Here is a 234,362-nt window from a genome sequence, read left to right on the forward strand (position 1 = left end):
AATTCAGCTGTAAATCTGTCTGGTCCTGGGGTTTCTGTTGTTGTTGTTGTTGTTTTGGTTGGTAGGCTTTTTATTACTGATTACATTTCAGAACTCAATATTGGTCTGTTCCTGGATTCAGTTTCTTCCTAGTTAAGTCTTAGGAGGTTGTATGTATCCAGGAATTTATCCATTTCTTCCAGATTTTCTACTTTATGAGCATAGAGGTGTTCATAATATTCTCTGATGGTTGTTTGTATTTCTGTAGGATCAGTGGTAATATCCTCCTTGTCACTTCTGATTGTGTTTATTTGAATCTTCTCTCTTTTTATCTTTATTAGTCTAGCTAATGGTCTGTTTTATTAATGTTTTCAGAAAACCAGCTCCTGGATTCATTGATCTTTGAAATTTTTTTTGTGTCTAAATCTCCTTCAGTTCAGCCCTGATTTGGTTATTTCATGTCTTTTGCATGCTTTAGGATTTGTTTGCTCCTGGTTCTCTATTTTTTCTAGTTGTGATATTAGGTTTTTAACTTAAGATCTTTCTAACTTTTTGATGTGGGAATTTAGTGCTATAAATTTCCTTCTTAACACTGCCTTAGCTGTGTCCCAGAGATTCTGGTATGTTGTCTCTTTATTCTGATTAGTTTCAAAGAACTTCTTGATTTTTGCCTTAATTTCATTATTTACTCAAAAGTCATTCAGGAGCAGGTTATTCAATTTCCATGTAATTGTATGGTTTTGAGTGAATTTCTTTGTCTTGATTTCTAATTTGATTTTGCTGTGGTTCAAGAGATTTTTTGTTATAATTTCAGTTCTTTGGCATTTGCTGATGAGTGTTTTACTTCCAATTATGTGATCAATTTTAGAGTATATGCCATGTGGGAATGCGAAGAATGTATATTCTGCTATTTTGGGGTGGAGAGTTCTGTAGATGTCTATCAGGTTCATTTGATTCAGTGCTGAGTTCAGGTCCTAAATATCTTTGTTAATTTTCTGCCTCAACAATCTAATATTGTCAGTGGTGTGTTAAAGTCTCCCGCTATTAATGTGTAGGAGTCTACGTCTCTTTGAAGGGATCTAAGAACTTGCTTTATGAATGTGGGTGCTCCTGTGTTGGGTGCATAGTTAGGTCTTCTTATTGAACTGAATACTGTTTTGCCATTATGTAATGCCCTTCTTTGTCTTTTTTTTTTTTTAATCTTTGTTGGTTTAAAGCCTATTTTGTCAGAAGCTAGGATTGCAACCCCTGCTTTTTTCTGTTTTCCATTTGCTTGGTGAATTTTCTCCATCCCTTTATTTTGAGCCTATATATGTCATTGCATGTGAGATGGGTCTCTTGAAGATAGCATACCAATAAGTCTTGATTCTTTATCCAGCTTGCCATTCTGTGTCTTTTAATTGGGGCATTTAGGCCATTTACATTCAAGGTTAGTAATGACATGTGTGGATTTGATCCCGTCATCATGAAGCTGGCTGGTCATTTTGCAGACTTGTTTATGTGGTTGCTTTATAATGTCCCTAATCTGTGTACTTCAGTGTGTTTTTGTAGTGGTCAGTAATGATCTTTCCTTTCCACATTTAGTGCTTCCTTCAGGGGCTCTTGTAAAGCAGATCAGGTGGTAACAAATTTGGCATTTGCTTGTCTGAAAAGGATCTTATTTATCCTTTGCTTATGATGCTTAGTTTGCTGGATATGAAATCCTGGGTGGGAAATTCTTTTAAGAATGTTGAACATTGGCCCTCAATGTCTTCTGGCTTGTAGGATTTCCACTAAGAAGTCTACCGTAAGTCTGAGGGGCTTCCCTTTGTAGGCAATCTGCCCTTTCTCTCTAGCCACCTTTGACATTTTTCTTTCATTTCAGCCTTGGAGAATATGATGATTATGTGTCTTGGGGATGATCTTGTGAAGTATCTTACTGGGGTTCCCTTTATTTCCTGTATTTGAATGTTGGCCTCTCTCACTAGGTTGTGGAAGTTCTCATGGATAATATCCTGAAATATGTTTTCCCAGTTGGTTCCATTCTCCTCATCTCTTTAAGGGACATCAATGAGTTGTAGATTTGGTCTCTTTACATAATCCCATATTTCTCAGAGGTTTTGCTCATTCCTTTTCATTCTTTTTTCTCTATTCTTGTCTGACTAGCCAGTCTTCAATCTCTGAGAGTGTTTCCTCTGCTTGGTCTATTCTACTATTAATACCCATGATTGCATTATGAAATTCTTGTAGTGTGTTTTTCAGCTCTATCAGGTCGGCTACAGTCTTTTCTATACTGGCTATTTTGTCTGTCAGCTCTTGCATTGTTTTATCATTATTTTCAGCTTCCTTGGATTGGGTTTCAATGTACTCTGGTAGCTGAATGGTCTTCATTCCTATCCATATTCTGAATGTCATTTAAGCCATCTCAGCCCAGTCCAGAACCCTTACTGGAGATGTGAGCCCATCCTTTGGAGGAAATAAGGCACTTTGGCTTTTTGAGTTGTCAGGGTTCTTGTGCTGATTTTTTTCTCATCTTTGTGGTCTTGTGTTCCTTCAATCTTTGAGGTTGCTGACCTTTGGATGGTTTTTCTTTTATCCTATTATATTTGATGAACTTGAGCATTTGTGGTGTAAGGTGGACTCAGCCAACTGGCTGTGTTTCTGGAAGATTTTTATGGGGCCAGCACTCAGCTCCCAAGTCCTACACTTCAAGCTGTAATTCTGGGGGAACTTATATTAGGCCCTGACTTTGTTTTCTGGCTCCTCAAGGTTAGGAATTCACTGTGTTGGGGGAACTGAGGTGCTCCCGGACCACTGTTCACTACACTTTGATGGGTGGTATCAGCCAAAGTGTTTCATATTGCAGCAACAGGGGGATCTGTCTTCGTTCACATGTGCCAGCAGCAGTGGTAGTAACAGCTGCAGCAGAGTGCTAGCAGGTGCCATGCTAGCAGGCGCCATGCTAGCAGGCATTCACCACAGTGGCAGAGGAAATGCAGCTGCAGGGGTGGGGAGTGGAAGGAGTGGCCCCAGATGGTGACTGTGTGCACAGTCATGCTGGAGGTGGTGTTGACTCAGGGGTGGGTCACTGATGGGCACAGGTCTGGGTGCCTTTTCTGTGCCCTGCAAGCAGGAGTGATTGCTCAGGGCAGGGAAGGATCTGCTGTTCTCTGTGTAGTGTTAGTGCAAGGGTGGGGTGCTGGCAGGGACTGGGCTGGCTGGCTCTGTGCCCACCAAGGCTCTGTCTACAATGGCAGTCAGCAGGGGGAGTGGAGTAGACAGCACTCCCACATGCTGGTGGGGCAATGAAAGCAGAATCTGCCCATACAGACGTGCTAGCAAAGTGATGTGGGGAGTTGGTGTGAGCCCAGGGGAAGCTGCATTATGAGGAGAGAGCATGCAGGCTGGCACATGGCTGTAGTGGCCACCCCACTGGAGCTCCCTGCTGGTTAAGCATGGTCCACCAGCACAGAAGGTATGGTGTGGGCCCCCAGGGAACCCGAGACCACCCTGCAAGCAGGAGTGGCCAGGCTGGGGCCCCAGGAGAGGCCAGCAAATCAAGGGGTGCTCAAGTCAGACCTGCCCAGTCTGATGGGCAAGACCACTCTGCAGAGTTCAGATCTGACAGTTCCCCTAGGGTTAACATCTCCTATGTGAGCAAGTCAAGCCTAGAGGGGACAGCCATCCCTAGTTGTGCTCTGCTACAGATGCTCCCACATCAAAACCTCTGGGTTCTGCATCAGCTGGCTTGCTGCCCCTACCCCTTCTCTAAATAGCTCTCTCTGCCACCTTGAGTGTCCATGGTGGTCAAGGGGTTCCCTTCTGCCAGGGTTCCAGAGGCCGCGTGAGAGTAGGTTGCTCCTTGCCAGTTCAACTCACCCATTCCCTTGGAGCCTGTGGAAGCCAGGAATGAGTCCTGGTGTGCAGTAGCCCCATGCAGGGTTCCCAGCTTTCTCCCCTTTTAACCCAGTTTCTTTTTCCACACTTTAACATCTCTGAAATGACTATCCATGATATAATCAATGGCATCTTACAACTGCTACCAGCAGAACAGCAGTCATGGTATACTAGTCATCCAGGAGGTGTGAACTTGGCTGTTAGTCTTGCCGACATTATTGGACAACTGCAACCTCTTGACGTTTCAGTCAGTAAACTCTTTAAGAGCCATTTGAGGAAGGAAAATAAGCCTTATTTGTTCCCTGAAAATATTCTGTTGATATCTTCTGGTAAAGTCAAGAAAGTGCCAGCACCAAAACTTGCAGAATGAGTACTGGAGGCTTAGGGGAAAAAATCTCAGAAGCATACTGTTGTTAGTAGTAGAACATTCTACTAAGATATGTTGTCATCATCAAAATTATTCAAGAATTTTGAATAGTAATTAAGATTACTATTATAAATGGGAAAATAATTAGAATAGTGAAACTAGTTTATTTCACTCATAATTTACTTTGTATATATACCTATGAGTGATATATGATAAAACTACATTTTTAAAATCAAAAGGTCTTTCAATATGTATACAATAAAAATCCTAAGAATTAGAAAGCTTTGTGTCAGAGTTTAATTGAAAGTTATTTTCTTTCTTTTTCTTACTTTCTTTCTTAGTGTTAACTAATGGCTTATTTTACAATCAATACTTTTAGAGCAGATGAAATAAATCCTTGTAAAAATACAGCACATATCTAAAAAGTGCAAATTTTTTGTTTTCATATGTGAAATACTCATGTGCCACATAATGATGTTTCAGCAAATGATGGATCACATATCCAACAGTAAACTTATGATGGAGCTGAAAATTTCCTATGGCTTAGTGTCATCACAGCCTGAGTAATGCTGTAGCCCTCATAAGGTCATAGTATAACTCATTACTCATGTATTGGTGGTAATGCTGGTATAAACAAACCTACTACACTGCTAATCATATAAAAGTATAGCACATACAATTAGGTACAGTACATAATACTTGATAAAACATAAATGACTATGTTACTGGCTTATGTATTTACTATACTATATGTGATTGTAGAGTATACCCTTTCTACTTATTAAAAAGAAAACTTAACTGTAAAATAGCCTCAGGCAGATCCTTCAGGTGGTATTCCAGAAGAAGGCATTTTTATCACAGAAGATGACAACTCAGTATGTGTTACTGCCTCTGAAGACCTTCTATTGGGACAAGATGTTGAGGTAGAAGACAGTGATATTGATAATCGGGAGCATGGCTATGCCTAGGCTAATGTGTGTGTTTGTGTCTTCATTTTTAACAAAAAAGTTTAAAAAGTTTAAAAAAAAAGAAAAAATATTAGAAAAAAGCTTATAAATTAAAGATATAAATATTTTTGTACAGCTGTACAATATTTGTGTTCTAAGCTAAGTGTCATTATAAAAGACTCAAAAAGTTTTAAAAAGTTAAAACATAAAGTAAAAAAGTTACAGTAAGCTAAAGTTAATTTATTATTGGAGAAAGAAAAATTTTTTTATAAACTTAGTGTCCCAAAGTGTACAATGTTTATAAAATGTACAATAGCATATTAGTCCATTTTCACACTGCTATAAAGAACTACCTGAGACTGGGTAATTTATAAAGAAAAGAGGTTTAATTGACTGACAGTTCCGTATGCCTGAGGAGCCCTCAGGAAACTTACAATCATGACAGAAGGTGAAGGGGAAGCAAGGCACATCTAACCATGACAAAGCTTGAGAGAGAGAGAGAGAGAGAGAGAGCAAGCCACATACTTTTAAACCCCCAGATCTCATGAGAGCTCACTATAAAAAGAACAGTAAGGAGGAAGTCTGCCCCCATGATTCAGTCACCTCCCACCAGGCCCCTCTGACATGTAAGGATTACAATTTGAGATGAGATTTGGGTGGGGACACAGAGCCAAACCGTATCAAGTAGTGTACAGTAATGTCCTAGACCTTCACATGCGCTTACCACTCACTCACTGACTCACCCAGATCAACTTCCAGTCCTGCAGGCTCCATTAATGGTAAGTGTCCTATACAGGTATACCATTTTAAAATATTTTATGCCATCTTTTTACAGTAGTTTTTCTATGTAGATATGTTAGTTACACAACATATGTTAGTTAGATATGTTTAGTTACACAAATACTTGCCATTGTGTTCCTATTGCTTATAGAATTCAGTACAGTAATATGCTGCACAGGCTTGTAGCCTAGGAGCAATAGACTATACCATAGAGCCTACATGTGTAGTAGGCTATAGCATTTAGGTTTGTGTAAGTATATTGTATGATGTTTGCACAATGATGAAATTGCCTAACGACACATTTCTCAGAATGTCTCATTGTTAAGTGAAACATGACTGAACTGCTATGTTCTAGACTTAAAAAATAATGAATTTTTCATCTACATGAATGTTTTGAGCTGGAAAATTATTTTATTTAGGGCACTATCCCTCACATTCACGATGTCTAGCATCCCTAATGCCCTTAATGAATACCAGCTGCAGCTCTGTTCATCGTAATAACCAAAATTACTACTGAAAATTTCCCAAATATCCCCTAGAGGGAGGTATGCATATACATTGAGAATCAAGTTTTCTAAATGCCTGTAGCTGTGATATTCCCATTCCTGGTCACTAGAGGGAGGAAGTAGTCTTTAGGATGATAGTACGATTCTGTTTTGTCTGCCCTCAAAGTTCAAGTTTAAGCTGATATAGATCAGCTTGGCAAAAATAGATCATATTTCAGTAAAATAACTGTGGCATAGTTTCTCACATATGTTTGGTACTCTGTTTATTATTACAATGGAATCACATTTCTATTTTATTTAGGCTATCACTGTTACAAAAGTAATATTTTCGCAGGCTAATTATCTAGTTATGATCACTGCCTGTGATAATACTTTAAAAAAAAAAAAAGAAAAAAAAAACCTCATATGCTCCTGCTTTCACCAGTCTTAAGAGAAACCAGAGACAAAGGCTCTGACCTGAATGACCCCACACCTTTGTATGCTGGTTAAAGATGCACCCTTTGAAATCAAACAGATCTGACGTCAAGTCCCAGTTCTGTTACTTACTAGCTGTTTAATTTAGGCAAGTCACTTCAGCTCTCTAAGCCACAATTTACTCATATACAAAATGAATATAATAAAACAACTTACAGAATTATCATGAAGGTGAAATGAGATATCTGTGAAGTGTTTTTCACAATATGCTTTCAATAAATAGAAGCTGACTTGCTCATTTTTATTATTTTTATGCTAAGAATTACATTAAATAAACAATATTGTAGGCAGTATAAAATCAATGTCAAATTCTATTATGAAACTGTAATTGTATAAAAGTTGAGAAACAAAAGTCATCCATGTAAAATAAGTGAAAGGTTTGTGGAAGAAAAGAAGAGTTGAATTGGACCAAGTAGATTGGATACCATTTGAATAATCTGAGGAAGTCATGAAACACTAGCACATAGTAATAATGCTTGTCCACTATGTTACAGTTAATTCCTAATGATTCTAGACATATGGTATTTTGGGCTGATAGGGAAAACAACCCTTTTTGCTCTAACTAAAGTGCTTTACCACATTCTTCCACATACCACTTTAAAGACTTTATAAAATATATTAAGAAAAAACCAGATGCATGAAATACATACTTTTAATAGCTGACTTTAAGCAGACTTGGTTGCTCAAAGTCACATTTTCTGTGAGGAACATACAGTCTGTATTTCAAACCAAGTTTGACCTGAAAATCTTTGCTTATAATAGACTAACACATTCAGTTCATCAATATTGGATCAAGACTGGAACACAGCCACTCTCTGAAATCACATTCCAATTAAACATCTACCACGCTAAGAATGTAAGATATAAAGATGAAGAAGACACAATCTTCTGCTCTGATAGAGTTATACTTTAGTAAAGAAGAGCTAAATACAAATAAATAGAGAGTAAAAAATTTCTGGGAAAAGAAAACAATTCTGGAAAAACAAGGTACTGAAATATAAGATGATTACACCTTGTAAACATTCTATTTCTGGGAGCTGCAAGGCCAAAAATAAGCAAGCCCTACTCTTGCCTAATATACTCAGTGCTCAATGCTCACCTTGAAATTACATTTCCCTCATTGTTGATGAAATTGCAGAGGAGTTATCAAAACTGACCCAAGAGAAGTTTGGCCATTAAGCAAAATGGTTAACAACAAGAGCATGTTGTACCATGCACCTGTTTTTAAAGCCATCTGAACACAACTCTTAATTGTATTGTCCAAGGTTAAGTTGGAGTTTGGTGAAGAGGATGATAATTAAGTACTACATGCCTCTTATAAGTAATCGCTCTATTGACTAAACCTCAATAAATATACATTATTTATTTATTAGTGATATCAATAGTTCTTTACATCTCAGCAGCCAAACTCCAGAAGAATATTAAAATATTTGAACTGCTTTGGTCCATTCTATTTCTCTGGAAAGTACAACTAAGCAATTTAATTCAGGCAGTAGATATAAAAAATTACATTTTTAAAGACAGGATACAGTTATCTGATAGGATTTGGAGACCTTCTATTGTTTAACATAAACATATCCCTTTTAAAAGCTACTTGTGAATGAATTAGGAATAACTTTCAACTAAGACCAAGCTATTCAAACTTAATTAGGATTTTAGATATATTTTTATGGCAAATTTAGTTACAAGCTGCTTCAATATGGTGCAAAGTGTCTTAGCTGGAAATGAGAAACCCTAATTGAATGCAGCCCATGTTACTTTCGTCTTGGATAATACACTTCTCTTTCCTGAGCCCCCATTTCCCTATCCATTAAATGGAGATAGTGACACTGCAACTACAAAATGAGAGCATATATGGAAGTTACTGATATATCTAATAATTTGTTGAGATTATGAAGACAGAGATATGTACTTGATGCAGAATTAGATATCCAAAGCCCAAATTGTGACCCCACAGGGTAGGGAACTTATTTGTGATTAATAATATAGGTAAATGTCTTGTTTTGCTTTATTTTGTTTTTATAATGGTAACAATTAAGGAAACTGAATCAACTGGAGATGAAGCAGAAGCAGCAGCTGAGTTTAGGACAATGGTTCCCAAATGATTGATAGCAGGCATTAGAATCACTTGGCACATTGGTTAAAACCGGTTTCTAGGCCTCACCTTCAGAGTTCTGTTTCAGTAGCTCATGGGTGGAGTTCGAAAATCTGCATTTCTAACAAGATCCAGGTGGTGCAGATACTGCTGGTCTGGAGAACACTCTTTATGATCCACAGCTTTAGGGTAATGGAAAGGAGCAGTTGGAGCTGAAGAAGTCAGAGAAAAGCATCTTGTAAGCATCTAAATGGTCAGAAATGGAAAAGGAAGCTCAGAGAGATTCTTGAGAGGGCCCCAGGGAATGTCAATCCTATTTACAGGACAATATGTCCTAAGCAGACTTCACTTCAATGACCAGAGGATGACAGACCTCAGTTTGTAAACTAAGAGAATCTTGAGAAAGGTCAATTTTGGCCTGGCATTGAAAGAGAAATAAGTTTTTAAAAAGGAATTTCATTATTAGAATTATAAATAAAATCATGCAACAGTAAGAACTCACAAATAAGATCTTGTAAGTAGAGTCAGCAATTTTTACCACCAAGGAAGAGAAGCCAAAAGACTGGAGATGGGCAAATGAAGTTCTATTTTTTAAATTATCAATAATATTTTAAAATCTATTGAGGTATAATTTATTACACTAAAATGCATAAATCTTAAATATATACTTGGACAAGTTTTGAAAAGTGGATACACCTGTGTTATCACCCAACTCAAGATATGGAGCACTATTACCCCTGCAAATGTCCTCAAACTTTACCGTTACTCCCCTCAACCTTGAGGCTACCATTCCTGGGATTTCTATCACCATAAAAAAGTTTTCTATGCTAGTGAATTTCATATACATGGAATCATATAATATATACTCCTTTGACATCTTTCACTTAACATGTCTCTGAGATTCATCCATGTTGATGATCAATAGGTTGTTCCTCTTTATTGTTGAGTGGTGTTCCATTGTATGAATATACCATAATTTGTTCATTCACTCACTTGTTGGTGAACATTTGGGCTGTTTCTAGTTTGGGGCTGTTATAAATAAAACTGCTATGACCATTCCTGTGCTACATGTAAATTATACTTTATTAAAGAAAACAACAAATACCAAGTATCTATTAAAACATCTTTGGACACTTTAAAAGAGCAAATAGTGATCAACAGAAGTAAAGCATATCACTAAGAAATCATTTCCTTTTTTGGCAAGGGAATTTCAAAGACAGACGACACCTGCTATTATGAATTTTAAAGAGCTCTTTTGTTGAATTCAGGTTAATTCCATTCTGCAAGACCACGGGGGAAACTATGAAATAGATATACTGAAACTCTACGATATACCAGGCTCTTTGCAATAGCTGGATGTTTATAAGGTGGCAAATTTGAATCAATTTGACAAAACTGGGAAGGGAGTATGTATTCCCTAACTTAAGGAGTTCAAGAAAAGGTAAGCCATGATTCTCAAACTCAGCTGCACCTTAGGCTGTAATTTAATTGGTTCGGGGTAGAGTCTTGGCATCAGTATTTTTTGAAAGCTCAAAGCTATATATAATGATCAGCCAGGTTTGAGAACCATGAAGCTAGATGACTATTTGTCTGAATGTAAATTAAATGAGAAATTAAAATTGAGAGGAAGACAAATGGAAATTTTAATTGATTGCATATTATATGCTAGACATGATGCTTGCTGTCTAAGCTCTATATTATAACTATATTAATACTTGAAATCTCTTAGCACAGTGTCAGGCGCAAAGTAAGCTCTCAAATGTTTCTGTTGTTATCTTCTCTGTAACCTTATAATGCAGTCTCCAAATGCATCCTAAAACATTAGCTTATACTGCAAGTTTTATCATCCCTACATTATGGATAAGGAAACCAAGATTCAGAGTAGTTTGTTTTGGCAAATGCAATACATGGTAATTGTTAAACCGGGATTTAATCCTAATTTAAAGCTAGTATGCCTTCTCTGCCCATCAGGTCATATCTAAGACATATAGGTGTTCACAAAAATTAGTAACTTACTTAAATGACCCTTTCCTTTTTAATTGAACCATTTCCTTTTACCTGTTCTCAAAGAAATTACCTTAAATACAAATCCTAAAAAAAGTGAAGCCAAAAAGTAGACATCCACATTTTTCCTAATGTGGCTTGATAGAAACTCTTCTATAGGTCTTGACAACCTCTGAGGTCAGAGAGAATGGATTAAGATGGCCCTTCAGAGCTCAAAGCACTTAACATGGAGAAAGTACTGCTTCCAAGTAAAACACCTCCCATAATAATAAATGCATAGAGAGCATACCTGTCACTTCTATATAGTCTAGGACTTTAATTATATAATAATGTTGAAGGAAAGGAAGTCAGTCCTGAGGGGGATGGTCAACTCCTCTCAGCCAGGCTGGTCCTCTCTGAGTTTGCTTGTGTGCAGTAGATGTTTTAAATGTGTGTATTTGCTGCAGAAAAAAAGGAAACATTCAAGGAACGGTACCCCCCTCAATGAGCCTGAGTTCCTCAAGGGCAAAGACAACCTTTACTATCCCATTCAATCCTTACTTATGCTAGTATTCAATAAACAACTACTGCAAGATTACAATTACAGACCACTAATTTTCAAAAAGTATGTTTTTTTGTTGTTTTTTTTTTTTTGAGACGAAGTCTCTCTTGTCCCCAGGCTGGAGTGCCATGGCTCAATCTTGGCTCACTGCAGCCTCCACCTCTTGGGTTCAAGCGATTCTCCCGCCTCAGCCTCCCGAGTAGCTGGAATTACAGGCGCCTGCCACCACACCCAGCTAATTTTTGTAATTTTGGTAGAGACGGGGTTTCACCATGTTGGCCAGGCTGGTCTCGAACTCCTGACCTCAGGTGATCCAGCCGCCTCGGCCTCCCAAAGTGCTGGGATTACAGGCGTGAGCCACCCTGCCCAGCTGCTTTTTCAAGTAGTAAGCGTTCATTGAACTGACTTAATGCAGAGCTAGACTCAGATATTTTCCTTTTCTGTTGCTAGCCAACTGTTAAAATACGACTGAAAATATTTTCTGAACATCATGTACATTTGTAAGCTAAAAATAGAGCATTTGGCCGGGCACAGTGGCTCACGCCTGTAATCCCAGCACTTTGGGAGGCCGAGGCAGGCACATCACCTGAGGTCGGGAGTTTGAGACCAGCGTGACCAACATGGAGAAACCCCATCTCTCTACCAAAAACACAAAATTAGCCGGGCGTGGTGGCGCATGCCTATAATCCCAGCTACTGGGGAGGCTGAGGCAGGAGAATCGCTTGAACCCAGGAGGCGGAGGTTGCGGTGAGCAGAAGCTTGCCATGAGCCGAGATGGTGCCATTGCACTCCAGCCTGAGCAATAAGAGCAAAACTCTGTCTCAAAAAAAAAAAAAAGAGCATTTTACTTTAGAAAATATGCATATATGGGTCTTAAAAGTTACTAAAAATTAAACCAATATAACTGTGTCAATTTGGCATCAAAATCTACCCTGCCTATATCAAGAAAGTGTTGCACAGTACATTTTGCAAAATATTCAGTGCATCTTAAGTACTCAAGAACAGTTCATTAAAGAAATTTTACTCACCTTCTTTTTACCCATTGGCCTTGAATTTAAGCAAGATAACCCTTATCTTAGTCACAAGAAGCTTCAGGAGGAGAAAGTATTAACATGTTTAATTTTTACAGATATTTTATGTGCTTTCAGATATTCCTCAGGAAGTCGAGACATGCTGTCCTATGTAATTTTAGATTTACTAGTAGCCACATTAAACTGGCAAAATGAGGATAATTAATTTTTCAATATATTTTAACACAATGTCAAAAATAAAAAAATTGAGATATTTTAACATTTTTCTTTCCATACTGAGTCTTCAAAATCCAGTGTGAATTTTATATTTATAGATCTCAATTCAGACTAGCCACATTTCAAGTGCTCAATAGCCACTGGTGGCTAAAAGTTACTGTATTGGACAACACACATCTAGAGTCTAACCCCCTTCTATCTCCAGTATAATCACCTTAAAATGTACAAAGTATATAAAAGGTAACCCAAAATTAAGTAGTGCTCTGTTAAAATGCAAGTGAAAGATTAAATGTTGAAAGTGTTTAGACGTTTTCTAATGACTAAAAGGGGAAATAGTTATTTAGGAATGGCTTTGCAAATCTTTTTGACATTTTCCCATTTGCTCATTAAATCTTTCTGAGAACTAGGTTATTTTGTTCTTTTTCCTCCATCTGAGTTTTGTCATTCAATATTTATCTGCTGACAACTATGTGCAAAACATTATGCTAGATGGGCTGGGTGCGGTGGCTCACGCCTGTAATCCCAGCACTTTGGGAGGCTGAGGTGGGCTGATCACGAGGTCAGGAGATGGAGACCATCCTGGCTAACATGGTGAAACCCCATCTCTACTAAAAATACAAAAAATTAGCCGGGCGTGGTAGCACGTGCCTGTAGTCCCAGCTACTCGGGAGGCTGATGCTGGAGAACTGCTTGAAACCGGGAGGCGGAAGTTGCAGTGAGCCGAGATCGCGCCACTGCACTCCAGCCTGGGCAAGAGTGAGACTCTATCTCAAAAAAAAAAAAAAAAAAAAAAAAAATGCTAGATGCAATGAACCATGTAAAATGCACTGCATCTCCACTTTCACAAAGTTTCCAAACTACTGAGAGGAAAAGAGTGAACATGTGAAAAACATGAAAATATAATCTCTGTATTTTATTTTACTGTATCACTCTGTTAATTCTTTGTTTGCTTATCAGTCCTTCCCCAGTTCCCCAAAGAAGGGAATGGACTTTATCTTCTTACTCTTTTTCTCTATTTGTGGAATTCACTGTAATGAATAATTATGTTAATTTTCTAGAACAGAGGTCCCTCCAAAGTACACTAAGTACATAAACATTTATCTCCTCTATGGGGAACAGAAAGACTTTGGCAGAGGAATTACCAAGGGCAGGCCTTGAAGGATTTGACAGAAGAGAACGGTGAGGAAGTTTAAAGAAAAGAAGGAAGTTTTTACAGATGAGAAAGTATGAAAATAGAGGAGTACATCACATATGATAGGTACTCCCTGCATACAAGTTAATAAAAAGAAGAGCCTGAATAACCTGAGAATATAATTTATGGAGACAGAAATGGAGGATTTGAGCAACTGAAGGGGAGGTTGTGCTGCACAAACTACATGGAAAAAAGTGATTGAGTAAGCAGTTGCAACTGCTAACGTTTTAAGGCAAACTACCTTGGAAGGTACCAAACATACCGTGCCCTGCTTTCTTCTCTTTGGGATAATGTCTATTGTGTCCATTTAAGGACTTTAATGATTCTGTAATTTTTAGTTAACATGAGTTTAAGGACTTTAATGATTTTAATCCATTAAGAACTTTAATGATTTTAATCCATTAAGAACTTTAATGGATTAAAGGACTTTAATGATTCCATAATTTTTAATTAATATGAACAACTTCATTCAAGCATTACATTTATGGGTAAGGTGAAAAACAAGAAATCTAGCAGAACAACATGCTTTTATTTTACCATCATGCATAAAAAGGAAGACAAATATGCCAATGGTACACTTCCAATTTGTCAGAGCAATTTCACAGTATTTAAGCAATTTAGGAAAAAAGATACATCACTTACTAAGTTGTTACCAGGGAAAATTATCATGTAAGACAATCAATTAAACCACACTTTTGTAGATTATTTTTCCATGAAGGCAATTTGACAAGCCTAACAAAGACCAAGTTGTTCAAACTATGTTTCTAGGAATATAGTTTAACAGAAACAAGAACAAGTTGAAAACTGTATGACTATTCATATGTCTCTATATTGTACAGGCAAGTAAGACTGTTGTTCTTCCAAATGTTCCCAATTGAAATCAAAAGAATATCTGTACAGCTCAATTTTCACAATAAGTTTAGAACCAGAAAAAAAAAAAAGATTTTACTAAATCCTAATGAAATAACAATCTTCCACATAAATTAGGTCACAAAACAAGTAAGAAAGCATTCAAAGTTGCGCTGTCTTTCTTTAAAGAACCCTTGTCTAGGCAACATATTTAACACTTTAACCCCTTCAATTCTCCTTTAGCAATCCTGAAAAGTATTTCTCCATTCATCATCATTGGGGAGTAAGTACTCCTTCCTCGAAAGCTCTTAACGTCAGCACAGTCTTCACTCTAGGCCCAATTTTTACCTGGCCCATGCCTCTAGCCTTTTGTTCAGTTTCTCCTGCTTAGGGCACCTTTCATCCCATCTAGATGTGTCTCTCTTTAACTATTCTAGGAGTTGATAAAAGGGCTAGGAAGTAGGAAGTTGGGAAGAAGGGGAGGGGCGTAAGAGCTCTAGCACTCTATTTTACAGGCCAACTTCTTTGCCTCTGAAAATGACAGAGCCAAAATGAAATAAAAACCTTGCTTTTACAAATGTTTCTGAGCTATCACTTTTTTAAGAGGACTGGGAAGCTAAGGAGGGCGGATCACGAGGTCGGGGTTCGAGACCAGCCTGGCCAGCATGGTGAAACCCCGTCTCTACTAAAAATATAAAAATTAGCCGGGCGTGGCGACGCGCGCCTGTAGTCCCAGCTACTCGGGAGTCTGAGGCAGGAGAATCGCTTGAACCCGGGAGGTGGAGGTTGCAGTGAGCCGAGATCGCGCCACTGCACTCCAACCTGGGCGACAGAGCAAGACTCCGTCCTCCGTCTCAAAAAAAAAAAAAAGGAAAACAGGGAGAGAGAGGGACCTTGGCAGGAGCCAATGTAGGGCAGGTAGCAATAGAAAATGACTAGAGGTGAAGGAAGAGCAATGAAGTAGCATAAATCACACAGAACAAGTGGCTCACTGCTTTTCTCCTCTGAGTTCATTAACGTCCAGTAACTGTCCACAGGGCATGTGCCCATACTGCTCAATGCAGAGCTGAGTAGATGGAACAGGCTCCCAAAGCTAGAAATCCAAGTGACAGCAACCAGTTCAGAGGCCCTGGGAATAAACAGGGTCCAAGCAGTGCAGATAAAGGCAGTACAATCTACAGTATCATTTGCTTGGCTTACAAGTAGTGTGAAGGATGGCCTCGTAGCATGTGATATTCCAGAACAGCATGAAGGTCATATGGAAGTGGAGAAGCATACCCACCACCGTCTCAATCTTGAGGTTGAGAGAACTGAATATCCAAAGGAAACAGGGTGCAGAAAAGTCAGCAAAAACAAAGCACAATAGAAGGCATACCCATTGCTGATGCCCAAGCACAGGTCCAGCAGAAGGTGGTAGGAGACCCTGTGCAGGAGTATTCCCAAGGGCAAATGTTAACCAGACTGGAACCCAAAGGGCCTGGGGATCTCTACAGGCTCCCTTAGCGGGCGACGTCGGGCTCTACGGACTCCTTCACGCAACAGGTAGTATTGCAGTGGATTTGGCCACAGATCCTCTTTAATAATCTCAGCAATTTTGTCGGACTCTGGAAGGCTGTGGTCTGAAAACCAAGTGAAGAAGCTGCAGATGAGGTCTTGGTTTCTGCGAATGAAGGACTGGGGTTCATGCCCCCTGCGCCATATAATTGGAGTAGAAAGAGACACCACTCGGCCGGAGGATCTTACCTCATATTCCTTGACAATCAGCTTGTTTCTGAAGTAGGGGTTTCTTCTAAAGAAGAACTTGAACTTGCAGCCGGTTCTAGGGTGTCTGAGTTCCTTCACCTCTAAATTGGTTATGTACCTTAACATCTCTGCATCTTGGCCCCTAATCATGGCGGACAACTGGGGGTGGTTTCGAAAAGCAGTCATCCAGAAGCCCGGGATATTCTGAATGATGTAGTTCCTCCGCTCCAGGTAGTGTCGACGCATCCGCCCAAACTTGTGCTCCAGCTGTTGGAAGGCCCTGTCGGCCTGAGCATTCACAGTGTCCAGTTCCAGCTGGATGGCCTCCAGAGGGTCCATGCGGAGAGCCTCATGCAAAGGCCAGGGCCCTTCTTCCTCCCTCGCCTCCTCCTCCAATCTATCCTCCTCCGCCACTTCTATTTCTTCACCTTCTGGCGGCTGCTCCTCTACCTCCATCTGCTCCTCCATTACCTCCTTCTCCGCCAGGCCTACCTTCACCACCACCTCAGCGCTCTCCCTCTCAGCCACGGCTGCTGAGACGGTGGCGCACTTTCCTGTCTTCACCTCCTCCGCCTCGGCCTCCGCCCCCGCCCTCAGCTCAGACGCGGATCTCTCGGCGCCACAGATTTCTAGGGCCTTCTCTCCACCCTGAACGCCCTTTTTCAGGCTGCGGTCGGCTGCCATCACCACAGAAGCGGCTGCCAGGCCCTCGGCGGGAGGCTGGCCCTCTTCCTGCTCGGCTTTGATCGCCACATGACCGCGACCCCCAACAACTCGGATCTGGGGAGTACCGCCACGGCCCGCGGGATCCTGGGGTACGCCCCCCTCCTCTGAAGGCGGTGGAGGTGGGAGCGCGACGGTCTCCGAGCCTCCCTCACCCGGCTCCGCCATCACCTGTGTCGCCTCGCTTTGGTCGCGGAGCCTCAGGTACTGGTGTGCATCCTGGTCGCTCGGGACTTGGTCAGAAATAATGATGCTGTGGGTTTGGAGGGGAGGGGTCCTCTTGACCCCATCCAGGCCGCTCATGTTGCTAACAGTCGGACCAACCGCAGGCGAACGCCCGTTTTCCTCAGAGAGGCCGAGCTGGGAGCTAACCGCCGCTCGCACCGCCCACCCTACAGTCTCACTAACATTTCAGCGGCGGTGTCGTCAGGACTGCAGATCTCACGGTATCGCGAGAACTTGCTGAGCCCGGGATTGGATCCGCCGCTCCCTGCCAGCCAACCGGATTCTCTGGGCTTTATTTCTGTGAATTTACCCATAGCAACAGTAATTTTACCTACGTAAATAAATGTCGTTTGTGCTGAGTCTGGAAGCGCTGACGACCCACCTTGAGATGCATCTAGCGACTGCTCCCAGCATGTAGGAGCAGTTGTAAAATCACAGCCGTAACAGTGCCTGCTCTCCAGTGTCTGAAAACAAATGTTTTTCTGGTCTTCACTTTTTTGAGGCAGGAAGGTAAATCTATTCCCTGTTACTCCACGTAACTAGCAGCAAAAGACTTCTCTTTAAGATTAATAGCAAAATGTTTCCCCCCTTCTTAGTAAAAGTGACATAAAAATATCAAGTCTTGCCTCTACGGTTACTGGGGAAAAAAAGCTACTCAGCAGCCTCTTACCACTAAAGCGATGCATAGTATTCATTGCTAATTTTCGATTTATAATCTGCATCAAATAAGAGTTTGTGCTGCATAGTATCGGTAGAAATTAAGCCAGGATCAGTTTGCTAAATGTTCCATGCCTTTTCACTGCAAGAAAGAGGAAATTATAACTATTTCCAGCCCCAAGAACTTAATTTATTATCATATTTAGTTATGTAAGATAGGAATGTTTGGCTCTAACGAAGCATCTGTCTTTAGCAATCAGCTGAGTTCATTAGAGGGGGATGTCAATGTCTCTGGTTGAAGTGTTCCAGTTTGTTGACTTGTGAGTTAAACTGGTGCTGTCTTAGAGAGCTACAAGGCCTCAGAGAAATATCAGTGGGGGGAGCCACATACCACCATTTTGTGAGGAAAGGCTAGTTAAAATGGACAACTAAGATGGCCTTGAAGTAGAAAACAAACTTGCAAAGGGCAACATGCAGCTGGTGGACTCAAGGTGTAAAAGAGGCAAACGTTATTTTCTACTTAATTTGCTTTGTGTGGTAGTAGGCTGATGGCCCTCAAAGATGTACCTGTCTTAGTTATGCGGCCAAAGGGACTTCGCAGATATGATTAAGTTAAAGATTTGGAGATGAGAAGATGATTCTGGATTATACAGGTGGGCCCTATGGAATTACAACATTTCTTATAAGAAGGAGGCAGGAGGGTCAGTCAGAGAAGATAAGAGGACGAAAGCACAGAGAGAGGGAAGGAATGGTGGAGAATAGGTGTGGGAGGGAGGAAAGGGAAATCGCTATGTTTCTGGCTTTGAAGATGGAGGAAGGAGCCAGGATCGTAGGAATAAAGGCAGCCTCTAGAAGCTTGAAAGGTAAGGAAATAGATTCAATCCTAGAGCCTCCAAAGGAATCCTAGAGTTTTGAGGTTATTACCTCTAAACTCCAGCACTATAAGAAAATAAATTTGTGCATTTTAAGCTATTAAATTTGTGGTAATTTGTTACAGAAGCAATATGAAATGAATACACCTTGGATTAAGGTTTGGTTGCATCTATGGGTGCCTCAAGTTGTTTCTAATAGCAGCCCCTTCTACCTTGCTCGTTGCTTCCCGTGAGTTCCTGCCCAACAGCTGTGATGTATTACAGCTTGAATCTGTCTTTCAATATCAAGACCAAAAATATACTTAGGCAAATGCACAGAAAGACAAAATTAAAGCCTAAACATACCACAAACGACATCTGAGGAGACTGTAAACTGCAAGAGGACATGATCATGGTTTCGTTTCCCTCTGTTTATCGAGTGCCTAGCACACTACCTTACACAGTATCCCATAGATTATTAAATGTTAAATAAAGGAGCAAATGAGCAGAAAACAGTTTCTCTTGCTTGCAACTTGCTCCTTGCGGAAGAGAAGTAAGGGGCATATGGGTTGTCACTCTGCTCTCCTTCCTATCTGCCACTGGCAAACCAGAGGGCTGCTCTATTCTATATAGTAACAGATTCCTACTCAGGAGAATGAATTTCTACATATGTTTCAAAGGCTCTAAAAGGATAGGAAAAACATAGAGAAAACAATTTTATTTTACAAATAATTTAAGTTTGTGTGGTCACACTGTATGACAAACGAACTCTGAAAAGACCAGCATATTTAGGTGAGTTTACATATCAAAGCCTCGGACTACCAGCACTGTATTTCCAATTCTCTCCTTTCTGAAAAAGTCAAGGTAATCATTTCAAGCTTTACTTCGTTTCTGTCTACAGAAATATATAATGCATTTCTCTCTACAAGTGATGGAGCCTGTGATGCATGGCTGGAATTACTTTTGGTGTAAATAAAAAGGAATATTGGAACTTTCCACAAAGACTGTTTCTAATTGCCATGAAATCATCTTCTATCTTGAACTGGTATAATTTCATTCGGCCTAAAGTGGAAACTTCTATTATTCCAATATGTCTCCTATTTTTTTTTTTAAGCAGAAAGGAGTGTCAGGCTTGGACCAATCTTAGAATATATGGCTTTATTTGTCAAAGAAGCCATTATGTAATTAATGTAATTAACACTCTTACCAGTAATGCTAGGAAAACTCTAATTAGGATCATGTAAGTATAATCAGGACTCTGCTGAATGTAATTTCCCCCAAATAACGTTGAGACTCTTTAAAGGAACTCTTCCTTCTCTTCTTGTCGAACATGTATAAAGCTGTGATAAGGAATATTTGAATATATAGAGAACGTGATTTAAAATTAGAAGTAATGTATCTCATGTTCTCTGTGTATTAGAAGAAAATTACATTAGAGAAGTGATTGTGATTATAACTATTCCTTGTAGGTGATAGAAAGCTCAGGTTATGATTGCTTTCGGACAAGTGCTCAGGAGAAGGGTCAGTAACGGGCAAGGATTTTAGAGGGGAAAAGCAAATATGCATACTTTATGTCCTATTTTTTTTAAAGAAAGAATCTTTGCTTGGAAGGAGGAACTCTCTAGGAATGTCAACATGCACCAAGGCTCACGTGCTCAGGGAGTTATTTTGCCATACAGGCAAAGCTGTGGTTGCTATTCAACACAGAATATTGTACTTATTATAGTAGGACTATTACTTGTGGATTTTTTGTTCACCTTTTTGTATCTAAAAAGGCTTAAAAAGGATACCTGTTTCTTTTACATGACACAGGTTATCCTGCTATCTGAGAATTCTCTTTCTGGGTAGATGTTACACATTCTCTAAGTCTTACCAAAAACCTGTCTTGCTTTAAAATGTGCTAGGCATTTTACATGCATTAAAGTGTCAAATTTCATAAAAGAGGAAACAGTAACACTGAGAGGCTAACTAACTTTACCAAAGTCATACATAAAGTAACTGGTAAATTCTTTCTCCCTTCTCCTGAGTGCATCTTTCCTAAGTAGCCTATGGCTCCTTAATCTTCCTCACCTGAATTCCTGCAACTCTTTTATGAGCTGCACCATGCAGTTTAGCACTTAATTGTGCTTTTCCTCTTAGTGACTAGTTGATTTATATGTGTCAGTCTCATCATCCCAGCATTCCAGCATCATCTCATGGGATGGGAGCATAGTTGCAGCTTCTTTTGCATTTATTCATCATAGCATGGGGCTCAGGTTTGGGTAGATTCTTTGTTGTTGTTGTTGTTGTTGTTGTTGTTGTTGTTGTTATGGAGTCTCACTCTGTCGCCCAGGCTGGAGTGCAGTGGCGTGATCTTGGCTCACTGCAACCTCTGCCTCCCAGGTTCAAGCAATTCTCCTGCCTCAGCCTCCCGTGTAGCTGGGACTACAGACACTGGCCACCACGCACGGCTAATTTTTGTATTTTTAGTAGAGAAGGGGTTTCCCCACGTTGGTCAGGCTGGTCTCGAATTCCCGACCTCAGGTGATCCGCCCGCCTCAGCCTCCCAAAGTGCTGGGATTACAGGCATGAGCCACTGCGCCCGGCTAGATTTGGGTAGGTTCTTAACAATATTTGTTCATTTGAATAAAATAAACCTCAAATTATCTTACAAAAACAACAGTGTATCTGTACTGGCATATTTTATTTGCAGAGGAAATACATTTTGGCTATGCTTCATATATCACCTTTTTTGCACTTTAAAATATAGGATAAATTGGTCCATGACAGAGCATTTCTGTAATTGACAATAAACTTCACTACCCCCAAAGATAGTTGAATCTTTTCTAATACAGTTCTATGGGAAAACATCTGCAAAAAACCCTGAGGTTTTTCTCCATAATATCAAGGAATCATAGATTCTTTGGGAATGATTTCTCAGGTAGCAAGGAGTTTAGCAGAAGTTCAGACATTTTTGTTTTGCAGAAAGGTAGGTTTTATCATTATAATTAATGATAGCTTTCACTTATTTACTGCTCCTGATGTACCAGCCACTTTTATAAACAACATCCAGTGTGTCACATCTTTTAGTTGTCATAAGAACCCCATGAGGTAATGCATTTATGACCTTCATTTTACTCAATAGGAAACTGAGGCAAAGAGAGACTGTCACTTGGCCAAAATGATACAGAAAGTAATAGACCCATGATTCGAACCCAGAAAGTTTGTCTCAAAAGCCTGTACTCTCTGAACAAGTGTGAACTCACTTTCTTTATTATTATTATTATTATTATACTTTAAGTTCTAGGGTACATGTGCACAATGTGCAGGTTAGTTATATATGTATACTTGTGCCATGTTGGTGTGCTGCACCCATTAACTCGTCATTTACATTAGGTATATCTCCTAATGCTATCCCTCCCCCCTCCCCCCTCCCCCAACCTCATGATAGGCCCCGGTGTGTGATGTTCCCCACCCTGTGTCCAAGTGTTCTCATTGTTCAATTCCCACCTATGAGTGATAATATGCAGTGTTTGGTTTTCTGTCCTTGCAATAGTTTGCTCAGAATGATGATTTCCAGCTTCATCCATGTCACTACAAAGGACATGACCTCATCCTTTTTTATGGCTGCACAGTATTCCATGGTGTATATGTGCCACGTTTTCTTAATCCAGTCTATCATTGATGGACATTTGGGTTGGTTCCAAGTCTTTGCTATTGTGAATAATGCCGCAATAAACATACATGTGCATGTGTCTTTATAGCAGCATGATTTATAATCCTTTGGGTATATACCCAGTAATGGGATGGCTGGGTCAAATGATATTTCTAGTTCTTGATCCTTGAGGAATCGCCACACTGTCTTCCACAATGGTTGAACTACTTTAGAGTCCCACCAACAGTGTAAAAGTGTTCCTATTTCTCCACATCGTCTCCAGCACCTGTTGTTTCCTGACTTTTTAATGATCACCATTCTAACTGGTATGAGATGGTATCTCATTGTGGTTTTGATTTGCATTTCTCTGATGGCCAGTGGTGATGACCATTTTTTCATGTATCTGTAGGCTGCATAAATGTCTTCTTTTGAGAAGTGTCTGTTCATATCCCTCACCCACTTTTTGATGGGGTTGTTTGATTTTTTCTTGTAAATTTGTTTAAGTTCTTTGTAGATTCTGGATACTAGCCCTTTGTCACATGGGTAGATTGTAAAAATTTTCTCCCATTCTGTAGGTTGCCTGTTCACTCTGATGGTAGTTTCTTTTGCTGTGTAGAAGCTCTTTAGTTTAATTAGATCCCATTTGTCAGTTTTGGCTTCTGTTGCCATTGCTTTTGGTGTTTTAGTCATGAAATCCTTGCCCATGCCTATGTCCTGAATGGTATTGCCTAGGTTTTCTTCTAGGGTTTTTATGGGTTTAGGTCTAACATTTAAGTCTTTAATCCATCTTGAATTAATTTTTGTATGCAGTGTAAGGAAGGGATCCAATTTCAGCTTTCTACACATGGCTAGCCAGTTTTCCCAACACCAGTTATTCAATAGGGAATCCTTTTCCCATTTCTTGTTTTTCTCAGCTTTGTCAAAGATCAGATGGTTGTAGATGTGTGGTATTATTTCTGAGGGCTCTGTTCTGTTCCATTGGTCTATATCTCTGTTTTGGTACCAGTACCATGCTGTTTTGGTTACTGTAGCCTTGTAGTATAGTTTGAAATCAGGAAGTGTGATGCCTCCAGCTTTGTTCTTTTTGCTTAGGATTGTCTTGGCAATGCGGGCTCTTTTTTGGTTCCATATGAACTTTAGAGGAGTTTTCTCCAATTCTGTGAAGAAAGTCATTGGTAGCTTGATGGGGATGGCATTGAATCTATAAATTACCTTGGGCAGTATGGCCATTTTCAGGATATTGATTCTTTCTATCCATGAGCATGGAATGTTCTTCCATTTGTTTGTGTCCTCTTTTATTTCATTGAGCAGTGGTTTGTAGTTCTCCTTGAAGAGGTCCTTCACATCCCTTGTAAGCTGGATTCCTAGGTATTTTATTCTCTTTGAAGCAATTGTGAATGGGAGGTGAACTCACTTTCTTAAAATGAGTAACCATCATTGATGTTAACTTGATACACAATTTTCTTCTCTCTTCCCTCTTTCCCCTATCCACAAGCATATTAATATAATATTTGTAAGGAAAGTACCCAATTATTTTCTTTCTTTTCAGAGGAGAAGCAGTTATTGATGATCCCCAAATTCAGTATTTTCTCAACTCTATCAGACTGAATGCCATCTTTTTATAACAGATATCTTCTAAAAGAGTCTTTACTTTCCTTAAATGAAATTTATAGATAATATAACCTGCCTACACATGTAAATAGAAAAACATCAATATAATCACATCATAAAAGAGAAATAAAAGTAATTTATAATAGTGTCTATTTTGATATGTAAGGACATTAACATTGCCTACACTGTAAGAAATAGCAAAGTCATTAGAAAGTTATACTTGTTGATATAATCACCATGGATGGAGACTGATATGGGTATGTTTTACCTGTGATTCAAATACCATGGTGATGAGGTTTTCTGAAATGGTGACCCAATCTTTGTTAAGTTCTATAAAAGAAAAAGGAAAAGCTCCCCTTGGTACATGTTACTGTATTTCTTCCATTATAGGAAATACATTTCACATTTCTTAAATCAGGATGTGTCTTACAAGCACTGTCAGCCATGTGTCAGTCATTGCATCATTGCCATCATCACTGCCTGAGCATGTGTGTACCCGGTTATTGTTACCAATTTCTGGACAAACTAAAGATCATCTGAAGAAAGAATATGTGCTGTTTGTTGCCTTAAAACTTTCCGTTAATCTCTTTGAAAGACTCAAAAAAGTACTGACATCAAAACTTACATAATTTATGCCTGGCTTGAATTAAAACTCTTCTAGACAGAAGAGTTGAGCACTGTTCTAGGAAATATTGCATCATCAAAACACTTGATAGCAGAGAGGATAGTATTGTTTGGGAAAAAATATGGATATTGACACCTCTGAGCCAAACTTTCAGTAAATTTTGTGAATATGAAGTTTTATGAATACCTTAACAATTTATTTTGCTTTTCCCTTTCCTTTCATTTATTTCCAAGTATGATATTTTATTTCTGTCTAAAGCCTAAAAGAGTTCTTTTTAAAAACATAAAAGAATTATGTATAAGAATGCATCATGTCATAGTTTAATTGGCAGTGTTTTTTCTCCTTGTCTTCCTTTCTTGGTGATACTTAAATAATACTTTGTTTTACAATTGATGTCTCAAATTAGATGAAATACCATAATTTCCTTCCTGGAAAGTTTATTGCACATTAAATCAGTGTAAACATGTTTAGTGTTTATATGTAAAATGTTAAATTCGAGGCTCAGATAAATATAAATAGGTTTTCCCTCTGGGAAGGAGAGCATTTTTTGTTGAGGGAGACTTCCCTTGGATAGTATGATATCTAGCATCCATGACACCACCTAATAAAAGTAGCAACTCTCATTTTTTGTAATTACTAAAATTCACATAAAATTCACATCTACAAACTTCCAAGACATCCTTAAGGAAGGTGCAGCTCCTGCTGAGATTGTCACTTTTAAATACAGCTAGGCATGTCATTCCTATTGATGATCACTAGAGGGAGCAACTGGTCTTTAAGAAAGTGATGTATCTAGTCTATGATGGAAGAACTATGGGATGGTCTTTCACTATAAATTAAATACTTTTTTATTTAAATTGAATCACAAACTTTTATTCCCACTAAGCTGTAATTGTTACAATGTATTTTTCTCAGACAGGTTTAGGTTTATTATGATGGCTCCAATACTCAAATTGTTTACGTATCTCATAGGAGCCTGCCTACAAAGTCCCTACCCAGTCATGAATCTGATTTCAAGTTACAGCTCTCCTACTCACTAGCTGTTTGACTGGAGCTAGTCATCTTTCTGAGCCACAATTTCCTCATAGGTAAAATGGAGATTATAATACATATTTCACAAGCCTATTATGAAAATGAAATAAGATATATATAAAGTGTACTATAAGCTTTCAATGAATAGAAGATGGTAATATTATTTGTATTATGCTAAAACTTAGGCATATTAAAGTTAGACTCTTGTGCAAGGTATAATCTGGCACTAAATTTTCAATTTCCTGTACACAGCTAACTATATAGAATTTCAGAGAAGAATATAATCCCTGTGGATTAGAGTGGTCAGTGGAAGAAATGAGCCTTGACTTATATTCTGCTATGGGTGAGCATTGAATAGCTTGAGAAAGAAGTGGGGCGTGAGGACATAGTCACCATACTTGTCCACTGCTCCAGCTATTTCAACATGCATTCAAGACCTGCACTGTCCAATACTATAGCACTAGCCATATGTGTCTATTTTGATTTAAATTAATTAAAATGAAGTAAAGTAAAAAATTCGGTTCATCAGTCACACTAATTACATTTCAAGTACTTATTAGCAACATCTGACTAGTGGCTGCTATATTGGATCTCATGCAACATTTCATCATGGCAAGAAGTTTGTTGGACAACATTATTCTAGACATACAGCATCTTCAAGTGGTGGAAAAAGGTGTAGTTGCTGGAACTAAAATGCCATACCACAGAGGTAGCAGGCACACACTTTATAAGAGTCTTAAGGGAAAAAAACACCTTTTGAAATTCATACTAGCAGCATTTTTTGAGCAAAAATTTTGTGTGTTTATAATTGGGAGTATATAAGTAGAAGTACTTATCCACTGGCTCACATAACATAAAAAGGATAATCCAAATATTATGTTCCTTCACTATAAAACTCACATATTTAAAATAAGTTACAAAAATCTGAGCCATTACCCTTCAGAGAGAGGAATGAAGCTAAATGGGTCAAATTCAGGAAGTGTTAGTTGAAAAATATGTGTAATTAAATTAGTTATTTAAATAACCAATAAAATGTGTACTTGGTGGGACAAACCCCTACTGTATTTTTAGTAAGGTAAAATGGTAAGGTATAATAATTTAAAAGAAAATTTAAAAATAATGTACATGAAACAATGAAAATACTTGCAAAGATTTTTTAAAGTCACTATGAATCATAGTGATTTGTTTGTTACTATACCAAAAATTCACAGTCAAGCCATTTAATAAACATGACTGTTATATGTGAAAGCATCTCAATATCCTAAGATTAAGCAATTTCATGCAAAGGAAATATTTCTGTGTATTTTTTAGGTAGTATTTAGATCTGCAGCTAAAACCCTTTAAACATTTTGTTAGTTGCCATTCATTTAAAATTCCAGAGCTCATGTATCATACAAAAATATCAGAAATTTCTTTTTTAAATGGAAATATAGTCCTAGGGTCAAAGAACCTTTTCAGAACAACTAGACCTTCATGATAAAAAAAATAAAAATAATAAAAAATAAAGAAAACCAGCCCTTTTGTTTTAAAACAAAATTCATCAAGGTCATTTACTACTTTCCACATACAAATTGATTCAATATGAAAAGTTCATATTATGGTATCCAGCTTAATACTTTGGTTGTCATAACACTTCATCCATTAGCTGAGAACTCTGCCTTGTGAGTTCTTTGGCTCTGAGACTATATTATAACTTCACTGGGTTTGTAAGCAAGCCATTCTATGCACATCTGTTTTAAAAATGTGACAGGTTGATTTGAAAAATACCATATTTCATTCATCATCATAAATAGAAATATTTATATTTATTGAATATTTACTACATAATAGATACTGTGTTAAATGCTTTTCATATATTATTTAATTGCCTCACCCCTCCATTACATAGGTAGTATTCACCCTGTTGTGAAGATTAAGAAATCCCAGAGATATCAGGTGACTTGCCTAAAGTTACATGACTAATAAGTAATGGAGTATGGATATAAACCCAGTTTATTGGCTTCAAAGCTCTTTGTACTATGCCATGTTGCTTTTCTGATTTCTTGAAATCTTTGACAGTAACCAGGGAACTCAAGGGTTACTGCCACCTATTTTCTAATAACTTCGTTTTCTTGGATCTGTATCATTAGTGCCTAGCACCTAGAAGATTCTTAGGCAGTGTTGGCTGCATTGATTGAATGATTCCACACTGACGGCTAGCTTAAACAGCCATGGAAACTTCAATTATAATATATTAATCTAAACAGGACATATGGTTTTTAGGAGTTAAGTGCCCTCAGGGGAAGCATTTACTAAATGGGCACATTTTAAAAGTAATATCTCCTGCTACTGCTGATATTTCTAAATTAACAGTATTTCTAGATTCTCAGACTTGGGGTTCAGAGATTTCACTTGCTGATTAATTAATTCAAGGATATAAGAGCTCTAGCAAATAATATTTTATTAATTTGTACTATTCTACACTCAGGAGCAATTATTGAAAATCAAGGTTTGTTATCAGGAAATACATGAAGTCTTATTTGGAAATAATTCCTTAAAACTCATCCTGAGGAGAGACAATCTGCGTCCTTCCCACTTAGTATATCATCTACCCATTTGTGGTCCCTCATAATTGGAAATATTTCCCTAATTCCAAAAGCAGAAAGGAATCCTCTTAACTGCTAACTTCTCTCCCAAAGGGAGAAACTTTTTCCAGCCAACCTCAGTGAAATTGTTGATTGAATGCTGATCCTAGAACTGCATTATGAATGCAAAAAAGTAAACAAAGCATCCATTCTAAGTTTGCTCAATTTTCTGGCCACCACTGTGCTCTGCAACGTCATCTGTAGCACAGAAGATTGGAGGCGTAGACTTGAGACCAGACCACTTCGTCTGTTCTTTCCAAACTCTCTAAATTCAAAACATTTGTTGAGGTTTATGCAGGACACAAGAGTTGTGGGATGGCATACAAAAATCTGAAAGTCATGGACTTTGTTCATTAGGGACCACAGTGTTGTGGAGAAGATAGACACAGAAACACATAATTATAATACCAGATGAAACAAACAATTATAATACCAGATGATACCAATAATTATAATACTAGGAGAGTGTTGTTCCAGCAAGAGAGATGTGGACAAAGGGCTTTGGATGCACAGAATAGGAAATTTGTATTCCTATATTGATAAGAGAGCTGGGTAAGAATTCAGAGGTGATAATTTTGAGATGAGTCCTAATAAGAAAAATGAAATTATAATAAGAGAGAGGGGGTGAAAATTCCAGGTTGACTAAAATACCCTGAACAAAGACTCAAATACAAGTAGAAGTCCAGCCAGCTTGAGGAAATGACTGAAAGATAGGGAGATTAGTTGGGGGTGATGGTTAGGTAAAATGGAATCTGATAGTTAAAGGCTTTTTATTATACATTATTATATGTTTATGATATATTAAATATAATTATATATATACATATTTGTTAATCCTATGGGTATTAGAGGATATTGGAGGCTTTTAAACAGGGGATTGACATGGACAGTGTCAGAAAATAATATTAATTGCCATATGAAAAATGATGTGAAGGTTATATGATTAAAGGCTGGGATATCAGTTGTGAAGTATTATAAAAATGCAGGCAAGGGTAGATGAGGATATCTTTAGGAATGTAGTAAGTGACAACAGAATATGTCAGATAAATTGTAGAACCAATTGAAAAACTAGATATGAAAGTAGACAAGAAGTTAAGGAAGACTGATTTGTTTAGTTTGGGTAACAAGGATGGGTGGAAATGTGATTGAGTTATGGAATACAGGAAGAAGATCGGGTTGTAGTGGGAGGAGAGATCAACAGTTCAGCTACAGACAAGGAGAGTTTCATGTGACTCTAGGGAGATGTTGGGTATTTGTAGATCAGATAGATTTGGGTATTTGTAGAGCAGGAGAAGAGTGGGGTTTACAGTTAGACTTGGAAATCTTGAGTGTTTAGGTGATAGTTGACATCATCAGAGTGGACGAGAACACCAGGAAGACAAGTAGAGGAAGAAGAAAGGAAGGCCAAAAGTAGAGCTCTGAGGAACACTGACATGAAAGAAACAGGTGAGGTGGCACAAGTAGAGGAAACTGAGAAATAGCCATTAGAGGTAGGGAAAGAACCAGAAGACTGTTGTTTCAGTATGCAAGGGAAGAATGGACTTCAGGAAGCTAAGGTTCAAGGGATGCAGCCATATTGAGTGAGATGAAGACTGGGAAGAAAAGTTTCCGAATTGGGCGGCAGCTATACAGCATGGGTGTCTTTAGTGAGAGCAATTTCAGAAGAGTAGCAAGACAGAAAAATTGCAGAGTTGAAAAAATGAATGATAAATGAACATATAGATAGTGTGTGAGGCCAGTTCTTTCATAATTGTCAGTATAGAAAAGGGGAAAGACTGGATGACAAGTTCAAGGAGATGCAGGGTTGAGGGAAGAATGTTTGTAGGGAGCAGCATTGTTGGGAGCAGAGTAAGGATCTGATTATTACACTGAAGTGTTGAGGAAGCAAACAAACAAAAAAAAAGAAAACAAACTGAATGTCAGTAAGTAGAAGAAATGTTGGATAAATTATGGCATGTTTATACAACTGAATATTACGTAACCTTTAAAAGGAATAAATTGGATCCAAAGTAGTGACCTGGAAAAGCATCCATGTTAATTAGAAAGATGTAAAAGAACATTGCAGACCAATAAGTATAGGCTAATTATATTTTAATAAATATTAGCTGACACCCATGTATCTATATAAATGCAAGAAATATTAAGAAAGGATGTGTACCCAGTTGCCAACAGTGGTGATCTCTGGGGGATGAGGATGGGAAGGGGACTTTAGCTTATTGCTTCTTAGAATTTTAAAGAGAGGTGGTGACATTAGGAATGACTTTTACACATTGGATTTAAAATATTTTTCAGACAAACATTAAAGAAAACCCTCTCATACAATGATGAGATAATTTAACTTTATATAATTAACTACAGAGTTCAAAGAAGAAAATAACATAAATGAACACATTTGCTTTAATAAGTTATTGGGCTTGTATTTAAAGCTGAAGCAAAAACATTTGCTCAGATGTGATATTGAGTTCAAGGTGAATTAAAGGTTTTTCCTTTTCTTTTTTTCTTTTTTTTTGAGACGGAGTCTTGCTCTGTCACCAGACTCGAGTGCAGTGGCGTGATCTCAGCTCACTACAACCTCTGCCTCCCAGGTTCAAGCTATTCTCCTGCCTCAGACTCCCAAGTAATTGGGACTACAGGTGTGCTCCACCATGCCCAGCTAATTTTTGTACTTTTGGGAGAGACAGGGTTTCACCATGAAGGTTTGTTTTTCTTAATTCTGGAAGATGAGGCCAATATTTGTTTGAAGAGTGATTTAAAATAGCTGAAATTCAGTCAAAAACTTAATTTACTGGGTTGTACCTCTTTATTATGAAGTATTGGTTGCTTTTAAAATGAGCTAGAGGCCAGACATGGTAGCTCACATCTATAATCTTAACACTTTCGGAGACGAAGGCAACAAGATTGCTTGAGCTCAGGAGTTCAAGATCAGCCTAGGAAACATAGTGAGACTTTGGCTGTACTAACAATAGAAAAATTAGTCAGGCATGGTGCTGTCTGGAGGCTGAACTGGGAGGATCACCTGAGCCAGGGAGATCAAGGCTGCAGTGAGCTATGGTCACGCCACTGCACTCCAGCCTGGGTGACAGAATGAGACGTTGCCTCAAAAAGAAATAAAAAGAGCTAGAAGTGACCTTGGTGATCTATTTGGTAATATTTCTTTTGTCTAAAGTATGTTTTTAACATATATATACAATTAGTAACTAGCTAATAGTTAATAAATATGTCTATTTTTAGAAAAATTTATTATTTTATTTTCTATTTTTGAGACAAGGTCTCACTCTGTAACCCAGGCTGGAGTGCAGTGGCATGATCACAGTTCTCTGCAGCCTCGACCTCCTGGGCTCAAGCAATCCTCCCACCTCAGCTTCCCAAGTAGCTAGGACTACAGGCATGTGCCACCATGCCAGTTAATTTTTTAATTTTTTGTAGAGATGAGGTCTTGCTATGCTGCCCAGGCTGGTCTTGAACTCCTGGGCTCAAGGGATCCTTTTGGTTCAGCCTCCCAAAGTGTTGGGATTATAGGAGTGAGCCACTGTGCCTGGCCAAAATGATTTTATATGGAACACTTAGAAGCAGGGTGCTGGAATTAGCAAAAAACAGTTTTCAAGTTAAACGTAGTTTAGTAATCAGAATTGTATTGACAGTAACAGATTCATTGTAAAATAGAAATGCTCCTATATTCATACATTAGTTTAAGTAAGTTAAATAATCTGTAAACCAACTTTCTTAGATTGAATTCTGAGGTCAAGCCAGGTTAATAGAAGGGTCAGGGAAGATAGGAAAGCCATAAATAGGGTTCTTAAAGCTTGTGGGCACAAGAACTCTTGGAATGAAGGTAGATAGGGGAAGTATTTGTAAAGGGAAGTGAGAAGATGTCAGGAAAGTCCTGCAAGTGGGTACCTGAATCATGGCATTACCAGTGGTTTAGCATATCAGAACCTCAGCCCAGAGTTTCACCATCTAGTCTCTGGTCCCATCCCGAAGCCAGAAAGAACATAAGGAAAAAGAGGAGATGTGAATAACAAGTCTCTCCTCCAATTTCCTCTCACCCCATCTTTATTACCAATTACCAGTGGAAAGCAAAATGATATATGCAGAACACCCCATCTCAAAGCCCTAAAGGTGGTTAAATGAGTAGACTACTCACCAACTCCTTACTGAGCACTTCCTATAGTAAGTATGATAAGTGATGAGGATTTAATGATAAAAGACACTGTTCATGCCCTCGAGAGACTGCCCACGGTGGGGTGGAGGGTGATTTGGAAATAAATCATACTGCAGTGTGAAAACAGGAATATTAGGTATATTCTACCAAGTACAAGCTGAACACAGAAAAAAAGACCTACTGATTGCTGTGGCGGTTGGAGGAGCTTCCTAGAAGAAGAAGGGACACTTGTGCTAGGACTTGAAGGCAGAAGAAAGGTGGGAAAGGAGAAGATGGGAGGAGATAGGTTCGGGGAACAGCCTAGGCAAAGGTGTGGAGGGTTGTGGGGAGAGAGCGGGAGAGTGGATGAGGAAGGAAGGCTTGAATGTGGCTTGGCTTATATTTGAAGGACTTTGAGACTTGCTGTGGAGTATTATGTTCTGCTGTGATCATCCTATTAAACCCTGACTACATCCATTGATTTTTTTTCCTATTTAAAATTTCCTATTTAAAATATTTCCTTCCAAACATTTTTTAATTTCAAGGTCTTTATGTAAGATGAGATGTGATCCAACAACTATACTAGCCCACATGTGAAATGACAAGGCAGAAACCACAATACAGAAAATAAAATAAAACAGCCTTAATTTAAATATTTAAAGTAGAGCTGTCTAGATTTTCAGAAAGCAATAATGTGTCTCCTGGAAATTGACTGATATGTTTTTTGACACTGTTATTTTCCGTTATTTTTCAAGGCATCACTAAACCCTGGAAGAGAACAGTCTTAATTTATAGTTTAAGTAGGTTTATTTAAGGGGAAAAAGAAAATTGCAAGATGTCATTTTATTTCCATTCCAAAAATAAGCATAACATTATCATAGAAGCCTCTTTGAAAGTAGAACTTCATTAATTGGGACTCCACTGAGGAAAATTTTTCCATAATCTCATCAGTTTTGCCTTTGCTTAGTAAACCATCATTTTATGATTATCATAAACCAATAATAAACTAGGCATATTGGAATTATATTTACAATATGAAAGACAGCACTTTTCATTCAACCTCATCAATCTTGGAAACCTATTTTTTCATTAAATAAATATTTCTGAAATCCCTAAAATGTGCCTGGCGACATTCTACATACTGGGGATATATAGCTATCCCTTGGTATCCAGGGGAATTGGTTCCAGTACCCCCTCAGATACCAAAATCCATGGATGCTGAAGTCCTTGATAGAAAATGATGTAGTATTTGTGTATAACCTACACACATCCTACCCTATACTTCAAATCATCTCTACATTATTCATCATATCTAATACAATGTAAATGATATGTAAACAATGTTATACTGTATTATTTTTTAATTTGTATTATTGTTTACTGTTACGTATTTTCTTGAAATATTTTCAATTCATGGTTGGTTAAATCTGCAGATGTAGAACCCTTGGATATGAAGGGTGGACTGTGGGGTTGAACAAGACATGCTAAATCCCTGCCTATTAGGAGTTTATATTTTGATGCGAGGAGAAAGATAATAAATATGAAAACATAAAAAGATAATTTGAAGGACCCAAGAAATGCTCTAAATAAAGTAATTTAAAAGTGTGACTGGGGCTAAGGTTTTGTGTGGAGGTGATATTTAAGTTAGACCTGAGTGGTGAGAAGGTGTCAGATGTAAAGATCCACTAGGAATTGCATTATAAGTGGAATGAACAAAGGAGCAAAGACCCTGAGACAGGTTTAGTTAACAAAAAAGAAGAGTAGTGTGGCTGAGTAGTGAACATCCTTATTTTGGAAATGAGGTCAGAAAGATGAAGATGGTCAGATCATGTGAGGCTTTAAAGGCTATAAGGAAGCTGGATTTTATTCTAGTTACAATGAGAATCTGTTTGGATTTTTGGTAGGGTGAGGGTAGGGTGAATTTTTGGTAGAGTGAGAATCTGTTTGAATTTTTGGTAGGGTGGATTCGACGTCATTGAATTCATGCTTTGGAAAAATCATTTGCGCTGTTTTGTGGGGATTGGGTAGGGAGGAAGAGTTGAGGCAGGAAAGCTGCTGAAGTAGTTGCTGCAGTGGTCCAGGGAAAGTGGCTTAAACTAGGGTTGTAGCTGTAGACACTGTGAGAAGTGGTAAGACTCAGAATATGATTTGGGTAGGCAAAGTATAGTGGAGATGTTGGTGCTCTGTCCATATCCCTTTGCATGCACTATTTCAGTGTGTGCTGACGGCTTCCTACTGCCAGGCCAGAATGCTAGGGAATTGATACCCTAGGAACCATCCTTAGCCAAAGTCAACCCTAGGAGCCGTCCTTAGCTAAAGTCAGATGGGAGTTGGAGGAGGAACATTCCAGCTTCCTCTCCTCTTGGGTGGAGAACAACTCCAATTCATGTTCTACACCATCTCTCAAAGGTCCCAGCGGGCCCCCATCAGTAACCTGCTCATCCTCACACTTTATACTTGGTTTCCTTCCTTCCTTTCTCCTTTTCTTACCTCCACACGAGTGCCTCCTAGGATCACCTCCTAAAGAAGAAACTTACACTCTAATTCCTGACCCAACATCAGCTTCTAGGGAAATGCAATCTGAGACACTAATTTTAGTGAATTCTAAGTAATTAATTAGCAGGGGCTAAAATGAGGACCTATAAAAGTTAGTGGTTTGGGATTATTTGATTTGTTAGACATACTACAAGAAGACAAAACTGCATTTCCACTTCAAATTCATTCTTTTATCTACTTCCAAGGTTCTGCTTACGAATCTTCTTAGGATAAATTATCTTGACCATTTTCAGCAAATTCACTTTTGTCAAACCAGGAAAAAGTGATTTCTAGAAAGAGGTGGCATTTCTCTAGCATCTCTTTGCCATGTTAGGGGATGTCTGCCATGGCAGTAGAGCTCTCTGGAGTTTAGTTGTGATCTATGATCACTAGGCTCTTAATAAAATCTTGTTAAACTATTGTTACCAGGATTTGGGTTAAAGGTTCAGACATAATGACTAACCATCATGGTTTGCCTGGGACTAGTGTTTTCCTGGCTTGGAAATTCATTGTTAAAACTGGCTAGTCTCAAGCAAACCAGGATTGTTGGTCACCCTGTCAGAGTTTAGGCCCTGGGGTAAGAAATATTTGAATTTTAATTCCTGAATTGTCATTTATTGACTTGGTGATTATAGTCTAATTGATTAACATTTCTGTGTCCTCATTGCTTATCTGTAGAGTTAATGCCAGTACCAAATCTATAAATCTGTTGTGAAGATTAAATGAGGCTATCCACATGTGGTAGGCAGAATAATGCCTTCCCCCCAGGAAAGATGTCCATGTTCTAGTCTTCATAACCTGTGAATATGCTGTTACATAGCAAGGGGGAATTAAGGTTGCAGGTGGAATTACGGTTTCTCATCAGCTGACCTTGAGATAGGGATATTGTCCTAGATTAGTCAAGTGAGCCCAATGTAATCACAAGTGTTCTTTAAAGTAAAAAAGGGAGGCAGAAGAGATCAGAGTGACACAGTGTGTGAAGAACTCAACCAGCCATTGTTAGTTTTGAAGACAGAGGACGGGGCCACTAGCCAAGGCATGTGGGCAGCATCTAGAAGCTAGAAAGGTCAAGGAAATAGATTACCCTCTAGAGGTTCCAGAAAGAAATGTAGCCCTTCTGATACCTTCAGTTTAACCCCATGAAACGCATTTTAGACTTCTCATTTCCAGAACTGTAAGATAATAAATTTGTGCCCTTTAAAGTCACTACGTGTGTGATAATGTTTTACAGCAGCTATAGAAAACTCAACATATAAAGCATTAAACACATTATCTGACATATAGTGTTCATGTAATACTGTTAGCTAACTCAGCTCCAGTGTTGAAACTCACACAAAGCCTTTGACTTTTCTGCATTCTGATAGGTGGGACATGGAAAACGGAGCCATCCTCTTCTACACTAGCCATTCATTAACACACTTCTTAATAATTAACTCCTAAATAAAAAATTGTTTTGGATACCTCAGGCTAGATACATTATCTTGTTCTTTTGAACCCGTAGGCATTGTGTGCATATCTATGATGATACTTGTTTTACCTTGTTTCTAGCTATTTGTGATTTTACTTAACTCTCTTAGTTTAGAAACAAGTTGAACATGAAAACAATTTTTACTAACTTTTCTATTCTCAGGATGTTATCAATTTGCATAAAGTAGCCAATGTACATTAAATATTATTAAGTAATAAGTATGGGAAAAGAGGAAGTGAAAGCAAGCAGTTTTCTGATGTGACCTAGAAATTGCACAGTTGTGTCCACTCTCATGCCACTGGCAAAACTTGGTTTGCAAGAGAAACAGAGGGAAATTTGTCTCTAGTTAATGTAGTTTTGTGCTTACCTAAAATTTTGGGAAAAAAGAGAGGACTGAATGTTGAAGAACAATGAGCACTTTCTCTGTTTAATGGTTTTAAGAATAATTTGAGCCAATTAGAAGTTATCTATAATTAATTATGAGTTTAGAAAGCTATAAGGGAAGAAAGTGCCCCAAAGGTATGGTGAACTAGAAATGTAAATAAATTCTCATCCTGAAAGGCTTCTTGAATTATTTATATATATATATACACACACACATACATACATATATATGTATGTATATGTGTGTGTATATGTATGTATGTAGGTAGGTATAGGTATAGATAAAGAGATAGAGATAGATGATGGACATTCCTCTGCACTCAACTTGTACCACATAGCATCTCTAAAGTTTGAACAATACTATTCACAACTTTTTATTTTGTCACCTAAGAGGCCAAGATAACTTTTTAGGGCACATCTTTTACAGTTATTAATGTTGAAATGGTTAATTCTACAGTGTACTGTGAATTGAAACTGAGAAAGTAAAATCAATATGGTCCAAAAGAATGTTACCTAACTATTTTCTGAGATTGCTGGTGTTTTGGCAGTGACTGGCTGTGGGCAAGGATAACATGCAACATTAGATGGAAATATAGTTGTGGAATTTTAATAAACTGTTGGTCTGCCAATTATTTGCTTTTATTCAAACCATTTTTAAATTTGGTAGTTATTCATAAATCTCAGTCCAGAAAAACTGTCAACTTTTCTTAGGAAGATGTATATAGTAGTAACAGAATAAAGAAAAGACAGACCTTCACATATTCCAGAAAGAGATTTTATTTTTGCCTCAACCTACTGAATTTGTATTTCCAGAGTTTGCCATAGTACTTTAGAACCCAAAGTTATAATTAGAGGAATAATAGGAACTAACAGAGTCATATCCGAATAGTAAGTTTCAAATAGTACATTTTAGGTGATTGTTACTATTTCTTGGAATACTAAATAGTTCTGATGAGTACAATACTCATTTCCTTCCATATTTGAGTATTATTTTCATACAAATGCAAAAATGAAAGAAGAAAAGCCTCACTTCAAATGCACAAGTTCCTTAAATTTCTGAATATATCATTTTATCCTGCTTGTTGATAAAATTCCACAGTATTGAAGAGCTGGGAATTTTTAGAATTCACAGGGACTATGCATAATATTTGGTAATGGCTTGATGTGCTTCATGACATATATTATCTTTCTCCTTCTGCTCAAGATCTACTTGGCGTAATTATTTTCCTGACTTCTGCCTCAGGCAATCAAGTCTAATGGGGACATTTTTGGCCTTTTGCTAAGTTACCAGTGCTAGTGTCAAAGAACTATTGTCCTTCCCCCCTTTCTTTCACCCTTTGAATCTGAGTCCAAAATAAATGAATGGTAACAAGTTCTCTTCACTGCTTTTTAGTGTAAAGTTTCAGTTCAGGGAAAGTTCTGTTCAAGAATGAATTCCAGCAGTGTTCCTAATGCCAGCAGGCAGCATAAAGGTTTCGGAGTGTGGAAGTAAGCCAGAATAAATTCTTCTCAATTTGAGTGAAGTCATTTATATATGATAACATATGATTATGATTCTTAATGCAAACTTCATGGCCATCTTAAGAGCTTAAATGATCAGTATTTATAGACAGCAAACTTAGGGGTGAAATCATCTTACTGTGTTTTTTATCCCAATAAGATATTATTCATATACAAAACATGGAAGAAGGTCCTAAGAGATAGAGAGTTCTTTGGTTGTAGCACAGTGGTTGGACTTCTGAGGTGGTCAGGGTGAAAGATTTTAGAGTGGTTATATGGACAGAGCAGTGAGGGAGGGAGGGAGGGAGGGAGAGAGAGAGAGAGAGATCCAGAGAGCACACAAACATAGGCATTCATGCACATGCAACTGTACAACCTCCCTCGGGGCTTCTCCCTCAGAGGTGAAGGGCAGTGCTGAGGACCCATCTGGAGAGAGTTTTGTTTATCTTCCTCGGAGATGATGGGGACTTCCTGGAAGCCTTGGCCTTACCCATGTGCAACTAGGCTGTATGATCCTCCCTACAGCAGGGAGGTTCCGTCTGCTCAGAGTCATGCTCCTTGGGTATGCTTCTGTATTATCTCTTCTATTAGATGTGTATGTGTCTTAAGAGGGAAGAACCATTTTATATTTTATTGATTCTTCCTACACTCACTCTTCATCTTCCAATGCCTTCTCCACACTACAGCCAGAGTGATCTGCTGAGTAGTATCTGATTATGTCACATCCTTACTTAAACCGCCTCAATGGCTGAGTAGTACTCTTAGGATAAAAATCAGCATTTTTTTTAATACTTTAAGTTCTGGGGTACGTGTACAGAACGTGCAGGTTTGTTACATAGGTATACACATGCCATGGTGGTTTGCTACACCCATCAACCCGTCATCTGCTTTAGGTATTTCTCCTAATGCTCTCCCTCCGCTAGCTCCCCACCTTCTGGCAGGCCCCAGTGTGTGATGTTTCCCTCCCTGTGTCCATGTGTTATCACTGTTCAACTCCCACTTATGAGTGAGAACATGCGGTGTTTGGTTTTCTATTCCTGTGTTAGTTTGCGGAGAATGGTGGTTTCCAGCTTCATCCGTGTCCCTGCAAAGGACATGAAGCCATCCTTTTTTATGGCTGCATATTATTCCATGATGTATATGTGCCACATTTTCTTAATCCAGTCTATCATTGATGGGCATTTGAGTTGGTTCCAAGTCTTTGCTATTGAGAATAGTGCTGCAATAAACATACGAGTCCATGTGTCTTTATAGTAGAATGATTTATAATCCTTTGGGTATATACCCAATAATGGGATTGCTGGGTCAAATGGTATTTCTGGTTCTTGATCCTTGAGGAATCGCCACACTGTCTTCCACAATGGTAGAACTAATTTACACTTCCACCAACAGTATAAAAGTATTCCTATTTCTCCACATCCTCTCCAGCATCTGTTGTTTCCTGACTTTTTAATGATCGCCATTCTAGCTGGCGTGAGGTGGTATCTCATTGTGGTTTTGATTTGCATTTCTCTAATGACCAGTGATGATGAGCTTTTTTTCATATGTTTGTTGGCTGCATAAATGTCTTCTTTTGAGAAGTGTCTGTTCATATCCTTTGCACACTTTTTGATGGGGTTGTTTGTTTTTTTCTTGTAAATTTGTTTAATTTAAGTTCCTTGTAGATTCTGGATATTAGCCCTTTGTCAGATGGATAGATTGCAAACATTTTCTCTCATTTTGTAGGTTGCCTGTTCACTCTGATGATAGTTTCTTTGGCTGTGCATAGTTCTTTAGTTTAATTAGATCCTATTTGTCTATTTTAGCTTTTGTTGCAATTGCTTTTGGTGTTTTAGTCATGAAGTCTTTGCCCATGCCTATGTCCTGAATGGTATTGCCTAGGTTTTCTTCTAGGGTTTTTATGGTTTTAGGTCTTATGTTTAAGTCTTTAATCCATCTTGAATTAATTTTTGTATAAGGTGTAAGGAAGGGGTCCAGTTGCAGTTTTCTGCATATGGCTAGCCAGTTTACCCAAGACCATTTATTAAATAGGGAATCCTTTCTCCATTTCTTGTTTTTGTCAGGTTTGTCAAAGATCAGATGATTGTAGATGTGTGGTATTATTTCTGAGGCCTCTGTTCTGTTCCACTGGTCTATATATATCTGTTTTGGTACCTGTACCATGCAAAATCAGCATTCTTTTATCTCATCCAATTCATCCAATGTGCTCTCTCTTTCTCTTCTCTGGCCACAGTTACATCTTTCTTTTCTGCCTTTAGTACAAGTTCCTTCCTGCCTTGGCTTCTTTTTATGCTATTTGCTTTGCTTGAATTTCTCTTTACCTCCACCCCTCCCCTCAACTTTACCCTCTTTATCTCGCTACCTCCTTCTCGTCATTCTCTTTTTCAACTCAAAAGTCACTTCCTTCAGGAAGACTTCTTGAATTTTTACACAAAGTTAGGCCCCTTCTGCCCCCTTACACACTCTTCTTGCACTCTGCAATCCCCATTTGCAGCACTTAATACAATTGTAGATATTTAATACCCTTTCCCCTGGTTAGATTGTAAGCTCAATGATGACACTAAATATGTCTGTTAATTACTGTATGTCAAGTACCTAGTGTAGTTGAGGAAAAGGCATCTACAACATCTGGCATGTTGTAGATGATCGGTATATATATTTCTTCAATGAATAAATGAAGCAAGCAAATGACCAACTGGATGTCTGAATGGCTAACATGATTTCTTTTTCCACTTCCCCTTCCCCCAACAACTCAGGGCAGGAAAGCAAGAGACAGGTGACAATAGGGGTAGGGGAGGGCTGGTTGGGGAAGGATGCTGGTAGGCCCTATTCTTAAAAGCAGTTACAATTCAGAAGGGCCATAGATAAAATAGCAAAAACCATATCCTGAAGAATGAAGACTTTGGATCAGAATGGTGAGCCAGTCCTGTAATGATTGCCTAGGGACAGAAACAAAGAGCCAAATATCCTGCAATAAGAAACAGTGGGGGCCCGGTGCGGTGGCTCATGCCTGTAATCCCAGCACTTTGGGAGGCCAAGGCGGGCGGATCACGAGGTCAGGAGATCGAGACCATCCTGGCTAATATGGTGAAACCCCGTCTGTACTAAAAATACAAAAAAACTAGCTGGGCATGGTGGCAGGCGCCTGTAGTCCCAGCTACTCAGGAGGCTGAGGCAGGAGAATGAGGTGGAGCCTGCAGTGAACCGAGGTTGCACCACTGCACTCCAGCCTGGGCGACAGAGCAAGACTCCGTCTCAAAAAAAAAAAAAGAAAGAAAGAAAAAAACAGAAACAGTGGGTCAGAGGAGGGGAAACGAAGGTCTCCTTAGTAGTTCCAGATACAAAGTGTCAAAGACTGGGGAAGCTTTTTTGAGCGCCACTCACATTTTCATGAGCAAAATATTCATTTAAAGGAATCAGTCTAGGTTGCAAAGTATTTAGCCCACTTTTCAAATACCTTTCCATATCTGAAATTTTTAGTCACGTGAGTTTGAAATTCAGATTTTTTTGGATTTTAGACAGGAGATAGAGTGCCATCCCAGAATGCATTTACCGTGAATAAACTACCATCCCCAGTGGGTTCTGAGGCAGCATTTATTATCAAACACATTAGTAGCCATGTAGTGAAACATTGAATATTTACAGTGTGTGGGATGCGTAAACTATCAATAGCCTCACAGCATTTCAGGTCAGGTTTTGCTGCCAAATGAGATACCAAAATGCTTTTTGCTTAGAAGAGCTTTTGGGGTTTGGAAATTCTGGTTGGGGGATTGTGGCACTGGTACAAAGCACTGTGTGCTTCTGGTGCCCTGTTAATTCTTGTTTGACTGATTCCCAGCACAGAGGAGGAGCTGCCCTGGTTGACTGACTCAGGGGTTCCTCAGTTCTTCAGGGAAATCCCCAGAGTCCCCCCAGCCCTCATCTGCCTAGAATGAAACTCTGCCACCCCTTGCCTTTTCCTTAGGCTACTGTGAGATGGTTGTCATTCTACTATCTTTATTAAATATTTGCTGTGTTCAGTTGGGAAATACAAAGATAAGCAGAAGCTGAGCTGTTTAGGTTTATCCTCCTTTAGGTAATCCATCTCTATCCTAGATATCTCACTTGAGCTCCATGTCTTTTTTCCAGCTGCCTAGTACACAGATCCACTTAACATTCAAAATCAAAACTGGTCATCTCCTTCAACCTAGAATCAAACAAAAACAAAATCTGCTGTTTATCCTGTAATCCTTGTCACTCCACTAAATGGTCCAAATTAGAATCAAACTTTCCTTTTTTTTTTTCTTTTTGCACATAACCTGCACTAAATCCTGTTGGGTCTCCCACATAAGTGTCCTCCCTCCTCTCCCATCCTCTCCCATCCCAGTAGCATCTTAGCTGGTTTGATCTCCCAAGGCTCCTCCCTGCCCCTTATTTAATACTCTCTGTCATCTATCCATTTCTTTCTTGAAGACCTTAGTTATTTTTCAGTAATAAAGATTTTAAAACATATTGTTGCTTTAAAAGTTCTCACTATTTAAAAAAAGGTTAGTTTCCTGAAACAAAAAATAAAATAAAGACTCAGGAACTGTTCCAGATTGAAGGAGACAAAAGAAGCAAGAAAGTGAAATGCAATACATGGTCCTGGATTAGGTCCTATACAAGAAAAACAATTGACATAGTATACAGATCACTATTAAGGCAATTGACAAAATTGGAATAGATAAAATTATTACATCAGTGTTAATGTCCTGAGTTTGATAATTATACCGTAGCTATAGAGTATCCTTTTTTTTGTTTTTGTTTTTTTGAGATGGAGTTTCGCTCTTGTTGCCCAGGCTGGAGTGCAGTGGCATAATCTTGGCTTACTGAAATCTCTGCCTCCCAGGTTCAAGCGATTCTCCTGCTTTAGCCCCCTGAGTAGCTGGGATTACAGTGTAGCATGTGCCACCACAGCCAGCTAATTTTTGTACTTTTAGTAGAGACAGCGTTTCACTATGTTGGTCAGGCTGGTCTTGAACTCCTGACCTCAGGTGATCCACCCACTTCAGCCTCCCAAAGTGCTGGGATTACAAGTGTGAGCCACCGTGCCTGGCATAGAGTATCTTTATTTCTGTAACATATACACTGAATTATTAAGAGATAAAGGGATTAATGTGTGAACCCATTCTCAACTAGTTTAGAAAAAAATGTATGTATGTACATGCGAGTATGTGTATGTGTGTATAGATACACATACACATCCATATCTATATATAAATGATATATGCATATATATGTAAAAAGAGAACAATAAATATGGCAAGAGAGTAATGATTGGTAAATCTGGATAAAAACTACACAGAAGTTCTTTGTACTATTCTTGCAACCTTTCTATAAGTTTAAAATTATTTCAACATAGAAACTTTTAAAAATTCAATTTTTAGATATTGAACTTATATAACTGTTATCCAAACAACAGACTTTATTATAACATACATACACACACAGGTACATACACATACAATTTCATAAACTTCCCACTGCCCATATAAAGAAATTTTAAGCTCATAAACATTATGCTCAGGGAGTTTCTACAATCAGGTCTCATCCTAATTTTCCTGCCTCACTTTTTGCTTTCTCTAAGGCACTCCTTACTCTATATATGCTGAAATGATTATGTTTGTTTCTCCTTCTGTGTTTTTGTTCCTGCTGTTTGCTCTATAAGGTAAGCCCTCCCAGCTCTTCCACTGGTTACCTCCTATGCCTGCTTTGAAACCAAGTTCAAATGTTGCTTCTATAATACCCTTCTCTACAGCACTAGGCAGATACAACTCTTCCCTCTTTTTGTGAACTGAATGTTGTGTTCCCCCAAAATTTATATGTTGAAGCCATAACTCTCAATGTGATACTCTTTAGAGATGGGGCCTTTGGGAGGAATTAGGGTTAGATGAAGTTATGGGGGCAGGACCCTAATGATGGGATTTGTGCCCTAAGAGCTCTCTTTGCCTTGGGAAGATACAACAAGAAGGCTGCCATCTACAAGCCAGAAAGGGAGCCCTCCCCAGGAGCCAAATTGACTAGCACCTTGATCTTGGACTTCCCAGCATCCAGAACTGTGAGAAAGTACAAAAAACATTTCTGTTTTTTAATCTATTCAGTCTATGTTATTTTGTTAGGGCAGCACGAGCAGACTAATATACCTCCTCTGTGTATTCATACAACTTTACACAGAGGTAAAATATAGCAGTTAGAACTCTATCTTATATTGGGTTGTTGATGAATCTTTCACACAGGCATGTGAGTCCTGAGGACAGCAGCTATGTGTTTCATCTTTCTGTCCCTAACACACTGCCTGACCCATGGAGACCTTAAGTCCAGGCTTGCTGAATGAATATGGCATAATCTGAACCTGACCACTCCAATCATTCATTAACCTTACTGTTTGGGTGTGGATTGATCATTACTTTTCTTGAATTTGTGACAAGATAATTTCAGCAGTTGACAGACAGCTAGTTTCTAGTCAAGCAGATGCATTGTATCCTACTTGCCTGTTCCTATGTCTTCAGTGATGGATTCAGTGACCTGAAGAGAGTATCTTAATAAAGAATTTTGAATGCATTTGGTTGAAAACATTCTGAAAAGAACCTTTTCTTCATACATTTTGTATGGATATGAACTAGACAATAATGTATGCTTATAATAATTGAGAAGTTTTTAAAAATGAGATGCTGTTACTAATAAATTATGATTAATTCTTTCTCTAGAGGTAGTACGAAGTTAAACAATGGTAGGAATCTTGGTCTCTGTTTATTATCCTTACTCCAACTCATCTTTCATTACAAATAATTTTTTTATACAGTCCCTTCTCTACCCTCTTACACAGAGGCATTTCAGCAGATATTTTATTGAAAACAAAACAAAACACTGTGCAGCCCATGCTGCACAAGGAAAGAAGTGTGTACAAGATAATTCCAAAGGGCAATACATGTTTCTAGTTAAAAATTGGAGGGTTATGTAAATATGAACTGTTTAGTTAAGTTCAGGTAAAATTAGGAGGAATTACTGGAAAAGCGTGAACAGTGAATATATTCCTTAGTTCTAATTCTTTCAATAGCCATCTCTATCAACTCAGAGATTGCTTTTGCTTGTTTTCTTTTGTTTTTTATTTCATTCTGTACAGGGCCTTGAACATTCAGTGACAATTTATGGTAACTGCAGAGTATACCATCACCATCCTGTGTTCTTTGGATAACCAGCTGGCCTAATTTTGAATGTCCTGAACCACATATTACTATAGCTCTGTGTTAACTATGTCACGGAGTGGATTTATTTCTCCTGTTGACTATTAGACAACCTGGTTGCTTCCACTTACTATTTATTCAACTAATACTGCCTGTTATATTGTATGTTGTAAGAGTTGGAGGCAAGTTGTTTCCTGGTAAGCATTAGACTCAGAAATTCTGGGAGTGTTTTTGTTTTGTTTTTAAGCTCGGCTTCAATCTTGCAAGAGATTTGTAAATCTCGTAAATGTATAAGGTAACATAGAACTTGATGTGACCTTGTTTACTCTTAGATATTTTGATATGAGCTGTTTAGACAGAAAATATTTGTTGATAAATATGAATGAAAACATAAGGAATATTGAACAGGAGGCTAAATGTCAAAGTATTATGACAATGGCCTGGCATAGTAGGTGGAATGAGGGCTTTTTAATGAGAAAGATCAGTGCCCACATTCTTGTTTTGTGACTTACTAGCTATATTTTTAAAGCAATTTACATAAACTCTCGAGCCTCAAGTATACCTTCTATAAAATGGTGATAATAACACCCATCTTTTGTTGCATTTTTTTGTTTTTTTGGGTTTTTTTTGAGATGGAGTCTCACTCTGTCACCCAGGCTGGAGTGCAGTGGCATGATCTCGGCTCACTGCAAGCTCCGCCTCCCGGGTTCATGCCATTCTCCTGCCTCAGCCTCCCAAGTAGCTGGGACTACAGGCGCCCACCACCATGCCCAGCTAATTTTTTGTGCTGGGATTACAGGCGTGAGCCACAGTGCCCGGCCTTGTTGCATTCTTTTGAAAATGAATAAAAACGGTATATAAATTATGAGTTACAGTGCCTTGAGCATAATAGATACTCATAATAGATATTCTAATAAATAGTGGCTCTTATGGTTAATGTTTTTTAAATCAAGAGGACAAATAAGATCAATTAAAATTTCTAATTGATTATTACTTTTACTAAAAGTTTTTATTTTGTTTAGAACAGCCATTAGTAAATTGAACTTATTAATATTATCTCATGATGTTTTTATGAGGAGCAAATTAAATAAAATTAGAATCATCTGTTGTGCTAGATGACACATAGCACTCAATGTGCTCATTTTATTCCCCCCTCATCCTGTATACACACAACTCTACTTTTTAGGTGGATTTCTTCCAAGATGGTCTAGAAAATAATTTTTTAAAACTTAGTCATTATATATTTGGAATACACATACATACATACATACATACATACATACATACACACACACCACTCTAAAATGAAGAAGGTCAATTGCCTATTATCTATTGTCTAGCATGGGTTCTATTATTGCTCCTTTATATGTTTAACTTTGATGGTATTAACTTTTGTTCATATATGGATGAGGATAGTATTTATGTATTAGTAGATCTATCTGTTTTTAGTTATACATGAATTATTCATCTTTGCTTATATTAACCCAAATATAAAAATAACACAATAGTTATTGTCTGTTTGTGCTGCTACAACAAAATATCTGAGACTAGGTAATTTATAAAGAGCAGATACTTATTTCTCACAGTTCTGAAGGCTGGGAAGTCCAAGATCAAGGCACTAGCAGGTTGATTGTCCAGTGAAGATGTGGCCTTGAACCGCAAGATGGTTCAAGATGGTGCCTTGAACACCATGTTCTCCTGAAGGGAGGAATGCTGTGTCTTCATATGGCAGAAGGCAGAAGGACAAAAAGGGAGCAAAATCCCTCTATCAAGCCCTTTTATAAGGGCACCTAATCCAATTCATGAGGGCAAAGTCCTCATGACTCAATCACTTCTCAAAGCCCTCATCTTCCAGTACTGTTGTATTGAGGATTAAGTTTCCATATAAATTTTGGAAAGAAAAAAAAAAGAAGCATTTAAACCATAGCAGTCATGCACATAAGGAACATTCAAAATTTTGCCAACTATTAGAGTTTACTGAATATTTATTGTGGCCAGGTTTTCTGCTAGGCACCTCACATATATAATCTTATTTAATCCCTACAAATTCTTACAGGAAATTACTGTTTTACAGTTGAGGAAGCCAGAGGTCAAAGTCTGGATCCTATGACTTGTAGGTAACTTTGGAACCCTACATTCTTTATTTGTTCCCCCTATTTCTCATCTCTTTTACTTAGTCCTTTTTTTCTCAGTCTCTACATGTGGAAGGGTGTGGCCGTGGTCCTCTCCTTTTCTCTGTGTATGCTCCCTCCTTAGGTTGTTGAACCTAATCAATTGATTTTTAAATATACTGATAAATCATGGGTAGGCAAAATAATTCTTTTTTTTTTCAATTGCTGGTGATATCTTCTGCTTATCCAGCCATTCACGATAATCTCCATCCAGATGCCTAACAGGTTTTCAACTCTTACTATGTCCTTCTTGACATCTTCCCCTGTAACCACTCACTGTACTCCTACTCCAGTTTTCCTCATCTTGGTCACGGCTCCACAATTCATTCAGTTCAGGAAAAAAACCAAGGAGTCATCCTTCATTTCCCTCTTTTTCCTTTTTTTCTATGTTCAGTCTACCAACAACTCCTTTTGGCTCTGTCTTCAAAATATATCCCAAATCTACACACTTTTCAGCATATTTATCATGTCCACCCTAGTATATGCCACCATCAAATCTCACCTGGGCTACAGCAAGACTCATATCCCTGGTTCCACTGATCCTCCTCATAGTCTCCTCTCTGCATACAGACAGAGCAAGCTTTCTAAACATAAAATGAGAACATGTAATTTTCTTTTTCAAAGGCCCTTCCTAATGGTTTCCCATTACACTTAAAATGAATCAGAATGTCTTGTGTGGCCACAGGGTCTCTGGGCCCTGCCTTGCCTGTGTGTCCAGCCTCAACTTGTTTCCTAATATCTGGCTAGATGTGCTCTGACCATTCTGCCTTCTTGCTGCGCTTCCAGTGTGCCATGCTCCTCCTCATCTCAGCTCTTCAAACATGCTGCACTTCTGTCTGAAATGCACTTCCTCAGACTTTTGTATGGCTTGCTCTCACATCATTCATATTTTGCTCAAATGCCAACTCTTCAAAGGCTGTCTTTGACCAACATATCTAAAACAGCACCCACAGCTTTGCCCAAGGTCCTAGGAACACCTTGTCCTTCTTTAGTTTTTTTTAAAGCATTTGTCACAATCCAAAGCTATATCCTCTTTATATACATGTTTGTTTTCATATCGCCTTTCTCTCCCACCAGAATATAAGCATCCTGAGGGCAGGAAGATGAACCACCTATTTCACTTCTGTATCTCTAATGCCCAAAACAATCAGTGAAATATAGTAGAAATAAAGAATAACACAAGGAAAGAAAGAAAATGAGTTGTTTCCAGTTCTGATTCTGTTTGATTCCACCAGGCTATGCTGACTCTTCATTGTGTGTAACGTTTTGCTTGTAACAACAAAAAATTGGCAGCAACCTACATGTCTTCAATAGAGGACTATTAATAAATCATGAAGCCTACATATAATAGAATAAAATGCACCAATAAAAAAGAATGAAGAGGGTCAAGATGTACTAGCTCTGAAATAAAGTGAAAAGGCCTGTTGCAGAACATTGTGCTCCAACCTCTGCTTTCCTGCTCTGGGCCTTTGCACTTGCGATTCCTTGTGTATGGAATGCTCTTCTCCAGATCTTTCAGGTCTTTCTCAAATAGCACCTCCCAGAGAATGTTCCAAATGTTTAAAGTATCTTTTACCTTTTTCATTCACTAATCTCTTGGCTTGCTCTGTTCTTCTGCATGATAGTTATCACCATCCAAAATTACATTTACTTATATGTAAATGTAAGGCAGGGACTTGACAGTCTTATTTGCCGCTGCATTCCCAGGGCCTCCAACAGTGCCTGGAGTAAGATTGAAAAAAACAATGAGAAATAAAGAGAGAGATATATCTGGTTTTCCAATTAGGTTCTTTTGTATAAGAGAGTAGAAGTACCACCATATGCTACCCCTCATCTTTAAAAACTCAGTGTTAGGACCTTTGTGTTTTTAGGCAGATAGGGACCTTAGAGGTCATCTAGTCCAAGCTATGATTTTGCAAAAGAGTGGATTGAGAAGGGTGTTAGGTGATGTGTGGAGGTCCAGTGAATATGGAAGTCAGCGGTGACAGGATGACTTTTTATGCTTTTTGAGCTTTGAGTTATGTAATGTGCTACTTAATTTAAAAATAACCTCCATAAATATATTTTGAAAAATATCAGTAAGATGGTAGCCAGTTAAATAATTCAGACACAAGCATTCAAGGGTTTAGAGGAAGATAAGTTACTTTTAAGTCACTGTGGACACAGTCATTGATCAGAGCAGGCTTCCTGAAGGAGGACATCAGCTGGCCCTTGAAGAACAGAAGGGATTTAATGGTGAGGAAGCATAAGGAGCATTTCAGGAAAGCATTGCAGCAGTGAGCAGTTGGTGGAAGAGGTCCAGGTATAGGAGGGAGACCTTGAAAGAGAAACCTATAAGGGCTTAAGAAGAAATTAATGGTTACCCATAATATACTTAGCTCTGGAAACAGGAACTGGAACATCAGTCTGTAAATCCTTAGGGCCTGTAATGGAAAGACTTATTTTCTTAAAAAATATTGTTTTAAAGATATTATTATTTTCTCTATAGACAGATAATATAAGTGAAACAGTAGTTACACATTGTTATGGATTGAGTTGTGTAAAATATATATTTTTTTATTTTTATTTCTATATATAAATATGTAGACCCTGGGAATGCAGTAGGAGATAAGACTGCCAAGTCCCTGCCTTACATTTACATATCAGTAAATGTAATTTGGGATGGTGATAACTACCATGCAGAAAAATAGAGCAAGGCAAGAGATTAATGAGTGAGGGATACAAATATATATGTATATAGAAGTCTTCTCTAGTACCTCAGAATGTGATCTTAGTTGGTGATACAGTCACTGCAGATATAATTACTTAAGATGAAGTCACACTGGAGAGATGGGCCTCTAATCCAATATGACTGGTATCCTTATAAGAAGATCCCATGTAAAGACAGAGCTAAACAGGAAGAACGCCATGTAAAGATTCAGGCTGCTATTGGAGTTATGCTCCTTAAGCCAAGGAATGCCTGGGTCTATCAGAAGCTGAAAGAGGCAAGGAAGGAACATCCCCTGTAGGCTTCAGAAGGAGCATGGCCCTGCCAATACCTTGAATTCTAACTTTTAGCTTCCAGAACTGTGAGACAATAAATTCCTGTTATTTTAAGCCATGCAGTTTATGATATTTTATTATGGCAGCCTTAGGAAACTAATACAGAAACTCAGCTTTTACAACACAATTTTGAAATGAAGCCAAACAGAAGAAAACCATCACTTGCTTTGTAACTGGGTTTATGGAACATTTGGTAAATTTGATTAGAACTTTGTTTTTGTTGATTTAGTAATAATGATTGGTTACATAATACCTATAAATGCAAGCATCATTAAATTCTTTGTGCATAAGTCCTTTATAAATTAATTGCAAGCATAGCTGGAGTAACTCCAGCCACAAACTAAGTGAATCACCAGTAGAGTCACACATAGATCTTTTGTTTTCATTTTTGTATCTTAAAAGCTCAGTCTTCAACAGGCATTCTTTTTCTCTTATTTTAGTTACAGCATTAATTCCTATGTATATTTAATCACATGATTAACAATCATTGGGTGAATCGGTTCATATAAGAATAAAGAACAGATTTTAACTTTTTTGGTTTTAAGTTCATGAACATGCCTATCATATTGTCATTTATTATGCCTATTTAAATGTAACAAGAGATTTAGGACTCACTATGCCAATAATCTTGCTAACTTATGTCCTGAATCAGAAAGAAAATTCATAGAGAAATGAATTATATGTAAACTTAAACCACCTAGGCAGATAGCTGTTTTCTGTTGTTTTCAGAGAGAAAACCAACTTACATCAGGTTTACATTTTACTTATCTTTGTTTTCAAGCCTCTCAGCCACTGCCTTGATGGCTTCCTTTCCCCTATTTTTTTTTCTGTCAGTGCTGTCTCTTATATTAAACCAATATCTAATATTTTGTCTTTTTCTTTTCTGGTCCATGTGCTTTCACAATAAGGATAAGAGATTTTGCTTTGTTATCATATGGCAGGACTATAAATAGAGAAAATCATATTTTTCAAAATCATTTCTAGTATGGTTTGCAACATGTTTAAATTGATTGCTCCCCCTTCCTTTACTCAGCCTCAGACTTAATTCTTAATTAACTGTTTTTCTTTTTTCTTCTACTTGAGGGTCATGGGAACAAGTTTGAGGTTAGTCACATCATATGGGTTTTAACCTTTATAGTTATCTTATAACCCAAACAAACATTAGTCATTCTGATAAAGGGTTAGAAGAATAGTTTGGACATCTCATAGGACTTTGGCTCAGATAAGTTATTCCATTAATATATTTTCTCAAGAAAATGTCTTCATTTTTGCTTTCCTGACTTCTGGTCTCCTGTAAGTTTTCTAAGTTTCATCTGGCTCTAAAATGCTTTAAAATAATGCTCTGGACTAAATATATTTGGGGAAATGGTCAGATTTGCTTTATTCATCAGATAGTGTTATTTTGAGGGAAATTATTACATATTAAATTATGTCAAAGATTTATTTTATAGTTTCTTTTACATTTTTCCTTAGCCATTGCTTACTTATTCATGATATAAGTGGAGACCAGTAGATAACCCATTATGTGAACATTCTAGAAAGGTGTTTAAGGAGTTGGCTGGAGCTACAAGCAAAGTGAGTTTCTTTAGCCTTTTAACTTATCCACGCTCTCAGGGATGCTAAATAAAAGCTCCATTTAGCAATATTTGCTTCTGATGTGTGGCACCAGCAAGAGCTACATTCAGGTACAGGAATCTGTGTCCAGAGGTAGGCTCTGAACCCATTGTTTTACCATCTGTCTTCCAGCCCCAGAGTGAAATTCTTGTAGGAGGAAGTTGAGTGGGGAGAAATGGGGGAAGTCCTGGGCCTGATTCACCTCCTAACTCTTAGGGTTGCTTGGGCAGCTTCCTCCATCTCTCTAGAAATCAGTTTCTTCATCAGTACAATGAAGGAATAGCCACTAACACTTACTGAACATTATGTGCCAGGCACTGCTCCAAGTACTTTGCATGTAAAATTTGTTAAATCTTCAGAACTCTGTGAGGGTGAAAAATCAATACACACATACTCTCTCAATTCTCTCTGTCCTGCTTTTCCCTCCTATTGTCTCATCACCTTCTGAGATATATATAATATATATATTATATATATATATTTTATATATATATTCTTTTGTATGCTTTATATTTTTGTTATTTTGTCAGTCTCCTTGCTTTAGAATGTAAATGTCACAAGGGCAGGAATTTCCATTTGTTTCATTTACTAGGGTATAACTCTAAAACAGAGCCTGGCAAGCAATAATTACAAAATCGATGTTGAATGAATGAAGTACATAGATTAAGTAATTTATTAATGTTCACCAAGATAGTAGTGGGGCAGAGTTGGGAATTGGTCCCAGGTTGTTTATCTCCAGATCCCATACTCTAAAGCACCGTGTTATACTGACTAAAATTAGGCAACCAATGGCTTCCAAGCCATGGTTCATCATGCTTGTTTCACATCAGAATCGTATGTGATGTTTTAAAAGCTACAAATGCGGGCTGGGCACGGTGGCTCACGCCTGTAATCCCAGCACTTTGGGAGGACAAGGCAGGCAGATGACGAGGTCAGGAGTTCGAGACCAGCCTGACCAACATGGTGAAACCCCATCTATACTAAAAATACAAAAATTAGTGATGCATGCCTGTAATCCCAGCTACTCAGGAAGCTGAGGCAGTAGAATTGCTTGTACCCGGGAGGCAGAGGTTGCAGTCAGCAAAGATCGCACCACTGCACTCCAGCCTGGGTGACAGAACAAGATTCTGTCTAAAAAAAAACTACAGATGCCTGCTGCTTCTTACTCTTCCCCATTACATACTCTGAAGGAATTTAGTGAGTTTGGAGTCACAATATTTTGTCCTAAAATTCCCAAGTGAACTTAGTTTGCATCTAAACTGAGATAAACTTCAAAAACATAGCTTAAGTTTATCTCAATAACACCCTTAATTTTATAAATCTTTAAAATGTATTCTAAAAGGAGTTCAGATTGAACCTTTTGTTTAAAGGGGCAGATGGAAGATAGTAGGAGCAGAGCTTCCTTCTGACATTGATTCATGGTTGGGTTTGTGGTTGAGTTCATGGATCTTTCTATAATGATTTTCCAGCTGATTCTAAATGTTAAGTAGGACTGGCCTGTGACTGATATCTACAGACCTTACTATAGACTGGCAGTAAACTCATAATAATCTATATGATTTAAAATCAGTTGTTTAACCACAGTATAATTTCAAGACTATACTTCCCTTTCAGACATTGGTATTTAACAAGTGGATAGTCTAAACCTACCCTGGGGCTGGACCTTGGGAGCTAGTTCCAGTTTTCAATTAATGAACCACATTATACTAGATGAATAAGATTTAAATAATTTTGTCAAAGTGTTATCCCCTCAAGTCATGAAATAATCTTTACTAGGACAATAATGGGACTTGGTGCGGAATGACCTGAAATGACAGCTAGTCCAGAAAGATTGGTATTTGGTTGTGCTGTAGATGACTTCCTTATCCTGAAACTAATTACAGAAAGGAAGATATTTAACAAATGCCTTGGAAATTGATTAAGCTTCTTCTTCTTTTTGCTTATTTCTTCTTCTACTACTACTACTACTATTATTATTATTATTACTGCTACTACTACTACTGCTACTACTACTACTTTTAATGTGCTGTGCAGGTACCTTAACTCATTTACTACTAGAAATTTTGTGAGCTTATGTTAGCCTGGATTATCCAAGAAGCAGATGCTGATTCAGCATTAAATGTGCAAGAAATTTATTAGGGTAAATTCCTGTGAGAAAAAAAAATGTGAAGGGATCCCAGAGAGGCTGGAAGAGCCCTTAATGCAAGTCTGACCCTGAGGAAAAGATAGAAAGAGAAAGGGAAGAATGGTGTAAGCATTTCAGACTGCTGTTCAGTTCCATGAAAACTTAGCAAGGCTGTTGGGGAATCCTCAAGCCAAAGCCAACTATTAGAGGAGTCGCTCGTCTCATGGGATTGGGCCTGCCTTTGTATTTCTGTTGTACGGTCATTGACCGGGAGCAGCCTGTGGGAGAATGTGGACCTCAGTGGATTTCAGAGCAGAGCAGCTGGGGCTTTCAGCCAATTCTGCCCCCTGCAGTCAAAATCTAGGAGGCATATTGTTATGGCCAATATTCTCATATTTAGACATGATGTTCTAGAGATTCCGGGAAGTTACTCTTGGATATGTGTCCAAGATGTGTCCTTTCCAGAATAATTTCTCTTTACACATTCTTTAACCTGGTTATTATCAGTCTTGTGCTGAACTCTCTAACCCATGTGGATAATTTTTAGTAAGGATGCTTAGTAATTTAAAAACATAAAATCCATGCTGCTAGTCTCTAAATCTTCTACGAAAAGTTTAATGCTAAACAAAAGGGGTGTGTGTGTTGTTTGTATCATGTATATGTACATACAAATACACACACACACATAGTATTGAGAAACATAAATTTATTCAACCGGTTATTATAGACCATGAAAGGAATTGTATTGCCGTATCTAAACAAAGTGTGCAATTGTTTGGGTTTATGTACTCTGTGCTTATGAGTGTTGTGAATTTGTCACTTGGGCTTTCACCTCAGAACAAGTCCTTTTTTATTTCTACCTCTTGAAATAATAGTTGTTCACTCAAAGCTTAGAGGTGGTAGAAACTGGTAGCAGATATCAGGAAAACAAGAATAATTGTCATTTACTATTATTGGTCAGTTTGGTTCTTTATTATTTCCTTGGAAATTATACACAATCAGAACAACTACTTGAGGGTTTTTTAAACCTCAAATAGTATAAAAATAGCATTTTATCCTAATCAAAGCAAGTTTTATTCAGTGTTTTTCTATGATCGAACAAGGAGTAGACAAATATATATTGAGCACTTGCTGTATGACATGCTGAGGCATTCGACATTCATGATTTCATTTCTTGTAGCATTATAATTATTATGCTTCACAACAAGCCAGTGGGCTAGGTGTCATTATGCACATTTGAAAAGTAGGGGCCAGTCGTGGTGGCTCACCCCTGTAATCCCAACACTTTGGGAGGCCAAGGCGGGCAGATCACAAGGTCAAGAGATCGAGACCATCCTGGCTAACACAGTGAAACCCCGTCTCTACTAAAAATACAAAAAATTAACCGGGCATAGTGGTGGGTGCCTGTAGTCCCAGCTACTTGGGAGGCTGAGGCAGGAGAATGGCATGAACCCGGGCCAAGCTTGCGGTGAGCCAAGATTGCGCCACTGCACTCCAGGCTGGGCAACAGAGTGAGATTCCATCTCAAAAGAAAAAAAAAAAAGAAAGGTAGAGAAGGAGACTGAAAAAGCAAAACTAAAACTAACTTGCCCCATGGCTCTCAACTAGTAAGTGGCAAAACTAGCAACTTTACAACTATCTGACTGATATCAAAGCTCCAGTTTGTGTTTCTCAGCTATATGTGTCTTTTTAAAAATGAAGGAAATTAAATTTCAGCATCAAATTACCTGGCTAATTTAGAAATGAAGGGTTAAAAGTAAATAGAAAATGAGAAATTTAAAAATATTTTTTGGAAGGAAATACCCAAAGAGTAAAGTGAATTAAATCAGCTTCTTTTCTACTTGCTTATTAATAACAATAATAATGCTAACGTATCCTACAAAGCACATAGCAGAAATGTCTAAGAAAACTGTGTACCTAGTAAATATGTATTAACATGTTTACATATGATTTAAAGATGACTAAAATAGAGGACAGAATGTCCAAAATGCTCTTTTTCTGTTTAGGATGAAACCATTGAAAAAAATGCTCAGTAGTCTCTTCTAGAAATTGAGGGGAATAGGACTAGGTCATCTCTAAACTCTCTTCAGTTCTAAGATTCTTTATTCTTTCTTTACTTTTTCTAAGCACTTTGACATAGTACTATCCATTTATTCTCAAGATGTTCATTGAAAAATAAATATTATAGGGAATAGATGAATAAACATGGCTAATTACTTAGAGGATTTCTCACAGATTAGTTAACATACACCCTTGTATTAGTCAGAGTAGATAGGTTATGCTGTAGTAACAAACCAACCTTTAATGCTCAGTGATATAAGACAACCAAAGCTTATTTTTAGCTAATTATACATATTTACTGTAAGCACGGGAACTCTTTTTGTAGTTATTCAGGGACACATGCTAACAAGTGTATATAGCCAAGCTATTCAAGTTTACCAATTATTGTGCTATAGGGAATGAGGAAATATGGTGAATCTAACACTGGCCCTTGAAGCCTCTGCTTACATTCCATTGACCAAAGCAAATCACATGGTCACATCTCACATGGAAAGAAGAGGCAGGGAAGTACAACTTAGAAGAGGTCTGAAGTGAACGTATTTGTTGAAAAACCCTAATGGATGTCATAAAACTAATACAATGTGAAATGAGAATCTGGTCATATCCTGGTCTTACTTAAAATCCTACACTATAGTGCCTTATTATGGCCTTTGGGGTAAATATGTATCTTTGATATGGCCCTTGAGGCTCTGTTGATCTGACACTCACCTTCAAAACTTCATCTTTTGATTCTTCCCTTTTCGCTTTCTTCACTGCAGTCATGTTGGTCAACTCATCCAACATGTTGTTTTCATAAATATGTTCTTCTCCCTCCTGTTTACACATCTTTGCACTTCTGTTCAGTCTACCCACTATTCTATAAGCTGAATCCTACCCCCACCTTCACAACTCAGTTTAAACAGGACTAACTCTTGGTAACTGTCCCTGACTTTCTAGGAAAAGATCCCCTTTTATGTGTTCTCATAGCACCTGATGCATTTTCTCAGGATATAAGCTGTGTCTGTTTAACTCACCAACCACAGCACAATACCCAGCACATAATCAAACACTGAAATGTTTGTTGGCCAAATATGGGTTTTAGATTAGTGCCCAAAGATTACATTACCAGATTTCACAGAAAGAATAGACAGCTTTACCAGCAGAGCTGTTAGGAAAGGGACCGATACCAGGATTGCTTATATAAGAGGATGCATAGCCAGATGCCTCCTAGGTATATATTTTATTGCAAAGGTTACTCTCAACATCAGAATGTGTTCCTGCTTAGTTCCACTTGTGGGACTTTCTGAATCTTGTTTTCCCCTTTGGTAAAAATGAGATTTTCTAGCAAGAATATGTCAATTTTTTTTATCCTCCTTCAAGAGTCTAGGATGTATTTCTAGATAAAGAACTTATTAGATACTAGATACGTCAGAAAATATAAACTATGCTTTGGAGAGAACAAAACAAAGGAGAGAACAGTGCAGGTTGGGGCAGGTGAAGGAGTCCTCCTTTGGGGAAGGAGGTGTATTAGTTTGCTTGCGCTGCCATAACAAAATACCATAGACTGAGTGAATTAAACAACAAAAATTTATTTTCTCACATCTGGAGGCTGGAAGTCAAGATCAAGGTACCAGCAGCATTGGTTTCCTCTCCTTTGCTTGAGATGGCCACTCTATTGCTGCCTCTTCACATGGCCTTTTCTCTGTGCATGCACATCCCTGATGTCTCTTTCCTGTGTTCCAATTTTCTGTTCTTATAAGGACACCAGTGATATTGGATTAGGGTCCACCCTAACGACCTAATTTTAACTTAATTACCTCTTTAGAGGCCCTATATCCAACTACACTTAAACATTCTAAGGTACTAGGGCTTAGCATTTCAATATATGTATTTTAAGGAATACACAACTGAGCTCCTAACAGAAGGCAAAGAAGGAGTGTACTAAGGCGATGGAGAGATTGAGATAGAGCTGACATGCTGCACATGTCAGCAGGCTTGCTTGTGCTATGTGAGATTGTTGAATGGGTCACTGAAACATGACTTCCTTAGAAAAGCAGTTCTGCAACTCTTCTGTCTCTGCTCCATCTTCCTGGTATTGCTTCCCAGGTCACACTTTCAAATACTCATTTTAAAAAAACCTACTTATTTATTTACTTATTTGTTTATTTATTTATTTTAGAGACAAGGTCTCACCCTGTTGCCCAGGCTGGAGTGCAGTCGTGTAAGCATAGCTCACTGCAGTCTTGAACACCTGTGCTCAAGTGATCCTCCTCTTGAGTAGCTGGGACTAAAGGTGTGTGCTACCTGGGTGTGATCCTCCTTGTGAGTAGCTGGGACTAAAGGTGTGTGCCACCATGTGTAGCTAATTTTTCATTTTTTTTTTTTTTTTTGGTAGGGATGGGGGTCTTGCTGTCTTGGCCAGGCTGTTCTAAAACTCCTGGCCTCATGCAGTCCTCTTGCCTCAGCCTCCCAAAGCACCGAGATTTGACAAGCATGAGCTACTGCACCCAGCCCACAAAAACTCTTCTTATATTTACAGTTCCTGGCCAGGCACAGTGGCTCATGCCTGTAATCCCAGCACTTTGGGAGGCCGAGCAGGTGAATCACAAGTTCAGGTGTTGGAGACCAGCCCAGCAAACATAGTGAAACCCCGTCTCTACTAAAAATAGAAAAAATTAGCCGGCGCCTGTAATCCCAGCTACTCGGGAGGCTGAGGCAGGAGAATCGATTGAACCCGGGAGGTGGAAGTTGCAGTGAGCCAAGATCGCGCCACCGCACTCCAGCCCGGGTGGACAGTGTGAGACTCCATCTCAAAATAAATAAACAAACAAATATTTACAGTTCTTTAAGTAGTGTCTGCCTTCTCCCCTATACTGTGTCATAAGGGCAGGAACTTTGTCTTTTTTGTTCACTACTGTAAGTCTAGTACCTGACAATCAACATGCCACAATTTTTTCACATGATAGTGTAGCAGGACGAGCCACAGACAAAACTCCTCAGACACCGAGTTAAAGAAGGAAGGGGTTTATTCGGCCGGGGGCATCAGCAAGACTCCTGTCTCAAGAGCCGAGCTCCCCAAGTGAGCAATTCCTGTCCCTTTTAAAGGCTCACAACTCTAAGGGGGTGCGTGTGAGAGGGACGTGATTGATTGAGCAAGCAGGGGGTACGTGACTGGGAGCTACATATACTGGTAATTAGATCAGAACAAAACAGGATAGGGATTTTCACAGTGCATTTCTATACAATGTCTGTAATCTATAGATAACATAACTGATTAGGTCAGGGGTCGATCTTTAACTACCAGGCCCAGGGTGTGGCGCCGGGCTGTCTGCTTGTGGATTTCATTTCTGCCTTTTAGTTTTTACTTTTTCTTTCTTTGGAGGCAGAAATTGGGCATAAGACAATATGAGGGGTGGTCTCCTCCCTTAATAGAATAAGTGGAATATGATGTTAAATAAAAGAGATGAAGACCTGGATGTTCCCAAAGGTCTATAGGCCTCAGCCAGCCTCCCAGAGGGAGCAGAGCCTCTGCCACTGGGTCTTTAGACAAACCTTTCCTTCCCCACCATCCCCAAAATTACTTCTGCCCCCCACCCCAATTAAATAAGATTTACCTTTGGGACCTGTTGAATAAACCTGGAGTGATTTTTTAGGTTTCTGATTGCCTTCTTCCTAAAATATATCATTTCATTGATGCTTGAAGTAAATAAAGAAAAAGTATTTCATTCCTCAACCAGTGATAAGATTTAAATGCAAACCTGTGATTGAAGCTGAGATTTCAATTTGTTGAAATGTAATCAGCCCGTGTGCATGTGTAAATGACTCTCAACCAAGATTTCCTGTTTAAATATGGAGAGAAGAGAGAGAAGTGGCAGGGGAGAAGAGACTGCAGAATAATGTTTCAGAAGGGTAACTTCCCAGATTTGACACTGCACTCCATGTAGAGCAAGTTGGAGTGTTAGTGTAGAGAGCATTTTTTTTGCTTCCTGGCTGTGGGAAGTCCTCCCCTAACCACCTGCAGAAAATTATCTATGCAGGGAGCATAAGGGTCTTCCAGAAAAGAGAGCTGATAGTGGTTCACAGTATTTTGCACTTTACTGGTCTGTGATTATGGAATCCCAGATTTGCAACAATTGAAGTCTGGTTTTGTTAATGTTATTCTTTAAGTTGTCAGTGGAAACATTTCTCTCCCAGTTCCCTTGTAAAGTGAAAATTACACATCAGTTGTAAGCCAGCTTTTAAACAGATTTCTTTAAAATATGTATTTTTTTTCAGTTGTAGCAATGTCATGTCATTTACCTTGTAAGAAATCCTATACTGAGAAATATAAGAGCTGAACATCTTTCACTGTGTTTCTTCACGACTGTACTCAATCTTATTAGATTCTTCTACTGTTAAGCTAATAATTAATTTGGATTTCTATTTTTTTATTGAGTAGTGAGATTCACATTTGACTTGCCAGAAAAATAAAAAACTTTTCAATGGCAGCAATGCAGATAATAATTACTTCTTGGACATTCGTTTAGCAGCCAGGTGCTATAGTGTGCTTTGTCTACAAATGTGCTTTTAAATGTTCTTATCGAAAAGTGTGTCCAGGAAAAACCTTTATATTATTATGATCTATTTTACTCATTTTAGTTCTAAGGGTAATGGAATTTCATGTCATTTGATTTGTAATGAAGAACACAAAGATTTTTAAATATTCTGAAGAAAGTTTTGAAAATTTAAATCTAACAGAAAAGTAAGAAATATGTTTAATAGCATTTCAGGTATAAAATATACACCAAGAGAAAAAATTAAGTTGGCAATAAGTTATAGTTAATTTTGTATATGGTTTCTATAAGGGGAAAACAGGTCATTAGTCTGATCGTGTGCATCTTTCCTGATACCTTTCTTCTCATTCCCTCTTCCTTTATCTTCCCTCCACCTCTACCATCCTTCTTCAGCCAGCATATATTTTTAATGGCTGATTTATCCAACTCTTCTCTTTTTTTCTGGGCCCCCTAGTCAAACCTGCCCCACATAGTCAAACCACAACTCATTAACAACCCTCAGAGGCAAGGCAAGAGGACAAAAGAGAAAAGGAAGTGCCCACCTGTGAGATCTGAATTCAGCAGTTAATAGGTCCCCCTCTTACCCCTCACCCCAGGCTCCAAAGGGGCTTTCTTCATATTAACATGTGGGAAACACAAGTCCCAAAGCTATGTCTGCTAGTAGGCTTTCCTGCTAATTTCACCATCATTTTATTAGACTTCACTTATATCTTACTTCATCAGCTTGCCATTGGCAGGTGGGCAGATTTTCCTCAGTTTTTGGCCTAACTCCAAGATATATACAACAGCAGGCAAGATCCAGGGAAGCAAAGGTATTTTGACTATTTTTCCCAGTTTGCTTTAATAGCTTAGGACAAGTAACCTGCTGGAAGGCAGCAGTTTAGATTATTGACAAGAATATGAGTTTGGAAGTCAAATAGTCACAGGTGAAATCCCAACTCCACCCCCTTGTAGCTGTTTGAATTGACTCCATGAGTTTTAGATCTTCATCAACACAAAGGACAGGGAAAGCACAATTGCTTTAGAATAGGATAGTTGCAGCATACGTAGCTTTGGAACCTACATGAGATTCTGAGGGTTGTGTGCAGGGGTATATGTAAAATACAAAGAGAGCTGGCTTTGTTAAACAGCAATGGTAGAACAACCCAGGTGACCCGGAAGTTCATTATCCCCTCTCATTGGTAGCTCGAGGAGCCTGAGTTAGCTTAAGGAAAGAACAGGCTTCCATTTCAACTACTTCTTTCCATTGCATTGATGTTCACTGCACTTCTCTGTTCCTTATAATGAGTAGAATATTATAGGGGGAGAGTTTCACCCTTTTGGGGATGCATGCAGTCCATTTCTGCCTGTGTGCACTCTCCTATGTCTGTGCTTTTAAGTTTTCTCTCAATTTATCCCATTTTATATTTGTACTATGAGGCACTGATAAGGAGTGCTAATGACTCCTTTGCATAACAGTTGGAGATTAGCTAGGGACACATACCACCCACTCTGGGGTTAGGTGTGTTTTGGGAAGCAGCAGAGTTTAACTGGTTCACCCAGGGTGGAAACAATCCTCCTTGGAAAGGCTGGAACCAGGTGGCTGCTAACCCCAAATCATGTCTGGTGGCATCATAGGAGTCCTTCAGACACCAAAGCCTCCAAACCCACAAGTCACTGGGAAAAGGTGGATTTTCTGCAAGAGAAAAACCCTGGCGAGTGAGACTTATGGTTGCCTAAATTTTCTAAGTCCCAAGACCTCACTTTCAGATGTTTCTTCCCCATGTCTGGGGTGAAACCATGCATGATTTTTGAAAAATGTCCACCACAAGTTGTGATGTGCACTCCAGGATGAGTACTGCATGATACATAATCTCCAAAGTTCCATCAGCTCTTTAGTTCTTGAGGTAGGTATCATCAGAAACATATGAGCTCCTTCCCTTTTGGATTAGAGAAATTGTACAAAATGATTTGTTTTTATCTTCTATCTTGCCTTCATCCCCAGATTTCTTGCAACTTTCATCATTTTTTAAATAAAACCTAATGTCATGTGTTGCAACTGGAGTAGTAGGTAGGTGTTCTCCTGCCAAATTAAGATGTTTATACAACGTCTGTTTGCCATACTAATGCATGCTGTGGAATTGTCTTCTGCCCTCCATGTAAGGACCACTTCTACCTTCTCAAATACATAACCCATGTATAGTTTGCTATCTGACTTATAGCAAGCATTCAGATATTTTCCTGGCCTATCACTATGTAGCAGGACGAGCCACAGACAAAACTCCTCAGACACCGAGTTAAAGAAGGAAGGGGTTTGTTCAGCCAGGGGCATCGGCAAGACTCCTGTCTCAAGAGCCGAGCTCCCTGAGTGAGCAATTCTCCTCCCTTTTAAGGGCTCACAACTCTAAGGGGGTGCACATGAGAGGATCGTGATGGAGTGAGCAAGCAGGGGGTATGTGACTGGGGCTGCACGCACCAGTAATTAGATTGGAACAAAACAGGACAGGGATTTTCACAGTGCTTTTCTATACAATGTCTGTAATCTATAGATAACATAACTGATTAGGTCAGGGGTCGATCTTTAACTACCAGGCCCAGGGTGTGGCGCCGGGCTGTCTGCTTGTGGATTTCATTTCTGCCTTTTAGTTTTATCTTTTTCTTTCTTTGGAGGCAGAAATTGGGCGTAAGACAATATGAGGGGTGGTCTCCTCCCTTAATTATAGTAACCAGAAGACAGGCCTCATCCTAGAGGAGCTCAGAGGGGAGGAGGGCGGGAGTCCTAAGGAGTCATAGCCTCTAGAGACGAAAGGAAAATCTGAGGCAAGGGTTCTTTTCAGCTTTTTCTTTAACTCCCCCACCCCCCACCAAAAAACTTTCAAATATCTTAGGAGCTGCTTATGCCAAGAGTGATGAAATTTTTTGGCAGTTAGTGTGATCTTTGTGCCAGTTCACCTCCTTAGGGTATCTTGCTGATAAGATTTAAATGATGCCAACATAATGCTGTTGGACCATCTGTCTCTTTTCACTGTTTTGTGCATTTATCCCATGCTGCGGCACCACCGGCGTCTTCTGAATGGATACTGAGGCAGCCAAATCCTGACTCACTACAGTCCTACACTGTGTCTCTCTTGCTTGGCCGAGAAAACTGTTAGGTTCTCTCTTCATCTGTCAAATGTAAGGATATTAGGCACTCCCTGAAACTTAACTGCTGAGGTACAAAGCATGAATTTAGGTGAAGACTTAATGGAAAGAACAGCAAAATATATCAAAATCTCTAAATAGGTGAAATAGTATGTAAGGGCAAAATGAAGCAGAAAAATTACTAGAGAGATGAGAATGTAAAATATTTTTCTTACTTCATTCTAGTAGAACAATCTATAAAGAGGGAATGCCTAAGTTAAAAATATAACTGTAAGTAGACTCTTCAAAATGATTAGGCAGGCAGTTAGATTTTCATGTTGCTTCACATTTATTAACCTTCACCCATTAGGCTGTTGTTGGGGTCATTTGTATGATCTTCAAATATTCAGGCCTTCTGTAGAAGCCTTCTAACTCGAGGGGAAATGGATGGCTTTCTCCTAGAGGGAAATTAAGGGGTCTAAAGATACTTAACAGTGCATACAGTAAAGAGAGAAAAAACAGGAAAAAGTCGAGGATTGGAATCTCCAGCTTATAGAGCTCCATTCTGCTCCAGAACAAACTCTGTTTTATTCAGTTACTTAGTTACACAGCACATCAGAGAGACTAAACTATTGACCCTTGAGGTACAGAAAAGAAGTGAGCCAAAGACTTTACGAGATTATTTCCTAGCAGAAAATTAAAATAAAATCTCACTGTTTTCTCCATCTCTTCCATCATAAGGTGAACAGTAAGTAAAGGAAGCGGAGAGTTTAAGGGACAGCGTTAGGAAAAACTTCTGAGCTCCTACATGTGACCTGGATAATCATAACTTTAACCCTCAACTGCCTTTCCACCACCTATGATGTTGGGGTTTCAGAAAAGGTAGAATTGGAGGAGGATGGATTTTCTTGTCAAGATCTTGGGCAAATGATATGCTGAAAGAACCACAGCTGGAGTCCAGGGATTACATAGAAGTCACTGGTATTACAGGATATTTGGAGGTCAAAACTTTAAAGTATTATCCATAATACTTGAATCCAAACTGCTCTTGGTAAATATTTCTGTTTGTTTTCGGTGAGCCCATTATTTGTTTATGCTTTCTGCCTCATTGGCCATTCTACATATTTTCTAGAAAATGTTCTATGATATATTTTACCTGCCTAATTTTGAGGGCAGTTGAAACCATTATGTGTGTTACTACAAAAACTGTGTTCTTACACAAGTAAATTTAGAGACACAACAGCTAAAAGTGTTTCTTTTAGCTGTTGTGGTATTTTCACTACTTTTAGTGTAAATTCAGGTCTGTTACTTAACATGGAGCTTCCGCCACAGAGGCCAGAGGAGCACATCAAAGCCAAAAGCACAGCAAGTCATCGGAGTTCAGATTCTTTTCTGCTTCCCTGCAGAGGGGTCAAGAATATAAACATCTTCAATTGCTACAGCAGGAGGGAACATTAGTCCATCAACAGAACCAAACAGGAAGCACCAAATGGGCATTTCTTCTGTTTATTTTGTGATTATTAAGAAAGACGTAGTTTAGTTCCTTCAACCAAATTTGTCAATGAAACATAGAAAACATACAAGGTACAGTCATTTTGGTTAGGGGAAAGTCTGATTGTGAAAGGATTCAATGCTGTTTTTTCCAGTTATTTCACTTACTACAATTTATACAATAAGTTCTCAGGGTGTTGGAATTTAAAACTAATTAACATTTGTTACACTCTTTTGAGATTCACATTATGAGTCACTTAGATTTTAATCAAATTTCTCATACGTTTCCTTTCTGGACCGAGGAGACTGTGCACATACTGAGCAGAACAATTTTGCCTCCCTTCAGTTTGTGATGGGGTGCGAAGAGTTTCAGATACAGCCAGGAAATACCTCAAATGGCACTGCAGAGGTCTGTAAGACTGACCAAAATTTAAAATCTTGGTATATCCATTCCATTACATCGAAGTAAGTTCTAGTACTCCACTGCCAGTATCAGCAGATAATAAAAAATGACGCACATTGTAATGATTCAAGCAAGCCCATTAAAGGAGCAAGAAGGAATGTAATATCTATTTTTGTGAAAGTTTCCAGAAATAAATCAACAAACCACTTTATTCTTCTTATAATTACTTGGAATCTCTTAATTCCGGAAGACTATTTGGCCTGCTGTTTAAAAGGAAGTGAGTGTTCCCTTTCAGCTTGCTTCACTATTTTTCTCATCCAGTCAGTGGTATGGGATACCAAGGATGGGATAAGGAGAGTAGTTCACCCCTAGTACAGGCAATAAGGGCTGCTTTGTGTGTAGAAAATTGAAAAGAAATAAAAATAAAATAATAATAAAAGCCAGTTCTGCTTACTATGCCTGGCAGTTCCGCTTACTATGCCTGGCAGTTCCAAGCAATATCAACAATACTACTCCTCTTTGAAAAATAAAAAAACTTTTGTTGGTCTAAGTTCTAAACAACTGCTGCAGTTGCTGAAATTTAACAAAACAAATGTAAGCTGAATATTACATTTTTATTATTACTTATTATTTAATAAACATTGCATTCTATGTGGAAGTAATTCTAACTCTCAAATGCACATGGACTCAGCTATACTTGTTTATTTCAAGAATAAGCAGTCAAGTTCTGTTTCATTTTTATAATCACTCTGCTGTAATTGTTTATTTTTAGTCTATGTTTAAATACAGGCTTACATAGTACCACAGGGACTGGAAATGTGACCTGAGCCTGAAGCAAGCTCAAATAATTCACAATCATTACAAGCTTTGGAGAATTTTACCAAATATGATAGAAATTTATGATGAATTTTCTGGTGAAGTTATTTTAGTGGAAATTTTTCAACAGCAGAAATATTTGAAAACTGCTGGAACTGATCCCAAAGAAAAAAGGATATGGGTAGTACTATAATTTCTGGAATTTATTGTGAAATGGGATTTGTATGAATCTGATGAATGTATTCTTATTTTAAAGATTTCATCACTATTTCCATATCTGTTATTTCACGTGAAACTTTTTGAAATTAAAATAAAAAATGTTCTTCAATCAACTATGAGTGATGTCAACACATCTGACCGCACTGATTTTACTGACCATGACTATATAAAGATTAATTTGACAAAGCATTGACAAATTTGCAAAAGTTAATGCTCAAAGTCAGAAAACATAAAGTGATTATTCTTCACTGAGGCAAACCAGTATATAGGTATAAATATTTTTCTTTTCTTTTCTTTTCTTTGAGATGGAGTCTTGCTCTGTCCCCAGGCTGGAGTGCAATGACGCGATCTCAGCTCACTGCAACCTCCACCTTCCGGATTCAAGTGATTGTCCTGCCTCAGCCTCCCGGGTAGCTGGGATTACAGGCGCCTACCATCACGCCCAGCTGATTTTTTGTATTTTTAGTAGAGATGGGGTTTCATCATATTGGCCAGGCTGGCCTCGAACTCCCAACCTCAGGTGATCCACCTGCCTCGGCCTCCCAAAGTGCTGGGATTACAGGTGTGAGCCACTGCGCCTGGCCCATACTAATGTACTTAAAAAGTATTAAACCTTAACTTTTTGCATTTTCAGCTAAAATATATACTTTATTAATTTATTATTAGCATGATTACATAGTCAAAATTGAATAAATGAAAACTTTCACTGCCTGCATTTCTTTTCTGGACATAATTATTATTTGTTTCATTTCAAAATTATTACTGAAAATACTTTTATCATACAGAGGAAGGGGTATTAAAAATGGTCCCTTTCAGGCATCAAGTACACTAGCTATGCCACTGCATGCGTCTATTCATTTTAACTCAAAACAAAATGCATTTTTAATCTTTTTGGTATTACATATGTTTTTGACAATTATGCCAAAAAGCAATTTATTTTAATAAGGGAAACTCTTAATAATCAAGAAATAGAAAGAGCTACCCTTAAATACAACTCTCAACTACCACCGATTTTGGTAATAACTATTTCTAGTCAATATATTTGATGTTTTGATTATTTTATTATAAGCTTAGTAGGATAAGAAAAATACAAAAAATACAACTGCATAAATCTCAACATGATGAAATAGAAATTATGACTATCTCCTTATGACTCAAAAAAGCTGAATCACCCATTTTAAACCTTCCAGTCTAGCAAATACCCTGATTTTATGCCTTTTCAGAAAACAGAAAAACAAAGATGTTCTCCAACCTAGCTTATAAAGTCAACACAACTTTGATATAAGAACATGAACATTAAATGATGAGGAAAAATTGCAGGCAACCTCAATCATGAACAGATATGCTTAAATTCTTAATATTAGATAACCATACAACATGTATATATGAAATGTCACAAGTTGAGTTTGTTGCAATTATGCAATGTTAGTTTAATATTAGAAAACTGAGAATTTATGACATTAACAGAATAAAGGAAAAAATTATATGATAATTGTACTAGATGCAGAAAAGCAGTTGGTTAAAGTAAGCATCTATTTATGATTAAAATACATCTTTGGGCAAACAAAGAATAGAAGAGAGCTTCTTTAATCAAATACAGGGTATCTACAAAACACCAATAATAAACACCATAGAAATACTGAAAACTTTCTTTCTGTGATCAGGAATAAGATAATAGTTGTATTAGTTCATTCTCTTGCTGCTATGATGAAATACCCAAGACTGGGTAATTTATAAAGGAAAGAGATTTAATTGACTCACAGTTCTGCAGGGCTGGGGAGACCTCATGAAACTTACAATCATGGTGGAAGAGAAAGCAAACACATCCTTCTTCACATGGTGACAGCAAGGAGAAGTGCACTGCGAAGTGGGGAAAAGCCCCTTATAAAACCATCAGATCTCATGAGAAGTCACTCACTATCATGAGAACAGCATGGGGGAAATGCCCCTATGATCTAATCACCTCCCATGAGGTAACCCCCCAATATATGGGGATTACAATTCGGATTACAATTCAAGATGAGGTTCTGGGCGGGGACACAGCCAAACCATATCAATAGTTATCAACATTTCTAGGCTACCTGCCACTGAAAGTCCTAATTAGTGTGGTAAGGAAGAAGAATTGAAAAGAACAAGTAGGCCGGGCACAGTGGCTCACGCCTGTAGTCCCAGCACTTTGGGAGGCAGAGGCAAGCAGATCACAAAGTCAGGGAATCGAGACCATCATGGCCAACAGGGTGAAACCCTGTCTCTACTAAAAATACAAAAATTAGCTGGGCATGGTGGCACGCACCTGTAGTCCCACCTACTTGGGAGGCTGAGGCAGTAGAATTGTTTGAACCCGGGAGGCGGAGGTTGCAGTGGGCCAAGATGGTATCACTGCACTCCAGCCTGGCAACAGAGTGAGACTCCATCTAAAAGAAAAAGAACAAGTAAAACTGCCATTATTTGCTAAGACTATATATATAAAAAAAACTCAAAGACTCTACAGATAGTTCTTAGAATTGAGTTTAATAAAATTGTATCCCAGCAACCTTGTTAAACTCAATTCTAATCTTGACTTGTAGATTTTAAAAATTTCATTTCTATGATGAGCAACAACAGAAAATAAAACTGAAAATAATCATAATAGGATCAAAAATATTTAAAACCTAAAAATAAATATTTTAGCAGTTGTAAAAGAAACATAAAACATTCCTAAGAGACATTAAAAAAGACAAATCAATGAATACTTGTACTACATTTATATATTGGAAGACTCAGCATTTTTAAAATGTTAATTTTCCTGAAACTGAGCTTTAGATCCAAAGAAATTCAAATCAAAATCCCAGTTGGTTTGTGTGTGTGTGTGTGTGTGTGTGTAAGAGAGAGACACAGGGAGAAAAGGAGTTTGAAACTTAATTCTTTAAAATATGAAAAAAAAATTAAGAGAAACAGGTGTAGACAAGACACTCTTGAATAGGAGGGAAAAGGTAAGAGGAGTTGCTCTACTGGATATTAATACTTATGTCTGTGATAATTAGAATAGTACAGTATTGGGGTAAGAATAGACAAAAATCAGTGGAATAAATTGGAGTTTAGAAAAAAGACATATTTGAAATAAATTAAGTGTTTATATATTAAGCAGGACACACACAAAAAAGTACTTACAGTAAAGGAAAAGACTGATACTTAGAGTTAAAATTAAGAGCCTCAGTTTATGAAAAGACACCTTTAATTGGTAAAAAGTCAAGCTACATGGTAGAATATATTACATATGCAAGTCTTGTGCCTGGTATAAAGTACATCTACAAAGTAAATCAATATATGAGAAAATCCAATGAAAAATGGACAAAAAGACTTCAGGCATTTCACAAAAATAGATACCCCAATTGCCAACAAGTATAAGAAAAGGTCTTTGATTTCTTTAGTAATCAGGGAAATGCAAATTAAAACCACAGTTATATACCATCAGACTTCCTTTAGAATAGCTAAACTTAAGAATCCTGATAATCTCAACTGTGGGAGAAAATATAGAGCACTAGGAATTCTTATTCACTGCTAATGTGAAAATTGGTAAATGTACTTCCTCAGGATAAAATTTTCAATGAAAAGGGAATAGAATTTACATATATTCACATAAATTCATGCATCCCAGTGGAAAGCACTGACCTATTTTGTGTCTTGTCTTAGTCCATTTTCTGCTGCATAACAGAGTACCATAGACTTGGTGATTTATAAAGAAAAGAGATTTATTTGGCTCATGGTTCTGGAGGCTGGGAAGTCCAAGGTTGAGGGACCATATTTGGTGAGGGCATTCTTGTTGTATCATAACATGATGGAAGGCATCACATGGTGAGACAATGTGAGAGAGAGTGAGAGCATGAGACAGAGAAAAAGAGGGCCAAACTCCTGAGATAACTCACTTCTGTGATAATGACAATCCATGAGGAAAGTGCCCCCATGACTTAATCACTTTGTAAACTCCCCATCTCCCAATACCGTTACATTGGCAATTAATTTTCAACATGAGTTTTAGAGGGGATTTTCAAACCATAGCATGTCTCAACTGATCTTTATGGTATGTACATATCTACTTTACAGATGAGAAAAGTGAGGCTTCAGAAAGAGAGAGATTTTTAATAAATCCATGAATCTACTAAGTGGAAGAGCCACCATCTAAACAAGCTCTTTCTCATTCTCAACCACATATTCTTTCACCATGTTTATAAAAGCATCCTTTAAAAATATATCCTGTTTTTCCTTATACATTTATAAATTTCTCTTTAAATTTAAAAATATCACTTTAATTACATTACTTGATGCCTTTTGCTCCCTACTCAGAGGTAAGACAATGCAGTTTACAAAATATTGCAATTCTTGAGTCCAGGAGATCGAGGCTGCAGTGAGCCATGAATGCACCACTCCACTCCAGCCTGGGTGACAGAGCAAGAACCCCTCTCAAAAACAACCCTCCAAAATATTGCAATATGTGAAAGAAGTTTGACTCTTTGCTATACTGATCTCTCTCCTAGCTGCTTTATTTTAATGTATTGTACTTAGTGAACATTGTCGTACTAATCTATTTACACATTTGTTTCCCACCATTAGATTATAATATTCTTGAGGACAAGTTCTTATCTTTGTGTCTCTGTATCTTCAGCATATCACACAATTGTCTGTTGAATGACTAGATGAGATTTTATTCTCAAGGCTTTGACTCAGAGTAGGCAAGTCCCCATTTCAACCCTTTTAAAGAAAGCTTGAAATCACTCTGCTACCTTCTAGCAGAGTTAAGGTCAAATCATATTCTGAAAGATAAAGGATTCTACCTTACTTTTCCATTTGAAGTGATTCCCAAATAATTCTACTCCCTGTTGGTCTCTTAATTCACGCAAAGCCCACATTTCACAAACTATATCCAGAGAATTAGGCTCTCTTTGCCAAAAATACTGTATTCGAAAATTTTCGCCCATTCTGTAGGTTGTCTGCTCACTCTTAATAGTTTCCTTGCTAGATCCCATTTGTTATTTATTTATTTTTTTTGCCTTCGTTGCAATTGCTTTTGGCATCTTCATCATGAAATCTTTGCCCATTCCTACGTCCAGAATGGTATTGCCTAGGTTATCTTCCAGAGTTTTTATAGCTTTGAGTTTTCCATTTAAGTCTTTACTCCATCTTAAGGAACTTAAACAAATTTACAAGAAAAAAGAAACCATTAAAAAGTTGGCAAAGGATATGAACAGACTTTTCAAGAGACATGAGTGCAGCCAACAATGATGAAAAAAAGCTCAACATCAATGATCATTACAGAAATGCAAATCAAAACCACAGGAAATACCATCTCACACCAGTCAGAATGGCTATAAAAAAGTCAAAATATAACAGATGCTGACAAAGTTGCAAAGAAGGAACCTCCCACTGTTGGTGGAAGTGTAAATTAGTTCAACCATTGTGGAAGACAGTGTGGCAATTCCTCAAAGACCTAAAGACAGAAATACCATTGACCTCATTACTGTATATATACTCAAAGGAATGTAAATCACTCTGTTACAAAGACACATGCACATGTATGTTCATTGCAGCACTATTCACAATAGCAAAGACATGGAATCAACCTAAATGCCCATCAGTGATAGATTTGATAAAGAAAATGTGGTATATATACAACATGGAGTACTATGCAGCCATAAAAAGGGACAAGATCATGTCCTTTGCAGGGACATGGATGGAGCTAGAGGCCATTATCCTTATCAAACTAACACAGAAAGAGAAAGCTAAATACCACATGTTCTCACTTGTAAGTGGGAGCTAAATGATGAAACCATATAGACACAAAGAGGGGAACAACACACACTGGAGTCTATGCAAGGGTGGAGGGTGGGAAGAGAGAGAGTGTTAGGAAAAATAACTCATGAGTACTAGGCTTAATACCTGGGTGACAAAAAAATCTGTACAACAAACCCCCATGACATGTTTACCTATGTAACAAAACTGTACTTGTACCCCTAAACTTAAAAGTTAAATTTTAAAAAAAGATATTTTCTTCTCCTTTGTTTGATTGTACTGTTAAAGATAAAATACAACAAATTTAGTTTGAAGATCTAATTGGCTTTTATTTGTGATTCTAGAATCAGGCAACACTTCATTCTATGAAACAGAAGTAGTGATCCACTGGATATGATAGAATGGTTGGTTTTTGTAAGGTGGGAATAAGACAACAGAACGATAAATAAAAGTGCATTGATAGCATAAGTTACTACAAGTCACTTTTCTTGTAAGAGTTAAAACAGAGAAGACCTCTTTATTATGCTGACTTAGGAAGATTGAGCTCTTTGACTAGTTGCTGTGAATCTCCTGTTTTCAGGAAAAACTGCTCTGTTTGGGGCTCTGTCAGCTTCCTTAAAGTTCAGTTTGATTATGAGGCGCTTTGCATGAGTGACACTATTTTGGTCTGGTCTGGTCTGTGGGAGTCTGGTGCAGAAGGCTGGTCCAAAACAATGGATTCCCATAAACTGTAACAGCACTTAGTCATAAACATCTCTTTCAGAATTATGTTCAGCATGTGAATGTCCCTGATGTCCATTTGTAGTCAGATATCAACTCCTTTGGAATCCAGGAAGAATTTTATTTTGACTATATTTAATGTAAATCTGTTTTACAGAAGAATTTAAAATATATATCTTGCAGTATATGAACAGAAAATACACTCCTATTGAATAAGTTCTTGATGACATAGACAGAATCTAAATAGTTATCTAGCATTTAGTCTGCAAGCCTACAGAATGCTAGATAATGTGATATAGTTAATTTTAGCCAAAGTCTTGCTCATCTGAATGTAACAGTTATAATTTCTAAGAGTCGTGTTAAAGATAAAGCAGTATTATTTAAAAATTAGTACTATAATGCCACCTACCTGAGTGATACATGGTGTAATGTATTTGCTTGCATGTTTTAAAGAAAAAAGTAGGCCGGGCGCAGTGGCTCACGCCTGTAATCCCAGCACTTTGGGAGGCCGAGGCAGGCGGATCAGCCAAGGTTGGGAGTTCAAGACCAGCCTGACCAACATGCAGAAAACCCGTCTCTACTGAAAATACAAAAGTAGCCAGGCATGGTAGCGCATGCTTGTAGTCCCAGCTACTCGGGAGGCTGAGGCAGGAGAATTGCTTGAACCTGGGAGGCGGAGGTTGCAATGAGCCGAGATCATGCCATTGCACTCCAGCCTGGGCAACAAGAGCAAAACTCCATCTCAAAAAAAAAAAAAAAGGTAACATCAAATTCTATTAGTACAATTATATTGTGCTCAAAATATCTGACTATGTCTTTTAGGCTAGGTTCATAGTCTTTGTAGCAAAAAATATTAATCTTACTAAATTCAGCTTTCAAGAATCATTAAATAATAATTTTATTGTCAGCACTATATGTAAGGCTACATTTCATGACTATAGATTCAAAGCAACAAAACAGCATGACTATAATGAGAATAGTTAATCATAGTGATTTATTAATAATGCCAGTGTTTACATTTTATCTCTTTTAATGCAATAATCCCATGAGCTGTAAGTACATTTTACTATCATTATCCCTATTTTACACATAAGAAACCCAAAGCACAGAGAGTATTGAATATTAGCTGAATATCACATAGCTGATAAGTGGTAGAGCTCGTATATAGAGCTGACTCCAGAACCCTGGCTCCTCACTGCCATACTACAGTACCTCATATATATGAGGAAAATATATATAAGAAAAGTTGCTTTGTGTGAGATTTGCTTTAGCTAACTTTTACTACAGTATCATTATTTGTCATTTAAAATTAGAAATAGCTGGGCCTGGTGGCTCATGCCTATAATCCCAGCACTTTGGGAGGCCGAGGCGGGTGGATCACGAGGTCAGGATTTCGAGACCAGCCTGACCAACATGGTGAAACACCGTCTCTACTAAAACTACAAAAATTAGCCGGGTGTGGTGGTGGATGCCTGTAATCCCAGCTACTCAGGAGGCTGTGGCAGGAGAGTTGCTTTTTAATCCAGGAGGCAGAGTTTGCAGTGAGCCGAGATCACGCCATTGCACTCCAGCCTGGGTGACAGAGCAAGACTCCATCTCAAAAAATAAATAAATGAATAAATAAAACTAGAAACACTCTAATTGTGGCATTAATCCAGATAAATTGAAAAGCATTGATATTACTGATGATTACAAAGAGTCTTGAGGTCAAATAAAAGATTTAGAAAAATTATGTTTTGATGAAGACAGAGTTCAGATATGTTACAGTAAAATGGGTTTACATACTTCTTATGACCATTATTAGTAAGCAAAAATGTGTAATTTTGTTTTTAAAAAATGGCACTGATGACATTGACTATAAGTTCATTCTATTCTAATTTATTTAGACTTTTTATTCCTGCATTCAGTAACACCCTTAGCAGTTTTGAGGGGCATTATGAAATTTGGTATGATTATGAAGACTATAACTTCAGAAACTAGAAGAAATTTGCAGTTACCTTGATTTTGTCAGGTAAGAGAAAGAACAACAACCACAGAGAATAAACTTCATCAGTTCTTTGCTCTAACAGGAGCTTTGTTATTCTTCATGTCTATGTTTGATATTCCGAATAACCTTCATTTTGCATCCTTTCTTTGTGCCTTCCTTTCTGTCTCTTTCTCTTTCTTTCTTTCTTTCTTTCTTTCTTTCTTCTTTCCTTCTTTCTTCTTTCTTTTTTTTTTTTTTTTTGACGGAGGTTTGCTCTTGTTGCCCAGGCTGGAGTGCAGTGGTGCAATCTCGGCTCACTGCAACCTCTGCCTCCTGGGTTCAAGCAATTATCCTGCCTCAGCCTCCCTAGTAGCTGGGAATACAGGTGCCTGCCACCAAGCCAAGATAATTTTTTGTATTTTTAGTAGAGACGGGGTTTCACTATGTTGCCTAGGCTGGTCTCAAACTCCTGACATCAGGCGATCCACCCGCCTCAGCCTCCCAAAGTGCTGGGATTACAGGTGTGAGCCACTGTGCCCAGCCTACTATGCATCCTTTCACAGTGAAATTTTTTAAATGTGGATCTCATGAATTTAGAATTCATTATAATTCACAGACAGAACCAAAGATTACCTTTGGCTTAGGCGCAGAGAGAGTGGCAGGCTCAGCTAAGCAATTTGACTCACACCCAACCAGCAACTGCAGTTTTTGTTACCTAATGTGCAAAATCTACACAGCTTATTCTATTTACAAAGTTGTAAAGTGATAGAAAGCTTTTTCCATTTTCCAGCCAAGTGTTGTACAGGGTGTCAGCAGCATGTTTATTAAAACAAAGCAACTTCATGACAGTTAATCAAAATTCTCCAGCTTTCCATTGTCAAGAATCTCTGGACCTCTGAGGGCTTGCCCAGACATTTTTGCCCAGGTCCATATGGAACTACAAGTTCCTCTATGCCTCCAAATAGCCAAACAGTGTCCCAGAAATGTTTGCTCCAATCTTTCTCTTATTTGTCTCATGCGCCCTGTGCTAGAAGCTCTGTTCATCTGTATCCATTTACTGGTAACATGCTCCTGTTCAGCAGATAAATGAGTTGGTCTTCTTGTCTGTAACTGGCTGAAAAAGTGCAGGGTGAGATCTCCTCCACCCCAGTCCTGTCCATCTGTTCATCATATTCCATGACCATGTGTCCTGATCTTTTCATCTCCCATAGCTGATGTGGCTACTCTATGCTTCCAAAAACTTACATAATGTTAAATCTTAGAACATTTACAAGTTGTCAGGGAACATGTACCCACCCAAAAGTAATAACATTCCCCCTACTTTTCTTCCTTTCTTTTTTTTTTAAATCTCATGGTTTATTTCAGTGGAATTGAAAAAAGTAGCCAATTTTTTTCACAATTGGAATTTGGGGTTGATGAAGGGAACTGGTAAATACAGTTTGGAAAGCAATGTTCTGCTAAGAAATTCAGATTTTATGCGCCAAGGAAAACCATCATATCTTTTTGTTGTTGTTTTAATGTGAAATGATCAGAGCTGTGCTTTAGGAATATTAATCTGACTACTATGTTTTGAATGAATTAAAAAGAGGAGAAAACAGAGTCATGAAATCCAGTTACTGCTGTAGGATCAATCTGGGTGAGCAAGTAATGGAAGCCTGAACTAGTGAAGCAGCAGTGGGAATGAAGAGGAGGGAGACAATGGTCAGTGGAATTCGTATGACTTGGCAATTGAGTTTATAGTTGAGGAAGAAGGAAATGTCAAAGGTAACAGGTTTTGAGATGTCTATTGCCCATTCTTGGTGCTAATAAAATTATAGAAATATGGAACAGAAGAAGAATCTCCATTCTGCATTTAGGATGTTAGTGAAACATCCACAAAGAGGTTATTAACCAGGCAATAGAAATATAGAAACCCTATTATAAGTTTTGAATGTCTCTTTACTGATGGACTATGAAAATAGATGGAATTTCTATATGAGAGTGTGGAGTATACAAAGATATGAATTGCATAGGATTTTAAAAGTCACTGAGAAAAAGGATCAAGGAAGGAACAAAGTAAAGAAACAGTTAAGTAGTGTGAGGGGACTCATGAGAGTACAGAATCACAGAGAGCCAGAGAGAAGAGTTTCAGGCAGAAGGTTTATCTGCTTGTGGTTTGTTGAGCTTCTTGAACCTGCAGATTAATGTTTTTCGTCAAATTTAGTATGTTTTCAGTCATTCTTTTTAAAAATATTTTTCTGTCTCCTTCTCTCTCTTGTTTCCTTCTGGAGCTCTCATTATATGTATATTGGTATACTTGATGTCCCACAGGTCTCTTTTCTTCAGCTGGGATAATTTCTGCTCATCTGTCAAGTTCATTGATTCTTTCTTCTGCCATTTTGAATATGCTATTGAGGGCATCTAGTGAATTCTTCACTTCAGTTTTCAAATCCAGAATATGCATTTGGTTCCTTTTTCTAATTTCTATCACCTGAGAGTTTCTGTTTATTGATTCATTGCTGTCATTTTTTTTATTATTATTATTCTACTTTAAGTTCTAGGGTATATGAGCACAACGTGTAGGTTTGATACATAGGTATACATGTGTCATGTTGGTTTGCTGCACCCATCAACTTGTCATTTACATTAGGCATTTCTCCTAATGCTATCCCTCCCCTAGCCCCCACCCCCTGACAGGCCCTGTGTGTGATGTTCCCCGCCCTGTGTCCAAGGGTTCTCATTGTTCAATTCCCACCTATGAGTGAGAACATGTGGTGTTTGGTTTTCTGTCCTTGCGATAGTTTGCTCAGAATGATGGTTTCCAGCGTCATCCATGTCACTACAAAGGACATGAACTCATCCTTTTTTATGGCTGCATAGTATTCCGTGGTGTATATGTGCCATATTTTCTTAATCCAGTCTATCATTGATGCACATTTGGGTTGGTTCCAAGGCTTTGCTACCGTGAATAGTGCTGCAGTAAACATATGTGTGCACGTGTCTTTATAGTAGCATGATTTATAATCCTCTGCATATATACCCAGTAATGGGATTGCTTGGTCAAATGGTATTTCTAGTTCTAGATCCTTGAGGAATCACCACACTGTCTTCCACAATGGTTGAACTAATTTACACTCCCAACAGTGTAAAAGTGTTCGTGTTTCTCCACATCCTCTCCAGCATCTGTTGTTTCCTGACTTTTTAATGATTGCCATTCTAACTGACATGAGATGGTATCTCATTGTGAATTTGATTTGCATTTCTCTGATGGCCAGTGATGATGACCATTTTTTAATGTGTCAGCTGCATAAATGTCTTCTTTTGAGAAGTGTCTGTTCATATCCTTCACCCACTTTTCGATGGGATAATTTTTTTCGTGTAAATTTGTTTGAGTTCTTTGTAGATTCTGGATATTAGCCCTTGTCAGATGGGTAGATTGCAAAAATTTTCTCCCATTCTGTAGGTTGCCTGTTCACTCTGATGGTAGTTTCTTTTGCTGCGCAGAAGCTCTATAGTTTAATTAGATTCCATTTGTCAATTTTGGCTTTTGTTGCCATTTGCAACAAAATTTTGTTGCAAAATGCCATTGCCATTGCATTTTGGTGTTTTAGTCATAAAGTCCTTGTCCATGCCTGTGTCCTGAATGGTATTGCCTAGGTTTTCTTCTAGGGTATTTATGGTTTCAGGTCTAACATTTAAGTCTTTAATCCATCTTGAATTAATTTTTGTATAAGGTGTAAGGAAGGGATCCAGTTTCAGCTTTCTACATTTGGCTAGCCAGTTTTCCCAGAACCATTTATGAAACAGGGAATCTTTTCCCCATTTCTTATTTTTGTCAGGTTTGTCAAAGATCAGATGGTTGTAGATGTGTGCTATTATTTCTGAGGCTTCTGCCTGTACCATTGGTCTATATATCTGTTTTGGTATCAGTACCATGCTGTTTTGGTTACTGTAGCCTTGTAGTATAGTTTGAAGTCAGATAGTGTGATGCCTCCAGCTTTGTTCTTTTTGCTTAGGATTGTCTTGGCAATGCGGGCTCTTTTTTGGTTCCAATATGTTAATTTTTAAAACATGGTTTATTTTAGTTATTTGAATGAAATAGAATGAAATAGCTGCTTTTAAAAATAGCTGCTTAATATTTTTTTGTCTACAAGTTTAGCATTTGGGGACAACCAGAGACTATTTTTGTTCAATTATTTTTTTTTCCTGAATATGGGTCACATAATCTTGGTTTTTGCACATATTATAATTATTTTGTTGGAAAGTGGATATATTAGATAATATATTGTAGTAAGTTTGGATTCTAATTTTTTTTAACTTTATGAAGGCTATTATTGTTGCTGTTTTTTTTTTTTTCGAGATGGAGTCTTGCTCTGTTGCCCAGAGCCGGAGTGCAATGGCGCGGTCTTGGCTCACTGCAAGCCTCTGCCTCCCAGGTTCAGGTAATTCTCCTGCCTCAGTCTCCTGAGTAGCTGAGATTACAGGCACATGCCACCACGCCTGGCTAATTTTTGTATGTTTAGTAGAGATGGAGTTTCACCATGTTGGCCAGGCTGGTCTTAAACTCCTGACCTCGTAATGTACCCGCCTCAGCCTCCCAAAGTGCTGGGATTACAGGCATGAGCCACCGCACCTGGCCTATTTTTTGTTTCTTTAAGTAACTTGCCTGGGCAAAATTTGTAAAAACCTTTTTCTCTGCCATTTGCACATGCTGATATTTCTGCTCAGTTAAAATATATACATATGGGAGAGGTTCCAAGATGGCCAAATAGGAACAGCTCCAGTCTACAGCTCCCAGCATGAGTGACGCAGAAGACGGGTGATTCCTGCATTTCCAACTGAGGTACCAGGTTCATCTCACTGGGGCTTGTCGGACAGTGGATGCAGCCCACGGAGCAGGGCGGGGCATTGCCTTACCTGGGAAGCGCAAGGGGTCAGGGAATTCCCTTTCCTAGCCAAGGAAAGCCATGACAGATGGTACCTGGAAAATTGGGACACTTCCACCCTAATACTGCGCTTTTCCAATGGTCTTAGCAAATGGCACTCCTGGAGATTATATCCTGTGCCTGGCTCCGAGGGTCCCACGCCCACGGAGCCTCACCCACTGCTAGCACAGCAGTCTGAGATTGAACTGCAAGGTGGCAGTGAGGCTGCGGGAGGGGCATCTGCCATTGCTGAGTCTTGAGTAGGTAAACAAAGCCACCAGGAAGCTCAAACTGGGCAGAGCCCACTGCAGGTCAAGGAGGCCTACCTGCCTCTGTAGACTCCACCTCTGTGGGCAGGGCATAGCTGAACAAAAGGCAGCAGAAACTTCTGCAGACTTAAACATCCCTGTCCAAAAGCTCTGAAGACAGTAGTGGTTCTCCCAGCATGGAGTTTGTGATCTGAGAATGAACAGACTGCCTCCTCAAGTGGGTCACTGACCCCCGAGTAGCCTAAATGGGAGACACCTCACAGTAGTGGCTGACTGACACCTCATACAGCCAGGTCCCCCTCTGCGACAAAGCTTCCAGAGGAAGCATCAGGCAGCAACATTGGCCATTCTGCAATATTTGCTGTTCTGCAGCATCCACTGGTGATACCCAGGCAAACAGGGTCTGGAGTGGACCTCTAGCAAACTCCAACAGACCTGCAGCTGAGGGTCCTGACTGTTAGAAGGAAAACTAACAAACAGAAAGGACATCCACACTATCACCATCATCAAAGACCAAGGGTAGATAAAACCACAAAGATGGGGAGAAACCAGAGCAGAAAAGCTGAAAATTCTAAAAATCAGAGTGCCTCTTCTCCTCCAAAGGAATGCAGCTCCTCGCCAGCAACAGAACAAAGCTGGATGGAGAATGACTTTGATGAGTTGAGAAAAGAAGGCTTCAGACGATTGGTAATAACAAACTTCTCCAAGCTAAAGGAGGGTGTTTGAACCCATCACAAAGAAGCTAAAAACCTTGAAAAAAGATTAGATAAATGGCTAACTAGAATAAACAGTGTAGAGAAGACCTTAAATGACCTGATGGAGCTGAAAGCCATGGCATGAGAACTACGTGATGCATGCACAAGCTTCAGTAGGCGATTTGATCAAGTGGAAGAAAGGGTATCAGTGATTGAAGATCAAATGAATTAAATGAAGTGAGAAAAGTTTAGAGAAAAAAGAGTAAAAAGAAACGAACAAAGCCTCCAAGAAATATGGGACTATGTGGAAAGACCAAATCTACATCTGATTGGCATACCTGAAAGTGACAGGGAGAATGGAACCAAGTTAGAAAACACTCTTCAGGATATTATCCAGGAGAACTTCCCCAACCTAGCAAGGCAGACCAACATTCAAATTCAGGCAATACGGAGAATGCCACAAAGATACTCCTCGTGAAGAGCAACTCCAAGACACATAATTGTCAAATTCACCAAAGTTGAAATGAAGGAAAAAATGTTAAGGGCAGCCAGAGAGAAAGGTTGGGTTACCTACGAAGAGAAGCCCATCAGACTAACAGCTGATCTCTCGGCAGAAACTCTACAAGCCAGAAGAGAGTGGGGGCCAATATTCAACATTCTTAAAGAAAAGAATTTTCAACCCAGAATTTCATATCCAGCCAAACTAAGCTTCATAAGTGAAGGATAAATAAAATCCTTTTCAGACAAGCAAATGCTGAGAGATTTTGTCACCATCAGGCCTGCCTTACAAGAGCTCCTGAAGGAGGCACTAAACATGGAAAGGAACAACCGATATCAGCCACTTGCCAAATTGTAAAGATCATCAATGCTAGGAAGAAACTGCATCAACTAATGAGCAAAATAACCAGCTAACATCATAATGACAGGATCAAATTCACACATAACAATATTGACCTTAAATGTAAATGGGCTAAATGCTCCAATTAAAAGACACAGACTGGCAAATTGGATAAAGAGTCAAGACCCATCAGTGTGCTGTATTCAGGAGACCCATCTCACGTGCAGAGACACACATAGGCTCAAAATAAAGGGATGGAGGAAGATCTACCAAGCAAAAGGAAGACAGAAAAGCAGGGTTTGCAATCCTAGTTTCTGATAAAACAGACTTTAAACCAACAAAATCAAAAGAGACAAGACCATTACATAATGGTAAATGGATCAATTCAACAAGAAGAGCTAACCTAAATATATATGCACCCAATACAGGAGCACCCAGATTCATAAAGCAAGCCCTTAGAGACCTACAAAGAGACTTAGATTCCCACACAATAATAATGGGAGACTTTAACACCCCACTGTCAACATTCGACAGATCAATGAGATAGAAAGTTAACAAGGATATCCAGGAATTGAACTCAGCTCTGCACCAAGCAGACCTAATAGACATCTACAGAGCTCTTCACCCCAAATCAACAGAATATACATTCTTCTCAGCACCATATCACACTTATTCCAAAATTGACCACATAGTTGGAAGTAAAGCACTCCTCAGCAAATGTAAAAGAATGGAAATTATAACAAACTGTCTCTCAGACCACAGTGCAATCAAACTAGAACTCAGGATTAAGAAACTCACTTAAAACTGCTCAACTACATGGAAACTGAATAACCTGCTCCTGAATGAATACTGGGTACATAACAAAATGAAGGCAGAAATAAAGATGTTATTTGAAACCAATGAGAACAAAGACACAACATACCAGAATCTCTGGGACACATTTAAAGCAGTGTGTAGAGGGAAATTTATAGCACTAAATGCCCACAAGAGAAAGCAGGAAAGATCTAAAATTGACACCCTAAGATCACAATTAAAAGAACTAGAGAAGCAAGAGCAAACACATTCAAAAGCTAGTACAAGGCAGGAAATAACTAAGATCAGAGCAGAACTGAAGGAGATAGAGACACAGAAAACCCTTCAAAAAATCAATTAATCCAGGAGCGGGTTTTTCAAAAAGATCAACAAAATTGATAGACCGCTAGCAAGACTAATAAAGAAGAAAATAGAGAAGAATCAAATAGATGGAATAAAAAATGATAAAGGGGATATCACCATCAATCCCACAGAAATACAAACTACCATCAGAGAATACTATAAACACCTCTACGCAAATAAACTAGAAAATCTAGAAGAAATGGATAAATTCCTGGACACATACACCCTCCCAAGACTAAACTAGGAAGAAGTTGAATCCCTGAATAGATCAATAACAGGCTCTGAAATTGAGGGAATAATTAATAGCCTACCAACCAAAAAAAGTCCAGGACCAGACAGATTCACAGCCAAATTCTACCAGAGGTACAAGGAGGAGCTGGTACCATTCCTTCTGAAACTATTCCAATCAATAGAAAAAGTGGGAGTCCTCCCTAAATCATTTTATGAGGCCAGCATCATCCTGATACCAAAGCCTGGCAGAGGCACAACAAAAAAAGAGAATTTTAGACCAATATCCCTGATGAACATCAATGCAAAAATCCTCAATATAATACTGGCAAACCGAATCCAGCAGCACATCAAAAAGCTTATCCACCATGATCAAGTGGGCTTCATCCCTGGGATACAAGGCTGGTTCAACATACACAAATCAATAAACGTAATCCAGCATATAAACAGAACCAAAGACAAAAACCACATGATTATCTCAATAGATGCAGAAAAGGCCTTTGACAAAATTCAACAGCGCTTCATGCTAAAAACTTTCAATAAACTAGGTATTGATGGGACGTATGTCAAAATAATAAGAGCTATTTATGACAAACCCACAGCCAATATCATACTGAATGGGCAAAAACTGGAAGCATTCCATTTGAAAACTAGCACAAGAGAGAGACGCCCTCTCTTTTACCACTCCTATTCAAAATAGTGTTGGAAGTTCTGGCCAGGGCAATCAGGCAGGAGAAAGAAATAAAGGGTATTGGATTAGGAAAAGAGGAAGTCAAATTGTCCCTGTTTGCAGATGACATGGTTGTATATCTAGAAAACCCCATCATCTCAGCCCAAAATCTCCCTAAGCTGATAAGCAACTTCAGCAGAGTCTCAGGATACAAAATCAATATGCAAAAATCACAAGCATTCATATACACCAATAACAGACAAACAGAGAGCAAAATCATGAGTGAACTCCCATTCACAATTGCTTCAAAGAGAATAAAATACCAAGGAATCCAACTTACAAGGGATGTGAAGGACTTCTTATGGAGAACTACAAACCACTGCTCAATTAAATAAAAGAGGACACAAACAAATGGAAGAACATTCCATGCTCATGGATAGGAGGAACCAATATCCTGAAAATGGCCATACTGTCCAAGGTAATTTATAGATTCAGTGCCATCCCCATCAAGCTACCAATGACTTTCTTCACAGAATTGGAGAAAACTCCTCTAAAGTTCATATGGAACCAAAAAAAGAGCCTGCATTGCCAAGACAATCCTAAGCAAAAAGAACAAAGCTGGAGGCATCATGCTACCTGACTTCAAACTATACTACAAGGCTACAGTAACCAAAACAGCATGGTACTGGTACCAAAACAGCATGGTACTGCTACCAAAACAGAGATCTAGACCAATGGAACAGAACAGAGCCCTCAGAAATAATACCACACATCTACAACCATCTGATCTTTGACAAACCTGACAAAAACAAGAAATGGAGAAAAGATTCCCTGTTTAATAAGTGGTTCTGGGAAAACTGGCTAGCCATATGTAGAAAGCTGAAACTGGATCCCTTTCTTACACCGCATACAAAAATTAATTCAAGATGGATTAAAGACTTAAATGTTAGACCTAAAACCATAAAAACCCTAGAAGAAAACCTAGGCAATACCATTCAGGACATAGGCATGGGCAAGGACTTCATGACTAAAACACCAAAAGCAATGGCAACAAAAGCCAAAATTGACAAATGGAATCTAATTAAACTAAAGAGCTTCTGCACAGCAAAAGAAACTACCATCAGAGTGAACAGGCAACCTACACAATGGGAGAAAATTTTTACAATCTACCCATGTGACAAAGGGCTAATATCCAGAATCTACAAAGAACTTAAACAAATTTATGAGAAATAAATCAAACAACCCCATCAAAAAGTGGGTGAAGGATGTGAACAGACACTTCTCAAAAGAAGACATTTTTGCAGCCAACGGACACATTAAAAAATGGTCATCATCACTGGCCATCAGAGAAATGCAAATCAAAACCACAATGAGATACCATCTCACACCAGTTAGAATGGCAATCATTAAAAAGTCAGGAAACAGGCTGGGCACGGTGGCTCACGCCTGTAATCCCAGCACTTTGGGAGGCCAAAGCGGGTGGATTGTGAGTTCAGGAGATCAAGACCATCCTGGCTAACATGGTGAAACCCCGTGTCTACTAAAAATTAAAAAAATTAGCCAGGCATGGTGGCTGGCGCCTGTAGTCCCAGCTACTCGGGAGGCTGAGGAAAGAGAATGGCGTGAACCTGGGAGACGGAGCTTGAAGTGAGCCAAGATCGTGCCACTGCACTCTAGCCTGGGCGACAGAGTGAGACTCCGTCTCAAAAAAAAAAACAAAAACAAAAAACAAACCAAAAGTCAGGAAACAACAGGTGCTGGAGAGGATGTGGAGAAATAGGAATACTTTTACACTGTTAGTGGGACTGTAAAGTAGTTCAACCATTGTGGAAGACAGTGTGGCGATTCCTCAAGGATCTAGAACTAGAAATACCATTTGACCCAGCCATCCCATTACTGGGTATATACCCAAAGGATTATAAATCATGCTGCTATAAAGACACATGCACACGTATGTTTATTGCGGCATTCTTCACGATAGCAAAGACTTGGAACCAACCCAAATGTCCATCAATGATAGACTGGATTAAGAACATGTGGCACATATACACCATGGAATACTATGCAGCCATAAAAAAGGATGAGTTCATGTCCTTTGTAGGGACATGGATGAAGCTGGAAACCATCATTCTGAGCAAACTGTCTCAAGGACAGAAAACAAACACCACATGTTCTCACTCATAGGTGGGAATTGAACAATGAGAACACTGGGACACAGGGTGGGGAACATCACACACCAGGGTGGGGTGGGTGGAGGAGGGAGGGATAGCATTAGGAGATATACCTAATGTAAATGATGAGTTAACAGGTGCAGCACACCAACATGGCACATGTATACATATGTAACAAACCTGCACGTTGTTCTCATGTACCCTAGAACATAAAGTATAACAAAAATATATATATACACATAAATATACATATATATCAATATTTATATACACTAATATAAAATGGATATGTATACATATATATGTATATCTACACACACACACCCATATACATACATACACACCTCTAAACCTGGATTCCTAAAGGTTTTCCCATGCCAGTATGGCTTAGTGATTGGATAGAGGTTGTGCTGAAACACTTGAGCCAATGAAGTTTCTGTCTTTTGCCAAAGGATCTCTGTGTGGTAGGGGAGCTCACTCAGAGTTCAGGTGCTTTCAAGCTGACTCAAGCTCCAGCTTTTACTGACCACTGGACCTTTTCTTATCTCTTTTATGCAAACAAATTCAGGGGTAGCCAGGATTGAGTGACTAGCTCGGGCCTTCTCCAGGAAATATACACAGCCAAAGAAGTATTCTCCAACTGTGACTACAGCCTCAGACTAGTAGAGCAGTTGGCTTTCCCTGTTTACCCACCTCAGAGATCAGCACTTTTACCAAATATGCTGCTGGGAGTGGTCATTTCTCATCACTCCAGATTGAGTGAGCTCTCATGGATCGTGACAGAGAAGCTGCCTGTCCTCATGGCCTGGCCTCCTTCTATAAAACCTCTGTCCTTACTGAAGTGAGGAGGAAGGGAGGGCAGATATGTGAGTAGCTTCAGGCTAGAATGCCACAGGTTCTCATTATTCTTATATTCAGCAGTTTTTCAAGCCTAAACACTTCTCAGGTTGTATGCCTTTGGTTGATTTTCAGAGTGCTAAAATGATTGTTTTTGTCAATTTTATCCAGCTTTATAGTTACTTTTTACAGAGAGAATTTGTCTCCTCACTTGGCCATAACCAAAAGCGCACCACTTATTACCTTTAAAAGAATCACTTACATATTAATTATTTCATGTTTACATGCATAGTCTTTTTAAAAAAATACCTAAATGTACTACTCCCTTTTATAGTGTTTAGGAATATGAACTTATAATTTTAAGAGGCTAATTAGCTCAAATCCAGTTTCATTTTTAAATTTTATATCTTGCTTTTTTTCTATGTCAAAATGATTTATCTCATAAGAGAACAGGATAGTAAGAAAACTGAAAAGTGATCAGGCCATTTCGTATGCCTTAATAAAAACTTCCCAAGATGGTATGGTTGAGGAAGAGTATGAAGATCAATGGGTATGGGCCTACATTATTCTAGGACTGACTTATTTCCCTATAGAGTGGAAATCTTCTACTTCTAACTTCTGTGGCAATAAATTCTTTTTTTAAAAGCATGATTATATGAGAACTCTTCAGAGAAAAGAACTTCTATCTCTTCTTTTCATATCACAAAAGCTTACTCTAGTGAATTCTGGGTAACCCAAACTGAAAATTAAATTTAGAATTTGCAGGGTCATGAGCCTTTACCCAGATTATCTCAGGAAAAGGTATTAAACAGGACCATCATTACCCCATTAATCATAAAAAAGTCCAACTGACACAATTGTCTATTCTTTGAGGGAGCAAAAAACCCAGTCAGGCAGACATTGTTTTGTACTCATTTGGTAATTTTGATATTTAAGACTATTCCTTGGACAGAAAAGTATATGACTCTCTAAAGGTCAGGCAAGTCCGTACCACTATGATGATATTCTCAAAGATGAGTTATGTTCCATGCAAGTATATTCACTAAACGTGTACGGTACCAAATACTCTGACTCCTAGTAATAAAAAAAAAATAGCTTTTGGGTCTTTTCCATGCCTTTAGACATGACGAACATAGACTATTTAATTGTATAAAGATTTTCCTGGCATATCTTCCTTTTGGAAAAAAAAAAAGTCCTGAAAGTCCTTCTGTTTTATGAAATATTCTAGTCTCTGTTCTGCATTATATTATTTTACATAGAACTTACAGTCTTAAAAAAGAATGTTCATTTGTTAAAAAGCTCCCAAATTGACTAATATTATTGCTATTATAGTTTGTTTTTACATAGTGTTTAATAGAACATTTGTTGTGATTAAGCAAGATTGCTTCTTTGTCTTCTTTTCTCTTTTCTTCCAAATAGTTCAACGCCATTATAACTTTCCTGTAACAGAGATGGGAATGTTTTCCTTCACTGAATCCCCATCTCATGAATCTACAGTCTTGAAACCCTTATTTTAACAGAACAGTCATCTGACTCGGTTTGGCTGTCTCATACCAAGATCTCTTGGCAGCAACAGAGTAACCCTTGCTGGTACCTGTGAGAGAAAACAAAGGGTCTGTTTTGAGTATAGTAGAAGGTAAAAAATGAACTTGATACTTCTTCACATCTTAAAACTTTTATTTTTTTATTTAAGAAGTATGCTAATAAGTTGTAACATTAACATTTAAATCCCTAGGAACCATCTTTATAGTTGATTATAATATATTTTTATTGGCTAAATATATCACAACTACATTCTATTCCACTCTATTATAGTGATGTTTGTTATTTATTAATAACTATTATTTTTACCTCATTATAAAATAGCTACATAATAGGAAATGTTTAGTAATGTTCTGCAAAGAGGAAAAAATAGAATAAGGGATATTGACCATCTTGGATAGTTTTTCATGAATTCAAAGTCCTCAGTAAGTGATTTTAGAAACTCAACTTTATCAACTTAGTTCAAATAAGCAGTCTTTGCTGATTAAAATGGTCTTTTCTGTCATCAGAGTATTCCAATTCTAAACTCAGAGAATTTAGGAATTTCAGTTTATAATCAGAAAGCTCCCTGGTGAACTATGAATAGTGACAAAGGCCTTAAGGAATATTTATCCCAACTTTGGTAGAACCTGGAGAGTTGTCTTTTACATTTTATCATGCACCTTTCTAGTAACTGCAGTTCTTCTATCCCACAGTGGTACTCTTTAGTTTATGGGAAATTTAAATCCCGATATTAAATCTTTATTAATTTGTGTAACCTCCTTGGTTACACTGGCCTGTAAACAAAGCTCATTTCAGTCTCTGCTCAAACCCTTGGAAAAGTTAGTTAATATCTCTGAACCTCAATTCTGCCTGTAAATATGTAAAATGAAAGGAACCAATTAGATGTCTAGCTATAACATTTCTTGATTTTAAGTGTTTATACTTTTTTAGAATCACCACTCTCCATATATTTGTGTGAGCTAGTCAACTATTATCTATCTATTCATAGCCTCCTTGGTACAACCAATCCTTTCAGACCTTAACTTATCCTGTTCCTGCATCCAAGAATCAATTCAACTGAAATGGCTGGTCAGAACCATTTTTTCTCTTGATCACAAGGGTTCTCCAAACACAAGGATTCCTCAAATGATAAAATACCTGCTCCAGAAGAATCTCTCAATATGGTGCTGAATTTGCATAGGTTATTGATCCTAATTTCTAGACTCTGAATGGAGGCTAGTTGTGCTTGGAGCAGTGGTTCTGAAATGCATAAGGACTTAAAATCCACAGGGTTAGTGCTGGGTGAGGCAGAGGTCAGTAGCTCTTGAACTGGATAGTAAACATCAAGAAATTGAGAAATAAGAAACAGGAACTTTGGGATGCTTTGAGGAGCATACTTAAAACCACCACAGCCTCAGATGTTTGTGTTGAAGGAGTAAGATGGCCAAGAAAAAAAAATGTTAGGTCTGAGAGTTTACTCATTCCAATAACAGACCTGGCAGAGAAATCATTACCCATTTTGCAACACAGCCTTAGGGCAAGTCTGGGCAAGCTCTGGGTGGGCAAAAAATAGGCTTTCCAAAACTCACCTAGCTTTCCAGCCCACCCCACATACATGCCCCACACGTGAAGTCTTCCTTTCTTTCCTCCTTTCTTTCTCCTTCCCCCCTCCTCCTTCCTCTCTCTCTTTCTCTCTTCCAGAATGAATGATTTGTATGACTGTGGAATGTGTTTGTCAGACAAGTCCATCAGGGACTTATAACAGTCCCTTAATAGGGTAAGAGAGAGATATGAGTCTTGTGGTCATAAGTGGTTGGGCTTCCCCACTACCTCATTCATTTATGTTAGCTAACTATTAAAATCTAGGTCTTTACTAATTTATAGTTAAAATATACATAGGAGTAAATGTGTGTTTGTGTGTGTGGGTCTGTGTGTGTATAAACACTGATGGATATTTTTCCAAATGAACTGATGATGACCTCTAACTTCTGGTTCAGGAGAAGGAACTTTATGTCCTACTTTTGCTCTGGAAAAATGAAAAGACTGCTAAGGGGGAGTAGTCATGATGGAATTGTGCATGTGTGTGTTAGGTAATATTGGGTGGAAAATTAAGGGATATTTTCCTTTGTAGTATTCCAAATAAATCTGTTTATGTCATAGATAGTTACTTGGAATAAATATCTTTCTTCATGAGTGCCTTCTTAATTTCCAGAAAAATCTTATAAAGGTTTCTCAGTAAGGTTCTTTAAATAAACTTTGTTTCAATCATAATAATACTAGCTACCATTGAGCATTTACACTTCCTAGCATTGTGTCCAACACTTTACATTCTTTATCTCTCATCCTTATACTCTCAAAAGATGAGGCATTGATATTCCCAGAAAACTGAGATTTGGGGAGGCTAAGTAAATTTGCCTAAGGTTATGGAACAAATACATTGCACAGCTGTTACTTGATCATAGATCTGACTGTCTCCAACCATTGGACACTTACTGTTGTCACATAAGGGGATTCAGACAGATATCTAGCTTATTTTATAACTGTTCTCATTTGGTGAGAGATTGTCTATAAAGATGTTTGGTTTTTGTGAGCTTTAATGGCTGATGTAAAACAATTTGGTAATTATTTTAAATTAAAAAAAATCTTATAATCAATCTAAACATACTCCTATGTCATATACTGAGACTCTTAGAAAATATTTTAGAGTAGAGGCAAGCAGTCTTCAGATAGTGAATTATAATGCCTATCTACTTTTAAAGAGTGATATGACACCACTTTCAAAAATCTAGACTTCAGATGGCTTCCAAATGTACACCTATATCTACAGCAATACTTGGATATAGTATTTCCTGAAATATAGTCTTTCTCTTAAAGAAAAGAAGAATAATATTAGTTCAGGTCCTTGAGATATGAGGCAAGGATTAGAGATTTGTTAAGTAAATGTTGACCCAGACTATATAACTCTAATGAGCAAAATCCCTTTAAAAATTTTTAAGGAGATGGGATAACAGTAAGTAATATTTATTGAAAGCCTGTTGTGTGTTATGTGCTACTAGGAGCTTAGACAACATAACCTCATGTGGACCTTACAACTGCTCTGGAGGTCAGTCATTGTTCTTGAGTCGGGCTCTTTTTTCTGGTATAAGAAACAGAGTCACCCCCTCATGCTGTCTCAAAAGGCATGAGTTATTTTAAGGGAGAGTGGGTGGAGGGTTTGTACAGTAAGGGAACCAGGAAGCTCATGGAATTGTCATACAATCTGGCCTTACAAACACTTCAGTTACAACTCTGTCAAAATGGGAAGGGGCTCAAGAAACTTGCTTTTCCCATCTAAGGAAAGGATGGTATTTTCTGGCTTTTGGTGAGGTGATTTATCTTCAGAATGGGTCTAATCTGAAAACAGACCCCACTGGGCAGAAACATGAAATCCATGTTCATAATTATGTAAATGAAATGAAAATTACTTGCATTCTTATAACATCTATATAAAAATTATAATTTTCTGTTTATTTTCCCACAGTTTTTCCTGTAATTATATTTTTTGGTTACATTACTTTTTATAATAAAATAGTGACAGGTTTTACATTACTTTTTATAATAAAATAGTGACAGGTTTTATAATAAAATAGTGACAGGTTTTATAAAAAGCCAATCTGTAATTGGCTTTTTAATGAAATGTGCTTTCCATGGAAATATGCCAAATTTGACACTGGTGTCAACTTCATTGTACTCATTCACATATATAATACACACTACACATTTTTACATAGACACATACATATATAAAGGCACACATACCTATATGCATAATTCATTTAAGCATTTTTATTATTGGACACTTGAGTTGTTTTCAGTGTTTTGCTAATTTAAACAACACCATGTTGAACAACTTTGCATACATACAGTTTCACACATACGTGCATATATTCTAAGGAGTGGAATTGCTGGATGCAAATTTACATACCTTTTAAAGACTTGTTACATATTTGTCCTCCGAATCCTCTCTCAAAGTATTGTACCAATTTATACTTCCCCCAGCATTGTATGAGACTTACAATTTCTGTGTACCTTCCTCAAACCTTCACATTCTTCTAATTTGAGCACTTCAGGTATGACCAGACTGTAGAGCCTCAGGTTACTGCTTATTTACCAATTGTTTTTCAGCTGATACTTTTAAGCCTTCTACTCCAATTAGGCCACAGACTCCTATTTCCTTTCCTTTTATGATAATGCTGGCTAGGGCTCATTTAGCCTAATTTCTGTTTTGTGCCCTAGTAGAGTAGCTTCCTTTGTCCATGCTTAAATGATTTCAGAAGTCTAAAAGCGAATTTTCCAATACATATACCCGCTTCTTTCATGTCAGTAAAATAAAAGCATTATGGGACTGCTCAATTTGATATGTTATCTCAACTAATCTGTTAATACTAAATTGCAGACACTCAAAGGTGAGAATCAGTCCTAGGAAGATTGTGAGCAACCAGTCTACAATGCAAATACTAAGCAGGCTCAAAAGTAGATCTATAACTACAGCTGCAGCTCCATCAAGGCAACAAGTGGACACATCCTGGCAAAGTACAATCTGACCTCCTTTGTTTTACATTTGCTCATTGTTCTTTAACACATTTTAACTTGAAAAAGTTAAATAGCCTTCAATAACAAGACAATTACACTGTCATAGAATTAGTGTTGAAATCTTCCAGCTCACATACTAGACAAAACATAGTTCGCCCAATAACTATCTGGAGGATCCCTGAAGAGGATGCTAACCACATGACTATTGCTTCCCTTATTCAACCCACCCCTGAATGGCATCAAGGCTGTTAGCTCAGAGTGAAGAGGCTTTTAAACGCTGTCCTGTAGACTGGTATGGACAGGCTGCACTTCCGATTTATCTAGAGAGATATAAGACATGATCCATGGCCAAGGTAATGGGGTGGGCTCAGACATTTTTAAGTTCCTCCAGTAATTTTGGTAAATAGTTCTAGTTTTTGGAACTATGGCTCAGAGCATCAAAGAGAAATGTAGCTCCTGCTCCCATCCTGTGAACTTTACACAACTGCCTAAAGCTATGATATCTAATATGGTAGACAGTAGCCACTAGGCACATGTGGCTATTGGCCACTTGAAGTATGCATAGCTAGTCAAGATTTCAAAGACTTACACTAAAATCATAATGTTTTGGACATAGGGGGTTACATAAAAGTATTATAAGACCTAATTTCATCTTTTTAAAAACATATTTTAATGTGGCAATAAAGCATTTAAAGTTACATAAGTGGCTTACATTATATTTCTACTGGACAATTTTGATCTAGAAGGCATAGGTTCCATAGCTCAGGAACTTTGAGTCATAAAATTTTAAAGTTATAGGAATCTTGTAGATGAAACAATTATCTCACTTTGCGAATGAGGAAACAGGTACCCCATTGGTAAAGTGACTTATTCTGGTAACCTGAGTTGTTGGTAGAGCCAGGGTATTCCCGAATCCCACAACTCTGGATTTCCATCCAATGCTAGCTTCTCCCTCCCGTGCTGCTTGTCTTTGGCGACAGTAGCCACACTGAGTGTTTTAGGATTCCTAGAATTCTGAGGCATAGAAAGCCTCACCACTCATAGCCCCTGCTGTAGTCTCTGCTCACCAGATTCTGTTTGCATAACTAATGCGTTCAAATTCATTACTACAGAACCATAGTCATGCCCTTAAGCAGATGCCTCCTCTTTTCACCATCTCACATTATTAGTTTTGCCTCCACACGGAGCTATGGTTTAAGTGAGGCCTTAGTATCTTTGCAAAATATGGTTCCAAAAAACAAATTCTACTTATTTGAGTAGTGTGACATTCACTAATAATATTTCTCCCACCCGCATGTTTACTAACATTCTGGTTTTCTCTGGCATCCAGAGAACAATGTTTCTTCTTCTCCAGTACTAGTTAGAAGGATCAAGTGCTGATGGGTGGTGAGCCCCTCCCTGGCTCCTGCCCTTTAGCCACAAAAACAAGTTATCAGCCGGGCGCGGTGGCTCAAGCCTGTAATCCCAGCACTTTGGGAGGCCAAGGCGGGTGGATGACGAGGTCAGGAGATCGAGACCATCCTGGCTAACACGGTGAAACCCCGTCTCTACTAAAAATACAAAAAATTAGCCGGGCATGGTAGTGGGCGCCTGTGGTCCCAGCTACACAGGAGGCTGAGGCAGGAGAAAGGCACGAACCGAGGAGGCAGAGCTTGCAGTGAGCCGACACCGCGCCACTGCACTCCAGCCTGGGTGACAGAGCGAGACTCCATCTCAAAAAAAAAAAAAAAGTTATCTTTTTGCATGGCATCAGCAGAGCCTTGCTTATATAACAGTTATTTTAAGCCAAAAAATTGTTTTTCTTCTTTCTCATCTTTTAATAAAATATGTAAGAACTTTAATAGTGTTATTGGTAAGCATCCAAAATATTTAGAAACTACTTCCCCTGCCACAGAAATATTTGCTGCTCTGAAGGGTGCAAAGGATCTACTTTCCCCAATGATTCCAAGCCAGTTGAGATTCATGCATATATGTCCCAAAATGTATTAAAATCCGCGTGCGCACGTGTGTGCGTATTTTTCAGTCCGTGCAGATGCATAGAAATGCCCAGCCCATGTCTGTTGCATTTTGATGTATTTCCTTCTGAATGCCTCAAGTTTAAGCTGATCTGTCAAGTATAGAATTTATAGGGAGTAATTAACCCAAGTCACTGATAAATTAAAATGTCCCTAGGCAAATAAGAGTATGTGAATAAATCTGATTTTTTAATGATTTCTTAGAACAGGTCACAAAAATACTTTCAATTTCAGTCCTTTACTGTCTAGTTGAATCCTTGCTGCTGGAAGAAGGCAGGCAAGTCTTCTTTGCCTTTCTTCAAAGCCTGGTATCCAATGCAGCAAAAATTCCTGATCATGAGTCTCTTTCCTACATGACTTGTAGGTGATTTTTTTGTTTGTTTGTTTTTTCTGCTACTGACTGTTTCTGATCATAGAGATCTAGGGCAATGACATTCACTTTGTGAATAGTAATAAATGAAAATGTCATGTTTGGAGATATAATATCACTACCATCTGTAATAGCAGACTGCAGCCTACATTGGCATAAATACTAGTGCCATACAATTATTTATAAATGGAGCTTTGTTGAGGGGAAGAGTTATTCTTTAATTAATAAAAATCTAAGACAAGGTGGTGATGGAATATGCCAGGTGTAGGGTAGAAAATGCAGTTCTTGGAAGTATCCTTCCCAGTGGCAGGAACTGAAGACTCCAGATCAACCAGGTGGACCTTTTCATTGATGAGCTGATAGCTTCTAGGCTGTGGGGAACCTCTGGTGCCTTACAACTCCAACTACTGCAGAATTTCTTGTTGTGCCTCATAAACAAATGATCTTCCTATTGGAAGAGCTACGTGGTCCTTGGACAAACAAAGATAGTGTATTGCTTTAAACCTTATCTATTTGCTACAGTTTCCTTCTCCTGCCAATATGAGCATGCCTCTAAATGCCACAAGGTGTTTGAATTTAATCAAAGTTGGCTCTACTTTTGCCTTTTGTTTGGCTAAAGCATCAAGCCATCTTCTTGATGCATTATTGTGTTTATCAGTCAGATTTATGTAGGTTAGAAAGCATTCAGAAGTCATTATTTCAGTTTCATAGTTCTTAGAGGTCTCTACCCTTAAACTTTGAAAGTAAACATGAACAGTATCTCTCTACACATACACAGTAACCTCAGTGCAATGTTTTTAAGCTTCAAGTTGCAATCTATTAGTGGATCTTGAAATCTATTTGGTTGATCAAATTCTCTTTCTTTTTTAATGAAAGACTAAAATAAAAAATAGAAACATTGACTTCTGAAACTTTAATATATATATATTTCTATATCTTTATTGTCTATCTTCTATTTATCATCTGCCTATCCATATTAGTTTTAGTTTAAAGAAAAGGTTTGAAGAAAACCTGCCTTAAGGGAACTCTCAGAAATAGATTATTAGAGTACATAACAATTCTTATGATTTCATGCTAGACTAAACAGGGAACATTTACTATACAAGCATTTGTAGGTTTGCATCTATGATATCTTTCACAACTTCCTCCTTCTAAACCTCCATATTATTATTTTTTTAACGGTAGAGAGATTAGAAAAGGGGGTAATCATAAGTCTTAAGGATTTTAGTAATTGTTGTCAACCATCTATGATCAAATTTAAATATACTTTTCTTCCTATTTATAATTTTAGTTCAGCTACTGTAGTTATATAGCTTTTGTTTCCTATATATAGCAAATACTGTTTTAATATTAGTAAAATTCAGAAGCTTCTTGTCTAGGTTTAAATTTCAGAGAACGACAGCTGATAGATCAGGGATAAATAAAAGTTAGTATTATTCTTTCACACTCAGAATAAAAACTGTAATACAGATCATTAATTTCAGTACAGTGTATAGGACAGGTGATATGGTTAAGTGGAAACAGATAGGCTTTGCAATATTATTACAAATTAGGAATCTATAATACTTCCATTACTTTTCAAGCATATGCTAGCTCATCTATCGTTCTGAGTGTTGATGTAGCTCATTTTACTCACCAAATGGCATCTATTGACTTGTGAGGCAAGATCTCTTAGGTTAGTTTGTTAAGCCATAGTCATTCTTAGTGGCATCCAAAGAAAGCACAGTTCATATGGCAACATTATTTTCAAATGATTCCCCACAAAATTATGTTTTACTTAAAAACTTGCTTAAAGAGAAGGTATATTACACCATGGAATACTATGCAGCTATAAAAAGGAACAAGATCATGTCCTTTGCAGAGTCATGGATGGAGTCATTATCCTCAGCAAACTAACGCAGGAACAGAAAACCAAACACCGCATGTTCTCACTTATAAGTAGGAGCTGAATGATAAGAACACAGGGAGGAGAACAACACACACTGGGGCCTGTGGGTGACAGGGGAGGGAGAGCATCAGGAAACACAGCTAATGGATGCTGGGCTTAATACCTAGGTGATGGGTTGATAGGTGCAGCAAACCACCATGGCACACATTTACCTATGTCACAAAACACATCCTGCACATGTACCCTGGAACTTAAAATTTTTTAAAATTTTGAAAAAGGTGAGGAATATTTATCTGCATCTGCATCTGGAAAAAAAGTCATATCTTGACATGTATTTTAATATTTCATTTGTAATTTCCTGGTAATTTTACTTATTGAAACATGGGGAAAATATTCAAAAGCTAGTTTTTAAAAGACTTGAAAATAAAGGTGACACCATTATCCCTCTTTAAATAGAGCATGAATATTTCAATGAATTTACCAATTTAGTGTTAACTCTCTCAGTCCCTTTGTAACATTAGTGTGGATACTTAATATGTACATAAATTTGGAAAAGGTCGCCACGTTGGCCGCATCATAAGATAATTCTAATAAAGTCAAATGCTCAAATACCACTTTTAATAACTTTCCTATTAAGCCCCAGCACTTTAAAGATGATAGTTAATTTTGATTCTTCAGTTACTTATTCCTCTGTGATGAATTTGACATTTTTAATTTTTTTTAATGCCTTGCGTGCCTTGGGGAGAAAAGAAAAACTATGAGTTGAGTTTTCTGCTTTTATGTGCTAATATTTGTGCTGACTGCATGACAATTAAATTCACTGGTCAGAGTTCTGATGATTTGGGATACATTTTTTAAGATGCCATTTTTTACAGCTATTATTGTAAAATTTGAGGAAAATGACATCTATAATTTTTATCATAGAGCCATTTATATTCTAATATTGAAAGAGATTTTAAAATTATATAACTGAAGTTTTTTTGTTTTGTTTTTGTTTTTTTTGAGATGGAGTCTCGCTCTGTTGCCCAGGCTGGAGTGGCGTGATCTCGGCTGACCACAACCTCCGCTTCCTGGGTTCAGGCGATTCTTCTGCCTTAGCCTCCCCAGTAGCTGTGATTACAGGTGTATGCCACCACGCCTGGGTAACTTTTTCTACTTTTAGTAGAGGTGGGGTTTCACCATGTTGGGCAGGCTGGTGTCAAACTCCTGACCTTGTGATCTGCCTGCTTCAGCCTCCCAAAGTGCTGGGATTACAGGTGTGAGCCACTGCACCCGGCCGAATATAAGTTTTAACATCAAGAAATACCCATAGCTTCTTAGTTTATATGGCTTAATGAGCTTTTTTGAGATTTACAAAATAATCAGATTGTTTTCCAGAATTATTCCTGGACTCACAATTTGTAAGATTCTTTTAAAATATCTCAAGAGAGCTGGGTGTGATGGTGCACATCTACCGTCCCAGCTGCTCAGGAGGCTAAGGTGAGAGTATCACTTGAGCCCAGGAGTTTGAGGTTGTAGTGAGCTATGATCCTGCCACTGTACTCCAGCCTGGGCAACAGAGCAAGACCCCATCTCTGGAAAAAAAAATTTGTGTGTGTGTGTATCTCATAAGCCTCTGGCTGCTCTCCAAACTCTTATTTAGTCTTATCCAGTAGAAACACATTAACCATCAAATAAATCCTTGATTTTTACTGAAAAATAAATAAGCTTATATTTAGCAAATGTACTATCACAATAGTACTTCTCAAAGAGTTCCTGTTTAATGCATTATGTCATCAACTGATTAATGAAAAGGGACTGACAACAAACGTGAGTCGTATCTGAAGCTACAAAATAGAGCTATTCTATCATCCTCCTTCTGATGAAAATTATCTAGACTATGTATTGTATTATATACATATTTTGTGTATGTCATTATATTAAAATATATACCGTTTTAGACTGTAAAGACCCTCAGAGATATTCTGCACCAGTGGTTCTCAGACGGGATTCACTTTCAGAAGCTGTAAAACTTGTTTAGACTATGCATCCTGCAACAGGTAAACTGGAATCTCTGTGATAGGGCCCCAGGTATCAAAGGTTTATAAATTCCCTAAGTGATTCCAATATACAGTCTAAGTGTTAAGAACTATTGGCTTAGGCCAGTGGTCTTCAAACTCAAAGGTACATAAGAATCACCTGCAGAGTTTTTTAAAACATGGATTCCTGGCCCTCACCCCTAGAGAATCTAATTAAGTAGATCTGGGATTGGTCTGAAAATTTTCAAGATCTCAAGTGCTATGGACTGAATTTTGTTCCCCAAAATTCATATGTAAGCCCCAACCTCCAATGTGACCATATTTGGAAATAGAGCTTTTAGGATTAAAGAAAGGCAAAATGAGGTCATAAGGGTGGTGCCTTATAAGAGGGAGAAAGAGAGATCACTCTGTCTCCATGTGCAGGCCACGTGAGAACATACGCTACTGTCTGCAAGCAAGGAAGAGAACCCTCATCAGAAACAGAATTGGTTAGCACCTTGATCTTGAACTTCCTAGCCTCCAGCACTGTGAGAAATAAATTTCTATTGTTTTAGCCATCCAGTCTATGGTATTTTGTCATGGCATCCCAGGCTGACTAATGAATCAGTGATGCTAATAGCAGTGGTCCATGGACCATATTTTTGAGCACCTCTAGCCTAGGCCACATCCCCCAGAAATTTCGCTTTAATTTGTCTGGAGGTAGTACAGGGCATCATTTATTTTCCCAAAGTTTCCTGGGTGGTCCTAAAGTATAACCATACTTGAGAACAAATGAAGTAGAATGGTTTCTTCTATTTATAGCTAAGGACACTAAGACTCAAAAGAAGTTAAGTGATTTTCCCAAGTTATCATGGTTTATGCTACTGCTGATTTTTCCAAATGTACAGGGGAAGTAAAAACAGAATTTCTTCTAGGGTCAATTTAGTCCTAGAACCTAGAACTTTCAGTTTCCAGAATTAACCCATTAATTTCCCCCTAGACAACATTAAAATTTGTCAATTTCAGGCAGATTCATTTAAAGTAACTTTTCCATTATACTACAATCCAAGATTGTTGTATCCTATATCTATTTCTACTTTGTAACAGTTGCTTTTTTTTGCCACATGTTTAATGACTGATCAGAAAGTGAGATATTTAAATATATATATATACACACACACATATATGCATATATGTGTGTGCTTGTGTGTGTGTCTATATGATAGATACTTGCCACATGTTTAATGACTGATCAGAAAGTGAGATTTTAAAATATACATACATATACACACATATGTGTGCACTTTGTGTGTGTGTGTGTATATATATATGATAGATACTTAGCTGATCTTCACACCACAACATTAATCTGCCCACCATGAACAGAAGCACTGCTTCTGCTTCAAGTATCAGCCTTCTTGTATAACAGGAAATTCAGAAAATTGATTCATGCAATAAAAAGATGGAAATTTATTAGAACTTTTAAATACCTTAATTCCCAGGTATAATCAGAGGAAAAATAACTCAAGATGGGTGAAAGTTTATTAAAGATTTCACCTCAAGGACAGGCATTTAGTTAGATAGTGATTTTACATATGTAGTGATGTGAACTTACATTGTTCATATATCGGGGAGAGATTACATCATAAGTAATACAACACATTAAGCTTAACGCTGCTAAATGAAAGGTGCCATCCCCTGCACATTCTGAGTAGGCACTTGATTTCTTTGAAAAATCAACCTTATTTCTTCTTAGGCACTGATATTTTGTTAATGGAGCAAATGAATCTACATTTTTTCATAAATTGCCAGAGTTAATATGAAATATGCACTTCCCAAAAGGAGAAGTTAGTTGTACATTTTTGGCCAATGATTCAGCAAGAAGTGAGAAAAAGAAAATCTGGCTAGGAATCAGGAGGCTTGACTTCTCCTTCCACTTCTAACTAATTAGCAGCAAAAACTGGTAACAGTCCCCATCTATGTTAACCTTGGTTTCTTTGTAAAACAAAATGGTTAGAATATAATTATTCCAAGTTTCCTTATACTTTTCTCACTTAGATGACAAATACTTCTACGGAATGCTGTGTTTTTTGTTTGTTTGTTTGTTAAACTGTTGTTGGGTTTTTATTTTGTTATTTTAACATTTTTTAAAAATGGCAGTGTTTCCATTTGGCCAAGATGAGTAAAAATGGCAAAATCAAAATGTCACTATTAAAAAATCAAAAATGAAAGAAAACATGGAAAAAGAACCAGTGTGTATTCTTTGGAGTTTGGTGAGAAAGGACATAGAAACATGTCACTAGACTACATACTTAAGTTTAACATCAGCAAACTGTCGACTATTTCCCATCTAAAAGATACTATAAATGCAAAATAGCCAAGATTTTCTTTGCCTGACACAGGTAATCTCATCAGCAGAAGAAAAGGCCTGAGCAGAAGGAGAAGTCTGAATGGCCTGGCTGTTAAATGTTTTACTGGAATTCACTATGTGTAATACTCAGGCAGCAGAAACTTGAAGTGAAACATTAACTGCAATATGAAGTCAACTTCACTAGTTCAGCCAGTATTGACATCAAATATTATTTTTCCCAAACTGCATATCCAACAAAAGTATTTAGAAAGAAATACATTAGTGAGCTTGAGTTAATAAAAACTAATCTTCACAATATTTTATATAATAAACCAGAAGAAATGTGGCAAATAAACATATTCTCTAATTAATACTTCATTTGGTTCAAGTACCTGTTTAGTAACACTTTTTTTTTTTTTTTGACACCGAGTTTCACTCTTGTTGCCCAGGCTGGAGTGCAGTGGTGTGATCTCGGCTCACTGCAACCTCTGCCTCTTGGGTTCAAGCAATTCTCGTGCCTCAGCCTCCTGAGTAACTGGGATTACAGTGTGCGCCACCATGCCCGGCTAATTTTTTGTGTGTGTTTTTAGTACAGATGGGGTTTTGCCATGTTGCCCAGGCTGATCTCGAACTCCTGGGCTCAAGCAATTTGCCTGCATTGGCCTCCCAAAGTGCTGGGATTACAGGTGTGAGCCACCTCACCCAGCCTATTTAGTAACACTCTATAAAACAGTGGTTCCAAACTTTTGGTACATTGGAATCACAGAGTTTTAAACACCTCAAACTTTCTAATTTGGTTGGCACAGACTATAACTGGGGCATCAGAAGTTCTTTTTTTGTGAGGGGGATGGAGTCTTGCTCTATTGCCCAGGCTGGAGTGCAGTGGTGCAATCGGCTCACTGCAAGCTCCGCCTCCTGGGTTCACGCCATTCTCCTGCCTCAGCCTCCCGAGTAGCTGGGACTACAAGCACCCACCACCACGCCTGGCTAATTTTTTGTATATTTAGTAGAGACGGGGTTTCACCGTGTTAGCCAGGATGGTCTCGATCTCCTGACCTCGTGATCTGCCCATCTCGGCCTCCCAAAGTGCTGGGATCACAGCCGTGAGCCACCGCGCGTGGCCAGAAGTTCTTAAAGCTCTCCAAATGGTTCTAATGTGCAGCAAAGTTTGGGAAGCACCACTATGTAGCATTGGTTCTAACTCTGGCTGCACATTGGAACTATCTCATACCTTTAAAAGCATATGGGGTATCTGGACTTCATCCTAGAAGGAATTAAATCAGAATTTCTAAGAGTACAACTAGGCATTGGTGTGTTTTGGGTTCTCCCAAGTGATGCTAATATGCACCCAGGGGTTAGAATTACTATTATAGAATACTGCCACGACAATCCTTATCTCCTCCTGAAGAGCACAGAAGGCTTGATTTCCAAACTATTGCAAAAACTGGCATGACCTCAACTACTTTTAGCAGGGTTCTGAGAGGTAGGGTATCACTCACCTTAATTGGTTCAGATCCTGCCTGAAAAATGCCCAGGCATGTTCCAGTCCACACAAGACTGATTCCAAAGGGTGTATCTCTCATTGACAGCCCCTAGAACCATTCTAAGTTATGACAATAAACACCTACTTACTGAGTTCTCATTCCTTGGCAGGTATTTTATATACAACGTTTGGTTTGCTCCTTCCAGAAACTGTATGAGAAAAGTTTGCATATCAAAATCCTACTGATGAGAAAGTGGAACTCAACAATGTTAAATGACTTGCCTGCCTAAGGTCACACAGTTAGTGACAGAGTCTAGATTTCAGCCTAGTTTTGTTCAACTTCAAAGTCCTTGCTCTTATTTGATGGACACATTAAATTATCCACCATGGTATCTAGACTGGGACACAGCCACAATCTGAAAATTGAATTCTAATTTAATAAACGTGCCCTCTGCCAGGAAATATGAGGAATGGCTATAGAAATGAAGAAGAGTCTCTACCATGAAGGAGCTTATAATACTAAATGTTACACTCCTTTTGGTCTATTAAGTCTGAGGAAAAGAATAAACATCTAATTTCATTCATTCATGTAACAAATATCAGTAATTTTTGTAATTTCAGAGAACAATATTATAATTTGGAAGGTGTTTAGGACCTTAGGTAGTTTATAATAAGAGGTGATATAAAATCATCCATTTCAAAAGTCAATTGTCAATGAATGGAGAATAGCTTTCAACTGAGGCCAGGATATGCAAACTGTAAATGAGGCTTTAGACACAAAAAGTTAGTCTAGGCCAAGTGGTTTAGTGGAAGGATCCTAGATTGTATATCAGAAAACATAATCGTTATGTGGTCTGAACCATTTATGGTTTGGGAAATTCACTTTAACTTCCAGAGCCTCTGTTTCCTCATCAGTCAGTGCCTGTGAGGATAAAAGGAGACATGTATGGACGTGCCTGGTACATTTCATGACCTATTAGAAGATTGTGAGGCCAGGAAGTATGTACCTGCAGAAATCTCAAATTGTGACTTGCAGTGGAGGTGGAATTCAATTATTATTAAGAATGTAGGTCAATGTTTCATTTTTTTTAAAGATGAAAACTAAGCCCACGAAGCTTGAGTCATCTGGAGATGAAGCAGTCGCAGCAGAGCAGTCTTGGTAATGGAGAAGATCATGTCACCACTGAGAAAGGCAGGGAGGGAGGCCTGAGCAAGGAAGCTTGGAGAAGCCTCTGGAGGATGCCTGGCCAGGGCTGAATGCTCAGAAATGGAAGGGAAAGCTCAGGAGATTATCACTGAATCAGTAAGTACAAGTACAGGGCAGTATGGCTTGAGCAAACCAAAATGATCTTACTTCTTCTGTGATCTGAAGATGAGAGAATCTATAGGTGCAGGGTAAGGCAGTTTTACAAATAGAATAATTTTGGCCTGAGGAAGAAAAACAAAAAGCATTTCAAGAATGGAAGCAGATGTATAGTCATGGACCAGACTGATTAGTAAAACATAAAAGGCAGATTAAAATTTAGTTTAATGAATTAAACTCAAGAGGAGAACAGAAGCCGCATACCTGTAACAGCCCTGTAATATTGTTACTCTGTTATTTTAGGCTAAAGCCAAGAATAAACTAAGGACGACAACAACAAAAAATAACATTTTGTTTTGTTCAGACAAGAAGAACATGGAAGGGATGCCTCTGCTTGAGATAAAATGGATGACTAAACAAAACTAATTCCCTTTTTTTTGTCTTCTCTATTATGTAAAAATAAACCATTAAATGTAAGGGATAAAATAAGCTTTCAAAGAGTTAACTGAAAAGATAGGTGAAGAAGCTTGTAAGAAAATATGTCGTAGCTGTCTAAAGCTTAACTTCTCCTTGCCTAGTAAATTTCCATCTCAGCAAGGAGAGTTTACCAATAAGGACTCTCAGCTAGAATAAGCATAGAGGGAGATGAACACTAAAAAACTGGAGGTGGACAGATGGAGTTCCAGTTTTTGCCTTAGTCTGAAACCAAGGCAAGAAACTTTTCACAGATACTGAACAAAATGAATAAACCTATTATTAAAATGACATCTGGATACTTAGAAAAGGAAGACACAATTTTGTAGACATGAACCACAATTCACTAAGTAGTCATTTCCTTTGTTTTTTGACAATATTACAGTAGAGCAAAGACATCCAATAGACAAAGCTCATCTGCTGTCTGTTTGGAGCTGCATCTAGGAGTAAGGGGTCACTTTTTCCTAATCCTTCAGCTAAGGTGAGAGTGGGGATACCTTTTTCTAATTCTTACAAAAGTGCCACGTACCCATGTACACAGGCTGCTACCCTGGGACAACAGACAAAAATAGGACAAGGTAACATGTGGGTCCTCAACTGATAAGAATGTTCATCAGTAGCATTCAAATCCAGTGTCGGTTGGCAGAGGAAGGTACCTGAGAATGAGAACTTAAATGATGGCATGGCATACAGACCGGATTTACAGAGGTCATGAAATTGAGAGGTAGAATTACTCAGTTATATCAATGATACCCAATATGTCCACAAGCTAAGAGGCCTAATTTAACACAATAAAATTCAGTAGAATCACAGGTAAAGTGCTGAACACTGCATTGAGTGTAGTTGTCTAGTTCAGTGATTCTCCAACTAAACTTTTAACACTTTAAGGTTTTATTTGGTAGATTGTAATATGGAGTCAGCTGGGTAATATTGCTGCCATGGAAGCTCCAAGGATATACTTAGGGAAATACAGTAATTACAACAAAGCCATTAAACATCTTTCTAGTTTGTCACTTGGGTGAAACCTTGAATTCAATTCTTGGCATCAGGGTTTGAGAGAGATGTTGGCAAAGTAAATCTCCTCCTGAGAGCTTTCCTAATGGATGAAGAAAAGCTGATGGAGTTAATATGTACCCAGGTAAATTGAAGTATTCTCCTGTGGAATCAAGGCTAGGTGTATCCTGTAGATTCCAGAGAGCAGAATAGCAGATCTGTTGAGACTTACTGTAATGGGGTGGGCGGGGCCGGGGGGACGGGGGTGCTTTGCACAAAGTGAATGTCATCCAGAGGCCAATTTGCAGGTCACTCAAAAGCAAAATTGTGGGGGGTGTGAGGGTAAAGGGGAGCAAATGACAGTCAGTACTACCTCCTTTGAAGAATTCTCAATCCTGGTTGTACATTGTGATCATCTAGGAAGAGATTTTAAAATGCAGATGCTGATGCTTAGACCCTAACCTCAGAGATTCTGATTTGTTGTTCTTGTGTGGGGGTCCCCATTGGAAAGAATTTATTATAGCTCCCCTGCTGATTCTAAAGTTCTAGGTTGGAGAATCACTGAACTAGACTACTACTTGCTGAGAGGTTACGTAAATTAAACCAGATGTTTTTTCTAAAGTCTCTTTCAAATTTGAGAAGATAAATGGAAATTAACACTTACGGATTACATAATACAGCTAGACACTTTCACAATTTATTCTAATAATTGAATTAGTATATGTAAATCTCTTAGCACAGTGACCGTCTGATATGGTGTAGTAAACTCTCAATAAACATTAGCTATTTTTATTATATCCTCTCCATAACTGTTCAAACAAGGTATTATATTGTTACACTATAGATGAGGAAACTGAGGTTCTGATGTTAGTTTTCCAAGGCCCACAGTAGTAAAAGCAAAGTTTGGATTTGAACCAAAAATTAGTTCCAGTTTCCAGAGCCCTCTTCTCTCCTCGACAGGCCTTCCCTAAAGCATCAAGAAGTTTATGCAAATTAGTGGTTTACCTGAGTGAACATTTAAAAAATTTAATAGTACCACTTCCTCTTGACCTGTTTGTAAGGAGTTCCTCTTAAATGCAATTTCTGAAAAAGAGAAGCCTAAACTGAGACATCCACATTTTTTCCTTATTTGGCCAAATAGAAGTGAGAACCTCTGAGGATAGAGGAATTGGATGGAGGTGCCCTTCAGAACTCATGGAGAAAAGCACTGCTCCCAGTAAAATATCTCTCATTCTAATGAATGGGTAAGTATCCTACAAATCTTTCACTTCTGTACAATCTAGGTCTGGTAGGTTACTTGCACACACTGGGTGGAGGTGGAAGGGGCAAAGTATTCCTGAGGTGATGGCCCTGATCCTACCTCACATCTCCTTGGGGCCTGGTTGGACCTGGCTGAGCGTGTTTGAGCAGTGGCTGATTTTTGGAAAACAGGAGAACTCTTCTCCAGGAGGCTGTGACTACCAAGGTTGCAAATGCTCCACCTGAACTTGGGTGCATGAGGGATCTCTCTCTCTCACACACACACACACCCCACCGCGTAATATAAATTTCTGTTTGTGAGCTGCCTACGTTAAATGCTTTGCTCCTGACCGTCTATGATTAAAATCTGTTCCGTTTGCAGGGTTCGGTGCGCTTGGATTTAGTGTATTTTGTTGGTACAGTAAAAAAGAGAACTGCTTCTCTATAGGTGACCCCCGCCCCAAAGTCCCCCCTCCCACTAACTTCTCTTTGAGAAGAGAGTAAAACCGAATTCGAGAGAAAAGAGGCAGTAACTATTCGGGAGGAGGCAGACTGGAGTGGGCACCAGCCCCGGTAGTAAGAGTCTTAACGTCTTCCTCGCTTTCCTCTCGCAGAGTAGTATGGAAGCATCAGCTCCTCCCCCTGGGCCTCCAAAAGTTACCTTTCCTTTGGGTGTGATTCTCGAACCCGAAGCGTTTGAGTCCTAAGAAACTAGAACAAGTTAGAGCCAAAGAGGCCTGGCGGGCGGGGGTGCGGGTGGAGTCCGGGCCGGGTGGCGTGGAAGGCCGAGCACAGCTGCGAGCGGCGAGTCCCGGGAGAGGAGGAGCGGGAGAAAGCGGGGAGGGCCTGCGGTCGGGGTTCGGCCGGGGGAGGGGGTCCCCGTTTCCCTCTCCTCATCCTCGCCTCCTCTGGCTCTGGTGACGTTGCGGTTTCCTCCCCCCTCCAGCGGAGCCTCAGCGCCCGCCGCGTCCCTCCCTCCGCCCCTTTCGCCCACACCTACCCGCCCGCGCCGGCCCGGCTCTCAGTAGCGCCGCCCGAGGCTGCAGCAGCGCATCCCGGGGCGCGGCGCGGCGCCCACCAGCACCCATGGCGCGGCGGGGGCGCGGAGGGCTCGGTTCGGAGGGGGCCGGGAGCCCGGGCGCCCTGGAGTGAGGAGGACCGGGAGCTGGCTCTGGAGGCTGCGGAGGCGACGCCGGAGAGAACGAAGCCTCGGCTGGGAGCGGTAAGTGGAGGGGCGCGCAAGGGACGAGCTGGGGCGCGCAAGGGACGAGCTGGGGCGCGCGGCGCAACTTTCTTCGGGAGTTTCGGGCGGGTAGCCTTCGGGGCTGTCCCGGCGCGGGGGAGAGACGGAGAGCCACGTCTCCGGCTGAGAGCGGAGCGCCGCGGGCTGCGCGCCCGGGCCCGGCTCGGCTGGACTCCGAGAGAGCGCCTGACGCGTGAAGCCTGAGCCACGGGCTTCCCCGGCGGCGGAGCAGCCTCGAGGGGCAGCTTTTCGCCCCTCCCCACCCCCTTGAACGCCGAGCACCGAGCCGGGAACATGATGAGAACCTGGAGATCGCATTCCGTGCATCGGATCTGGCCGGCCCAGCCGCGATTTCCTCGACGGTCCTTGGGTCCTCGGCTTCACTCTGCGGGGTTGGGTGGCACACCCTCGCGTCCTCCTTTCCCTCCGTACCCCAGCCATTTGGGGGCGGGGGAGGTGGCGGCGGCTTGTGTGCAGATCCTGGCGCTGGCAACCCTACTTTGCGGCTGCGGAAGCCGAGGAAGAGCTCCCCAAGCCTCTCCCAGACGCTGGATTCCAGCGCTCCTGGGCTCCGCCGGCACTCGGAGAAATTGTTAGTAAACCTCATCCCCGAGGCAGTCCCGGGGAGGGGAGGGGGCGGGGGCTTGACTCACAGACTGGGAAGCTCTGAAAGCGATGCCATATGGGCTCAAGATCTGTCGGGGCTGGAATCTGAGCTAGGTTTGTGACCTGAGAACTTTTTCGTTTATATCGCTCCTTTAAAGCAGCAGCCTCCTCTTAAGCCGGCTGGCATTCAGATGGAAACCGAAGCCTTTGGTTAAAATCAGGAGGTGAACCTCACTTACCTGAAATTCTTTAGGTCAGGCAATGACGCTTTTAGTTCTAGGAATCTTCGTGTAATAAAGTTCTTTTTAAAAATTTTTTCGTTGGTCATGGTTTAGAAAGTCATGGTTTAGCACTGTTAATTAAATGCATGAAAGATCTTCTCACTTATACATATTTTTAGTATTTTTCACATTATAGAATTTAAACTTTCAGTAATTCCCTCAAGTTTTTAAAAAATTTCTCGGCCGGACGCAGTGGCTCACGCCTGTAATCCCAGCACTTTGGGAGGCCGAGGCAGGCGGATCACGAGGTCAGGAGATCGAGACCATCCTGGCTAACACGGTGAAACCCCGTCTCTACTAAAAATACAAAAAATTAGCCGGGCGTGGTGGCGGGCGCCTGTAGTCCCAGCTACTCGGGAGGCTGAGGCAGGAGAATGGCGTGAACCCAGGAGGCGGAGCTTGCAGTGAGCCGAGATTGCGCCACTGCTCTCCAGCCTGGGCGACAGAGCGAGACTCCATCTCAAAACAAAACAAAACAAAATTCTCAATGATAATCTCTATGTGAAATAGTGATAAACAATATTGTATAGAGTATTCTAACTATATTACTAAATGGGATCACAAAAAACCTAATGTGCATGGAAGAAAATAAAATATAGGATTATCTGAGTATTTGTTTCATGCAAATACTTAGATTTCTGTATTGTGACCTCTTCCTTTGACGGTCACGATACAGATATAAGTTCTTTTCTGAAGTATGTAGGTAAGGTCTGTTCTAGTAAAAATGGAGAAGATAACAGATTGAATTTGATATCTCCATCACCTAGTGACCCGTCTGTGTGGGTTCAGCAAAAAGTGCAATATAGTGCTGGTTACCTAGGTTACATACACAGGTATATGAGATCAGCCTTAGCTCTCTTGGAGCTGCTAATGTAGAACCTGAGAAACAACAATAAGCAGCACTTCCCAAGTTTGAGCTTGGGAAGAGTTATTTTTCATTGACTAGTATATGACGTCAGTATCAGTTTTTATGAAGTTTTAGTTAAAAACACTGGCCTAAAAAGTACATTTTGACAGTTTAAAAAATACTGAAAGTACAGTCACCAAGTGAAGGGGAATTTAAAAAAAAAAAAAAAAAAGGGCCGGGTGCGGTGACTCACGCCTGTAATCCCAGCACTTTGGTAGGCCGAGGCAGGTGGATCACCAGGTCAGGAGTTCGAGACCAGCCTGGCCAATATGGTGAAACCCTGTCTCTAGTAAAAATACAAAACAAAAAATAAATTAGCTGGGCGTGGTGTCGCGCGCCTGTAGTCCCAGCTACTTGGGAGGCTGCGGCAGAAGAATCTTTTGAACCCAGGAAGCGGAGGTTGCAGTGAGCCGAGATCGTGCCACTGCACTCCAGCCTGAGCGACAGAAGAAGACTCCATCTGAAAAGAAACTTTGACCAAGAGATACTTTGATAACAGTACAGGCAGTTGCCATGATGGGGTTATTAGGTTCCATTCTCGATCCTGCTAGATAGAGGCTGTCCTTCCTGATCTTGGGGACCTGTTGAAAAAGCACTGGGTGAGACATCAACTAGGTTTGCTATGTGAGATCAGGACCATCTTAGTGACCAATGTTTGTGTGTACATCTGCTTTAGTATTTACGAAATTAGTTCAGAAACAAGCTAATACAGTTCCTTTCAATGAGATTTTATGGGCTGTCCGGTTCAATATCTCGCAGTGCTGCCCTGAGAGGACCTGGTGGTCATCCATGAGATGAAGCTCTTAACTTCGCAGATGCTTCCCAGTGCCTCGTTATAGTCTCTTTTTAATTTCTGAAAAAGTGCTTTAAGATCACTGATGAAAGTGCATTTTGCGATTAAACAATAAAATATTTATACATTTCTTAATGTTATTTGTGATACAATATTTTGGTATTTATTTATACTTGCCTTGGATCACACTGTGTTGCATAAAAGAAATTGCATGATTTTCACTCAATAGTATTATTTCAATAAATAATTGTAGAGAAAAAAAGAAAAAATATTTAAATTTGAGTTTTAGTATATTGGTAATCTTTGTTTTCAAAAAGGAACTCCCAAAAGACTAGCATTTTGTGGTTGTAGCATATATTAAATATTACATAACCTGAAACTGTCAAAGGATTTTTACCTTTACCGATTGTGTTGCTTACTTCTGCCATGTGTAGGCAAGCTCCAACCTGTTGAGGGTGTGGATTCCAGATCCTCTTTCAGAAGAAACTCCCAAAAGACTAGCATTTTGTGGTTGTAGCATATATTAAATATTACATAACCACTAGCATACTTGAATCACAAATATAGTAAATATTATCCTTTTTCACCACCCCACTGCCCCTTCCCCAAATAAAAAAAGAGAAATACTGTTATTGACTTAGGATGTGTTTGTGGCAGGCCTTTGAGGAGAGCCAGAATCTGTGGTAGAGGGAACTTCATTATAGTGGATACTATTATTCTGTTTTCTGAGGGGGCTGGATCTTTACTATTTTGAAGGAGTGGGTAGGGCACCTGAAGAGATTCAGTGACATAACCCTACTAAAAGAATGTGCCTGAGAAGAGGATAGGACAGTTCTTAAATGCTTACTCTATTTCCTATTGTTTATAACAGAATACTTGAATCTGGATAGCTTAAGAAGAAAAGGAATTTATTTTTTACAGTTATGGAGCCCAAGTCCGAGGTTGAGGGGCTGCATCTGGGGAGGGCTTTCTTGCCGGTGGGGACTCTACAGAGCTCCGAGGTGATCCAGGACCTCACATGGTGAGGGAGTTGTTCATGCTAGCTCAGGTTTCTCTTCCTGTGAAACTATCAGTCTCATTCCCGTGATTACCCATGAATCCATTAACCTATTAATCCATGAATGGATTAATCATTCATGAGGGTAGAGGCTCATGACCCAATCGCCTCTAGGTCCTACCTTTCAATACTGCCACATCCACATTGGAGGTAAAGTTTCAACATGAGTTTTAGAGGTGGCAATTATTCAAACCATAGCAAATATGTTAAGGTTTTCTCATGGGATTATGTTATCTTCCCCTATAGTGATTGCTAGAATAAAACTCTCTGGGAGCACCAAATTACCAGCAAATGTTTGGGTGACACAGCAAAATTCTTTATACCTCAAGTTGGTGCCCAACATGGCAATGAGGCAAGTTATATATAAGCCCAGAGTACTGAAAAGGAAAATTATTTTCCTATGAAATTCATATGGTGAATTAGAATGGGAAGTAGAGATTAAAATCCCAAACTCTTGAGGTGTACTGATCGATGTACCATTTGATGATAACAATAATGAAGAATGTATGTTTCACAAAGTCTTCTCAACTCTAATGCCCCATTCTAATAGGAAATATGCTTTTAAAAATTAAACTGTTCATTAATTGGATAGTATGTTTAATTGAAATAATTTTTCTTTAAAGAAAAATCTTTCTTCCTAGCTACTTGGGAGGCTGAGATGGGAGGATCACTTGAGCCCAGGAGTTCGAGGCTGCAGTGAGCTATGGTCACACCACTGCACTCCAGCCTGGGCGACAGAGCAAGATCCTGCCTCAAAGTCTTTTTTATGTGTATGGTAAATAAATGTATCCCAAATTTCTATCATCTCACTTTAGTGTTTCACAACTTCTAGTTATGTATAGAAGAGTGGCTTGATTAGTTGATGCTGAAGTCTTGCAGAAAAGAATCAAACTAGAAAGAGAAATACAAGGTATTGTGCATAGGATAGAGGGACCATTACTATTAATAAACTCTCACTTATAAATTCATATGCATTTAGAGAATTGCTGTAAAGGAAAATCCCTGAACATACATCTACATAAATACTTGCATTTTGAAATTGCCCAGTACTTTTAACTTTTTTTTCAAAGAATTCAAATATTTTAATATTTTAGTGTAGTAGAAATGGACAGTGATATAGAGCTAGTGTCTTACCCTCATTTTAGGGGTATGGAAATGGAAATACTAAAGGTAAAAGACTTGTCTTTCATTTTCAAGTCATTAGTGGTATACCTTAAATAGAAGATTAACTTAAATTACACATTTAATCCTACTTTTATCCCTTGTGACTCCAAATTCATATTATTAAAGACTCTAACATTTTATTTTCCTGTTGTCTACTTTATTATCCCTTTTACTACTCACTACTCCCCATGAACCGTCAGCTCCCTAAAATGCTTATGTGCTTCCTAGACTAATGTAACTGGCTATTTACAGACCCCCTTTCCGCAGCCCCCTCCTCTTCCACTTCTCTCTATCTCTTCTCATGCCTTCTGAGGATTCCATTGTGGGGCCACTTCTAATTCCTGCAAAGCCCTGGGCCGATTGCTCAGTTCTCATTAGCTGGCTTCAGGATTTTTACCTTTACTGATTGTGTTCCTTACTTCTGCCATGTGTAGGCAAGTTCCAGCCTGTTGAGGGTGTGGATTCCAGATCCTCTTTCAGATGCCTAGAAGAGTATAAACCTGCTGGAGGAAAAGTGTTCAGAGAGCCTGTTAGAGATCACAAAGAAGAAGGGAATGATTTTAATTTGGAAAGAGAAGAAAAGATTATTGAGGCAATCTGTTTATTTCTTGAATGGAGTAGTTTGTTCAGTCTTTAATTCAGAATAACATATGAAATTTAATGTGTACTGATTACCACTGGATTTCCTTCTGTTTGCTTCAGCTCCCTTGGAATATTTCGTAAACATGATTTTGGTAGTGTTATCATTAAATGTTAGTAAATAAGTCCTGAAAGAACAGAATTTGCCTTTCAGTAATATGTAGAAGCTATGAACAATACTGACAAATAAGCATAATTTGCTTTGGCATTTTATATTTGGGAATAGTTATACCTATTAGGTAAGTGTAGTCTTGTTAGAGAAAATATAACAAAAGACATATAGGCAGTTGGCTTTCAATTACATATATGTGACATATCCATTGTAGATTATTTATGTTCATCTGCTTTGTCCAAGACAGAGTCAGAAAGAGTTTGCAACTGAATGTATGTGTCTGCATGCCAACCCCCACCTTTTGACTTTTATTTCTAGACTTAATAGTTTCTCTCCTCTCAGTGCGAACGATAGCAGAATAATCATATAGAAATCCCCAGTGTGTGTATAAATTAGCATTCATGCTCTTTTAGTAGAAATTGAATAGGTATACAGTCAGTTTAAGAAGCTGTCCTTTAAATCTGTCCATTTGAAATATTCGTAGAGTTTTAAAGTTGTGTTTGTTGCTTAAGTCAGGGCTTTTGCATTTTTTATCATGTATAACAATAACAAACTTAGCTATTAAATAATAGGCATTTAATGCATACAAACATTATACCGCAACAAAGTTGAATCAGCATTTCCTAACTCTTAAAAAGGAATTTGTAAAGGAAATAGGCTCACCAAGCTTGTGGGTCTGTAATGTTTTTATTGATGAAGTACGAAGGCAATATATCAGCCTTATTGTTGCTGTCAAATGGCTGTTGCAAGAAAAATGATGTTTGTTAGCAGTTCCTGAAGTAGGTAGCAACATTAGTGTTGTGTTAAGTTTTTTTTTGTAAAATGCAGTAAACTGCAGATGATGTCGTGAATCCGTATACATTGCTCATTTAAAGAAATAACTGACTAGAAATGGACACTTGTTTATAGAGTAGTCCTTTAGACTGGGGTACTGAAAGGGATTTCTAGAATTTTTCAGTTTTAGAAATGAGAAATGACGGTTTCTGTCACTGAGAAAATTGCCTCAGTGACAAATACTCAGGAATTTCATGATAAAAATCAGTAAGTCATTTAAAAATACTTTACGCCAAGGTGCACTCAATATCCAACACGGTGTAGAGCAGTAGTGAAGACCAAGGTACCCGGCTGTAATACAACCTTGTTTACCTTCTAGACAGTTCTGACTAAACTTTTATTCTTGAAGCTGTGCTATTTTTGTCATTTTAATATGTGTGAGGACAGACTATATCCAATGAATTTCTAGAATTTCACAAATTCTGGGGAAAAATCTTTTCCTGGGACCTTTGCAGTTTGATGATATCATTCCAGGTGGTATGAATGGGGGCAGGCTCACCAACCCCATGGGTAATCAGACTTGGGCCAACTGGATTTTGGAATCACCTGCAGTGTTTACATTTCTCCCAAGGAGGGTAGGGACCTGTCAGGAAGGAAAAAAGTAGCCTGAAAGGGAACGTTGAACAGCTGTTTTCCATCTTCCCTGAAGAAAAGAAGGGGGAAATTAACTTAAAGCAAGCATCAAGAAGGATTTATGGTAAATACAGGGAAGTTTTTCTGAATGCTTTTATCCTTTAGGATGGATTTCTGAAAAAGGCCTTTGAATTATTTTCTGTTTAGAAAGGTTTAAATGGGGTTGCCTTGAAGGGATGTTAAATTTATCCTCTGGGGCTCTAATTTATGACTTCTGCTTATTTGAAGTTGAAAATCTTAGAAATTAGAAATGATTTAAATATGTGAATATAGAAGAAAATATTTTAATGTTTTACATAAAAGATGCCTTTACATTTTCTACTTGGTATTTTTATAAGAACAAAGTATTTATTGACTGGTTAAATATTGATCATATATAAGATCAATCTTTCATTGAGGTAAACATTGCAAAACTCCTCCATCCCCTGCTTCATCTGTTTTCTCCCAAACAGGTCATTTTTCCTCCATATTTCTCTTTTTTATTTTTAAAAATTTTGAAGAAACATTTAATTAACAATAAATATTACCTATATTCCAGGTATACAACCTAATTATTTGATATTCATATGCATCATGTAGTGATTGTCACAATCAAATTAATTAACACATCCATCACCACCTTACTGTACCTTAAGTCCCCACCCACATTTCTTTTTTATTCTAGATAACCTTGTTTTTTTTAAGTCTTGTCTTTTACCATTCTCTACATCATTTTCTATGGTAGAACCAGACTGGTAGTGAGAGGGAAAGGATCTCAGTGGTTGCATGAATGTAGGGGGCATTCATCAGTCATGTGATTAAAATATGGGTGTTGCCCATGTCGGAAAGAACCTGGAAACTTCTGTCATACCATGCTTCTTATTGCAGTGTTTATGGTTAAAAACAATAATGGTGTTTTTATAAATAGAATGCTAACTTTATGTTATTTTGTTAAGAAGATGCAATCTCCAGCAGAATTGATCCCATGGTTTTAGGCCTGTGGTTCGGTTTTTTTCTCAATATCAAGATTAGGCTTATTGAAATTGAGATAGAAGTATCTTAAAAGCAAGATCATTTTGATGCAGCATAAGGTGTTGGAAAATGCACTCTGAGCTGATAATGGGTCAGTGGGCTTGAAGGATGCCAAGAAATGGAGCTCAGCAAAGTTAATGTCTTAGGCATTTCGAGTTCTGTTTCAGGTTAGTCTTATAGACTATAGTTTTAAAGCAATTTCAAAATACTTTTCAAAATTACCTTTCTCAAAAGAAACTGATTCTTGGGAACATTGAAAACCTCCAAAGTTATCTTAGGTAAGAATGTCTTTTGCTGGCCCCTTTAGTTTCCAGATTACTCCTAGTTCTCTTCCTCCTCTATCTTTACTTTAATTCTTCCGTAAGTTAGAGCTTTTGGTTTTAATGAGAACCCAAGAGAAATAGGGAGCAAAATAGGAATTGATCTGTTGCTGTTATGCAAGTTCAGTTTATTCCTTCTTAAACTATTTTGTGAAAATTTAAGATCCACCTTTTTTTCTAAGGAAACAAGTATTGTTCAGGGTGGATTCATCCCATTATCTATATGCTTTGTTACAGTCCCAAGATATTCACCATTAAAATTTTTAGACTTCATGTGGCTTGCATAGAATTATTCTGTGTAAAATTTAAATTAAGAAATGTCATTTGAATGTCTGCTGTGGTAACTTTAAAAGTTGAATTTCATCTCAACTTGTTAAATTTCATCTTGCAAATTTCAGATTGTTGGACCACTTCCAATATCTCTTTCTTAAGAAAGGTTATGTATGGCAGTATTTAGACTACAAATTGCCATAAAATCATAAACCCTGCACATAAGGAAGTGGAGTTAGTGGTGTTAGGGTGGTTATATTACAGATCCTAGGGTGGTTATATTACAGATCCTTCTTTATGTGCTTACACCTTTTTTTCTTGTTGGTGAAGCTACTGATGTTTGGTTCAGTGATTGCAAGTTTTAGAAAAGATAAATCTGTGTTACTTGGGAATGAATGTTTTAATATATAACTTTTCCCAATGTACTTTTGAACTTGGAGAGTCAGATGAAAGGATATTTTACTTTAGTGATAGACATACTGAAAGGATTTAGTCATTGAGTAAGTATTTGCCAGGTACTTCTGTGTTTGAGGGGATGTCTAGGTGGAGGGAAGAGGGGAAGGCATGCAAAATAAATATAACATAGTTTCCAGCCTTGAGGAGCTATAAAATCTGGTTGGAGAAGAATAACTGAATAGGAAACTTTGTGAGAACAATTAGGTGCCGAATGGACATAAATGCAGTAGGATTGCAGGAAGGAAGAGGTTCCAAGGGCAGAAGAGGGGGAATGAATTGGGTCTCAGAGGATTTTATACAAAAAAGAGGAAAGGAGAAAGCACTACAAGCAGATCAGCCAGCAGAGCAAAGGCACAAGAAGAGGAGCAAGCAGATATGGAGCAGCTGCCAGGTCAAGGAGAACTTCAGGGAAAAGTCATGGGAATTCACTTATCTCCATTGATGACATTCTCTTTTTCTCCTTCCTTTCTTTGTATATTCTTTATTATTTTCCACAAGGGTGTTTGACACTACAAGAAAGACAAAGAAGTCTCAGACCCTGCCTCCCAGCAGTTTATACCTGAGTTGGTGATCAAATCCCTTTTGGATCCAGAGAGGACTGAAATAATAAATGTGAGACAGGAAGATAACATGTATATTCACATAACTCAGTATGCACATAGTTAGTACTAAGTGTGTAGCAGAGACAGTGAAATCTGTACACATTCTTACCGACCCTTTTTTAATGCCCAATTCAGATACTACCTCCTCAGTGCATCCTTCTTCACCTTAGCCAGAAGTGTCAGCTCTTCTGTAAATTTCAGTTGTACTTTGTCACTCTTATGCAAACTTCATTTTATTTTAGTGTTTGTATAAATATTTATTCTATCATTTTATAAGATGATATAAGCACCTTCATGGCTGGCACCGTCCCTGAATTCTCAAAGAATATTGAGCAATGCATACATGGGTTCCCAGGGGAGATTGCTTATGGATGGAGTTGCCAAGAAGGCTTCATTAAAGAGTGTTGTGTTCTTTGAATGAGGAAAGTACCACGTTGGATGTGGAGCAGATAAGAGAGAGTAACATAGGGAATAAAGGAATGAAATGTGAGTCATGCTCAAGCAATGATGGGCAGGTAAGTCTGAAGGGGGAGTTTATGTAGAGAGGAAATGAGGGATGAGATTGAGAAGATAGGCCAGAGCTAGATTATGAAAGCTCTTGGACAAGACTGTTGCTCATTTTGCTGAGGGAAATACAGGCTCTTGAGTAGGGAAATGATATGAAAATGGTGACTTTATGATTTGTAAAGATAGTTATTTCCTGGGTAATTTGATCAGACTGCCTGCATTTATGTCTTGGCTTCTTCACATTCTATGGGACCTTGGGTAGCTTAATTGTTCTGTGCCTCAGGTTCTATCACCTCAAAAGGTGAAGATACAAATTATACAAGTAACTGCATTATGGGGCTGTGGTAAGGATTAAATAAGTCAATCTACGTGAAATATGTAGCATAGTTATTGGCACTTGGCAAGCACAATAAAGGCACTTTATTGTTCATTGGTGTAGATACTGTAAGAATTAGAATGCTTACTTTAGAAATGAGAAAATTCTAGAGCTAGGACTCTATTAGTTATCTGCTGTAACAAAGTACTGCAGACAAGGTGGCTTAAACAATAGGAGTTTATTGTCTTACAGTGGTGGAGGCTAGAAGTCTAAAATCTAAAAATCTGTCAGCAGACTGTTTCCTTTTGAGGCTATGAAGGAGAACCTGTACCAAGCCTTTTACCAAGTTTCTGGTGGCTTCTACCAATCTTTGGCATGCTCATCTTGTAGATGCTTCACTCCAATCTCTATTTTCATCTTCACATGGCATTCTGTGTGTGTGTGTATGTGTGTGTGTGTGTGTCTCCAAATTTCCACTCTTTATAAAGACACTGGTCGTATTGGAGTAGGGGTCTGCCCTATTCCAATATGACCTCATCTCAACTAATTAAATCTGCATGACCCTCTTTCCAAATAAGGTCCCATTTAGAGGTTTGGGGGTTAGGACTTCAACATATGAATTTTTGTGGAACAAAATTTAACCTTTAACCGACTGTAAGTCAGATATTTCGAGCCTACCATAACATGGCCATGATATGCCAAAAGGATTGTAGAAAAGAGGAGGAATCTATAGGTTTATATGATAATCAGTTAATGAGCTTGTTGTCTCTTCTGTCTCCTTTCTGCCTGGGCCTACACCATTCCCCTACGTAGCCACATTAATGGACATTGCCATAAAGGGCTTTGGGATTTTGCTGTGCCCCCTGTTTCCTGAAAAGATACTTTGTTTTCTTCCTTCTTTCCAGCATGACATTCCCTGTGACTTATTTCTGTCTAGGATTAGAGATAAGGATATTAAGATAAATGAGACATTATACTTATACCACATAGTTTCTGTCTTCTCTAAATTTGGATGATATGTCACTGTCCAAATGTATAGGTGACAAAGGAAGAAATGAATGCTTGTGGAAAGGGGCAAAAACTCTTGAAGTGTCAATGGTAAGGATTTTACTGAGGAGTCAGTTGGAGATGATAAGTGAGTAGGTATGCAGCTGTGTGGCAAGAGAGAAATTTTTCCCCGCCCTACCCCCAGGCTTATGGTGGGAATTGAGGTAAGTGAACAAATAGGATCAAGTTTCCTTAAGTCACTGAGAAAGTTAGAAATATCCCTAGAGTGATAGAAATTACCAGTGAAGGTTTAAAAGAGTATATGGACAAATGGTGATTTCAAATGATAAAAGTGCCAGGAGAGTCACACCTAGAGTCATTTAGAGAACTAGGCTGTCTCAGGAATTGAAGAGGCTGCCTCCATGTTGCTTGTGAATTGGTAGGATGTGAGATTTGGCCTGCATGGGAGAGCACAACTGGAGACAAGTTGTTATTGAAAGACTCAGTTGTTTCATAAAATCTGTAATTTGGAAGGATCTTAAGTGTTCCCCAACCCCACCTTATTTAAATTCTGAATCACCTGACAGGTGATCATCTAGTTTCTGCATTCATTTAGGGCTAGACATAAGAAGAGAGTTTGAAAAATAAGTTTAGTACAAAAGGGAGTTTTTTTTCCAGCATAGACAAAGAGGAATTCCATTAGGTTTGATCAAAAGAGAAGTAGCTAGGGGGAATCTGGCTGTGAATAGACATGGGGTAAAAATGGGTAGGGTGGGTATGAAAGTTTGGGTGGAGAAGTATACAAGCGAGAGAGAAGTATATGCCTAGATTGGGAGATGCCAAGAATGGGGCTAACACTATGAGAGCAGTTTGCTAAGACAGAATGAAATAAGGACAACTTATTCACCTAGATAAGGACATAGACTCCGCATTAAACATTCATGAACTTGTGCATGCACACAGACATGGGCATTAAATATCTGGCCATATTTCAGGCCCTCGGAGTTTTTAATTTTTTTAAATAATCATACCTATTAAGCACCTTTCATATGCCAGTCATTGCTCTGGGCACCTTGCTCATATTATCATTCATCTTCCTTACAGTCCTGGGAGATAGATATTTCTATCCCCAATTTACAGATGTGGAACTGAGTTGGAATATTTCTGCAGGAGCATGTTATTTGTCCTGTGTATCCATGGCCAGCAATTCAGAAATTATTCTCTTGTTCTACATAATATATGTAGTCTCCAGCAGTCTACTAGAGCTTTACTTTTCCTCAAAAATTATTTCCTGACTGGTAACATTTCATAGACTTAAATATACCCCATATTAAGTTTTTTTAGCAGAAAATACTAGCAATTGTATAGATGTAGAAGAAATAATAATTACAGAGTATTCTTTTGAATTCTCTAGATAAAAGTTAATAGTACAGAAAGATTGTTTAAATTTACAAATAGTAACACTAATCAAGTCCGTATACCAAATCATTAAATAATAATTACAATCCTTGGGCATGTGATTAGACATGGGGACATGAGGGAATCACTTTAAATTTCAAAACAGAGCAACCTAAATAAAAGTCAGCACAGAAACAGTCATTCAGCAGAAAGGAAGGCTTGGCTGGTCTGGACATGGATAGACTAGGGAGAGTGTGAGGTGCCTAATCCCATGCAAGATGGGCCGAAAATTTTGAGGTGGCATTTAGAAAAAGACCCATAGAGGACTCATGAAATCTATCCTTGGAATGTCAGGAAATAATGAGAGACATTCAGGCAGTGGTCTGCGATTAGAGGCATGTTAGTTAGGCATGCTAATAATGGGATGGCGAAAGTTGGGGGTAAAGCAAGTCACCTAGACCTAGCAGCCTGAGGTGGACTTAGTGGGAGCTTTGTGCCTTGGGGGAGGCTGGGAAGGCACTGGCCGTGATCACGGCTCTCAGTAAACTCTGTGATAATCACTCAGAGTAACCTTCAGAGTTCAAACATTGTAGTACATTTTATCTCCATATGATTTGTCTTCCTACACAAATTTTTATTGTTTCTTTTAATGTAATTATATTTATGTAGCTGTATAACTATATGTTTAGTTATCTCTGAGGATTTAAAAGTTTACCTCTTGACACAGTTAAATTTATCCAACTAATATATATTTTTTAAGTGTTTACTAAGTGCTAGGTACACTTTTATGTGCTGGAGATATAGCAGAAAGCAAAGTGCCCTCCTGAAGCTTACATTCTAGATGGGAGAGCCAAGCACACAAAATAAATAAGTAAATTATATAGTAGATTAGAAGGTCATAAGTGCCATGAAGACAAATAAAACCCAGGAGGCAATTAGAGAGTGGTGATGGTTGGACTTGGTAATGATGTCATTTAAATAAGGTAGTCATTGCAGACCTCACTGAGAGAGTGACATTTGAGCAAAAGCTTAAAGGGGATGAGGGAGCAAGCCACATGGATATCCTAGGGTAAGCATTTGAGGCAGAGGGAACAAATATGCAGGCGCTGAGGAGGGAGCTCACCTCATGTGTACAGGAATAATAAAGAGGCCAACATGGCTGGAGCAGAGAGAGACTGGACAGTCGGACATGAAGGCAGAGAGGCAGTATGGCCAGGCTGCTTAGCCCCTTGAGAGCAATGCTTAGGAGTTTGATGCTTATCTGAATGAGGTGGGAAGCCATTAGAGTGTTTTAAATAGAGTGGTGACATACTCTGAATTAGGATTGAACAGGATCACTCTGGCTCCTATGTGGAGAATGATCTTAGGGAGGTAAGAGTGAAGGCAGGTAGACAAATTTGGAGGCTGTCGCAGGCAAGACATGGTATGGCTGTATGGTGGTGGTAAAAGTGGCTGGATTCTGGACGGATTTGGAGTAGAGCCAACAGAATATGCTGATAATTTGGATATGGAGAGTGAAATAGGGAAGGGAGAAAAGGAGGGGGTGGGGTTGAGTCCAATTACTGGCAGGATTAGTTGCCAGTAACTGAGATGGGGAAGTCTAAGAAGGCAGTGCCTACGTCTTTGGGTTAACTACATCTATGTATCATTGTTTTACAAACCAAGTCTGTGGTATTCTGAGTTGATTATGATTCACAGGAGGACATTTGAAAAGTATGCTGGGATTTTAATGCCAAAGAACTCAAAGGTTTTCATCTGTGAGACAAAAGTGAGAATCAAAATAAGTACATATAAAAATGTTTGGAAATGTTAAAGACAGCAAAAAAAAAAAAAAGTAAATTTTATCACTGATGAGTACTTGAAGTCTGGAAAAATGAGGAATGCTTGTATATAAGTAAAGAATGTAAAAGAACTTCATGTGTAGTAATAAAAGCACCACTCCATATATACTCATCCAATATATACAATTTTTATTTCAATCAGATGTACTGCAGTTACAGGTTTAATGCCCATAAATTACTTTCCAATGAACTTCCTTTTAGCCCTTTGCTTACCATCTGTATATTTCATTTTTGGAATATTCCCAAAGCCTTTTTAAAAATGTGTCAGTCCAGTGTATTCTGCTTTGTCCTTTGCTTCAACAGCAACATTCTTAGTCATTTTTCTGGGTGTAAGTCAGAGAAAAATAGCAAAAGTTGACTAAAGAGAAAGATGTGGTGAAAGTATCACATTTTCTTTTATAATGGGACAAAGTATTATGGCAAGCTACTCATAATTCTAACAGGAACTTAGATGATTTAACTAAAAAGAAGATAAAGGGCATATGGATGGGGAAGCAGTCCCCAAGACCACCATCAGCCTTGGCAATTCACTAGAAGGACTTACAACATTTGTTATCATCTAGTTATGCTTTATTTAACACAGCCAAAGGATACAGATTAAACTTAGCAAAGGGCAAAGGCACATGGGGCAAAGCCCAGGAGAAAACAGGCATAAGCTTCTAGGTGTCCACTCCTACTGAAGTTGTACTCAAAACAACAATGTGTGCCAACACATGTAAAGCGTTGCTAGCCAGGGAGGCTCACCTGAGCCTTGGTGTCCTGGGCTTTTACTGTAGTTAGATGTGACTGACTTCAGCTACTCAGACTCCAGCCTCTCCAGAGCAAAGATAGGAGTTTATCATGAATCACCTAGTTAACTAAACTGTTACTGCCATGTAACCCAAGGCCTCGAGTGTATAAAAACCTCTTTATCAGGCAGAATATTCCAAGGGCTCGTCTCTCATGAGCTGGTAAAGGGCCAGTCCTGAAGACTTCTCTTGGGAATGTGTATGGTTTGAGCAACTCAGGTCTGCTAACATAACCCTTTCCCATTTAACATAGTAGATCCTTGAACATTGTATTAGTGCTTCTTAGAGGCATTATTACTATTAGAGAGTAAACTTATAGTATCTTATCCTAGAAGATATGATATAAGGACATACCAAAAATACACATAATGTCAAGAACGGTTTAGCTAAATTCATAAATGAGTGAACCAGATTAGATTGCATAAGTGAGGTTAGTAGTACTTTTTTTGTGGGGCACTTCCCCTGAAAATCTGTAATCAGTGTCATGACTCACCCATAGGAGTTTGCAGACAAAGGGCTAGAGGAACAGAGAAACTAACCCACAAGTATATGTGATATTTATTGGGTTCAGGAAAAAGGTCAGAAGGAGGAAAGTTACCCTGGAGGTTGATGTTGAATTCTGGAATAGTCTCGGGAATCTGTTGAAAAACTGCAGAGTAATGAAACAGTACTTAGGAAAAAAAAGCATGACTTTGGTGAGAAAATTGGAATGAAAGAAAAAGGATAGGGAAGAAATGAAGATGATTTCCAAATAATTGGTTTGAGAAAATGTAGTGAAGAAGTTAAGAAAGTTCTGATTGGAAGAATTTAGTTTTAGATGTATAAATGAGCACCTTAGACGGCAGGTTATGAGGAAGGAGGTGGGAGCGAGCAAATGACCACGTGCAGCCATGCAGCCATATTCTTGTGGGAAGTCCCAGGATTGAGACACTGCAGGCAGCTCGCAGGGAGAAAGGAAGTGAGGCATAATGGCTAAAATCTTGACTGTGACTCAGACACACCTGAAGTCAAAAATAAACCTGACCACTCACTGAACAACGCTGGGTAGGTTATTTCACCATTCTAAATCTCACTTTCCTCATCTATTTCCAACAAAATTACCCATAAAATAATTTTGGGGATTAAATATGATAGTGAAATACACATTCTTTGCACAGTAAAAGCAGTAAAAATTTTCTGGGAAAAAAGCATAAGAAGGATTTTCCACAGAGGTATTAAGAGAAGCAGGAGAATATGGTATCCCAGAAACTAATTTCCCAAAGTGTCAGGGAAGAGGAAGAGTGTGATGTATTATCCTAGGTGGTGAGATTCTGGAGCGTGAGTACTAGGAAAGGGATACTGGGTTTTTCTAATGGGAATTTGAAAAAGGGCTTGGCCTGAGCAGCTTTAATTAGTATATTAGGGTTCTCCAGAGAAACAGAACCAGTAGATCCATGTCTACACCTACATCTGTTTATCTATCTATATCTAGAATTGGCTAGATTATGGGAATTGGCCATTATGGGAATGGGCTTTTGCAATTTGGAGGCTGAGAGGTCCCACAATCTGCCATTTGCACTCTGGAGACCCAGGAAAACAGGTGGAATAGGTCCAGCCTGAATATAAAGGCCTGAGAACTAGGACCACTGTTGGTGTAAATCCCAGGCGAAGGACAGGAGGAGACCAATGTTCCAGCCCAAGCAGTTAGGCCGAGAGAAAATCTTCCCTCTCTTTTTGTTCTGTTTGGGCCCACCCACATTGGGAGGACAGTCTGCTTTACTCAGTTTAGTCTCTTCTGGAAACACCCTCATAGACACATCCAGAAATGATGTTTGACCAAATACTTGTGTACCCTGTGATTCTGTCAAGTTGACACAAAACTATCACAACTGGTAAGAAAAGAAGTCACATATGTAAACATCAAAGGGGGAGAATTGGTGATACAGAATTAAAGATATTTAATTTACAGATTCAAGGAGTTACATTGCCAGTTGAAAGATAATATACATTGGCATTTGTGGAAAGTGGAAAATGTATTTTGATTAAACATCAAAATTTTAAAAAATTATATTTAAGTTTATAAGTAATTTTTTTCATCTGTTGCATTTCATCAGGGCTTATATTTCTGCATTTAGGATTTTTTGTGACTGTGTAAGCATGTTTTTATTAGTATGGTGAATCAGTTAGCTTTATCTGTATATAGACCTTGGTTGATGAAGAAGTAGATTGGTAATTGCTTTTTTCCTCAGATCTGTTTGGTTACTTGGAATATTTAGCTGAAAGTTATAAATGTGCAGTTGAGCAGGAAGAAGAAGAAAACTTTTGGCATCAAATATTCTATATTTCTCAAAATATTTGATATTTTTAGTCTCCTGAAAAGACTGCAAGGTTGAGAATAAACAATGCATTGTACATATTTTAAAAATAGCATTCTCTGAGTGATAGTTTTGTGAGCGTTTCCTCCTGGGGTCATGGTGCACTTCCCCTCAGTTGGACTGACCTCGATGTTCTCATTGAGAAGATGATGATGGCTGCTAGTATTTATTGAGCACTTTCTAAATCCTAGGCACCATTTTAATGCTTTAAGTATATCAGCTAATTTAAGCTTCACAGAAACCCTATGAGGGAGGTACTATTATTTTATCCATTTTACAGAGGAGGAAACAGGAACGTAGGTAAGGATGTGATGATGCTAGGATTCAAACCCAGGAAGTGTGGCTCCAGCTTGCACCCTCAAACACTGATAGTGTTTTGAGGTGAATGATAACTAGCTTTTTTTTTTTTTTAAACACTTACTATGAAGTGAGGGCTTTAAAGGTGCTACCTCATTTAATCTCCCAACCAGTCAGTGAGACAAATAGCATTTTATTTTAAATGAAGAAATAGGTTTAGATAGCTTGTCCAAAGTCATACAGTGACAAACAACTGTGACCCCATGCCAGCCCTCTTAACCATCTCACCAGTCTGCCTTCAGGAATGTATTGCAGGAAGAAAAATTTTACTTTGGTTTTCAGGAGCATTTTGTGGTTTAGTTTAACTGTTATTTGAAACTGTATAGGGTTGAGATTTAGCTGTTGGCTTCATTATTTTTATTCATTCTCTTTTCTATACTTTATTTTTTAGTCAGTAATGCCACAAAAGTGTTTTCATGGTTAAAGCTATTGCTGAGAGAGCCATAGCTTGTCCTTCAGACCATTACAGAAAATCTTTTACTCTTTAGAGAAAGTTTTTAAAAATATATTGCAAATTTTCTTTAGTGGCCAAGTTCAATAGGTTAAATAAATTGCTTTGGACTAAGGGAGACTGACTATTCATCTTTATTTTCAGGCAGAGTAATACAGTACTACAGTTTTTTTTTAAAAAAAAAAAACCTCAGAGACATCATTTTCTTATATTTTTGTTTATAGTTATTTAGGGAAGGTATAGATTTTCTTGCCCACTTTGTATTTTCAATGCCTAACATAGTTCCGGGATTTTATTTTATTTTATTATTTTTTTTTTTTGAGACTGTCACCCAGACTGGAGTGCAGTGGGGCGATCTTGGCTCACTGCAACTTCTGCCACCCAGCTTCAAGCGATCCTCCCACCTCAGCCTCCCAAGTAGCTGGGACCCCAGGTACATGCCACAACACCCAAATAATTTTTGTATTTTTTTGTAGAGACAGGGTTTCACCATGTTGCCCAGTCTGGTCTCCAACTCCTGGGCTCAAGTGCTGCAACTGCCTCAGCCTCCCAACTGCTGGGATAACAGGCATGAGCCACTGTGCCTGGCCCATAATTCCTGGGTTTAATACTTTTTCAATACATAGTAGAATTTATTGGTATTTATAAGAAATTCTTATCCCCAACTTGGGTAAGGAATTGATATTCCAATACTGGATCACAATGCACTGCAAAGCATAACAGGCAAAAATTACTACTTTTTAAGTGATTCAGCATAAAAAATACACTTAATTATGCTCAATATTAACTTCTGAAAATAATATTAAAATAAAAAATTCTGAAAATAATTTAGAATAGTGTGTTCTAAAACCATCATTAAGAAAATCAACTAAAATTGTAATAAATACTAATCAGAAGATCTTCAATTGTTAGACTGCTAGATAAGCTAGAATTTTTTTATAGCTTATCTTAGAAAGTGTAACCATTTCATTTTCTCTTTTGGCCTTCTGTAAGCAAAATTAGATGCCCCAGTACTCTCATAAGTGACTTTTGTACACTCGTATCTCTACCCTCGTTTCCCTTTGCCTCCATGAAAATAATACAGATTTTACTTTTTTTCTACATATGAAATGATAACCAATCTCTGAAAAGCTGGATACTAATGGTTTGTAGTTTAGTAGTAACATGCACCAGGCTAACCTCTACCACTAAATTATGAATTTAGTTAGATAGCCACTACATTTCTCACTCAGGTGGTCTCTGGTGGATGGGGGAGGAAGCCTTCAGACTTGACATCAGAAAATGTTTGTGAGCACTTTAAACATATTTTACATGAATTATTCTAATATAAGGAAGTTATACAATTATCATCACTGGTATAACAAAGAAAGTGGGCTTCACATTATATAATGAAAAAATGTACTATATTCATGAAAACCTTTCAGGGGACAATGATAGAAATGTTCTTTGACTGTACAGAGCTGCAGTTAATAAAAGCCTGACCTAAAGTTTTTTTTTAATGTTGTATTTTAAGGTGGTGAACACCGTTATTATACGTGGTGTGGTTTTGCTGTGTGGCCTCAGGTTTCTAATTACTCCTTCAGCAGCGTGTGCAAATTCTTGGAGGTTCCATATACTATCATTTCATATTGTGGATTTTTGTTTGGAAATTACCTTTTAGGGAGCAAAAGTATTCTTGATTTTGATTAAGAGCTCTCGGTTTTGGCCAGGCGCGGTGGCTCACGCCTGTAATCCCAGCACTTAGGGAGGCTGAGGCGGGCGGATCACGAGGTCAGGAGATCGAGACCATACTGGCTAACATGGTGAAACCCCGTCTCTACTAAAAATACAAAAAATTAGCTGGGCGTGGTGGCGGGTGCCTGTAGTCCCAGCTGCTTGGGAGGCTGAGGCAGGAGAATGGCATGAACCTAGGAGGTGGAGCTTGCAGTGAGCTGAGATTGCTCCACTGCACTCCAGCCTGGGCAACAGAGAGAGACTCCGTCTCAAAAAAAAAAAAAAAAAAAAAGGAGCTCTCAGTTTTAAGATTTTCCTTTTTGTCTGAGTCCACAGGCTTTACACATCAGGGAGTATAATTTTAGGGAATGATTCTGCAGTACCAAAGCCATAGGTTTTCTTAGGATTTGACATATTTAAGAATAAGGTTAGATTTATTTCACTACAAAAATTTACCAAGGACATGTAAGGTTTTACTTTGGTATTGAGGAAACATTCTTCAAAAAATTATTTTAATTATGCATTTAATAAAACTGAAATAGAATGGTGAGGAGACCTTTTAAAATATATGCATTTTATTACTATAGTTAAAATATGTAGCAACAGTGAAATAGTACGTGAGACCACAGCAAGGTGTTCCCCAAGGCACTTGGAAGGTTTCTCTGAGAGTTAAATGCTAAAATGGATCAGAGAAGGCAATGCAGCCCTGTCTAGTATATCCTAATGCTCTCAGGCAATCAGGGTTTTCCTAAAACTTCACTGGAGGCCTGAAGGAGGAGGGAACTTGGACTTAAATGGAAGCATGAGCAAGCGAGTCACAGTGCCTAACCTCGGCAACATCTGTCTGTTTTCCACGGGAGAGGGTGCAACGTCAGGAACATTCATTTGTCGGGTCTGCCTGTTCAATCTTGCCATGGATATGGGCACACTGGTTCTAGTGTGGGGGATTATTCCTAATCATGTAACTAACTATGGGGCCCATCCATTAAGTTGAGCAAACTGGAGCAGCTGCTCTTAGGCTGAGCTTGGCGGGTGTGGTGGCAGGAGCTATAGGGGATGTATATTTCACTCTTGTTTTCTAAATATGATTACAACTCAGTTTTTAAAATTTTGTCTTTAATGATACCCCCAAGGACATCTGTGACAGCTGCTGGCAATTTCAGCAGCCTCCTTCAAATGAAGTTATGGTAGCGATCTTAACTGGTCAAGTTGCCCCAAGTTCAGGGCCTTTCCCATTGCCTTTGTTCTGATTCTTTACTTGTTCACCAGACAATTATCTAATAATTCACTTCCTGTGTTGGTTTCCTGTGAAGTCAGAAAATATTTCCCAATCTGCTTGACGGTAAACGAATATGCTGACATTCTGGTTTTTCATATGTGAGAGGTAGGGAAGCCTAACATTAAGTAGCATCTCATCTCCAGGATGATCAGCTGAGATACTGATGGCAGTGATGGAGCCAGGACCAGATCCTGGACTGAGGTTAACCTATCCGCCTTGCAGTGGCAGCAGGTGTCCCCTAAATTTTAATGTACTCCTTCCGTAATATAAATGTGTTACTAAGAAACAGCTTTCCAGCCAGAGACTGTGTTTCCCAGTCGCTGTTAGATCGGCAGGCCTTTCTCCTGACAGAATAAAGTAAGAAGTGGTCGCCTTTTGTATATGAAGAATTAAATTACTGACCCTAGGAAGAAAATTTAGTTAATAGCTCATTTAATCTATTATTCTTTTCTTTGGGGCAAAACCTCTAACAAACACTTGAAAAATTTAAAGGGTCGTATACTTTCCTTTCCAGTGAGTGATGAGCTTACTATGAGTGATGTGTTGAAGAGTGAGAAGCATTGTGTTCCAATTTCAACTAAGTCTCTAATAAGCAGTATGATCTGGCCCTAGTCAGTTAACATCTGTAGTTCTTATATTTTTACCTGTAAAGTATGAAGATTTAGTTTCTTTCAAATAAAATATTTTATCAATAGGTTAGTATAATCTTGCAGGTCTGAAACATCTTCCTTTTTATAAATATTATTGAGCTCTTCATGTCATGTTCTATGCTAAGTGCATCACACATGTCTAATCACCCCATGAAGCATATTTCATTTTGTGGATGACAGAAGGGAGGTTTTGAGAGTGGACGTCAGTTGATCAAAGCTAGGAGGCAGCAGAGCTGAGATTTATGCTCTTGTCTGCCCAACTCCATGCCCCATACTGTTAATCATTATGTTGTGTTCCTCAAATTTGGCACATATTATAAGAGGGTTTTTTAATCCATCTTAATTTGGGGCATGTTTTACTCTCTACAGGGTGATTTCTTTCTTCCATACTTACACTTTCTCTGTTTTCTGAAGCCTGTGGAATTGAAAGAACTTTTGTACTACCATTTGTTTCATTCTATAAACAGTCCCAGATCATTTGAAACCCAAATCTTTTTTGAAACTTGATGTACTAGTTTAGTGTTCAGTTTTTTCTTCTCAGCATATTCTTCTGTGCTTTCTTTGTGTAAGGATGGCAAAAAAATGGAACTTTTAATGTTATTGAACATTCTCACAAATTAGTTTGGTTAAAGGAAAGAATCTTGGCTTAGGATTTAGGAGGTGCAAGTTCTAGTTCTTTCTCTGAAATTTATTGTGGAACAAATAATACTATTTTGCTATATTAAGTTATTGAAGAGTAAAAGATCAAATATGTGAAAAGCATTTAGGATCACAGAAACGAAGTTTTTCTGTGTGACTGCTGAATCATAATAGCTGCAGTGGATTGTTGGAACCAGAATTACAGCAAAATAATTTGGGGCCTATCTTTGCTTTATAAAGATCTGCTTAAGGTAATTGTAATTCATAATTCACGTGGCTTGGCCTACACGTAATGCTAAACTTGGACTGCTGAATATATACAGGCAGAGAGATGATCAAATTGCTATCTGAATTATAGCAGTAACAGTGTGATTTTTTTTTTTTTAAAGACAAGGTCTCACTGTGTCACCCAGGCTAGAGTGCAGTGGCACAATTATAGCTCACTGCAGCCTCGAACTCCTGAGCTCAAGCAATCCTCCTGCCTCAGCCTCCCGAGTAGCTGGAACTACAGGCACATGCCACCACATCTGGCTAATTTTTTTATTATTTTATTTTATTTTTGTGGATATGGAGTCTCACTATGTTGACCAGGCTGGTCTCAAACTCCTGACCTCAACTGATCCTCCTACCTCATAGATTTAAGAATGTTTTACTATCCAAGTTGTGTGACATAAGACAAATGAATGGGAAGAAAAAGTGGATCATGAAAGTTGTAGAGTTAGAAGAGGAAAAAGAGAATTTCAGGGGACATGATGCTCAATGGAATCATTCACAAACAGCCTGAGAATTGAGTTGTAGATAAACTACTTATTAGTAGCATCAGCTGCTGAGAGTCGCTGGTAATTTTGCCATGTTGAAAATGCTATGCTCTTGAACTGGGCCAAGTGCAACTTAAAGATTTAAAGGGCCTGGGAGTGCTCTGCTGTTTCTGAAACACAATGAAGTAGGGGGTGAATAGCTTGAGAGATCATGCACAAACATCTTGAAGTTCAGACTTATTTCTCCAGGACAGAAGGCACATTTTGAGATAGTGTGTGTGTTTGTGTTTGTTTCATAGTGTTGAAAGTGGGAGGGTTGGCTGGGCGCGGTGGCTCACGCCTGTAATCCCAGCACTTTGGGAGGCCGAGGCTGGTGGATCACGAGGTCAAGAGAGCGAGACCATCCTGGCTAACAGGGTGAAACCCCATCTCTACTAAAAATACAAAATATTAGCTGGGCATGGTGGTGGGTGCCTGTAGTCCCAGCTACTCAGGAGGCTGAGGCAGGAGAATGGCGTGAACCCAGGAGGCAGAGCTTGCAGTGAGCCGAGATCGGGCCACTGCACTCCAGCCTGGGCGACAGAGCGAGACTCCGTCTAAAAAAAAAAAAAAAAAAAAGAAAGTGGGAGGGTTGGGGCTGACCATTCCCATAAACTCATTAGCTTTTAATGCCCTTTGTTTCGGTAAGCATTTTTGGCATCTCTCAAACTATAGTTATTCAGGTACCACCTTCAACAATTTTTGCCATATCCATTTACTTTTTTTACTTTTAAATTTAAATATATTTTAAACAGGAGTTTTGCATATCTGTAGAAATCTCAGGTTTGATGTGGTATAGTTTTTCATAATGCACATTAAAATAAGTACGTAAAATTAACGTAAAGCCTGTCCATTTTTGGTCCACCTAAAATTATCTTGAAACACTCTTTTCATTTAATTTTGGCTCTTCTCTTTGTACAGTGAGCACACACAATGTCTAGAGTGGAAGGTCAAAGAGAAAACTCAATGACTGGAAATAGAGATTTTTCAGTGAAATTTTCTAGACAGATTTAAAATGATGGATGGGTATTACTTCCTCTTTTAGGTTATCAGCCTAAAACAAGTTTGGTTTAGACTTTAGTTAGATTTAATTTCTTTTCTTTTTAAACTAGTGGATAGTTTTTAGGCTACATAAGTTTCTAGGCTTCATACGTGTTTTCTCCCATTAGTTTCCTAGAGGGACTTTTTTTCTGGAAAGTTCCACACTTTCCTTGGCTTCAAATAAGGGGGAACAAAGTTTCTCCATGCTTATTTTATTGATGAGGTCTGCTCTACCAACAGCTAAGCCCAGGGATTTAGTTCAGCACAGCCAGCATGCTGCCTTTTAAAAGCCAGATTCAGTGCTAAGCTCCATGATACATAGAGGAAGAAGGTTCTCACCTTCTGTGAGGCATTGCATGTAAACAACCGAAACAGTCTGGTGTGATATAGGTATGTGCCAGATACAAGAGAGATCAACTCTTTGGGTGAATCAACAAAAGCCTTAATAGCTGGGAGAGCACTGGGGGCTGAGCACACTGAGTGGGGCATGGGGAAGGTAGTACACCATTTGTGGTATTGAGAATGCCACGGTTCTTTCTCCTTAGTCTTCATAGATGATTGTTCTGCAGAATCTCTATGGGTTCTGCATTAGCTAACGTGGTGTTCTGATGGAAATTAATATTTTAAATGTACAGTAATGCACAACCTTGCTGCTCTGACTCCCTTGCACGAATTCAAAGTAATAGCTAGAGAACCTTCAATAACAGTTGGCATGTTGAGATGGCATCCTTCCCAAAACAACATCTTAATGAGGTTCTATGCTTCAGGATCAGCTTTTCTGGTTTAAATATATTCAGACATATCCTACGTAACTGGAAGCAATGTGGCAGAAGTGGCAGGGGTCATATTGTGAGTTTTGCTGAGTTAGGCATGTAGGCCCCACAGTGTGAGGGACTCTTCGGAGCAGTCCTGAATATACAGTGATTCTGTGCCTGGGTGGGAGTGTGGTTGCATAGGGGAGGACAAAGAACATGATGAATTAACCTTACCCACGTTTGGGGAAGTTTGTACAGAATGTGAGATGGAAAAATTCTAGTTTCCATGTATTAATGCCTTCTTACCCATATGCTCATAGCTGGAGCCACTCCCCTATCCACCTGAGCTCCCACACATTCAAAAGCTGGTAGTTGAGGGATCTTTCACTGCATGTACGTTGGGTGTGTGTATGGGGGTTCAGTTAAAGGAGAAAGTGTCTAAAACCCCCACAATGCTGATTGCATTGATGAGAGCATTCAGACTTAGACTTTTAGGGACTTAATATATACAGGATTTTTTTTTTAATCGTTAGCGGTATATTATTCTCTTTCTTTTTTTTTTTTTTTTTTTTTGAGATAGAGTTTCTCTCTGTCACCCAGCCTGGAGTGCAGTGGTGGATCTTGGCTCACTGCAACCTCCGCCTCCCGGGTTCAAGCGATTCCTGCCTCAACCTCCCGAGTAGATGGGAATACAGGCACCCCCCACCACACCTGGCTAATTTTTGTATTTTTAGTAGAGATGGGGTTTCACCATTTTGGCCAGGATGGTCTTCAACTCCTGACCTCAAGTGGCCTGCCCGCCTCTGCCTCCCAAAGTCCTGGGATTACAGGCATGAGCCACCGTGCCTGGCCGGTATATTGTTCTCTAAATGGAGCAAGGAATAAGCCCCTGGGGGGACTGAGCATTACCTCAGACCCAGCCATTTCTGTGTGCTGCCAGAGACCACACCCCTCCTCAGGCATAACCACAGAAGACTATTTCTTTTGGCTGGGTCTCTGACCTTGAAGGATCCAGCCTGCCAGCTGCCTTGAGACTTTGGGTGCTAGACATAATACTGGCAGAGTCCAAGAGTTATTTCTATTTCATATGTTTTATTTAGTATGGCTATATTAATTTTTTATTCATCAGAAGTTCTGCTCTTGAAATAAATGTAAAATGTTTTACAAAACCAAAACCACTGCCATCGAGTTTCATATATAGGTAGAAATATAAAAAACTCCAGAATAAGGTAGCACCCTCAAATGATGTCTCATTGCCTTTTTCTTGGAAGCACACACAACAAGTTGAAAATGTGGATTGATCTGCCATATCTGTTAAATTATTAGTTTTTCTTCTTCTAAATATGATGAGGCAGTTTTTCCTTAGAAAAACAGTTTGTGTTCAGCTTGGGAGGTTGATTTTCCACCATCAGTTTCTCCCTTTAATAATTGAAAACCACTGTTCGTTATTTACATAAAACTGTCTTTTTCTGGTCTGCTTTCTATAACCTTTCCCCTCTTAAGAATTTTAAGAATTCCCTGACTTTCCTCTGAGGGATTTTCTGCCTGCTTTATCCCAGATGTGGGACATTGACTAGGCTGAGGTTTTGGGGATTTTTTTTTTTTTTTTTTTTTAGTGTTTCTACATTTGAAAGACGTTCTTTTAACCAGTGCACAAATCTGCCACTGAAAAAAGGGGCTTTGAAGAAAAATCAAGTAGTTAAGAAAATATGTGAACTTTGTTTACATTTCTCACTTACTGAATGACACCAAAATCCCATATGCCAAATGAAAAAGTAGACAGTAGTTTCAGATAATAAGGGGAAAATGCACCCGTGTTATTTCAGCCTTTTAATTCTGGGATTTTATTCTCTGAATGAAGGCATGTCAGTTTCTGGTCCCAGTGGCACTGTGTTTGGTCTTCACTACATGCTTGCTGATGTCAGCCCAGGAAATACACGGGCTTGGCAGATGTTTACATGGCCTTTGTCTTCTCTCTTTCCACCTTCTGCTCACATAAAGAGGATATTTAACCTTATTCATAATATTTTGTCTGCTTACAGATGTATTGATCCTAATCCCTGGTTCAGAAATGTTAGGAAAAGGAGATAAGTTACAGTGAAAGAGGCTGTAGTAAGAAATACAGGATTTTCTGGTTTTTTGTAATGTCTACTCAGATTCCCAGATGATTGTTCATTACCAGCTTTTGGTTATTGTGGTTTATGTATTAATGTCTAAAAAAATATACCATGTGATGTTTTTTGCATGATACTATGTGAGAAGAATACCAAGAATAATTTTTTCCTTACTTGAACAAATATTATACATTTTCCCTAAGTCCAAAATTCTGTTTTCCATAATGAATACAATTCTGATGTAGTATGTTTAACTCTATAAAATCAGAACTTTAGTAATTTTCTTCCTAATTAAATTTTTTTGTTGTATTTTTAAAAATCTAAATTCAGAAGCTTTATTTTCACATATGGTTTCTACCTCTCATATGTTTCCACACCTGTGCCATGTTTCCTTGGCTGACAGACGCTTTTTTTCCTTTTTATCTCACGTAGGATCTTTCGAAGATGGTTTGGCTGCCTTGGAGATTTGGAGATCTGATGCCACGATGAGGACTCACACACGGGGGGCTCCCAGTGTGTTTTTCATATATTTGCTTTGCTTTGTGTCAGCCTACATCACCGACGAGAACCCAGAAGTTATGATTCCCTTCACCAATGCCAACTACGACAGCCATCCCATGCTGTACTTCTCCAGGGCAGAAGTGGCGGAGCTGCAGCGCAGGGCTGCCAGCTCGCACGAGCACATTGCAGCCCGCCTCACGGAGGCTGTGCACACGATGCTGTCCAGCCCCTTGGAATACCTCCCTCCCTGGGATCCCAAGGACTACAGTGCCCGCTGGAATGAAATTTTTGGAAACAACTTGGGTGCCTTGGCAATGTTCTGTGTGCTGTATCCTGAGAACATTGAAGCCCGAGACATGGCCAAAGACTACATGGAGAGGATGGCAGCGCAGCCTAGTTGGTAGATTTTTGTCTTGTTCTTCTTACTGTGGTAACCCTGCATTAGAAAGAAACAAATCCATATGACATCTCAGTGGCCAGATCTTCATGTACCTCTTTGTGTATGTGTGTGGGGGGAGGTGTTATTTGTTATTTGTGTTGCCAGTCTTATGAATGGCCCTTAGTTTCAAGAGATGTAGTAACTTCCATGTTTAAAGTTAGAAGGAAAATATTTAGATGCAGCCTAATCTAAAGAAAAAATAATTTGCTGAATTGAGTAAAGAGTATCATCGTGATTGCTGAGAATTCTTTCTTCCATATTCAACATGCATATATTACTATCATCTGGTGTTAGGTTTGATTGATCCCAAGTGGTTAAAACATTTTGCAGCAAGACATTTCAAGTAATTAAGACTTACTTGCATTTTATGATTGTAAGGAACTAAATGTGAATGGGATGGGACTGACTGGCAATTTATAAACACATCCCCTCCAATAACCAGCAGATTTCTGAGACCTGTAGGAAAACCAACATTATTGTGTAATTGTGTGAGGAATTCTAATTACATAATAATTTAGTTTCGAAGTTTAAGATTTGAGAACAAATTCCTGTCTTTTTGATTAGCTTAAATTTATTTGATTAATTTATAATTAATGCTTCATATGCTTCCAAACAGATATGGGATGAGTTGATTAAACAAGGGATTCTACAGATGTTTTTACTCATGTAATTTTTAAATACACATTTATGGTTCAATTGCAATAAAAGAATTTACAGATTGATGAAATTTTTTTTAAAAATTACATAAGCTGCCTCTTGTCATAGGGCTAGAGAGAGCTCATTTTAAATGCTTAGAAAAAAATCAGTGAATGCACCTAATGCTATGATGAATTACATCTTAACATATCACAGGGGTGAAGGATGGTGGTTTGCAAGCTTTCCGATAAATTTCTGGAATTTTGTAATGAAAAGTATTATGCAAGAGTTGGCATTAAATCCATATCAGAGCTGATATTTTAGGCCTGTTGCTAAGTACATGTAGTCATTTTGAAGTTTATAATATTGTAGGTTGAAAAGAATTTTTTATTTGATTTATTTCAAAGCTTAGCCATGTATGTAGTTGTTTCTGACTTTGACTGACATTAACTGATCTTATTCTATTCTTGACACCAAGAAAGAAAAAATGTATGAAAACTTATCTGATATTTGAATTACCAGATTACATTATCAAATGCTACAGTAACTCACTGATTGATTTGTTCAATTAGTTAGTTTAAAATAGCAATCATATTTACATTATTTAGAAAGAAACCTTTGTCATCTAGAAGGGTACTTTAAAGTCCTTTTTGTTTTAGATAAGTGGATTTTGGCAAATTAAGAAATTGATGTAAATGTTCCAGAGATGGTGCCTGTAGAGAACCGTGTATTTAATCTCACAAGAAAGTAATGGACTGTGAAATACCATTTTTGATGGAGATTGTTTAGCACAATACAGTAACATGAGAATTGTACAAGACTAGTACAGTTTTCTCATTATAATGTAAAATATTTGGGTATATAAATACCAATGAATGAATGCTGCCATTAGGATGAGACTCCTTCTATGAAAAGAGAAATAAATAACTTGAAAGAAATATTATAATTTTTACATAGTTTCCACAAGTCCAGATTTATTGATCACTGGAGGTGTATAGAAACTTACTAGGGGTCTAGTACTTTATTCATGGCAATATTGATAGAAATAGGTATAACTCTAGGCCATTATCTAGTAAACTAAAAGCCAATTTTTGACTTAATAGAGCTGAACAGTTGACTTCTTTCTCTTGACCTTCAAGGTAAAATCTTGAGAATTTACCTTTACATCTGGTTTCTAGTTGCAAAAGTGAACTTGGCTTAGAAAGTTGAGCTACTCGAACATTTTGTTTTGGCAGGTACTATTATTAAGTTGTGTTGTTTAATAACTTCACAGAAATTTTAACTTCTTAAAAACTACCACACCCAACCCTTAGACTTTTAAACTTTCATTTAGATTTGTGGTTGAACACAATTACAACACAATTATGTGCTGTAATAATTTAAAACAATGTTCAGTGATTTTACAGTTCAACTACCTCTGTTTCAATTGCTCCATTAAATCATATTCTCACTATGTACCAAGAAGTACACAATGAGTGTTGTCATTGACTTAGGATATAATTCACCTATATTTGATTTCAGAAAAAACAAAAACAAAAAACTAGCTGTTACTTACAAAAGAGATCAATAATTGATATTATGAAAGTAAAAAAAAAAAACTTTCTACAATAGCTTCATCAGGCTGAATGCATTTGCCATTTTCTTTGAAGAGCATTTTTACTCTTTTGAAAACCAGTTACTAAGTTATGTTCATTCACTGATTCATTTGATCAACAAACGTTTATTGAGCATCTACTGTGTATCATGCACTGTGCTAGGGTGCTGGGGATTCAAAGTTGAAGAAATAGCCCAGTAATTTTATAATTTTTACCTATGGCAAAGGGTGCAAACATTGGGTTCTTAAAGCCTAAGCTAAGGATATTTTCTCTGCTCAGAATTGAGTGTGTGGATCATTTCATAAGGAGTTTCCTTAGTTTTCATTCATGACTTAAACATTTGTATCATGCTGCACCCTAGTGTGGTAGAAAAGCACCAACTCTGGAGTCACACTGCCTTTGAATCCCAGCTCCCTCACTCTTCAGCTATGTTAATTTTCTTAATTAACTTTCCAGATTAATTTTCTTAATTTGCGTGAGCATTAGTGTCCTGATGTATAATGTGGCAGTAACAACCCTATCTACCTTATAGGGTTGCTAGGAAGATTAAGTGCAATAATCAATGTAAAGTACTTAGCACAGTTCTTGTCTTATAGTAAGCCCTCAGTAAATGAGAATAATGACAATAATGGTAATTATTGATGCTGTTCTTTTACCTACCTAGTAATTAGACCCTGTTTGGTTTATAATTTGGTATATGTAGGCTCCAAGGAAATAGTATCCATTTAGGATTTTACTAATCTTAATTGCTCTCAAAACTAGAACATCTGTTTAACTCATAAAATTTTCCCCTTGGCTTTTTCCATTAAAACGTTCATTGATGCTCCCCTGGGCCCTTTTTAAAATGTATACAAGAATCTAATGTTAACACCAATGAAGAAGGTTTAGTGGAAAGTAACAATGATGTGTCATTTGTCTGGTATTAAAAAGAAGTGCCTATGAGATATACATGCATACAAATTTATTAATGGGGTTCATTTCATTTGAATAATAAATAAAGAGGTTAAAGTTCACCTCTATAGATTCACTTAAGAATTCTGAAGCAGAAACGTTAAAGGGAAAATACTCAATTGTACTTTGTCCATCTAATAGCCTACAAAGTAGAACGGGAATCTCATAGATTTATAATTATAATGGTGATTGAAAAATAACAGCATGCATTTTTATTGTGTGTGTCTCTGAGTATCCAGACGATTGGGCACCGCAGAATGATGAGACTAATCTATGTGCTTTATCTACTTTTTCAGAGGTGCTCGCATCCTATCTCAGAAGCTCTCCCCCGTTTCTCTCCCTTTTGCTAAGGAACACACATTCTTCATTACAGTAAAAGTAACAGAGTAATTTAAGCTTGTGCTGAACTTCGTTTTAAAAGTAAAATTTAAAAGGTATTATTTTAATCCAATATATAATGGCAAAATATTCTTTATTAAAAATTACAATGGCAAAGATATCAGCAATAATAATTTTAATTTAATAAATTTTATTAAATTAATAAAATTTAATAATTTTAATTTAATAAAAAATATCAGCAATAAAGTTCTACTGTAACTTTTCCCCTAGAAGATTAAGGAAGCATAAAATATTGTGCTTCAAATTAGAAGTAGTTGAGAAAGAAAAGAGGGGGGAAAGACTGGAGACATTGACTGGACAAGGAATGTGACAGTTGCTAAAAGGCATCTAAAACGCACCATGAGTGGGCCACAGGTGGACACTGAGGGGTTTGGTTGGTTGGTTGGTTGGTTGGTTGGTTTTCGTAGCAAAGAAAGTAGGCTTAGTCAATATTGAAGTTTACAGTGACTATGGGATCAGTTACTCTGTAGAACTGACTACTCTCTTGGCCCAAGGATCAGAAGGAAGTTTCCCATAGGGCTTTTATGAAGAACCCTCGCAGCCTTCTCATCCTTGCAGTGTACGTATGATGAATTGCACAGTGTTATTTCTTTACACCAGACTGACCTGAGAGCGGGACCATGCCTCTTTTGCTCATATGTGTATCCCTCGATAGAGGATCTCCAAAGCAAAGTTTACTAAAACCTTGATCAGGGAGGGAGTGGGGGTGGTGAAAAGGATGGATATATGGGGTAGCCCAGGCTACTTTTTTCCTAATCTAGCTTAATCCTTTGGTAGAATTTTGCATGTGTAGAAAAATGAAATGACTGCCTGTCCACCAGGCAGCCTCCCTATACATTATGAATCTTAGCCAAGCCCTTGGTAGATGGGTTGCCATGAGCTTAACATTACACTCCTCAGCAAATTCTTAGTGATTTTCCGGAGCTAAAAACAAACAAACAAAATGTACTCAAATAATTATTGGAAAACATTACAGATCCTGAATCACTTAAGAAAGGTGCAGTTAAGTTTACCATATTTCACTTAATAATATGGGAAGATGAATGCATTTAAAAGAGATTTAGGATAGGATTGTAACTGAGATCACTTATTGTTCAAGCCCTGGTTGATAACATAGAATTATACAGCATCCATTTCCAAGCAGCAGGCTTTTCGTGGCTCCTTGTCTTAATTTGTAAACCCTGAGGAATAGGTCTGGCCCAGTGGTCTTTGGATCTGTCCTTGCATCTTGGCTCTGCCATTGTGTTAGCCACATGTCCTTTGACAGGTTCCTTACACTCTGTAAACTTGGTTCTTCATCTGTAAAATATGGATTATTCCTCCCACACAAGGTCATCCCAAGGATTGAATGAAGTAATGCATATAAAGCTCTTAGCATTATGTGCCTGGCACATAGTTTTACTAAAAAGTTTGTTATTATTACACAGAAATAGGTACGAATATATAACTTTATTCTCACTAGGTTTCTTGGTACACAGTACTCCATTTTAGCTATGTTGTCACTCTGGAGTTGTGTTTTTGAAAAGTATTTGTTGTGACTCATTAGTTCTCTCTTTATAGTATTTTTCCTTACTTATCATCAGACAGAAAATAAATCACAGAGGAAAGAAATTACTTCACTCTTGCATTGGAGCCAGTTAGCTACAGGAAATCAGGAGAACTGGTGAGGGAAACAAAGAAAGTTGAACTTTTGGACAGAGAAGTAATTGTGTTTTGTTTTGTTTTTTACAACAGACTGAGTATTAAATTCTTGCCTGTGATTGCAAACTTCTGGATGGTGTCATCCGAGGGTGTATTTGCAAAAATAAAATATAATTATAAAATATAAAGAGAGAAAAAAGGTCTCTAGCATATTGAAATGAACCAGTTTCATTGCTGTACGTATGAAAATGAGGAGTGTGCCTGCCTTGCTCAGCATTGCCTGCTGGGCTTCAAATGCAGTTCTCTGCAGCTGTTTCTCGGGTTTTTTACTTCTCAAAATTGCAAGTTAAGACTGAGAATCAAAAGCCGGGAGGATGTAGCTGGGCCTCAAACATGTGGAGCCACAGCCCTGTGAGTAAAAAGATCAGGTTTTCTTCTCATGACCTTACAGTGAGGAAGGCTGGGCGGCTTAGCCCAGAATGCACCTGGAATCCATTAAAGTGGACTCGTGGAGACAAATGCTGGGCTGTCAGAAAACCCAGCCTCTAATTCCCCTGGCTTTTTCTCATTCATGTTTTTTCCTTTCTCTTACCCTTCCCCCTCACTCTTTCTGCCTCTCTTTTTCTCTGTTCTTTTCATTCTGTGACCTAAGGGAAGCTATTCCCTTTTATGCTGCTGCAGAGACTTAAAAATATTATAGAAGGGTAAAATAACTTATGAGGCTTTTTACAACGATCAAATTCTTTAAAATTTACAGAAACACACAGCCATTGGGAATTCACTTCTTGAATGCCATTTATTAAGCAGGTTGTTGCCATCAGTGTTACAAATGGATTCTTGGGCAGGAATCAAGGTCAGGTGCCCTGTGGTGGGAGGAAGCAGATGAAGAGGACCCGAGGGAGAGGCATAGGCAGGTGTACAGATTAGTTGAGCAGCCCAGTTACAGTGCCATTGGACAGTTGTGTGGTGCACAGTCACACCCTAAATAGGATGTTCTGCTCACCTAAATTGTTAGGACTCAACTAATTTAAACTCTTCCCCATCTATTTCAAATGCAGGTGAAGATAAAGTTATTCTAATAATGCTTCTTTCTAACAATAACTTTAAAAATGTTATGACAGTTATAAATCATACATGATTGAAAGGAAATCCGAAGTTAATTTTCTTTGTAAGATATGTTTATTGACTCTAAGATTCAGTGTTGGTATGACCCTCAAGTCATCTCTGCGATGAGTGACTCACTTGCTCGCCTACCTCCCGCCCTTTCAGTGTCATTTGATACCTTTTTAAATGCAACATGGGCGGGCTTTCAGAGTTGTCAGAGGGAACTGTGCTCAAGGCCAGAGGAGTTCTCATCCCTCTTTAATTGGGGTATAAATCAGTGCCCCTCACCCCATATGAACAAAGGCAACATGAATATATTAAGTTTCATGTAGTCTTTACAATCTGGGTCTTAAATTTTTCTAACATAAAAATCTGGCAAGCATGATGTTTGAATTTTGTGGATGTCTTGCCTCATTATCGTAAGGGAAAATGTTAGTTGGCAAGTGCCGCATGTATGTCTGTATTCTCTTTCATTGATACTTCATAATCACTTTTTAAAAGTTGGCTTTATTTTTTGGATGAAATATTCACGCCTAACACCACTTACGATGTAGGGTCTTGCTGACATTAAGTTCATGCTAATGATAACTTGAGAGTAATAATGACATGAGTATGCTCATGGAGTCCTTTATAAAGCTGGGTAGTTCCTTTTACCTTAGGTATCTTAAGAATGGCTTTTTTACTTCTTCGTCTCCTTCTGCCATGTCCATTAAGGGAACACATTTCAGCCACGCTTACCACAGTCTCTCTCATCCATCTTTCCTTTTCCTTTCCAGTGTCAACATGCGAGTTCTGGACAGCACAGGAGGAGATACCATAGTCGGGGGCCAGATCATTGCTTATCCCACATAAGCCTGTGGTTTAGAAAGCTTTGTGTTTAGGATGGCTTGGAAGGGATGACTCAGGAAAAAAGAAATAGTTAGAAGCTTATAATATTAGTGTAGGAGGGAAATGAAGACCACAGTTAAAACAGTGAGGGTGGGGAGAAGAAAATATAAATTTAAGAGACATATAAGACTGAAAATCTACACAGAGATTGATCAGATATAGGACACTCTTTCTTAAAGTGTGAGTCTTTCACCATATTGGGTATCCTTAAAAAGACAGATTCCTGGGTTTCGCCCAGACTCACTGAATCATATCTTCTTGGAGTAGGCCACAGAACCTGCATTTTTAACAAGTCCTCTATATGATTCTTAGATGTACTAAAACTTAAATTGTAAGGGAGAGGGAGGCATAAATGATGGCCCTGGCTGACTGGTTGCATATTGATACTCAAATGAGATGGAGAATATGGGGAGGAGAGAGTGGTTTGTGGGAGAGAAAAGATGGTTCACTTTTTTACATGTCTTTTTGTGTCACTCTATTTCTTCTATCTACTTTATTTGTCTCACTTTGTTGATACTGCCAACTGTATGGACAGATGACTTTCAAAGTTCTCTGTCCCTATTACATTGCAAGGGCTCATAGATACCCTTAGCAGGTATCTTGGTGTATAGTTATTACTGTAACTTTTAGGACCTCTTGGCCATATCTGCTCATTCTTACAAATTCACTGTCTTCCACTTCTTCTTGTTCTGTGGCTTCACTGCTGCTACTATGCTCATTATTTACCCATAGTCATTTTTCTCTTCCCTCCACTTGCTCTGTTCTTCACTCTTGCCACTCTACGAATGCATTTTGCTATTGGTGATTCTGTCATTTTTGAATGTAAGTGAGCTCTTCAGGAAAAAGTACCTTTGATAAATAAAAAAAGATCAATCTATTTTCACCCATCCAGAGCTTAGAGATTTTTTACATTTTTTCTAGAATTTTGTGATTTTTATTGTTTTAAAGCTTTTCACTGATAGGTATTTATGTGTGGTCTTCCCAGTGGTCCAGTTGGACCATGTGGCACTGGTATTTTCAACTCTGCCTTCAGTTTGGGCAGTAATGAGTTTGCAGATCAGCCCTGAGCTGGCCTTTCTGCCTACAGACTGATTTATACCTTGTCTTCCACCTTTCTCTCCAACCCTATCCAGACTGTATGATCCACCTTAACTTCTTCCACCATTACATGTTCTCTAGCCCCTCATCCAACCCAATTCCTATAGTTACTTTTTATTTAATTCATTGGTTTGCAGTCATAACTGGGTTGCCTGGTTTTCTGACCAGGAGTGTACATCTTCTAGATTCGGCTCCAAAGAAACTTCTTTCTAGAAAATTTCCAGATTCCATCTTCTATACCCACCCTCCAGTGTGATTCATATGTTCCAAGGAACCCATGCAAAACTGTTATAGGTTGTTTTGCCTGCACTGCAATTCTTGGTTTATTTGTCTCCTCTACTGGCACATAAGCTTATTGAGGGTAGCCCCAGCATTTTTCGGGGTTCTAAGAGCCACATATGGTATACCTGCCACAAAGACACTAATTAATTATATTGAATGAATGGATGGATGAATGAATGAATAATCTGTCTTATTTTTATTGAGAGTCTAAGCTTACTGAGAGCAGAAGTCCTGGATCTGTATACAACTTTGAAACTGATTTGGTGCCCTGCGTACTGTGGCTGCTCCTACTTATCTGGTCTCACTTTCACTCTGAAGACGTGCCTGTCATCAGCCGTTTGTCTGTCAGCCTATAATCACAGAGACACTGTACCTTTGACCTACTTGGAGGCCAGTAGGAAGAATGTCAGGATTTGACATCTTGGTGCATAGCTCAGCAGAGAATCTCAGATTACCTGGTCTTTGAAGTATTCCTCCTGCACCTGGCCTTCTCTCCTCCCTGATCCCTTGAATTTTGGTGTTCATCTTCTTACATGCATGTAATGTCCATGTGTGCTCCTTATCAGGTAACTACAACAGAGTTTTGTTTTTATTCACTTTAAAGCCACCTGCTTCAGTCATTGAAATGAATGGCGGTGCTGTTAAGCAAGGGGAGGCGATAGTTTGTTGGAATTAAGAGCAAGGACTGTGGAGCCAGTCTGCCAGTGTTCCAATTACATTTATGAGCTGTGTGACCTTGAGAATGTTACTTGACTTCTCTGTGGCTCAGTTTCCTCATTTGTAATTTGGGGATATATATGATATATACTTCATACTATGGAGGATTAGTTAATGAAACAGTACATAGCATAATGTGTTAACTATTATTGTTATCTTTATTACTTCGCTTATATTTTGTGTTCTTATAAATTGATGCCAAAGGCAGTTTTCATTTATCGATAAATGTATGCACATATTCACTTTATATAAGTTTATTGTATTTGTTTTTTTGTTTTTTTGTTTTTTTGTTTTTTTGTTTTTTTGTTTTTTGGAGACAGAGTCTCGCTCTGTCGCCCAGGCTGGAGTGCAGTGGTGCGATCTTGGCTCACTGCAAGCTCCGCCTCCTGGGTTCATGCCATTCTCCTGCCTCAGCCTCCCGAGTAGGCTGGGACTACAGGTGCCCACCATCACGCCTGGCTAATTTTTTGTATTTTTTTAGTAGAGACGGGGTTTCACCATGTTAGCCAGGATGGTCTCGATCTCCTGACCTCATGATCCGCCCACCTTGGCTTCCCAAAGTGCTGGGATTACAGGCGTGAGCCAACACGCCCGGCCAATATAAGTTTATTGTATACTTGCTCTGTTCTAGGTATTTTATTAGGCATTGGAGATACAAAAATTTCAAGACATGTTATGTATCTCTTTTGCCTGGAGTTGTTGGTCTATGGAAGATATAAATACTAATACTATTAGCATATTAATACTAGTAGTGGGATAAGTGCTGTGACTGGGAAACTACAGTGTGTAATGGGAAGATCTAGGAATACTTTGCCCAACATTGGAGTGTCAGGGAAGGCTTTCCTGCTGAGGCCTGAAGGACAGATAGGAACCAGCCACGTGAAGGGGAAAAAGGAGCCGTGCTTGACTGTTCAAGCACAAGTAGCTGCTGTACAAAGGCCTGGAGATAAAAGAAAGCAGAGTGCTTTTGAGGAACTGAAAATTTAGTGTAGGGAGGAAACTAGCAAGTGTTGAGGCTTTGGGTAGAGAGCCAGATGCTGCCAGGCCTTGTCTACTATATAAAGGAGCTTGGACTTTTTTTTACAAGTACTGTGAACCCACTGAAAGGTGTAACAGGGCAGTGACATGATCAGATTTATGTATGTACGTTAACCTTTTCATTGAAAAATAAAAGTAGAATATTATATGAATAAATGTGTAGCTGATAAAGTATTTTGACGCAAACACCCTGGTAAGTACAACACAGGTCAAGAAATAGAACTTTGCCAGTCACTCCCTGAAGCCCCTTCATGGGCCACATCCCAGTCCCAGTTCCCTCCCTTCCCACAAAGACTACCCTGATGCCCCAATGCCTACAGTCGTCATGTCCTTGTGTTCCCTTATAGTTCATCCAAATGTGCATCTCTAGGCATTATCATTTAATCTTGCTCATTTTTTAAATGTCTTTTAAGGCTTTAAAAAAAATCTACAGGCCGAGCGTGGTGGCTCACGCCTGTAATCTCAGCACTTTGGTAGGCAGAGGCAGGCGGATCACAAGGTCAGGAGATCGAGACCATCATGGCTAACACGGTGAAACCCTGTCTCTACTAAAAATACAAAAAAATTAGCTGGGTGTGGTGACACACGCCTGTAGTCCCAGCTACTGGGGAGGCTGAGGCAGGAGAATGGCGTGAACCCAGGAGGCAGAGCTTGCAGTGAGCCGAGATCGCTCCACTGCACTCCAGCCTGGGCGACAGAGCGAGACTCTGTCTCAAAAAAAAAAAAAAAAAAAAAAAAGAAGAAGAATCTCGTTGTGGGAGTAGATTGCCGATGTCAAACCAGGAAGTCAAGTAGGCCTTTGGTGTTTATCTAAATGAAAACCTAGAATAGGAAATAATTGATAAGTTCCAGGAATAAATAATTAGCATTCATAAGACTTGACAATTGTATTTGAGGGCCAAAGGAGACAAAGAATTTTCTTTATGGGATGGTGGGATCTCTCAATGGGCTTCTAACACTTGGAGCTATTGAGGAATGCTATAAATAATAAAGGTTTGGATTTGGATATACAGAATTGAAGTGCCTGTGGGCCCAAGAGGAGATATCCAATTTATATCTCTCAAGCTTTATTTTTAGCTCTTCCTGTTTGCCAGTGCTACACTGTAACTTAAGAATGGGTGTGTGTATGTGTGTGTGTGTTGTGTGTGTGTGTGTCTCAGTCATAAAAAAATATATCCAATATGAAATATGCTTTCAGGTACAATATATATCCTTTCTGTTGATGATAGAAAAATGCAGAAAGTCCAAAGGAGATCGTATTTAGTTCAAATTATCCTGCTACAATAAATAAATGAAGAATAGCTGGAAGAATGAGAAGTCGAGGTGCTGATACAGCACTGCAGCCACGTGGGTGTCCTCAAATCACTTTCTGGAGCTGAAGCCAAAGAAACATTGTGCAGGCTGCGCTCTGGGAGGAGGGCATCAGCTTGAGTGAGTCGTGCTGCTGCTTCTCAAGTTGAAAAAGAAAAAAGGTTCCTGATGAAGTGTAGATAGCTATTAGGGCTTGTAACAACTTAGTGAGCAATTTTTAGTTCATATCTGTGATTCATTTACAGTGAGTTCACTATTACAAGAAAAAAATTGGGAAATGAAGAGATAAGAATAAATAAAATCTGTATGTATTGCTAACATTTTATATTAACTTCAGCATCTTCCCATTCTAAATCATAATTTCTAGAAACCACATGAAGTTTACTATTTTACCTTCTTCCAAGAGCCTGTTGATATGAGAAATATTTTAAAGTATTACTGAAACCAGTTTGAATCTTTTGCCTTCTGCTTTTCTACTATAACCTGTAACTTGGTCAGAGAAGTTGGGACAATATGATTACATTCAGCATTTGGGGTCAACTTTTGTTTTCAGCATAGCAGTAACTCTAGATCTAAAACTGGGGAATGTGTTTAATGCCTGGGGCATATTGAAGTTAGCTCACAAGTTTGGCTCATAATTTTAATTTATTTATTCTGTTTTTTTGGCAACATAGGAGATAACTATACCCCACAACATTTTTTATGATTCACAAAGAAAAGTTCTAAATTAACTTTTATCCACTGTACTGCCAAATTACTTTTTAAAGACATATTCTTTGAAACTGTATTCCCAGGACAAAAAATAAATATTATGGGTTCAGGGTGTTGTCACAGGCATTATTTCATTATTTCTCTTGAATGTAAGTGGCTTCAAAGCCAAACAAAATTGTTTTGGAGGTCAAGGGATGTTTTTCTTGTTTTTTTTTTTTTCCACACCATGACAAATTATGCTTTCCTTCCTGAATTGACTGAGCCCATTTAGTGTCTTCATGCCTGCCCCCTTCATACAACACCATCTGCCCTCTACTTTGAACATTCTGAACTTCTCTGGTCTCCTGGGTTCCTCCTGATGATCTCACAGTGAGAATTTTGTCTTAGTCCTGGCTCTAGACCCTCTGCTGGGAAGTGCCTGGGCAGCCTGGATTTCAACACAGCTCCTCCCACTGAAGCAGCCCTCCATGCCAGCAGCATGCCTCTGATGGGTGGCTTATTTTGGATCACATTTACCCTCTAAGACAGTGGCTTTGAAACTTTTTCACTGTGACCTACAGTAACAAACAACCCAGTACGGACATAACTTTTTTTATTTGTTTCTAGTTTTTAATTTTATTTTTGTTTCTAATTTTATTACACTGTTTATTTTTATTTCAACTTTTAGATTTAGGGGGTACATGTGCAGTTTCATAGTATGTATATTGTGTGATGCTGCAATTTGGGATTCAATTTATCCTGACACCCAGGTAGTAAGCGTAATACTCAATAGGAAGTTTCTCAACCCTTGTTTCCCTCCCTCCCTCCCCCATCTAGTAGTCCCCACTGTCTTTTGTTCCTGTATGTCCATGTGTACCCAATGTTTAGCTCCCACTTACTAGTGAGAACATGCGGTATTGTGGTATTTGGTTTTCTGTGTCTGCATTACTTTGCTTAGGATAATGGCCTCTAGCTCCATGTTGCTGCGACGGATGTGATTTCATTCTTTTCTATGCCTGCCTAGTATTCCATAATGTATATGTACCACATTTTCTTTATCCACCATTGATGGGCACCTAGGTTGATTCTGTGTTTTTGCTGTTGTAAATAGTAGTGCAGTGGACGCACAAGCTGATGCACACATAACTTCAACTTTACATATATAAATATATAAATAAGTGTTTCATAAGATAGCCCCTGCATTTAAATTATGCCTTGTCCTCATTTTCGATTTCATTCCGTTAAAAATATGCTGATTGCAACCCATTATATTCATTTCACAGTATATTTATAGTTTGAAAGCCCTGCCTAGCATTCTGATAAATACAAAATTTTTTCCAGAGAACCCCTACCCAATATCCTTCCTTGGACATCTCCACTGTGGAGACCATTCCACTCTTTAAGATGCCCTCTTTATTCTATAATTCTAGTGTTTAGAATGCGTATTCTCAAAATGTATTGGGAAGCATCTTTATTTCATTAAGAAACAGTACAGGCCTGTGATTAATGATTATATGTCAGGTTTCCGGGGCTGAATGGAATAAACTGTGCAGAGCATTATTTCCTACTGCACCCAGAGTAAAATCAGCCACAGTTCATTCACTGTTTTAAAAAGGCCTCTGGATTTTATGATGCTCTGCATAATTTCAGCAAAACCTTTAAAAAGAAAATTATCAAAGAAAATTATTCATAAAACATTAAAAGCAGACATAGTGGGTAAATATATTAACCTTACTCTAAGAGACAGCAAAATATCATTTCACGTATGCTAGCTCCTCCAGGCCTACCTCACTTTGGATTTGATGTTTTCCCACCATGAGGGCAGCAAAAATTGGCGATTTGACTACGGTTTTTGCCATTGTGAAAAAGTGTCCCTCATTATTTTGAAACTTCATTCCTCAAGTAATTCTTTGCCCTTTTGCCTGCCGTGTTCTCAGAATATTAGGCAAGTGCTCTTTCAAGTAAATGGGAGTAACTGAGTGTTCAGGCAGCGACAGGAAGATGATGGGGAGTGTACGAGGTGGCAGCAATGGCCGATCAGGTTTTTTAGTGTCGGTGTATTTGTTGCTAGGGCTGCTGTAACAAAATACCATAGACTAGGTGGCTTAAACCAACAGAAATTTATTCTCTCTCAGTTCTGGAAGCTAGAAGTCTGAAATCAAGATATCAATAGGCTTCATTCCTTCTGGAGGCTCTCTGAAGGAGAGACCATCCTAAGCTGCTCTCCTAGCTTCTGGTGGTTGTAGGCAATCTTTGGTGTTCTTGGCTTGCAAATGCATCATCTGTCTCTCACTCTGACACAGATAAGTTATTTCATTACAATATAGATCTGTTTTATTTTATAAATATGCCATAATTTTAATGAGAGGAATATCAAGTGTTTGCTCATTTTTTTTTTTAGGCGGAGTTTCGCTCTTGTTGCCCAGGATGGAGTGCAATGGCCCGATCTCAGCTCACCGCAACCTCCACCTCCTGGGTTCAAGCGATTCTTCTGCCTCAGCCTCCCTAGTAGCTGGGATTACAGGCATGTGCCACCACGCCCAGCTAATGTTGTATTTTTAGTAGAGATGGGGTTTCTGCATGTTGGTCAGGCTGGTGTCGACCTCCCGACCTCAGGTGATCCGCCTGCCTCGGCCTCCCAAAGTGCTGGGATTACAGGTGTGAGCCACCACGCCCAGCCTGTTTGCATATTTTAACAAGGCAAAAGTTATTGACAACTGAACTATATTGTATACTGTAATGACCTTTCAATGTGTGTACAACTCTTTGTTTTCTCTTGGATTCATAATAGCTTTTTGTTTTATTTGGTAAGTTTTTTATATGGTTATCTCTAGTGACCAGCCAGACTCTCACTCAGTTGTGTAAGTTTTCTATCTATTCAAACAAGACATTCTTAATAAGACATTTTTTAAAAATAATTCATCTTTTTGAAGAAGTAATGCTGCATCTTTTTGACATGCTAGGATGTGGATTGCTTGCAGCCAGGTCTGCTGTACAACCATCTTTGTTCCTTTTTCTCTTGAATTGGATTCCTTGTGCCATGTCTTCTTTTTGATATACATCCTAATTTAGGTGGAGATATTTTCCACTGGCTTCCAGAGAAAGCATTTATGAGAGGTAAATTTTGAGACCTTGGATGTCTGTATATGTTTTTTCTTCCCTCAAGTTTAAAGGGTAGCTTGGCTGGATATGAAATTATAGTCTGGAAATTGTCTCTCTGAGTTTTGGAGTCATTGTTTTATTGTATACTAGTGTCTAGTGTTGCTGTTGAGATGTCTGACCCCACTCTTCCTGATGCTTTGAATGAAACCTGATATTCCACTCTGAAGCATTTAGGATCTTTTTTATGTTACTAGTGTTTTGAAATTACGGGATGATGTATCTTGTTTTGAGATGAGTCTGTGTACTGTGCACTTCATGGATTCTTTCAATATGGAAACTTATCCCTTTAGTTCTAGCAATTTTCCTTGATATATTTGGATCTCCTTTTCGTTCCCCTTTTTTCTTTTTTCTTTCTTTTTTTTTTCCTCTCTTCTTTTTCACATGTTTAACCTCTTGGGCCAGTCCTCTTTTTTTTTTTCCTCTGCTGTTTTCTATTTTATTTTCTTACTTTTTTTGCATTTTCAAGGTTTCTTCAACTTTTCCCCCCAGCCCTTTTATTGCACTTACCTTCCTGCTATTTTGTTTTCCATTTCAAGAGCTTCTTTTGTCTTGAAATTTCTTTCTGCCTGCATGGTTCAATTTCTCCCAAGCTGCATTAATGACTTTGTTCATTTGGGTCTCTTTTGTCCTATTATGGGATTTCCACAAATCTCTGGTAGTCCTTGACTGCCTAAAAATGCATACAAATGCTGTAACAAATTACCACATACTCAGTGGCCTAAAACAGCACAGAGTGATCTTACAGTTTTGTAGAAGTGTAACACAGGGCTAAAATCAAGGTGTTAGCAGGGCTACATTTTATTCTGGAAGCTCTAGGGCAGAATACTTTTCTTTGCCTTTTTCTAGCTTTTGGAGTTCACATATATTCCTTTGCTTGTGGCTCCCTGCCTCCACCTTCAAAGCTAGCAACCTTGCATCTCTTTGATTCTTCCTCCATGGTCACATCTCTCTCCGACTACAGCCAAGAAAGGTTCTTTGCTTTTAAGGACCCGTGTGACTAGATTGGGACCACCTGGGTAATCTAGAATAATCTCCCATCACAAGGTTTTAAATCATATCTACAAAGTCCCTTTGCCCCAGTGGAAGGTAATGTATGCACAGATTCTTGGGGGACTGTTATTTTGCCTGTCACAGGTTCTAAACAGCTAATTGCCACTGTGTGTGTGTGTGTGTGTGTGTGTGTGTAGCTTTTTGACTGCACTATAAGGTTGATAGTTTGATTAAATCTTTTTCATTGGGAAATACTTGGTGTTCAGAATCTTTAGATTTTTTTTCTTCATTATAGACTTCTTGTCCTCCGGAGTCATGTTATATTTAAAATAGATGGTATATTTTTGATGTTGTGTGTTATAAAATTTATATTAAATTTTTATAAGATAAATAAATGTGTCAACTACATACAGTTATTATAACTGCTCAGTTCTCGCCCAAGCCAACATTTATATATTATATTTTCTTCTCTGACAGGACTGGCCACTGTCCATCATCCTGGCTGTTCTTGCATGTTTATTTTTTTTTTCTTAAAATCATACTGACTACTGACAATTGCTAACTGGCAGTTGTCTGTATGGCTTCTCACATGATCACTGGATGCTTTCATAGACGTTGACTGAGTGATAACATCAAAAAGTTGTCCAGCTGAACTTTTTGAAACATATTTTACACATACAGTTGTAAAACATGTTAGGCATTTAAAATATCAAGCTCCTTTTTAAAATGGGTAAATATCATTAAATTATAATTTTCATGAACAATATAGGCAGACCTGGTTATTCCCTCCTATTGCCTTTCCAGGTTTTAAAATTTCTCCATTATAATAGATTCTTTAAGAATTTGTCATTAGAATTTGATATGTAAGTGTATTTTTAACCGTAGTCTTTAAGCTATGCCGTTCTACCAAAATAGAGGTCTTGTTCCTAAATTTGAATAATTTTTACTTATCATGTTTCTTCCTCTCACCTTTTGTAGGTTGAATATTAGGGCAAAGTATACTTACTCAGTTAAAAGGGATTACAATTGTAAATGTTGTTTGATTCCATTTAAATAGATTATGTTTGGGTGGCACGCTTGGATATTTGGGTAATAATACTTCATGTCATGGAAGTAAACATTGAGATAATGACATGGAAATGCCTTTTCCCATTTAACAGTACTACTCTACATTTTATTTTAATTAACTTGGTATATTCCGACACTTCGATTCTTTTTATTTACAAATCATCTAGAATACTTTTCATTTGAGTAAAATGTGTTTCTTTTAATGTCTGCTTTGGCATAATTGACTCCTCAGTATTCTGCTTGAGTGGGGCCAAGTTGACTTAAATTTTATATATTTTAGTATTTAATATTTGGGATATTGAATTCACAGCATTAAAATGAAATTAAGTGGTAATATACTGCTATATTAAATCCAGTGATTTAATTAATATAGAAATATAGATTGTAAGAGGAAATGGTTTTTTACATTTCAGAGCTAATAAGTTATTTTCCCTGAAAAAGTCTTAATATACAATGAGTTCCCATTCTGTCATACCGTTCATCCTTCTAGCAATTGTTTCCAGAAAGGGAAAGTAGTTTTGTTCCCAAAGTAGATATTGAAAAAGGAAAGCTCATTGTCCATTTCTGTGTACTCTAGCCCTGGCCAGTGTCAAAGGTAAACAATACCGGACACTAAAGTGGCAAGGATAAGTTTTAATCAGTAGTATTTCAGTAGGAAAAGAGTTCAGCATAAACTGAACTGAACGTCAATTTGTACAGAGGTGAATAGGCATTTTAAAGGGAGGAGGGCAAGCAGGGGCTTAGTAGAGCCAGGAAAGAGAAAAATTACAAAGGGTAGTCAATGTACATGTGATTAGGCCAGCTAATCACACATCTGCTAAGTGGCAATTATCGAGGGTAGAATTCTATCCTCCCACAGAGACTGAAAGACAGAGACCCTATCCTCAAAAGTTGACAGGAACAGACAAATTTTTTTGGAAGCCTTGAGTTTCTTAGGCAGACACTTTCAACGGGGAGAGGGTCATCTCAGGGATATGACCTTGAGGTATTGGAAACTTGTTAGTGTTTACTCTTCATGGAATGAGGTTGAGGCCTAGCCAAGAAGGCACAGAGGAGCCTGGCTAGGGTTTGATCACAAAGAGAGTGTTTGTTACTACCTTAAGGGGCCCAAGGTTCTGAAGATGCAAACCAGAACCACCATCCCCTCGACCAACTCTACCTTAGAGTAGTACATTAGGTGTGCAGGCTCATCAGGGAGGGAAAGAGTTGTTCAGGAAATCTACATGATTGGTGTCTCATGTTCTTTGGGTGGGCCCTGAGCAACCACGTGAGCACAGAATGGCAGTATCTCTTCTTCTAATGTGTGCCCCTTTTCTCAGATCTCATGCCTTGCTCTGTCTTGATGTCATGAAAATGGCAAGGCTTAGAACCCTTGGACCCTTCTGCCTAGCTTTTGGTAGAGCTACTGACTCTGGCATGTTCTGGCTCAGTTCTTATTGCAAACTTGGTGACTTTCTTTGAAAGCACCGTTCTTCCCCTCACTAAGAAGTAAAAACCATTCTAGATTCAGATAATTCAGATAATTCTGGATTCCATTCTCAGCTTCACTGTTTAACTGTGTGGCCCTGAACAAGTAATCTCCTATCCAAATTGCTTTTTCACAACCTATAAAATGGGGATGGAATACCTAATGTTGAGTTGAGAAGATGAAATGACACAATGTACGTAGAGGCTTGGGCACATAACATGTGCTTAATTAATATGAAGTACACTCCCCTCTCCTTTCCCTCCCTGTGCATTTTGCTTCACAATGCCAGTGCTAACCTTTAGCCACCTGATCAAACACTTGGAATATGGACGCCAAGCCAGGCCAGAGATTAGCTGAACATTCCCCTTGGATTGCTGACTACCCACTCAGAACCTCCTAGATCAAGTCTCTATCTTTCAGACTTAATCTGGTCCTCTTGGCAAATGTCTGCCAAGACCCAATGTGCTTTACAGATGAGGCCTCAGAGGTGAGAAATCCACTTCCCTTTAGCTACATTTATAGGAATTCCATACCAAATTTAACATATTACTAACATTTAACATTCGTGGTTAGTTTTCACATTTAAAATGGAGGGAAAAAAGATGAATCACTACTGCATTAGTCATGTTTTTAAAAGGAGTGGTAATACATGACTGTCTTAACTTATTGGAGTTTGTTTCCAAACACACAAAGGTGTTTGGTTGAAAGTTAAATGGTTTTCTATCAAGTTACTGTGTTCAGGAGACTTTTAGAATGAATAGAATAATTTACATTTTTAAAATAGAGTTGACCTAATTCTGGCCTATTTTAATGGTGTGCCCAAGTGCACGTGGACAGAGGTGTGGCATATGTACAGTAGACACAGCTGCAGCAAAGCTGGCAAATGGGAAGCTGGTGGTGCACTACCCTGGTACTTTTAGAGTTTGCAATTTCTAAGGAGTTCACTGTTGTGTTCTGAATGTAAATTTATAATTTTTGTAAAGCTTGTTTCATTTTAACTTAAATTTGTAGTTCCATAACTATCTACTGTATAAAATCAGATTTTAAATGCAAATCTTCTACTTTATGAATTTACGAAGTAAATATTTTATAGGTTGGTAAAACTATAGTTATTCTGAAAATGAGAAAAAGAAGATGGATCATTTTATTGGAGTTATCCTCCTTTGTTGGAAAGGTCTGACAAATCATAAAGTCTCATTTAAATACACTTAAAAAAATATGTAGATTTGCCTATACTGTGGATCAAATTGTGATCTTTGGAGCATAGCTACATATGGAAAAGCCTGCTATAAAGTTGTTAGATTCTGAAAAGTACTAGGAAATAGGATTAATTATAAAGGGAATTATGAGTTCTATTGTTTCTAGTATTTCTTGTATACTGTTGATTAATTTAAATAAGTATGAGTGATCTCTTGGCACATCTTTGTTTTCAAAGACCTAATTTCTTTTTATTCTAAGTGTTTATTTTAGCAGTATTTGTGTAAATTAAATAGACAGTTGCTATGAACTGAATGGGACCCTCCTCAAAATTCATATTGAAGCCCTAACCCCTTATGTGGAAGTATTTAGAGAAAAGGGCCTATAGGAGAGAATTAGATTTAGATGGAGGTCCTAAAGGTGGGGCTCTCATGATAGGATAAGTGCCCTGATAAGAAGCGGTGCCAGAGAGCTTGTACTCTTGTGCACTCTCTCTCACGCTTGCCTTATCCCCACACCATACATCTAGGACAGGCCAGGTGAGCACACAGTAAGATGGCGGCGGCCTTCTAAAAGCCAGGAACAGAGCTCTCACCAAAACCTGACCATGCGGGCACCCTGATGTCAGACCTTCAGCTTCCAGAACTTGTAAAAAATAAATTTCTGTTGTTTAAGCTACCCAGTCTATGGCATTTTGTTATGGCAGCCTGGGCTAAGACAACAGTATACAAATTTAAATAATATTCTGTGAACCTTGCAATGTTAAATTTTAATCTTTTCACAGGCAGTTATTTTCTATAGACTGTCTATATCAAAACTATATGAAAATTTAAAAAATAGAAGCATTTAATCACTTGTAGTTCAAATCTATACCAATAAAAATAGATAGCAACATTGTTTTTAGGGTTCCTTTTAATGGTTATTTAATCAAATAAACTGTCACCTTTTTAGTGATACAGACTTCTTCGATTGCCAACTATTATACTCCATACATAATATTTTAAAAAGCATTTATGATAATAGAAGCAGTCTATCCATTTAAAATTGGTACAAAAATTTGGATTAATGAGACTGCTCAACTTTGGAAAAATAGTTATGGCTCATTCCTCCTTTCAGAATCACAACTTAATTCATAGACACAGCACATCATGACCAAACTCTATGCCTTTCCCCACCAACATTCCACCCTTACACTCAGAAAATCAATAGCTCTTTCCTGTGTTCAGATTAATTTATTTCATATAAATTCACCTTTGAAAATATTCAAAGCATCAGTTTTTAAACTTTTTGGACTTGGAAGCACTTTGTACTCTTAAAAATTAATGAGGACATCAAACAGCTTTGTTTATTTGGGCTGTATCTATCAAAGTTTACCATATTAGAAATTAAAACTGAGAAGTTTGAAACATTTATTTGTTCATTTACTCATATTTATATATTGTCAAAGCTCATTTCATATTAACATAAACATATTTTTAGGAAAAAATAACTATATATATATATATATATATATATATTTTAGGTACAGGGTCTCACTGTGTCACCCAGCCTAGAGTGCAGTGGTGCAGTCATAGCTCACCGCAGCTTTGAACTCCTGGGCTCCAGCAATCTTGCTGCCTCAGCCTCCTAAGCTGGGACTTCAGGTGCATGCCACCAGGCCCAGCTAATTTTTAAAAAATTATTTTGTGTAGAGACAGTTTTGCTATGTGGAACTCCTGGGCTCAGGCAATCCTCCTACCTTGGCCTCCTAAAGCACTAGGGTTACAGGCATAAGCCACTGTACCCAGCCAAACTATATTTTTTTAAAACAAAAAATAGAAGGAAGATGTTGTTTTACATCTTTGCAAATCTTATGTGTCTGCTTCTGCACTTGATTTGTTGCTATGTGTTTTTTTGGTTGAAGTATATGAAGAAAATCCAGCCTCACAGGAATATGTGACTGACAAGGGAGGAGTATTTTAATAATCTTTTCAAATAATTGTGAATATTCTTCTTTGACGCTACACTAAAACTTGACTGGTAGTGGTTCCATAAAAATTAATTTCAGTATAGAATCTGAAGCCATGTTAATGAACTCTTCATACTCTTTTACATTAAAATCCATTGGCATATTTTACACTTAGGAGTGGCTGTCTTATCGGTGCATGGTTTTATAACATCATGCCTTTGTTATTTTGCATGTTTGTTCACTGAGTTATTTCAGTCTACCGAATGTTGACACATTTAATTATACAATATAAAAATCATGTTTGTTGATGTTCTTACTGATTTCATCAGAAAAATCTTTAAGTATTGGTAAGCTCTTAAGCTCTTGGTAGTGGATGCAAATTTTCCAAAATTCTTATTTCCAGTTGAAAGCTCCAAGTTTGTCCTTGGCAACAAAGGCTTTCAGCTTTCCTTGAACTGGCAGGCCTTCCTTGTTTATTTTCAAGAATATTTCTATGCTAACACCCAAATCGAGATAACTATAATTTGTCAGTTGATCATTCTGTCATGTAAAAATGTTTCATGAAAAAACCGAGCTAGCTCAGCTCTCAACTCAGTGCATGACTTCTTTTGTTTGTAACGTTCTTGTACTTTGGTACTCCGTTTAATCACATAGGATATTAGAAAGATGTATACTCAAAGAGTTGAGATTTTATAAAGATTAATCACTTTTACCACTTCATCAAGGACATTTTTAAATAAAATTGGCTTTAAAAATTAAACAACAACAACAACAACAACAACAACAAAAACCTGAGTGCATGGCAGTGCAAAATCATACAAGGACTACTAGGGCAGTTTAGTGCCCCTGCTTGGATTCTTGCTAAGGTTACAGCAGTTTTACTTAATACTGCTTTTGTACCATCAGTGCAAATATCAACATATAACATCTTTACGTTATTATGAAAATGATTCTTATTTGTGAATTCTCTAAAATGTAATCGTCTCGGAAGCCCCTCCCTGGGCCTTACTTTGAGAACAGCTGCTCTAAGGGGTGAAACTGTAGTTTACAAAAGAGGAATAGTGTAAATATTTCCTCAGTTAACCTCCTCTTAACTAACTTGCCAGTGAACCCAGCTTCCATTCCTTGTGTAACACAGTAGCTGAATGTCAGGACTTGTAGGTTGTCCTTTACTTTACATTTATTTCTTTTCCCCCCAGTAGAGTTACCAGCTGAGCAAGTGTCAGCTGTATTTGTTCTCAAACCAGGTAATACAGTTTCCCTAATACCTGTAATGAGACAGTTTTAATAATATAAATAGATAAAGTGTGAGTTCAAAAAGAAAAAGCTAATATTTCTAGAACCAACCTAAAAGCTTTGGAATAACTTACTGTAAAAAATTGCTGTCATGATATAGTGTGATTGAGATTTGTAGAAGATTAGGGAAAAACTCATAAAAATCTAGAAGGCTTCTGCGTTCCCTCACAGGTGTCTTTAATTTCTTCCTATATAATAAAGACAACAAAGCTGGAAATTGTAGTGATGTGTTACGTGTGTTCTTTGCAGGAAAGAACAATGAAACTCCATCTGTAGACCCATATTCAGAGAATAGGTTTTGGCTCACCTTCAAAAGATTGGTGAATCTGTGTACACATGGATATATTTTAAGTTGAAGCACAATTCATAAATTAATGTCTGTCTGGTTTTTTAAAAAATAATTTCCCACTTAACCACCATTCCCAGTGAACTGATTTATTACTGGTCAGGATCACATTGAATAAGATAGTTTCTCAGCTGCCATCCATGAACTAAGAGCAAATTTCCATTGGTTTTTATGACTGTAAAATATAGTCTCTTCCATTATTTCACTTTGTATCTAAGGCTGGGTAAGATCGTGTTGGTGAAAGATTTAGATAACTTTTTAGAAATACAGCTATTACAGGTCAGCTTTTCTAATGATATAGGGACAGACCTGAAGGTGCCATAAACTTTTTTCTTTTGGGGCGCCAGTGTTACATTGAATTGGAAACTGTTTGAAATAAACAAACTGCAGGTCGGGGCTTGGACATTTTCACAGAAATTTGCATAACATTTCATGAAGGATGAGAATTATATCAAATGTTCTGGTTATCTATAAAAATAAGCTTATTGGTTAATCACACATGTGAGGGTTTACTGGCTGGTAGCAATTCACTGACATCAGCTTTATCATGGGTCGGTGTATATAGTGCCATTTATAGATGCATCATGACATGGTACAATGACACAAGTTGGGAAACAAATGACCTGGCTTCCCTGCCTGGCCCACCAGTCACCATGAGTCAGTGAAGATGATATTCCCAACTCCCTGGCAATGAGTGTGCAGTATGAATTGTTTTTCTCCTAGAAGTAGAGAATTCATTCACACTCTCATAGTCTGTTTACAAACAGTGCACACACTGGCAAGCTGACTGGCTAGAGCAAGGGAGCTTTGTCTGTTACTAAATTGCTAAGAAACTCATCAATCTTTTTAGCACCAGTCTTTTTAGCACCAAACACCGAATGGTAACCAAACGCTGAAATTATTACTAAATATAAAGGGATCTCTCCAAATTCCTGATTCCATAATGATCACATAATCACTGCCAGCAGTGTGGCTGACAGTGAGTTACAGGTTTGTTCCTTCACTTTTTCCTTCTTTCTGAAAATATTTATTGAGCATCTGCTGTGTGCCACACTGTTCTATGATTGGGGATCCAATTGCGAATACAATAGTGAAGAAAAAAGTCCTGCCCTTGTAGAACTTAAATTCTAGGAGGGGAAACATATACATAGACATATTCATACATATATTTACTAAAGGGAAAAAAGAAAAGGGGAATTAAATATTATTTTGGGAGGATGATGAAATTCTGATAGGGTGACCAGGGAAGGCCTCACCTAGGCCATTTCTTTAGCATAAACTTCTAAAGGAAAAACATAATCTGGAAGAGGTAGTCTCTCAGAACATTTTAAAGTATTTGTAAACTGAGGTCTATAAGGTTTGTTTGAGAGAACTAATACATCTTAACTTTTACTAACTTTAACTGAAATCCAACATTTCTTCCAATCATGAGTAGAGATAACCAATCTTGATGGTATTGGGAGGATCTGTAACAAAGTTACAGGTAGGTATCACAGATATTTTCATTACCACATTACAGTTGTTATAGACATCTCAAAAATTATGCTTATTACCACTTACAAATTATAGTAGTTATTATCCCTGCTATTAAATGTTGGTATTTCATGCCTTAATTTTAAAAAGCCTGTATTATTATTTTTTAAATATGTGTATTGATAATTATATTTCAAAATAATAGATTTCCATGTATCCTTACATATTATGTCTTACGAATTTTAAAACATTTTGAGAAAGAGGTCAAGGCTTCACTAGATTGCCAAAAGAGGTTCATGGCATAGAAATGTTAAGCTTTAGCTTCATCCCTAATTGCTTTCTTCTACCTCCCACAGGTACAGCACACTTTTGATTTGTTTCCCTCACTTGGAGATTACTCAAATACATCCTGAACAGATGGGAAGGGTTTTCTGGATAATTCCTTAGAATTCTGATTGTGAAAGATCCTTTGTTTGCTTCCTGCTTAATGCAAGCCACACACTAATTTGCAGAATAATATAGCTAGTCAAACAGAAACTTGGCTTCCTGGAAAATGACAATGTAATTCTTAACAGAAGATCAAGTTTTAGACTTCTTAGAAAGATATTTGAAGGACCTTTAAGGCAGTGCAGTTCAGTTTATGGGAAAGAGGGATGTAAAAATTCTGAGTTAGAATCAGCTCCCACTCACGTTTGCCACGCTTCCCGCCATGGTGATGACCAAGTGGGTCTGTGCAGATTGAGAGGTCATGGATTATGGACCACAATACCTTCGCATTGACCAGCTATGGGAAATAAGAGGCAATACATATGTTCAACTGTCTTAGCAAGGTGGCCATAAGAATAGAACTGAGAGCATCTTATTCAAGTGAAAAGGAGGAGTAGGGTGAGCACTGGTTAAATGGGTATTCCAGAGAATTTTGCCCTGCCAACACATGTTCTGTGCTTTAGATCTCTTTGAATATATTCTACTACTACTTGTCATGAATAAAAAAAAGTAAAAATTCTCGACATCTTGATGTTGCCAGAATCCTGAGAGATAAAACTGTTTACTGTATAATTTTCACATTTTAGACAAACTTTACGCTTGTTTCTAATGTGGAGGGAAGTCAGTTGTGTGTCATTAAGCCCTTGGATTACATCTTCAATTGTGCCCTTTAGTTCTGAGAAATAGACACTTTAGAAGTGTGATGAAAGCTGTGAGTCTGATGAACTCATTTCCATGATTTATTTTCCTTTACAGGTTGGTGAAAGATGCTCCTTGGGATGAGGTCCCGCTTGCTCACTCCCTGGTTGGTTTTGCCACTGCTTATGACTTCTTGTACAACTACCTGAGCAAGACACAACAGGAGAAGTTTCTTGAAGTGATTGCCAATGCCTCAGGGTATATGTATGAAACTTCATACAGGAGAGGATGGGGATTTCAATACCTGCACAATCATCAGCCCACCAACTGTATGGCTTTGCTCACGGGAAGCCTAGTCCTGATGAATCAAGGTGGGTGTGGACACAGCCAAGGTGATGCCTGAGCTGACAGAAGTCATAGTTGCCATGTTGTGAGCAAAGCATTTTTATAACCATTCTTAGTACATGTTCATACTTGGATCCTAACTAAACCCATGAAATGAAGTAGTCCCTACAGTATCACTTAGTTAATTGAGGGACATCTCCTCCTTATTTTCTGCTAGTATATTATCCGGCATGTTATCTAATTATGGCTTATGATGATCCCAGAACAAATCCTCACAGCTCGGGGTCGGTGATAAATATTCATTTTTCCAGAGAATTTTGACAGTGAAGACAGCCATCCTGGAATAAGTGAAATTTTAAAAAGCTAAACAGATGGTTGGTTATTTGAAATGAAGATTTCCAGCACACAGATGTGAATCATAACACCACTACTATTTTTTCCTCTTAATATTTAAAACAACCAAACTGGATTATTTACATCCAAATTGGAAGCAATTTTTGTGGATTGTGTAGCTACTTTGCTTTAACATATTGCATAATTGCCAATAATACATTTTCTTTGTTCTTTTAACTCTAAATTACAACTTCTGTAGAAATCTATAAATGACTGATTAAGATTGTGTTTAAGAAAAGCAGCTCTGAGATCACAGGGAATTATCAGAATATTAAATATATAATTGGAGATTGGAAATCTAACAGAATTTAACTCGATTATATTCCTCATAAGAATTATTAAGCATTTTGTTGATTATCCAACATCAGATTTTACCCAAACCTAGCTTTCTCCCTTGTCACATCAACCAACCGTCATTTTAATTAGGTCTTAGAGGAAAAGAAACTAACATTAACTGAGCATATGACATGTGCTAGTCTTTCTCCATATTTTATTCAATTCTCACATCAACCATATAAGGCAGCTGGGATTTGGACCCACTTCTGGCCATCCATAAAGTTCAATATCTTTCTGCTGTATTTTGTTATCTCTGTCAGAAGGGGAATTCCATTTATAATAACTTAAGCAAAATTTAATTATGAGAGTGAATTTTCATGCTAGCTCCCCTTGTCCCCTACTCTCACTAAAACCTAAAGAAAATTAAAACATCAGGTCAGGCGTGGTGGCTCACACCTGTAATCCCAGCACTTTGGAAGGCCAAAGCGGGCGGATCACTTGAGGACAGGAGTTTGAGGCCAGCCTGGCCAACATGGGGAAATCCCGTCTCTATTAAAAATACAAAAATTAGCTGGGCGTTGTGGCGTGTGCCTGTAATCCCAGCTACTCAGGAGGCTGAGGCAGGAGAATCACTTGAACCTGGGAGGCAGAGGTTGCAGTGAGCCGAGATCCCACCACTGCACTCTAGCCTTGGCAACAGAGTGAGACTCAGTCTTAAATAAATAAATAAATAAAATAGAAAGGAAAAGAAAATTAAAACATCAAAATGCAAACAATGTGAGAATCCACTAACCATTTATAAAGCCCCAGGCCTGTGAAAAGACACCATCATGAAATGGTGAAAGGATCCCTTAGGTGAGCCAAATTTCTGCTTCAGGTCTTAAATTTAAGCTACTATAGTTTTATTTCCTTAAATAAATTTTTATTTATTTAAGGGAAGGAGTAGAGTTTATTTCTTCAGTCTTTGTAAATAACATTATTCCAAATAATAAGCAGTGACCCAAAATACTGGTTTGGATTGAATCAAAATATGTCATTTTGCCCTGGCAGGAATTTTCCTATGCATTTATTTTCTGATTAAAGTTATGGTGGCCCTGGCAGACACTCTTCCAGAGCCCCCACATAAGTACACACAATTATGACAAGACTGGACAGAAGAAGGTAGAAATCAGTTGGAAAGAAGACAGGTGTGAAATGTTTAAATGATTACAGCGTAGTTACAGGAACCCCAGAGAGTGAAATAAAAGATACCATGAAAAGCGTTATGGTTAAATATAAAATGAGTATATTGACTTGGAATTCAAGAGAGCAGTGTTCTTTCAGTAATTTTCTTCATGTAACTTTGAAGACGGATAGGAGAACTTAAGGGGAAATTAAAGAACATTCCAGGCAAGGTATTCCGGGTGGCAGAAAAAAAATACAGGGTATAGCTTCAATTAACAGTATCAGTACCTTGTATTCACAGAGAGTTGCAGTTTACAAAGTATTTTGGTAGACATTGCCTCATATCTTCTGAAGAGGGTTGTTGTAAGGAACAAATAAGGAAATTTAGGTAATGTGGTACCTTGGGAACAGTGATCTGATTTTAGGCATCAGTCACATTGGTATCTGGTGGGAGATGGAAGACACAAAGGAAAAGGATGAAGATAATTAGAATTTTAAACCAGAATGGTAGAGAATGGAAATTGAAAACTATCCAGAATATTGACATATCAGGTATGATGCTGGGTGGCAGAAGAGGCCAGGGTATGATGAACAATCACCTCTGCATACCCAAGCCTGACAGCTGAGTTGCCCCCATTAGTCAGGAGCCAAGTCTTAGCCTGGGACCTATATTTAGGCCCAGAGCTGGTTGGACCTGGGCCTCTGGAAGCCCCACACCTGCCACATAGTAGGCCATGGTAGCGTGGTCAACATGTTTGTGGAAGTAAAGCAATGTGGCTACACCCACACCAGGAGGCATTGGGGTTAATTTTATTCTTAAGGGTCGCGTGTTTTAAAGCGAAACCTTAAATCTAAAGACCTAGGTTGAGATTAAAGTTGTGTTCATTTTTAGTCATGTGCCAGAGGTCTTGAACAAGTCAGCCTTTCTGTTTTGGGGCAATAATACATAATTGGGTTGTTAAAGGGATTAATTAAGATTCTGTTCAGTGCTGTGTAAGTTATAAATGTTATAGAAATATGAGGAGTTGTTATTGTCAACTAAATGCAACAGTTCTAGAAAGCTAGCATTTCTGAGTTAAAAGGTTTTATAACTTGTTATAGACTTAATTTTCAGTGGGGAGATTAAAATGTGACAGATGGAAGAATTGCTTGGACAAAATCATGTAGCTCATTTTTTGGCAGATTCAGGATTCCTAGTTGATTTTTCATTATTAGTTTGCCTTTCCAGTGGTTTCTCAGCCCCACTGTGCTGCCTTTTCAGATCCTGTGGAAAAGCACATAAAGGATAAGAGGTTACCTTCTAATGACAATACAAATTGAAGACTGTCCGTTTAGCATTTATAATATGTGCAGCCTATTACAAATTCTATAAAATAATGATGCAAGTTTCACGAAGAGATAAACTTTTAAAAATATTTTCAAGTATTATATTTTTAGGAACACTGAATAAAAATCTTAATATACAAATCCTCTCTTGCCAACATAAAGTTATATGCATTTGTGATCTTACATGTGATACAGTTTATTAAAGACTGGAAAGTGACTGATACTCATTTAAGGGTTTCTCTTCATTTATGGAGTCAATAACTTTTTTTTTTTTTGAGACGGAGTCTCGCTTTGTCGCCCTGGCTGGAGTGCAGTGGCACGATCTCCGCTCACTGCAAGCTCCACCTCCCGGGTTCACACCATTCTCCTTCCTCAGCCCCCCAAGTAGCTGGGACTACAGGCATCTGCCACCACACCCGGCTAATTTTTTGTAATTTTAGTGGAGACAGTGTTTCACCATATTAGCCAGGAAGAACTTCCTAACTTACATCATGGACTGTCACAAACCTGGATTACAAGATGTTATTTATACACTGACAAGTTGGAGTTTTACAAAACGCGATTTGTAATATAAACTAGTTAGATAACTCAGAGGGTTTTATTGGCCATATTTTTTGTTTATGCTTTGTCACAGGCTTTAGTCATTGCTTCCATGTGTTTTCATCCTTCAGGATATCTTCAAGAAGCGTACTTATGGACCAAACAAGTTCTGACCATCATGGAGAAATCTCTGGTCTTGCTCAGGGAGGTGACGGATGGCTCCCTCTATGAAGGAGTTGCGTATGGCAGCTACACCACTAGATCACTCTTCCAGTACATGTTTCTCGTCCAGAGGCACTTCAACATCAACCACTTTGGCCATCCGTGGCTTAAACAACACTTTGCATTTATGTATAGAACCATCCTGCCAGGTATAGTGAGGAGTCAGAAGTGTGAAAACATTAAACTATTGTAATTTTTTCTGATTATGAAAATGAGCTAGACTAGGCAGAGAAATTAGGTCCTTAGAGTTTGTCATATTGAAATTAAATAGATTTTTTTAATCAAAGAAAAATTGAATTCAAGAGTTGCATATAGCCAGAACATTTTGGAGGCTAATGTGAGTATTTATGATTTAGGTATTATAAAGTTTGGAGGGTTATGCATTAAATACAAGTTCTAGGCCCCTCAATACTTTTTTTTTATATATCCAAACTTGAGTAATATACGAACTCATCTTCATCATTGCAAGCAAAATATAAACATTTGTGATTACCTGTCAGTTTTCCTTTATATGTGATCCCTGATCAATCCTATTTTAATTTTTGGTTTTCAGTTTTTTCTTTCAAACTATACAGACATGATTCAAAATGAAAGATTACACCCACACATTTAAGTTGGAGCTTCAGTATTTTAATATTTTATTGAAGTAAATAGTATAGTGTAGAAAAGTAAACAAAAAAGTGCTGTAAAACTTGTAATTTCTTTATTGCTGTGTCATTTAGCCTTCTAAGAGAACTAGCTCTAAAAAATATATATACATGATTTAATAATGTATTCATTTCCAGAGAACTTTGTAACCTTTTTTTTATTTCTAAAACAGGACTAAGATGTTAGAACAAGTTATAAAGGAAAATTTTATCAGGATAGATTCCCCCCCTTCCCCAAGGAAATGCAATTTTTAGATGGTGATTCTAGACCTACAACAAATAATTCAGTATTTAAATCTTTTGGCTCTGGTAGTATACATACAGATTAATAGAATCTCCATTATTGGACTAATTCAAAAATATTGCAGAGCATAAGAACCATTTTAAGATTTAGTTTAGACTTACATTCAAAAAAATACTGCTTTGTTGCTTTTTCTTAGACATGCAGGAGAGGCCTGTTTTGCGATTCATCCTAGTAAACAAAGGCTACCTGAAGCAAGGGACCTTTAAGAGGTTTCAGTGCTTTGTAATTTAAACTGAGATCTAAAGGCTAACTACATCAGGAATTGTGTTTGCTGTGAGCTGTGTCTGTGGCTACTTCCTAAAGTGGAAAAGACAGTATGAACATGTCTAAGAGCAGCATTTATATGTTTGTGTTAATTAAACAAACTTTTATTGAACATCTGTGTGCCAGGCACTGTAGTAGGCAGAGGATTCAAAGAGGAATAAAACACATCTCCTGCTTTCAAGGAATTCACAGACTAGTAGAAGATTCAGAAAATATCATTTTAAAATAAGGTATACTTACAAGATCATTTACTAAATTATTAGGAACAAAAACATGAGCTGTAAATTACATAAATATAATTGTGGTAACATTTTAGAAGAGGTTCTATGTTAAAGCAATCTGTTTTCAACTTCATTTCTCTCTCTTTTTTTTTTTTCTACAGTTGATACTCTAGTAGCAATTTTTTTGTCTGGCTGAGTTTTCTACCATGATGCTTCTTTTTTCATGAACACGTGGAGCATATCCAGTCTTACCTGCTTTTATTTTTCTTCCCTGTTCCAAAAATGATATATGGCTTTATGATCCTTGCATTTTCTGTCGTCTAACTTCCAGCAGTACATACTGGCAGGAGCTACTCCGGGAATTAAATTTTCTTCCTGTAGAAACTCAGTCTCTCCCCTGAACTTTATATATAGTATAACTTACACTTTATTGAAGCCAAATTGAAGCATGTTATTTTATTATCTTGGCCTAGAATGCATGTTGAGTTGTGGGAGAGCTAGTGTTCATTCCAGGTTCAGAAACCCAAACTGCACAAGAGGATGTCCCATGTATATATGCACATATAATCACGTATAGCATGAACATTGGAAAATGAGGAAGGCAGGGAATAGGTGTAGCACTAATGTTACCAAGGACAGGTTACCACATAATAAATACAAGCTTGCACACAACATATGTGGAAGACCTTTTGAGGGATTCTGACTAACTCGTCTGGAATAAAATGTGAGGATTGTGATTTTTCTTTTATTTTATCCCTTCCATTACACAATTCTAATTTGCAACTAGATTTGAAAAGTCATTGTTTAGACCTATATAGGAGTATGAAGTTTTCAAAGTATCTTAATTCTTTCCAACTTATTTCCCTAGGGTTTCAAAGGACTGTGGCTATTGCGGACTCAAATTACAACTGGTTTTATGGTCCAGAAAGCCAATTAGTGTTCCTTGATAAATTTGTCATGCGTAATGGCAGTGCTAACTGGCTAGCTGACCAAATCAGAAGGAACCGTGTGGTGGAAGGTCCAGGAACACCATCCAAAGGGCAGCGCTGGTGCACTCTGCACACAGAATTTCTCTGGTATGACACATTGGGCTAGCTTTAAAGAGAAATGGTACCCAAGGGTACTATTCATGCTATGCACTTGTTTTTTTGCATTTAAAAAGAAAAACTAAAACACTTTTTAAATCTTTTCTCCATGCCACCTGAGTATATGAAGTTTCAATTCAACTCATATCACTGTTTTTGAAACTCTTAGAAACTTTTCTTTTTTAAAAAAAAATTTCAACTTTTAGATACAGGGGTACATGTGCAGTATACCCAGGTAGTGAGCATAGTACCTAATAGGTAGTGTTAGAAACATTTCTTTATGTTTAACATCTAATTACTGTTTTCAGTTTTTGGTTCTCATATTAGAGCTGTCCTACACTTGCACTATTTCATAAATAAGCATGTTTTGATTTTACATCATTTTTTGAAAGCATATAAAACAAAACACAAAATTTAGACTAGGTTATTCTGATAATCACACCAAAAAAAGGTAGTAAAATATTTTGTTTTGGTAAATGGAGCATTATAATCTTCTAATAGCAAAGCTGTTACTAAATTTTCAAAAGTGTTTAAAAGTGTTTGACAGTATTTGACAGCTTCACTTTGATAATAAAAGGACTGTGTAAATTTTTTTGCCTTAATCTTTTAAGCCCAGAAAGAGAAGCTTGGGTCTCCTTTTTAAAGTATTGCCAAATATGTTGTTGGCATCCAAATAAGTTAAAATCAAAATTACAGGGAACTGATTAATCATTAATCCCTGATGTCTTTTCAAGCTGTTGAAATTTGCATTCAACTCCAAAACAAGCTTTCTTGTGGTTTGCTTCTCTTTATTCTTTTTTTTCAAAATACAAAAAAATTAAGGAGGAAAAAATATTAGTAAAATGGTGTCTATAGTTTAACCAACAATTTAAGATTATTTTCATAGATAAACTAAACATATTAAGATGCAACCATCCTTGAGTTCTCTCAGGAGTATGACATAATTACTTAATAGTGTAACCCATAAATAAGTTACTCATAAATATTCAATGAAGAGAGTTCTATAAAGCTAACTACAGGATTAATAGGTCAGATTAATGCTAAGTCTAACTTAAAAATCTGCCTTTATGGCAATATGCAAACTGACCAAAAACTGAGAGTAAGATGGCCAATTCAGCTTACATCTACACTTGTTAAATCACATTAATTAAGCCAACATTATACTAGACCTAAGTAGAGATATAATTTCTGATGTCTTGAAACTGAGACTCTAGAACAACAGATGAAACAGTCAATATCAAACACCAATAAGATTAACTCTAGGTGATTGATTTACTTTAGGGAAAAGTACATAGTGCTAATAATAAACATTTATCATAAATGAAAATAAGAAGTCATTTATTGTCCAAGAAGCATGGCATCATCTGCAGATTAAAACAAAACCAAACCTTTGGACCTGGCTGGTCAGTAGTAGGCACAATTATAAATCCCTCAATATAAGACAGTTTGCTGAAACTTCATCCATTTATATTCTGAGATGTGGTGTTGGTCATACATTTTATCTAATATGTGAAGTTCTCCTCTATTTCAGTTTATTTTTTCAAGGAAAAAAATCTTGAGGGAGAACTCTTTTCAATACCAAACATTCAATAATATCAGTTACTGCAGAACTATACTTTATTACAACTCAAGGCTTGTTAGAGTCCAGATTCTAACATGGCATTTCTAGAAGAGGAGCCCCTCAACCAGAAATTTGGATGAAGTGCTTAAATCCATGAGGCCCAGTAGTTTGAATGGTCACTCTGACATCATCAAGTGAAGATGGTCCATGTAGAGATTAGAGCAGAAATCATTTCGGGCCCAAACCCAAGGATCACAAATGATAAAGAAATATTCCTCTTCCAGTCACCAAGGGTTTCCCTTTGTGCATACTGGTTGTCCTTGGATATTTTTAGAATTGTCCCTAATACACTCTGCACTGCCAGTGCTCTGGGTAGCATTTGTGTGTCGCATCTTCCACATTACCATGTTATGTGTTATTTTCACTGCCATCAGAAAACCATTTAATTTTTCAAAATTAATTTCAGGTATGATGCCAGCTTGAAATCGGTTCCTCCTCCAGACTTTGGCACCCCTACACTGCATTATTTTGAAGACTGGGGTGTCGTGACTTATGGAAGTGCACTACCTGCAGAAATCAATAGATCTTTCCTTTCCTTCAAGTCTGGAAAACTGGGGGGACGTGCAATATATGACATTGTCCACAGAAACAAATACAAAGATTGGATCAAAGGATGGAGAAATTTTAATGCAGGGCATGAACATCCTGATCAAAACTCATTTACTTTTGCTCCCAATGGTGTGCCTTTCATTACTGAGGCTCTGTATGGGCCAAAGTACACCTTCTTCAACAATGTTTTGATGTTTTCCCCAGCTGTTTCAAAGAGCTGCTTTTCTCCCTGGGTGGGTCAGGTCACAGAAGACTGCTCATCAAAATGGTCTAAATACAAGCATGACCTGGCAGCTAGTTGTCAGGGGAGGGTGGTTGCAGCAGAGGAGAAAAATGGGGTGGTTTTCATCCGAGGAGAAGGTGTGGGAGCTTATAACCCCCAGCTCAACCTGAAGAATGTTCAGAGGAATCTCATCCTCCTACATCCACAGCTGCTTCTCCTTGTAGACCAAATACACCTGGGAGAGGAGAGTCCCTTGGAGACAGCAGCGAGCTTCTTCCATAATGTGGATGTTCCTTTTGAGGAGACTGTGGTAGATGGTGTCCATGGGGCTTTCATCAGGCAGAGAGATGGTCTCTATAAAATGTACTGGATGGACGATACTGGCTACAGCGAGAAAGCAACCTTTGCCTCAGTGACATATCCTCGGGGCTATCCCTACAACGGGACAAACTATGTGAATGTCACCATGCACCTCCGAAGTCCCATCACCAGGGCAGCTTACCTCTTCATAGGGCCATCTATAGATGTTCAGAGCTTCACTGTCCACGGAGACTCTCAGCAACTGGATGTGTTCATAGCCACCAGCAAACATGCCTACGCCACATACCTGTGGACAGGTGAGGCCACAGGACAGTCCGCCTTTGCACAGGTCATTGCTGATCGTCACAAAATTCTGTTTGACCGGAATTCAGTCATCAAGAGCAGCATTGTCCCTGAGGTGAAGGACTATGCTGCTATTGTGGAACAGAACTTGCAGCATTTTAAACCAGTGTTTCAGCTGCTGGAGAAGCAGATACTGTCCCGAGTCCGGAACACAGCTAGCTTTAGGAAGACTGCTGAACGCCTGCTGAGATTTTCAGATAAGAGACAGACTGAGGAGGCCATTGACAGGATTTTTGCCATATCACAGCAACAGCAGCAGCAAAGCAAGTCAAAGAAAAACCGAAGGGCAGGCAAACGCTATAAATTTGTGGATGCTGTCCCTGATATTTTTGCACAGATTGAAGTCAATGAGAAAAAGATTAGACAGAAAGCTCAGATTTTGGCACAGAAAGAACTACCCATAGATGAAGATGAAGAAATGAAAGACCTTTTAGATTTTGCAGATGTAACATACGAGAAACATAAAAATGGGGGCTTGATTAAAGGCCGGTTTGGACAGGCACGGATGGTGACAGCTACACACAGCAGGGCCCCATCACTGTCTGCTTCCTATACCAGGTTGTTCCTGATTCTGAACATTGCTATTTTCTTTGTCATGTTGGCAATGCAACTGACTTATTTCCAGAGGTCCCAGAGCCTACACGGCCAAAGATGTCTTTATGCAGTTCTTCTCATAGATAGCTGTATTTTATTATGGTTGTACTCTTCTTGTTCCCAATCACAGTGTTAGCACTGAAGCTATAAATTACCTGGTCATTTTGTGATCACAAGAGTCTATGCAAAAAAAACATTTCTTTACCCCAGATTATCAGATTTTTTTCCCTCAGATTCATTTTAACAAATTAAGGGAAGATATTTTGACACAAGAAAGCAGGAACGTGGAGAAATTGGAGCAGGAAAAGAATTTATCAAAGCAGTAGAAATAGCTTGGTGGTCCTATGGTGTTTTTGGAAGTATTTGGCATTGCTAATTGAGCAGTCCATATAGTACTACTTTTAGAAGAAACAAAAAGTCTGTTTTTTAAAGTAATGTTTTTTCTTATGAGAAAAAGGTTTAGATAGAATTGGGTTTTATTAATATTAATTTAATGCTATTAGCAATTTCCATATACTATATTGTGGAAAAGACTGAAGAATACAATTCTGAGAAATATAAAAAAATTTTAATGGTATAGTCATGTTGAAAGATAAATGTTGCTAAGTCCTGGTATGATGGTGTCAGCTTCCTTGGGGAAGTACTTCTTGAGTTATGTAACTAACAGGATCTTTTACTGCAGATCTGGATGGCTATTCAGATAACATGGCAAAAAATGATAGCAGAAGATCATTAAAAACTTAAAATATATTTTATTAGAAAACATATATCTATGAATGAATATTTCCTTTGATGCTGGTCTCTGCACACATATGCTTGGTTACTTGCATGCATTCATTGGTTGTTCAATAAGTGAGATGATTACAGATAACTTAATACTGTATTTTCCTTATATGGAAAACCGTTATAGACCCAATAACAACTAAACCTTTCAAAAGAAAATATTTTCTATTATGAATGTTGATTTTCATACCAAAGAAGATGGAGAGTCTAAAATTTGGATATGATTCTTATGTTTTTTTAATAGAAAACCTCCTTCAAGTTTATTTTCCTAAATAAACATCATAATTGTGAATTTTCTCTAGTATTCTTCTTCTTTGTTCCATTATATTCAAAATGCATTAACATTTTCCAAAATTTTTGAAGAGAGATCTTTATTTGGACGTGTATTCATTAAATATATAAAGTAGTGTTTGAATCAAAAGAAGTATTTTCTCTACTTATTAACCTTAATTGTTGTTTAAGCATATTTTAAATATTTAAAACAATAGCCAATTCTGATATTTAAGTAGCACCCAACTTTTAAAAGCATAAAATTTTCAATCAACTCCTCAGAAGGTAACAGCAGCATAGAATACTACAAAAATAATCCATAGTTTCTACTTGAGCATAAGAAAATGATATACTTAAAAGGAACTTAATAAATTATCATACATTCAGCATATTTGAGTCATATATTTCTCCTTTGAAACAGAAAATATGTTCAGCTCAAATTTTACAGTAAGGACACACTCACTGATTTATAGGTGTAAAGTAACAACAGTAACCTTTCCTCTTACTTGCTCTTTTAGTTCACAGCAATACCAGTATGTAACCAAAAGACAAGTTGGAGAAACTTTTAAGTACCTTTCTGCAGTTCTAATTTGAACCTTCTTGCATAAAGAAAACACAAGTTTGACTTTTAACTGTGCTTCACTTATTATGCTTGGAATCTAGAAAACGACTTCTGAGGAAGTAATTTTTTTCCCCTCTCATGGAAGGTCTCTAGGGAGGATGTCATTACACACTGTTTAAAAGAATAATGTTTTCAAAAGAATAATGCTTCCGTTTGTCCTGCATGGATGCTCTTACTAGGATTTAAACTTGCTTTATGTGACAGATTCTCTGTTTACTTAACCTCACTCAACATTCCTCTCTTTTACTCTTTCTCACTCAAAAGGATGAACTGTCTGAAATGATCAAAAGGAAATTTTGAAAGAAAAAAAAGAGGAAAATTATTCTTTGAGGTTACCAAGCAAACCTGATCTCAGATCCAAACTGAGACATACTTTCTAACAGAGATGAAAAGTGCAAGTGAGTGCCAAACTCGCTTTTCTTTTGTTTTCATTAGGTTAAGGCTTGACAATACGTTAGTCACCACAGCATGATCCAGTGTAACATATTAGTTCATTTTAAAGTAGTCTTTTTAAAATATGCATCTTTAAAACAAAAAGAATTAAAATTATGTGGTTTTTTTTTCTTCTAATGAACCTGGTATTTATTTCCTTAAAAAGAAACTTCCTCAGGCAGTGACTTAAGTGGTTAAGTGAAAAAAAAAAATGCTGAAACAAATCACCCCTCTTCATAATGAAACATGTTTTTTTTATCAGGGATAGTGCATATTTGAGTAAAACTAGGGAACTTTTTGTAACTTGAAAACAAAGCAATGTTAAATCTCCCTTGAAACTGAGTAATCAATTATGGAATCTGTTTCAATGCTGCTCACTATGACAGGAATGTTTCAAGTTCATTTGATAATATGTGAGCTGTTGTTCAGGGGATTGGCAGGACTCTTGGTCCTAGCCTTAAAGAGAATTTGAGAATCACTAGCATACAGAGCTTGTCAGTGCAGTAAAAGTGGTATATTCCTGGGAAGCTGAGGTGGGAGTATTGCCTGAGCTTAGGAGTTCTGTGCTGCAGTGAGCTATGACTGTGCCGCTGCACTCCAGCCTTGGAGACAGAGTGAGACCGTGTTTCTCTTTTTTTTTTTTTAAGTATATTCCCTTGTTTATAACTGATTAGCTTATTTCAGTTGATGGTAGATGAGACCTATGGTGGTGGATGAGACCCAGAATCTTCAGAGAGAACATTCTTTTGACAACATTGTTTTAATTGTCAAAGTCAGGTGGAAGACCATGTTCTGGAACTATTTTAATTGTTAAAATGTATCACCTAAGATAATGAATTCTTCCACAAATATTTTAGTCATAGTTTTTAAGTACCACGTATTCTAAGGTTATCAGAAAATATGTCTTAACAGAATGTTTTGCATACTGAATCATTTGTTTTTGAAAAGGAAAATTTACATTTGACTTACTCAGTTTTTAAAAAATTATTTTTATTTCTAGAGACACGGTCCTTTCTGCATCACCCAGGCTGAAGTGTAGTGGCGTGATCATAGCTCACTGCAGCCGCAAACTTCCCATCTTAAGTGATTCTTCTGCCTCAGTCTTCCAAAGTACTGGGATTAGAGGCATAGGCCATCATGCCCGGCCAAGTTAAAAAAATTTTTGATAGTTCACAAACCACTCACAAAAGAATGAAATTTCTCCAAGTGTTAAGAGAAAGCAAGCTATGAAATGCTATATTTGTAAGCTTAAAAGTAAATTAGTGTGTTTTCTTAAAAATATAAAACGAGATTAAAATGAATATAGTCATAGCTATGAGGGGCATTTAATTTATCTTCCGACTGGAGATACCTTTGAGAGTTAAAGGAGGAGCAATTAATTGTTATTCCAGGACAATAGATATAAATCGAGATTATACTAGGTGAACTGGGACATATGGTCATCTTTGTCATAGCTTAATTCAGGAAAAAAGGAGTTAGGGAAGTCTGAAGGTCTAACTCAAAGTTTGGTGCTTTTTAAGCAAGTTTAGGGAACTTGAGATGACCTGATTGGGACCCCTAAATCTACAGATGAGGAAAGCAAGCCTCAAGCAAGGGGGGCCTGATCCTTTCCCTGTTCCCTGTGTATTCCCTGTCTGTGGCAAAGCCCATTGCCTTGATTCTCTTCTCTTTACTTTCATGTTGAGAAGTAGTTTCTTTCTGCAGTTTATTTAATTTACTGGCAAAATGACGTATTTTTTTTTCAGCAATGTTTCAGCTAGATATTTGCTTTATGCATGTAATGTCAATGAAGTACTCATAAGTTTTCAAGAAATGACTGATATAAATCATATGTTCCACTACATAGTCTAAATATTTAGTATTTGGTCATCTATTTTAATATGTTCAAATTCTGTTAAACAAGACGTAGTCACTATGTGAAGAATAAAAATAGACAAAGTTACATTATGACTTCTTGCATATACAGTTTCCCTCTTGGTTTTGCGATTTTTTTAATTGAAGTTTTATTTGGCATAAATTATGAACATACATGATTGCAAAAGTAAAATAGTACTAGAAGCCTTATTTAAAAAACAAAACAATAAATTATCTGTCCCTTCCCTTCTCATTCTTAGTTTGTACTTCCCAGAAGTAACCAATTTCTAATTCTTTTGGCTGTTACATATATTGTGTACTTGTTTACAATAAGGTCTAAAACTGCCTACTAATGAAGCTTTGGCTCTCTTACCCATTCTTTATACTTATTGGAAGATAATAGGTGCTATGGAGGGAAAAGTCAGGGTAAGGAGACTGGGAAGAGGAGGCCATAATTTTAAATGTGGTGATCAGGCTAGGCTTTACTGATGTCTCCACTTCCATTCTATGTGTCATTTTGAAAATCTATTTGCTGTTAATTTAATGGGGTTTTAGGAAGGAACTGAAGGAAATTTATATATTGAGTGCAGTATGTTTAAATGGAAGTCCCACAGCACTTTTCAGTTGAGTTAACAAATAACGAATGACAATAACATGTTTACAGAGCATCTACTATATGCCAAGTATTGTTTTAGGAACTGAAGATATGGTAGAGAATAGGAATAATAAAAGCTGGCCCTCGTATAGTTTATGTTCTAGTGGGAGCAAATAATAACAGTAATAGTGCAGGATGTCAAGTAGTGGTAAGTACCGTGGAGAATAAAGCAAGGGGAGGGGATGTAAGGTGATGGTGAATTGGTACTGTCCCATAAACAGTGGTTTCTGATGTGATTACTTATGATCAGACACTTGAAAGAAAATAAGGGAATGAATCACAGGGACATCTAAGAGGAGCATTCCAGATAGAACAGCAGTTCGAAGGCCCTGAGCTCAGTATGTGTTTGGTGTATTTAGGACTAGGAGGCCAGTGTGGCTAGAGCAGAGTGGGGGAGGGGAGGGTGATAGGAATAGGATCAGATCATGCATGCCCTCACAGACTGCAGCAAAGACTTGGATTATGAGTTGGGGAGTCAGTTGCAATGAACTGAGATGTGGCTGACTGCAGGAGGAATAAGTAGTAGGAAGTGGGTCCAGGAGGTTGTTTTAGCCATGTTAAGTTTAAGATACTTTTCTAAAAATCCAAGTGGAGATGTACCAGCCTGGAATCCAGGGGCAGGCTCTGGCTGAAGATGTAATTGTTGGTGCCTTCTTAAAGGTTAAACAGAAATTTACTAGCTGTGTGAGAGGAGAAGTGCATTCTGGGTAAATGGAATAGAATAAAGAAAAAAGTACGAAAAAGCAAACCTGGTTCAGGAATTCTCCAGACTGGTGGTGTTGGCCCACAGGGTGTGTGATGGAGAATGGGTGAAGATGAAACTGAAAAGGCAAGCAGGGAGGCTATTGTGCAGGACTTTGTAGGACATGCTAAGGAATCTGGACTTTATTCTGCCATGATGGCTGCTCAACCATTTTTATGCCTCAGCATAACTGAGGGCTACAACATAACACCCATCACTCAACAAGCATGGCAGCGATTTTCATGGGATAGGAAATGTGTATAGGAGCAAAAGGGACATGGGTGAGGGGTGTTGATGATGCCACATATACCTGTGTGTGTGTGAAACTTTGAAAAATCCCTGAGATGGTTCTGATATGCCCCCCATATTCCATATGTTTACTCCCTGGGGCGAGGTGGGGCAGGGAGGGGGTACCCTCTACTTAGAAATCGCTGCAAGCAATGGCAAGCCATTAAAGAATTTTCTTTTTAAATAATCAGATTTGCATTTTAGAAAGGCAATTTTAGCTTCAGTGTAGAGGGTGGACCCAATGGGGAAGAGGTTAGGAGACCATTTCCATAGTCTGGGTAGAAGACAATTAGCTCCTTGAATAAGTCTGGAGAGGGAATGTTTAACTCCTAGCCCACAGGCAAAATGTGTGGCCAAAGGAATGAATATTTTGTGGAAGTATTGATCAGAAAGATAATGAGTCAAGGATCCCTAATGGTATATATGTCTGAGTCTTATTTAATATAAGAAGAGCATGGTTGCCTGCCATGGCTCTGCTCCAGTCACCCTGGCTATCCCTTAATAAGCCCAGGAAATTGTTCAAATATTTCTGCCATTTGTATTTTCAGCTTGCCTTGTTCAGGGACTTCACATAGAATGGTATAACTGGAGTACAGGGTGTGTATGTAGTGGCGGGTGATAGAAAATTAGACTGGAAAAGTAGACCAGGCTCCAGGGCAGGAGGGTCTCTTTTCCTCACTCCATTTAATTTAAAAAAGAAATAGTTTCAATTATATAAGCATTGTGATTAATGCAGGCAGTTGGAGTACTTTCTAAATCAGAAAAGTAAAAGTGCTGCTCCTTCTGCATATCTCTAGAAATTTGTTATGGGTAAGTCTTTATCAAAGAATGTCCCTATGATTTCAGTAGAATTTCTTAAGAAAAGAGCTTCTAAAAACAATCAGTCAGCCCAGCACATTCCAAATTAAATAATGAGAAGTGTGTTTAGTATTTATTTAGGAATTCTTTTCTGAACAAAAAAACGTTTTCAATGGTCTAGGCACTTCCTTTTTCTTCCAAAGAAATGGTAATAACAGGACACTAGAAGTACCTTTCTGTGTAAAGCGAACATCTTGTCAGTTTTCCTTACTTTGTACTTTTCAGTCTCTGCTGTTTACCATTTTTGTCCAGGATCAGAGACCTCCACTAAAATAAAAGTAATTTCTATTTATTGTCTCCTTGATAATCTTGATTTCTAAACTCCTTTACTCCTCTCTTGAAGGAATTTGTTTTACTGACAAAAGAATGGATCCAGGTCATTTAGTAGAGTTCTGAAGAGAATTCTTAGAGCACTCTATATATTCAAACCTCCGTATTTTTTGATACAAAAAGGACTGATGAAAGGGAAACGTGATTCTTTTGAAAGATTAATTCACAGAATTTTTTATCACAGTTGAAATATCAATTGCAATAACAACTGAAAACTGATTGCTATTACTGAACACTGCCCTTAGGTGGCTCACTCTTAGAAGACACAAAGTCACTGGACTACAATCCTTTAGGGCAGGGATTGTGCCTCTTGCTCGTTGTATATACATGGTTCTTACACAGTGCCTGGCATTCAAAAAATGCATTCAGAAAAATTTGGTATTCAAAAAATGCTTGATGAATTGACTGATTGACTGCCTGAATGAATAAATAAATTGGTGGATTAATGACTGGAGTACAGAAGACTGTGGTCCCAGAAGACCTTAACATTGAGCTTGCTGCAGACTGAATGTTTGCCTCCTCTCAAAATTAGTATGTTGAAACCTAATCCTTAATGTGATAGTATTAGGATGTGGGGCCTTTGGAAAGTGATTAGGTTATGAAGGTGGAGCCCTCATGAATGGGAGTAGTATCCTTATAAAAGATACCCCAGAGAGGTCCCTTGTCCCTTCCAACATGTGAGGCTACAGTGAAAAGATGGCCATCTGTAAACCAGGAAGTGAGTCCTCACCAGATACCACATCTGCTGTGCTTTGATCTTGGATTTCCCTGTCCCCAGAACTGTGGTATATAAATTTCTGTTGTTTGTAAGCCACCTAGTCTATGGTGTTTTTGTTATAGCAGCCTGAATGAGATAAGATAGAACATAGTTCTTATAATGAGCTAACATCACTAACCTCTCAGTTAGCTGTGAACTGTGGCCCTGAGAGATGCTCCAACTAGATCCTAGAGCTGTTTCAACACTGTCACCTCTGAGCTATGTGGAGGCCTAAAATTCAATCTCCAGGACAGGGTACATGTGAAAGACAGATGTTAACAAGGTAAGCAAGCAGCTGCTTATATGATTGCTAAACACAGGGTGGTCCCAAGTGGGATCGAGAGCCCAGATTCCAAAGCACAACTTAAAATAACACACCATTTGTGTGGGATGTTGTAAACCACCAGTAATCAGCAGACTATTGCTAAACTTCAGCCATTGCCCATAAGAATGCCTTGTGAGTTCATGACACTGTGCAATCGAGAAAGCATAGCCATGCCAGCAAAGCAGACTTCCTAGAGAACATAGGACAATGTGGTGTGGGTGTCAGGGGTGTGGGCAAGCAGTGTGGTTGGGAGGGCTGGTTATTCAGCTGGCTTTTCTGCCACACCTGCACACGTGGAGAGTCAACCATGGCACCTGTTGCCTAGTGCATGTTTTAAGAGTCTTATGGATGATGAGAGGACCTTCGTGAATTCACTACTGAAGATAGGTCATTTTTAATTAAAAAAATAATTTGGATGTCAGAGGAAGAAGTAGGGAATGAAAGAATATTTTATAATTCTGTAAAAGAAGTTTTGTTTCTTAAATGGTATCCAATGAGCCCACATGCAGGCTTATTTTATAAAATGTGCTAAAATTCATAAAAACATTGCCTAGTCCAAGTTTATGCCATTATTATGCTAAAGCTTACTAGATAGCAATGATAATAGCAGTCTTATTGAAGCCTAGCAAAGTTTGAAGAAATTTGTACGCATCTGCATACTGTAAGGAAGATAATAGCTACAGCCCCATCTTATAAATTAGGAAGCTAGGTTCAGAGAGGCTAAGAACTGTGACCAGAGACATACAGCCAACAGTAATTATGGATTAGAGCATAAAACTCAAAATAAAACAATGTTCTAAACTTGAATTTTAATATTTAGAGTGCTCAAAATGCTACATTATAATCATTAAAAATACTGAGTTATAAGCATAGTTACATCAAAACTATTAAACTTTCACCATAATTGTTTGCCTTTAATCTCATGACACTTAAGTGAACAAGCAAAAAAATTGTCAAAGTAGATTATCTTTGTTAAAGATAGACTACTGGGCCAGGTGATGTACCTCACACCTGTAATCCCATGCTTTGTGGGGCTGAGGTGGCAGATAGCTTAAGCCCAGGAATTCGAGACCAGCCTGGGCAACATGGTGAAACCCTGTCTCTTCTAAAAATACAAAAATTAGCTGGGTGTGGTGGTGCACGCCTGTAGTGCCAGCTGCTGTGGAGGCTGAGGTGGGAAGATTGCTTGAGTCCCAGGAGGCAGAGGTTGCAGTGAGCCAAGATCAGGCCTCTGCACTCCAGCCTGGGCACAGAGTCAGGTCCTATCTCAAAAAAAAAAAAAAAAAAAAAAAAAAAGGACTACTGAACATCCTCACATTTTAGAAATTACTATAACTATTTGTCATAGTTTAGGATCCTGCAGCACAGCCTACAGACATCATAAAATAATCAGTTGCAAAACCAGACTTCTGCTTTTTGTGTCTACTCTCATCTTGCACCCAAACTGTGAGTCACTTTGATTGAGCTTCATAAACATAAAAGCAAATTATTTACTAATATATTTATCTACAGTCTCCATCTCTTAATTTAGTATTGTTTCCTGGACTTTTAAGACTCTGTCATAAATGTTTGTGGTTTTTCAGGTGGTTGAAGTGAATGGAGTCATTGTAAAACGCTTTCAATCAGCTGACCAATGCTTTATATAACATAAACCTACTTTATCATCCTCTCCTAAAGAAGAGAAGATTTAGCTAGAATAATTATTAACAGAAGATGTGGAGATACAGAAGAAACTAGAAAATATTTCACAATCAATACATCTTTCAAGCAGTCAATCATTTGTCACTCATATTGCTTTTTTAAACCCAGCTTTACATGGAAGGAATAAATGGAACTCCAGTTTGGTTTTTCTTCTTTTTTTTTTTTTCTGTTAAGGCAGATTTAAAAATTTTTTTGGTTTACTTTTCATTGAATTTTGACAGTTCTTGGTCGAATGTATGTATGTGTGTTTTTTTTTTAAAGAGGTCATGCCTGTTTCTTTTTTTTAACGAACTAGAAGTATGTATTATAGAATGTTAGAATTGAAAGGGACCCCAAAGATGATCTAGTTCAGCCTTCCCATTTGACAGTTGAGGAAACACTTTGTTTGGCATTTCTTTACTTTAAGGAAAGTTGGGGCACTGCCAAAATCAACACTGCCTGCTTTGAGTTTTCACTGCTTGTCGGACAAACCCTAGGTTGGGGGATATATACAAACAGGGACTAAAACAAGCAACATCATGCCATCAGCCATCAATCTGATTGTTGTCTTATTCTTCCCCAAAATAATTTCAAGTCAACTATAGACACAAACACTTGAAATGTATTCATTTATTTATTAAATAAAAATGGCTGATATTTTGCTTACTAAAAATCTGATTATTTCTTTGGCTCCTAGTTAGATGAGCAAGTCAAATGTTAACAACCTGAGTACCATCGTCTATAACAAAACAGTGAATCAGCACCCTCTAGCACATTTTTGAGTCACTATTTTTTAAAAAAACCTTTTAAAAAATGTAACTGAAACTAAAATATTCTAAACACTGTGCTGGGTTTTTCATACTATCTCATTTTTAATTCTCATAAAATTGCACAACATAGCTTGAGACAGCTCTGTAAGTAGATAAAGATAATATACAATGTAGTGAGGTCTACTTCGTGTGTGGGAAGAGAGTTGTGGTCAGAGAGCAGCTGACTCTACTGAGGGAGGCAATGATGAATGAGAAGAGGCCCTGGATCCCTGGGAGCTCCCACCATAGTAGGAGAGACAGATCCCTGGAAAGGAATGTTGCAATAGGCATGTCAAGAACTATTGCACAGTTATTTCTTTTTAAATGGTGTGAGAGCAAAAAAATAGAAATGCTAACTCTGGGGGTTTTGAAGATGACTTGAATGAAGAAGTTACATCAGACTGAGTATTAAAGGAAGAGAGTAGTTTGCCAGGTGAAAAACAGAAATGTCATTCAAGGAAGCAAGAAAACCAAGTGAGAAGGCATGGTATTGAGGAAGACTGTGATGTGTATGCACAGGAAAAGTAAGGGGGTCAGTGGTGCTGGAAACCGGGGTGCATGGGATGAAGTGGGGTGGAGATGTGTGGAGCAAGTCTGGGACAAGCTTCTGTGCCAATGTAGGGATATGGAAGTTGTCCTCTGGAAAACTGGAAGTATTGGAGGTTTTCAGTTGGAAAATAATGTAATTGGATTGCTGTCTTTCTCTTGCCATAAAAATTAAGAAATATAATCCTTAATGAGGAAAAAATACTAAAACATTAAAACAGATATAGTGTATAAAGCATAATTGTAAACACCTCTGTAACATATAACATTGTGAAAACCCCTCATCTCCTCCCCAGTCATATGTCATGGAAGCCCCAAAAATGATAACCACTGTCCTGATTCTTAATCACTTCTTTGTTGTTCCTTAGTTTTTTCACTTATGTATACATACTCAGAAAAGACTGTCTATTTAGACTAGTTCTGAACTTTTTATAAATGGAATAATACTGAACATATTCTTTGTGTTTAAGTTTTATTGCTCAATGTTTTGTTTTAAAGATTCATCCTTGTTGATTGTTCCTGTAGTAATATTTATTTATTTACTTTGCTATATAGTATTTTCTTGTTTGACTATTTCACAGTTTATCTTGTCTGTTGTATATTTTTTCTTTGGTTTTTAAAATCATTCTTATGTTTATTTGATCAGTTTTTATGTTTATTACCAGTTCTTTTATACCAGCTTTTTAAAAATAGCAATTATGAACAATATGAGCTTTTGTACTCTGTATCCCGTTCACATGGTGCATATCAGTCTCTAGGGTATACTCAAATTCACTTTTTAAAAGATTTTATTTTTCTATGAGCAGTTTTAGGTTCATAGCAAAATTCAGAGAAGGGTATAGCGATTTCCCACATACCTCCTGCTCCCACACATTCATATCCTCCCCCATTATCAACACACCCCACCAGAGTGATATGTTTGTTGCAACTGATAAACCTACATTGACACATGATAATCACCCAAAGTCCACAGTTTATATTAGGGTTCACTCTTATGTACATTCTACATGTTTGGACAGATGTGTAATGACATTTGTCCACCATTATAGTATCCAGATTAGTTTCACTGCCCTGAAAATCCTCTAGGTTCTGCTTGTTGATTCCTCTTGCCCCACAACTTCTGGCAAACACTGATTATTTTACTGTCTTTAGAGTTTTGCCTTTTCCAGAATAGTTGTAATTATACAGTATGTAGCCTTTTCAGATTGGCTTCTTTCACTTAGTAATATGCATTTGTTTCTTTCATGTCTCTTCATGGCTTGATAGCTCATTTCTCTTTAGCATTGAATAATACTCCATTGTCTGGATGTGCGATAGTTTATTTACCATTTATCCATTCACCTACTGATGGACATCTTGGTTGCTTCTAACTTTTGGCAATTACAAGTAAAGCTGCTATAAACATCCATTTGCAAGTTTTTGTGTGGGCATAAGTTTTCAACTCAATTGAAATATCAATTGGTATCAATTGGATAGATACCAAAGAACATGATTGCTGGATCATACCGTAAGAGTATTTTAGTATTGTAAGAAACTGCCAAACTGCCTTCCAAAGTGGCTGCACCATTTTGCATCCCCACCAACAACAAATGACATATTCATTTTTCAGGAAGTTAACTCTGACAGGACTAAGTGGCATAAACTGCAGTGAGGTGATGTAATGAGAATGTGGACCACATTCAGTGAGGTTGGAGAGGAGAGGTCCACACTGAGGGGTGGACCTGAAGCAGACTTAAGCTGCACAAGAAATGGAGTGGCATCACCAGTGACCCTGAGTTTTCTAGCTTGAAAGATTAATATCCTTATCTGACATCAAAATTCAGGAAAACTAAGTTGTAACATAAGCTGAGCTCTATTTTATGTTTGAAATGATTGCTAAACAAATAAGTGAAGATATCTTCTAGGCAGTTAAAAATGCCCATGTAGAACTTAGGAAAGGGAGATGAATATTTGGAAATGTTAACACAGAGTTGGTTGTTGAAGCCATAGGAAAAGAGAATAATATCATTACCAACACTTTTGAGCATTTACTATGTGCCAGGCACTATTAGAAGAATGTTGTATGTTTCAACTCTTAATTTTCACAACAACCCAATGAGGCAGATAATATTATTTTCATATTACAGATAACTGAGGCACAGACAGATCTACTACCTTGCTTAAGGTCACATGTCTAGTCTGTGGTGGTGCCAAGAGGAGATTATTCAGAGTGTGTATGTGGAAAGTACCGAATTTTAGTGAGTACCAATATTAATGGTTGGGAGGAGGAGGGAGAGCCTATGAAGGAGGCTTGGATGAATAGTCAGGGAGTCTGGAGGAGAGCCAGAGAGTGTTATTAGCAGCCAAACTTAAATTACCTTAATCAGGTAAGTACTGCAGGTGCCTGGCACTACCAGAGGAGGTCAGGTATCATGCCAAAGTACAGTCACAGATCGTCAAGCTCTGAATCTACCTGTGAATGAAACTTATTCAAGATTGGTTCATTGCTTCCAAGAAAGGAGGTGAACTTTTTTTTTTTGAACTTTTAAAATAAATCTAAAAGTAAAATATAAAAAAAAATTCTTGCCCTTGTGTTGCTTTCTCAGCTAAAGTAAAAAGAAAAATCCCTCCCATAAATAATTCAGTTATGTGTGGGTATGGAAAGATAGTGGACAATGGGGAGTGGGGCTAGTGGCAAGGGAACTGTGCTGAGTAAACAAGACAAAAGCAGTTGAGCTGAGTGGGAAGGAGAACAGGAAGAAGTCTGGGACAGTCCCTGTTCTGCCCAGGCCTGCACCTCCACCATCCCCCACTGTGGCTTGGTGACTCTGATTAAAGTGGATGGGAGTAGGTGTCCAGGTGGCCCTTCAGCTGCACCTGGAACCTAACCCATGACCTTGTTTGTTCCTGGTGTTGCCTTGTTCCTCCGTGGATAAGCTACCTACTGTTTTCCACAGGGTTGGCAATTCAAGATTCCTTACATTATTCTGAGCTGTGTGATGTGCTCAGACCGGCATGGCCTGTGCAGAAGGGCTCACATTCTAAGCTGAATAAAATAGGAATGGTGCTGGCTCTGCAGTAAGAGAAGAGAAAATCTAAGCCTGCTTCTCATTCATTCATTCATCGATTCACTCACTGTTCCCACAAATATGTACTGAACACCTACGAAGTCCTAGGCACTATGCCAAGACCTGTGTAACTGAAAGAGGATTAAGTCAGGTGTTATCCATGCCCTCTTGGAATGTATAATCTAGTGGAGGAGATGAACAAAAATTAACAAGCAACAAATGAAAGATAAAACTGCTACATATAATAAGGAAAAAATGCAGCTAAGAAAGGTGAAGGGGTGGATGGGGAACTGTTTAGAAAGACTGGTCATAGAAGATGTGGTGGAGACTTCCTGTACTCGTCCATGTCAGGTTCTCTGCCTTTAAGGCATGGGAAAGAACCATACTTCCTCTTTCCATTGCAGTTAGGTGAAACCTTGTGGCTAGTTCTGAACAGATATTGGTATTTGAAGCAGGGTGCTTTATTAATTTAAAAACCCTAAAATATGTGGTATGGGCTTCGCAGTTCAGTGGTGAACAGCATAGAAATTGATAATGGAGGCTAGATAGATGACAATTCTTGTTATGTGGTGGTTGGTAAAGCCAACTTCTGTATTAACTTGGAGGAAGATTATGTAGCTAAAGAAAATATGACTCTAAGGGAAAGGATTGGAAAATAATGTGTCTACTGTGTGTTGGCAACTACTAGCTATTTTTTTAAAGGAATATAAAACTATTTATTAACCACTGTTCACCAGTATTTACAAAAAAGTAAACAATATACAGTTGAATAACATTCTGATTACTACAAAGTTGTTCTTCCTGGCTTTTGCTGAACCAGTAAAGCAAAGTGAAGATTGAGCCTACATGTAAGGAATGAGTTGGGGTAAAGAAAAAACATGCAGGTCAATAGGTTAGATTACAAAAGGTTGTTCACACTTTTGTAGCAGCAGGTCCTAAACTGCCAACATCTCTAACCCTCTGATTAGGTTTCTATGAGCCAAGTCTTACATATTCCATTCATCTTTACCTTTTAGTCAATGTAGCAACAGGGATTTCAACATTTTGTTAAGGAATGGCACACTAGGGAAATTTTTTAATGTTCATTTAATTTAGTTTTGTTTAGCTAGTTAAAACACACTAGCATTTGTCTAGTTTCCTCATCTGGATGAGGAAAACTGCCATGATGGCAGTGATAAAATTTTTCCTTTTAGGAATTTTGCAAATAAACCACTGCAATTATAGATGCTTTAAAATTATCCAATTTAAATTGTCCTATTTAGAATTACTTATTTCACTTGAAATGCATGGCTTCAGGAAAATTTTCAATTTAACTTGAAGTGATTATCTCTTATTTTGCTCGGAATAATGGCATCTCAGAAACATGGGCTTACCTGTGATTTTTTTGTTTGTGTGAATGCTCAAAAACAAACAAACAAAAAATTTACATATGCATTTTATGGATACACACACACAAAAAAAAACATGTAAAAAATCTAGAATGGTCCTTAGGCTTATGAGAACACAAGTTTTGATTGAGTAATGACTATGGACATTTCCCCCAACATTTAGAGAAGCTGTTCTTTAATGAAGAGGAAATAATATACCATGGTATCAAATGTTCTTTTCTGATAGAGGAAGCAACTATAGAAAACTTTTGTTTGTTCAAAGTAACCAGTGCTATGGATTCAAAAAACCCCCCAACAACTCTTCCAACGCTACTTTCAAAATGAACATATCAAACTTGATTTTCATTAGGATGTAGTTATTTCATCACACTAGTAAATCAAAATCCAAGACCCAAATTTTATATATATTATAAATATATATAAAAAAACAATGTGAACAATTATTGAGCTTCATCTTCTGGACAAGAATGCCAAGTTAGTCTCTCTTCATAAAAAGCAATTACAATTTGAGGACACTTCATACTTGCTTCTTTTGCCAGCACCAAGTCTGCCTCATCTGAATCTTTCCATTTCATGAGAAACATCAATTCTCCACTGCTGTCTGTGGCACCAATTATTCTTTCAGGATCAAGACCTCTGGCAAATCCTCTTGGTTTGTCAGCAGCATCTGTTTTCTTCTTTGATTTGCTGTCATCAGATTCACTGTCAGATATTTTCTTTTTTACCATCTTTTTGTTTGCCAGCTTTCTGAGAGCTAAGAAATGCTTCAATCAATTCTGGACAATCTAAATTTTCTTCAGGTTCCCAAGTATTGTCAGCATCTGTAAATCCCTTCCACTTCAGGGAATATTCCACTTTCCCATTCACTACACGTCAATCTAGTACTTTTTCCACCGCAAATTCTTCAGGCTCTGCCTCTTCAACTTTTTACTTTTCCCATTCTGTTTTTTTTCCCCATTTTTCACAATGTAGTTTTATTGGAGGCCATTTTTTATAGCAGACTTGAAGAGATATTATTCACCGCCTCCGAACTGCTCCGGGTCGCAGGTCTGCAGCATCTCCGGCCCTGCGCGCCTACCACTACTAGCTATTTTTTTTGACAAGGCTTTTTAAACTCAAGAAAAGAATTGGTTGCTTTGTTAACAAATATGAGAAGGAATGGAACTATTTCAGAAAATTGGGGCCTTGCAAAATTGCAAATTCTAACAGGCTTTAAACTCCAAATACTAAGTCAGAAATTGAGAAAGCCTTGAAAGATGAAGCCCATTAAAGCCTGTGGATAGGTAAAATTAAAAGTATGGTGTCTCCACCTATTGATAATGCCTTTCAATAGATTAAGGAATTTCAGGGCAGATAAAATTAAGGTATTCAATTGGATAAATACACATGGCAAAGATCAAATTAAAGTTGTGGCTTTTCCACAGAAAATCATAGACTCATGTATATGCAGGATACCAGTAATGGCAAGAGAGAGATAAAGATAGAAAGACATGAAGAGCTAGATAGAGAGGGAGGAAGAGACAGAGGAAGGTAGGGTAGATAGGAGGACCAGGGAAAGAGGGACAGAGAGAGACAGAGAGGGAGAGAGAGAGAGACATGGAGGATGGGGCAAGAAAGCAAAATGATAGAGTATATCTGAGAACCATGTCTTGGAAAGAATGGTGGATATTGGCAAATACTGTTTACTGGAATCAAAGAAATAAGAAGCTTACTAAATTACCACTTGGCAAAAGCCATAAAAGTCCCTACCTTGAGTATACAGAAATGTTCCTTGATTTTCAGGATTCCACTCTCTGGAGCGTCTTCTGTTATCTTCCTTTGCCATGTACTAATGGGCATACATTCGTCTTGGGGACTGTGTAATTCTCTTGCGTGTCCTTCTTACGTAATGTCAGAAGACCATAGGTCTACTTGGGCTTGTGATTCCTTTGACTGTAAATCTCTCCCAAATTTTAGTAAGCTTCTTATCTCTTTGATTCCAGCAAGCTGTATTTGTCAATAGCCACAGTTCTGAGCTATATTTGTCAATAGCCACAGTTCTTTTCAATACATGATTCCATTCTTCTGCTTTCTTGAAAAGTAAATTTTCTGTTGTATACAAATGGATTGCATGAAATGTTCTTGCTTATTTTCCAATTAGTATGTCTTCCATGTCTTTTCATCCATACCAGCACATACAGATCTACCTCAATGGTATGGATCTACTTTGTATTCTATGCACCAATACTACATAACTTATTTAAATAGTACTCTACAACTTGACAATGTAGCAAGTTTCAAGTGATGCATTCTTTTTGGAAAGATCTTCCGTGACAGTTTATGCTCTCCACAGAGTTCATTTAAATTTCCGAGATTTTATAATAGTGTCATCTATAATTTGAAGAACTCAAAATTTTGTTTTATTGTTATTTTTATTTTCTTCATTCTTATTCTTTAATCTTGTTATTTATTATTGTTTTCTTTGGAAATTTATATCTTTGATCATATATCATAAATTAGTAAAGGAAATTTGAGTTCAGGAGAACTGGGATTGTGACGATAAGTGCCCATTGACAACAAAGCTCTATCACACATTATCACACATTGTGCTCTGCAGCTCTCATAAGAATGCAGACTAATGACATGACCCTGCTTGGAATATGACTGCTAGATTCTAATACAGCATTAATCTTGGCCCCAAGACCCTCCAAAGAGAGTAAAATCAAGTTAAGATTCAAATATCTTAGGTATCATGTGCAAGATGCAATGCTAGATGCCAAAATTAATAAGTTAATTTACAAAATCTGACACTCCTAATCCCAAAGGGAATATATTTCTGAATGTTAAAATTTGTGGATATATTCTGGATGTATATTGTGGATATATAAATTTGTAGCTACATATTGTGGCTCTCTCTCTCTTTCTATGTCTGTCTCTCTGTCTCTCTCTCCAACTCTCTCTCTCACCTCTGAAATAACAATTTGATTTGATGGGTGCTATGGTCTGAATGTTGGTGTCCCCCCAAAAATCCTATGTTGGAACTTAGTATTCAATACAATAGTATTAAGAGGTGAGGCCTGTTGAGAAGTGATTAAATCATGAGGGCTTCACTCTTGTGAATGGGATTAGTGCCCTTATAAAAGAGGTTGAAGGGAGGTGCCTTGTCTCTTCCACCATGTGAAGACACAGGAAAGTTGCCATCTATGAGGAATAGGCTCTTACCAGACACCAAATCCGCTAGCATCTTGATCTTGGACTTCTCAGCCTTCAGTACTGTGAGAAATAATTTTTTGTTTATAAATTACCCAGTCTAAGGTATTTTGTTATAGCAGACTGAAAGACTAAGACAATGAGAAAACATTGTTTCACCAAAATTGCTAATAGACACAGGTCGTAAAAAGCACAGAAGGAAAACTAACTAGGACCTTTAATAGCCTCAGCATATCAGATGATATTGATGATGGCGGTGACAACAACAATGGTAGCAACGATGATGTCAACAAAGACTTGGCCATATCTAGTTTCTCTAAGTTGTTAAATCAAGTTTATCCTAAAGCAGCCTCCTTACGTATCTTAAGTTCAGCCTAAAGGTTTCTCTGTAATGTAAGCAGACCGTAACCTACTGTTGTGCCAGTCAACAAGTTTTGGCCAATCAAAGGGGGTCAACTGTTCAAACTGTGTTCAAAGAAGGTAAATGCCAAGCTGTAACCAATCAGGCTGTTTCTATACCTCACTTCCATTTTCTGTACATCACTTTCCTATTTCTGTCTATAAATCTTCCACGGGATTCTCTCTGAGCCTACTCTGGCTCAAGAGGCTGCCAGATTCATGAATCATTCTTTGCTCAATTAAACTCTGTTAAATTTAATTTGGCTATGGTTTTTCTTTTAACAGAGTTAAAATATCTGCTGCAAGAACAAAAATTAGTGTGTTAATCAATAAGTACTTAAACTTTTGTGATAGGCTTAGGAAATTCACACTAAGAGAGGAATAAAAATCTTTAAAAGGCTTTTTTGAAATGTCATGGGATTGCCATTTAACAAATGACATCTCTCTGCCAAGGAAAGGGTCTGATCTTTCCCTCCTTCTGCTTTACACTTCCATTGGAAAAAACTTTTATAAACATTTAAAATATCTGAAGACAACAGCATGTTCCAGATTTTCAAATATGTTATCTAACATGAGCAATATATCCACAAATTTTAACATTCAGAAAGATATTCCCTTTAAGACTAGGAATGTCAGATTTTGTAAACTAACTTTTTAATTTGGCATCTGGCATTTCTTCTTGCATATGTTACCTAAGATATTTGAATATTAATTTGATTTTACTCTTTTTGGAGGGTCTTGGGGCCAAGATTAATGTTGTATTAGAATCTAGCAGTCATATTCCAAGCAGGGTCATGCCATTAGTCTGTATTCTTATGAGAGCTGCAGAGAACAATGTTTGAGAACTAGCACACATGAAGACAATTGCAAGACACTTTCAGATTCACAGTGTGTATGTGCATTTCCTTTCAAGAAGTTTCTTTTCCAAGAAATGTTCTGTGGTTTCTGAAACCCATTCCTGACATTGAAAATGATAGTGCTGAAAAACAAAGTACTACAGTTAAAGGAAACCAAAGGGAACCCATAACCATTGGCTTTACACCGTGATTAATGTGAGACTCTACTACTCATTTCTTTTTAGTTTTTATTTTTGATCTCTGAACTTTTTATTGGCCTCCTGCTCCTCAAAGGGTCCCCTACTTCTGCTGGCTTAATGTCTCAGAACTTTGGTGTCATTGGTCTCAGACATCACTTTGCCATCCACTATTGGGTGGGTGGTGTCTTTTGGATGGTTTGCATGGAGTTGCTGTTGTCCAGGGCATCACCAAGATTGAAGTCCTCGCCATCTTCCAGCAGGCTGTTGTAGGTGGCTATCTCAGCCTCCAGCTTGACCTTAATGTTAAGCAGGGCCTCATACTCCTGGGCCTGGTGCTGTCCCTCTGCCTGGGTCTGTGCCAGCTCTGACTCCAGGTGCAGCAGGATCCCATTGAGCTGTTCCATCTGCAGGGCATAGCAGGCCTCCACCTCCCTCAGGCTGCTTTCCAAGCGGCCTTCAGATTTCTCATGGAGTCCAGGTCGATCTCCAAGGAATGGATTGTACATCTCAGCTCTGTGAGCGTCATCTCAGCAGCTCCAACCTCGGTGGACTGAGTGGTGGCCACTGTGGTGCTCTCCTCAATCTGCTGAGACCAGTACTTGTCTAGCTCCTCTTAGTTCTTCCGAGCCAGCTCGTCATATTGGGCCCAGATATCTTCCATGATCTTGGCAAGGTGCTGAGATTTGGGGGCATCTACCTCCACGGTCAGCCCAGAGCTGGCAATCTGGGCTTGTAGGACTTTACTTCCTCTTCATGGTTCTTCATGAAGAGCAGCTGCTTTTTGAGAGCCTTGATCTCTGTCTCCAGCTGCAGCCGAGTGACATTGGTGTCATCAATGACCTTGTGGACCCCATGGATGTCGCTCTCCACAGACTGGCACATGGCCAGCTCTGTCTCATACTTGACACTGAAGTCATCAGCAGCAAAACAGGCATTGATTTGCAGAACGATGCAGGCATTGTCCACAGTATTTGTGAATATCTGAGCCCTCAGGTCCTGATGGTCATGAAGTAATGGCTCCAGTCTCTGGCCTGGGGTCCCTTCTTCCCCAGGTGCTCCCGGATTTTGCTCTCCAGCTTCCAGTTCTCGGTCTCCAGGCTCCTCACTCTGTCCAGGTAGGAGGCCAGACAGTCGTTCAGGCTTTGCATGGTCTCCTTCTCATTCTGGATGCCTGCTATCCCTGCCAGACCCCTGGCCATCCCTGCAGCCAGGCCCCCGGATCCCATGCCGCCCCAGAAGCTGGTGGAGCAGGACACAGAGATCCGGGAACCAGAGTCCCGGGTGCCTGCATAGACAGTGGCTGCACTGCTGACCAGCTGGGCGATGAAGCTGGGTGTCTGGACAGAGCCCAGGGAATGGTAGTTGGTGGAGAAGGTGGAGCAAGTGGTGAAGCTCATACTGTCCAGGGAGGAGAGCAAGAGGACAGGACTCAGGCTTTGCCAACGACGTTCTACTACTCATTTCTTAACAGCTGAAGCAAATCACAGGCTTTCAAAAGTGTAAAGACATTTAAAATATTATTTAGTCTACCTCTCCACACCATTAGGGTGTTAGTCAATTTCCACTAAGGGCTGAACTTCTGAGCAATATCCTCTCAGAACAGACCTGGGTATGGAGGGCTGGGAATCTTCAATAGACCCAGAGCTAGAACCAGTCAATCCAGTGGTGGTGGGAGTGGATGGCAGGGTACTAGACTCAAGACCAAGTGCTGGGGAAACATTCAGGCTGGCAGGCAAAACCTGGACTCTCAATTATAGAAACCTGTACCAAGTTCTGAATGATCATTGCATCTGGGAGATTTGGGTTTGGGAGAGCACAGAAGTAGCAAACCCAGGAGGTGGTGTTTAGAGACACAAGCTGACAAGACAATATGTCAGGATGCAGCTCAGTCTGTGATAAGTTTCAGAGGCAGAATTGCAGACTACATATTCTGGTCTGTGAAGCACCTAAACCTGACCTTCCACTTGCAGCTTTGGCCTCATGATGTGCCAACTTGCCTGTCATTCTCAATGCTCCCATCACTCTGGCCTTCTTTCTAACCAAGCTCCTTTGTACTCCAGACTCATTCAGATTAAATGTCAGTTTCTCATAGAGGCTCTTTCAGGACACTCTCTAATTCCAATTTATCCTGTGCATAATCTTTAGGACCTCTCCTCTCCATTTCCTATATCATCTCTACTATAAGTTCAAAGACGGCAGGATACCTGTGTCTTCTTCCTTGTTGTATCCAGCAATACCAGGCACTTTTGATAGGTACTTGACATATTCTGAGTATTTATTAAACATTTAAATGAATGACTGAATGAACAAATGAACTAATTAATAACTGGTTAACGAATTAATCTAGTTGGGGAAGGGGGCTGATAGATAAAAGTTTCTGTAAGTAAACATATTTCAAACAAATCCTTGACTAAATAACAGAAGCCAGGGAAGAGAAGGTGATGGACTTCATTAGAGTCTTAAAAAATGAAGGGAATGAAAACAGACCATAGGAATGAGGTGAAGGAGGAGATGGTGCTGATTAGATTGTGCCTCAGTGGATGATAAACTATTACAGCACAGTGGTAAAACCCTGGTATGGCTATCAGCAGGTAACCAGGAAAATGCCAGCCATCCCTCTTGGTTTGAGAGATGTGGGAGAATAAATTAATCTCACTCAAGAAGACAGAAGGATGCATTTTTATTAGGTTTCGGTTAGGGGAGATTTGGATAAAGCCATCTGCACAAAGGTTGTGGATATAGTGATGTTTCTGCATGATGGAATATGGGAAAGGGTGGAGGAGAGAGGACACATCTTAGAGTATTATGGTAGAGGTGAAGAAGAGTCCAGCAGTAAGAGGAGAGTTACTCAAGGCACAAGGGAAGAAATTTATCTTGGGAGATGACAAATTACAAAGATAACAGTCAGAGCAGAAGTGATTCGCTTCAAACACGCAACTTTGCTGCAAGTTGACAGGAAGCCTAGCAGTATCTCGTCTAATCTCAGAGAAGAGGGCCCCAACTTTCCTGCATGACCATGAAGACCCTCATCTGGGGTTGGCCTCTAAACACACAGAAAAAAGATGTCTATTTACCACATCACTATGGAATGACAGCTTTTGGCACTACGCTAGGCACCCTGCTGGTGGTGTTGGAGAGGGAGTAGTTAAGAAGGCAAGTTGGACTAAGAAAAGAATAATACATTTCTTGTCCATTCTCTAAAAATTCACTTGGTTCCATGGGCTACCTATTCTTTCCAGATAAAATAAGGCAAGCCTAGTGGATGGGCACCAATAAGAACCATTTCATTGTGAACCGCCCACCCAAGCTCCATATCCAGATACTCTCCTTGTGGTGAAGCAGACAGCTAAGGTGTACACCAATTCTCTTAAGGTAGCAGAGTCATTGAGTCACTTAATACTATCCACTCAATTGATCCTCGTTTAAAATTCAAAATTCAGTATTCATCAAGATTCTTAAGTTATGTACAATGTAATTATTTGTTGTCTATTCCCCAAATTGCATTTTAAGGGGAAAACTCTCACACCGATCATTCATTTAACAGACATACCCTATATGTAAAGGCACTTTACATATGCTACTCAATCTACTCATGTCATTAATCTTGAAAAGTGGGCACTATTATCCTTCTTTTACAAATAAGGATGCTGTGTCTCAGAGGGGCATACTTGTTAAACACACCACAGACAAGATGCACTTGACTTCAAAGCCCATGTTCTTTCAAGCACACCTCAGCTCACTCTGGAGTCACACAGAGTAAGGCTCAATATCACAAAAGTGGTTACAGTGTTTGTGTCAGAACAACGCTGCTTGAGAAAACTGAAGGTGGAGGAAACAACATTAGATAGATGTAGCTGCAGTTCGAAATTTTGGGTTCAACTAGCATTCTTTGAATAATCATGTATCCCCTTCTGTGCAGATCAGCTTGGTGGTCAGAGTCAGAATTTTACCCTCCTCCAGGCATTGACAGTGTTATGACATATCTGAAAGAAAAGAACATTGTATTGATGAGTAAATCAATACAGTATATTTGGTCTAATGTCCTGAAGGAGATCAGGCAGAGGAGAGAAGAGTCAGTGTGAACTAGGCTGGTGGCTCTGTCCGGTAGGGAGACAGAAAGGGTGCCGCACATCATAGAAGTACCAGAACTTGAGCTGGACTTTGCTGATTTAGCTTATGGAAGAGGAACCAGAAATTTGTCCTTGAATAATGTTTCCCGTAAGTAATCAGTTTTTTGATAATTATTTGGTTTTACTGTGATCTGGCTTAGTAACTAGGGTGGCTGCAATAGAGGAAAATCTGGTATTTCCCAGTTTTTCCAACTGGCGGCCGTGGGTCAAGAAGGTTAGTTTCCTGGTTCGTTGTCAGGTTGGTGGTAATAAAGGAACAAGGTCAATCTTCTGTCAGAGTTCCTGAATTGGGGGAGGAAGATAACTGGTGCCTCTGCCTTTGGAATGGGGTGGTTGCCAGAGAGGTCAAGGTCCTGGGGGTGTTTGCTTGCCTGGTTCTGTTTGTTAACCAGAGGTGGTGTGGCTGAAATGAGAAAGTGAAACTTTAGGAAGGTCTGAGAAGCCCTCTTCCCTTAAAAAAAAAAAAAAGCTGCTTCTCGCAGAGTGGAAAGCCCCGGTCCCCATCCCACCAAAACCATTTGACAAGCAGGACAACGAAGAGGCAGAAGGATCTGGGCCTGTGCGCGACGCCCCGGGGGACGAGGCTCATGGAGAAGTTTCGGGCGGTGCTGGACCTGCACGTCAAGCACCACAGCGCCTTGGGCTACGGCCTGGTGACCCTGCTGACGGCGGGCGGGGAGCGCATCTTCTCCGCCGTGGCATTCCAGTGCCCGTGCAGCGCCGCCTGGAACCTGCCCTACGGCCTGGTCTTCTTGCTGGTGTCGGCGCTCGCGCTCTTCCTCCTGGGCTACGTGCTGAGCGCACGCACGTGGCGCCTGCTCACCGGATGCTGCTCCAGCGCCCGCGCGAGTTGCGGATCGGCGCTGCGCGGCTCCCTGGTGTGCGCGCAAATCAGCGCGGCCGCCGCGCTCGCGCCCCTCACCTGGGTGGCCGTGGCGCTGCTCGGGGGCGCCTTTTACGAGTGCGCGGCCACCGGGAGCGCGGCCTTCGCGCAGCGCCTGTGCCTCGGCCGCGACCGCAGCTGCGCCGCGGAGCTGCCGCTGGTGCCGTGCAACCAGGCCAAGGCGTCGGACGTGCAGGACCTCCTGAAGGATCTGAAGGCTCAGTCGCAGGTCTGCCGCTGGCGCTGGGGGCGTTTGGGAGGAGCCGAGGGGCCGAGCTTTCTCAGGGCCGCTGGGGTGAGGGAAAAATCGGTGACTTTTCTCCAGATATACAGTACCCTAAGAAAATCTAGAATGGCTCCTTGCATCTAATTTGCCGTCAAGCGAATATCTGAATAAAACGAATGAAAAGGAGAAAAACGCATTCCCGTAGTATCTGGCACTGTACATGAATCGTGGAAAGTGGGAGTGAGAGTGGGCACACCTACTCTTGTGCCAGATACTGCGCTAGGCCCTTGACCTCCTGCATTATTTTTACGTCTCACAACAGCTCTGTTGGGTGCAAAATTGCGGTTTTGCCATTACAAGTAATAGTTTCGTATCTCCACTATATAGTGACTTCACTGAGTCTAAGTAAAGTTGTTTGCCCAGCCAATAGAAGCAGAATTGTTACAATTAAAGGGGTCTATACAATAAAATGGGTTTGTCTGTCTCTAAAGCCACCACTGGACTTAGAAAGCTCAGAGGTTCTTTAAAATGAACACTTCTTTCCCAGGATTTGCAGAAATTCCACATTTTGAGTTCTAAGGGAATGGTATGGGCTCCTCCCTGGGCAGAATCATAGTGCATAACTTGGACTACAGTTGACTTTCCAAGCAAGAAGTTGTACTGGGGGGCTAGGGAGGTTACTGCGACACCTTACTCTTAAGGAATTAAGACCTAAAACTGTTGCTTGTTCATCATCATAACTGGGGAGTAGTTGAAACTTTATCTGAGGATTTTTAAATTTCTTGTAAAAAACCAAGTAACTAAATTACTATTTTGTTGTGTTTTCTTAAGGTGTTGGGCTGGATCTTGATAGCAGTTGTTATCATCATTCTTCTGATTTTTACATCTGTCACCCGATGCCTATCTCCAGTTAGTTTTCTGCAGCTGAAATTCTGGAAAATCTATTTGGAACAGGAGCAGCAGATCCTTAAAAGTAAAGCCACAGAGCATGCAACTGAATTGGCAAAAGAGAATATTAAATGTTTCTTTGAGGGCTCGCATCCAAAAGAATATAACACTCCAAGCGTGAAAGAGTGGCAGCAAATTTCATCACTGTATACTTTCAATCCGAAGGGCCAGTACTACAGCATGTTGCACAAATATGTCAACAGAAAAGAGAAGACTCACAGTATCAGGTCTGCTGAAGGAGATACGGTGATTCCTGTTCTTGGCTTTGTAGATTCATCTGGTATAAACAGCACTCCTGGGTTATGACCTTTTGAATGAGTAGAAAAAAAAATTGTTTTGAATTATTGCTTTATTAAAAAATAAACATTGGTATTTTTTGAGTGCTTTTTTTCTTTCAAATTGTGGAATTTTATATCTGAAATTAAAATATAGAGCTTAACCTCTTTATAATATTATTTAAAACAAACAAAAAAAGAAAGTGATTCATCCAAAGTAAAAGCTAGAACTAAAAGAAGTCTTATATCCTTGTTCTAGAGTCCTTTTCAAATAAAAGACTTTTGGAGCAAAAACAGTGGCAGAACAATTGAACTTCAGACATTTCTGTTAGGTTATCTGATGTTAATTTCAAGTTCATTTTCTTGCCCACAACATCTTGTTAGGAACTTTAAAATTACGGCATTCTAGCTGGTTCTATAGCACAATTGATGGCACATTGGGCTTCTAGTCGAGCCTGCTGTGGTCATTCAAAAATTAGAGCATTTTATGACTCTAATAGGGTTACAATAATAAATTGATCATGAAAAGGAAAATAAACTTTGTAAAATACGAAATTTGAAAAAGTAGTTAAGAGAATTGCAGGCAACAAGTGTTGTTTTTAGTTTATAGGATCAGAGGAAAAGTGTTAAAGCTTATATGTTATGGTAAATATAAAATAAACACAAAAGTAGAGAGGATAGTTTTATGAGCCTCCAAGTAGTTGTTACACAGCTTCAACAGAGTTGGGAAGTCAGATAAAACCAATACCAAACAAATAAGTGCAAATTGTGACCTGATTTAGATTAGGGGAGAAGGGATTTGGGGAAGCTTTTTAAAAACTGAATCCTGTAGGGTAGCAAGAAGGAGCATTTCAGTCCTACTGAAGGAACAGTATGTGCAAAGACTAGGGAGAAAAAGATGTTAGCAGAGTTGGAAACCTGAAAGGCGACTGAAAAAAATGAGCAAGGGACTGAGTGTGCAGTGCCTGGAAACCATGAGAAGGATTTTGGTTTTCATCATATGAGCATTTTAGGAAGATGGTTTGCTTTCCTTGAGAGAAAAGGAATGACATGGGAAGCAGGAGAGCCAGGGTAGAAGGAGAGAGACTAATCAGGAGGCCACTACAGTGGAAATAGGTGGGAGTGAACTTGAACTGAGTGGATGGGGACCAAAATGGAAAAAGTAGACAGATTCAAGGTAGACTTTGTACATAGACGTGGCAGGATTTGTTGATAGAAAGTCTCTAAAGACGGTGAGAGCAATTATATCTACGGATAAAATTCTGTAACTTTATAATGCCGGGACTTTTCAGCGATCCTTGCCTTCCATTAGCTTGTCATTCCTGCTCATTCCCCAAATTTGTGGCTGTTTTCTGAATTTTAAAATATGAGATATAAAAACTTTAAACTATAAAATAATTGAGCACTGGTCATATTTAGCCCGTCTTCCTCTTTTGGCAAAAGCTTATGCTGATTTCTGTTTACCTTTTTCTGCATAAGGCCGTTAAAAAGAACTAACCTACAGGGCAGAATATCCTGTTGTTGAGAGTCATGCGTAACAAGAAAGTTGGCAGCAGAAACAGCGTGATCAGCTTTTTTTCATTCCCTAAAAGAATGCTTTTGAAAATCATATCATACCTAGTTTCATTTTTACTTCCTTTATTTCATTTTCCAATTGCTTCTTCCTTTTTCGTCTGAGACAGGATCTCACTCTGTCACCCAGGCTGGAGTGTAGTGGCAAGATCTTGGCTCACCGCAAACTCTGCCTCCCTGACTCAAGTGATCCTCCCACCCCAGCCTCCTGAGTAACTGGGACCACAGGCATGTGCCACCATGCCCAGCTAATTTTTGTACTTTTTGTAGAAATGGGGTTTCACCATGTTGCCCAGGCTGGTCTCGAACTCCTGGGCTCAAGCAATCTGCTTGCCTCAGCCTCAAAGTGCTGGGATTACAGATGTGAGCCACTGCGCCCAGCCTCCAATATCTTTTTGTATATTCTTTCCTTTCAAAACTTTTTTTATGTTCTATCACTTATACTTGCATCTTCAGTAGTATCATATTGTCTCCATTGTGTTGATTTATGCTCCACCTCCTCTTGCACAGTCTTTAATAATTATTGTGAAAATATATACGCTTAAGAAAATAATTGTAATGGTAGAGAATGGTGAGAAGTAAAATAAAATTACCTCATTCCTTTGCAATATATTCTTCTCAGAAGTAGCCATGTATAAACTCTGTGTCTGCATAAACTCTATCATAAGTGTTGTTCTGTAACTTTTACACATGAAGTATAATTATTCCATGTCAGTATCTGACAATTTACCTCATTTAAAAAATTGCTACTTAGTATTTTACTGGTTAGTAGGATATTATCCCTTTTTTGTTAACCCCACCGACCAGCCCCCACACACATGCACACACATTCATAAAGTGTAGAAAGGTAAGCACTAAATTATCAAATGTGGTCCCTTCTGAGGACTAAGATTGGTGCAGGAACTTTTTTTAATTTCATGCACTTTTGATCTTTGGAGTTGTTGTAATGAATAATAAATATTAAATGTATAATTGGAAATTTTTAAAAAGTAACCTTACCCTGGTGTAGAGTTTTACAGTCAAAAAAGCAGTTTTGCATCTTTTATTTCATTTCATTTTAACAAGTTTCCAGGTTACCCGTGAAACACCTCACTCACATTTACAAATGGGAATCGAAAGTTAAAGAGGTTACATTATTAATCCAAAGTTACATGTCAATAAAGGCAAAACCAAAGGTAGGGTACGGATCCTCCCTAGATGATGTAGTTTAATGTGGCCACTGGATGTTTTTATTACTGGGTCAGATTTTTCCCTTCCTAGCCCATGTGACTTTGTGGGCATAAGAGATACAGATCTCCTTAGTGACCCTCAATATTTGACGTTTTATCTTGAAACTCAGCAACTACTAATAGGAAAGACCACTTTGAATAAACATGATGAGACTGAGACACAGTAAGTTATTTCTTGGTGGGAACAAGGTCACTGCTATTTGGCAGAAGTCACCACTCCTCTGGGCCTGGCCCAAACAGGCTGCATCATTGGCTAAAGAAGCATTTCTACACTCAGTATGTATTTATTTGCTGGTTTACCAAATGATTCTTCATCATCACCCCCAGCTTTATGCTATCCTGAACACGTAAACTTTAAAGAGATTCAGATGCAGAATCTGCTATTAATATTTGCTGAAAAAAAACCACATTGTTATAAGAGATGATTCTACATTGTATCGAGTACTAGCAAGATAATAACAAGGCATAAGATTAAGAATGGTCTCCTTGCTTTATCCAAAGCCATGGCTAGAAATATCAATGCTCAATGAACTGACTAAAGAAGCAAGTCCTAAGGGGAGTATCTGAAAATAGAATTAGCCAAATACTCAAATGTCTCTGGCTGAAAAACATCTTGGAACTCTAAATTTCACAACATCCTGCATCTTATCTACCAGGTGGCCTACAATAAATTATTCTTCCCAAGACAAAAGATGGAGAAACCCTCCCTCTCTGAGTCAGCCCCAGCAGCAGCAGCCAGGGCCTATTTTGACAGCAGCGCACTCCCACTGAGTGTTTAGCACACCTCACACTAAGCCTACCCCAAAAGCAAAGCCTTTAGTTGACTTAATTTTGTCCCTTCCTCTTCATTACATACTTATGAAATATCTCTTGTAAATTGCAATGTAAGGACTGTGGAATTGATCATATTATATTCTTATCCAGTGAAAAAGACTGAAATCAGGGCTGGCACAGTGGCTCATGCCTGTAATCCCAGCACTCTGGGAAGCTAAGGCAGGAGAATTGCTTGAGACCAGAAGTTCTGAGACCAGCCTGAGAAACATAGCAAGATCTTATCTCTACAAAAAAAAAAAAAAAAATTATCTGGGTGTGGTGCTGTGCACCTGTAGTACCAGCTACCCTGGAGGCTGTGGTGGGTGGATCACTTGAGCCTATGAGTTTGAGGTAGCAGTGAGCTATTATTGTGCCACTGTACTCCAGCCTGGGTGGTAGAGCAAGACATGTCTCTAAATAAATAAATACATACATACATAAAATGATTTTTAAAAAGATCCAAATCAAAAAATGGTATATTCTTTCAAGATGGTTTGCCACAAGGACTAGAACATTAAGAAGTTCCAAATGAAAGGAATATCCTACAAGATCCAGCAATTTATTGCCATTTTAAAAATTATGAGAAATAAATTACAGAGAAGAGTATATGAAACATTTATGTACAATTTAATAATTATTACAAAGCAAACATCTATGTAACCACCGAAGAGTGGAAGGAAATGTACATTTCCAGCACCCCAGAAACCCCTGCCTCATACATCCTTTCACACTTCCAACTCTTTCCACCTAGAAGTGAGAAGTGATCATTTCTTTCTTTTTGCTAATGTTTTACCACTTAAATGTGCATTCCTAAACTATCCATGCTTAGTTTTGCTTGTTTTTGAACTTTAAATGAATACAATCGTGCTGTAATAATTGTTTTGTGATATTCTTTTTGTTTTTAAGAGATTAATCCATATTATGTCTAGGACAATTTATTTATTTTGATTGCTGTGTGGTATTTTATTGTTCAAATATACTATAATGTAGTCCATTGAACTGCTGATGGACATTTGGGTTGTTCCCAGTTCTGGCTCTTATCAGCACTGCTGGTATGAACATTCATGGACTTGTACTCTGATAAACACGAGCAAGTGTTTCTTCGGAGTGCATTTCTGGGAATAAGTGGTAGCATGAGAGTATGCACATATTCCAGTTTGTTATATCAGTCAAATATAAAGGATTGTATCCATTTATACTACTATAAGAATTCTCATTGCTTCTCACTTCTGCAACATTTGGTATTTCTAGTTATTTACTTTTTGTCAGGGGAATATGTAATGGTATCTCTCATTGTGGTTTCAACTGACATTTCCCTAATCATTGCAGACTTTAGGCATCTATACATCTCTTTTCTAGCCATTTGGATATCCTTTTTTATGAAATGCCTGTTCAAACCTTTTGCCCATTTTCTATATTTAGTTTGTCTGTCTTTTCCTTATTGATTCATAGGATTTCATTATTATTTCATTCACTTAAACCAACAAATATTTATTGAGTGTCTGATACATTCTGGGCATGTTCTAGCATATGTCAATGAAGCAAAACCAAAGCTCTGTCCTCATGGAGCTTACGTCCTAGGGGGAAGCGGAGGAAAAAGAGCAGACACAATAAATAATAATAATAATAATAAATAAATAATTGGGTATGTAAGGAGAAGATTAATACTATGAAAAAAAGAAAACGGAGAGCACCCCAAGGAGCATTAGAAAGGCTGGAGATTGGAGAGCTGTTGCCCTCATGAAAAGCGACCTTTGAGCAAAGATTGAAGGGATGAAGGGTTAATCAAGATGGTCTGAGAATGGCGAATTAGGAGACAGAAATAGGCCATGAAGTCAGAGAGATAAAGGGGTTGGGGACAGATTATGTAAGCCTTTGGACCACTGTAAGCACTCTGGCTTTTATTCTGAATGAGCTGAACAACTACCTCACACATTCCCTACAACAGCAGTCCCCAACCTTTTTGGCACTAGAGACTGGTTTCTTGGAAGACAATTTTTCCACAGACAGGGGTGGGGGTGGGTGGTTTCAGGACAATTCAAGTGCATTACATTTTTTGTGCACTTTATTTCTATTATTATTACATTGTAATAATGAAATAATTATACAACTCACCATAATGTAGAATCAGTGGGAACCCTGAGCTTGTTTTCCTGCAACTAGATGGTCCCATCTGGGGGTAAGGGGAGACAATGACAGATCATCAGGCATTAGATTCGCATAAGGAGCATGCAACTTAGATCCCTCACTGGATGCTGCCGATCTAACAGGAGGTGGAGCTCAGGCAGTAATCCAAGTAATGGGCAGCAGCTGTAAATACAGATGAAACTTCACTTGCTCGCTTGTCACTCACCTCCTGCTGTGTGGCCCAGTTCCTAACAGGCCATTGACCGATACCAACCCATGGCCCAGGGGTTAGGGACCCCTGCCCTACAACACCTAAATGATCTGATGACTGAAGCTGACCATTGGACTTTCTGGGATAATCAACAGAAGATAAGAACATACTGACTTAAAAGACAAGAAGTGATGCTCCCTTTTAGAATGTAGGTAACCATAACCCTTGAGCTAAGGAAAGATACCTAAGACCAAATAGCATGTGTTACTGTGGAATTAAAGTCAGATGGTAAGTGTATGGGCATGCATGCGTGTTGTGCATGAGTTTCCTTATGGTACTTTAAGTACATTTTTTTATAGTTTGTTTTGCTAGGAGAATATTACATGAGAAACTTGGTTTGATAAAATTATTGATAACAGTGAGAAATGAACTTGTATATTCAGTAGTCACAGTTTGCTTTTAAAACTCTGCAACTCACTTTTCAGTGACCCTCCTTGTCAAGTTTTGGGCCCTATTTAACTAATGCCCTCAGGGTCACCATCTACTCCTTAATATACTTACTTTCAACCATTCAAGAAATATCCCTCAGTATCTGTGGGGGATTGGTTCCTGGACCCTCCATGGATACCAAATCCATGGATACTCAAGTCCCTTCTATGAAATAGTGTAGCATTTGTATATAACCTATGCACATCCTCCTATGTATTTTAAATCATCTTTAGATTATTCTTAATACCTACTACAGTGAAAATGCTATGTAATAGTTGTTATACTCTATTGTTTAGGGAATAATGACAAGAAAAAAGTTTGTATATGTTCAGTACAGTTGCAACTATCGAAATTTTTTTCCAAATACTTTTGACCTATAGTTAGTTGGTTGAATCCATGGATATGGAGAGCTGATTGTATTGAGAGAGGATACTGTTTGTGGGAATCTTTATAATCCCATCATTCAGAGCTCAGACACTAGAGGCAGATAACACTGGGTTTATGGCTTGGCCTCTACTAAGGATGTGACTTCAAATGCCTCTCCAAATCTCAGTTTCAGCGTTTGTAAAATGTGGAATAATCATATTATTTACCCAGATGATTTTGTGAGGATTAAATGAGATAATGCCTAGAAAATGCTCAATAAACAAAATTTACTATTATTATAAGGCAGTAGGCTAAAGGGATCAGAGAAAAGGAGAGAAATAAGATGTTACTTCTACTCTCAAAAAATCAGTAGGCAAATACGTAAACAATTAGCCATAATTGGAATAAAAAACTAAACTATAATAAAAGAATAAGCAAAGTGTTTTCAGAATACAGATCTGCCTAGGAATATTCACATAAATTTCATTAAAGAGGAAATATTTTAGCTAAGGCTTGAGAATGAGTTAGATTCCAATAATCAGGGCTGAAAAGTCAAATCTACTGAAAGTCTAACCTCATAAACTTGCTGGCTACCCAGAGCCCCCAATGAAGGTCCCTTCCATTACATTCCTACTGAACAGTGCTTTCTAAAACATACTAATCTCTCATTACCCCAGTGTCAGGTCTGGGATTTTATTTTACCCTATTTACAAGCTAATAGTCTATTACTGTATCATGAAAATTGGCAGAAGAGATGAAATGTCTAGCCCAGTGACAAAAATTGTATTAATCACAACAGCACAAACAGCATGAGTATCATGTTTGCATGATACCCCTTTTCCCTAAGCCCTACAGGGGCAACAGAGATGGCTAAGATGGATATTTGCTCACACAGCAGGTTGCATTACTGGAGAGAACAGTGAGCTTGGGGAACTGCCATTTTATAGGAACTGATAATCAAACCTGCTTTTTTTCCAAAAAGGAGACTTTACTTCATCTCTTTAAGTTGCTTGCTGCAAACAGAACTCTAAGACATGGCCTGGGTAAAAAGCAGTCAGAGCTTTGCAATCTTGGCATATGGCAAGACATGTGAGAGTGTGAGAGACTGAGAAGAACAATCTTCCAGCTGTCACTATTTTCCAAGTCCTATTTCAAATCATACTTCCTCATCAGAGTGTGCCCCAACTATATCAGTCCACAGTAACTTTCTCCTCTGAATCCTGTGACTTCACCTCTCAAACTTACTATAACACTTGACCATAAACCTTGTTGTATTATGATAAAACTGTATGTTTCCTCTTTCCAGCATGATTTTATAACTTCTGAAGATTTTTAAAAATCTGTTTGTAACTCCCACAAAATAGTGACAAAACTGATAAAAACGTGAGAAAATTAAATGTTTTATTTTAAGAAGAAAAACATTTTTAAGTATTGCAAATATTTCTTGAAATTTTGAGACACACGATATATAACCATAGACAATAAATCTGAAACCAGACGTGGCATTTTGGTAAATACATTATCATTCCTAGACCTCAAAACCATGTTAGAGTGTTCATAAATCCATGTGTTCATAAATCAGGTGATTGCTAATGTTATTTGTTGGTCTTTTTTGTATGGCATTCCATTTCATAAAGGCAGATTATATACAGCACTATAAAATTATATAAATATATTTCATATTTTTCTTATATATAGTAAAGCAAGAAAATTTAAAAAACAAAAACAGGTTTTTTTTCCATATAGTATTCACCAACTTACGGGTTATTGATGTTTCCCAGAACACACAGTTTGGAAAATTGTACCTCAGATAATCAGAGGCAGATGGCCACCAACAGTTGTTTAATTTACTTCACGATATTCTTAAATCACATAGTCTAATTCAAAAAAGGCAACTAAAATAAACTCGTATCTGAGATATGGTCAAGTTGTAGGGCAACTTATTTCAATGGCCAAGCAAGTAGATGGATGCATAGGGGATTCCTTAAGACATGGTTTATTTCATGGAGACTAGATCGTCTTGCATCTAGGCGTCTTTAAAGATACTTAAAAGCACTTGGAGAGAGGGCAGCGCATAAAATCAAAAACAGATGTTTTTCCTCTTAAAAATCAAACAGTCCTAACTTCTTTCTCTACTTCCAGCTCTGCTCAATATTTCTTGATGAAATAACTGTTCCTATTCAATTCATATATAATCTAAGAGGACTAACTTTAACAAGTCCACATTCCTTAACTTTTAAGTCTGCTTGCCACTGTTCATACCAACAGAATTCCACAGTCTTTCCAGGCTGCCAAGCACATTTATCCCAGCTAGAAGCTGCCTAACTTTCCCTGCAGATGTATGGTAAAGCTCACTCTTTAAAATTGTCAGTTTTATTTTCTTAAAATCTACACCAGGCCAGGCGCCGTGATTCACACCTGCAATCCCAGCACTTTGGGAGGCCAAGGTGGGCGGATCACAAGGTCAGGAGTTCAAGACCAGCCTGGCCAACATGGTGAAAACCTGTCTCTACTAAAAATACAAAAATCAGCCGGGCATGGTGGCAGGTGCCTGTAGTCCCAGCTACATGGGAGGCTGAGGTAGGAGAATCGCTTGAACCCGGGAGGCAGAGGTTGCAGTGAGCCAAGATCAGGCCACTGCACTCCAGCCTGGGCGACAGAGTGAGACTATGTCTCCAAAAAAAAAAAAAAAAGAAAGAAAGGGAAAAAATCTACACCTTTATTCCATATCCTCTATATTTCCCCTCCGATTTGAGATTTAACAATTTAGACTTATTAAAAATAGTGCTTGGTAAATATGATCATTGGCAATGACTAATATTTGGAAAAGGTACTTCTGTTCAAAATTGTTGATTTGAAAGTATACATTTTACCACAATAAAAAAAAAAGTAAAGGGATCTTTTTCAATGGCATAAAGCAAGCAGAGAACAAGAAGGGGAACAAAAACAAACACAATTTTGGAGAGCTAGAAAGTAGATGGTGGCCGGGTCCCGTGGCTCACACAAATCCCAGCACTTTGGGAAGCCAAGGTGGGTGGATTGCTTGAACCCAGAAGTTCGAGATTAGCCCAGCCAACATGGTGAAACCCTGTCTTACTAAAACTACAAAAATTAGCCAGGCATGATGGGGCGCACCTCTAGTCCCAGCTACGGGGGGGGGTCCAGGTTGGGAGAATCACCTGAGCCTGAGAAGTTGAGACTGCAGTAGGTTGTGATCTTCCCACTGCACTCCAGCCGGGGCGACGGGAGTGAGACCTGTCTCAAAACAAAAACAAAAACAAAAAACAAACAAACAAAAAACATAGATGGTAACTGATAATTGGTCTAATAGACCCGAGGAAAAAAAATCTGAAACCTAAGCCAGAAGTGGAAAAAAATAAGCAATATGATTTACACCATGGAATCTGTAAAATTCTCAGGAATTAGCAGCACCATTCACCTCTAGATATGGGGCTGGAGGTGGAGTTAAAAGCAGAATTGGTTGAAAACCTTTTTAAGGAAAATTGTCCCTCAGATATCTGTCCCGTTCCATGCAGCCAAACAACTGCTTCTCCCTACCCTAGCAGAAGATGGGAGCTTTAAGCTCTAGATATAGTTTTTCAAAAATATTTCTGGACTGAGAGATAATAGGTATAACTGAAGGCAGGGACACTATATTGAACAAATGGAAATTAAGTTAAAATGTACATATTGAAATTTTATTTCCCCAATTCTCTTTCCCACCTGGCTTGCAGAATGCTGAAATTAAGCCTATATTCTCCAGGAAAGGGATCAGAAGACTCATTTCTGATGAGTCTTCTCAGAAATTTGACTGCCCCCAAAAAAGTGACTTCAAAAAAATGACACATTTTGAAATTCACATTTAAATTGCCCAATTTATCCTATGTGGAAGCCCATAATCTACAAGCTCCATCAAAGTTTACATTTTATGCAATATAAGTGGATAGCCAAGGAGCTCCAGAGATTTCAGAAAAGTATGAAAGGCAGAGACCAAAACAAACAGAAAGACAATTACTTGGAGGAAACAGAAACTATGCATTTATAGAAAAAATTTTTAAAACTACCATTAGTGATTTTAGAGTTATAAGAACAGACATTATATGTAAAAAGTAAGAGTAGAATGTTATTTTAAAACGCTTAGAAAATGCAGTAATTCTTGGAAATTAACAGCATGATAGAAATTACAAATGTAATAGAAGGTCTGGAAGATATAATTGAGGAAATCTCTCAGGAAGTAAAGGATTAAGATGAAGAGATAGAAAAGAAACAAAAGTAAAGAAAATTAGAAGCCCAGTCTAGGAGATCTAACATTCTACTAGTAAGATTCCAGGAGGAAACAGGGAAAATGGAGAGAATAGGATAAGAAATTATCAAAGAAATAATTCAAATGGAGGAGCATGGATTTCTAGATTGAAGAATTCCATTAGTTAATCATTACAGAGGAAGCATACAGGCACATTGAGATGCATCATGGTGCAATTTTGGAACACTGAGGATATGGAGAAAATCCTAAAGTTTTCCAGAGAGAAAGAACAGAGCAAGGATAAAGAATCAAATGGCATGGAAATTCTGAAAAACAATTGGAAGCTGGACGATCATATGCTTACAAACTTTATTTCCTATTCACTCTTTATCAGGAAGTTAGTAAAGTATGCACTCTTTTGGAAAAGTGAGTACACCAAGAAGGGGAAGTAATGGGATCAAGGAAACAAGGGGCCCCATGCAAGATACAGGAGAAGGAAATCCTTAAGCTGATGGTGAAAGGAAAGCACACTACCTGATGGCAACATCAGGCAAAATGATGGCAAAATTTCCTCTGTAATACAATTAGCCCTATATCTCAAGAGTTAGAGAGGAAAAAAGTTAAAATTTTAATAAAACTATGTTTTACTTAATGTTTTACTGGAAAAATCACTGAGACGTCTTTTAGATAGAGTGTGGTCATTTTTAAACATGCCCACAAATTCTTTGAAACTCCTTCCTATAAAGATAGAGATTAATTCCCTCCCTTGATGTGTGCTGGACTGAGTAACTCGTAATGAATAGAAAAAACTGAAAGTGATGAATATGTTTTCAGAGCCTGCTATAGTAGCAGGATTTTTCCGTATGTGTGTGGTTGAGGTGGAGGTTGTGTGTGAGAAAGCCTCATCTTTCTTATGCGGAAGTATTATAAAAACTAATGGCTCAGCCAGGCGCAGTGGCTCACGCCTTTAATCCCATCACTTTGGGAGGCCGAGGCGGGCGGATCACAAGGTCAGGAGATTGAGACCATCCTGGCCAACATGGTGAAACCCCATCTCTACTAAAAATACAAAAATTAGCTGGGCATGGTGGCGCGTGCCTGTAATCCCAGCTACTCAGGAGGCTGAGGCAGGAGAATCGCTTGAACCAGGGAGTCAGAGGTTGCAGTGAGCCAAGATCATGCCACTGCTCTCCAGCCTGGGTGACAGAGCGAGACTCCATCTCAAAAAACAAAAAAAACTAATGACTCAAACTGAAAAATCAAGAGAGGGCTATAAGCATGCTACGTACAACAATGCAACAAATACCAAAAGAATTGGTTACAAGTGTAGAAAGAGTTGCTGTTATGAAGCAGGAAGTGGCAGCAGATGTGGAAGTGGTGGAGGTCAGGGAGGGGAGGAGAGGTATAGGCAAATGATTAACTCTTTTCTGGATCTTTAAACTGTTTGCGTGAATACATTTTTAAAAGTAAGTTAAAAAAGAAAAGAGAAGCAAGATAATTACTTAAATAGTCACCAAAATGTATGGAAAAAATCGGTAAATGTTACCAGTGTTACTGGTTTTACATCTTTTGCAGTGCCTAATTCTCTTCAAGGGGTCCCCCAAATATGGTCATTGCATACACAGAAAGACACATATCTACATGACATTAATCTCCATTTAAGATCTTCCAATGTTTTCTTAACTGATTCAAAATAATCCTATGACTGAGTCATAATAATATGATCTTCGACAAGAATCTGTTAGTGTTTGAGGTGAAACTAAACCTCTAGTGACCACTTTAAGCAGCTGTGGTGGTGATTATTTTTCTTCTACTGATTGATAGTATGAAAAAAATTCTAGTTATTAAGATTTTCTTTGTTTTAACCGTTGCTTCTATTCACAATGCCACTTAAAACATTTTAAAGCAGGAGCCAATTTGATTGAATAAATATTTATCAAATATTGACTACATAATTATAGTTTAGTGGGGGCAGGAAAAGCCTGTAATGAAATAATTATAACGCTTTGAGATTTGTGCAAAGATTAATATAATGTACATGTCAGAGAAATAGTAGAGTGGTAATTTGCCTGGAAGCTGCCTCAGATATGTATGGAATGAAGCAAGATACACATTAACAAGTTAGTTAAGGAGTAGAAGGGTGATATGGGAAGGTTTTAGAGAACTTGAACGCTGAAGAGGTTTTTGCAAGATGGGTTGTTTACCAGGTGTAAAGAAGGGGAAGAGCATTTCAGGAAGAAGGAACAGCTATGAAAAGGGACAGAGGCATGAACAGTATTGTGTATTTAGGAACCAAACTAGTTCAACATTGACCCAGTACCAGATGCAAGAGATGGAGTGAAAGGCAGAGGGCAGGTGACAGAAGGCTTTATCTGTCATCATAGGATAATTAGCTGGAGAGACCATGGAGAGGCAGTAAAGAAACTGGTGATACCATCAGGTACAGATGGATCATTCCGATGAAGGACTTTTTTTTACTTTATATAATGACTACTATATAAACACAGAGAAAAATAGAGTAGTATAATGAACCACCATAAACAAAGATTTGACAATTACTAACATTTTAAATATAGTATTTATTGAGGAAAATTTCAAGAATAAACAAAAGTGAGAAAATAAGACAATAAAGCTCTATGTACCCATGAACCAGTTTCAACAATTATCAACTCATTGCCAACTTTATCTATGTTCCCACACTTCCCTCCATTACCGGATTTTTGAGGCACATTCCAAATACATCATTTCATCTGTACACATACAAATATATATCTCTAAAGAAAGGACCCATATAAAAACTGCAATATCACCATCTTATCTAAGAAATAACAAGGATTTCTTTTTTTTCTTTTATTTTTTTTTAGGAAAGTGACTTTTTTTAATTATTTCAATAGGTTTTTGGGGAACAGATGATCTTTGGTTATATGAATAAGTTCTTTAGTGGTGATTTCTGAGATTTTGGTGCACCCATCACCCAAGCAGTGTACACTGTACCGAACGTGTAGTCTTTTATCCCTCACCCCTCTCCTACCTTTTCCCCCGAGAGCCCAAAGTCCATTGTATCATTCTTATGCCTTTGCATCCTCATAGCTTAGCTCTCACTTTTTTTTTTTTTTTTTTAGATGAAATCACGCTTTCGTTGCCCAGCCTGGAGTGCAATGGCACGATCTTGGCTCACCGCAACCTCTGCCTCCTGGGTTCAAGCGATTCTCCTGCCTCAGCCTCCTGAATAGCTGGGATTACAGGCGCCCGCCACCACGCCTGGTTAATTTTTGTATTTTTAGTAGAGATGGGGTTTCACCATGTTAGTCAGGCTGGTCTCAAACTCCTGACCTCAGGTGATCTTCCCGCCTTGGCCTCCCAAAGTGCTGGGATTACAGGTGTGAGCCACCGCACCCAGCCAGCCTCCATTTATGAGTGAGAACATACAATGTTTGGTTTTCCATTCCTGAGTTACTTAACATCATCAAATATCCTGCCAGAATTTAAGTTCCGCTTACCTCATAAAGGTATTTGTTTGAATTGGGATTTAAATAAAGTTTATATATTGCACAATTGAAATGCTCCTTAAATGTCTTTTTTGTTTGTTTAATCAATCCTTTATTTGTAGACATTTGATTCATTAAAAAATTTTAATTGTGGTAAAATACACATAACATGAAACGTATCATCTTAATCATTTTTAAGTGTACATTTCAGTAGTACATTCACATTATTGTGGAACCATCACCAACGTCTATCTCCAGAACTCTTTTCATCTTGCAAACTGAAATTGTGTACTCATTAAATTATAGCTCCCCACTCCACACTCTACTCAACCTCTGGAAACTGCCATTCTTTCTGTCTCTGTAGATTTGACTACTTCTAGGTACTGCATTTAAGTAGAATCAAACAGTATTTGTCTTTTTGTGACTGCCTTGTGTTACGTAGCATAATATCCTCAAGATTCATCCATGTTGTAGCACATGTCAGTTTCCTTCCTTTTTAAGGCACAGTAATATTTCATTGTATGTGTACATCTTGTTTATCCATTCATCCATTGAAGGACACTTGTGTTGCTTCCACATTTTGATAATTGTAAACAATGCCGCTATGAACGTGGGTATACAAATATCTCTTTGAGACTCTGCTTTCAATTTTGTGAGACATGTTAGCAGAGCAAAATTTCTGGATCTTATGGCAATTCTTTTTAAGTTTTTGAGGAACCAGTATAATGTTTTTCATTGCAGCTGAACCACTTTATATTTCCACCAACAGTCTCAAGAATTTAATTTCTCCACATCCTCACTAACACTTGTCATTTTTTGGTGTTTTGATAGTAGCCACCCTAATGTGTGTAAATTGTTTTCACATTGTGGTTTTGATGTGCATTCCCCTAATCATTAGTGATGTTGAGCATCTTTTCATGTGCTTATTGGCCATTTGTAGATCTTTGGAAAAATGTTTGTTCAAGTCCATTGCCTATTTTTTAATCATTTTGGTTTTTTATGTTGAGTTGTCTCAGTTCCTTAATATTTTGGATGTAAACTCCTTGTCAGATATATGATTTGCAAATATTTTCTCCCATTCTGTGGATTGCATTTTATTTTGTTGATTGTGCCCTTTGATGCACAGAAGTTTTAAATCCTAATATAGTTCAATTTATCTATTTTTTTAATTTGTTGTCTGTGCTTTGGTTGTCATACGTAGAATTTTTTTTTTTTTTTTTTAGACGGAGTCTTCTCACTCTGTCGCCCCCCTAGACTGTAGTGCAGTGGCTCGATCTCGGCTCACTGCAAGATCCGCCTCCCGGGTTCATGCCATTCTCCTGCCTCAGCCTCCTGAGTAGCTGGGACTACAGGCGCCCGCCACCATGACCAGCTAGTTTTTTTGTATTTTTAGTAAAGACTGGGTTTCACCGTGTTAGCCAGGATGGTCTCAATCTCCTGACCTCGTGATCCGCCCGCCTCGGCCTCCCAAAGTGCTGGGATTACAGGCGTGAGCCACCGCACCTGGCCTGTCATACGTAGAATTTTTAAAGGCTAAAACTGTTAAAGAGTTCATACTGACAGTTTCGAATTCAAATTCTGCACTACAAGTTTTTTCTTTTTAGCTTAACTTCAGCAAACTTTTTAAAATTTCATTTTTTTATTAACAAATAACTGTACATATTCATGGGGTACATAGAGATGTTTTGATACATATTATGTATAGTGATCAGATTAGGGTAATTAGCATTTCCATCATCTCAAACATTTATCATTTCTTTATATTGGGAATGTTCAATATTCCTCCTTCTAGCTATTTGAAACTATACATTATTGTTAGCTATAGTCATCCCACAGTGGTATAGAACACAAACTCACCTTTTTAATCCTTTTCTCATGCCAAAAATCCCAGGTCCTAATAGCATCAACGTAATTACTACTTTTCTCTGTACCACAATATACATCCAAATAAGTGTGCAAATCACTTTACACAATAAACAAGGTGTATTTTGAGAAGTCTGGCCTTTATCCTTATGGCATTTGCATCCACCCTGTTTCCTCCCTCAAATGGCAGCCTTTTAAAAAATGTTTTGAGTTAGCCTTCCATTTAAAATATATATAAAATCCCTCCTTCTTAGATAAATGTTAGTTTATGATGTACATTTTTATCTACCTCTTTTTTTAATAATATATTCTAGTGGTCATCATGCCATGCAGTAAATAAGATTTTGCTCATTAATTTTTTTTTTTTTTTTTTTGAGACGGGGTCCCATTCTGCCACCCAGACTGAAGTGCAGTGGTGTGATCACAGCTCACTGTAGGCTCAACCTCCTGGCCACAAGCAATTCCCCCATCTCAGACTCCCAATTAGCTGGGACCATAGGTGCGTGCCACCATCCCCAGCTAATTTTTCAGTTTTTGTAGAGATGGGGGTCTCCCTGTTTCCGAAAGTAGTCTTGAACTCCTGAGCTCAAGTCATCCTCCTGCCTCAGCCTCCTAATGTGCTGGGATTGCAGGCATGCACTACCATGCCTGGCTACTCATTACTTTTTAAAACAGCAATATAGCACTCTATTCTGTGTGGATATATTATAGTTTATTCAATCAGTCTTCTATTGATAGATGTTTGGTTGTTTTCATTTTTAGTTTAGTTGATAAAAATACATCTACCACATTTTGTCACATTTGATTAATCTTTTCTGTTAATTAGTTTAAAGAAAAATACAGACATGTTATTTTTTCAACTTAATGTATATCTCTAAAAATAATATGCTAACTAATCATACTACCATTATCATACCTAACATAATTAACAAAGTGGCAGTTGGTTTTCAGAAAGAGCAAGAAGAGAGAGCCACTACTGTGGTGAGAAAAAGCAAAACTAAAGCAGTGGCAGTGTATATTGACAATAGGAAATTTACTCAATGGACATTTAGGGGTGGGGTGTCAGGGGGAGTTATTCGGCAAGCCTTTGTGATATAATAAGCATTTTTATTGTGGTTATTTTAAGATGACTTCAGTTTACCTACTATGAGGGTAAAAAAAACTCCTTTGATTATGTACACACTTCCATTCTATTATAGTCCATATGGCTTTTAATCTTAAAGCATGATTCTTGAGGAAAATGAATCTTTGAGGGAACAAAAAGATAGGTAGAATAAAGAACATTTACCCCATTTGTCACAAAGACACTAGTCATACCAGAAAATAAAGGGGACAGCACATAACTCAGGAAACATGCAGTAAAATTATGGTCTTCAGCCTAATCCCCACTTTCTTGAGCAAAACAAGGCATGTGGTTTTGTCCATGACCAGTCAAGATATTCTAGATGTCCTCATGACCAAATGAGTCTGTAACTTCAAAGGTGTATTTCATACATTTTATATTGGTAAGTTAGAGAACCTTTTATGAAAAGTTTGACATTAACAGTGGAAAACCTAATGCATAATATGAAATGGAGAATAATCTTCCACAATAGTGCAACTACACATGTAGATTATCATCTCATTTATTCAATCATTCTGCAATTTTGTAGCATAATAAAAATACCATAGAGTATTTGACTGAGTGTCAGGGATTGTGCCAGGTGCTGGGAGTACAAAGACAAATAATATATGCTCTTGCCAAAGAACTCACAGACTAATTGGGGATAAAGACATGCAGGAAAATACTCAGCATATAGGGTAGAGATATGTGAGAGATACTAAGGGAGTTGGGGATTAGAGGGAAACTCACTCAGTCCAGAGGTGGGGTGGGGAAATGAGCCAGTAAGGACAGTTTTCATTGAGTAGGTGACATATGCAGGAGGTTGATCAGTTGGACTTCATGTGATGGATAAGGAGCATAGCATGAACTGGAAATGGACAGGAACACTTCTGAGAGGTTTCTGGTGTGGATGTACCACTATGTCACTGGTGTTTTATGGAAATCACTTGATTTTAGTGTGGAGAGTGAAATGGAGGTGGGAGTAACTGGCAGTTACTTCCATTACCGCCAGTGGTTTCTAACCACTTAGAAGTAAGTTCAAGAATACAGATGAGGCCCTCAACTAAGGGGCAAAGGAAAATCAAGATGAATTTAGGATGTAGGATTAAAAGAATTTGGTGACAGATTGGATGTAAACAGTAAGAGAGAAAGGGGTCAGAAATAAATAGAATGTTTTAGTTTTGACAATGGGGTCATTAACTAGGAAATGAAATTTTGGAGAAAACAGAGATTTAGCAGGGAGAAAAGGAAATAATGAGTTTAGTTTAGAGCACACCAAATACATGCTTATGGGACATGTAGTTGCAGTGACTATTAGGGAATAGCAGCAGATGGGTGAAGAAGGTAGAGAAGAGAAGTTTTCTGTGTAAAGTCTACCCAGGGAAAACATCTACCTTGAGAAAACGCCAGCCATAGAGCCACATGCATACCACCATTTGCAGAAGGTTAAAGAATTATAGGAGACTGAAAGAGATTTAGAATTAGTAGCCAGCAGAAATACAGGAGAAGAATCAAGGTGGAGACATTTCTCTGAAGCCTATCAAGAAGAAAGAACCAACGAAGGAGAAGTCAGGAGTGTCAGGCACTGTAAAAAGATAAAACAGACTAGGAACAAAATGCTTACTTTACTGTAATTAGTGACAGTAAGTCAAGTTTCAGTAGAATATGGGATTAGAAACCAGATTGCAGTCAACTGGGATGTGTCAGCAAATGAAGAATCAACAAGCCTGAGAACAATGGGTACCAGTCATTAAATACCTAATCTTTCAAAGAAGTATTATAGTATTGTGGGGGGAGGAGCCAAGATGGCCGAATAGGAACAGCTCTGGTCTACAGCTCCCAGCCTGAGCGACGCAGAAGACGGGTGATTTCTGCATTTCCATCTGAGGTACCGGGTTCATCTCACTAGGGACTGCCAGACAGTGGGCGCAGGCCAGTGGGTGCGTGCACCGTGCGCGAGCTGAAGCAGGGCGAGGCATTGCCTCACCTGGGAAGCGCAAGGGGTCAGGGAGTTCCCTTTCCGAGTCAAAGAAAGGGGTGACAGAGGCACCTGGAAAATCGGGTCACTCCCACACGAATAGTGCGCTTTTCAGACCCGCTTAAAAAACGGCACACCACAAGACTATATCCCACACCTGGCTCGGAGGGTCCTACGCCCACGGAGTCTCACTGATTGCTAGCACAGCAGTCTGAGATCAAACTGCAAGGCGGCAGCGAGGCTGGGGGAGGGGCGCCCGCCATTGCCCAGGCTTGCTTAGGTAAACAAAGCAGCCAGGAAGCTTGAACTGGGTGGAGCCCACCACAGCTCAAGGAGGCCTGCCTGCCTCTGTAGGCTCCACCTCTGGGGGCAGGGCACAGACAAACAAAAAGACAGCAGTAACCTCTGCAGACTTAAATGTCCCTGTCTGACAGCTTTGAACAGAGCAGTGGTTCTCCCAGCACGCAGCTGGAGATCTGAGAACCGGCAGACTGCCTCCTCAAGTGGGTCCCTGACCACTGACCCCCAGGCAGCCTAACTGGGAGGCACCCCCCAGCAGGGGCACACTGACACCTCACACGGCAGGGTATTCCAACAGACCTGCAGCTGAGGGTCCTGTCTGTTTGAAGGAAAACTAACAAACAGAAAGGACATCCACACAGAAAACCCATCTGTACCTCACCATCATCAAAGACCAAAAGTAGATAAAACCACAAAGATGGGGAAAAAACAGAACAGCAAAACTGGAAACTCTAAAACGCAGAGTGCCTCTCCTCCTCCAAAAGAATGCAGTTCCTCACCAGCAACGGAACAAAGCTGGATGGAGCATGACTTTGACGAGCTGAGAGAAGAAGGCTTCAGACGATCAAATTACTCTGAGCTACGGGAGGACATTCAAACCAAAGGCAAAGAAGTTGAAAACTTTGAAAAAAATTTAGAAGAATGTATAACTAGAATAACCAATACAGAGAAGTGCTTAAAGGAGCTGATGGAGCTGAAAACCAAGGCTCAAGAACTACGTCAAGAATGCAGAAGCCTCAGGAGCCGATGCGATCAACTGGAAGAAAGGGTATCAGCAATGGAAGATGAAATGAATGAAATGAAGCGAGAAGGGAAGTTTAGAGAAAAAAGAATAAAAATAAATGAGCAAAGCCTCCAAGAAATATGGGACTATGTGAAAAGACCAAATCTACGTCTGATTGGTGTACCTGAAAGTGATGGGGAGAATGGAACCAAGTTGGAAAACACTCTGCAGGATATTATCCAGGAGAACTTCCCCAATCTAGCAAGGCAGGCCAACGTTCAGATTCAGGAAATACAGAGAACGCCACAAAGATACTCCTCGAGAAGAGCAACTCCAAGACACATAATTGTCAGATTCACCAAAATTGAAATGAAGGAAAAAATGTTAAGGGCAGCCAGAGAGAAAGGTCGGGTTACCCTCAAAGGGAAGCCCATCAGACTAACAGCAGATCTCTCGGCAGAAACCCTACAAGCCAGAAGAGAGTGGCGGCCAATATTCAACATTCTTGAAGAAAAGAATTTTCAACCCAGAATTTCATATCCAGCCAAACTAAGCTTCATAAGTGAAGGAGAAATAAAATACTTTACAGACAAGCAAATGCTGAGAGATTTTGTCACCACCAGGCCTGCCCTAAAAGAGCTCCTGAAGGAAGCACTAAACATGGAAAGGAAAAACCGGTACCAGCCGCTGCAAAATCATGCCAAAATGTAAAGACCATCGAGACTAGGAAGAAACTGCATCAACTAACGAGCAAAATCACCAGCTAACATCATAATGACAGGATCAAATTCACACATAACAATATTAACTTTAAATGTAAATGGACTAAATGCTCCAATTAAAAGACACAGACTGGCAAATTGGATAAAGAGTCAAGACCCATCAGTGTGCTGTATTCAGGAAACCCATCTCACGTGCAGAGACACACATAGGCTCAAAATAAAAGGATGGAGGAAGTTCTACCAAGCAAATGGAAAACAAAAAAAGGCAGGGGTTGCAATCCTAGTCTCTGATAAAACAGACTTTAAACCAACAAAGATCAAAAGAGACAAAGAAGGCCATTACATAATGGTAAAGGGATCAATTCAACAAGAAGAGCTAACTATCCTAAATATATATGCACCCAATACAGGAGCACCCAGATTCATAAAGCAAGTCCTGAGTGACCTACAAAGAGACTTAGACTCCCACACATTAATAATGGGAGACTTTAACACCCCACTGTCAACATTAGACAGATCAACGAGACAGAAAGTCAACAAGGATACCCAGGAATTGAACTCAGCTCTGCACCAAGCAGACCTAATAGACATCTACAGAACTCTCCACCCCAAATCAACAGAATATACATTTTTTTCAGCACACCACACCTATTCCAAAATTGACCACATACTTGGAAGTAAAGCTCTCCTCAGCAAATGTAAAAGAACAGAAATTATAACAAACTATCTCTCAGACCACAGTGCAATCAAACTAGAACTCAGGATTAAGAATCTCACTCAAAGCCGCTCAACTACATGGAAACTGAACAACCTGCTCCTGAATGACTACTGGGTACATAATGAAATGAAGGCAGAAATAAAGATGTTCTTTGAAACCAACGAGAACAAAGACACAACATACCAGAATCTCTGGGACGCATTCAAGGCAGTGTGTAGAGGGAAATTTATAGCACTAAATGCCCACAAGAGAAAGCAGGAAAGATCCAAAATTGACACCCTAACATCACAATTAAAAGAACTAGAAAAGCAAGAGCAAACACATTCAAAAGCTAGCAGAAGGCAAGAAATAACTAAAATCAGAGCAGAACTGAAGGAAATAGAGACACAAAAAACCCTTCAAAAAAATCCATGAATCCAGGAGCTGGTTTTTTGAAAGGATCAACAAAATTGATAGACCGCTAGCAAGACTAATAAAGAAAAAAAGAGAGAAGAATCAAATAGACGCAATAAAAAATGATAAAGGGGATATCACCACCGATCCCACAGAAATACAAACTACCATCAGAGAATACTACAAACACCTCTACACAAATAAACTAGAAAATCTAGAAGAAATGGATGCATTCCTCAACACATACACTCTCCCAAGACTAAACCAGGAAGAAGTCGAATCTCTGAATAGACCAATAACAGGAGCTGAAATTGTGGCAATAATCAATAGTTTACCAACCAAAAAGAGTCCAGGACCAGATGGATTCACAGCCAAATTCTACCAGAGGTACAAGGCGGAACTGGTACCATTCCTTCTGAAGTTATTCCAATCAATAGAAAAAGAGGGAATCCTCCCTAACTCATTTTATGAGGCCAGCATCATTCTGATACCAAAGCCGGGCAGAGACACAACCAAAAAAGAGAATTTTAGACCAATATCCTTGATGAACATTGATGCAAAAATCCTCAATAAAATACTGGCAAACCGAATCCAGCAGCACATCAAAAACCTTATCCACCATGATCAAGTGGGCTTCATCCCTGGGATGCAAGGCTGGTTCAATATACGCAAATCAATAAATGTAATCCAGCATATAAACAGAGCCAAAGACAAAAACCACATGATTATCTCAACAGATGCAGAAAAAGCCTTTGACAAAATTCAACAACCCTTCATGCTAAAAACTCTCAATAAATTAGGTATTGATGGGACGTATTTCAAAATAATAAGAGCTATCTATGACAAACCCACAGCCAATATCATACTGAATGGGCAAAAACTGGAAGCATTCCCTTTGAAAACTGGCACAAGACAGGGATGCCCTCTCTCACCACTCCTATTCAACATAGTGTTGGAAGTTCTGGCCAGGGCAATTAGGCAGGAGATGGAAATAAAGGGTATTCAATTAGGAAAAGAGGAAGTCAAATTGTCCCTGTTTGCAGACGACATGATTGTATATCTAGAAAACCCCATCGTCTCAGCCCAAAATCTCCTTAAGCTGATAAGCAACTTCAGCAAAGTCTCAGGATACAAAATCAATGTACAAAAATCACAAGCATTCTTATACACCAACAACAGACAAACAGAGAGCCAAATCATGAGTGAACTCCCATTCACAATTGCTTCAAAGAGAATAAAATACCTAGGAATCCAACTTACAAGGGATGTGAAGGACCTCTTCAAGGAGAACTACAAACCACTTCTCAAGGAAATAAAAGAGGATACAAACAAATGGAAGAACATTCCATGCTCATGGGTAGGAAGAATCAATATCGTGAAAATGGCCATACTGCCCAAGGTAATTTACAGATTCAATTCCATCCCCATCAAGCTACCAATGACTTTCTTCACAGAATTGGAAAAAACTACTTTAAAGTTCATATGGAACCAAAAAAGAGCCCGCATCGCCAAGTCAATCCTAAGCCAAAAGAACAAAGCTGGAGGCATCATACTACCTGACTTCAAACTATACTACAAGGCTACAGTAACCAAAACAGCATGGTACTGGTACCAAAACAGAGATATAGATCAATGGAACAGAACAGAGCCCTCAGAAATAACGCCACATACCTACAACTATCTGATCTTTGACAAACCTGAGAAAAACAAGCAATGGGGAAAGGATTCCCTATTTAATAAATGGTGCTGGGAAAACTGGCTAGCCATATGTAGAAAGCTGAAACTGGATCCCTTCCTTACACCTTATACAAAAATCAATTCAAGATGGATTAAAGATTTAAACGTTAGACCTAAAACCATAAAAACCTTAGAAGAAAACCTAGGCATTACCATTCAGGACATAGGCATGGGCAAGGACTTCATGTCCAAAACACCAAAAGCAATGGCAACAAAAGACAAAATTGGCAAATGGGATCTAATTAAACTAAAGAGCTTCTGCACAGCAAAAGAAACTACCATCAGAGTGAACAGGCAACCTACAAAATTGGAGAAAATTTTCGCAACCTACTAATCTGACAAAGGGCTAATATCCAGAATCTACAATGAACTCAAACAAATTTACAAGAAAAAAACAAACAATCCCATCAAAAAGTGGGTGAAGGACATGAACAGACACTACTCAAAAGAAGACATTTATGCAGCCAAAAAACACATGAAAAAATGCTCATCATCACTAGCCATCGGAGAAATGCAAATCAAAACCACTATGAGATACCATCTCACACCAGTTAGAATGGCAATCATTAAAAAGTCAGGAAACAACAGGTGCTGGAGAGGATGTGGAGAAATAGGAACACTTTTACACTGTTGGTGGGACTGTAAACTAGTTCAACCATTGTGGAAGTCAGTGTGGCGATTCCTCAGGGATCTTGAACTAGAAATACCATTTGACCCAGCCATCCCTTTACTGGGTATATACCCAAATGACTATAAATCATGCTGCTATAAAGACACATGCACACGTATGTTTATTGCGGCATTATTCACAATAGCAAAGACTTGGAACCAACCCAAATGTCCAACAATGATAGACTGGATTAAGAAAATGTGGCACATATACACCATGGAATACTATGCAGCCATAAAAAATGATGAGTTCATGTCCTTTGTAGGGATATGGATGAAATTGGAAATCATCATTCTCAGTAAACTATCGCGAGAACAAAAAACCAAACACCGCATATTCTCACTCATAGGTGGGAATTGAACAATGAGATCACGTGGACACAGGAAGGGGAATATCACACTCTGGGGACTGTGGTGGGGTGGGGGGAGAGGGGAGGGATAGCATTGGGAGATATACCTAATGCTAGATGATGAGTTAGTGGGTGCAGCGCACCAGCATGGCACATGTATACATATGTAACTAACCTGCACAATGTGCACATGTACCCTAAAACTTAAAGTATAATTAAAAAAAAAAAAGAAGTATTATAGTATTTTGCCATTTTACTTGAGGGAAGGAGACTTGCTTAAGGCCACTGGGCTAGTCAGTGGCAAGGTAAGCATTTTAACATAGGATTGTCCAGTTTCCAAACTGGTGATGCTTCTTCCACAATATGTTTTCTTAAAGTTTGCCAGTGAAAGGATGAGGGAGACACTGGTGGACTGTTAGGAAAGAATTGTCAAGGGAATATTCTTTCTAGAATGGTAGAAACTTGAGCATGCTTTCAGGCATATGAGAAGGAGCCAGTGGAAAGGGAAGAGAGATAGGTGATGAAGGTCATTGAAGACCTAGTAGGAACTAGAGCACTCATGTCTCTCTAAGAATAAGCAATTCCATATACTAGTAATTATTCAATTTGCTCTTCCCTAAGATTTTCCTCATGACATCAAATCAACCTTTCAGGCCTCATACTTTTATTAATTGAAAAATATTAAATAATTTATACCATCTTGAACCATCTTTGGTCATAAAATTTTATCTTTATAGCTTTTCCTATAAAGTCTGCCATCCCAGAACTAGAAAGAACTGACCAAGATTACATGGTTTCTGTTTCGGTCTCCAACCTAAATTTGCCACAAATATTCCTGCCTATAAAAGGTAGCTACTAGGAATATTATCAACACTTAGTTTAATTATGTTTAACTTTAGATAATAGAGAGCAAATCTTTGCCAAAAGACTCCTGGCTGAATTCATGCATAGAAGTACCATCATAATCAATTGCCAGGTCTGGAAACATGATATTCTTGATAAAGAATTGCCCTTTGAGCTGTCTAAACTTGAGCAACCAGTATTGGGACTTTTTTCTTCCATTCATTCATTTTGGTTTGACATCTTCATGGGGGACTCCACCCAGCAGGTGTTCAGAAAGGTTTAAAATGGCATTTTTCCCCCTGTCTAGGGTGTGAAAAAATGTACCGTTTTGACATGAAGTTCTTCCAGACTTTCTAAACATTTTAGGCAGCCACAAGACAATCACAGGTAAGGTTCTGGGGGGGAACACTGACAGTCGGAGAATACTGCCAGTGGGAGTAGAAATTTTCTTCTTTATCTCATTTTTTAAGCACCCCTAAAGCAGTAAAAATCACCTCTGGTCTATTTACTTATTGGCTCCAACTCTTGTGCTGCTTTATCTGGGGGTATTTTTTTTCAATAGTGGCATTTGTCAGCTTTTCACATTTCTTTGACATCTTTGGGACAATCATTATACAAGTCTTGGTAGTCCTAATATGTGGCTTTCTATGGCTTTCTTCAGTGGTCATTTGTATGTATTATGAGCATTTTTAGAATGCTCAAAACAGTATACATTTCCACATTCTAGATACGGGAGTACTTGGGGAAATTTTGTAGCCACAAATCCGCTCCTTGTTTGGAAAAGTTCCCTAAGATGGCCTACAATCAAATCACCCATCTCCTTGGAGACACAAGAAATTGTACTTATGATCTATGTGGAATCTCAGGTAAGTATGTCTGGGCAGGCTATTATCCCCATGTTAGTGCCATTGTGAAGAATCATTCATTAGAGCACAGGGAAGTAAAGGTCGTGTGTATTTTCTTCCCAGGCATTTGCATGATCATGCACTCTGAAGGCTGAGTTATTTTCTACTCTGAGGGGTTAAGTGCTGAGAGTATGGACAGCACAAAGTGTCCTTGTCCAGCCTCTGTCCGCCTCCATCTCTACAAAGACTTTGAATCATGTTTCATAGGGAAGATTAAGGCCAACGGTCATGAGCTTGATCAGCGTCTTCCCCAAACATCTCTAATCCAATTCTCTTATCTGCCCACTTTCAACTTCATCATGCCTTTCTCAGGAGAAAGGGTAATCTTTATGCAGTTCAGAGTCAAATCTTTCTCCTGTCATCTTTATCCTGCCTTCTCCCACTTCCTCACAAGTTATTCCCTCTCTTTCATGTTTCAAATGCCTGAATTCTTAAGGAAAACAACAACAACAACAACAACAGAAACTAAAATTAAAAGAGCAAACAGCCCAACCTTGCACTCAGTGTCCATTTACAGTCAAGTACCTTAACAGAATTATCTACACATAGGGTCTCACCACCCATTGACTCCTCTATCTTCAATGAGGCCTCTGCCTCTGCCACTGCCCTGAAATTGCTAAAAGGCAAAGACCTCCTCTACACCAGTTCCAACATCCCTTTTCTGGCCTAACTTGATTGCTTTTCTGGGCCATCTAACACCTCTGACCCCTTTATTTTCCTTGAAATTTGGCTTTGGTGTCACCAGTTTCTCCCCTCTACATCTCTGGCTGAAAGTTCAGCCTGACTTGTACTTTTCTTTTCTTATTGCCCCTTGAATGGTAGTATTTCTCAAGATTCTGTCTTTGCCCCTTATATTTTCTCAGGTCCATATTCTGTTCAGATCTTACCATCCACCTCCACTGCTGTTACTATTGTTTATACACTGATGACTCTGAGGTCTATCTTCAGTTCAGACCTCTCTTCTGAACTGCTGGTATTGTTTGGATGTTTCAAAGGCACCTCAAACTCAAAGTATTCCAAGCTTATTAGCTTCTTCTTTTTAGCTGACTTCTTCTCCTATGGTTCCTCCACTCACACAGCCCCCTAAGCAAGATCCTCAGGAGCCATTGCCAATTCCCTGTACTCACCAGCTGCACATCTTAATGCACTTAAAGCACTGGCAAGTTTGTTTTCTTTGTAATTTCACAGCTACCCCCACTACAAACTTAATGCCTCACAGATTGTTGAAAATTAAATGATGTACCACATATGCCTGGCATCTGATAAAAACGTTAATTGAATGCAAATCTTAAAAATCAGCATTTCCAGGTGTTTGAATTACTTGGTATCCATTGGGAATTAACATTTTCTTTTCCATGTCATCAAAATCTATGTGATTCACACGCTGCACAGGAGCAGCAAGTCACTAAATACAGTCTTCTGGCTTTAAAGATTTGTATCACTGAATGGTTCCGGAAATGAGAGGATTGTTCTGAATTTAGAATCCTTAGTGACTCCTGATGTGATTTAGGATTCCAGTGGAAATAGGTGTAGCGAGGGCCTGAAATGTATAAATTTTTTGACTGTTTTATTTTGAGAGGTACCACCAATTCAAAACTGTGTCTTCTCCCTGTGGAATCTCCCTTTTCTAGGTCTTGTGGGCTGAGTGGCTCCACAACATAATACAACCTTCTATTCTCTTACTTCTGTGAACGTTTCCTTTTTGTGAAGAGGAGAACCATGTAAATACAAGTTTTATTTCATTGAACATTCAACCATGTGAAAATGTAATAATAAGTAATTAATTTTTTGGTATTCTCAAATACATTACAGATTATCTGACCTATCACATATTTGTCATACAATGAACTTTGTTGCATTGCTGTTAATAGAGATGAGAGAATCAGAAAATTAATTAGTTTGGATCCTGTTAATTGCAGGTAACAGAAACCTGACTCTATTCTCTTAATAACACAGTAAATTTACTGATGTGAGTAACTGAAATTCCAGAGGCAGGGCAGGTTTTTCTTCTCTTCAATTCATTCATCCTCCTCATCCTCCCTATGTCAGCAGGAACCAGAGCCAACTATTTCCACAGATAGACAGAATAAGAGAGGAGCGGGGTGGCGGGGCAGTGGGGTGGAGAGAGAGACAGAGAGAGAGAGACAGAGAGAGAGAGATCCTCTTTCCATAACCATAGAGTAAAAATTGCGGTAATTGGACCATGCCAGAACTATTGATTGTTGTCTGGGCAATACTATGTGTGGACTGGCTTAGATCTGGATGGCAAGGAAGCAGTTTTAAACTGAGAATGAGCCACCTGAAGTAGATGTGCTGTTTAATTAAATGGTGGCTCCTATGGAGAAATGTCATTGAATTAGGAGAGGGGAAGACATAGGAATCTAACAAATGTCTATTACATGAAGCATAATTAAAAGAAAATGGAAGAGGAAATAAAAGAGAAAGTAAGGAATTCCAGGAAGATTCCATGGAAGAAAAAAGAAGATTCAGTAGTGGCCACAGGGCTGCTAAAAAATGGATGACAAAAGAAACAGAAGGAAGAAAAATAAAGATTTTTTAAAATTTTACTTTAAGTTCTGGGATACATGTGCAGAATGTGTAGGTTTGTTACATAGTTATACATGTGCTATGGGGGTTTGCTGCACCTATCAATCTGTCATCTAGGTTTTAAGCCCCACATGCATTAGGTATTTGTCCTAATGCTCTCCCTCCCCTTGCCTCCAACCCCCCAACAGGCCCTGGAGTGTGATGTTCCCCTCCCTGTATCCATGTGTTCACACTTTTAACTCCCACTTATGAGTGATAACATGCAGTGTCTAGTTTTCTGTTCTTGTGTTAGTGTCCCTGCTAAGGACATGAACTCATCCTTTTTATGGCTGCATAACATTCCATGGTGTATATGTGCCACTTTTTTTTATCCAGTCAATCATTGATGGGCATTTGGGTTGGTTCCAAGTCTTTGCTATAGTAAATAGTGCTGCAATAAACATACGTGTGCATGTGTCTTTGTAGTAGAATGATTTACAATCCTTTGGATACATACCCAGTAATGGGATTGCTGGGTCAAATGGTATTTCTGGTTCTAGATCCTTGAGGAACTGACACACTGTCTTCCACAATGGTTGAACTAATTTAAAATCCGTCTGACAGTGTAAAAGTGTTCCTATTTCTCCACATCCTCTCCAGCATCTGTTGTTTCCTGACTTTTTAATGATCACCGTTCTAACTGGTGTGAGATGGTATCTTACTGTGGTTTTGATTTGAATTTCTCTAATGACCAGTGATGATGAGCTTTTTTTCATATGTTTGTTGGCCACATAATTGTCTTCTTTTGAGAAGTGTCTGCACATATCCTTTGCCCACTTTTTGATGAGATTGGTTTTTTTCATGTAAATTTAAGTTCCTTGTAGATTCTGGATATTAGCCATTTGTCAAATGCATAGTTTGCAAAAATTTTCTCCCATTCTGTAGGTTGCCTGTTCACTCTGATGATAGTTTCTTTTGCTGTGCAGAAACTCTTTAGTTTGATTAGATACCACTTGTCAATTTTGACTTTTGTTGCAATTGCTTTTGGTGTTTTTGTTATGAAGTCTTTGCCCATGCCTATGTCCTGAATGGTACTGCCTAGGTTTTCTTCTAGGGTTTTTATGGTTTTAGGTCTTACATTTGTGTATTTCATCCATCTTGAGTTATTTTTTGTATAAGGTTTAAGGAAGGGGTCGAATTTCAGTTTTCTGCATATGGCTAGCCAGTTTTCCCAGCACCATTTATTAAATAGGGAATCCTTTCCCTATTGCTTGTTTTTGTCAGGTTTGTCAAAGATCAGACGGTTGTAGAGGTGTGGTGTTATTTCTGAGGCCTCTGTTCTGTTCCATTGGTCTATATATCTGTTTTGGTACCAGTACCATGCTGTTTTGGTTACTGTAACTTTGTAGTATAGTTTGAAGTCAGGTAGCATGATGACTCCAGCTTTGTTCTTTTTGCTTAGGATTGTCTTGGCTATATGGGCTCTTTTTTGGTTCTATATGAAATTTAAAGTAGTTTTTTCTAATTCTGCAAAGAAAGTCAATAGTAGTTTGATGGGAATAGTATTGAATATATAAATTATTTTGGGCAATATGGCCATTCACAATATTGATTCTTCCTCTCCATGAGCATGGAATTTTTTTCCATTTTTTGTGTGTGTCCTCTATTATTTCCTTGAGCAGTGGTTTGTAGTTCTCCTTGAAGAGGTCATACATGTCCCTTGTAAGTTGTATTCCTAGGTATTTTATTCTCTTTGTAGCAATTATGGATGAGAGTTCACCCATGACTTGGCTCTCTGCTTGTTTATTATTAGTGTATGGGAATGCTTGTGATTTTTGCACATTGATTTTGTATCCTGAGACTTTGCTGTAGTTGCTTATTAGCTTAAGGAGTTTTCGGGCTGAGACAATGGGATTTTCTAAATATACAATCATGTCATCTCTAAATAGAAACAATTTGACTTCATGTCTTCCTATTTGAATAGCCTTAATTTCTTTCTCTTGCCTGATTGCTCTTGCCAGAACTTCCAATACTATGTTGAATAGGAGTGGTGAGAGAGGGCATCCTTGTCTTGTGCCAGGTTTCAAAGGGAATGCTTCCAGCTTTTGCCCATTCAGTATGATATTGGCTATGGGTTTCTCATAAATAGCTCTTATTATTTTGAGATGTGTTCCATCAATACCCAGTTTATTGATTTTTTTTAGCATGAAGGGATGTTGAATTATATCAAAGGCCTTTTCTGCATCTATTGAGATAATCATGTGGTTTTTGTCACTGGTTCTATTTATGTAATGGATTACTTTATTGATTTGCATATGTTGAACCAGCCTTGTGAAGGAGAAATAAAATCCTTTCCAGAGAAGCAAATGCTGAGGGATTTTGTCACCACCAGGCCTGCCTTACAAGAGCTCCTGAAGGAAGCACTAAATAGGGAAAGGAAAAACCAGTACCAGCCACGGAAAAACACATCAAAACATAAAGACCAATGATACTATGAAGAAACCGCATCAACTAATGTGCAAAATAACTAGCTAGCATCATGGTGACAGGATCAAATTCACACATAACACATACATTTAACTGACCTTAAATGTAAATGGGCTAAATGCCCCAAGTAAAAGACACAGACAGGCAAATTGGATAAAGAGTCAAGACCCATCAGTGTGTTGTATTCAGGAGACCTATCTCATGTGTGAAGACATACATAGGATCAAAATAAAGGGATGGAAGGAGATTTACCAAGAAAATGGAAAACAAAAAAAAAGCAGGGGTTGCAATCCTAGTCTCTGATAAAACAGACTTTAAGCCAACAAAGATAGAAAAAGACAAAAAAGAGCAATACATAATGGTAAAGGGACCAATGCAACAAGAAGAGCTAACTATCCTAAATATATATGCACCCAGTACAGGAACACCCAGATTCATAAAAGAAGTTCTTAGAGACCTATAAAGAGACTTAGACTCCCACACAATAATAATGGGAGACTTTAATACACCACTGTCAATATTAGACAGATCAAAAAGAAAATTAACAAGGATATCCAGGACTTGACCTCAGCTCTGGACCAAGCAGACCTAATAGACATCTACAGAACTCTCCACCCCAAATCAACAGAATATACATTCTTCTCAGGACCACATCACACTTATTTAAAATTGACCACATAATTGGAAGTAAAACCCTCCTCAGCAAATGCAAAAGAACAGAAATCATAACAAACTGTCTCTCAGACCACAGTGCAATCAAATTAGAACTCAGGATTAAGAAACTCACTCAAAACCAGACAACTACATGGAAGTTTAACAACCTGCTCCTGAATGACTACTGGGTAAATAACGAAATTAAGGCAGAAATAAATAAGTTATTTGAAACCAATGAGAACAAAGAGACAACATACCAGAATCTCTGGGATACAGCTAAAGCAGTGTCACGAGGGAAATTTATAGCACTAAATGCCCACATCGGAAAGCAGGAAAGATCTGAAATTGACACCCAAACATCACAATTAAAATAATTAGAGAAGCAAGAGCAAATAAATTCAAAAGATAGCAGAAGACAAGAAATAACTAAGATCAGAGAAGAACTGACGGAGACAGAGACATGAAAGACTCTTCAAAAAAATCAGTGAATCCAGGAGCTGGTTTTTGAAAAGATTAACAAAATATATAGATCGCTAGTTAAACTAATAAAAAAGAAAAGAGAGAAGAATCAAATAGACACAATAAAAAATGATAAGGGGGATATCACCACTGATCCCATAGAAATACAAACTATGATCAGAGAATACTACAAACACCTCTATTAGATCAATAAGAAATAAAATTTACAAGGATATTCATGACTTGAACTCAGCTCTGGACCAAGTGGACCTAATAGACATCTACAGAACTCTCCAGCCCAAATCAACTGGAAAAAGATTTCAACAAATAAACTGGAAAATCTAGAAGAAATGGATAAATTCCTGGACATATACACCCTCCCAAGACTAAACAGG

General features: G+C 38.4%; 4 protein-coding genes and 2 pseudogenes across 8 annotated transcripts; 2 read left to right on the forward strand and 4 right to left on the reverse strand.

The window, feature by feature from the left end:
• Window positions 1-14,518: 14,518 nt before the first annotated feature.
• Window positions 14,519-17,830, reverse strand: TSPYL1 (TSPY like 1). The gene has a single exon (XM_003827564.5). The coding sequence runs from the start codon at window positions 17,624-17,626 to the stop codon at window positions 16,310-16,312; it is 1,317 nt and encodes a 438-aa protein (XP_003827612.1). The 5' UTR covers window positions 17,627-17,830; the 3' UTR covers window positions 14,519-16,309.
• A 10-nt stretch (window positions 17,831-17,840) lies between these two features.
• DSE (dermatan sulfate epimerase) lies at window positions 17,841-175,602 on the forward strand. Of its 4 annotated transcripts, none has more exons than XM_055114074.2 (6): window positions 17,841-18,058; window positions 137,160-137,628; window positions 164,208-164,461; window positions 168,266-168,505; window positions 170,661-170,868; window positions 172,905-175,602. In XM_055114074.2, exons 2-6 carry the CDS (start codon window positions 137,213-137,215, stop codon window positions 174,661-174,663), a joined length of 2,877 nt encoding a protein of 958 aa, XP_054970049.1. In that variant the 5' UTR covers window positions 17,841-18,058; window positions 137,160-137,212; the 3' UTR covers window positions 174,664-175,602. The 4 variants fall into 4 exon arrangements, with proteins under 4 accessions (XP_054970049.1, XP_034818626.1, XP_054970050.1 ...); XM_034962735.3 differs by lacking the exon at window positions 17,841-18,058 and adding an exon at window positions 108,829-109,034; XM_055114075.2 differs by lacking the exons at window positions 17,841-18,058; window positions 137,160-137,628 and adding an exon at window positions 141,485-150,787.
• On the reverse strand, window positions 88,569-113,034 carry LOC103783175 (WAS/WASL-interacting protein family member 1-like). Of its 2 annotated transcripts, XR_010112506.1 has the most exons (2): window positions 108,474-113,034; window positions 88,569-89,198 (listed from the first exon to the last, which is right to left on the reverse strand). XR_010112506.1 is itself a non-coding variant. In XM_063605434.1 (1 exon), exon 1 carries the CDS (start codon window positions 109,494-109,496, stop codon window positions 108,834-108,836), a length of 663 nt encoding a protein of 220 aa, XP_063461504.1. In that variant the 5' UTR covers window positions 109,497-113,034; the 3' UTR covers window positions 107,249-108,833. The 2 variants fall into 2 exon arrangements, 1 of the variants encoding a protein (XP_063461504.1); XM_063605434.1 differs by lacking the exon at window positions 88,569-89,198 and having other exon boundaries at window positions 107,249-113,034.
• Window positions 175,603-190,351: 14,749 nt separating the features above from the next.
• LOC100981614 (chromobox protein homolog 3-like) lies at window positions 190,352-190,916 on the reverse strand (annotated as a pseudogene).
• Window positions 190,917-194,651: 3,735 nt separating this feature from the next.
• On the reverse strand, window positions 194,652-195,964 carry LOC100995023 (keratin, type I cytoskeletal 18-like; annotated as a pseudogene).
• Window positions 195,965-198,485: 2,521 nt separating this feature from the next.
• Window positions 198,486-201,096, forward strand: CALHM6 (calcium homeostasis modulator family member 6). Its single transcript, XM_003827568.7, has 2 exons — window positions 198,486-199,779; window positions 200,608-201,096. Exons 1-2 carry the CDS (start codon window positions 199,255-199,257, stop codon window positions 201,028-201,030), a joined length of 948 nt encoding a protein of 315 aa, XP_003827616.4. The 5' UTR covers window positions 198,486-199,254; the 3' UTR covers window positions 201,031-201,096.
• Window positions 201,097-234,362: the final 33,266 nt, after the last annotated feature.

Source organism: Pan paniscus, chromosome 5 (genome assembly GCF_029289425.2).
Source record: "Pan paniscus chromosome 5, NHGRI_mPanPan1-v2.0_pri, whole genome shotgun sequence".
Lineage (NCBI taxonomy): Eukaryota > Metazoa > Chordata > Mammalia > Primates > Hominidae > Pan > Pan paniscus.

Excerpts from the sequence above, each read along its gene's own strand:
- TSPYL1 (XM_003827564.5), bottom strand. The coding sequence starts at position 17,626 with ATGAGCGGCCTGGATGGGGTCAAGAGGACCCCTCCCCTCCAAACCCAC.
- LOC103783175 (XM_063605434.1), bottom strand. The coding sequence starts at position 109,496 with ATGGCTGGGGTACGGAGGGAAAGGAGGACGCGAGGGTGTGCCACCCAA.
- DSE (XM_055114074.2), top strand. The coding sequence starts at position 137,213 with ATGAGGACTCACACACGGGGGGCTCCCAGTGTGTTTTTCATATATTTG. Across the intron at positions 137,629-164,207 it reads ATGGCAGCGCAGCCTAGTTG|GTTGGTGAAAGATGCTCCTT; the intron begins GTAGATTTTTGT and ends TTTCCTTTACAG. Across the intron at positions 164,462-168,265 it reads CCTAGTCCTGATGAATCAAG|GATATCTTCAAGAAGCGTAC; the intron begins GTGGGTGTGGAC and ends TTCATCCTTCAG.
- CALHM6 (XM_003827568.7), top strand. The coding sequence starts at position 199,255 with ATGGAGAAGTTTCGGGCGGTGCTGGACCTGCACGTCAAGCACCACAGC. Across the intron at positions 199,780-200,607 it reads ATCTGAAGGCTCAGTCGCAG|GTGTTGGGCTGGATCTTGAT; the intron begins GTCTGCCGCTGG and ends TGTTTTCTTAAG.